At 45.7% G+C, this 285,954-nt stretch overlaps 6 protein-coding genes across 11 annotated transcripts; 5 read left to right on the top strand and 1 right to left on the bottom strand.

The window, feature by feature from the left end:
- Positions 1 to 1,066: 1,066 nt before the first annotated feature.
- Positions 1,067 to 52,382, top strand: SRRM4 (serine/arginine repetitive matrix 4). 2 transcript variants are annotated; one of them, XM_075434467.1, is made up of 13 exons: positions 1,067 to 1,197; positions 22,680 to 22,832; positions 24,872 to 24,952; positions 25,191 to 25,262; positions 26,825 to 26,851; positions 27,562 to 27,612; positions 30,621 to 30,713; positions 31,706 to 31,862; positions 40,273 to 40,610; positions 42,169 to 42,381; positions 42,647 to 42,757; positions 45,512 to 45,652; positions 46,192 to 52,382. In XM_075434467.1, exons 1-13 carry the CDS (start codon positions 1,067 to 1,069, stop codon positions 46,454 to 46,456), a joined length of 1,833 nt encoding a protein of 610 aa, XP_075290582.1. In that variant the 3' UTR covers positions 46,457 to 52,382. The 2 variants fall into 2 exon arrangements, with proteins under 2 accessions (XP_075290582.1, XP_075290581.1); XM_075434466.1 differs by having other exon boundaries at positions 31,700 to 31,862.
- A 2,386-nt stretch (positions 52,383 to 54,768) lies between these two features.
- On the top strand, positions 54,769 to 58,803 carry HSPB8 (heat shock protein family B (small) member 8). The gene is made up of 3 exons (XM_075434486.1): positions 54,769 to 55,649; positions 56,800 to 56,863; positions 58,031 to 58,803. Exons 1-3 carry the CDS (start codon positions 55,271 to 55,273, stop codon positions 58,188 to 58,190), a joined length of 603 nt encoding a protein of 200 aa, XP_075290601.1. The 5' UTR covers positions 54,769 to 55,270; the 3' UTR covers positions 58,191 to 58,803.
- A 22,717-nt stretch (positions 58,804 to 81,520) lies between these two features.
- CCDC60 (coiled-coil domain containing 60) lies at positions 81,521 to 146,346 on the top strand. Of its 2 annotated transcripts, none has more exons than XM_075434470.1 (11): positions 81,521 to 82,257; positions 111,493 to 111,584; positions 125,741 to 125,920; positions 128,465 to 128,587; positions 129,527 to 129,631; positions 131,277 to 131,367; positions 133,224 to 133,398; positions 138,655 to 138,745; positions 141,428 to 141,559; positions 144,157 to 144,346; positions 145,782 to 146,346. In XM_075434470.1, exons 1-11 carry the CDS (start codon positions 81,808 to 81,810, stop codon positions 145,893 to 145,895), a joined length of 1,743 nt encoding a protein of 580 aa, XP_075290585.1. In that variant the 5' UTR covers positions 81,521 to 81,807; the 3' UTR covers positions 145,896 to 146,346. The 2 variants fall into 2 exon arrangements, with proteins under 2 accessions (XP_075290585.1, XP_075290583.1); XM_075434468.1 differs by having other exon boundaries at positions 133,224 to 133,437.
- A 15,005-nt stretch (positions 146,347 to 161,351) lies between these two features.
- Positions 161,352 to 178,564, top strand: TMEM233 (transmembrane protein 233). Its single transcript, XM_075434487.1, has 3 exons — positions 161,352 to 161,614; positions 168,658 to 168,792; positions 176,750 to 178,564. Exons 1-3 carry the CDS (start codon positions 161,426 to 161,428, stop codon positions 176,759 to 176,761), a joined length of 336 nt encoding a protein of 111 aa, XP_075290602.1. The 5' UTR covers positions 161,352 to 161,425; the 3' UTR covers positions 176,762 to 178,564.
- An 8,250-nt stretch (positions 178,565 to 186,814) lies between these two features.
- On the top strand, positions 186,815 to 196,500 carry PRKAB1 (protein kinase AMP-activated non-catalytic subunit beta 1). Of its 4 annotated transcripts, none has more exons than XM_075434480.1 (8): positions 186,815 to 186,870; positions 187,636 to 187,810; positions 188,714 to 188,880; positions 190,635 to 190,728; positions 191,733 to 191,847; positions 194,109 to 194,242; positions 194,754 to 194,822; positions 194,901 to 196,500. In XM_075434480.1, the coding sequence occupies exons 2-8, from the start codon at positions 187,646 to 187,648 to the stop codon at positions 194,976 to 194,978; spliced, it is 822 nt and encodes a 273-aa protein (XP_075290595.1). In that variant the 5' UTR covers positions 186,815 to 186,870; positions 187,636 to 187,645; the 3' UTR covers positions 194,979 to 196,500. The 4 variants fall into 4 exon arrangements, with proteins under 4 accessions (XP_075290595.1, XP_075290596.1, XP_075290598.1 ...); XM_075434481.1 differs by lacking the exon at positions 186,815 to 186,870 and adding an exon at positions 186,884 to 186,994; XM_075434483.1 differs by lacking the exon at positions 186,815 to 186,870 and adding an exon at positions 186,899 to 186,986.
- A 3,455-nt stretch (positions 196,501 to 199,955) lies between these two features.
- Positions 199,956 to 277,953, bottom strand: CIT (citron rho-interacting serine/threonine kinase). The gene is made up of 47 exons (XM_075434457.1): positions 277,843 to 277,953; positions 276,916 to 277,057; positions 275,478 to 275,653; positions 274,031 to 274,132; positions 273,680 to 273,822; positions 272,674 to 272,767; positions 267,847 to 268,050; positions 266,484 to 266,637; positions 258,961 to 259,141; positions 251,596 to 251,701; positions 250,581 to 250,724; positions 249,121 to 249,240; positions 245,388 to 245,558; positions 245,053 to 245,106; positions 244,436 to 244,489; positions 243,114 to 243,254; positions 242,619 to 242,744; positions 239,613 to 239,708; positions 237,757 to 237,873; positions 237,207 to 237,316; positions 234,126 to 234,300; positions 232,513 to 232,710; positions 230,273 to 230,326; positions 222,396 to 222,593; positions 221,771 to 221,964; positions 221,127 to 221,262; positions 220,596 to 220,700; positions 219,071 to 219,211; positions 218,790 to 218,897; positions 217,930 to 218,092; positions 217,519 to 217,683; positions 216,148 to 216,285; positions 215,691 to 215,871; positions 215,391 to 215,482; positions 214,743 to 214,847; positions 213,700 to 213,869; positions 212,605 to 212,685; positions 212,259 to 212,394; positions 210,236 to 210,375; positions 209,275 to 209,367; positions 206,880 to 206,988; positions 206,626 to 206,754; positions 205,701 to 205,781; positions 205,007 to 205,085; positions 204,709 to 204,891; positions 203,505 to 203,808; positions 199,956 to 203,025 (listed from the first exon to the last, which is right to left on the bottom strand). The coding sequence occupies exons 1-47, from the start codon at positions 277,936 to 277,938 to the stop codon at positions 203,002 to 203,004; spliced, it is 6,213 nt and encodes a 2,070-aa protein (XP_075290572.1). The 5' UTR covers positions 277,939 to 277,953; the 3' UTR covers positions 199,956 to 203,001.
- Between the last annotated feature and the right edge of the window lie 8,001 nt (positions 277,954 to 285,954).

The raw sequence follows: 285,954 nt of genomic DNA, 5'->3' as shown, positions 1-285,954 counted from the left end.
AAGCGTCTGCTAGGAGAGGTTTTCATTGTGCTCCGCGCCAGGGCTAAGGGAAATGGCACTGCTGCACTTCTGCTGCTCCAGGCCTTCCCTCCCCTCTCCCCCTGCCCGGTCCCGGGGGGTCGAATCCTGCCCTGGAAGGTGGGGGTCTTGTTTTCCAAGCTGGTCAGGACCCTGTTGCTGGGGCCAAGAAGCGACGTGCCTCATCCCTGCCCCTCTACCAGCGCCTGTTAAACGGCAAAGGATGCGGAGGGCGCAAAAATCAAAGGGGAGTTTCTTCCAAAATCTGCTCCCCATACAGGTCCCAGTATGGACCAGTTACAGAGCGGTCTCCGTTGCTGCCTGCTCATTTCTCCCTGGGCCATCTGAGCTGGTGGCTCTCCCTTCACCCGTGTCCGGTGAAGAGCTGGGAGTGGGCAAACACAAAGGCTACTGGTAGCCACGCCGGGGGACCGGGACTCGTGGGGTGCTCTGCCCCGGGGGGGTCGTGCCCCGCAAAGGGCGAAGCGGGGGGTGCCCCCAGCCCAGCAGCAAGCTGGACGTGGCTCCTCGGCTGGTGAAGGTGGCGATGGAGCGAGGGACATCCTGGGGACCACCAGAGCCCCCCCCCCGGGAGATGTCAGAGCCCCACCCCGGGAGATGTCGGAGCCCCCCCGGGAGATGTCGGAGCCCCCCCGGGAGATGTCGGAGCTCCCCTCGGGAGATGTCGGAGCCCCCAAAGCCAGCGATGCAGCCCGTGCTTTGAGGGGGGGGGGGAGAGGGACCCCCCCCCCCCAGCCGGGGCAGCCCCGCGGGGGGGTGGCGGTCCCCGCACCGGGCTCCCCGCGGCTCCGGGCGCGGCAGCTGCGGGAGGCGGCCCCGGGGAGGGGCCGGCAGCCGGGCCCGGCCCCTCTCCCCGCCCCGCCGGCACAAAACGGGAGGCGGGGGGGTCTGGGGGGGGGTTTGGAGCCGCGCTCCTCGCAGGCAGCCGGGGCAGCGCCGGGCCGGGCTCCCGGTACCGAGCCGGGCCGGGGGGGGATGTAGCGGCCAGCGCCGGGGGGAGCCGGGGGGGGGGGCTCGGGGGGGGGCCATGGCCGGCGTGCAGCAGGGAGAGAAGCAGCTCTTCGAGAAGTTCTGGCGTGGCACCTTCAAAGCCGTGGCCACGCCGCGCCCCGAGAGCATCATCGTGGCCAGCATCACTGCCCGCAAGCCGCTGCCCAGGTAAGGTGGTCAAGGACACCCCCCCACCCCATTCTGCCTCCCCATCCCCGGTTAGTACCCCCCATCACGAGGGTCTCCTTCTCACACCCCCAGTTAGGGGCTGGAGGAGCTGGGGTTCCCCCCGTGCCTGGGGCTGGCTGGACCCCCTCCCCACGTAGGTGCCGTGCTCCCGGGGTGGGGGGGGAGTGGGCTTGGGAAACTTTGGGTCGGTGCTGCGTGGAGCCGGGGGCTGGCTGCCTCCCGAGGGGAGTGGGGTGGGGGTCTGCAAAGCTCTAGCTGGGCTATGGAAGTGGGGGGCAGCGGTGGGGAGTCATCAGCCAGAATGTGCGGTCACCTCCATCCCCACCTTGCAGACCCCCGCGGTGCGTGTCCTGCTGTCGGTGTGTCTCCGCGTCGCTCCCTGGCCAGGGACCCTTGGGAAGGCGATGCCCGGGGAGGGGAACAGCCCCCCCCCCCCCCCAACTGGTTGCCCCCCACGGCACCCGCACGCAGCCCTGGACCCGGGCGGCTGCGGGTCTGGCGTCCCCCGATCTCAACGCTGAGCAGTCTCAGCTTCGCGCGTCTGGTGGCTGCTGGCCCTGTTCCTCCGGCTCCCAGGGCCGCCGGTGTCCCCCGTGTCTGCCGGAGCGAGGGTCAAAACCCGTGAGACGGGGCGAGGGGGCCGCTTGTGCCCACCCTATGGCATGGGCAAGGATCTGGGTGGCTTCCCAGCAAGGACACGCTCTCTAATTCAGACCGGTTTGATTTTGCTGACGGTCTCACTATTGGTTATAAAATACCCTCTTTGTGCTGTTTTTGTAAGGAAAGGAGGCTTTTGCTGGTTCTCCTCTCTTTTCGCTCTGTATTTCCGCTGCTTCCCACCGGTGTGGGGGACAACCCGAAGTTTTCCGAAGGCGACGGGTGGGTAGAGGAGAGGGGCTCGGTCTGCGGCGGGCTGGGCGTCGGGGGCTCAGCCTGCGCTGAGGAGCAGGGAGCTCGCAGGGACCCACTTCAGATGCCTCCCGTGCCGGCGGAGGCTGTGAGCCGCGGCAGCGAGGGGGATGGGGGTCCTGCTGCTCGTGCGATGGGGGGGTCACTTCTGCTCCCGCGGCCCAGCTGAATTTTTCCGATCGCCCTGATTGCCGTTAATCAGGGTAGGAAATCGGGAAGGGCGTGCCTTAGGCTTCCAAGGGAGAAGAGCAAGTCTTGTTTCCAGGCAGGGCTTCAGCCTTCGTGGGGGAAAGGAACGACGGCGGCTCTCCCCAGCCCTGCGCTGGGCGACAGTCGGCACCCGAAGGGGCCGTCGGGGCTGGGTGCTGGCTCCCACACACAAACTCTCCGCTCGAATCTGCCCGAGCGAGCCACGCTGTCCCGCACCTCGCAGGCGGAGGTGTAACGCGGCAGGTGATGAGGACCCTGGGGGAATGCAGCAAGCCCGAGCACCGGGCTCTGCGCAGCCCGTTGGGTTGCCGCTTGGACTGCCCGCGTTAGGACCGCGGGCGGGAGCGTTTGCAGCTCCCTTCAAAAGTTACGGCAGGCGCGTGCCTCTCGGTTTCACTGGCAGTGCCAGCTCCACGCGAGAGGAACCGTCTGCGCGGGGGTCAGGAGCAATCGGCACGCGGCAAGACGGACCCGCCGGCTCGGCTCGGCTGCGTTTGGCACCTCGGCACTGGCAGATGCTGCAGGGCTGGGGCTGAGCTCCGCGCAGCCGGCCGCGATGCCGCCGGGTCCCCGCGTCGGCACAGCCCGGCTCCTTTTGTCTCCCGGCAGCGTGTGCCGCCGGCCGGGGTCCCGGGATGTTCCCTGCGGTGCGGCCATCTGCGCCGTCACCCTCGCTACAGGTGTCGGCCTACGGCGGGGGTCTCCCGGGGGGTCTGCGGGGCGCTTGCTGTGCTCTCTGCCGTGCCGTGGAGGGGCTTTGCTGCCGGGGGGCCGAAGCCAAAGGCTGGGGGAACAGAGAGACCGCGGTCCCTGGCTCCTCTTGTCCGGGCTGCCGGCTCGGCTGGCATCACACGGGGCTCTGCCGGGCGCCCGAGGCTGCTCGCTTGGCAGGGTGGCACGTGCGAGATGCCAGATCTCGCATCCCCAGTGGGTCCCCATCGGGGTACGTGGCAATGTCCCCAGCACCCCAAGCTGGTGCCAGGTTCGTAGCCCAGCGGTAGCCAGCGCCCGGCTCCTGCTCCCCATCCCCTGGGAGAACGGCCCCAAGGCTCGTGGCAGCTCCTCTCGCAGCCGTCTCCGCGCCTGGCTCCGCTCTAGGTTTGGTTTTTCCTGAAGGTTTCACTGTGCCGCCGCTCAGATCGGCCTCCCTTCCCTGACGATCCTCCCGGCTAATTTAAGAGCAAATGACTGCCGCGCCAGCGAGCGGAGTGCACCAGAGAGGAGACAGGGAGACCAGTTAGCCGAATGAAAAATTAAGATGACCATCTGGATTTCTTTTTTCTCCCACACTTGACAGCTGCTCCTCTCCAAACACCCGCGAATCTCTGCCCTGGATCCAGCCCTGCGCTTCCCGCAGCCGTGGAGGCGGTGGCATGGTTTCTAGCCCGTCTCCCCGTCGGTTCTGCTGGCCAAGCCTGTGCCCTTGTGGGGTGCCAAGCGGCTCAGCTGCGGCGTGGGGGTCCTGCCAGGAGCCCCCACAGTGGGCACAGCCCAAGCCCATCCCCCGCAGGGTGCCCTGGGCATGGCTAGGAGCTCCATCCCACATCCTCGGGAGGCAGCGGTGGGTTTCGTTGGGTAGAAGGTGATTTTTTTTTTATTATTTTTTCTTTTTTTTTTTTATTTCCCTCCCTTCCAGCCGGCTCTTCCCTGTGCCCTGTTCCTCGCCACCTCCTTGCTTCTGATCCTGGAGGTAAAGCCTCTTCATTCTAAATTCAAGCTCTCTGGGATGTTTGGAGGGTTAAAGCTCTGCTAAGCCCAGGGTTCATCCTGGAACAAAAGAATACATCAGTCTCTTCCCTCCCGTCCTGCCGGGGCTGGGGGGGCTGCTGACTCCGGCCCAATGCAGCTCCCTGCCCGGAGCGGGGTTCTACCAAAGTAAATGGATTATTGACCAGTCTGCAGCGTGAAAGGACCAGCGGAGGTGATGGGGAAAGGGACTTTTCCAGTTAACCTTTCCCCACGCAGGGCCCAGCAGGGCTTTGCTGTGCAGCCTGGGGCCGTGCTTTTGCGGCTGGGGGTGAGGGACCCGGCGGTGTGGGGAGACTGGGCAGGACTGGGCAGCCCCCTGTGCTTGCCTTTGCAGGGTGGTTGCTCCAGCACATGCAAAATCCTGGGGTGGTTTGAGGGGCCTTGGGGCTGGGAGGGCTGGGGGCTGGCACAGGGACCCCCCACCCTGCCCCAAGCTCCTCCGCTGAGCCAGGGTGCCCTCGCTCCCTCTCCCTGGTCCGTAAGGATGCTGCAGTCCCCACCCGATGGCAGCTGCGAGGGGCTTCGGCTCTTGCAAACTGAGAAGCTCTTTAAACCTCCCGTGCCAAAGGTGCAACCGGTCTCAGCCCGGCCCTTGGGGACCCCGTGTCCTCCCTCCTGGCAGGGCTTTTGCCCGCGTCTCCTCGCTGGCCGTGACCTCAGCCACGGCGTGATGGCTGGGAACCCCTTCGCGCTCGGTGGCCTGACTTCTCCCAGCGCTGCCGCGTGTTTCACCAGCACCCGTCTGCCGGGGAGCCCGCAGGGGCCAGCAATGGCGAGGACGGGAGATGCTCCAGGGTCCTCCTGGGAGCCGGAGGTGGTGGCAATCCAGGGGCTGGCAGGATGCTTTCGGGGGTGTTAGGGTTCCGTGCTCCCACACTGCCAGGCACGGATAGCCATGGCACAGGCTGCCCCATCTCAGCAACCCCAAAATCAGCCAAAACACGCTTCTACGGGAAAAGCGAGGGCAGCGTCGAGGCCGGGGGCTGCGGGTGCCGGTGCCAGCTCCTGGGGCAGCCAGCGATGCCGGGTGAGCACTGGCAGTGCTCGGAGAAAGGAGGCTCCTGCATCCCTCCCTGGCAGATGGTCTAAGTGGGTCACATCAGGGCAGCGCAGGGGATTTGTGCTTTAACCCTTAATCCCCCGGGATGTGCCGTGCACTGAGCGGGAGGGAGGGCCGTGTTGCTGAAGTGAGATTAAGCGCAGTTTCACTGCCTGTTTTGCCTTGGCGGGTGATGCTGGAGATGGGTCCCCATGGGTGCTACGAGGGTGGTGGTGTGTCCCTGCGGCTGCGCTGGGACGGGGCAGGAGCAGCCGTGGCAGAAGGCGGCTGTGACTCCCCCGTGGCCTTCACAGTGACTTGTGACCCCGGAGGAGACGCCCTGATGGGCTGAGGACCAGCTCTCTCCCATCCCAACCTCTGGTTTCCCAGCCACGTTTCGGTGGCCCCCGTCCCTGCTCGTCCCCGGCGGGCTGGCAGGCACTGGGCATCACGTTGGGGTGTGCTGCTGGGGAGGAAGCCCCTGTGCCCAGGGCCCCCTGCTCCCGTTAATCCTCCCCCTTGTTGGTCGGGCATCTGCTCTGCGAGGAGAGGCGTGGAGGCCTGGCTGCCATCTGCTCCCTCCCGCGCCCAACGAGCACAAGCGCTAATGAGCCCGTGGCCCCGGCCCAAGCGGGGGGAGAGGGGCTTGAATAGAAAAGCGGAGGGGGAGAAGAAAAGCCCCTTCCTCAGAGGGGCTGTCAATAGGGAGGCTTTTGTCTGCCCCTGCCCTCCGGCTCCAGCTGGACGTCGAGCGGGGAGAGCTAATTAGGCAGCTCGGGAGCTGCTGGGAGGCTGGGGGGAGCTGAGCGATGGGCAGAGCCGTGGATGTCTGCGAGACCCCCTCCATGCTGCTCACAGAGCCTTCCTCCTCCTCCTCCTCCTCCTCCTTCCCCCCAGCCCCATCCATCTGCCTCTCCGCTGGACCGGTGCTGGGGACCGTGTCCCTGCGGGGGTGGGAGACACCTCTGTCCCCAGAGCGGTGGCACTGCTGGCACGTTGGTGGGATGGACCTGTACCAGGCAGGGTGGGATGCAGTGAGTGCCGGGCAGCACAGCCAGGCTCAGCACCCATGGGTGCCTTTAGCCAAGCGACCTGTGCATCAGCGTGGGCTGGTGTGCAAGCACCTGAGGATTTAGGGAAAGGGGCCATTGGAAGCCCCCATAGGAACCTCAAGCTCATAGATGGGGACTTCTCAGAGACTTTGGGTACCCCCAAAAGTACCTCTTCTCCCTGCTCTGCCACTGCTGCAGTCACGTGGGGTTTTGTCACCTTCAACTAGAAGGTCCCAAAAGCAGATGTGGGGCCACGGGTTGTCCCTAGACCGGTGCTGCAGGGACTGGAAAGCAGCAGAGCGGTGGAAAACGCTGTGGTTTGGAGGACGGGCGATTTCTGACCCGGAACAGTTTATCTGAATGCTCTGCTCAGGGCTCAGCTTGGCCCCGTGGCTCCAATTCCCGCACTCGCCAGGAAGAATGCGGGCACAACCTGGCCCTTGCTCAGAGTGAAGGTTCACGGAGTCTCATGGGGAAACCACGAGCTCTCCCCGAACCGGGGGCTTCCTGCTTCCCCGTCTCTGGGGAAGCACCTGTACCCCATCTCCTCTCCTCATCCTCCTCTTCAGACGAGGGATGAAATCAGGTGGAAGGAAGCAAAAGCGGGGGGAATGTTGGCTGGCCAGCTGGAGGATCATTCTGTAGAAAGATTTGATTTCACCCTTGAACGGAGATGCCCACGGACGCTCCCCCGGCTGCCGAGGAGTCCCCACGTCTGCTGATGCCGCCGGGGCTCGGCCGTGGGTGCCAGGTTTGTGAATGCGGCCCCAGCAGGATCTGGCACCTCAGGGGGCTGTGCTGGCCGTGGGGTCCCCTCCCTGCTCAGCACCCTCCCAGCGCTTGGGCGAGGCTGTTTCATTGCGGTACCGAAGCACGGAGCAGCAGGCCAGGGCCAAATGTGGCAGTTTAGGGTCTTGTGGGGCTGGGTCCATCCCTGCCCAGCTCGGGGCGAGCTGGCAGATCCCCCTGTAGCAGCACCAGCTCCATGCCCCCGTCCCTGCTCGTCTCCCGTCCCCGGAGACCCAGGAGAGCACGGCTTTTGGAACCCCACGCACGCTTTCACATCCCTCCCTTGAGGTGTAGCTAATAAATATTTAGGGCTGCAAGGCCATAAATAATAAATATCAGCCATGACCCTGGTGCGAGGGATTGCTGAGGAGCTTCTGCCCACGCCCGGGTGCTGTAGCCACTCTTGTCTCCTTGCCGTCACCATTCTGCCTCCACCCTCTGCAGCAGCCAGCCCCTCTGCAGCTTGTCCCTAGAAAAGGGCTCTGCGGACCCCACTCTCCCTGGGGTCCCTGGGCTTGGGGGAATTCTCTTTCTCTTTGCCTTGCTCTGCTCAGCTCCGTCCCTGTCCCTTCGCACGTCTCTGTGTCTGGTGGCTGGACCTTTCTGTGCGTACATTTTTCTATAAGATGAACTTATCAAATGCAAACCCCGCATCACTGAAATGAAATCATTTCGTGCATGACCACCCTTTCCTTTTCTCTCTTTTTCTTTTTCCTCCTTTTTTCCCTGCGGCTGCTGAAACCTCCTCATCGTTGCAAAGCCCGACCCTGGCCAGCGAATCCCACCCGCCTTTTGGCTGCAGGCGGTGTGCCGGGGCTTTGCCACAGACCCTCATCCGGCTCAAGCCCCCAGGAGCTCTTTGTTTTTAGGAAAGCATGGGTCTGCTGTGACCCACAGTCCTGCCCTGCCCCACGGGAGACCCACACGCAGCTCCCAGCCCCCTGGGTCCTCCTCTGGCCCCGATCCCCGGTGGTGCCACCAGCCGGAAAACAGGGCTGGGGTTGGTGCCTGGATGGGAGCCCTTCGGCATTCCCAGCGAAGGGCAGGGAGAAACGCCAAACCCCGGGAGCCAGTTGGCTTCCACAGCCCCACTTGCAGATTTTAGAGGTGCGTGCGAAGGCGCAGAGGTCGTGATGCCCGAAATCTGGCAGGGGCGGTGGATCCCAGCGGCGCAGCCTCCCTAACGGGGCTTTGGTGTGGTGCGGATTTGGCACGTGCCGGGGGGACGCGGGGGCTCTGATGGTCTTGGTGCCACCATCGCCCAGCAAAGGCCACGCAGCCCTCCACGGGGCACCGGCTGCTGCAAAACTGGCTTCTCCATCAGCCGCTCGAGCCGAAAGCGCTGACAAACACTGGGAGTTTAAAAATAGCAGGTTTTTTCACACGCGGTGGGAACGCTTTCCCTGCCAGTGCAGCAAGGACTGCAGGAAGGGCTTAAAAAAAAAAATGAAAGCGGGGAAAAAAAACTCTATCAAAAAACTCTGTTGGTGTTTCAGGCTGGCTGGGCTGGGTCTCCCAGCCTGCGGCCGAGGCAGGAGGCAGCGAGGTTGGAGCTAACGGCCTTGCTGATGACCCCTTTATCATTTTATTTTTAATTTATGTCTCATCATTAATGAAAGAAGAAATAGCTGCTGCTGCCCAGACCTAGCGGGGGACTTTGTGGGGGGCAGAGGTGGGAGAGGGGGCACCGGCGAGGGCACCTCCTTGTTTTCCCCTGGGCGGGCAGCGCGGGCAGGGTCCTGCTGCGACGTGCTGGCACGGGCTCCAAAGACCTTGGGTCCCAGGGCTGGGGTCAGATGCCCGTCTCGCATGCAGGTGGCTGAAAATACTCCGAGACCCACGGGCCGCCATGAGAAAAGGGGTTTTCTCTGCCACTAACACCAAATTCCAGCAGCGCATCGTCCCGGTGGGACTCGCCGGCACTTTGGCCATAGGCTGGTTGTGCTGAATTTATCTCTGTGCCCGCATGTGCTGGGGTGTGACTGGAAGAGAGCAGGGTAGGAGGCTGTGATTTTAGCTACATTACTGCCAGGATGAAGAATTAGCTATTGCCCAGCAAGGGAAATACTTGTGCGTGAAGAGAGATTTCACAGTTAAAGACCACCTGCTGAATTAATCTGTGGGTCAGCTGGAGCTGCCGTATAACCAACTGCCTGCCAAAGCGGTGTGTGTATAACACCAATCCTTAATAGCAAGTAAATATATCATAACTTATTCTCCGCTACTCCGTCGTCTGCCGTCAGCGGAGCAGGGGCAAGGCATGGCCGCGGCTGTGGCACGCCGAGGGCGGGAGGCAGTTAGTGTTTTGGGCTGATTTCCCCCTGGGGCTGGGGGTTGAACTCTGGGAACGTGCTGCCTATAAAGCATTTGCTCTCTTCAAATCCCCCCTGCTTTGATCAGAGCACAACCAGGTTTGTGACGCGTGGGTTCAGCACTGCTTCTTCCAAGGGATGGGGGTTTTATTCGCCAAAAAAACTCCAAGATCAGGAACATACAGGAAAAAAATCCCAAAGTGACAAAGGAGCCTATGTTTCCCTGCCACATGGGATGGGCTCCGTGTTTATCTGCCTGCCGCAGCCGCCCACCCCATCCCTGCCTTTGTCTGCCCGTCAGCCCCGTGTTGGCCAGGGAGTGGTGGAGTGTGCCCTGTGCCTCCTCATCGAGGATGGACGTGATCTCCTGGTTACCTCCTCTGGCCCTGTGTCCCTGGACCCCAGCTGCCCTGGGGGGTCCCTGCGCGGAGCCAAGCTCTGCAGGCCACGGTCTATGTTGGTGGCATCTCCGCAGGGGCTCAGTTTGCCATCCTGTCCCGTGGCTGGAGAAGTCGTTGGCATGGTTTTGGACCGGTCCCTGTGCTCTCCCGAACATTTCCCACATGTGGGAATACGAGGATGGTGAGGGGACTGGAGCATTTCCCACATGTGGGCTACGAGGATGGTGAGGGGACTGGAGCATCTCTCCTACGAGGAGAGGCTGAGGGAGCTGGGCTTGTTCAGCCTGAAGAAGAGAAGGCTGAGAGGGGACCTAATATATACTTACAAATATCTGCAGGGTGGGTGTCAGGAGGACGGGGCCAGACTCTTTCCAGTGGTGCCCAGCGACAGGACAAAGGGCAACGGGCACAAACTGAAGCAGAGGAAGTTCCAGCTGAACCCGAGGAAGAACTTCTTCCCTCTGAGGGTGACGGAGCCCTGGCCCAGGCTGCCCAGGGAGGCTGTGGAGTCTCCTTCTCTGGAGATATTCCAGACCCGCCTGGACGCGGTGCTGTGCAGCCTGCTCTGGGTGACCCTGCTTCAGCAGGGGGTTGGACTGGCTGATCCACAGAGGTCCCTTCCAACCCCGAACATTCTGTGATTCTGTGATTCTGTGGTTTAGGAGCCAGTGCAGGCAAAGGATGTCCTTTGGATGTTTTGGAGGGGTTTTTTAGATATTTTGGAGAATTCAGGCTGGCAGACGCAGCCGTTTCGTGCTCCAGGCGCATCCCTGCCCCGGGCTGTGCCTGGGCTGTGTGGCTGTGCCCCTGTCCCTGCCCTCAGCCTGGAGCATCTCAGCACCTGCAGGGACAGAGCTAAAGCCACAACACCAGCAGCAGGTTTGGCTCCCGCTATTTAATGCCTGGCAGCAGTAGCTACTCCCCCATTGCCCTTGGGGGCTCCCCCGGAGTGGCTTTCCCACCCACAGCCCTGATTTCCCCATCCTCATCCCTCCAAGCAGGCTCGGATGCTCATGGGCAGGCGCTCAGCATGGGAGCTGTGGCCGCGGGGAGGGGTGGGTTAATTTTGCGGTGGAAGCTCGTGGGCCCAAGAGCTGGCAGCTGGCTGGCTGTGAATGCAACTGAAGGCACATTCGTCCCTGATTAATAGAAAGTGAAAAGCAGGATCCTGAGGACCCACAGCTCCCCTGCCCCCTCCGCGCCACGGGCTGCCGCTGCCAACCTTCACCCTGTGCTGCTGCTGGGTCTGTCCTGCGCGGAGCAGAGGACGGCAGGTCTCAGCTTGCCTTTCCGCGGCAGAAGAGCGGGCAGCGATGCCCATGGCCGCAGCCTGCTCGCTGCCTGCAGAGCGGACGCTGGGACACGGCCGCCACTCCGCTCCCCCTGCTCGCCCTCCCCGCCGCGTCGGTATTGATTTGACCTGGACTCCCTTTAACATGCTGTGATTTCTCTCAATTAGGCTTTGAGCGAGGCCTCTGCGGTGTTCGATAGAGCCAGCCCCAGCACGGCGCCTGGACCAGGACGGTCCGTGGGGAGATGCTTGGGGGTGCTCCCACATCCCCGACAAGAGCATCCCTCCGCGTCTTATTTTCCCCAAGTCCCATGAGGATAATCCCACTGCTTAAAGGTTGCTCCTTGTCCCCTCTGCATTTCCTAGCTCTTTCCACCCCTTGGACTGGTGGCTTTGCTACCCCAGCCCATAGGACAGATTCGTCACATCGTTAGTGGGTTCACCTTCCTAATTTAGACCAGCGCTAGACCTGCATGGTCCTGCCGCCAGCCAGAGCTGAACCAAACCTGAGCAACCCTCATCATCCCATCCCCAGCAACGCCGCCTTGCTTTCCGCTTTCTCCTTGGTGGCTGTCACCTCCTCGGGGATGTACTTAGCCGAGTCAGGGCTTGGTGTCACATTGTTTCTGGCAAACTAATGGGTAGAGTGCTCGTTTTTGGGGATTACATAGAGCAGAAATCCCTGCGCTTCATCTCCAGCTGCAATTACCGAAGCCAAGTCGATGCGGTTGATGGTAATAGGATGGTAACACTGTCTGAATTTGTATTTAATGCTGATTCCAAGGGTCTATAATTTTCATCAGCACCACGACTTTTTATAGAACAGAAAAATGTGAGAGCAGTTAATGAGCTGTAATTCTGGAGAGCTTCTGCCTTGATTGGGACTAATTATTTTCTTTATAAAAATAATTAACAATCCACACAACCTATGGACTGAAAGGCATGTGGCATTAATTAAACCATGCGGTATTTTCAACGCACCTTTCTCTCCCCTTTTTCCCAGCACACCCCGAACAGACGGTCGCGTTGCGCTGCGGAGAGCCAAGCTGGGTGCGAGCTCGCACCAGGGCAAGGGCAAAAAGGGCAGGTCCAGAGCAAGGGGGCTGCATCGAAATCCCACCTCCACAGCCTCCCGGCCCTGTGTGTACCGTAAAAATCCTGATTTGGGTAGGAAAGGCTGTTTTGGCTGGAATAAGGTGATGGTTTTTGTGGGAGGGCTGTCCCAGATGGGTGCGGAGGGGACGCTGGGGATGTCTCCGTGTTTCGGCTGAAGAGCAGCTGGCAGGACCCTGGAGTGGGGCTCAGGGCTCTGCGCCGGGCGCTGTCACTTGCCATGGGGCATCACGACACCCAAAAATCGAGACGGGACGGTCACTTTGCACGGGCTGAGCCCTTGTTCTCCAGCGCTTCCGAGGTCCTGGGCCGAGTCCCAGGTGAATGTGCCCCAGCATCGACGGCGCGCGGGGCTGTGCATGCTTAGACACACACTTATGTAATTGTTAACAAGACCAATTCCTCTATTTTCCTGCAGGTACTTTGAGATGTAATGAATATATTTGCATAATCTTGATTTTGTTTATGAATAATTCTGGATTATCCAAATGTGAAGAACACTGGGGCTTTGCTGTTCTGGATTGCCTTTCAGCTGAGGACAGCAAAGCATTTTACAAACATTAGTTCAGCCTCACAAATCTCAGCAAGCAATAAAATTATTATTACACCCAATTAAAGATGGAGGTGCCGAAAAGTGAAATGATTCTCTGCAGCCCCTGCCGGCAGGGTCTGCCATGGGTCCCAGGAGCCCAGCGTCCTGCCTGCCTCCTCCAAACCTTTCTCCTAGGGAGCAGCAAGCCAGTTAATAGCCTCCCCTTTCCTTTCTGGGAGGATTTAAAACAATATTCAGAGTTGCAGAGTGTTGTGGATGGTTGGGAACAAGATCTGGGAGCGGAGAGGGAGGTGTCTTTCTGTCTCTGAGCCCCAAACAGCCCTGGGTGCTGCAGCACCGAGCACCCCGGTGCCTGCCGTGTGGCAGGGATGGCACGGCCACACCAACCTCTCCCTCCTTGGAGTGTGGTGGGAGGAGGAAAGGACCTGTCTTCCCTGCTAGAAACTCTCCTTAACTTAAAAACCCCTCACCAGTCCATCCTGGGCAGCTGGCAAGACCACTGAGGTGTTTCCCACGGGACCAGGAGGGGTTACAGGGGAGGAGAATTGCAGTCAAACCAAACCCTCCCACCCACGAAGCCGCAATTTGGGAATCTCCCAGCTCAGCTGACTCAGGAGATGCAATACAGGGAGGCAAAGGGCCCCTCTGGCCATAAAAAGCCCCCAGCAGTGTGTAGCAGGGGGGTTAAAGCCCACTTGCCCCCTCCCTTCCTGGGCTGGGAACATCGTAGGCTCATCTCTCCGGCAGAAGAAATCTGTTGCTTAATTCCTTTCTGCGGGAGCTAATTTCTGCCCACGCGTCCCCGCGCCGGGACATCTGCTCCTCACGGCGTCACTGAGCTGTCCCAGCCCTGCCTGGCCCCGGGCATCGCGGCGGGATGGATGTTCGGGAGCCGAGCACCGGACAGGAGGGTGTCCAGGGACCCTCATGTCGCTGGAGCCCCCCAAACCCAGCAAACTGCTCGAGCTGGCTGCTCGTGGGGCTCCCCTCAGCTCATCCGGGTGCACCCATGCATCATCCTGGTGGGGTTCGTGCGGTTTTTTAGTGTTGGAGCGGTTTCAAGCCGAGCCCTGGGGATTGCTGTTCGTTAGCTGCAGGCAGGCACACGTGCCCATGTCCCGGCTCACAGGGTGGCCCGGGGGGTGGTTTATTAACCGGGTGCAGTGACCTGCGTGTCCCTGTCCCCAGCCTGGGTCTGCTCCGTGCTTTCCTTCTCAACAGGAGATGTTCCCGGGGCAGCTCCGCAGGCAGGCGGCAGCTGCGTGAACAGGTTGGGTTTCTGGAGTTATCCGAGTGTTGGGACCTCCAGTGTGTTTCTGCCTCTTCTTCCTGTGGCAATTAAAAAAAAAAAAAACAAAGGAGAGGGAGAAAAGCTTTGTGTGAGCAGCAAAGGGAGTATCCCTGCCCAAGTGGATCATCTCCAGCCGTCTTCTCCTTGCTGTCTCCAATGTGCCTTATTACTAATTCATTTTTAAAGTTATCTCTCAGTGCTCCCAGGAGCTCCTGGTAACTGTGTGCTTACAATCCCCTATTTGATTAAAATTTAACAAGCTATGTTATTGGCAAAGACACTATTTCGCTGCCGTTCGCCACGCCAAACAGCATGGGTTTTTGGACAGAGGAGGGACTCGGCAGTTCCTGTAATGACTGAGGGCGCGGATGCGGCATCCGTCTCCAAAGGCCCCGGATTAACCGGTGTGAGGGACTGCGAAATTCTGTGCAAGCGTGGCCCCATCCGCAGCAGCCAGCTCCGAAGCAAGGCTCTGCCACGGGGGCTTGGCTTGAAGCGGGGCTGCAGCGGTGGCAGAGGGGATGCTCCCGGGGTGGGGGGATCGGCGCTGTGCACACGTGAGGGTGCTTTCCAGCCTGACCACGTTGCAGATAGTGGCAAAGCGCTTTTTTTCTGGGACATCCTTCAATTTGTCTTTTTTTTCATTTAAACCCCCCTAAAACATTGTGTCATCTCCTGGTGCTCCTCGGCTTCCAGTTCTCAGCGTTGTGTTGGGAAGTGCCTGACCACAGCTGCTGGGCTCCTGCCCAGCCCATGGCCCTGCCCTTTGCCCGGCTTGGGTTCACCCTGCGCTTCTTGTGGGCGAGCAATTAATGAGAAATTTGAGGTCAGATCCAGGCTTTTCCTAACTGCAAGCTCTACGAGGGCTGCTTAGGGCTGCGCTCGTGCCTGGCCGTCAGCTCTTGCCCCTTCACCGAGGAGCGGTTGCCCCCACGGCTGCTCCGGGCTGCCTGGGGGATGCTGGCAGGGACGGGCAATAGCAGTGCCCTTCGTGGCTGGCCGTGGGGCCGTGGCAGGGGTTAGCAGAAGCTCTCGGCCCCAGGCCCTCCTCAGACCAGTCCCTGCCACACCAGGGTCACTCGGGAGCCTGGAGTCCCCCAAAACGCGGTCACGGCTGTGCAGGATTGCTGTGCCGTGGTGCAGCTCAGGGTTTAACATCGGTACTTTCGTCTTTGCAGACAGCAGGGAGAAGCCAAGGCTCCTCCTTTCCTATTCCCTGACTGCGGAGAAAACTGGCTGCTTTACAGGGATGGGAACCTGCAGGGTATTTGTCTAGGGAGGAGTATTTGAGGATAGGGAAGGCGCAGGATTGTCCCCTGGAGAGCAAGCCTGGCCCGGCGGCGTGCAGGTGCCGACGGGCACGAAGCACCGCAGGGACCTCCGAGCCAGCAGCATGGGAGGCACAAGATGCCGTACAAACCGCTCGAGACGGGGCAGCGGTCCAGGTTTCCTTTAGAAATGATACAACCGTGTGCCACATTCCTTGGGTTTCTCTCTGCTCCGCCGTCCCGGATTGCTGGCAGCATGGGAGGGTGACGCCGAGCCCTGCAAGGCAGCCGGGTGCTCGGGCAGGAGAAGCATCCCTAGGGAGAAGGAGACCCAGCCATGGGGGGCTCTACCTAAGACAGCCCACGGGAGCATCGCTTTGCCCCGTGGAGTTTTACACTCCGACAGAGCCGTCCGTCCCGTGCTGCTCAGCCGGTGCCTGGGACGGAGCCCTCCTGGCTGGCTGCGCCCGCACCGTACCCCCCGAAGCATCTGGCACTGACCCCATGCCGCTACCGGGGCCCCTTCCAGCAGGGAAGCTCCTCTGTTCTGATTCAACCATGCGTAGCCAATCAACTGCTGGAAAATAAAGATCCAAGCTGCTTTTTTGGCCCGGGATGTGATAAGAGCGGTCGTCTAACGTTTCTGGAGTTCAAGAAGCAAAAGGAGCCAGTGCCGCACACAGGCTTGCAGCAGGACGCAGGGTTCCTGGGAGCGGGAGGGGGAGGCGAGTAACGGCTGGCAGAAAAATTGTATGAAAAATTTATATTACGGAATTGTATCTCTCTTCTGTGTTTAAACTGCCTCAAGAAAACCACGCGCTTTTCTGCAGCTGGCACCTTTGCTGATGCACAGAAAAAATAGCGGGGAGAAGATTAAAATTGAACTGGCTTGGAGTCTGTGTAATCAGGGAAAATATCTCGGTGATTTGCTATTCTAATTTTCAATAACAAACTGCAGGGCTCCTGCCGCACTAATAATACTGGTTTGAATGAGGTGGGGAAGGAACCTGCCATGGGGTGTTTGTGTGTGTGTGTGTTTGTGGGAAGCACTTACAATTTTCCCCGTCTCCTAATTCTGAAGAGGTATTTTTAGTGCCTATTTCAAAGAGCTTTACGTAAACACATCTGCTGGAGTTTCTGCTTGGAAATGTCTTTGCAACCTTCTTTTCTGCCCCCTCCCTCTCCTGGGACAAAGGAACGGTTTGACCATCTTCTTTTTCAATCAGATGAGCAAAGCTAGAAAGCAAGAGAGAAAATAAAAGGGTCACTTTGCCAGCGCCAAAAGGCTTCTTGGCCCAAAGCGGTGGGTTTTAGAAATGGTGTGAGCCGCTCAGCCCACCCTCGCCGGGGCCAAGAGCCCGGGGCAGAGGCGCTTTGGAGGTGGCCATGGCAGGGGGGTGTGGGAGAGCAAACCCCAACCCACCTAAACCTCCAGGTGAGGAAAGGAGAGGAAAGATGAAATAGTCAACGTGTCCATGTGCTTTGTTGCACTCAGGAGGAACTGTGAGAGCATCCCTGGTGTGAGCGGCTGCGGGCGCAGGAGCTGCTCCCGCTTCCCCTCGGGGCCGTGTGCCTGCTGCCGAAGCCTGTGTCCTTTCACGGGCCGATGTTCCCGGTCCCCAGGCGAGGCATCCATCATTGGTTTAATGCCAGTGAAACATTCACAACTAATAGGCTCATCAGAGATGCTTTAACCTTTTTCGTTTTCAGGGCTCTGGTTGGCTGGAGCCGCTCCTCCCTTTTCGCCGGGGACTGTAGAGATGGTGGGAACACGGAGCCAGCCAGGGCTGAAAAGGGCAAGGTAGTAAAGTTTCTGTATTGGCTTTCCCAAACGCTCTGTCCTGAGCTTGGGAATGCTGTCAGTGCAGCTCTGCCAAGAGCAGTCGGTGCCCGGGGTCGTGCTCACGCCTGCAGCCAGCTGCCCGGCCGCCATCCAGCACCCAACCCAGCCGCGTGTGCAAAGGAAAAGAAGTGGTAAAAAGAAAAGGCTTGGTGAGCACGATCCGGCCATGCTGTGCTTACGCTGCTGCTTGGAAAGCAGCTGGGAAGGGCAGAGGAGCTGCGTCCAGGCCCCGGAGGGCTGGGGCTGCTGGAACCTGTCTGGCGGAGGCGAGGGACGATGCTGCTGAGCTTGGAACGTGGCCTGGTGATGGGGTCTGGCAGCTGAAAGGTCACTACGCAGGCAATTTTCTGCTTTTCTCTCCTCTCGAGAAGAAGCTACTGTCAGCAAAAAGGATGATTGATGAAAGCTTTGTGGCAGGAGCCTGCGGCAGGGCCGGGGCAGAGGAGCCCGTCTGGGGTGTGGGAGCTGCAGGCAGGGGAGGGCAGCTGCCCGTCCCAGCAGTGTGGTGATGCCAGCCCACAGGGACTGCAAGTGGCCACCCAACACCGCCCCCCCTCCCCCTGACTGCACATCACTGCCGGGCTCAGCGTCACCAAGTGCCATGTTTCACCACCTGATGAGATAGCTCTTGGCCACGGCACCGAGCGCAGCGGCCCAGGATGGAGGGACGGGGATGGTTTGTGGCTCCCCAGGGCAGCAAACACTCCACGCCTTTGCCCCATCCTCTGCGAAGGGTGCCAGGATCCACCCGTGGCGGGGGGGGGGGGGTGAGGGGTGGTGCTCAATGGTCAACGGCTCGATGGTCAACAGCTCGATGTCCAAATGGACGCCGGTGACAAGCGGTGTCCCTCAGGGATCTGTACTGGGACAGGTGCTGTTTAACATTTTCATCAATGACTTAGCGAGATCGAGTGCACCCTCAGCAAGTTTGCAGATGACACCAAGCTGAGTGATGTGGCTGACACACCAGAAGGACAGGATGCCATCCAGAGGGACCTGGACAAGCTCGAGAAATGGGCACGTGTGAACCTCATGAGGTTCAGCAAGGCCAAGGGCAGGGTCCTTCATCTGGGTCGGGGCAACCCCCACATCAACACAGGCTGGGGCATGAGGGGATTGAGAGAAGCCCTGCCGAGAAGGACTTGGGGGTACTGGTGGATGAAAACCTTGACATGAGCCACCAACGTGCACTGGCAGCCCAGAAGGCCAGCCAAGCCCTGGGCTGCATCAAGAGTGGCGTGGACACAGGGCGAGGGAGGGGATCCTGCCCCTCTGCTCTGCTCTGGTGAGACACCCCCCGGGAGTCCTGTGTCCAGCTCTGGAGCCCTCAGCACAGGACAGAGCTGGAGCTGTTGGAGCGGGGCCAGAGGAGGCCACAAAAATGATCCAAGAGCTGGAACCCCTCTGCTGGGAGGAGAGGCTCAGAGTTGGGGCTGTTCAGCCTGGAGAAGAAAAGGCTCTGAGGAGACCTGAGAGCAGCTGCCAGTGCCTGGAGGGGCCTACAGGAAAGATGGGGAAAGTATTTTCAGCAGGGCTTGTTGCAATAGGACAAGGAGTAATGGCTTTAAACTAAGAGAGGGTAGATTTAGACTGGATATAAAGAAGAAATTTTTTATGATAAGGGTGGTGAAACACTGGAACAGGTTGCCCAGAGAGGTAGTGGAGGCCCCATCCCTGGAAACATTCCAGGCCAGGTTGGATGGGGCTCTGAGCAACCTGGTCTGGTGGAAGATGTCCCTGCTCACTGCAGCGGGGTTGGTCTAGATGGCCTCTAAATGTCCCTTCCAACCTAAAGCATTCTGTGCTTCCATGATTCTATCTCCCAGATCTTGCAAACACCCTCCGGGACCTCCTGGGTCTTGCGTTTTCCTTGGCCTTTGCAGAGCCGTGGCCTCATCCTGTGTGCACGGCCACCTCGGGCGCCGGTACGACACCCGGTGCAAAACCCTCCTGCGGAGTCTGTCAGTGGCTTTCTACCTTTCCCCAGCAAACGGTGATGTCCAGTCCCAAAGGGAGCCGTTATAGAGCACAGGGGCTGCTGCGTGGTTCACTGCCCTCCGTGATGCCACTACAAACTCGGTGTGACATGCCAGCCCCCCGGGGAATGGGGACAGGATGGGGTGGCACTGGGTGACAGAGCTCTGCGGGCAGTGCCACCAGCAGGGAGCTCAGTGGGATTCAGAAACGTGCCGTGCCGTTGGGAAAGGCTGGTGGGAAGCGAAAATAAACAGGGACCCCCCCCACCTCACAGCCAGCCTGTCGTCACCCGTCCCATTCTCCTCCACATGGCCACAGTGTTTTACGGTGGTTTCAATTGCCTTCACATTACGAATATTTGGGGTGTTTCCCACCAGTGACCTTTTCTGCATCGTTTCTATTAGCGTAGCAATAGATCATTTCCCCTCTGCCGTCAATGCATTCTGTGAGGGTAGGAAAACATGGGAGAGCCCAAATCTGATATCAAAATGCGGAGATGGGCTGGCTGGGCTGTGAACAGCAGTGAAGGGCTTGGGCTGGTGGGAGAGGTGAGAGCCCTGCATGCCTGCTTCTTCCCTTCCAGCCGCTGAAAAGCTGGCAAAAATTGCCACGAGCCCAGAAAACCCCTCCTGGACTGGAGACGGCTGCGAAGGGAAGGAACACGGCAAGCCGTCCGTGGCGAGAGGTTGCATGGGGCATGCTTTGCTCTGAGCTGGGTGCCAGCAGCCCAGCGGGTGCCCTGCTGCGTGGGGCCTCCCCGTCAGGAGCAGGGATGCTGCCTTCGGACGGGTCTGAGGGACAGGCTGGATCTCTGCATGGGAGAAAGAAAGGAAAAAGAAAAATGGGTGCAAGCAATCCAATTGTCTGATGGAAAAGGAGAAACTTGGAGGGCAGGCAGAATGGGTGGGCAGCTGCCTTGTCCTGGTCTGGTTACCTGTGACCAGGAGTGCGTCCTTAGGGACCAACACGCGACCCAGACGTTGGGCAGAGAGGCTGCAGTCCTCACTCCGATGGAGGAGCAGCGTTGCCCCGCAGCAGGGCAAACCCTGGGCATCCTCCCTGCCTCCTCTTCCTCCTGCCTGCTCCGGGACGCACCTCTGCGGGCAGCACAGCCCCTGTGCTGAGCGAGCCCTGCGTGAGCGTCCCCCCTGCCCTCCCGGGTCCGGCCCCAGTAAACCACCCACGGAGGCTTGCTCCGGTCTGTCGCAGGCGGAGACCGGCAGGAGAAGGTGTGATAATCCTCTCCTTTGAGGCCAAAGTAATTGTTCACACCAAACTGCAAGCACGTTTGTATCAGTCATGAAAAACAAGAAAGACAACAAAAAAAGCACTATTTTTTTATATATATATTTAATCAATGTCTGTGGAGCTTAACGCAGGGGGATTACCAGCCAGTTTAGAGCATTAGTGACTCTCAGCATTCATCAGAGGAGAACATTTGGTTGAATTGAAGCCAGCCTTTGATGGGATTGGAGAATAATTATTTCCATCAATAATTACTTCCAAGCCCAGAAGAAATGGTTCCTAGCGTGTTGCAGGACAGAAGTCCTTGGCTGCCTCAAGGCCAATATGTTTTAACCCCAGGACCTGAAAATCTCGTTAGCAGGAGCGGGGACCGGGGTGAGAGGGACATCACCGCCCCTGCCCAGGTCCCTCCTGCCAGGCAGCAGTGCCCCAACACGCTGCCAGCCCGGGGAGGAACCCCCCCTGCCTCCGCTGCTGGAGCTGATCCAGCCCAGACTTTGCACAGGTCATTAATTTGGGGACATTTTTAATGGATCCTAATGACTGAGCCTCAGAAGGCTGTTCTTAAAAGGGGTTCGGGAAAGGCCACAAGCTAATTAGCTTGCACAAAGAAAGCAATTAACCATGTAGCTTCCCGGATGGTAAAAAATAACATAGATGTTGGGAAGCGACTGAGGGATTTATTGCAAGCGGAGTAATAGATTTTTAAAGCCAGAGGGACCGTCACCTCCAGCATGTCCTGGGACAGCAATATTTCGCCCAGCTTCCCCCCACTGACCCCTGTCGCTTGTATTTGGCTGATGCACTCCTCGAGTGTTCAGGCATCACAAAATGGGCTCCGAGAAAGAGCCAGCTATCAGAGAAAAGTGGGAGTTTGTTGAGAGAGGAAGCACAGGTGGACAGAGAGGGGTGACCCTTGGTGCTCCTGTGCCAACTCCAGCCCCAAAAAGTGTTGCTCAGGGCTGGGGCAGGCAGCAGGATGTTCCCCGGGGCGTGCAAGCCTCTGGGCCCCCTACCTGGGGCTGATGTGCCATTTTACCATCCCCTTGCTCTTTAACCACCCTCTTGGCCCCATTTGACCCCCAGCATGTGCAGCGTGCGGCTGGCCCCAGCCCCTTGTTCCCAACCCACAGCGCAGGTCTGATGGCTGTGATGGCCTCTGCAGCTGAAGCACCCTCCCAGCATCCCTGAGCCACAGTGGCTGCATGGCTGGCAGGAGGACATCCCAGCCTCCCCCTGCTCCGGCGGGGACCGCGTGGCCTGGGGGCTTCGGCACGCTGCTTTCCAAAAGGAGGAGGTAGGTTGGGTGGCAGGCACACCAGCGGGACCTTCCAGAGCTGACCTGGGGATGGCGAAACCCCAAAGCAGCACCCACAGCCCGTTCCCAAGACTGGCTTCAAAACGATAATGGGAAGAAACGGGGACGCTTTCACTGTCAGCTGAGCCCAACCTGCCGCCGGTACCACCCCACAGCCAGGCTGGGCTTGGACATGCCAATGCTCGCTTTATTTATTTGAATAATACTCGGGATGACAGCAAAGCCATAGCGTTCTCGGTGCCCCTGCCGGGTATGGTTTATGGCTTTCCATTAAGCTCTTCGTTCTTTGAAATAAACATCTGCAGGGCCTGGAAACCTATCTGCTTTCCTCCCAAGTGTCTGGACTCGGGCTCATTTGGGTTTGTTTTCTCCATTTGGCTGCTTTTCTCCATTTCAGCTTGCCCTGACCAAGCCCTGGTGTTTCTTGGAGACCTCTCACCCCAGGCTTTCCCTGCCTGTCTCTGCTCCTCGCCAGCTCTCATGGTCTCCCCAGGGCTCTCGCAGGCACCTGCCTGGCCCAGGTGGTTCCCCTTAGCTCTGCTGGGCTGTCCCAGGTTTTCCAGTTTGGGCTTTCAGCAGGACGAGGTGTGTTTACTGGCCCAGCACCCTATTTGAAGGAGAGGGGAGGAGGGCTGTTTCCTAGCTGCCAGAAGTTTGTTTCCACCTGAGTGCTGGCAAGGGAGATGGGATGAGGATGGGGTGAGGTATTGGCAATGCAATAGCAGGTTTGGAGAATGGCATTTGAAATGCAAAAGCTCTTTTTCTACCAGAATATAAAACTAGTGCTATCTCTGCAGAGCTGGTGAGCTAGAACCCTCAATGCAGAGGAAGATGTCTGGGGTTGCTGGTCTGATCAGCTGCTCCTTGGCTGCATGATGCTTGTGGCATCTCTGCCCATGCTGGGACACAGCTTGGCTTGGAAATGGGGACTTTCTGGAGCCTTGCAGGAGCATCTCCTGCCGCAGGCAGCCCGAGAGCAACCCGCAGCTCTCCTTCACAGCGGCGCAGGAGGTCCTACCTGCAGAAAGAAAAGGGGGTTCCCTAGCGCAGGGGACAAGTCCGGCTGTAAGGACGGCTCTTCATTGCTCGCTCTCCCCGTAGCTCCTGCAGTGGGACTCTCAGCTGCCTGCCGTACCCTGCCGAGGACAGACGTCCCGAAAAGCTGAGCGGCCGTGCGGTCAAGGAGGCTTCTGCCACGAACGGCTGTGCCAAAGGGAAGGAGAGACGAGACCATGCTCGCCGCAGGTCACACAGGTAGGAGCTGGGGCTGTGAGCGGGGTCGCCCCAAGGTGGGGGTGACAGCAGGCATCCGTGCCTGTTCACCCAGCTTTGGCTTCATTAGGACACAGCTTCGTTATCAGAGTGTCATTAGCACCTGATAACTTCAGAGGGGAAAAATGAATCGAATGTTGTAAATGAAGCAGCTAGGTCCTCTGAGCCCTGCCTGCTAAACTGTCTCTGGGATTAAAGCCGCTCCCTTTGGTTGAAAACGCTGAAAAGAAAGAGCAAGAAAAGCACTTTTCATATCTTCAGATTTCAGGCTAACCAGAATGATCATCTAAAACGTGTTTTTAATTAGACTTTGATTACAATCGCGGAGAAACAAAGTCAGCACGGCACAGGGAGGGAGCTTCGACACCAGAGACGAAAGGCTTTTTGGTGAGAGGGAGAGGGGCTCTGCAGAAGCTGCCTGCGGCCAGAGCTTTCTCCCCGCTCTCCCCTGGCCCTGGGTGAGGGGACCCGAGACGCACCCAGACCTGTGTGCCGGGGAGCCCGATCCGCGCTGGGGGAAAGCATGAGGGAGCTGGGGCTGAGACCCTCGGGGTGTCTTTGGGCAGACGGCTGAGCTTGGCAACGACGAGCTGTCTCGGAAAACGTATTTCCTCTACGTTACTGCAGACCACAGACCCGCTAAGCCCACGGTGTGCCGTACCTCCTAGCAGTGCTGCCGGCTGGTGGAGTCTGGAGGAGGAGAGTGAGGAGCAGTGTTTGCGTGCTGCTCGGGGCTACTCTGTGGTTGCACCTCGGTTTACTGTGCCCAAAGCTCTCTGTTATTCCCCGTTCACAACCGAAGCATTAGCGTACAGTTTTGCTTTGCAGAGCAATTAAACAAACAACGTGTATTAAAAGCACCAAGCAATCGGCTTTTTGTGATAGTGCAATTTTGGCAGTGATTCAAGCCCTGGGTGAGTAAGTGCTGGGGGGCAGCGGAGCCCGAGTTCCCCCATCACCGCCTCCAACGGGTCAATGTGCTGTGACGTTCGCTCCGTGTTAGGGCTCTTGATAAAGGTAATGCTCATTCTTTCTGCAGAAACTGCGCAGTTTTCAGCTGGTTTCTGCAGCTAAGACCCCACGGCATTTTCCAAACCTGGGGCTTGCTTCAAATGTCCCCCGCTAGCAGCTCCTCTTGCTGGTGTGGCGAGAAGTGGGGAAACTGAGGCACGAGCCCAGCACCCTCATATCCAGTAGGGATTTTTGCAGAGGCCCTGGATGTGCCCCCCACAAATCTCAGTCCCAGATCTGCTCCAGGATCCACAGACAGATCTGGGGATCAATTAGGGGACCCAGGGGCTGATTTGGGGATTAACCTGGGGATCCGCAGCCCGCCACCATCTTTATGAGCGGTTGCTTTGGTTGGTGAGTAGCCACAGAGTATCTGTCGTATTTTCAGTCCAGTGCTCTGAGTTAATTTAACAATGATATTTGCTTTTTGTTGAAACATAACACAATTCAGGGCCATATGTTTAAAAAAGAAATTAATTTACAGGAGTGTGTTTTTTTTTTTTCCAGGGTTTGACAACTGTGTAAGAGATGCATATCTCATTAAATTACCATAGCATCTCAATAAATATATATATTTCTAATCAATTGCTGTTTAACATGTGTCAAGTCTTTCATTATAGTTAGATGCATCTGGTTGCAATAATTATTGCATGCAAATTGAATGCCAATTAATTATTTAAAGCATATTTACAAAGAGCAGCAAAACCTATAAATCTGTGATAGTCATTAACCTCAGCAAACACGTTTTAAATAATCATCCGGCATCACCGCGGCGTACAGTCGCTGTCTCGTTATATCTCCATTAAACCCATGGAGGAGACACTTCATTTAAACTGTGACCAAATTATTTGTTAGGGGGTAATTAGGTCCACTGTGAAAGCCAGTCTCTCTGCCCTGGATGTCCCCGAGGTGGGGACAGTGGTAAATGGGGGGGAGCAGTCCTGTCTGAGCGGACTCGCTGCTTTTATTTTGATTATTTTAATTTCTTTTTGGTTTCCCTCCTTTCTCAGCCCCTCATGCAATGAGGAGCGTGTGCCACCGCCGGCCCGCGGGAAGAAGAAGAAGAAATCCGGCCGCAAGAAGCGAAGGAGGTGGGGGCGGCCATGGTGCCTTGTGGTGCAGGGCGAGCCCTCGGCTGTGGCAGGGGAAGGAAGCTGGTGTGAAATGGCGGCTGGCTGCTCTGCGAGGGGCTGGGGGTCGGCTCAGGCCGCCATTTCCTGGCTCTCCCCTCAGGGCAGCAGCTGGCCCCCTCGTCTCAGGGGATGCTGCTGATGGCGGGGTGAGGGCTGCGGGGAACCCCCTGCTCGCTAACTCCTCTCTCCTCCTCAGGTCTCCCTCCTACAGCCCCTCACCTGTGAAGAAGAAGAAGAAGAAAAGCTCCAAGAAGCGAAAGAGAAACAGGTATTTTTCCTCTTGAAAATGTCATTCCGCGCCGGCAGCGGCTGCTGGTGGGGGTTTGGATGAGGGGTGGGAGACGTTACTGCCATCGGGCAGCCATCCTGGGAGGGGAAGGCCAGACAGGCGAGGAGAGAACGACATGGGCTGCACCCCCAGCAAACAGATAAATGGAGGCCGTCAGGGTGTGGGGGAAGAGCCAGACCGGTGCGAGGTCTGTGCCTGCCGTCCTCGCTGTCCTGTTTCGCACAGCTCCCGTCCTCTGGGATGCCCGCGGGATCGACGTGCCCGGCCGTCCCTTTCCCTGCTCCCCAGCGTCAGTGTTTGGGCCAGGAAAAGGCTCACACCAGCTCCCCACATCCACATCTCCATCTTCCCTCCCAGCCCCAGGGTGACCGCCTCCACGTTCTCCTTCTGAAGCCCATTTTTAATTTAAAGAGCACAATTAAATTTTAAAATTGCAAATATTTCACTGTTTTCTCTCAACTGTTAAACCAATATTTGAAGAGAGCAGTGGATGCCATCTCCCTTGGAAAGTTCATGTATTTATAATATATTGAACCACAGAGAGGAGCTATCAAAAATGGATAACAGGCTGAAAAGCTGAGCTTGAATCTTAAAGCAAAGGGAGGGGGGGAGGAGGAGAGACAAGGATATAGAAACGTCTGTAAAATATTTCCCAAGGAAGGATTCTTATGGTCCTTTATGGATGCCATCTCCTGATGGCAGTCCTGGATTGGATGCTCCTTGGCTTTGAGCCTTTGGGACCCATTTATGTCCCTGCAAGCTGAGGATAAGCTCAAGCTGGTCCCAAAAGGCAGCATGATAAACCATTAAGCATTGGTGACCGATGGAGGTTGCTTCTAGACACCTGGTAGCACCTCAACTACAGATCCCTGCAACTGACCTTGCCTCAGGCAATCTCGTGGCCCCTCTAGGCAGGAATTCAGGCCATGTCTTCTGCAGGACGTTGTGCTCCAAGCTGAGATGTGCAGTATGCCAGGGCCAGGCCTCACCGCGAGGAAGAGCATCCTCCATGCTCCCAGGGTGTTCTATGAGGACCACCAGCACAGTGGCTCCTGTGTCATCCCAGGGATGCTTCAGGAGGCAAGACAGAGGCATGATGCTGGTTTGGCTGCAAGGCTGCTCTGGAGTTATACAGAAAGGGTTTTTCCTTTTGACTGCTACTTGGTCCTTCATACAGAAAACCAGGGAATGGACCCACCTATGCCCCCTCAAACGAAGTGGATTGCAAGACCTGTGGAGGCAATAGCAGAGAAAAGGGACCCACGTGGACAGGGGATGTATCTGATCTCTTTAGACTTGTTATCCTGAGGATCATATTCTCAATGACCTGTAGAGTGTGGTAGTCACTTCTACCACACTAGTGTTTCTCAGCTACCCCCTTGCAGCTGGCTAAAGTAGAGCCAGGGCCCTTCTGCCCAGCTGGTACATGAGGTCTTCTCAGAGTGCTCAGTTTAATACTGGGCCTAACCATATTGTATCTGATTCAAATTTCCAACCTTATGAGACCCTGTACATTCAAGGTACATATCTGTGTCTTGCAGGTTATCTTCAAAGAAGAGAAGACACAGGTAAGAGTTGAGCAAGTGTGGGTGGTCCCTTAGAAATACAAGTTTAATGGTCTTTTCAAGGTCTCACAAGGTTGATGTTCACTGGGTGGGGGCAGAAAGCACTTTTCTTCTGTGTCTCCTTGTGGAATCTTCTTGGCTCTCCCCATTCACTGTGGGTCTACCCTCTCCCTGTTCAGCCTTAAGTGTTCCTCAGTCCCCACAGGAATCAGGTCTCCAGCCCAACGTGTCCAACCAGACACATAACTGGAAAAGACCTCTTGGTATAACCTAGGCCCTGACAACCTCATCCACATTGCATCCATCCTGCATCTTGAGCCTTCATTTCTCTTACAATTTTATTTGCAAACAATATGGTATCCCCCAGCAGTGCCCATGTTTGAAATATTTGGAGTCAGTGGCTTTCCAGGTGTGTACTGGAAGAACTCTCCTGATTCCAGTACGTGTGTGTCCAATATCAAGAGGTATTCATCTCCTCTACGGGAAAATGCAAAGTCACCAGGATGGCTGATCCATTTGAGGGTACTTTCTGGCCAAGCCCACAAGCCAGATTTGTCAGCAGGCACTCAGACCCCCTGTGCTGCGGCAGAATCGTTAATCCCTTTCATTTTTATTGCATGCTCTTGGGCAATCTAGCTATAAGATTGACGTGTGATTGTGCAGCTTTTTATCAGAACAGAAATCTCTGAATTAATTAGCCATTTCTTATTTAGTTCTTCAAGCCCCAAAAGTAAGAGAAAGGAAGAAAGAAAACACAAAAAACAGTAAGTAGCGATTCATGGTGTGCCCTGCCCTGCCTGCGCAGAGCCGTGGGGCTAGGTAGTGCTTGATGTGGTGGGTGCCCTGGAGCTAATGCTGGCTGCACAGCCCTAAGCAATTCTCAGGATTATTTCACAGCTAAACCCAGCAATTCTGGTTTTGCTGGGATAAATAAGGGTTTTTAGAGGCTGGAGATCTTTCTTCTCCCTCTCTTTTGTGCCACCTAATTCCATAATTTTTTGTATCTCATAAGGATGTACAGTGTCTTGTTCACCCAGTCCTGAGCAGAGACTCCAGCTTTTCTGATGAGGGCGGCACCAGAGGATGGTCTGTAGAGATCTGTAGAGCACAGTGCCCCGCAGCCTCCACTGCCCATAGGCAGGCTGGCACACTCTTACCAAGAGTAAGGATCTGAGCTTCTCCTTGTTTGCTGCTCTTGGGGGTTACAGTAGGGGCTACTCATGGTATACAACACAACCAAGTATCTGAATGGGAGCATAAGGCAATGGGAACTAGGGAAGAGACGAGGTTATTTGGAGGTGATGGAGGCTGTAAAAATCTGGGGTTGAGGTTCCCATCTGCCCTGGAGGGTTAGCAGAACACAATCCTTGTCCTGTGCGGCAGACAGTTGAGGGGTATGGTATAAAATGTGGTTGCTCAGGGCTGGAAGGAAGGCCTGTAAGTAAGCCTTCTCTGTCTTCTGGGAATTGCAGCTTGTGGCTTCTCACCGGCTTTCAGAGCTTCTCACCAGCTTTCAGAGCAGAGAAACAGTTCTGGGGCTGAACCTGGGGCACCAAGCCCCTGGTTGGTTGTGCTGGGGCTCAGGGTACCTTACTAGAGACAGAAACCAAGCTACCAGATGGAAATCTGCTGCTTTGTACAGTATTAGTAGGACCTGCCCTTTAATTCTTCCCAATACAACTTCTAGCTCTCAGGCAGAAAGGAGAGAGAGAGGGACAGTAGACCCTGACACGGCCAGTGTCACCCCCATACACACTGGAACTCCAGAGATTGGGAATCCATGAGGTGCCATGCATGTTGCGCTGCCTGCATGAGCAGTCTCTGTTTCATGCAGAAAGCCCATCTCCTTTTTTCTGTGATTTCTGCATGTTCAGTAGCACAGCAGCTTTTTTTTTCCTCAAACTGGGCTGCTATGCACCCAGAAATCTTGGCAGTAAAACTGAGGCTTCCTAGGTTATCGGGAAAAGCAGGCCTCTCCCCAGTCCAGCGTAGTACTGGCCAGTATGCAGTAGCCCAACAGTGGGGTTAAAAGAAAGATCAGATGTGCTGCTGATATGCACTGACCTAGGAGAAGGAGAGCTGCTAGAATCCCTCTTAGGGGATAAACCAGCTGAGGTGCTTTAGCCCTCATCTTTCAGTTCACAAATCAGAGCTGAGCCACTCCTGGTTTCTGCAAACCTCCTTATTGCTCCCAGGCGTGGATCAGATAGGTCCCATGAGGCACCTTGGATCAGGACTTTTGTATAATCATGCTACCTTGGCTTATCTTTGTGTTGAGCAACTGGTTATCTATATCACACAGGGCTAGTTTTTTCCTCTCTAGAAAGAGAAAACTCTTAAACTGGAGAGATTGATGCAGAGGGTGAAGATCAAATGTGGGGATTTTCACACAAATCCACCATGTGAGGGCAAAAATGTTCAGTGTTGCTGACTTCAGCTGTATGGAAATAAGGAAGGAGGATCCCAAATGTGAGGTGTTTAAAAATATAATCATAGGGTGCAAAAAGCATCAGAGAAAACAGCCAGGCGGAGTTCAAGCAATTCCCTGGAGGTTGTCCTTTTGTCTTAAAGGAGATGCTGTTCTCAAGCAATTGGTTTGCTGATTTTTTTACAGTGGCAAATTGCTAAATGCAGTCCGAGCAGGTTGTATCAGTGCTGTCAGTGACTGGTAGAGTGTGGTCATGAAAGCAGGCTGTTCCCAGCAGCTAACCCCCCATTAGCTTTGCCTGCTGGCACAGCGATGCCAGCCTGAGCAGCCAGTTATGCTACCAGATCTAAAATAGCTGCTGTGGTGGGCAACAACGAGAGGGAGTGGGCCCAGAAGGGGACAGGTAGCCTGCCACCCACATCACGCTGCTCTCTGTATGCAGGACTTCAGCTGTTGGCATGGGCAACAACTGCCCTTCAGTAACAGGGCCAGGCAATCCATCAGCAATAGCTTGAAAGGAGCAAAGGGAAGAGCCGCAGGGCACTGAACCTGGGTCCCTGCGCACGGTTTGCTGGTAACTGTCCTGTGGCCCTGTCAGAAAAGGGAGCAGCAGTGACCGGACACCTGTAAGAAGCCAGGTACAATGGTCCTGCCCCTCAAGGAGGAGCTGTGTGTAGGGCAGGCTGCGGCTAGGGAAGATGTACTTTATCTTCATTTAGCAACCATAAGAGCTGCCTGTAGGACTCTCATGAGTCCTTCCCACCCAGAAAGCGTGGGGAAGGCTGGCTGTTACTGAGTGTACTGCATTATTTGGAGCCTGTCCTTCTGCATCTGCTCTTTAATAAGGAGCCTGCACTACAGATAGTGTTGGAGCAAGAAATGTGAGGGTTGGAGTTTTGCCATGAGTTGCCCAGAGGGATGGTGTTCCCCTGACGAAGCTCAGCAATGGGAAGGTCCCTGGCTATCTTAGGGTATGCTGCAGGATGAAGGGCAAGCACACAGCTCTTTAAGGTCTTGAAAGCAGAAAGGATTAGTGCTGTCTGCTGCACTCTTGCATGCTAGTCCATAGATCTTCCCCCAGCAGGCTACAGAGCCAAATTAATAGCTAAAATGCTAGCGTAGATCTCAGTAAGATGGCTTGCCTTGATGTCGGTGTAGCTATGAAGGGATGGAGAATTTCTCAAGCCTTGGTGTCCTCCACAATGTTTCATGCACCAGACTCTTTGGTTTAAAACAGATCTGCTTTCTGATTTGAATGTTATTGACTTCAGCCTCCAGCTGCTGGCTCTTGCATCCCCCCCTATCTGCTAGCCTAATGGTGGTTTTCCTCTCTGCTTCTTAAAGCTCCCGTGGGCGCACCCGGAAATCTCATCGCCATCGCCACCGCCACTCTCGCTCAGAGAGCTCTGACTCCCACTCCCCCAGCTGCCGAAGCAGGTAATGTCACCGCTCCCTGAGCTGGGTGTCCTGCAACGCTTCCCGGTGGGCTCAAAGACATGATTGCAGTTGCCTGTGTGACTCACAGATTCTCTGCAGAGCCTCATCCCATTGTGGTCGCAGCTATGTCACATACTGGGGGTTGAGTTTCTCATGGTCTTGGCCATAGAAGTATTTTGGCTTGAGGAGCAGAGGCTGCAGCTTTTCAGTCTAGCAGTCACTTCTAATCCCCATGGCTAATGATCAGCCAGTGACAGCTGATTACAGCCTAGTCTCCCTTCCCTGGCCCAAGGGCTCTGTACTGCTGATGTCTCAGGAAACCCTTAACTTGGTCTTAGCAATGGAAATGTATTTGCCCATGGCATTCTGTAGCCACTGTCTTTGACCTGATTAAAATCTCAGTCCTGTGGATGACAGATGCATCCTGGGGCCAGCTAAGTGGATGCTGGTGCTGGACTCGGCTTCACTCCAATAGCAAGTTGCATAGTTTATGCACATCATGAGTTTGTTTCACATTTTCTGAGAGCACTTGACTTCATGAACAAACCACCTCCACTCTCCCACTTCACTCCTCCTAACTACTGGGAGTTTTCTTATGAAAAGCTGATGATCAGTGGGGGCAGAAATGCAGTCAGTAATTGGAGGGGTGTTCATGCAAAGGTGGAGTATGTCTTCTCTTAGAGGTGTTTTACCATAGGGACATGCAAGGCTGTGTGAAAGTATGGATTGCCTTGGGCCACCATAACATAATCAGAGCCGACATTTGAAGTTAAGGTCCAAAGCCTGGATGCACAATACTTTTTAAAGTAGTAGAAAAGCAAAACACCCCTTTTCTCTCCATCATGACTCTGCAGAGCAGTCATGTGGAAGACCTGCTCCCACATGCAATGGCCTAGCACAGAGCTGCCAAGGGTTTGTATGGAGCTGGTAATGGGCACTGCCGCAAGACCGAGGAGTAACGGTTGGCCTGTTCATGTCTTCTGGAGGCACAGAGCCAGATCTCGGGAGGAAGGGCATAAAACACGGCGAAGACGCTCCCGGCACCATTCAAAGATCACAGCGAAGCGAAGCTCCTCTGCAGAGGTTCAGGCCAGCCAAAAAGCCAGTCAAACCCTCCCGTTCTACAGCTTCCTGTCTCCTAAGGAAGTAGTAAGTATTACACGCTCTGCTTGTTTGCTTGAACTAGCCACAGGAATGTGGGCAAGAAATCTGCTATGAAATTTTTATAACTCAATTATAGCAATGTTAGATAAAGTTGGTTAAAACTGTATTATTTATTAATGGTGCTGTTCTCCAGTGTATTTAAAGACATTCCTTCCTTCAGCACTTTCGCACTGGGGTGGGGCTGGAGAGGGGAAGAATTTGCAAAGGCTCTAGCCTATGAATAATGAATTGAGGACATTTAACAAAAAAAGTGGCCTTCAGCAATGATATTTTACAGGGAAATGTTTGTTACGCAGTCCTTGCTCAGCTGGATGTGAACTTAATTCACTGGTCTTCATGTCCAAAAATTTAGTCCTTCGGGGGAAGGAAGGGAATCAAACATATATAAAAGAAACATTTACATATAATGGGTTGGTGATTATTGGTGAGGGATGTTTTCTGACTATCAGGATCCTTCTGGGATCACTGTTGCTCTGGACTGACAAGCCCAGGGGCCAAATTCGGAACTTACGAGCAGCTCTCATTGATGCTAATGGGAACTGCTTGTGCAGCCGAGGGTAAAATCAGGCTCAGTGCCTTGGGATGTTTTTCCATATACATGGAAAGAGATGGTATAATACGTGCCTTAGAATTGAGGGATCAGGAGTTGGAGAGAAATATTAGATATAGATTGGTATGAAGTCTTCTTTTTCCATGGCACGTTTCTGCTGTGTTCCCAGTAGCTGCAAAGCAGAGGTGTGGTGCTCTTTGATCATGGTGTTAGTATCTGATAGGCATTTTTGAGGGATAAATTGCTACATAGGACTCAAGGTAGTGCAGAATTTGGTACTCGCGTGTGGGGATGTGTAAAGTTAGAGATGTCTTGAGTACAGAGTCCTCCAAGCCTCAAAGTGGTATATAACTGATATATAACTCGGGAACTGATTTTCTCCTTTAGGCCCAGTCATCAGCTGGAAATAGCTCAGCCATACGCAGTAGCTGCATCAGATAGGAGAGAGACAGTGCCAGCAAGAGGAGAGACTTTAGCTGCTCACCCACACAGATAGCGTTCCGATCAAAATATACAGGGATTATACGTGGGTACAGACAGGCACAAGCTGTCTCTCAGCATTGTAGATGTGCATATTTGCTCTCGTTATATACATCTACTGAGTGTGTAGTGCACGTGTGAGTCATTGCTTATAAAACCATACAAAGCAGAGTGAATAGCAGAGCCTGCACACCACGCTTAGATGCGTGCGTGTGTGCACAGGCAAAGAAAAAATAACAAACTATGAAGCTTTTATTGCCGTCAGCCTGGGGTGTTACCCTCTGTCAGCTTGGGAAGGTAGGAATGAGTTAAGAGCTCCTCCCAGAAAACAACCAGCCAGAGACTGCATTGTGTCACCAGGATTTTGGGGGGGTTTTTGGTCCAAGATCCATATTTTACATAAATGTTTTCAAGTCTAAGCCTGGTTTTTAATTGGTACTAGGTTTCCTCTCTCTGAAGTCAGGCTCCCTGAGTCCTGTGAGGCCGACTGCCAGCTGTTCTGTTCCCTGAGCGAGAGTAAACTCTAATTTAAAATTGTAAAAGCTTTAAAATGAGCTAAACTCAAGCATGCTGCACTCCCCTTTCCACTTGCTTCACTCGGGGTGAATGAGCACACAAGCTGCAGGGGAAATCAGAGCTTCGTAGTTACAGATGCAAGGGGATGGAAGCAAAGTGAAAGTCATCAGGCCCCTGCTGCATTCTTCTAGTAAGAGCTAATAACACAGGCAAGTATTTGAATGACTGAAAAGCATCAGTACTTTTACTATGCAACCCACTAGTGTCCCTTTGTTCCCAAAAAGAAGTACGCTCTCTTGTGACATCATTCAAGAGCACATTTAAGCACTTGTCTAAATTGAAGCCCCTGGTTAAGTGCTGCCCCTGAAATTTTTCTGAATAAGGTCATTAAATATCATGTACTCAAAACTGGCAAGGGAAAAATGAAATGGGAGCTTTTAGTCTCATTTATTAGTGACTATACACAACTCTTTGATGCCCCTTATTTTTGTGAGTTAAATGGTTGCTCCATAAATAGAATCATAGAATGGTTTGGGTTGGAAGGGACCTTAAAAATCATCTGGTTCCAAACCCCCTGCCATGAGCAGGGACCCCTTCCACCAGACCAGCTTAGTTCTGTCAGAATCTACTTTAAGAGCAACCTGGATGAAACCAGGAGCAACCTGGAAATGAAAATGTGGTCTTGCAGAAAATGTTGATCACATATCAAAAATAAATTATTGGAAAATAAAAGATTTTATGGGAAATTCCAGAATTGGGATTCAAAAAATGCCATGTTTCAGTCCTCTATGGGCCTTGGTGTGTCATACTCCCTGCTCTTCCCTCTGGCCTGGGCTTCTAAGCCAAACCATCCCGACCTGAGGAGATGCATTCTCATATCTCCGAAAGAAAAGAATTGTCCAGGGAGGATCCCAATGTGCAGAAGAGACCCAGAAAGACAATACACAAACTCCCATGAAGTAATGCTATAGCGCTTTCAAATTAAAGCCCTACCCCTCCCCCCCCCCCCCCCGTTTTCCTTCATTTTACTGGAACAGGCACAATTTCTAACTATGTCTACCTGTAATTTTTGAGGGATAAAGCACACAAAATAATGCTCTGCCCATGCATCTACCTTGCTGCTTCTTTCCCTCTTGGCTTCATGCATAGGTTGATGCATGCACACATGCAGAAACACCCCAAAGTTCCCTGCTACTTTTCTTTTTGGCAGTGAATTTCCAAGCTTCTCTGTCTCATTCTCCCTTTAATCCCATGCCACTGCAGTAGCCACCTATTGAGAACAGGATTGTGGGTCTGTGCCTCAGCATGCAGAGAAACTGTGGGTAATATGCAGCATCTGTTTCTGAGCAGAGTACCGCTAACCTGCTGCACTCTATCCCACACCGACACGGATGTATTACATGCCCCTGTGCTTTCAGTTGAGCAGTGCAATATAAATACCTGCAGGGTATGAATCTAATTGCCTTTGTTGTACCTGATGAAGATAACTGCACGCTGCATACACTTGCCTTGCCAGCTCCTTCGCTTGCACTGAAACTCATTTACAATGTCACAAACTAACACAGGCTTGAGCCAGATTTTCAGCGAGGGTCAGTGGGGTACGGTTGTTCTAAATGATGCTGTTTGCGCTCGTGTGCGTGCGGAGAGGTAGAAATGGGGAAATATTGTGCAGGAGGGCTCAGGGAACCTCACAGCAGCAGACCTGCATGTTGGCTTGCTGTTGCTCTATGGTTTATAGCCTGGGTTTTGGTTTACATAGGAAAAGCTATTCTTTTAACTGTTAGGCAGCATGTTTCTGACAACAAACAGTGCCCCTGAAGAGCAGAAAGGCAAAGCTTTCCATAAATATGGAAGCTGTTCTCTTTTTGCTTTTCCTTTTCTCCCCTCCCAGCCAGGAGTCTGAGGTTACCCCTGGTTATTGTCTGGTAAATTTGCAGCTCGAGGCAGGGAGGCCAGCAGCCTGGGGAGGAGGAGGGATGCCTGCAGCCATGGGAGGGCCATGCTGCACACAAAGGAGGCAGTGGAAGGCAAACCCTTGCTCCAAAGCAGTGCCAGCCTGGCCTGGGCTGAAGTGGGGACACGCTGGCCTGCATCACACAACGCTGGCTGCACCCAGCAGGCTTGAGAGGTCTTTGCAAAGGAACAAACTTTGCTTGGCATTCTCAAGAGTTTACCCCCAGCAATGGATCTGTGAGCCAGGCTGCTCAGCACTGTTGCCGTCCAGCCCCAATTAACCCAAGCTCTGACCTTGCGGGGACAGCTGTGTCATTGCCTCTATGCTCCTGGACTTAGCTTGGCCCCTGTGGTAGAGAAAGCCTCCTGCTGAACTCTCCACCTAGCAAAGACAGAGGATGTTTTCCACTCAGTATTCCTTGAGTCAGGGATTCGTAATTGTGCAAAAAGACGTTATATTGTGTTCCTACAGCACTGCTATTTTTTGTACTCCCTTAAGAGGAGGTTGGCTTTTCAGCTGGGGCAAATCCTCAGAGAGGTGAGCCTGTTTGCCCCCGGCTCTTGGAGACGGAGGTACCCCAGGCCGGGCGTGCAGTCTCTTTCCTCTGAGCAGGTGCTGCTCCCTGCGCCGGCAGCTGTCTGCCAGCCCCTCGCCGAGAGCAAGGCACGCCGGGGTCATTGACGTGAGCTTTTTATTCCTTTCATTATTACAATGCGCAGAAAAAGAGAGAAAGGGAGACATTATGCACTTCTGAAAAAGAAATTAACTCCACTTTGAAGCGAGTTGCAAAACAAGAGAAAAAAGACCAAAGAAAGAAATCCTCCAGCTATAAGTGGGGCTGTGCCAGGCTGCTCGTTGATGGGTCTCAGTCCCCTTATGGCTGAGAAAATGTATAGTCGTCTCTCGCCTCAGGGCTGTTTGCAGCACACTAAATGGACTTGTTTGGTTTAATTGGATGATGAGTAGTGATTGTGTTTTTGTAACCTATTAGACTGCACTGCCTCTTGGTCTAGGATCACACTCAAAATTAAAGTCTGGAGTGCGAGTGAGGGGCTCATTTCTACTCCCCCTTCATCTTGTTTAAAAAATTATTTGAAACAAAAAACATCCAATAAATATAGATCTTGGGTTCCCTTGAGGGCAGCAGTAGGTCCCCTGCTGAAAGCTGGAGCAGGCAAAGTTCACTGAGTTCATTTAATTACTTATTGGGGGGGGGGGGGGGGGAGGGGGACATCCAGATGCTTGCGTAGAGAAAATGAGATCCCTGAAAGAGCAGACTCTTTTAAGACACCCTAGAAAAATAAAAAAACATTAGAATACAGTTGAGCTCTGCACAGTGTTTTCAGATGTGGCGCTCTGTTTTCCATCTCGCGTGGCTGGCGTGCCTTTCAGAAGCAGTAAAATCGGACCAGAAGCAAAGCCAAGGTTGTCAGGTGGGGAGTTTGTCCAATGGGCAAGTCGAGCACCTTGAGACTTGTCCTGGCTCTTACCACAGGACAGAAATCTCCCCCAGAGTGTGCGGCGAGCTGCTGGCTCCAGCCCGCTGCCCCAAGATGGTGGGGCTGGGAAGCTGCTGGGTCCCTCCGGCACCTGCCTTGCCCAAGCCAGCCCCTCCAGTGCTCATGAGGACTGTGAGCTCTGTATTTTGCCTCTTCCCAGTGTGCTGCTACCAGAGAGGTTGGGCTACGAAGGAGCTTGTTGATCCCCCTGTCATTTGACAGTTTTTGTGATGTGCTGACAACTGTTGCTACTTTGAAGGTAGACTTTGGCGAAGGCAAAGCAAAAGCACGCATCCCAGGTCCCAGCGGCAGTCTTAAAAGCTGTGTTAGATATGCCAAGAAACCGCTTCATTTCTTGGCAGAAATAGAGGCCTTTTGGTTTAGAATGGGAGGGAACTGAAGCAAGGTGTTTGCACGTATGATGCTGGGGTCAGCGTCCTGAAGAGCAGCCCTGTGCCCACTCCAGGCGTTTCCTACCTCTGTAGCCAGGGTATACCTCACGTGGTGGGTTTATGCCTGTGAAAGAAAGGTGGTCGAAAGCTGGTTGTCTCTTGGTTAGGGTCCAGATCTAATGCAAACCATAACCCATCTTTCAAAAAAACATCTGGTGCCGTATTTGAAAGCATGATCTTGTATCCTCTGGGACATGGCTGGGGAGAGCGCAGTGGTTCAGAACAAGGAGGCTGGTTCTCTCGGGTCTCTGGATGTGGCATCGGGGTTGGAGAAAGAATTGCTGAAAAACAGAGCCGGGTACCTGACTCTCTTATGCTCCTTTGACGTTCCAGTTTCTACTGGAGTAAATAAGGACTGGTAGAGAAGTGGTAGATCTGAGAAGCAGTAAGGAGCAGTAGCAGATGCTGCAATGAGGACTTGCAATTGTGCGTCTCCACTGATTCTTAGTTGGGAGTATCTGGGAGAAGTTTCTGCTCTGTCCAGGGCTTCTGCACTGAAGGTGCAAGGTGGCTAGTGAGGAAGGATCACTTAATTTCCCACGTCTGCTGCTGGGTCTCCCAATGTCTCCAAGTTAGGACTGAGCTTGGCTTGTGGGATGTGTGGGATGGGGTAGTCCCCAGCTCCAGTATGGATTTGCTGGGATGAACTAATTCCTGTCCCTTGTCCCAGCAGCAGTAATGCCTCTCTCTCCAGGAATGTAGGAAGTACTTGGAGATCCTCCAACTCCAGGTGTTTTCAGAGCGTGAGGATGTCACGGGCAGTCATCATTCCGCAGACCGTGTGCTGAGAGCTGCTCTGTGTGTTGGAGGCTCCACTCTGGTTTCAGCAGTCGCTGCTGGTTCGGCACCTGCGTCGGAGTCAGCCGTCCCTGTCCCTGTTAGCACCTCTTGAACTAATTCGAGAGCAGCCCCCCAGGGACACCGATCAGATGCCACTGGGCAGGAGGGTGGATGCCAAGGTACCAGCTGATGGGATGAAGGAGCTCCGTGTAAACTGTGACACAGGCTGGGTCTGCAGCCCCTCTGCGGATGAGAAGGAGCCCTATTCCCACGCCAGCAGGTCCAGGGCTAAGCTCTGCATGGGGACTGGCTCTGTCCCCGCTGCGTGACAACTGAGCCAGGTGTCCTCTGCTCCCTGAGATGTCACCGATGTTGCAATGTGGTTTTCTCGGCTTAGAATACCCTAGATTTGTGAGGGCATGGCCCAGGTCCCCAGTGTGCAGAGTGTGGCGTAGAGGGAGGGCGCACAGTGTGAGGACATATGGAGGCGTTTGAGTGAGCACGGCTTACTGGGAACATGTTGGCGGACTGTCCCAAGCAGGGAGAACCAAACCTATGTGTTCACACTCTGAGGACCCTGGACCAAACCTTAGGGATGGGAATGAGGAGAGCAGAGCATTTGAGTGAAAGAGGGGGAGGCCACGTGAGAGTGCAGACGTGTTGGGTCCACGTTTGGCCCCAATTCTCACCCTGTTGCAAGGGCAGAGACGGCACTAACACAGTCTCACTCCCGGTGCCGGTAAATTCCTGGACTGGCTCGGGCAAATGCCAGTGGGGTTAAAACTGAACTATAAAATACTCAAATGATGTAAAGCCCCTTGGGTGGTGCTCAGGGTCCTGGACAACAGCCCTGGCCAGGGCAGCCAATGTGGGTTTGGGGTCCTTGCTGACCCCGTTGGGTCAGGGCATGGCTGAACCCCCTCACAGAGGCTGGCAGGAGCAGTGTTGTCGTCCCCTTCCCCACAGGTCTCCAGTGCAGCACAGGGGGGGATATTTTTCCTCCTCTACTTTAATTTTTTACTTCTTCCCTTGCTTGAGTTCCCTTTGTCACTTCCATGAAACCCAAGGGGATTTAGTGCAAGCTGCGACTTTTCAGCACAAGCGATCAGCCTCCAGGAACGGGCTGGCCGGCCTCATTTAAAGCAGAAGGAAACAAAAATGAATAAGAAGTGAGACAAGCAGGCAGACAAAAAGCAGTCGTGACATTTGCATAGAGGAGGCAAGCGAACAGTTGGCAGTGTGGATTGAAGAGAGGGTTTATGTTTTTTTCATGTAATTTGAGACTCTAATGATGGACTTATGTTGCCCGCTCTTCCTTTTTTCTTACACCTTACCTACTAAAGGAGGAGTTCTTGATGGGTAAGTGGATGCTATCCGCAAGACACCAGGGAATTTATTAGAGGTCACTCGAGTGCATTAGCTATATCTTCTTCAGGGGGAAAAATAGCACACAAAGAAGTATCTGTATACCTTTTATTTCCAGAGGGATTTTTCTTTTTTCCCTCCCCCTCCTTTTTTCTTTTGGTTTTTTTTGTTTCAAAGTGCTCAGATCATTTATTTGCCAGTTTTGACTTTGTACAGAAGCCCTTAATTTGATTTGACTTTTCTTTGCTTATTTTAGTGACATTCATTCAGCCTCTTTATTAAGGAAGCTTAAAAAATTCACTTGTTTGAGATTTTGTTTCATTTTTATTTTTTTTCCAAGGATTATGTAGGGTTTTTAGATGTATATTCCCATTTTTTTCCCTCCCCCTTTTTAAGGTTAAATAAGGGCTTTGTCTTCTGTTATACCTTTTTTATTTAGTTAGTTATTTTGATTTTTGGTTGCCCGTTTACATTGTTGAACTCTTTTGTTTAACATGAATCGCATGCTGATACTCTTTGCATGATCTCTAAATCTTCCCGTTATCATAGCAGGGGGAAAAGAAGTTTCTTCTTACTGTGGATTTCTTTCAGGGATATGTGCTTTTGTTTTCTTCTCCTCTTTCTTCTTTCTTTCCTTCTTTCTTACTTTGTTTCTTTCCTTTCCTTTTGTTTCAGTGCATCATGATGGTAAAATTTCTGGGTTTATTTAAAAAAATTAAAAAGCACAGTAAAACCAAAAACAACACCCCCCCCAAAAAAAAACCGTTCAAACAATGCCAAATGGCTTTTTTGCTTTCAGATCTCTCAGTCAGGGTCTTCTGCTGACCTCTTTACCAAAACAGACAGCCCGCCTGGCAACCTAGCCAGACAGAACGGAGAGTATCATGAATATGACTCAGGAAACGATACTTCCTCCCCTCCCTCCACTCAAACGAGCTCATCCAGGTCAAAGGACAGCCAGGAGAAAAGAAGTCTAGTCCATGATGGCTTTGGCCATGCCTTCTTGTCCGGGAAGCCCAAACTGGCCAACAGCGATAACAGCTCTGATTCAGGAAATTCCTTCACCAGTTGCTTTTCCCAGACCAAGGGAACAGCTTTGGAAAATCTGTCTCCAGATGCCCAGGGACAAGACCGAAGGTCAGTGATTACCAGTAGCTGCTGCTGGCAGCCAAATACCTGGTACGTTGTTGCTCTGTATCTCCTGCCCGCTCGCTGGTTGCAGTGGTGAGCTGGCAGGGAGGTTTTTGTGGTCTGGAGGCACTTAGATACCAATCAGACCCACAGTCTTGCCAGTCTGACATCCACCACCCAGCAATGACCAGTACTGTAGCCTGAGGAGTAAAACGCAACCATCACGCCGCTGGGCATTGCCTGTGCCGGCTCTTCTGGCATTAATGTGGCGATTGCAGGGTCTGGCCCTGGGTCAAGCCATGTCCTGAACGCAGCCCTGCTCGGCTGGACATGACCGTGTCAAAGAAGAGAGCCGCTGAGCAAAGTCTGGAAAGGCGCATCAGGGGGTTGCCGTGCTCGTTCTCCCGCTCCACTCACTGTGGGGAAGGGGAGCGGGGTTCATTTTCGCTAAAGCCATTGCAGGCTGTTCTTTCACCTGTCCAATGAGCCAGATCCAGCCTGTCTCTTCCCAGCTCATTCAGGACTGGTCCTGGGTGACAAGACAGCATGTCCTGCAGGTGGTGAGCACAGGGAGGGGCAAGCGCCTCGCTGGCTGTGGGATAACACAGTAGACGCTGGGGCCACGGGGTGACAGGAGTCAAACTGCCATCCGGTGCCACAGGTCATGGTTGGGAGAGGGGAGCAGATGCCAGCCTCCATCTGTGCCTCCCGTCCCTGGGGGTTTGCCAGGTGATGTCGGGGATGAGGGCACTGAAGCGCCGTGGCTGGTACCCGAGGCTGTGCTCGGGCAGTGGTGTTAGGGAGCTCTTCCAGTTCAGGCCCTCGGGTCTTCAGCGCTGGAAGTTAGAGCCAGGGTGTGGTCTGGGGGTGGGAGCACGGAATGAGAGAGGAGAGGGAGCCAGGGGAATTGGCGTTAGGAAGAACAAGCCCTCGATTTTCAGTCAGAGGATAAAATTTTAAGGGCTGTATATACTTTCCTCGTTGTGATTCCAGTGGGATAACTCTGCCTTCACATGGGTGGAGCTGGGATTGCAGCTGACTGCTGGGAGGCTGCCTTGCTGCCGGGCTCTAACCCCGGTTCATACCCAGGGCACTTCTGGAAGCAGCGGAATTCACGCAGCCCTGTCCAAAGTCAACGGGGCACGCCACAGCCAGGCTGGAGCACAGGCCCTTGCCCTGCCATGCTCTGGCTTTCCCTTGCTCCAGCACTTCTCACCTCGCTCCCTCCCCAGGACCTGCACTGCTCGCTGGCCTGACGCAGGCTCTGCCAACCAGACACCTCTGGTGTGCTGGGCGTGGGGCAGAAGAGCTGCCGCTCGTGCCACCGGAGACCTCTTCCACAGCCCTTCCCTGGCACAGCCTGGAGGATGAGCTCTTGGGCTTTGACCCATGCACACAGGGTCTTCTGCAACAACAGCCTGGGGAGCTGGGGGGTTGTCTTTATCCCCAGCTGGGGAATGGGAGGATGGGAGTATCTGTTGGCTGGAGCGTGGTGCTCCCCTCAGCCAGGGACCAGTCCCAGTTCAGCCACAGCTTCAATGACTGTCCAAATATATGTTCACAGAGGGTGCCTGTCGTTGTGCCTCAGCTGTTCGGAGGAGAAGAAGCGAAACTTCCTCCCTTCCCCAACCCACAGCTCCCCGCTGAGGCCGTGCTCCCGCAGCGAGTCCTACACCAGCACGGGCAGATCCTCCCCCAGCTCCAGCCGCTCCCGCTCCTCACACCGCAAGGCCTCTCCCAGGTACTCCCGAAGCAGGTCCTGCTCTTCAGGAAAGAGGTAAGGCCAACTCGGTCGGCTGTCTCTATGACCCTGGGCAATGTCTAAGTCTTGCAGGCTGGCAGGCTCCTTGCAGGGTGAGGTGTAAGAGTTTGGGGGGTGCCTAGGGATCCACATGGCTTGGGGTGAACTGGGCACACAGAGCTGAGCAAAGGCCCTGAAATATGGGGCATCTCTTCCTCCCGTAAGCCCAGATTCAGAGGAGTCTGGTACTTCGTCACCCTCCAGTGTCTGTAACTCTTCTATCATTCTTGCCTGTCCCCAGGTCTTCTTCACGTTCCCCCAGCTATTCCTCCAAATCCTGCAAAAAAAGTCCTGGGAGCCGGAGTTCAAGGCCTCGTCGGAGCCCCAGTTACTCCCGCTACAGCCCAAGCAGGTACAGCTGCCTCCTCACGTGATATCTGCTGCCTCACACTTTCCCATTGCATCCATTACTTGTTTAGACTCCAGCGCACTCACGGGCTCCTGCCAGCACCAAAACTGCTCCCTCAGCTCCCTCACGGGGTGCTTTAGTCCTCAGCACCAGGGCGGGAGGGGGCAGGGGGATGCAGAGCAAGGCGTATCACAGAATCACAGAATCACAGAATAGTAGGGGTTGGAAGGGACCTCTGTGGGTCATCTAGTCCAACCCCCCTGCCGAAGCAGGGTCACCTACAGCAGGCTGCACAGGACCTTGTCCAGGCGGGTCTTGAATATCTCCAGAGAAGGAGACTCCACAACCTCCCTGGGCAGCCTGTTCCAGTGCTCCGTCACCCTCAGAGGGAAGAAGTTCTTCCTCATGTTCAGACGGAACTTCCTCTGCTTCAGTTTGTGCCCATTGCCCCTTGTCCTGTCACTGGGCACCACTGAAAAGAGCTTGGCCCCATCCTCCTGACACCCACCCTTCAGATATTTGTAGGCATTTATAAGGTCCCCTCACAGCCTTCTCTTCTTCAGGCTGAACAAGCCCAGTTCCCTCAACCTCTCCTCGTAGGAGAGATGCTCCAGTCCCCTCACCATCCTCGTAGCCCTCCGCTGGACTCTCTCCAGTAGCTCTTCATCTTTCTTGAACTGGGGAGCCCAGAACTGGACACAGTACTCCAGATGAGGCCTCACCAGGGCAGTGTAGAGGGGAAGGAGAACCTCCCTCGTCCTGCTGGCCACACTCTTCTTGATGCACCCCAGGATACCATTGGCTTTCTTGGCAGCCAGGGCACATTGCTGGCTCATGGTTAACCTGTCGTCCACCAGGACACCCAGGTCCCTCTCCGCAGAGCTGCTCTCCAGCAGGTCCACCCCAAGCCTGTACTGGTGCATGAGGTTGTTCCTCCCCAGGTGCAGGACCCTGCATTTGCCTTTGTTGAACCTCATCAGGTTCCTCTCTGCCCAGCTTTCCAGCCTATCCATGTCTCGCTGAATGGCAGCACAGCCTGCTGGTGTATCTACCACACCTCCCAGTTTGGTGTCGTCAGCAAACTTGCTGAGGGTACACTCTAACTCTTCATCCAGGTCGTTGATGAAGAAGTTAAACAAGACTGGGCCCAGTACTGACCCCTGGGGGACACCACTTGTTACCAGCCTCCAACTAGACTCAGCGCCGCTGATGACAACCCTCTGAGTTCTGCCATTCAGCCAGTTCTCTATCCACTTCACCGACCACTCATCCAGCCCACACTTCCTCAGCTTCCCTTATGGCAGTATGCCAGTTGGCCCTCAGTCCGGTGGAAATTTCTCACCATTTATTACCCCAGAGCTGGTGCGGGTTGAAGAGGGGAGAGCCCAGAGATGAGCCTTTCACTTTTTGTGGGAAAAGTGGATTTTCTGTAGCCAAGGACTGTCCCGCGCTGATTCAGGTGAACTTCACACCAAGGCCTTTTGGGGGTAGGTTGCTGGAAAGGAGACTTGGTTTATCCCTGGCTTTGAAGCATGGTGGTATCTCACACTCAGAGTGTGTGGCAGGTGAAGCGGCTGTTCCTCCGCTCTGAGCCCCTGCGGGGGAGCACGCTATGCAGCCAAGAGTGCACAGATGGCTGCTCGGTGGTGTTTGCCAGGGCCTCATGTGAGTGGGAGATGCCTCGTAGGAAAACCTGGGGAGTGCCCCTCTCTATTGCGCTGGTGTAAACAGTGGGCAGAGCGTTAGGCTCCGGTTGGGTCTGCCCACGGCTTTCATCGCCCGAGGAGCCAGCACCAGCCAGCAGCCCTTGTCAGAGGCATCTTACCGCAGTAGGGAAAGACACTCCGCTTTTCAGCATGGCGGCTCTGCCAAAGAGTGGTCAGGCCCTCGGAAGTGCCCCTGCTGCATGGGCAGATGCCAGGTACCCTCGTGCTGGCACTCACACAGCCTTGCAGAGGGAAGCACAGTCCAGCAAATCTGTTCCCTCTACACTCTATAGAAAACACACAGCTCAGCCCTAGAGATGCCTTTGGGTGGGTTTTTCTGGTAACGTCTCTGCTGCTGAGAACATTTTGCACCCTTAAAATATTACGTTCCCAGGGTCTGATTCTTGCAGGCTGTGAGAATCCCTGCGCTGCTGTAAGAAAACACTTCCTGCGTGCAACGATCAGGCCCTTGACCTGTAACGTGTTGCTTTGCAGATGGCATCGAGCAGGGCGTATGAAGTCAGCTACACCCCATGGAAGGGCCTGTGCTGACGTGTACGGGAATTTAACAAAAGAGAAAGCCATAGCAACTCCGGCACTCCTCCTGGCGCGCGGTGCAGAGCTGCGCAGCCCTGCAGGGATACTGGGGGCCCTCCGCTGACGTGGGGCCTGCTGCTGGTGTTGTTCTTGCCTGCTCCCGCAGCACAGCCAGCACGGGCAGTTTTAGTAGAGCTAAATACGGAGTGCATCCACAGACACGGGTACATGGAAGCTGTCTTAGCTCGGCAGCGTGGGGCCACCAGGAGACACTGCCGAGACCCCCCCCAGACACAATTTGTGGGTGTCCATCTGTCCAGCCAGATGAGTGTCTCTCTGTCCAGCTGAGTCAGTGTGCGCACGGCCGATGCCACCAGAGCACTCTGCTTAGAGTGGTCCCTTTTGGAGTGCAGCATCCTCCCCTCACCTGTGCCTTCGTGGGTCGTTGCCTCCACATCCCAAACCCACCCCACAAAAACCCAGCAGTGACAGTTTCCATCTGTGCCTTCCCCAGAGACCGTGAGCACAAGTACAGCTCCAGTGAGAAGGAGTCGCACAGGGAGCGTGAGCGGCAGCGGCGGCGGCGCTCGTATTCCCCCCTAAGGAAACGCAGGAGAGACTCTCCCAGCCACCTCGAAGCTCGGCGCATCACAAGGTAAGGGGATGCGGTCCCACGGTTGCTCCAGGAGGAGACCGGTTTCCCCGAGCCTGATCAGCAGGCCCTTCCGCCCATCCTAGAGCTTGGGGATTTCCAGCTAGAGGCAGAGGGAGGATGGAGGGGAGGGCCTCGTTTACAACAGCTGAAGAAAAACAGCCGAGGAAGTCAGGGCAGGGGCTCAGCCGGCAGGAGCATCTCCCCCCAGGTGTTTTGTTTCACTCTCTCCTGTGCTAGATGTCCCACACTGTAGAGAGAGTCAAATATTGACTCTCACCTTCACGCTGAGGGCTCTTTGGGACAGTGTCAAGCAGAGCCTGGCCTCAGACTTGGTGCTCGGGACATTCCCCAGGAGCCTAGGGGTGGGTGGTTTGAATCCCAAGGCCTGTCAGCTACCTGATCTCTTCCTTTTTTTTTCTTTTAAACAAACACAATCACATTTTTGGGGAGTGTTGTGCAGGGTAAACAAGCTATTTGGACATTTTGGCAGTAAATCTGTCCTTGTATTGCTGGTAACCCACGTCTCTCTGTCCCCACAGTGCCCGCAAACGTCCCATCCCCTACTACCGTCCCAGTCCCTCCTCTTCCAGCAGCGCCAGCAGCTATTCCTCCTGGTACAGCAGCTTTAGCCGCTCCCTGAGCCGGAGCCGGAGCTACTCCAGCTTCCAGACGAGCCGGAGCCGAAGCTGGAGCAGCAGCAGCGCCGACGGCAGGAGCCGCAGCCGGAGTTCAGGCCCCAGGAGCAGCCGCAGCAGGAGCAGGAGCTATGACTCAGGAGGCAGCTCCGACAGCCTGCGTCGCTAGGGAGTGTCGCTGCCGGCTGGCCTGCCAGCGTCGCCTCCGAATTCCTGGCATTCTCCGCTTCCTTCCCACCTACCTGGCCATCGATAGCAATCATCCCCGATACTGATGTGGCGGCAGTGTCGGGTCCCCATTCCCCGGTTTGGAGTAGAAGCCCTCGTGTGCCGGGTGCAGCCCCGTCGTCACCTCGTGGAGTGGGTGGATCAGTCCCAGCTCCCCAGGCCAGGGCTGGAAGAAGGCTCGGCGCTTCGCAGAGGGTCTGTCATGACAGACCTGCCCCATCCTCCCTGACGTCCCCGTCTCCCCGTCGCTGCTGCTCTCCAAAGCACTACCAGCTGGTCCAAAGGAAAGAATTCAGCTCCTTGCTCTTCTGCCAAATTGGGAGCCAGGAAATTAGTTTCTGTTGGAGCAAGAGACCCAGTGAGGGAGGAATTTGCTGGGAAGCTTTGGTGATGAGCGGGGCCAACCCCTCCCCACCAAGGCAAATATCAAGTCCCTTGGGTCTCTCCTCCAGAGTTTCTGCCCGCTCTGCAGCAGGCCTCTTCCATGAGAGAGTATTTATTTATTGCCGGTCAGTCAGTCCCTGCTATAAATAGAAGGCTAGAAATCCCTCCTGACGTAATTCTGGGGGAAATAAAGGCCATTCCTACTCTTTCTCCCACCCTTTCCTACCAGGTGTGCATCATCTTCCACAGGGCTGTTTTATCCCCCCCAGCACTGAGACGTGCTTGCGAAAAAACTGCCAAGGTCTGCAGCAGACGTGGGGCTGGGGGGGCACAAGGGAGAGGGGACCTGGTGCCAGGCTGCGCTCCCAGGGCCAGGCCAGGGCGTGGGAAGTGGGGGCTGTGGGGTTCCCTTCTCGGAGGAACACCCTCGCAGCGTGGGTTTGGGTTTGCCTGCAGGGAGCCTTGCCCTTGGAGGGACCGTCAGGAGATAGCCTGGCTGCGGGGTGTGGTGGTGATGTTCTTCAGGGGTTCTTCTACCCGCTGTGTAAGATGCCAATCAACACCCCGAGTGGAGATATTTGTATTTGTTTCTGGTCTGCCGGGCCTTAACCAACAGCCGCAGATCACGGTGTACAGCATCCGCTCGACCAGCCTACGAACACCCGATTATCCTTGACCAGGAAGCTTGTCCTGGTTGGAATGGGGAGTTTCCGTCGCCAAGGCTGCCTGACCTTGGTGATTGTTACTGCTCCCATCGACACCAGTGAGAGCACACAGGGTTAGAAGGGCACGGGCCCCAGCTGGGGTGGAGGCTCTGCACCCCGGGTTGGTGGTGGGAGGACAGGGCAGGGCGGGGGTTCGGAAGGGCCCCCCGCTAATCGCCTGGTTTTCCGAGGAGGCGCAGGCAGCGGCAGGACGGCCCTGCCTGCCTGGGCCGCCCGTGGCCCTGGGGTTTTGTCTCACTGCCAGCCCGGCTGCCTGCGCAATTACTGTGCTGTGCGCAGGGTAACGAAGGCTTCTCCCAGCACAGGCTGAGCTGGTGCTGAGGAGTTTCTTTTGCTTACAACACCTGGGTGCTTAGAGACGCTAATTTAGGCTTAAGGCTTCCCTCCCTCCCTTTTTTCCATCCCCTCCCCTTCCATCCTGCATGATCATTAAAGAGTTTGGGTTTAATGAGTCAAGGAGGTGTGTCAGTTAAGTGTCGCAGAAAAGGGCTAAGTGGAGCCAGCATCTGCTGGAGGAGGAGAGGGGGTAGAAAGAAATGCAACCGCCCCAGCTAAAGAGTTACCTACAGCCCCCCCAGTCCTGCTGGCAGCCGGCGAAGGGGCAAAGCCACGAGTGGAGGAAGGCCGGGTGGTCTGCTGGTGGAGCTGGGTGATGGCCTCAGCAGGCATCTAAACCTGTTACCTGCTGGGAAGTACAGCACCGTGGCGTGTATTTCCCCCCGGGCAGTGCGAAGGGAAGTTTTATGTTGGGGGTCCCTTTTTCCCAGCGTCCTTCCTACTGTTCGTCCGCCTTGTCCCGTGCCTTCAAGTCCCAAAGCCCCCTCCCCCCCCCCTTCTGCCAGCCCCCCATCCCCTGCCCTGCTCTCTGTGGGTGATGTGAGGATGGGCGAGGCAGAGAGCTGGGCGCTGGTATGGTCAGTGGTTCGGTGGGACGGGCGTCTGTCTGGGAGGCTGCTTTCTAGGACAGGGAGAAAAGCATTCCTGGCAGGGCTGAGCGAACCTTGGGGCTGTGGCTGAGGGATCACAGGCAGGGTGTTCTCGCAGCAGGGTGCTGCTGCCCTCCCTCCTGCCCTGCCCCTGGCAGCAGCCCCTTGGCCATCTTCTGCGGTGACATCCCTGCTTGTAAAGGGCTGAAAACCTCACGCTCCATCCCCAAAGAGTCTCTCCCAGTTTGATGTTGAAACGCCCTGTCCTGCTGCCCCATAGGAAGACCCGGAGGCAGCGACGGGAGCCCAGACCCCAAATCCGCCGGCGGTCCAAGAGCAGCCTCGTGGCCCTGAACACCCCCGAACGCGCACGCGCACCTGTGGCAAGGAAGCAGCGAGCCGGGAGGTCGAAAACTGGTGAAGAAAAGAGGGGCTTTGCGCAATGGGTGTAAACACCAGAACACAACATTGGCTTGAGTTCCTCGTGGCTGGGGACGGACGACGGAAGCTCCGCAGCCGGGGCAGCTGACCGCGGGGCAGGAGATGACCCCAAGGGCCATGCGGGGCGGACAGTGGCTCTCGTCCCCGGCCGGCTGTTCCGCGCTTCGAGGACTGCCTCTGCTCACTCAGCCCGTGGCAGCTAAACGCTCCTGGGGCTTCCCGAGCAGAATTGCATTGGAGTAAACCTCTTAAGTTATTTATTTATTTATTTATTACTATTGTTATTCTATTTTTAATTGTATGTCGGAATGGATGCCGGTGGTCACCATCACCAGTATTTATTTATTCTATTTTTTTTTTCTCTTGAACAATAAGTTATATTTGGATCTGTTTGTTTGTTTGAATGTATCCATGCCGCTGTTCCTATGTAAAGGTTTACGGCACTGGCCCCTCTTGGCAAGGTGGCCGGAGGAGCGATGGTCACTCCTGCTGCCAACGTGTCCCTTCGGCTGCGCTTTCCAGAGCAGGGAGGAGAGTGTGGGTCAGCCAGAGGGACGCAAGGCAGAGCTGTTTGTCTGTTTTCACATTAAAATCTAGGATTTCTCGTTAGATTTGTGCAGGAACACGGTGGATGTCACCAGAGAACCAGGTCTAGGACCTCACGGAGGTGACAGCGAGGGTCTGCTCACCGAGCGCCGGGCAGTTTGCAGCGCTCCGAGGGGAATTCTCACACCGGCTGGGTGCCAGCTGGCCGCTGCCGCTGTTTCCCTTGGCTCCGCAGCCAGCGCACAGCCCGAAACTGAGCCGCTCCGCAGAGGCACCGCTGGTTTCCCTGGGAGGATGCCGTCGCCAGGACTCCCCTGCCGTGTTTATCGCCGCGGCCTGACCCACCCATGGAAAAACTACAGAAAGGAGACCGTGAGAGAGTGATCCGTGCTGAAGGTGCTTGCAAAACCCAGCCTCTGGTGACAGGACCTAACCGAGCCTGTCTGTACGTATATGTGCGTGTTATGTGTGTGTGCACGTGTGCACAGACATACGAGTTTCCCTCAGTGGTGGTATTTATTTTTTTAACTTATTTAAGATTTTTAGTACGACCTGGAACGTCACCCTCCCTGTCGGTGGGCAACTGGGTTTTCCCTCGGTTTGCGAGAAGCCCGTGAACTTTTCTGTCTCTGTGCCTTTCGCCAGCTCTGTTTTTGTGTGCGTGTTTCGCTCATTCATTGTTTTTATGGATTTTTTGCTCCGTGTCTGGCATGTCAGATTGCTGCTGGCGCTCTCTGCGAAGAGCAGCGTCCACCTGGTGGAAAGGCAGCTCGGCCGTTTGGGTGCGGGTGAACCGCGGCCTGCCTGCGGCCAGCCGCAGCCGCACCCAGCACGGCAGGGCTTCGGGAAAACATCTTGCCCGTCCTCCGGAGGCCCGAGCTCAGATGGTTTTGCTCTCCCCGTACACTGTGGGTCTTTCCCACCCACGATTTTGTTTCCGTCCTGCAAGCACCCCGGGTGCCTGTCCTCGTTCCCAAATGTCCGCCTGACCCCGGCGTCGTGCCGGCAGCTCTCCCCGCTCCCTGGACCGGCCTCGGCTCTGGGTTCGTTGCACTGAGCGAGGCGCGTCCCCCCCCTCCCAGCCCCAGCGCTGGGGCCAGGCTCCAGAAAACCCAACCAAATCTCTGCAACTTTGCTGGAAAGCAAAGAGAAGGGACGTTTCAAAGCACTGTCGCGTCATTCCTTTTCTTCGTGGGTTACAGCACTCGGTCGAGCTTTGCTTTATGTTGACTGCAACTTTTGCCAATGTTTTTGTTGGTTTGGGGGACTGAATTCGTACCAAACTTGTCTGCAACAGCCAGTCACTGTTCTTTTGCTATGCATTGTACATACATTGAACGGGCTGAGAGGACTTAGCCTCTATTTAATATTTATTTCTTCTATTTATTGAGCATTGCTTTAAAAAAGCTATTTGGGTCTTGCCGTTGGGTTCCGTGAGGGCAGGAGCCTTCGAGGTGTAGCCACACACACTGGAGAGAGGTTATGAGAGAGGTGAACGACAGAGGCTGTCGCCTGCCAGCCTCCAACAGATAAATGAGGCTCATTTGGAGCTCAGCCACCAGTGATTTAGGCAGGAACCTCGTTTAGATGGAGATGAGCAAGGCAGGGGACAATCCTCCATCTTCTTGGATAAATCACGACTCCCTCAGAAAGGTGCTGGAGGCAGCAGACCAGCTGTGGCGGAGGAATGACCCTGCTCCTCCTCCTCCTCCTCCTCCTCCTCCTTCTCCTCCTCCTCCTCTGTGCCACGGAGGCATGCTTGGGTCGCCAAAGGTCCCCGGAGACTGCTGCTCTCCCACCGCTGACCCCCTCTCGGTTCTCGGTGCTTGTTGGGGAAGGGGGGACTCATCGCCCTTTCATCAACGTGAGGAAGGGGATAGGGTTGAAGCAACTTGCCATGGTCTCTACCAGGACGTAAAGATGTCCAGCCTGCCCAATCCTGAGACCCTCGTCCTTGTGCCATGTCCTGCCTTGCCCCCTTCGCTGAGCTCTGTCCCAGAACCAGTAGCTTTACCCAGACGTCAGCTGAGGGAAGGCAGCCAGGACAGGACCAGGGATGTCTCTTCTCTTGTCTCCAGCGTCAGACGGAGCTTGCTGCAGGCATCTACCCTAGCTTTGACAAAGGCATGGGACGCGCTAAAAATCGCAGCCTGCCCCAGCGCTGCTCCGCCGACGCCGCAGCCACCGTCCTCGTCACCCAAGGGGAGGTGTTTGTGCTCCGTGCGCAGAGCTGCGCGAGGTGGACGTGACTCCGGCGCCGGGAGACGAGTGCCCAGCGTGGGGCTGTTCCCGCAGAGCCGGCCGGGAGCCGAGGGGCCCTCGGGGTCTTTGTCTGAGAAAGGGACGAATTCAGGTGCCCGAGAGAAGACTTTGCCTGTTAGTGTCGGGGGGGGGGTTTATTACCTCTTTAACCAGAGAATAAATAATTGTGGTGACTTTTGCTGCTACCTGGAAGTTTGCACGTGAGCGGGAGGGTCTCGAAGCACTGGTGCATCCACTGCTTGTAGCGACGGCCTCATGGTCACAGCGTCCCAGCTGTTGCCTAGAGAACAGCACCCCGAACCTCACCGGCCCAGGGCAGCTCCGCCTTCCAAACCCGGGGAACGAGAAGATTTAGAACAAAAAACCAAGATGGGAGAAAACCCCGGAAGGAAACGGTGTCTCTGTTTTCTTGCCTGTCAGTCAATTCCGTCCCCAACGGCACCGGCGCGTCTGTTCGTTCGACTTCTTTGTAAAGCTCCCGTTGCTCTCCATCGAGCGGCGTTCTGTATTCGTTAGTCTTCCCAGGGTGTGTGAGTGGTTAGCCTGGTTAGAAAAAGGGTTCCAATAAAGGTTCAGACAGTATTTCCCTCTCATCGCAGCCCCGTTTGTCATGTTCCCTTTGCATCTCACTGCGCGCGGTGAGATATTTTGGGTTGGTTCAGCTGCTCCGCCAGGAAGGGCATGTGCCTCGGCTCCCAGCTGCTGCGGACTGGCTCCTCGGGGCGCTGGCTGAGGCGAAAAAACTTGTGGGCTAGTATGTCTGGCAGCTCTCCCCTCCCTGCCGGGCCAGGCTTTCGCTGCCCTTCGCCAGGCACTTTGGGTCACCCCGTCCCGTTTGGGCCCTGGGAGCCCATGATTGAGATGCCGCGGAGCTCCCCATCCGGGCTCACCGGTGCTTTCCTCGGCGCCGTGCCCTTCTCTGCCCGCACGGCCCTCGCTCCGAGCCCTGCACAGTGCTCTCCACGCCGGAAGGTCACCTTGTTGGCGAGCAGTGGGGCGGTGGACGTTCACCGGCACCGCAGACGATCCCCCCTCACCCTGGGGTGCTCCCCTCGGCTTGCTGGAAGCCCCACAGGGGACCAGCAGCACCGGAGGTGTTCCCAGCAGGGCTCAGATGGGTCTGGCCGCAGCACGGACGGACCCTGGGGACGCAGGGCAGCGTCCCTGGGTCACTCGGAGGAGAAGAGAGGCTGCGGGGCTGCTCCCCAGAGCTGCTGTGGTGGGGCTGGCTGGGCGGCGGGAGGCAGCCGGGAGGTTGGGAGTGACAACAGGAGCTAAATTGGGATGGCCCAGCGAGGGCGAGAGCTGGCGGGCGGCGCGAGGGGATGTGTGACTAATGGGGACAAACAAGGCGACAGGGAGGATTCCTGGCCAGGGAGGGAGGATGGCCCGGAGCTACGCAGCGAAACGTAGGACTGGAGATGCTGGGAGGCTGCTGGAAGCTCTGCAGGATCATGGCGCTGCCCGAAACCTCCTCGGGGCTCGTCCCCCTCTCCCCTCTGCCCAAGCGGGTGCAGAGCTGGGTGCTGGGGTGATCCCGCTCCCCATCCGAGGTGCCCAGCTGAGCCCAGGCTCGGAGTGCGGCGATGTCCCCCCGGACACCCTGCTGTCACCCCCCGCATCGGGAGCAGGGCAAAGGGACGGAGGGGGCCACTCTGCCCCTGTGCTGGCAGCTGCCCCCTGCACCCAGGGGTGCTCAGCAAGCACCTGAGACTTCCCCAGGCACCTCCAAACCCCTGTCGGTCCCCAGGGAGAGCCCTGCGGTGCCCAGTTGTGTCCCCACGCACAGGGGGCCAAGGAGCTGAGCGCAGGGAGCAGGCGAGGCATCTCCTTCCTCCAGCGATGCCGCGTCGGTGATTAATGCCGCTGGGGTGACCAGTGGCTGAATTGCCGTGCGGCCAGCGCTGCATCAAAGCCTTCCTGCTGTAATTAGTTCCATCAAGTCTATTAGAAAAATTGCAGATGCTGGGGAGAAGGAGCATGAGGCAGAGCCAGGCGGGAGGATGCGGCATGAGGAAGTGGTCCCGTATCCAGCAGGACCTTCTTGGATGGCATCCCGTCCTCCAGCGCATCCCGTCGCCCGCCCGTGCCTGGACCAGCTCCATGGGAGCCCCTCGTTGCCGCCAGGTACCCCGCAGCCGGGGCTGTGTCGCCCGGGTGGGTGCTTGCCGGGAGCTCGCCCGCCGCCGTGCCTCTTCCCACGGCGCGCTGCCCGCTCCCCGCCGCTGCCCTGTAATTAGCCCCGCCGCCGCGCGGCTGTGATTACCGCCTCGCCCTGCCCGCGCACAGCGATTGCGGCAGGGCCCCGGCACGCGGTGGGGTGAGGAGGAGGAGGAGGGTGAGGAGGAAGGCAGGGGCTGAGCAGCCCCGCGAGGACCCTGCCCCCCTGCTGCCGATGGTTAGGGGACGTTTCTCATGAAGGCGGCCGAGCAAGCAGAGCTAGAGAGGGACATCCCTCGGAACATGGATGCCATCCTGCACCCTGCAGTCCCACTTGCACCCGGGCTCCGTGGGCAGCCCCGGCCGCAGAAGGGGTCCGTCCCCTGCCCCTGCATCCCCCAAACACCCACCCACGGGGTCCCACCGCCCTGGCAGCGCCGCGCCGGGGGTGCCACCAGTGACCCACTTCCCAGCGCAGTGGGCTGCTCGGGGGCGTGGGACACGTGGCGGTACAGTGCAGGAGCAGCTCGGCCCACCCTGCCAAGGGGGTATTTTTAACGGGTGACAGCGGGGTGAAGGCAGCCGGCCCTGAGCGCAGGGGCTATTTCGGGCGCGGGGTGGTGGGAGGGGGCGGCGGGGACCGGGGCAGCCGGGATCCTCGGGCCGGCAGGAGAGGTCAGCTGCCGCAGCCCGGATTCTCCACGGCTGTTTCATCCTCTCCAAAATACTCGGCTGACAGGGCAGGAATTGCAAAACACACACCCCCCCCCCTTCCCAAATCCGTATAAATAGTGCTCGCCCGGCGGCTGGAAGGGCAGAGAAGTTTCTCGGCTCCGAGCTCCAGTATTTATTGCGGCACTCGCCCAGGACCAGCAGGGAAAGTCGCGCATAGGAGCGAGAGGGGAGAGATAAGCTTTTTCATCTCGGGATATTCAGATTTATTATATTTTTTTTTTTTCCCCTGTCTGCTGCCGAGAAGTTTTATCATCTTCTCCCTGGTCCCTGGGATCACAGCCAGACAGGAAGCGTTTTCTCACGGCCAGAGAGCTCCTGCCGTCCTTCCTGCGCTCCTCCACTCCCCGTGATTCAGCTCTGAATTGATTTTTCTCCCTCGCCGTCCTTCACCGGGTGCCGGGGAAGGAGGGGACCGTCCCCTCGGCCCCCGCCCGCAAGACCGCGTCCCACCCGGGGTGGATGCGTCTCCTCCGGGACGGGCTCCCCGGGGACGTTCGCAGCCAGGAGCGGCCACACAGAGGCTGAGGCTCCGCGGGAGACCCCCAGGGACGCGCTCGGACCCCTCCGGAGGAAGCCATGGCCGACAGCCAGATGCCCTTCTCCTGCCACTACCCCGGCAGGCGCAGCGTCCGTGACCCTTTCCGGGAGCCCGGCTTGACCTCGCGCCTGCTGGACGATGATTTCGGGATGTCGCCCTTCCCCGGGGACCTGACGGCGGACTGGCCCGACTGGGCTCGACCCCGGCTCACCACCACCTGGCCAGGTCCCCTGCGCACCGGCATGGCCCGTGCCTCCGCCATGGCCCCCGGCTACGGCGCCCGCTTCGGGGGGTACCCCGAGAGCCGCAGCCCCGTGCCCTTTCCCCGCGAGCCCTGGAAGGTGTGCGTCAACGTGCACAGCTTCAAACCCGAGGAGCTGACGGTCAAAACCAAGGATGGCTACGTCGAGGTGTCAGGTGAGAGTGGAGGCACCGGGGAGGAGGAGGATGGGGCATGAAAGCAGCTGGCCCAGCCCTGCCCATGCCAGCTCAAGAAATGGCCATAAAATGCAAAAATCACCTTTATTTTAAGCCGGCGGAGGCGTCCCCGTGCTTGGGAGCAGGGCCAGGGCGGCGGCAGGGCTTTGGGGCAGCCCAGCAGACAGTTTGGGGATGCCACAGGGGGGGACCCCACTCACCAGTTAGCATGGTTTGCTGCCAAAATGAAAAGGGCAGACCTCCTTTGGGGTAAATCTCCCTGCTTTCCGCCCCGGCCGGCCGAGGAGGCAGCGCTGCGGGCGGTGGCACCCTGCAGTGAGCTGCCAAGAGGGGCCCCAGCTTCGCTCGGTTAATTTTAGCCAGGGTGAGGCCGGCACGGAGGGAGATTCTCTTTAAAGGGGCCGAGAGAAAGGCAGCTCCAGTGCTGGGAAGCGAGGGGCAGCTGCCCTGCGGCCCCCACCCCAGCCCTGAGAGGCCCCAGCCTGGGGACGAGCCGGCCAGGAGCATGTCCCCCAAAATCCAGTTCACTGGTGGGGACCAGCAGGTGTGGGGTTCACCGCTCCTGGGATGCCCAGAGGCACCCAGCCCCAAGCATCCCTGCCTGAGCATCCCTGCTTCAGCCCCGAGCATCCCTTCAGCCTGGCACCCTGGGGTCCCCAGGGAGGGGCTGCGGGTATTTATTTGGGGCTCACGGCGTCACAGGGGGAGAACCGCAGGTCGGGGGGGTCGGGGCAGCCGCCAGCGTGGTTTTAACTTCAGAGATGCTCCAGGCACAGGGACCCTCAGCCTGGCAACACGGCGGAGGGGAGCCCAGCCTGGGGAGGGGGACGAGTGGCAACACCATCACCTCCAAAGGTGTTCTTATGTCTGGGGGCTTTTTCTTAAGCCCCAGCTCTTCACAGCGTGCAAGACCCCAGGCTCTCACTGGAAACAAGACTGTGCAGTGTCTGGCATCTCCTTCCCCACATCAGAGAGGCTCCCTGAGCCCTCCGCGGAGGGAAGGGCTCGCGCTGGGGAAGCAAAACAAATCCTCTGAAAACTTTCCTGTTGGGTTTTGTTGTTGGTTTGTTGGGGAAAAAAATAATCTGCGGGTGAGGTCGGTGATGTGGGGTGTTGCCCTTCCCTGCAGGCAAACACGAGGAGCAGCAGGTGGAAGGCGGGATCGTCTCCAAGAACTTCACCAAGAAAATCCAGTAGGTACCAGCCGACACCGGGGCGGCCCCCCACCGCAGGGCTGGGGCGTGGGGGGCCGCCACGTCCCCTCGCCCAGCACCCAGCGTGGCTGGTGGGCTGTGGGACCCCGTCCCTGCGGCGCAGGCAGGGCGCAGGCAGCGTGGGCAAGCCGGCGGCGGCGAAGGGCCAAGCTTTGCCAGTCCCCGCATCCCCAGCCCATGCACCCAGGGGCTCCTGTGCCCCTTTTCGCCCCAAAATCTGCCCTTTCGCGGCATGCGCCTGGCTGCTTCGGGCCACACGGTGATTCCCGGGGGGGAGGTAAGAGAGGAGGGTGTCATTTTGGGGGTGCTTTGTCAGCCTCCTCCATGCCCAAGGCTGCATTTGGAGCTGGGAGGGGTGCAAGATGCCGCGCTCCCGGTGCCAGCCCAGCCCCTGGGGCTCACCATCGTCACCCCCCAAAATACCTCCCCGTGTGTGAACGTACGTGTCGCTGCCCATCTGAGTGATGTCAGTGAGATCGCTATCGCCGCGTTGACTCACCGCCACAGCTCACTTTGCCAACGACAGCGGCAACGGGCAGGGAGGAACGGCGAGGCCAGAGCTTTGCCCACGCTGGGGGCAGACCCCCGGCCGCAGGGCCCGCGGGGTCGACAGGGAGAAGCGGCAAAGCCCGGGGCGTGGGAAGGGTTTCCTCGGCTGGCAGCCATGCTCAGCTTTGCTCTTCCGCCCCAAAGGAGCCCTGCGCATCCCAAGCTCCCATGGGAAAGCTGGGGCGAGCACCGTGCTCCCTCCCACTCGGCGCTCGGCCGCGGCGGCGGCTCCTTTTACGGGCAAGGCTTGCGGCTGACGCGGGCTGCGGCACGGCGATGATTTACTCCTGCTTTGAGAAGCCCGGGCGGCACAAGCGGCGGGTGACATCCCATCAAACACATCTGCCAGAGAGATTAAACAGGGCGCCCGCAGGGGCCGGGCTTTAAATATCTCTGGCACATTCCCGGGTGTGACAGGAATAACGTCGGCTTCGCCGAGCCCCGCACCGCGGCTGTTGGCTCGGCGTCGGTAGTTCCCCACGCGCTGGGGGTCCTGCGTGGGCTTCCCAAGCGTCGATGTCTGCCCAGAATGGGGGATGCTGTGAGGCGGCGGCCGCCCCGGCTCCTAAACTGTCTCACCTTTCCTTCCCTCCACAGGCTGCCCTACGAGGTGGACCCCATCACGGTCTTCGCCTCCTTGTCGCCGGAGGGGCTGCTGATCATCGAGGCGCCCCAGATCCCCCCCTACCAGCCCTACGGCGAGGGTGGCTGCGGCAGTGAGATCCCCATCGAGAGCCAGGAGCCCACCTGCGCCTGACCGCTCGCCCCCTCCCCGGCACCCCTCCTCCCCTCTCCCCTCTCCCCCCGGACCCCCGCTCCCCGATCCCCTGCGGCGCGGCGTCCGGACAGCCTCCGGCAAGGGTGATGGGTGCCGCTCGCAGGGACGGCAGCACCCGCCACCCCGGGGGGACCAGCTGAGGCCCGGGGCACGTGCGCCAGGTGCCGGGCCACCGTCCCCGAGGGCTCGTAGCGGTCTGAGGGGCCGGCAGACATTTTGTGCCCACGGGGCCGAGCAGAAGGGATGTCCTCGTGGTGGTTATTTTTCTGCTCCGAGTCGCTCAGGTGGGATATTTATCACAATAGCAAAAAAGGGCCCTTTTTTCTCTAAAGTTGATGTGGAATCCTGTAGCCCTGTGTCTTTTCCTCCTCCGTGGGTTGTGTGTTTTTTTTAAACCACATCTCTGCCAAGGACACACGTCTGGCAGCGGAGCCTGATGGCACGGCCTCCGCCCTGAGAAACGCTAACCGTCCGCGTGTTTTGAACGTTGGTTTTGGGTTTCTTTTGTTTTTGTTGTTTTTTTCTTTTTTCCAAAGAGAATTTGTGCTGTTACTTGTCAGATCTGAGGAATAAAACCCAGTCGATGTTCTTAGCCTCCGCTTGTCTCGGCTGAGCCCAGCGGGGCGGGCGCAGGGCGGCGGGGAGGATGCCCCGTGTGCCACCTCCCAGCCTGGCACGGGGTCCTCCCCGCAGCAGGAAGGGGAAGAGAGATGTGCGGGGATGTCTGCGCTGGCGGGTGGCTGGAGCATTTGCTGGAGCCTTTTCTGCAGCCTGCGAATGCCCTGGCTAACCCCATGCCGGAGAGGCACCGAGCCCGGCGACCACCGCGGGCTCACTCTTTCCTCACCCTCTCAAGGGGCTGCAAATTGTTTTCCCGCTTGTGGATGCTGTGCCAGTCTCTGAGCTGGGGTAGCTGGGTTTGCCCCATCCCCATTTCCATCTTGCCCTGCCAGCTCCCCACCGGCAGCTCCGCGGAGAAGCAGTTCCCAGCTAATTCCCCAGTGAAGGTACCGGCAAATGGTTCCTGCTGGGCTCTGGGCACAGCCTTAAAACCATTCCCGGGGGTGAAGCGCCCGGTAAGACTTGTTAACACGCTGCAATGCTGGGCTCAGCAATGCAGCGGTGCTGATGGGCAGCAGGAGTTTTTTCCGTCGACCTGCGCAGCACCTGGACCGGGCACTCGGTTTTCCATGTCACCAGGAGTTAAAAATACCAGCTCACATGCTCCGCTCCGGCCGATTCGGGATGCGGTTACCAACAACAGCCCATCACGTGCTGTCAACCCCGGTCCCGGCGCTCGGGGCCTGTGATGGGACCCACACTCCGGGTCACGGAGGGGAACCTGGGGGCTCTCGCCCCTGTTTTATGTATTATATTTAATTTTCAGCAGCTGTTACGGAGCCTGGACCCCCCCCGGCTGAGCACAGCACCCACACGCCCGTCAGCAGAAGCCAGCCCCGGGCTCAGCCAAGCACAGCTGTGAGCACAGCGATATTTATCAATAAAATATAATCCTCGAAATGTAATACCAACACTGGGACGGGAAGAAATAAAGTCATGAGTCACCGCTCCAGCCCTGTGTCCTCGTGCCACTTGGAGCCATCGTGCCCCACGGATGACACCTCTCCAGCACAAACTGTCCCTCCTCTTCCTCACCCTTTCAAAGAATAACATTTTCAGTCTTTTAAAAAACTCCCCAAGCCCAACCCCAGTGTTGTCCCCAGCGCCCCATCCGCTCGATGCGCTTCCCGTGGGGCTGGATGCGGCCCCGGGCTGCAGCTCCCGGGGCTGCGGCAGAGGCGAGGGCAGCCGCGGTTGGGGGATGCCTCCTCGCTCGCCCTCCCGCTGATCCCGCAGTTCGGGGGAAGACTTTTTTTCTCTAATCACTTTCTGTTTTATTTGGTTCTGCTTTCGGCTGAGTCCCTTAATAAGGCCTTCTAAAGACGGTTGTGAGGTGCGTGAGCAGCGGTTTCTCGATGGCTGAGGCTGACACCAGCAATTAGCACCAAGGGCCTCGCGCAGGCAGCACGCTCGGGCCCCTGCAGCCAGCGGCTTCTCGAGCTGCGGGATCGTCTGGAGGATCATTATTACTGAAATAAATCTGAGCGGAGATCTGTGGGGTGTATTTTTCTCTTTTTTTTAAAGTATGACCTGATTACTGAAGTGAAGGAGGCTTTAAAAAAGCTAATCCCTACCGTTCTTTCTGCAAATGGAAAAGTCAGTTTGGAAACACCAGGGCATTTCTGCATCAGCACCTCCCTCTGCGCCTGAGGAGGGGGTCAGAAATGGGTGTTTCTGGGGTCGGAGGGTAGCGGGGTGCTGCAGAGCCAGGGCCAGCGGGGAACGGGAGCTCTCTCCTCGTCCTCAGCCTGCGTGCAAGGTAACGGCTCAGAGCCCTCAGACCCGAGACACGACGCTGGAACAGCCGCTCCGCCAAGCACAGCGCGTTTCACGGGTTTACAGCAATTACACCGCATCGGGTGGTGTCATAACATATCACAGTTCACAGCTTAATATCGGCTCTAACGGGGAGACGCCGTGCGCAGGACGCTGCGCTGGGCGAGCACCCTCCGGGCGAGGAGGAGCGGGCTGCCCCCGGGTCCAACCCCGGGCTGGCCGAGGGGACTCGGGAGGGACCGAGACCCGGGGCTGTGCATTTTGGGACCCCTCTCACATGCGGGAGAAGGAACAGGCTTGTGTTTATGAGCAATTCACCTCTCACGGGGCACCCCAGCCACAGCCGCACCTCTCTGCTGGCCCTGTCCGAGTCACTCCAGGAGGCCGATGCTCCCTTATTTCTCCTCCTGGAGCAGCGTTCGACTTACCAACATCCACAATATCCAAAGCCAAATGATTTTTACGGCGGAAGGAGGCGGAGGAGCCATCTTCATCAGGCCTGTCGAATCCTGCTCTCAGAGCGATGCTGATACTGCCGGCATGGGCTGTGCCCCCGGCCGGGGAGGGCAGAGGAGCAGATGTTTGAAAGACTTTATTTTTTTCTCTCTAAGAAGTCAGTTCTGATAAAATACACAGAATCACAGAATGTTCGGGGTTGGAAGGGCCCTCTGTGGGTCACCCAGTCCAACCCCCTGCTGAAGCAGGGTCACCCAGAGCAGGCTGCACAGCACCGCGTCCAGGCGGGTCTGGAATATCTCCAGAGAAGGAGACTCCACAGCCTCCCTGGGCAGCCTGGGCCAGGGCTCTGTCACCCTCAGAGGGAAGAAGTTCTTCCTCGTGTTCAGCTGGAGCTTTCTCTGCTTCAGTTTGTGCCCGTTGCCCCTTGTCCTGTCACTGGGCACCACTGAAAAGAGTTTGGCCCCGTCCTCCTGACACCCGCCCTTGAGATATTTCTAAGCATGTATTAGGTCCCCTCACAGCCTTCTCTTCTTTAGGCTGAAGACACAGTCACATCTGAAAGGGGCTGGTGTCATCACGTGGTTGGATGCTGGGCAATTTGCATTAGGCTCTTCGTTGCAGCAGCTGGGATGGGACACGAGGAGAGTGCCTGCTCCAGGGAGAGGAGATGCTGGGGTCAGGGCCGAGCTTGGAAATCACAGAACCATAGAATCGTTAAGGTTGGAAAAGACCTCTAAGATCATCAAGTTCAACCATCAACCCAACACCACCATGTCTGCTAAACCATGTCCCGAAGGATCATGAGCTTGCCAGCTCGGCTCTAAGCCCCAGCAAAGCTCTCCTGGGCAGCTGGGGGGAGACAAGGGTGGTTCATGCTGTGGTTTGGCTTTGGGAAAGGTTTTTCTAGCTTTTGTGGCGGCAATCACAAGCGGGTGATTCCTGGTGCCGCAGACATTGAGCTGGGATGGGCTGACAGGGAGGGCTCCGGGCTGGGAACTCAGTGCCACGAGATAAGGGGCTGCGATAAGGGGGCTGCGTCATGGGAAACTGGCCTCAGGGTCCCGCCGCCCCGAGGGGCCGAAGGACGTGAAGAGATAAGGGTAAGGTCACCCAAGCCCCGGGAGAGCTTGCCAGGCGACTCAGCGGCAGGAGGCTTGGCTTGCAGGAGGCTGCATGAACCTCTCGGCCGTGTCCTGGCATCCGTAGCCAGCTGCCGAGGAAGCCGCGGAGGCTCCACTGGCACCACCGGCCCTCGGCAAGGCAGTGGCATGGGCTGGCGGGGCCAAGCTGGTTCTCAGCACCGATTTACTCCGCATCGGGGCCGCGATGGGCGAGCACGTGTCTCCTTGCAGAGCACAGTCTCCCAGTCTGTCCCAGGGGATTTATTTTCCTAAAATGGAAGCAAAAGCTGAATTGATTTATTTTGGTTGGCAGCATGCGGAGCCGAGTAAATAATCCACGAGAAGCTCCAGAGCTGTCCAGGCATCTCCAGAGGCCCGGTTTCTTTTCCTAGAAGAACTGGGCTGGTCTTACTTTGTGACTCCCCAGCTCTGGCGGCAGGAGCTGGTTCGTCCCTGGGCAGAGCCGCGGGTGATGGCCGGCACGGCAGCTCCCAAAGCTGTGCCCGGCTCTGCGCCGGGCGAGCATCGCTCTTGCATGCCCATGGCTCGGGACACGCTTGCTGCCTCGCCCCGCAGAGATGCACTTGACGTCTCTCGCTTGCTCCTGGCACGCAGTTAGATCCTGCTGAGGGGTCCTCAGTGGCCGCAGAGACTCTTCTGTTGGCTGACGGGGATGTTTGTGCTTCCCGGCCTCTCTGGGAGCCTCTGCGCGCAGCTCTGTGCCGCGGGCATGCAGGAGCTCAGCCTGTTGTCCTCCAGCATCCTCTCCCTCGGTCCCCCAGGCTGCGGTCCTCCCCTCCTCGGCCCCTCCGGGCACCTGGCAGCTCTCCAGGCTCCCGCTCGGCAGCTGGTCCTGATTCCTTATTGTCCGTCTGGGTTTGCACAGGGCGGTTGACACAACACTTCTGGGTGTTTTTCCCTCCCAGAGCCCTGCGGAGCATCCCCGGCTCCCTGAGGGTTTCTGTTCCTCACACAAAGCCAGGCCCCTTCGGTAGGAGCCAGTCCCTTCTCCCCCACAGAACATCCCATAACCACCCAGGTGTTTCTCTGCTAAAGTCCAGGTCATCTGGGGTTTTTCCTGTTTGTCTTTGGGAGTTTCTCTTCCATTGGAGATTCTGCTTTGTTGTGGTTTTTTGTCTGCTTGCAAAGCAAATCTCATCTGCTTTATTTCAGATGTCTCAAAAGATTTTGCCACATGATGGCCACGGGGACAGAGAAGCAAAAAATTCCTTTTTCTCTAATGGAAGGACCTAACAGCATAGAAATAACGCGCCCTGGCTGACCAGATGGCCTTTCTGTCTCGTTTAAATCAAAGGTTGGGAAGTTCAGCAGCAGCTCCTGGCCATGAACCAGCACGGCCACCCCTGGGAGCAGACCAAGAAGTTCCTCAAGCTTTGCCCGTCCCAGCAGAGAGACGGGGAGGAGAGATCGCCGCAGCCAAAGCAGCACCAGTGGGGGTCACGGCATCGTGTTTGGGATGCTTCTGCCCGTACCCATCTGAGGAGGGGGCTGGGTGAGGCTGAAGCCCGGTGATCCCCTGGCAGCAGGGACCCTCCCGGGCAGGTAATGTATGTGACCATGGCATGGGGCATCACCAAACCCTTCATGGAGCTGCAGCCGCCTGCGGACACTGCGGCATCTCAGAGCCACCCGTTCCTCCCTCAAATAATGAGCTGTAGCTGGGGTGAAGGAGACTTTTCTCCTACTTGTCTTCTTTTGTCAGTCTTTAAACCCAGTTGCAAACACTTCTGGTGATGAAGGGTCGTCTCGCCATTTGGGTCACCTGCTGAAGTGCAACCTCCTGCTCCCAGCCAGATGCTCCACAGCAAACCCATCCTAGAGGAGAAGCAAATTTCATCTTAATTTTCTTCTTTCAGATTGCAACACAAAGCTTCCTATCTGAGGCGGCCTTGGAAGCTTCTCCTTATTAAAAGACCTCCTTGAAATGTATCGTAGCAGCCAAGGAAGGTGGTTATGAAGCACAAAAAGCCTGCAGAAGAGCTCATTAAAACAATAAATTACAATTAATTAGAATAAATCAAGCTAAATCAGCTCCAGCGTGAAGGTAAAATGAGGTGTGAGTGAGTGTTTTTAATAAGGCCGGTGCTAATCCCAGGCTCCTCTCTGAAGCGATGGTGAGTCCTGCTGCAGTGATGATCCTGCTGCTGGGACCAGGGCAGAAACCAGACGCAGACAAAGGTGAGGGGAAAGCAGACCTGAAGGGGTTTCTAATTGTTTCCCAATCTGAGCTGCCTGCCCCTAATTGCAGCGGGTTTGGGGGTAGGGCTCGCAGAGGGGCAAGGACAGGTTGTGGCGCTTTGGGTTTGCTCACTTTGGGGTTTTTTCTCTTTAATTTGCGATGCGCAGAGTGGCTGTGGGGTTTTGTTCATCTCTGTCCTATCACTTCATCACGCACAGCCACAGCTAAATGACTTCTCTGCATAATTAGCAGTGAGATCATCACGACCGCCTTGGCTCGGAGTCATTTCTCCTCCGGTCTCCAAAGAGCTGCTCAAAACAAGGGAGGGAGGCGGAGGCAGGGAGATGGGTGCCCTGCCTTTGTCCAGGCAGCTCCAGAGGTGGGTGCTGGAGGGGGATGCCTTGGACCCCTGCTCCTGCACCAGCTAAGGGAGGTTTGTGACATCTTGCTGCCCTCCTCAATGACGTTAACACTCGAGCCAAAGGTCCCAGGGAGCAAAGACCAGAATCACCATCCTGACCCACGCCGAGGACAGGGCTTGCTGCTGGTGGGATGCTGGGGAAAACCTTCTATGACAGGGTTAAATGCCCACGTAGGACATCATGGACCAGAAGGTCCTTGAGCTGCCAGAACAAAAGGTTTCCTTGCTGAAATGAGTGGGTTGCTTCTGAAAGCACCTGGAAGTGGGCTCAGCTCTTGGGAATGTGGAGCCACGAGCCAGCATGGGCCCTGGTGCCACGGCCAGGGTCAGCGGCAATGCTGCTGAGACACCATGGCTTGAGCCTTCCTGGCTGCTGCTTCCCTCCAAGGAATCAGCACTACTGCCAGTGCTGGAGAAATGTATTAGTTTCATTAAGCTTAAATGATTAGCTCCAGGCCTTGATAATGATACTTAATGGATCTAATATTTTTTGGCGATTATGCTGTTGTATACAGTGATGTATATCATTAATAACCTTCTTTAAACCTCCTTGCTTTCACTGCCACTAATTATGTTCAAGCCCTGCTTATGCCTAAGCCCAGTTAGCTGCCTGTACAGAGGCTTTACCCCATGAAGAATGTCCAGCTGTGCTGGGAGGCAGATGCTGGTGTCTTGGGTTACTGAGCAGGAGGATTCTTGGATTTGGCCACAGGAGCCATGGGCTGGACCCCACAGGGTAGTCAGGGCAGCCGCGGCAGGTGCTTCTTGCTGCAGGAGATGGTGGAAAGCCTCAGGGCAGCTCCCCTCTGCTCAAATGCCCTTTCCCAGTCACCCTCTGAGTTCTGTAGGGGGGTTAAAACACCAGCCAGGGCTGCCTTATGTCCCAGGTTTTACCACTTGTTGGTGTCCGAAGGGAGACGATGGACAGTAAGTAGGTGAGGGTGGTGAAGTCAAACATTGGCCACTGTTCTTCCCAGGCAGCAATAATGAATGCATCGAGGGATCAGTTTTGGGCCCCTCACCACAAGAAGGACATTGAGGTGCTGGAATGTGTCCAAAGAAGGGCAATGAAGCTGGTGAAGGGTCTGCAGAACAAGTCTTATGAGGAACGGCTGAGGGAGATGGGGCTGTTTAGTCTGGAGAAGAGGAGGCTGAGGGGGGACCTTATTGCTGTCTACAGCTGCCTAAAAGGAGGTTGTAGCGAGGTGGGTGTTGGTCTCCCAAGTAACCAGCTATAGGACAAGAGGCAATGGCCTCAAGTTGTGTCAGGGGAGGTTTAGATTGGATATCAGGAAAAATTTCTTTACTGAAAGAGTGGTCAGACACTGGACCAGGCTGCCCAGGGCGGTGGTGGAGTCACCATCCCTGGGGGTTTTAAAAAAACGTATAGATATTGCACTTTGGGACGTGATTAAACAGGCATGGTGGTGTTGGGGTGACGGTTGGACTTGATGATCTTAGAGGTCTTTTCGAACCTTAACGATTCTGTAATTAAGTGTTTTCTCAGAGAAGGTGTACCTAGGCCTGAGACTCACCTGTCATTGCTAGACCAAACCTGTGTGGTCCCCAAGCTGGACATGGCTGGCTGGAAGAACGAGCATCGCCGCTGTCTCCAAACTCTCCCTGAAAGTTGCTGTCGCCCTTGGGAGGAGCAGCCGGGCTTGGCTGCTTCTCTGCTCCTCCCTGCCCATGCCGCCTTCCCCTCCCCCTGCGAGCTGATTAATCCATTAGGATTAACCTCTCTTTAACTCCTTGATTAGCTGCATTTTAAAATTCCATTTGTTTTCCTTTTCACATCAAGCCAGAGCCAAAAAAAGAGGCCAATTTGCAGCGACGCTGATTTACTGCAATTTCTGAAAATCAGAGCGACCGCCGGGGAGGCGTGCTCAGCATTTCAACTCCTCCCCTGCGAGCTGTGAGAGGCTCCAGCCAGCCAGACCCAACTTTAGGAAGAGCACAGCAGAGCCAGCATCCTCCTGAGCTCCCAGGGCTGGTTTCTGATGGGATCAGTGCAAACCTGGAAGATGCATCCTGTGTTTCAAGGACTTAAAATGCCCTGCTCTGCACCTTGGGGAAACTGAGGCCTCCAGTGAAGCGATGTGGTGGGGTAGCAAGGCTGATCCTCAGCCCTTACACGGCTTTTTGTCCCTTAGGGACATCCATAGCTCCACTGGGAATGTTCTTGACTTCCCTGAACTGTGTAGAGCTGGAATTTCTCTTGCTTTAAGACCACACAGGGTGGTAACAATATGGTTTGGCCTCATCCAGACCTGATTTGCCAGGTGTAGACCCAGTCCTGGGTTTACTGAACCTGAGTCTAGCCCATGACCTCAGTGAGCTGCCAGACCCCCCACGCCCCTCCAGAGTCTGAGGGTGTTTGATGCCAAAAGCTTTGCCCTGCTGTGCTGGGAGCTTGGTTCAGTGTGGGCTCTGGCTTTGCCTGTGGAGCCCGAGCAGCTGCCTTCCTCTGCCATGCAGGAGCCACTTGGGAAAAAAATCATTAATATCTCCAAAACCAAGCAAACCCACTGGATTTAAAACAAAATCTGTACTGTTCCCAAATGCCTGCCTTTCCCTTCCCAGCTCCCCCGGGAAGGAGCGGCTCCCTCTCCATGCCCAGCCCTGGGCTGTCTCAGGGTCCTGCCCCGGGCTGCCCCAGCAATGATGGCCTGTGACAGCGATGGTGCACCCCATCGCTGAGGCTGGGGATGCTGAAACACAGGCAGCAGCGGGGTCGCGTTGGGGTGAGCAGCACTGTGCAGCTGGTAGTGGTTCCACGGTGGAGGCTGTTTAGAACCCCTCCAGAGAAGGAACAGCCCCCTCCTGCCTTTAACCCTGGCTCCGTGCCCCACGGCTTCACCCCTTGCAGATGAAAGGGGTGCAGCCCTGCCAGCACCCCGTGCCCACATACTTGGCTGGCTGCTGTGCATCCCAGCTCTTGCTGGGCACAGGTCATCCCCTTGATGATCTGGGCTCCGGAGTTACTCCTGCTGTATTTACGCAATCCTTAAGCTTTAAAGGCGACCAACGCTGAGCACCCGCTGCCCTGCACTAACCCTTCAACTCCTTCTTTAGTCGGTGCCTCTGGTTGTGAATCGACATCTGAGCGTGGGCGCTTTGGGAGGCTGGTGGTGGGGCTGGGGTTTGGCCAGCCAAGCTCGGGGAGCAGCATGCCAGGGCATGCTCGGGCTCTGCCTCTCCCTCTGCCGCAGAGGGATGGGGACAAACAGCTTTCCCAGGGACGGAGAAGCTGGCTGAGCTGTGTATTGCTGGTTGTAGGTGCTTGCCCCACGATTAGGGGATCTGCATGTAAGGCACCTGGGTCAAGGCTCTGGTTGGATCTCTGCAAAGCCAAGGCTTAGAGCTGGGGTCTGGGGCGTCCCTCTCGCCTGGCTGATGGCTGGGACCAAGGGCTGAGGGTCTCCCCTGCGGCTGGGGTACTGAAGGAGATGGCTTGTGCTGGCACCGAAACCCCTCTCCTATGAGCTGTGTTTTGGGGCCAGCTGTCTGCAAGGAGCAGCTTTCCCTGCAGCGGTTTGGGCTGTCCAAGAAGGGCTGAGTGCAGCAGGGACAGCACTAGAGCCCTTCTCCTTGTCCAGGCTGCCCACTTGTGGGGTGTTTGTAAGGACCTTTGAGATTCCTCTAAGCTTTTGGAGTAGCTCAATGTGTTTCTAAGCTATTTTGGGGGGTATGAGTGGAAAATAGAAGTCATGGATGTGTGCACCCATACACAGTAGCCTGCAGGTTCAAGAGTTTAGACAAGCAGGTTCAAAGCTCTGCAAGGGAATCTTCCCATTACAGAAGCAAAACATGGCAAAATCAAGCAGAAAATGGTACAAACCCAGGCAAAGGGCTTTGCCTTGCAGGACTGCGGTGCCCAAAGCTGGACTCCCCTGCACGGGTGGTGTTGGAACTGTAAAAGTCTCTCGGGAGCTGTCTGTGAGCTGTCAAACTATATTATAAGCTGCAGTTAGGGTTTAAAACGCACCACGGTGATACACAATTTAGGAGAAGCATGTTGCATTTCCATAGCTATACAACAAGATTTTCTGAAATTGCAATGATACGATAAAATGTGTTTTAAAGTGGCACCCAGATGGCGGGGGGAAATTGTGCTGTTTGAATTCCCTGCAGATAAATTGAAGCTAAAGGGATGTTAAACATTTCATAGGTTTTTTTCCCCCTCCTTCCACCACCTGCTACTGAAATGCCACAAGAGGAGTCATCAAACACAGCAAGTGAGACCCTAACGGTGCATCGCTTAGGAAACGGCCTCGTCTCAATCCTATATCTGATGGCAATTAACAGCAAGAGATCTCGAGCCCGACAGGGTCAGGTCTGGGCTCCTCGCTGGCTCCGAGACAGAGTCGGGATGCACGTGGGGAGCAGGAGGGGTTGCAGGATTCGTGTTCCTCGGGGCCTTTGCGTGACCACGGCGTGAGCCCGGAGCGACGGGGAGAGGCTGTCGGACCCTGCCGAGTGACAGCTCTCGGGGTGCGGGTGAGGCGTTGCTCCTCAGAGCCAACCCCAGAGTAAGTCTCGCCATAAAATCAGGTCCCAGCTTGATGTGGGCAACCTTTGTGCTAACAAACCTCCTAATCCGCTCCTCGGGAAGGTGGCTCTTGGGGCTGCGATTTCTGGTGGGGGGTTCCCAAACCCATTTCTAACCAAAGAGAAGGAGTTGTATGCAAACTGCAGGCGTCAGGGCTCGGCACTGGGGTTTGCAGCGTGGGGGAGATGCAATGGCCAGAGCCGTATTTCTCCTTGGGAAGCCCCCTGCTGCAGGATGCATAGCCCCCCAAACACAAGAATGGAGCCTTTGGTAATAAATCCCCGTCACACCAGCCATCCCTGGGGCTGAGCTGCTTCAGGGACGGGCTCCGTCTCCCTGGCTTCGAGATGATGCTGCACAGCCCCCACAGCATCGCTCTGCGGGGCAGCAGGCACTTCCCTCGCAGGGTTTTTTCCCTTTTCCCCCCCTCTTTGGCATTCACAAGTGAGGAGTGGTTTTGCTCCTGGGCTAAATATGCCACTTTGTCTTGTAACAGCTGCCAGGTTCTAAAACGCTGGCAACTTGTGAAAGCAGGGAGAGGACAAACGCCAATAGTTCTGCACCCGTCTTTGCTCAAGGAAGAACAGGGCTTGGCGGCTTTTTGCTTTTTGTTTTTGGTTTGAAAGTAAAATCAGCATGTTTACCCAGTCATTTACTTGAGCTGTTAGTCATGGCTAAAGAAACGTGTGCGGGCTGGTTTGTCTCCTCTGACGGGTCTTGCTTCCCTGGGGTGGGCTGGGGTGCTCAGGGGAGACCGTGAGCAATAGCAGCAAATATGCAAGCCTTGGCTGCGCTGCGTCTCGGGAAGGTGAGCCAGGGGTGACGGCAGAGCAGCCCCAGGGCTCCCGGGAAGCCTTTCCCCACTCCATACCTCTTTCCCTGCACGTGCCGGTGAACACCGACGGGGTGAGCAGCCCCAGTGCCCAGGCAGCATCTGCACCCGGGGTCCTCTGACCCTCTGCTCGGTCAGACACTGCTGCTTCCAGCCTCATCCAAGCCTGGGCCGCGTGGGGCAGCTGCCCCTTCAGCCCACCTCTGGGCTAGCTTTTTTTACATACACTTTTAAATTATTTCTGGTGTTGTCGGGTTCGTTACAGCAGATGGGTCCGTCCAGTAGGCAGGGTGATGCTCCCAAGGGGCGGTGGGAACTCTTCGTGCTTAACATGAAATGGAGGTCGCTGGCAGGGTGTGTTGCTGTGTTTTTTCCAGTGTAGCGGGGCACTTCCCGGCTGGGTTCTGGCTTAAGTTTTGGGAGAGGAGATCCTGGGTGAGATCCCAGCAGTTATTTCAACGGACTGAGCCCGCAGGGAGCACCTGCTCACCAGCAGTGTGGGCTTTCCGACATCCAGCAGCGCTGCGCAAAGCCATGAGGACTGCGGCTAGGTATTTTCAAACAACATCAGCTGGGCAAGTTTTGCCAGAGCGCTGCCTTTTCTTGTTATCTCTTCCTGCAATTACAGAATGATTCAGTGACAGCTATCCTGTGGTTTAATGGAAGAAGCTTCCTGCAGGTACGGTGTGTGTAACACACAGCAATGCTTTCTGGTATGACACGGTACTGGCTCGTGTTATCACAGCTTGAGGTGTTCAGCAAATAATCAGCATCTTTCCTTCAAACGCCAGGTTATTTTGGAGGGGGGTAGTCGTATTATCTATTATTCTCACGAAAACAGATAATAATAGTAATACTATTTGGTGGAGCGCTGTTAATGCAACAAGGCTGTCACTTGTCACCAAGAATGCTGTGTGTGGCAGCCTGTTAAAAAGAAAGTCAAAACAAGGCTGGCAGCAGCCAGCCCGAGCGCATCGCCATCGCTGCCGGGGCTCTGCGAGCGCGATCGTGTTTCCCCTGCGCTGGAGCCAGCGAGGATGTTCTGTACCGCAGAGCTATACTGGCCTGGCTGGTGGGGCCCATGACACATTCGCTGGCAGGGCGGCAGTGACATCCCAGCGTGCTGGGGCTCGCAGGGACACCGACAGCACTGCCCTGGGGCTCGTGTTCGTGAGTTCTCTTGGTTTTGGCAGAGGTGCTCACCCCGAGCTGGGCTGAGCCTGCCTGCCTCGCTGCCTGAGCCCACTCCCTCCCGAATCCAGGCGCGGCTTCGGGGCCAGTCGTACGTGGATTTCTGGTGGGGTCAGTGGATGCTAAACCCATCCCACAGGATGTGCAGGGTGCAGGAGGACCAGCGGTGCGTGAGCCCCTCGGCTGTTCGCCCCACGGGCACCCCGATGCCCGGGTGCAGCTGCTCTCCCACACCGGGCAGCGTCTGCTTGTGACTGCCAGTACCGGGCATGATTCTTTCTCCGTCTTTCCTTTACAAAAGACATTCCAAATCTAAAAGCAATGTGAAGACAGGCAGTTACGAGTCTGGAAATGTATCATTAATGTAATAAGGGTATAAGAAGGTTTCTGTAGGAATTCATCTCCAGTGTGGTTGCTCCACAGTGAGCCATAAAGTTTCCAGGGGCACAAAAGTCTCTTTATATTTTTTCCTTTGAGGAATTTCAGCATGCTTCACCCAGCTGCTGCCCCGTCCATTGGGGGCTTGGGCTTCGGACCCCGTGGGTAAGCAGAGCCTGCTGTGGGTGGGAGGATGCTTACTGCATCTGCAGTGAGAACCATGGCAAACCCCCCCCCCCCCCCCTTCCTGAGCCTTGACAACTTCAGCATTTTTTTTTTATAATGCAGTGCAAAACAGAAAGCTCTGCAGAAACGAAATGTCTCTCTCAAATCATCAGGTTATTTTTATGTGCATCTATATTTTCTTCTGTGCGTGTAAATACCTCCCCCCCACACATACTTTTATCTCAAGGAGTGAAATAAAAATAGCTGTGGATTGGAAGGGGAGCAGGCGAGGGGGTGGTTGTGCTTTTTGGAAGAGTCACTTCAAGGTTCGGAAACAGCGAAGCCATGGTGATAACGTGATCTGACAAAACCTCAGCTTCTCCGGGCCTGCGAGGAATGGTGTTAATGAAAGAGATCTTATTGACTTTCCCTCTACGTTTCAATTTATTCTAACAAGCCGCAGCCAGGAGCGCAGACTCAGTGTTGCTCTTGAAGTTTTGACAAGCTCCGAGGCTGCGTACGTGCTGGGAATCGCTGCTCAGGGGCTCGGAAGAACGACCCCCATCCCACCGATGCCAGGAAGGCGTGGAGGGATCCCCCGCCTCTCCGGGTGATGGCAGCGCCTGTTTTGCCCTCTCCGGCCACAGAGCCCAGCTGGTTTCCCCTGCCAAGCCCCAGCCCTGCTGCTCTCCCCAACCCTCCTGCTCTGCCACCCCGGGCTGGGTGAGTCGCAGGGGAGATGCTGTGTGGCACCGGGGGGAAGAGGAACACGCTGCAGCTTGATACAGATGTTGTATAGGCTCTGACTTCATTTTTTTTTTTTTCTCCCCTCTAAGCAGGACAGCAGCAAGGAGACACTTCTGAGAGCTTGAGCTCTGGAAAAGGGAGGAAGAAATATCCCTAGGGAATGCAAAATGTGGTGGTGGGGGGAGGGGTTGTGTGACCTGGCAGAGCTGGTGCTGCACAACCCAGAGCCTTGCGTGCCCCAGCTTGGGATCAGTTATTGTCATCAGGTCTCTGTTTGTTCATTTGTTTAAATAACAAAAGGATTGCTATGAAATACTTTGTTGTGGGAAGATGCATGGCTGGACGGTGGCGTGCATGGAACGTGGGGATGTTTGTCTGGGCTCTCTGACCCTCAGCACCGACCAAACGGCCGGAGCGTGCCTGGCAGGATGGGCTGTATCCAGCACCCATCGTGGTGTGAGGGCTCAAACTGCATCGGCTGAACTCTGGCCGAAGCCCTGCCCTCAGAAATAAAACCACCATGTCTAATAATACCCGGGCTGCAACCTGCTCCTGGCAAGCCGCTGCCAGCTGCTGCGGCCGGCTGGGGCAGAGCCGTGTCGCGAGTGACTGAGACGCAGCGTCGTGCAGAGTCACCATCCCTGTCCCTGTGCTGAGGGGCACGCAGGTCCCCTCTCCCAGCTGCTCCCTCGGGGGCTTTACCGGGGTGGGAGTAACCAGGCTCCTCACGGGCAAAACTGCCTCCTTCTCCTCCACTTTGGGAAAGAGCTGGGACGATTTCCAAATGCTTCTGCTTGGCAGCTAATCCCCACCATCCCAGTAACGTGCTGGAAGCCGACCCACAGCAAGTTCAAGGCTTGTGTCCCTGTAAATTGCATTGCTCATCGTCCTCCCCCTGTACTGCACCTCCCGGCTGCTGACTATGTCTGATCCATTAATTCCCAGCGAGGCTGATGCTGGATGCAGGTGGGAGATGTTGTGTTGAGAAAAGCTGAATAAATCTTCATTATTTTTTTCCTATAACCTTCCCAGCTCCCACAACGTCTGTGCTGCACCCTGCCGTGGCACTGGTGGTGAAGCAAGCACCAGGACCTTGGCATGGGGACTTGGGCAACCCCCAAACGGCTTCTGCAAATATTTGTGCCTTCGGTGCTCCATGCGCCAGCCTGTGCGCTGGGTCTGTTTGCAGGTAACGTCTGGCAAAGGCACGTTGTTTTTAGAGCCAGCTCCCGGGGGGGTTGGTGATGTCCCACGAGCTTCCTGCTGAGCAAGTTCCTGGCAGCCACCAAGGTGGGACGGCATGGTGAGGGGCAGCGTGGCCTTTGGTAGCAGAGCATTGCCCTGCTCCATGTTTTGGGTACAGATTTGCTGGGTTCACTGACTACCGGAGCCACTTTCGGTCCGGAGCTGCTCCGGTTGCTGTTAGCGGTGCAGGTCTGGCCATGGCCAAGCAGTTTTGGTGGGCTCTCCCCGTTGACAGTCGGAGCACTTCCCTCTGTAGCAAAGCTGTTGGCAGTGCAAATTTAAGTCATTTGGGGACGTTTCTGCAAAAAACACTTTCTCAGCAGCACATTCTCCCATGGCATAGGGCAAAGCCCTGCCGCGGCGGGAGGAAAGCAAGCAGCAGGCAGGTTTCAGCGAGAGGCAGCAGCCCCTCTCCCCTCCTGGCCCTTGTTGCATCAGTGTTGTGAACACACTTCTCACTTTAATGGTGTGTGCCCACAGCCCCTCTGAGTCACGTTGTTAGCAGAGAGCTCGTAATTCTTTGTTTTTTCAAGTACAAATGTCTCTGGAAAAGGGCATGAAATCAAACACTTGACTGAGGTCCCGGCGGTGACTAATCCCAACGGTATGACTAATCCTGCCGAGCTCACTGCAGGCTGGGGGGCTTGCACTGGTCCTTGCAGGCGGAGGAGCAAAGAAAAGCTGAATGTTGCAGAAGAAGAGCTCGAAAGGGGCAGGCGTGGGCTGCAGGGGCGGCAACAGTGAGGACAGACCCCAGCGTGCTCCATCCAGGTGCTGGCATTGCTTGGGGAGCACTTTGGTCTGAGCTGTGCTCCTGGTCCAAAGGAGGGGTACAGCCCAAAGCATGGGGTGTATCAAAACCTGAAGCTTCTGCCCAAAAGTTGCTGGAAAGTTTTGAGGAGGGGGGAAAATCCCTCTCCATGGAAGAGCTGGGAGGGGATTTCGCTCCAGCAGGGATCTTCTCTGTCAAGACAGTGGTAGCTTGGAGGATTCGAACAAGGAAACAGTAAATCTGTATTTGTAAACATGCTGCCACCCACCAGTTAATATGTGGCAAACCCAGAGCTCTGCCGAAGAGTTAACCCCCCAAGCACACTTCCCAGGCACGCCATGAATACCCAAAGCCCCCGGGATGCGGCAGCAACGCTGGGGAGAACTTGTAACCCCCTGGGACCACCACTGCGGAACCACAGCCCCCAGCAAAACTTCCCCGTGAGACGCTCCGGGCTGGGAGGAGATGGACGATTGCAGATGTCCCCAGGGCCAGGATGGGACCGTTGCTGGGTCCAACCTTGCCATGCAGCCGGGACCAAGTGCTGCCGCTGCTCTGTTCCAGATGGCTCTGCGCGGCCACGCCGACCACCTCCACAAAGCAACCCCGGCTTTGTCTGCTGCTTGGGTAGCAGCTGAGAACACAGCACTCATAGCGCACGACTCGACATTTGCAAGATGAAGCGGCTCTTCACCTCGGCTTTGCTCGCCCCCTCTTTACCTTGCAAGCCTGGGGAGCTGCAGAGCAGGAGGCAGCCTGTGTGCACCGCCGACGAAACGGCTGCAGGACTGGGCAGAACTAATTAGAGCCTCTGTAAAATGACATCTATTTCCACAGATGGGAAGCCGCTTCCCCTTTTTATGGCTGCTTCAGTTAATTAGTTATCTCAGAGGTTGCATTTGCATTCCCGGCTTTGTGAAACGACCCTTTTGTTAACTACTTTTCATATACTTTTATGAAGTCGGCCACTCAAACAGGCTCATTTATCTCACCAGTGACAGGCTGAGAGGCTTGCCCAGAGCTGCATGCCAGATGCTGGGACTGGAAAATAATGTTTGGCTTGTCTGGTGTTTGGAAAGGAGACAGAAGGTGCAGGACTGCAAGAGGAAAGTCCCAGGCTGTTAAAGCCAAGGTCTGGTTCTCAACAACTTCTACAAAAATATCCAATCTGTTGCTTTTGGGCAGCTTGCAGGAGCCAGGGGGGATGCTCTTGTTGCCAGCCCTGGGCTTGGAAACCTCCATCCTCATCCGATAGGAGCAGGGTGTGAGCATCTGACCTTCTCAAGCTTTATCTGCTATATCCCATCTCCAACAGTGCTGGGTGCATGTCTGTCCCCACTCACAGGGAGCCTGGGGACACCCCAAAGCCGCTGCTCCAGCTGAGCCTGCTCCTGCACATTCACCCCCGGTTAGCGAGATCACGAGCAACAGCAGCGCTAATCGCTCACTGTCGTTATTGCTAGGAAATGTTTGCAAAATCAATGTTTCCTCTGTAGCATAAACAAACAGGGCTTTTGTCGGTTGGCTGTTTTTCAGGCACCTACTGCTCGGGGTGCTGCTCGCCTCCCCGCTGCTCCGTGCCAGTGATGCGTGACCATTGCTAAATGCCCAAAACGGGGCAGAGGAATTGGGCACGTGTTGCGGGCGATGCTGGATTCGTGCTTTCAGCAGGTTTTGGTGCTTTATGCATTGTGGTCAGCATGCCAGGGCCACAGCTGGGTGGGCTTGGCTGCCCTGGAGCATCTTCCAGGGACCCCAAGGGATGTTCTGTTGAAAAAAGGGAATCCTGCCATTGGTTCAGCCATGCCTCTGTTCCAGGAGAGTTTCTTTTTGTGGTGACAAGAAACCATAACTTTAAACTTAAGCACTGAAAATTTAGAGTGCAGTCCAATTGTTGGGGAAGGGAAATAAAGCCCAAAATACATAAATTTCTTTTATTTTCTGCACCAGTGAGTTTGTATTGGCCTGTTAGTTGACGCTCCTGAAGGTATCCGCTGGGGTGCAACTATTATACATCCAAACTGTCACAAATGGAAACATCGCTTTGAAAGACAAAGGGTAATTTATTGAGAAAAGGGTGTCATTTAGGTGGAAGGACTGAAGGCAGAGAGACAGTTGCTGCAGAACTGCCAAGAGAGAATACCAGATTCGCTGATAGTCAGGGAACAGCTTTGAATTTCCAAGGCTGCCCTTGAGGGATAAGAAAATAAAAGCTAAGGACACACACACAAAAAAAAAATTCTTAAATACAGTGACAGCAGACTCAGGAAGGATCACTGTGAAAAATGGGACTTTCTCCTCTGTAACAATAACTGAGAAAAAGATAGGAATGTAATTTGTAAAAGCTGTTAAATTGCCACCAAAAATTGTGAGCTGGGTGGAGAAATGACACAGAAGGAAAAAAGAAACAAATGCATATCTGTCCATCTTGGAGTATTGCTTGAAAATGGGGCTAGACGATGGAGGAGAAATGGAGCTGAGGAAGGGGAGAGCTGGGAGAAGCCACCTGGCTCGGCTGGGTGACAGCAGCTGGTCACCACCAAAGCTTCACTCAGGAGCTCTCGTGGGCTGTGGGAGGAAAATGGTCTTGCGTGTCTCCAAAAATGCAAACCCACAGCTCCATCTTTTTTGGGTTTTTTTCTGAATCATACGTTCTCCTCTGTCTCAGAGGGAGCTTATCATATGGAAATGGCAGTAAGGAGCCAGGAGCACGCAGCTTGGTCCTCTTCGAGCTCTGGGGGAAACTTCTTGCTAGGAAGGAGTTTGCAGGATGGGCTCCAAGTGACAAACTTTGGGGGAAACGAATTGCAAACAGCCTTGAGTAAGGCATGATGGCCTCGCAGAAACCACCCGGGGTGAAAAGCTCTCTGCAAGAGCCTCACCCCAAGCTGCCCGTGGGGTTCGGGTGCCCACGCTGGCAGGACAGGGGACTGGGGTGCGAGGAGCAGGGTGGGGAGACCAGGAGAGACGGGACTGTCTCCAGCACTGGCAGGCCATCACCCTGCGCGTGTCCCCTCCCAGCCCTCCCCGGCCCCGCTGGCCCCTGAGCATCCTGACGAAGCCAAACAGCGCTTCGGTTATTTCAAGGCCATTAAAAAATAGATCCGCTGAGGAAGCGGAGTGCGTTGTGGCACTACTCCAAAGCGTTCCAGCATTAAAGCCTGCAGGGCGTGGGTGCGGGACGGCTCTCGCGTGCCCGCCCCGCTCCTCAGCAGCGTTTGCAGCATCTGGATTGACTCAAGTTAAATTAGCTGAGGGTGCTGGGGTGACGTGCCTCAGCAGAGGACCCCCGCTCTGCAACTCAAACCCCCCAGCAAGTCTCAACCTGCTGCAGCCGAAGGCTGAGCTGAGGCTTCTTCGAATGCAAACCGATCGGCAAAACCAACCACGCACCATTTTCGAGTATAAAAGCATCACTGTACGGACGCAGAAGCACATTCTTAGACATGAAGGCTGCTTCAAAATCCCGCTTTTATGTTTTCCATGTGGTGATCGTCTAGCAGACATTTCCCTTAAGTCTCTGGAGCTGAAATCATGGTGCTAGACAAAATGTTGCCATTTGCATTAGGGAATTCATTGAAATTAGTTCTTTCTTGAATGTTTTAGTTGAAAACACGCTTGTACACCCAGGTACAACAAAAGCAGGTGCTCAGAGGGTCGTCATTACCAAATTGTGATATTTCTCATGGCGCTCTCAAACTCCGGGTGTGGGAATATTTCTTTTCAGCTGGAAACATCTATGATTAAGCCACAGCCAATGAGAAAAGCAGCAGAAATTGCATTTACAGCTCCACAATTCAGCAGATCAGTGGGTGTGCACCTCTGGCCTCAACCTGCGCGCGGGTGGGTCATTTCTCCTGAAAACCAGGAGAAAGCAGTGCGAGACACGGGGTTTGGGGGATCAATTCTGCCTGCGGAAAATATAAAGCCAGGGAGGAAAACGATGCGGGGGCATCCTTCCCAGCTGCAAATGTCCTCTGCGTCCTCCTGCAGCCTCAGGACTGCAGAGCCCCTCAGCTCTGGTCGTCAGGCTGTGGAGCCCCAAGGAGCCCCATGGCTCCAGTCTTTAGGCTCCAGAGCTCCACAGCTCTGGTCTTCAGGCTGTGGAGCCCCACGGACCCCCACGGCTCCGGTCGTTGGGCTGCAGAGCCCCACAGCTCTGGTTTTCGGGCTGCGGAGACCCGTGGAGCCCCACGGCTCCAGTCTTCGGGCTGTGGAGCCCCACAGAACCCTACAACTCTGGTCTTTGGAGCCCTGTGGAGCCCCATAGCTCCGGTTTTCGGGCTGTGGAGCCCCACGGAGCTGCACAGCTCCAGACTTTGGGCTGTGGTGCCCCATGGAGCCCCACAACTCCACTCATTTGGCTGTGGCTCACTGCTTCTGCCCTCCCATGCCTGGTCACATCACTCCAAATCCAAAATTCTAGTAGCAAAGAAGTGTTGGGCAGATTAAAATGCAAGGAAATAATGGCAAGGGTGGGGTTTTTTCAGGGTTGAGGGGAAAGATGGGGAGGAGGGAGGGAGGACGTGTTTCCAGACACCCCATTGCTTTAGAGAGCTCACAGGATTCAGATAGCTGGAGTGATCTTGACAGGCTAAAAACCCAATCTGCTGGAAATCATATACCTCAAATAACGTGCTATTGCTGCTGATCGTCCGTGTATTTTAGGGCTGAACAGACACACTATTAAATGCATCTCAGGTTCTCATTTCCCACCAGTTACTGCTTGTTTGACGAGGCTTGAGTGAAGTTTGAAAGGCTTTTACTGAAAACGGTCGCAGGAGGAGTAAGGTTTGACGGGTTTGCTCAAGGGCTGAGCAGATCTGCCTGCGACCCCAGGCCCGGGGGAGCTGGGGTTGCTCTGCCACACGCTCCGTGTTGCTGCCTGGGAGAGAAGCCAAGGATTGTATTTAACGAATTGAAATACTGATCAATATTACCTTTGTAATGACATTCCAGTGCTTTAACCAGCGAGCCTCCCAGCAGTGCCGGGAAGTGATAAAGTTCTGTTTACCTAAAGGCGAAACATGTTACTTATAGCCCTTTCCTCCCTTGGCCACAAGCTCCGGTGTCACTAAGCTTGGGCGGACAACTTAGCCTGTCCCTCAGCTGAGGGAAAGGTGAAAAAAACCCCATCTTCACAGACAACCCCATGTCCGGAGAAAGGCCAAGACGCGTGCTGTCTCCTGGTGAGCCAATAACACTCCAGTCTTCAAAAAGGGCAAGAAGGAGGACCCAGGGAACTACAAGCCGGTCAGCCTCACCTCCATCCCCAGAAAGATGATGGAGCAGCTCATTCAAGAGGTTATAATCAAGCAAGCAGGAGTAGTCAACGTGGATTCACCAAGGGGAAATCATGCTTGACCAGTCTGATAGCTTTCTACGATGGCATGACCGGCTGGGTAGATGAGGGGAGAGCTGTGGATGTTGTCTACCTAGACTTCAGCAAGGCTTTCGACACAGTCTCCCATAACATCCTCCTAGGGAAGCTCAGGAAATGTGGGCTGGATGAGTGGTCGGTGAGGTGGATTGAGAACTGGCTGAATGGCCAAACTCAGAGGGTTGTCATCAGTGGCACTGAGTCTAGTTGGAGGCTGGTAACTAGTGGTGTCCCCCAGGGCTCAGTACTGGGCCCAGCCTTGTTTAACTTCATCAACGACCTGGATGAAGAATTAGAGCGTACCCTCAGCAAGTTTGCTGATGACACAAAACTGGGAGGAGTGGTGGATACACCAGCAGGCTGTGCTGCCATTCAGTGAGACCTGGACAGGCTGGAGAGTTGGGCAGAGAGGAACCTGATGAAGTTCAACAAGGGCAAGTGCAGGGTCTTGCACCTGGGGAGGAACAACCCCATGCATCAGTACAGGCTTGGGGTGGACCTGCTGGAGAGCAGCTCTGTGGAGATCTGGGAGTGCTGGTGGACGACAAGTTGGCCATGAGCCAGCAGCGTGCCCTGGCTGCCAAGAAAGCTAATGGGATCCTGGGGTGCATTAAGAAGAGTGTGGCCAGCAGGTCGAGGGAGGTTCTCCTTCCCCTCTACTCTGCCCTAGTGAGGCCCCATCTGGAGTACTGTGTCCAGTTCTGGGCTCCCAAGTTCAAGAAAGATGAGGAGCTACTGGAGAGAGTCCAGCGGAGGCCTATGAGGATGAGGAGGGGACTGGAGCATCTCTGCTACAAGGAGAGGCTGAGGGAGCTGGGCTTGTTCAGCCTGGAGAAGGCTGAGAGGGGACCTTAGAAATGCCTATAAATATCTGCAGGGTGGGTGTCAGGAGGATGGGGCCAAACTTATTTCAGTGGTGCCCAGCAACAGGACAAGGGGCAATGGGCACAAACTGAAGCAGAGGAAGCTCCAGCTGAACATGAGGAAGAACTTCTTCCCTCTGAGGGTGACAGAGCCCTGACCCAGGCTGCCCAGGGAGGCTGTGGAGTCTCCTTCTCTGGAGGTATTCAAGCCCCGCCTGGACGCGGTGCTGTGCAGCCTGCTCTGGGTGACCCTGCTTCAGCAGGGGGTTGGGCTGGGTGACCCACAGAGGTCCCTGCCAGCCCCTGCCATGCTGGGAGTCCGTGATCCGCCCCCCGCCCCGCCCCGCCCCGCCCCGCCCCGGGGTTTCCCGGGCAACCGCGTGAGGCGGCCGCGGGCCGCTCGCTGCCGCGCAGGCGCCGCGGCTGAGGAGAGCGGTCGGTGCTGCCCCCCCCCCCCCCCCCCATCCCGTGCTTTGAGGAAGGAGGTGGAGGGGGATCTTAAGGGGGTCCGTAGAGTCTGGGAGTGCCACGGCGTGCGGCGGTGGAGGTTGTGGTGGTGTTAAAAATCGTTGTAAAGGTAGTTTTATTGGTAAGGCAGTCCTTCAGGGGGAGGCGCGCTGGCTCTGGGGGTTCCCCAGGAGACTGGTGAGGTTTGAGGTGTCCCGGCACCTCGGGATTTGTATCTGTTGTTTGAGGGGAATGAGGCCTCGTGGTGCGTTGGTTAGCGGCAGAGCCTTCTGCTGGGCCACCCTTTAGAAAATTAAAAAGTCTTGCTTCAGGGTTTGGGCAGCAGGTGTGCTTTTTTCGTGACTGGGAAACTAGAGGTTTTAATAACTTTGGGAGTGAAAACAACAAGGTTCCCATTCCGGAACAATGCCAGTATCAGAGAAATCTAAAAACTGGTGGGCTGAGAAACCTGCAGCAGCAAATAAAGGTGGGAGCAGCAGACCCGAGGCACGTGGGGCACCAAAAATACTGAAGAGCCTGAGGTTTGAGATCCCTGTGGCACCAAACCTGTCTCGGAGCAACAGAAACAAGGTGCTGGCAGCCACTGAAGTGCTGAATCCTCGAGATTTTGTGTGCATTCAGGCTTTGCCTGGCTTTGCTCAGAAGGAAGGAAAGGTCTTGGCCAGAAGCAGAACAGTTTACAGAAGCAGTGAACCTCCAAGAGAACAAGTGTTTTGGGAAAACTACTACAGGAGGCAAAAGCAGTTCACTCAGGGACACTTCACTCCCGCTGGGAAGCCTTATCAGGAGCTTGGAGAGATTCTCTACACGGACCCGAAGGAACTCACCCTCCACTCTTTGGGGCAGCTTGCACAGGTAGGCCTGGCTTTCCTGGTTCTGCTTTAAATAGAGAAGCAGAGAAGCTGTTCTTTGAAGTCAATTGCAAGCCCCTGTTTCCAGGGAAAGGGATTATTCTGTTTAAACAAATGTTTGAAACCATATTCCATGCCTTCCTGTGAATAATCACAATCTGATATAATATTTCATGATGGTACAGAGCATTTGTACATGAAGTGGGACTGCTTTGGTGTGTACATTGTGATTTGGGAACTGGCCTTTGATCTTTACAGTTCTTAATGAGAGCGCTTAAAATGAAGCGGAGGCAATAGCAGGCTAATGAATGAAAAGGAGAACATGGGATAATGTGTACTTAAGGGAAGATGCTTGGGGAAAGGTAACAAGCCTTGAAAATGGAAGGAGGGGAATTTGAGGGCATGGTTAAAGGAGGGGTTAAAAAGCAGGAATGATAAATGGTGGCAGCTGAGTGGGTAAAAAGTGAGTAAAAAGTTCAAAAGTTGAGCATAAGAATGGTGTAAAAAGTAAAGTGTTCATAATATGACTTACATAGGTAGGGATGGCTTTGGTGATAGTGGATTAATTATTTTGCATTTTACTTTGCACCTGTATTTGGGTTTCGGGAAGGTGTGAGGGGATTAACCAGGAGTGCCTGTGATAGTTTGATTGTGTGGGTATTGTCTCCTGGTCTCCTTAGTGCTGCTTTCCCACTAACTTTGTGGGTCTTGACCTGTCTCAAGTTGCTTTTAAGTCAAGCTTGAATCATTAAACCACAGGGACAAGAACTCAGTCACTGATGCTTGAGATGAGCTTGCTGTGTTCTGCCATTTGTTTTCTTTTCTTCAGTGGTGTTGGCTCACATGAGGAGATCTGAAGCTCTCTGGGTTTTCTGTGCTGTTTTGTGCAGAGAGCAGTTTTCCTTGTGGAAACAGAATGAAGTCTCTCCAGCCTGCTATCTGTAACATCAGTCTCTGTGACTTTGAGCCTATGCTTCGCTATGTGCTTTCTAACGGAGTGCCCAAGGGATAGTCTCTGACAGCTGCAGCAGAAGCAGTGTGGTTATTATTTAAGGTAGGCAGAAAAGATTCTGTCCACCCACTACTTAATTTTCTGCTCTGATTGTGTGTGTTGCATTCAGAGCCGAAAGTTTTGGATCAAGTGTTTTAAGCTCTAAGTAGACAATGGGTGGCATTCGCTTTATTTTTGCATGCTACCTAAAGGAGCGTCTTGCTGGCTGTCTTCACTCAGAGGTTTATTTCTGTAAACTAGTCAACATCTGGCAAATGTTGCCAGTGTTCTTGTTTTAAGCCTGAGCTTCTAAAACATCTTTCCTTCCAAGTATTAGAAGTTGCTTTTTAAAGATTTTTCAACTGCAGATATACTCTTTAAAATTCTGATAATCCTGAAGATGTTGGTTAATTGGTGGTGGTGGTTGTTTTGGTATTGAAAAGTGATGTCAGGATTTGATCTTTAAGAGTGCCCTGAAACCCAGTTGGAACTCAGCTACTTAACTTGACCAAATTAAGTACACAATTTCTATAGAAAATATATATATTTTTATGTATATATTTATATAGAAAATAGCTATATGTAGGTCACTAAACGTGTGGTTGTGGTTTATCCTTTAGCTTCATGAAGCTGTCAGAGGGGATGTAGTCACAACTGCTGTTCCTTTTGGTGGAGAAAGTGGCTAAAAGTGGTACATAGTCTTGAAATTCTCAGATTAACTTTTTTCTTTTTTCCTTTTCCTATAAGATAATGGTTACTAAGTTGAAAAACTAAATAAAGTATTTCCTGGCAATGAATCTGACCTATCCTCTGCTTCCCTCCATCCCCACAAACTGGGGAAGGCCCAGGGATTTCATGCTGCTCACACACTAACTCTCACTATTTAAGCTGCCAGCGTGCTCTGCAGACATCTATTTACACATTTTTCAGGGATATTAGAACAGAAATGGTCTAGAGCCTAATCCTAAAAAATACTTTGTATTACCTGTATTTTTGCTTTACATGGGTTATTTATCCCATTGCAACTTGCACCTAGCAGTCCCCATAGTATTTTGAATAACCAAGAAGACTGTGGATACTGGATATGTCTAATTATAGGTGTTTGAGAGCATAACATTCCTGGTAGTAAAAATAATGATCTCTGATTAATGCATTGGCACTCATCTCTGCCTTCTGAGTTAGCGTTTTCTTCAGCCACAAGTACAGCTGATGCTTTGCAATGATGAGTGACAGTAAAATTTGTAAACAACAAGGTTATGATAAAAGCCCTCTGAATTCAACAGGACCTTAGTATGCTAGTATCTGCTGGTAAATGCCACTTTCTAAACAGATAATAATAAAAAATAGATTTTTAAGAGCTAAAACCTTTTGTGGAAGTATGTTGGGATGGTTATACAGAATGATATGGGCATAGGGTATTATATGTAATAATTGCATGTTTAGAATGCTTTTTAATATACTTGATGGCAACAGATGTGTTCAGAAAAGCTGTATGTTCATGAATGCTTTTTGTATCTTTATAAAGTAAATTTGGTATGTGAAAATGTGGAGCTGGTATTTGAATGTTCAAACTGTTGCATTGGAAATTTCTGTTCTGTAGTCACACACAGAATGTGGTATCTGTCTTGCAGTGAAAACACTGAGTAAAGCTGAGTCAATGCAGTGGAAAAATTGCATTCCAACCCGCTGGAACAAAATAAGCCCCTTCCAAACTACTAGCAATATGGTCTAGGGATGGGGGAAGCTCAGGAAGTGTAGCATTTGTGTTTAAAAAAACAACCAAACACCACCACCCTCCAAGTCACCCCCCCCAAAACCCATGACGTGAAGGCTTCTTTTACCCATCCTGTACACTGTTATCCAAGCATAATTAAGTGGCCAGCTTTCACAATGATGTGGATTTTGTGACCCTTACAGTTTTAGATTGCCAGTTATCCCAACTTTTATCCCCAACAGTCTCTTGGGGTTTTTGGGTGTGCTTTGTATGTGGTGGCTTTCTACATGTGCTGTCTGCTCTCTGCCGCTGTCTTTACTAAAAGAATCCTGGGAAGTTGAATGGGCCGTGTATTTTGACCTAAGCAGCTACACCAAGCATCTCCCCAGTGGATTTTGGGCTCTTGCCTTTTCAAAACTTCTTGGGGGAGTGGGGAAGGAGTCTCCCTACAGGGCTGCCTGGTTCTGCATTGCGTTAGTACCAGTCCATACTCATACTGTGAGGTAGAGCCCTTTGAGCTTCTGCTACAGCTAACTGGAAATTACTTTGGTTTGAGTGTTTTTTCCCCTCTCAAAGGTTAGGTGCACGTTGCAGACAGCACTGATTCATTGAAAGTCAAAGGATGTAGCTATCTAGACAGTATCTTTGATTTCCTAAGTATTCAGAGCGGTGTGTTAAAGCTCTCTCTTCTTATTGCTTGATGTAACAGTGCATGGTGAAGTTAGTCACCTTTTATTGTGTTTATATAGCTTCTTTCCCTTAATTGCTATGACAAATTCATTTGCAAAACCTCTGAGGTGGCTTGTTGACTTCTTACATGGAAGAAAGGTGGCCTTTCTGACCAAGCCCTAAAAGCAATCAAAGTCCACAAAATCTTGAGTATTATTAGTGTCAAAGCCTGCTCTTTACTTGCCATAAAATTCTGTCCTGTACTTCTGTGCTTTAGCTAAATAGGTCACTAGATAAGATTGACAACGGCATCAGCAATGAAAGGTTTTAAACCGGAAACTGGAGAGGAAAACGGAGCAATTTCTTTCAAGAGAAATTACACTGCTATTTGTTATTGTTGCAGTTAAAGAGCTGTCAGGGATTCCAGTTTAAAATCTTGTTTTCCAGAACAGTAAAACCAGGTATTTCAAGGCAGAACTTATAATGCAGAGAATGCAAAGGTCAGTCATAATTCCTCATTGCTCTGGGAAAAGCAGGAAAACATTAGTGGTGGGTTGTCTTGCTAGTGTCTCCAAAATGGAGAAACTGGTCAAGCCAGAGTACACTGGTGTGCTGACATTGCTAATTCTTTCTGAACTGGGTAACCAATGTATACTCATTGAACACCCCTGGTCTCACAGCTGCATCTAAGAAGTGCTATGTCAGAGTCATTTAAAAAAAACAAAACACTTTATTACAGGTTTAGAAGAAGCTTCAGAAATACCTTGAGAAATCCTCTTTGAAGAATGTGAAATTTCAACAAAATGCTATTGAGAAAGAGGATAGCACAATATTTCTTTCTGTTAACTATTCAACTGGCTTTGAAGGTGAAAATTACAAAATACTGGTACTTTCTAGCGTATTTTTTTGTGTATTAGCTATATGAGGTAGAATATAAGGTTAAGTTATCACTGTGATGGCTGTTATTCAGAAGTGCCAAAGCTTTGATAGAGATGTTCAGATTCAAGTATCTCTTGGGGAATTTTAGTTCATTGTTGGCTGGTAAAATTGGACTCTTACAGATCTTTCCACTGCTTGCTAGAGGCGGTCTCAAAGTCTTTATTGGCAAACATTTGAGTATCTCTCTAACAATTAAAAATGCACATGGGCATCATAAAAGTGAGAATTTTGAGATGTGCTGTGTTTGCAAGGGTTAATTCGTATTTGATTTAAGGTTGGGGGTTTTTTTTCCCTGCTTGTACTATTTTGCCATGCTCATCATGTCATGACAGTCTGTCAGCTCAGGAATTGCAGTGTTTGTAAGGGCTGGTGGTGTGGGCAGAATGAAGGGAACAAGCAAGAAACAGGGAGGATACAGAAGAGATTGTAGCAGTGAGAGTCATGCATTCAGCTTCTCCAGTGATCTAAATTTATCTTGTTTGTCCTTGTGTGTTTCTGATGGAAAAATTGGGAATGAAGGTGAGAAACACAAACTTATGCTGAAGTTCTTTTTTTCTTTTTTGAAGCTATGACTGCAGCGCATGCCCCTCATATGAAAATCACTGTGAAAACTGAAAGCATCTGCAAAACCTGGTTTGTCTTTACCCTTCCATTGCAATAGCTATTATAGAATGTGTCATGGCTTGCATGATCTTGGTTATCTGTTGCAGATCATGAACAAAATTTCCTGAGTGCAATGCAGTTAATGGGAAAGTTCTAATTTTCGAATACATTTTTTTCCTTTTTTTTTGGCTTTTTTTTGCTTTCTGAAGTCACAACAGTTTTCAGCTGGTGATAAGCCTACATGCTAGAAATGCTCCAGGACAGAAGAGAAGGAAATAGGTTGTGTAAGAAAAGTCAGTAGTTGGAAAACTGCCCTTTATCAGTTGACTACAGTTTAGCACCTTGCTATTGCCAAAACAGATGTTAAGTGCAGAGCATGTTAAAACAAACACACAAAAAGCAGGTGCAGGCACAGTGACACTGATTACAATTTCAAACTTCATAGTGTCACATAGTAAGAAGGAGTCTGCTGCTTGTTAGGGAAGTGAAAGGGTGCAGTGTTGTATGCCTGTGAGAGACCTGGCTGTGTGTCAGAACAGCTTTGTCACCAGTGTGTGATGCTTCCATTTGAAAGGCTACCATACAATGGGTATACAGGTATGCCTGACTTAGGTTTCCATGGAGATGTCTTGTACCTCATTAACAAAGGTGGATTTTGCAGATAGTTTTTCTTTGGCTAACCTTCTCTGGTTTCCTTTTGTTGTTTTTGATAGGTAAAAGGTTGTTCTGGGGGTTTTGTTGTTGTGTTGTGTTTTTTTTTCTCCTTTGGTCTTAACCAGATACAATAAACCAGGAAATGGCTTCAGGTTGCACCAGGGGAGGTTTAGATTGGATGTCAGGAAAAATGTCTTTACTGAGAGTGGTCAGGCATTGGAACAGGCTGCCCAGGGCAGTGGTGGAGTCACCATCCCTGGAGGAGTTCAAAAAGCGTGTAGATGTGGCACTTCGGGATATGGTTTAGTAAGCATGGTGGTGTTGGGTGGATGGTTGGACCTGATGATCTTAGAGATCTTTTCCAACCTTAATAATCCTATGATTCTATTATACCAATGACTTTTCCTAGAAGCTTCATAACCTCTGTTGAGAACTTAAGTGTGCAAGCTCTCAGTATGGTAATCATTAGGCAGGGCAGAATTCATGCATGTTATCCATCTGAGGTTACGTCTTTGCTTCATTTCTCGTGACGAAGGCTGATGTACACTTTCAGCTTTCACCAGGGTCACTGTAGGGACAAGCAAGTGAAACTCAGATTGTACATGTTTTATGGATAATGTTGATTTCCAGTGAATAGAATGAGTTGCTCAAGTATTTAACTGTCTGCTGTAGCCTTTAACTATGTTAGCAAGCATAATGCTACAGTATTTTTCCTCTTTAAAAATAGTAACAGATGCATTTCTTCTTACAGAAGACAAACTCGGAGGATGTTTGGAAATGAACAGTCTAATGGCATGCATCACTCTCATATGACTTTCTTCTCACCCATCCAAGGAGGCATTGACCCACCAGACATTTGCAATGTAATGATAATATACGATTATATTGCTGGTTTTATGTGCACGTTATTAAATGTTAGTAAGCCTGAATGCATAAGGTTTGTGGGCACATTAGAAAGTGGTGAATAAGCAGACTGTGAATAATTAGGCTATGGAATAACAGAAAAGGGTATAGCTTTAGGTGACTGAACTAGTGGCCTGGAGCAGTTGCGTTATGTGAGAGTGGTACTAAAAGGAGGAGTGGAAGGAAGCATAAACAGAAACTGAAATGAGGTGATAGATAATGGTGTTGTCATAGACAGGAATGGAACAGAGCAAATGACATAAAAGGGAAAGCTCAAATTTGGATACATGCATCAATTGCAATAGCAGATAGTTTTCTGCCTCCTTTCGATGTATGTTACAGTAGATTAGGCTGTTAGACTGTACACTGGCTACTGTTGGTTTTATTAATTAAGCTCATTCCCCTTTGTTAGCTTGAATCATAAATATATTACTTTTAACTTAGGTTTAATTTACAAGCCCTTATGAAAAAGTTGAAAAATGTCAGTCACACCATTTTTAAGGAACTACAAGTAGTATTTGTACATGTCTGTGGAAGAAACAGGGAAATATTACGTCATATTGCAGTAATTCTAACAAGGATATCAACATTGCCAACCAAGTATTTGAGACTATTTAGCAGGCATAGTGAAGCTGTTGGTGATGCAGAATTTCTGAATTTCATTTTTTATTCTTATTTGTGATTTACTCTGCCACTGTAGTCATGTGTCTGTTAGAAATCCTTGGCTATTTTAGAACAGCAGCAGTCCTTCGGTGCTGAAATAGTTGGGTTTATTACTGTTAATCATAACATTTAAGCACTCATGTACTGAGAGGTTTTTTTGACATGTTTTTCTTCATGGCCTTGTGAGACTGACGATCATTACCTCGGTTGTACCTTTGGAGAAAGTGACTTAGACAAGTGAATTAGCTAATTGCATATGCATATCTTAGTTAAATGCATGTAAACTTGGTATTATAGTGAAGAACTTTCTGATCCTGAACTCTTGGTTTTTCCTGCAGGTGTTCTTGCTTTGCCTTTTAGAACATTGAACAAATGGTAATATACATGAGACTAGAGGCAGGGCACATGCTTATGGAACTCTATTTTTATAAAGATTGAACTGTTTCTATTTGGTTCAGTGTGATAGTTTTACTCTCTAACATGAGTATTAAATGTTAGATGGTAGTCCTGACCTGAGCCTAACTACGTGAAAATGTTATGTTTTGTGACTTTATGATCATGAGATTAGTTTGACATATCTCTGGAACAGCAGCTAACAAGTAAGGTCCACACAATTGCCGTGCTATTGAGTTCAGAATAGTCTGATCAGTTTCAAAAGTTCAGTTTCTGTTCCTAAAGGCTGCTTCTGTAATGAATTAAGGGAAGCATATCAAATGTAGTAACGCATTGTTATTAAGGTTTTAGTAAACTTGCCAAATGTCAGGCTGCTGGTGCAGTCATGGTGCATTACACTTCTGTGATTACAGCTTGAGTTGTCATTACAGTGAGTTGCGTTGCTCACCTGGATTTGGGAACTGATCTGCAATATCGTGCCTGGGGCAGGAGAGAAGTGCATGACAAAGGTTACACTTTACAGTGAACATTTAAAACATTAGATTTTTAACAGGTTTAGTGTCTACTTCTCTTAAATAGTGCGTACAAATAGTCTGTAGGTTACTTAATGAAAGAAATAGGCAAGTCCTTGTATTTGAAGAACCTGGTGCTCCCCTAGCTGCAGTGTGTCAGTTTAAAATTACTTTTGATAACTGGAAACACTTCGTCAAATGGTTACTTTTGGAAGAGAATGGGCAAAAAAACATGTTGAGATTTGATTAGAAGTGCTGTGTAAGAACTAAATGGTTGTTACTGGTTATGGGTGTGATCAGTTTAGAACTTGCACTGGACAGTAGGGTTAACAGTCTTTGTAATTCATGGGTGAGTTTCTGGTTCCTTTGTGTCACTCTAATAGCACAAAAGAACGTTAATGCTGATCTTAGCAGGCACTGGAGGAATTCTCTAATGTCATGTTCAGTGGAGTTGTGTCAGGAATGAATGTATGCGTACCAGAAGTGTGAGAAAATGTTTCAGGTGGGAAAGCCAAGCTCTTTTGTGTCTGTGGAACTTGAAAACCTCTCTTGTTTTTCACTTATAGGAAGTGGTAGGTATTTAGTCAGGGGCAGGGGAACATGAACAATGGAGAAATTTTTTTTTATTCACATGAGGGGGGAAAAAAAATCAGAACTGATGTAGAAATGCAAGACTAGATTTGTAAATAGGTTGAGTTGTGCTTGTTTCTAGGAAGGATATTATATTTATATATCAGTTTTACCCTAGACGATGCCAAAAGCACTTTGCAGGCTGAATGTAGAGGCCATATCAGCCATCCCTGGTTAACTACGGTCAACACAGCAGAGCAATACTGCCTGAGAGTTCAGGGTAGAAAGTGATGAAGAATAATGTATCCAGTTGAAAAAGGAGAGGTGAACTTAAGTGAGCAGACAGCAATTTAAGCAAGTTGAAGTTTAGCTAGCACACCTTGCTAATTCCCCCCAAACACTGCATGGCAAAGGAGGAATCATCCTTCCCATAAAGAAACTAACACTTTTGGGGTAGGTTGATGTGAATGCAAGAACCTGTCCTTAAATTGGAATATTTCCCTGTGCAGGCACAGTGAATGAAGGCATTCAGCAGTGAGGGGGGGAAAAGCATAATAATTAAAGCTTGAGTCTGACTTGCAGAGGAAAAACCATTTTTGTAAAATCAGATTATTGGTGTTTCACTTTCCTTGAGACTGTAGAATGATGTGTCTCAAATTGAAAGCAGTGGAAGGCCGCATTTTCCATGGCTATAGTAGCTTCTCATTATTCATGAAATGCCTATAGAAAAAGTGTTGAATGCACCACAGCAATAGGGGGGAGGACTGTAAGCAGGGAGAGGAGGACATAATGGAATGTCACTACATTTCTTGTAGTATAATGTGACCTTTCCATTAAATTAACGTTATGCTATTTGCACAGAAGGAGAGCTAAGATAGAGTATTTTTAGGGGACAATAGTCAAGTTAATTAGGCAGCTATATAACTGTCACTCTTTGCATTAAGCGCTCTAAAGCAGGGTATGGGGAATGGAGGTATAATGTTACTTTGGATTCTGTTCATTTTGAAAAAGAAGTTACTTTGTGTTGTTTGTGAAAACTAGGCTGTGACATTGTTTGGGATATTGTAGCCTGGAACCTGTTTTTCTGGTGTATTAAGAGGGAAGTTTTAACTTAATTCCTCAATGACTTACAGCTAAAAGGTTTATGTGTCCTCTTTACTAATCTAATGGGTACAAAGACAGATTCCACAGTCCTTATTGGTATGAAACACTCAGATACTTCATATGCCTCTCTATCAACCTCAGTGGAGTAATCATGGAGTATGGCACAGTTCAAGCGAAACACTGCTAGATTTTGGTCTGCAAGCATTTGACTGCATACATATCAACACAATTTCATTTAAGGGTTAAAGATGCTTCATAAAGCTGTTGTGACAAATTTAAATTTGTAATTGCTTATTCATATACAGCATCCATAACAAATCTTCCCTTTTTAAGAATGACTGACTTTTTAGTAAGTTTTCTTACTTGTAAAACACAAATTCTAGTTGTATTACATCAGGCAATACGTATGTTTGAAATTAACAGACTGTAAAACTGCTAGGGTTATTCGTAATATTTTCTATGCTGCGATTAAAGTTAGGTTTACAGTAAATTACAGAACCCCACTTAAGCCTCTGGCCAATCCAATCCTAGTGGCTATGAGCCTACTCTGCTATGTCTTTGGCCTTGAGCTACTGCCTGTGGCAGTTGTGGGAGGGTGAACTCATGTCATTCCTCATCTGTTAGAGAAGTCCTTGGACTGCAGTACTTCAGTCTGAAATGTGTTTACTTGAATAGTTTTGGCCTCAGTGCTTCATTTCTGTCCTGCAGGTACAACCAGTGGTTCCCGGTGATCAGACACATTTCTCTTCCATACTGAGGATCCTGATTTGTCCAGGATTTCTAAGGGGCATCATTTGGTCCCACTGTGTGTCAGCATTTGCCTCTCTGTGCTTCAGGAACCCTGTGTTTTTGAACTCTGCTCTGTTTCAGTTGATTCCTCCATCTCCCCTCAAAGTCATTCTTTTCCTTAACTGCTTGTACCTCTTGAATCTGTTAGTTCCCAGTTCAGACAGAGGAAGACTTACAGCTTTATTAGATAACAAATGGTCCTCATAGCTAATTGTTTGCCCTGCTGTTTGGGGAGCTATTTATTTTTAAGAATAAATGAAGGTATCTCATAACTACGGCATAAAAGTAAAGGACAAACATTATGTTTTTCCAATGGCAGAAGGTCAAACCTGTCATGTCTGACAGTTTTAGAATAAGACTTACATATATGGTTCATGCCTTGAATTCCCCCATGACTAGACTGATACATTGTATATTTGTGGTACTGCCTGACCCAACTGCCAGGTGCTACTGGTTGTCTTGATCTGGTGTCTGCCAACTGGCTGTGTTGGGTATGTCAGCAAGGCTGTGACACAATACTGCAGGTAGTGAGCATTACCTTGTGGAGCCTACATGGAAAACATTCCCCACTAAAAATCACCCCTGAGAGCCCAGCAGCACTGTTCCTCTCCTGTCACATAACCTACTCCCAGACACATGCTTTGAATACAGGGGAATAGGAAGCAGTAAAGGTCTGGAAGTCTTGTCACTGGTGACTCTTAGGGCTCATACTTCCTTGCAGGTGTAATGATATTGGCAGGTTCGTTGGCTGGCTGGTAAAGAATGGTGTGACCACCGTTGGTTCACAGTGGTCAAGTGCAACAACAACCTTAAGCTACAACATAGTGGCAGTTTGCTACTGACAAAGATTTTTTGCCCAGAACGGACTGGAATAGATGGATTGTGATTCATCTGCAGCGTAATGATGGCATAACAGTAGGACTGAATTGAAACAGAATTTAAATTCCCTTCCTAAACGTTTTCTAAAGCCGGTATTTACTGCTCTATCTAGTGTTGATCAGTTATGCCAGAGCTAGAAGTATTTATGACTTTCATACGGTGTGTTTATTGTGTTGAAAAATTAATTGAAAATCTATAACAATTGTCTTGTAATTAAAACCCAAACATATTCTAGTCCGATTCCATTGTGATGTTTTTAAAAACTTGAAACTGATCTCCTTCTAGTTCTGACCGTGTTTTCCAAAGTGGGCAGATTGTTCAAATAAAAGATCTGTTCAGTTGTACGAAGGAAGCCTTTTCTCTAAGGAAGCTTCTCAAATACACAGGACCAACACAGTATTAGCTTAGAGCACATGGGTTAAATATTTTGTCCTCTGTGCTATTTACCTTGTTGGTACTTTCTCTTAGGGTTATGTATTTATGCATTCAAGAAACTGAGAGCCTTTGTACTGTAACAAACACATTTAACTTTTCTGTTAACACCTGCAACAGCTGATAGGTTCTCTACAGATATCTACCACACACTGCTTCCATTCTTTTATTTTTTTATTCTGTTACCCTGAAATGTTAGAAATTAACTCCTGGAGTCAGTGTCACCTAAACTGACAATGGATCAAAGCTGTGAGACAAATTGATCATTACAGTTCAGGGAGCTGAATCCTCTGTGCAGACAGCTGTACTGTTGCTGGAGGGTTCTCGGGCTCTTCACCTCCAAGCTCTGCCTCGACAAATGCTGCCACTGTTGGTGAAGCTCATAGGTGGATGTCTGTAAAATAAGCTCGTTGTAAACTCCCATCAGAGGCATCGCTGTGTCTTGGAATTGTTATTTGTTTGGCTGGGTTTGTTTCTGGTCACCCTGTTTAGAGCTTGTGTCACTATGCAACAGCCTGAACTATAAACAATGATGTTAATCCATGAAAAATGAGAAATTAAACCTTGGCAGGATCTTTGTGATCCCTGCCCAGGTTCATCAGATGAAAGTTTTATTTTTATTTTTATATTTTTTCTTGAGTTTTTCTAAAGCACATGAACTTTGCTGTCTGACAGTCAGAAATCACTCTTCCTGACAGTGGCCTCGCGTCATCTTTAAGTGAAAGCAGATAAAAACAGATTAACAAACCAAAATCAAACAACAGACCTTTTCCGAACGATCGCTTTGCTGAATGTTTGAATCCTTCCCTTTCAAGAAAGCTGCTTTTGGTAAAATACTGTGTACGTAATTTTTTTTCACTTCTGGTATTTAGCTTTCAGCTGTTCTCCTAAATTAATGTTAGCTTATATTATCTATGTGAGATTTGAATTGGTGTGTGGGAATAATTGGTGAGCCAGAGCAAGTTAGCTATGTGAGAGAGAGGCTTTGGAGTAAGGCTTTCCAGTACCTATTTGTTGTAACAGCAAATTTTGTGAATGTAAGTCTTTGTGCTGTTTTGTTCTGAGGTCAGCTGGAAGACAGTCTTGCTTGAAAACTGTGATTTAATGGCAGTATGACATACAGCCTTAAAACTAATGGAATACAAAATAGGAAATCAAAACAAAGACAATGCTTAAGGAGAATGGGCCACAGATGTAATGCAGTCTGTGTGTGCAGCTGGCACGGCTATCACAAAATGCTTCTGAAAATAGCTGTCCTTCAGAAAGTCAAGTTTTGGTGTTTTAGCTGTGGCTTATTCCTTTATTTATGTGTCAGATGTTAGCAGTTTGGACTGAATTTCTTTTACAAGAACTGTAGAGTAGTTCCTAAATATGAATACTTTCGTTTTAAGTCACAGATGAAATATGACTGTATTTGTAGATAGCCTAGTCAAATCTATGCCAGAATGCAAGCTGACTGAATCTGATGATCCAGCCTCTGCTAGGTGCGAACAAAGGGGATGTGTGTGTGTGTGCATGCTAAAGTTATACTGTAAATTACAAATAGGTAATACAGAGAGGGCTTTTTTAGTTTAGTATGTTACATCTAAAACCCATGCAGACCTGTTTGCTAGGACCTTGGTAAGATACAAAGGGTGTTTTGGATTTGTATCCAGATTAAAGGATGCTCTCTAATCTTGCATAAAATTTAGCTACTGAGATCCTTTTCTTGATGTGTTCATCTGTTTCGTCTTTATCGTGGATGAAGTTGGTGCCAGTCAGTCTGTGGACACATATTCATTCTACTGTTGCAATATGGACCATATTCATACCTGTCAAAATACAGATTCAGTTAGGATCTTTATTCCAGCAGAGAATTTGACCCTTTGACAAAAATATACTTGAGTGAAATTAAACAGTGGTTCAGAATTTGGTTATCTTCTTGCTTGTAAAGTTTGTATTTGCAGTTTACTTTAAAAGAATGTGCATTTATATAGCAACCATTGCACACTCCTTGTTTGTTTATGTAAGTGTTGTTGTGAAAATATTTCAAGAAATATATAAGCATTTTAATAATCTTAGTCTTCAACTTGCATCCAAAAATGCATGTTTGTTTTAGGGAAGCAAGAGGAGTGGCTGCCTGGGAAAATAACAATGGAACTGCCAGTCACATATTGTGATGTGCATGTGGTGAAAAGATGACTGTTTTTAGGGCTGGCAGATGCACTCTGTTCATTTTACAGGTCATTAAATTTCTCATTATACAAACTCAATCATCTGAGTTTTTAAAATATGATTTAGAATATCCAAAAGATTAGACAGTGTGCAAGATAAATGTAGAAGTTTAAATTTTGAAAGGCAAAACACAGTTTGAAAAAATGATAGATAAATTCCATAATGAGCCTCCTATATTATTCTCATTGTCTAGCTGTTCCATATGGATGGTTACATTCTGACCTAAGGTATATCATTGCATGCAGAGTAACACCAAACAAAAAATTTGTATTTGCCAATCTGCTTAGAGAGTCTCATTAATTTGTCTGCATTCTCAGAGGAGAGAATCTGCAGCAGGGCATTATCTATCTTGATGTGGCTAGAAAATGGCATCCTTTTAAAAATGTTTGGAAGTGATGTGACAATGGAAGAGAATCACTGTTACTAAACTTCTCTACCACTTCATTGCAGGAATTTGTTTTTCCTAGTCACTGAGTCTGAACTGTCTTTGGAAAAAAAAAACAACCAACTTCTTCCCTCTCCCTAAATGGATTATAATGTTTGTTTGACAAAAGCTCAAGATCTATGGATATCAACTACCACCTCGGGGGAAAAAAGTGGTTAGTTTTGATAACTATTTGGCCTGAGTAAGAATTCACGTGAATTTCTTGCTTGGAAAGCAGTCTGTTAACACAGCTCTCCTCCACATAAGTTTTCATAGCAAAGGTCTACGTGGGAGGAGGTGATGTTTAATTAGCCAAGCTTTCTGTTAATGTTGGCTTTGCATTATTTTCTTCCACAGAAACAAGAGTTGTGATCCCAGAATAATAACAGAGTGCCACTGGTGAGCTGGGAAGATTCAAGTGAAACAATTACTCTAAAACAAGCTCAGGCTTAACCTTTCCCTGTAAATTTGACATTTTTTTTCTCCAACCACAGTATTGGTATCCAGCCTTTCCAACACCCTGAGGCCGCTGTTACCTGAGGTTTAGATGTTACTCAGCAAAAAACAGAGCTATGAAACAGAACACATTCGCTTGAGCATTTATCCTAAGACACTATTTCTCTAGAATTTGTCATAGTCCCACTGCTAATTCTAGACTATCTAGATGGCCCAGAAATTAGACTCTTGACATCCATAAGACTTCTCAGACCTTTAAATAAAGTAAGTACAATCTCTCACACCGATTGTTAGACTTTCTAGCTTCTTACCAAACTAGGTGTATGGATGAAATAAATTGCGTGCTGTAACAGGGCTTTGGTAAGTATGTGTGTTCATATGACTGAATGCTTCTTAGCTCACTTCTGAGTAAATCAAATGATCTAAATTGGAGAAGTCCAAGATGGATCTCTTCTGCGCAGTCTGGAATAGGACACCCTTGGTCTTCAGCATAGGAAGAAAGTTAATTACTAAGAGACTTTTTAAAGTTTTACTGTGAAAGTGGTTCAGTAATGTCCACTCTTTTTACTGTGGCGAGGCCAAAGTAAAGCCTAGGATAGATATGAAGATTATTGGCTTATTTTTGTGCCCTGTGAGTATAAAAATACAAGCAAAAATCACCATGGCTCAGCTTTTCTCTAGAGAAGAATTGTGGTAAAACACTTCGTAGCATATTCCTTGCAAGCAGACAGGGCCGTGCAATCTGAAATTGCAATAAATTATAGTGTTTTAGACCTCTGGTTATTGCAGTTCCAGCTTTTCAGTTGCCCACACACAAGCACCTAAATTTATTCTACTGTCATCTGAGAGTAATGAATTTTAATAGTGGAAATGACGACTACTTTTTGCACCACTTTGATACTTCGTAGCAAAATAAATGGTTGTTTGACTGTACAAAGTTTGAAGTTTTGCAGATGCTCTCTGTGAGCAACCAGTGTCATAGAGCTCTGGAAGGCAAGACATTTAATCGAATAAATGTGTGGTTTTCCATTGTGTTGCTGTTCCCAGCCTCCATTGGTCCTGCCCATCCTCCTTTAAGAATTGTTTCTGAAAATCACATTGTCCTTGTAAGCAAGGTGTGAACCACTTCTGGATGTGGCTGCCCAGAGATCGGAGCTTAGTTCACTGTGAGGCTCCTAACAAATCACTGTTCTCATTAGAAGGCTTTCAGACATTGGCTGGCTTTGCCTATCTGGGGAAAAAATGAATAAACCTCATCAGACTGAGACATTCTAGAAATAACTGCTAGGTAGACACAAAGCTAACTCATATACTTAGGAACTTAAGAGCCAGTAATTCAACTCAAAGTACCAGGAAAATTCTTTAAGCCCTTTCTCCTTCCTTTTTTTTTTTTAACTCAAATACAGGTGGATGCACTGAATTTTAATGAACCTTACTAAAGTAAGCTCTCAGGTGTTCAGAGACATCAGTAAGCAAAATCACCCACATAAAGCTGATAACTTTGAACTCAACTTTCTTGCATGAAAGAGATTTTCTAAAAGAAGTTATGAAGGTAGTGTCTCAGAGCTTGAGATAGAAGTTTTTGGGACTGATCCACTGTGTGTTGTGTTTATGAGGTAAAGCTGGGCTTGCTTATGCATCCCCAGTTCCTTCCAGAGGTGAATCTAACCATAATTAGTTATTCCTTCTACCAATAGTTTTCCTGTCACTATGCTGACTAAAAAGACTTTTCTTTCTGAGTTCAGAGATCTAGTTTGTTTGAAATAATATCCTTTAGAAAGCACAGCCAGCTCTTTCTTTCTTGTGAGTGTGGCGTACTTGGGCAGCTTTTGCTTGAGAAAATTGTGCCAGGAAGCCTGTCATATTGTATTTTTTAATGTGTTTTTCTTTGTTGCTGGGGTTTAAAATGAGTTTAGATCCTATGAAAAATACCTGCTTAACAGTCTTTGCAGAATAAGATTTTCTGTTTATCGACAAAATCAATAGGAGTGGTGTGTGTGGCTCCCAGGACCTCTCAGAGAATGCATTTCGGTGGGAATGGATGCAGGGATGATAATAGGTTTTGGCCCCAAATCCATTTATTTGCTAAGTGGGCTGCAGCAACTTACAAGAAAAGACTCCAAAGCCAGTTTCTTTTACCTCAGTCTGTATAGCCTATCTCACTGCATTGTCTGCATTATGTTGTCACTTGAAATTTTTCTCCATTGTAGGTCTGACAGTGCAATAGGAAGTGGCTCATATTTCTGAGACTTGTTTTCTGGGCCAATGATGGTACTTTTAGTAGAAGTCGTATCTGTTCCATTGAAAAAGTAATTAACTCTTTAGGCAAGTGTGCACTTCAATCAGACCTATTAAAAAATTACAAGGCGTATATTTCGGGGGGGGGAATTTTGTTGTAATATTGAATTTTCAGTAATTTAGAAATTCTAGCTAATGTGACTGTGGGTTTAGAGAACAAAGGCACTTAGTTTGCTGGATTGATCCTTCATCAGCATCCTGTCTTTTCTGTCTAATGTGTAGAGGTTACACATAATTGGTGTTGGTGGTACTGGAATGACATACTACCCCTGTGTGAAGGACGAAGTCTATGCATGAGTTTAAGGTATAAGCTATGCACGAGAGGAAGAAGGAATTAGTTACTGCTAGGGAAAGAGTGCATCTCAAAGGCAGTTTACTACTTAAAAATCAGTAAGATACCGCCGTCTTCCTAAATTGCGTAATTTCTTTACCTTTTGTGATTATTTGTTTTTAAAGCCTCTGTTTTTCCTGATTCTGATTGTACTTCTGTGAAACATCTATTTAAGCTATTTGGGCAGCACAGGGTAGTGTGAAGATTATTACACAGTGGTGTTACTTGTCTCGGGCTCCTGAGCCAGTTTAGCATTTGCAGTCCTTTGCCATTGCCAGCTGAAGTAACTCCTGACTGTAAGGACCTGTGAAAAAGAAGCAGAAGAGCATCCTAGAAAAGCTAATGTTTAGCTACAGGCCACCTTGATGCTTCTTCCTTGGTGCTGTAAAATTTAGTTTCTACTAGACAACAGAATTTCATCTCAAGCTAAACCGGCTCTCCTGTGAAGCAGGACAAAGCAGATGATCACTGTCAGGGACCTTCACTGTCAGTGAAGAGTTCACTAACTGGTCAGTTGAGCCAGTCATCTCAGCATATTTACTATGAATCTAGATGCACAGTTCTGGAGATCGAAAACAGCCACTCTGCTTCCCTCCGAGAACAAATCCAAGCAAAGGTCACATCAGAGCGAAATGTCTTTTAGTCAGCCTGTAAAGAAAACAGATCATCCTGCTCACATTAAATGCCAAGATTTTGAAAGTAACTGTTTGAGGGTTTTGAGGTCCATGAGGAGTTGCGATAAGACAGAGGAAAAATGTAGAGGGCAAGGTGTCAACAGCACATCTGAAATCTGCTTTAACTTCAGTGCTAAGCATCCCCATGAAGAAGAGTTGTGGAATGTTAAACTAATATATGGTTGAGAAGAAAGGAGGAGGTTCCGAAATTTGCTTCCTTTTAACTTTCTTCAGCAATAGTGACAAATGCTGTAAGATTCAGTCAGAGTGTGGGAGGGGATCTGGCACTTCCAGGCTAAGATGCAAGCTTCTGGCTTCACAGACCTGCTTTCAATACCCCCCTCTTCCTATATACGTTGTGTGTGACCGGGGACAAGCCAATTTTGTTCTACCTTCATTTTTCATATATATTTGACAAGAATGTTGTGAGGAATAATGTCTTAAAGGTTGTAAACTACCATAGTAATGGGGACCACGTAAGTATTAGTTATAGATAGGCTTTGGAGTCTTCACTGCTGCTGGATGCCATTGTAGCCCCTGTAGTCCCTCCATCCCTGCCTAGACAGAAGACTGTGTCCCATCCATCACACTCAGAGCCAGCCGTGCTTAGCTATGCATTTGTGACCTCTGGGTATGATTATTACTGCTCATATCTGGGAATGAAGCCAAAGGAGAGGTAAGGTCTTGCTCTGTTTTATTAACAGACAGACAAGAAGAAGTGCTGTGCCTTAAAATAATCCCTACATTGGTGTTTAGTAAGTAAAAGCCAGCATGGGAGGAACCATGGAAGTTTAGAAGGAAACAGGAGGTCTGGGGGTTTGGGGGCTTTTTTTCTGACCCCTGAGTAATGACGGAACAACTTGAAATTCAAACAACATAGTAAAGAGTTAACAATCTTCACAGCTGAGAACAGCGAGTAGTGGCCAAACCCAGCCATTAATTTCTGTATGTACTGTATGTAATTTCTGTATCGTTTATTGAACTCGTATCCTTCACACTCTTTTTTTTTTTTTTCCTCTCCTGTAAGAGAGGAGTGCTTTGATTGTTCTTACCATGGCTGTGTTTTAGTTTTGTGGTGATTGTCAACTTTGGTGGTGTTTGTCCTCTACCAGGTGGCAGTCATCATGCTTTTTATTCCATGGTTTTTATTGATTTGGTCAAAAGTAATTAAAGAGATAATTTGTTCTCAGTTACATTTCCTTGAATTTCCTGAGGCTGGTAACTCTGCTCTCCAGCTGTGTCTTCCCCCATCTCCTTCTCAAATTAACTTTGTTCTCACTATGAAATAAAACAGAATAGCATGCTCTTTTGTTTGTTGCTTTTGGATTGAATAGAGACTCTGTGCTGTAGCAGATATCGATCTGATTATTTTATTAGGTACTCCTGCCTTGGTTCATGAACTTTCATGTTTTTAGCATAGCATTCCAATAAGAAATCCTGTGTTAGACTAGCAGAAGAAAGAAACTAATTTTTTAGACATGCTTATAGATGTTTCTACTTTTAGTGTCCTTTGTGCCTAAAGAGTTCTCTTCAGCACTTGTGTAATTTATTTTACACTCTACTAAATGCAAGAAGGAAGTGAGCACTATTGTGGTGCAAAAGGGTTTTCTTTTTTCTCAGTTTAACACAGATTATGTTAATTTCTAGTAGAGTGGATTTTTGGCGATCCAAAATGTCTTTGGGACATTTGGTCTTCTGGAAGAAGATCTGGGGAGAACATTTGCAATTCTGACTTCAGTAGGGGAAAATATCTAGAAAAGGATAGCTAAGGCCAAGTAATATTTTCATTGCTAGTATACAATCAAAAATGTGAATAAAAGGCTTTGGGAGTACTGTGTATACCTAAACTACTGGCATGTTGCCCAGACACCATGTAAATGGCAGGAACAGAAGACAGAATTATAAGCAGTATAAAGAGAGATGTCATAGAGAAGTGATAATTCTTGGTTTGCTTGTTTGCATTGACTTCCAAGGACACATTTCAACATTTTTCAAATCACACATTTTTCAAGTCATCTTAATGAAAAGAGTTTATGGACACTATAAAGACGGCAGCTCAAATAATGTGGTTGCTTAAAGGGTTAACAGTAACTGTAGGGTAAATGTGCTGACAACAGTGTTATTACAGCTAAGACTGATTTGATCCAATTGTTTTACAAAACTTAACCAAACTTACCAGAATTAGATAAATATTCTCTGGTGAGAAGAAAATAAAAAGAGGATTTCCCCAAGGAACAGGATAAACAGAGGGAAATCAATGGAATAAACAACACTAAGCTGTGCGAGCTGGTTTTGTTCTGAAAACAACAGTCTTTCTGTACATATGCTTTCCATCTCTAAAATAGCTGAATGCTTCATAAATGTTAATGAAAGAGAAGTGCTATTTTTCCCATTTCAGACACAGGGAGTAGAGGCACAATGAGCTGTGGAGCTTGTAATAAAATTCATTGTAGTCCAAAAAAAAAAAAGGCTTCTGCTAGCTGGGATAAGGTGTTAAATGTTTTATTTAGGATGTCAGAGGAAATTTCAGACAGAGGTGAAATTGAATCTACTTATCCCAAATTTCATTCTCGTGCCTTCACTAGCAGACAACCTTTCTCTCACTTTGCAGCTGCCTCTTTCCATTTTCTTGATACGTCTATATTGACAGTAATGTGTTCATTGGAGTGCAGAGCAGGACTGGAACTCACTTGCTCATTAGAACTACCCATGGTAGAACAGTGGGGTGAGTGCCCCTTTCTGTCGATATCAGGACCATTTCTGACCAGAGACCAAGGAATGGAAGCTGCTGCAGCAGCTCTTCTCAAGTGCTCCCCTTGGCAACAGAGATTCTCAACTGCAAAGCGCTTTGCATTATTGATATGGTACAGCATAACCTTAACAAATCAGGTATCTTCTCTTTGATGCTGATATATATTTGTATCTGCAGATTTAGTTGAGATGGTTTTTTCAAGCTGAGGCGCTAAAATAGCATTGGTCTTAAAGAAATCTTAATTTTCTGCAATATAATCTTAGTGAAGTCCTTTTCCTTGGAGCCTCTTGTGTTGGATTGAAAATTCTCTTTTGGTCCTGATGTCTGTTCCATATTTCCACATTCTAGTGAAAGGGCAGAAAGGGTCAGTATCGAGCAGCAGCAGGAAAAGAAGAAATAGGAAAAAAAAAATCCTGAGTACTTGGCTAGAATACTGCCTTTAAAATTCAACATTTAGAATCCCACCTGCGGAACAGCGGTAGTCATCTCTATATGTAGTGTTTCACAAAAGATTTCTAAACACTTCTGTAAAATTAAAAATATATTTCACCAGGTCAGTCTTGCATTTGGATGACTAAATGTTGGCTTGTGATGAGGCTGTGCGGATTTATTTTCATCAAAACACATTCACAGTTTGCAAATGTAATCATAATGCTCCTATTCAAGTGACGTATTAGAAGGCAAGAGTTCAATAAGTGTGTCAATCTGCTCTGTTTGACAGTAACATGTAAACTTAATGAGTTACCCAGAATGAAAAAACTTCAGGAATTGCCAAGGAAATGGGTTCTTTCACTAGCTTAAACAAAAACTTTGAAAATGTACAACCTAAAAGCACATTTATTGTACCTCAGCTCTCCATCCATAGATGGCATATGCAGCACCAACTTGGGCTGTTTCCACAGTGAGATTTGGAGAAGAAAGTTAGAAATTCTCAAAACTTACAGAATGACATTTGCAAAGATGACAGGTGTATGAAATAGAGAGAATGTTTAATAAAAGGAAGGATTTGCCAGAGTTGAACAATTTTTAATCTCCAGAATTATTAAGAAAGAAAGTGGAAGTATTTGGGAATTCTTAGGATAAAATCTAGAGTGTCTGCAGGCGATGGTTTGTGACTGAAACAAGCTATTCAAAAGAATTTGTTCATCCAAAAAATACTTAACGAGCCTGCACTTTCTTTTCTAAAGATGAAGAGGGCACACAGAGGGGCTGGCGAAGGCAGTAAGCGGGAGTGCCAGGGTTCCTATGGCATCGAGCTCCACCTGCTGCAGTATCGCTGTAGTTCAGTTCACCTAGAGCTGCTGGATGTGATCTCAAGAAAAACGACTGTAATCATTTTCATGGGAAACTTTTGGGTCGTTTCCTTGTGTAATCTCACTTTAGGTGATGTTTCACATATTACTTTATGATTTTTTTTTAAATTATTGTTTCTTACATATGGAGTTGTATGGTATTTTGTTACTTCGCTGTAATGAAAGCAGGAAATGATCACTGAAACAGGCCTTTTGATGGCTTAAAAGCAAATTAGATGAACTATGATGAAAGTCTTCATAAGTTGTAAACACTAAAAAAAAAACCCCAACATCCAAACTCCAAAGATTGTTCAGATTGTCATGGTAATATATTGCTGAGTTTAACAAGTTAGACATACCAGTATTGTTATCTCTCATTTTTTATATCTACACTGCAAATTAAAAAGATAGAGTTCTGTTCTATAATGATGTACTGTTACACTTTTACGCTCAGAATGCACCTTTTCAATACATGCCATTGAAATGAAAGATAATGTTGTAGAAAAGGAAGCTATTCCCTTCTGTCTTCTGTGACAAGGCTGATTGAATCACAGTATTGGTGCCTGAGTGGAGGGGGTGGCGTATGCGACACCTCCCTCCCTGAGCAGCTGTGCAAAGCTTAGGTAGGTTCACAGCGCTTTTTCCTTTCCTCATGAACTGGCAGAGCTGCCTGGCCAGAGGTGGGATGCAGGGAAATATTGCACCTGGGAAAACTTTTCTTCAGTGCTCTGTGGCATTAGACGTCTGAAATGAATGTAGCTAAATGGCTCCAGACCCTATGCTAGTGGTGCTTCCAAGCCATTTAAACCCATTGAACCCATCAGGGCTGCATTCCACCACTCTTCCTTCTCTTGAGTAGTAAGTTGTTCTGAGAGACTCTCAGTTGGTTTTAATCATGTTATTCAAGGTATCGCCAGCTGCAAAAGCAAGGGTACCTGACTATTGTCAACATTTTGTTGCTTCTGCAAAAAAAAAAAATTGTCAGGAGCAAAGCAGACTGGAAATTCTGCTGTTCCAGTGTGCGAGATGCTTCTGCTCCAAGTTCAAATTGGATTTCTTGTAGCTTTCTCTTTAAATATAGACAATGTGTGCAATTTGAAAAAAGAAAAAATAGGCATCCCACCAGCATCAGTCTGCTGCATGCTATTCACAGAGTGGAGAATATGAGAACTGGTACAGGTTTACAGTGTTTGGTTTTGTTGCGTATTGCACTGTGGGATGATGGTGTGGTGGTTACCATTACAGATTACAAATAGCCATGCAATGCAGAGAAGGTAGCCGTATGGAAATAGTAATAGAAGAGGAGAAAGAAGATTAAAGGATGTCCAAATACTTGGAATTTCTTCAGGTTTTCATTGTACTCTCAAACAAATGTGTGGCCTGATACAAATTAAATACTGGCCAAAACACGAGAACTTTTCCAATTTCAAAACCAAAGTGTTTCTGAACCAGCGTCTCTGAAAGTGTTTCGCCTACAAAATCCTCTGTTCCATCCGTCTGGCACCTTCCTACCTTTGAGAGTACTCTGAAATTTAGAAAGGTAGCGTCTTTTAGAGTAACTTATGTTCTGGATAGATCATTTGTGTTCATGAATATACGGGAATGTAGTTATGAATATTTCAGACTTCTTATGCTGGAAATTTGTGGTTTTTTAAAGAAAAAAGGGTTTTGTTTGGCAATTTATTTCTAAAATCCCACCTACTTTTGAAAGCCTGTTTTCACAAAGACATTGAGTATTCAGAATCTGGTTCTTACTACAAATGGTTAAAATAAATAACTTTGGTCTTTGGAAAAATTATACCAAATATTGACGATTAAATTTATGTAAGGATAAATAGCTAAAATTTGTTTTCGCTGAAGTTCTGTGTAACAGACTCTCCATACTGAATGCGTACTCATCCCCAGTAATCTCTAATGACTTACATTTCCTATAGGTGAAGTATGGGTGCCCACTCAGGCTGTAAAATGATTCCTCTGATGCCGTGAAAAGTGGAAATTTGACATTCACGGGTATCACCTCTCTCATTCAGTGCATGAATGTGTTTTTCTCAATCCCTGAGGTGGGCTCTGGGGTATGTTGGGAGCCCTCCGTGAGCCTTGTGCTGCTGAGCAGTGTCGGTTTGCCATCTGTCTCTGCTGCTGATCAGTCTTGGTCAAGTGCACTCCAGCCTCATGAAACAGCGGAGCCTTCAGGCTTCTCTTTGATGTTTCATTAGTTCATCCTTATACTCTGTCTGCAGAAAACCTGCTTTCCATTCCAGCTACTTTGCTCTTAGTACCATTTTTGGGTTTGAGGTTGTTTGGGGTGTTTTTCACCAGTTTTCTATTTATTTGTGGTCTGCCTCAGTCATTACATTAGAACATTCGTGTTTGCAGTTCTCCAGTGGCAGAAGATACTGTTCCTTACACTTTGAACCTTTGTTCAGCTGGAATGTTACACAGGAACATAAATTTTGAAGGAATTTTCTGTCTTCTCAAGTCAATATTCCAACAAATAAAATGCGCTGCTCTTGAGTTTTGTTGGGGTTTTTTTAAATACTTGAATATTTCCAGGCTTTGCTCTGTTGTGGGAAAACTGTACAGCATAGCAAGTATTTCATCTGCAGCTCTGAGTCTGCTATGCAGCCTTTTTTGTACATCAGCTCTACCCTGACTACATGGATGTGACTTGCTAGGGGCTCCAGCTTTGCTTTGCTTGGAATCAATAAATGAGCTCTTTGATCTAAAACTAGTGCAGAAAGGAATTACTGTTTTCATATCCTTTTAACATGAGCATCATACACTGCTGAGTGATCTAAAGTCTTTTAGTAATTTACCTATACATTTTTTTTAATGGGAGGGAATATGTCTTCTTTCCACTTGAATAAACTGAGGGTTGAAGGAGTTCTAAAAGTGTGCCTGTGTTTGACTTCAGGGCTTTTTGAGTCTGTGCCTTCCTTGTCGGTGAAAGCACAGACCCAAGAATAGTGGTCTATCACAGTGTGTATCTTCAGGGAAGAGCAATTACAGGTAAGTAATTTCCTACTCCTGGTTTTGGAAATCGGATTTCTTTTTATGTTAGCCACAGTAGTCTATATAATAGTCTTTCAAGAGAAAAGTTAGATTTTCTCAGCATTTAAGCATAGAGATTTACACAGCATGTATGCATTTTGCACAGTAACTTGTCAGCAGGTACTTCATATAAGAATCTATTTGTGCACCAGAGTTACTTAGTGACATTTTAAGTTTTTCTATAATAGACTAGCTGTTATTTTTGCTTTAGTTTGCATTGCTGTAGAAAAATGTATTTTTATCACGTAATTTTGAAAATTACGGCCTGCTACAGTACAGGTAACTAGCAGTATTTCAGATATGGTTACATGTGTTTGTTCATTTTTTAGGAACCAGTGAAAAAAGATGTGCAGGAAAAACCACCTGAAAAATTGGCTGAGGTTGCTACTATCATAGAATCATAGAAAGTTTTGGGTTGGAAGGGACCCTAGAGGTCATCTAGTCCAACCCCCCCACAGCGAGCAGGGACACCGCTAACTAGATCAGGCTGCTCAGAGCCCTGTCCAACCTGGTCTGGAATGTTTCCAGGGATGGGGCCTCCACTACCTGTCTGGGCAACCCGTTCCAGTGTTTCACTACCCTCATTGTAAAGAATTTCTACCTTATACCTAGCCTAAACCTACCCTGTTTTAGTTTAAAACCATTACCCCTCGTCCTGTCACTGCTGTCTCTACTAAAAAGATTGTCCCCATCTTTCCTATCAGCTCCCTTTAAGTACTGAAATGCTGCAATCAGGTCTCCCCGCAGCCTTCTCTTCTCCAGGCTGAACAAGCCCAACTCTCTCAGCCTGTCCTCCTAGGAGAGGTGCTCCAGCCCTCGCATCATTTTTGTAGCCCTCCTTTGGACCCGCTCCAACAGTTCCATGTCCTTGTGCTGAGGGCTCCAGAGCTGAACGCAGAACTCCAGGTGAGGTCTCACCAGAGCAGAGTAGAGGGGCAGAATCACCTCTCTCGACCTGCTGGCCACCCTTCTCTTGATGCAGCCCAGGACATGGTTGGCCCTCTGGGCTGCCAGCCCACATTGCCGGCTCATGTCCAGCCTTTCGTCTATCAGTACCCCCAAGTCCCTGTCAGCAGGGCTGCTCTCGATCCTTTCATCCCCCAGCCTGTATCGATAGCGGGGATTACCCCGACCCAGGTGTAGGACCTTGCCCTTGGCCTTGTTGAATCTCCTGAGGTTCACACAGGCCCACCTCTCCAGCTTGTCCAGGTCCCTCTGGATGGCATCCCGTCCTTCTGGTGTCTCAACCGCACCACTCAGCTTGGTGTCCTCTGCAAACTTGCTGAGGGTACACTCGATGTCGCTGTCCATGTCATTGATAAATATATTGAACTAAGAAGTACTCTTTCAATCCAGAGGTGAGACTACTGGTGAAGCTGTGATTCAAGATCGAGTTAAAGAAGGCAACAGACAAACACCATGTTTGAATTCTTCAGATATATATCTGCTGAATTCAAGGTTTAAAGCCTTACTGTGCATAGGGAACCAGCCTTTTGCTGACTGATGAACATTTCTTAGGTTTTACATAGTAAAACTTCTGAAGGTATCAGAAAAAAATCACTGATGAGATGTAATTGTAATTTGGCAAAAATAGTGTTCTGAAAATTCAGTTTAGCTGTATTAGTTATTCCATGCATCTGTTCTAGAAGACTGACCTTTAAACTGTATTACAGTTTAGCACAGTAATGGACAGTACATTCAAAATTGCTTTTTACTTCAAAAATTCATATTTTTATAAAAGCACATCCTTAGATCTCAGAAACCTGAAGCTGGAAGGGCTATTCCTTTGGGTGTTATGTAGAGCTGCACAGATGAAGAGTTGTTGAAGATTAGCCTATACCCCTTTTTTCAGCCTTTGCCTGGTGTGACCTTAGCCTACAACTTTACATATTGAAAGGCCTGGAGATAATTTTACTTAAATGTCACTTTTTGGTCTGCACAGAACAGTTACTGTGCTGAGTCTGTTCCAATTCAGCCAAGACCCCCGAAGTGTATGTTCTATTTGATAGGTCTGTCATATGACAATGCAGAGTTACAATGTGATCTGTGGCTGTCTATCCCAGAGCAATTCAGGCCTTGTAAATATTAAGAAAATGTTGGAAATAACCCACATTTTTTATTTCTATGTATACATTTAACAATTTACTTGAATTTTATTTGACAATCCTGTAAAAAGTTTTAAATTTTTTGTCATATGTTGCCTTTGTTAGCTTGTTTGAAATCTGTTCCATCACCTTCCTCTTTAGAACAAAACTGAAAGCCGGGCAGCTGACTTGACCACGATGTTTTTATAAAAGAGAAGAAAAAATGTAAACAAAAGAGAAAGGATACCACATTTGCAATTATATGAAAACTGGCAACTACCGCTAATGATTTTTTTTTTCTGTAAGAAAGAAAGTGAAAGTGTTAGCCTGACTTCAGCATCCAGTAATATCTCACCTATCACAACACAATATTTAATTTGCTTTTTTATCTAACTCAAATCAGTCAGATTTGTTGGAAGCTAACAAAGTTGAAAAGTAAGATGTGCTGTGGAAGTCCTGCTAAAAGGTGCAGCTGTCCTACTGACAGAAGTACTCTGGTTTGAACACCAGAAACGTTCCACCAACACATTTATTTATCATTTTTCTCTTTTCAGTTCTCACAATTATGAATTTTATCTATACATCTCATTAAAAAGAAGTCTTTTCTTTTGTCTGTACTTTCCAGAATGTTCTCTTAAAATTAAAAACATACTAAGAAAGGGTGAAGTATGCAGCTCAATCTTATCATAGAAGCTGTTTTCCACACAGAGCACCAATTGTTCCAGCAATCAAAAATGGTACACGCAGGTGATGATAAAGATTTCAAATAAGAGTCGCAGCCTCCCTGGAGTTTTCTCTACAGATCCAACTGAGATCTGCAATATCCTACTGCCTGCTTTCCCAGGTGCATAATAAAGGATCTTCTTTATTTCCTTTACCAGGAATTTATTTTTCTGAACATCTTAGGCACTTATGAAATGCACAGAACTGCCTCAAGGAATACTTTAGGCTACACCTTGGTCTCTGTGTACCAGCATTATGCCTCCCGATGGATGGCAATCTAGCGATGCACTTTTTGCACACTGAGCACTGCCTCAGCTGCATATTTTATTACCTAACACATGCAAAAACACTACATATGCACAGCATGCAATCATAATTCTACAAAATTGATGCAGCTGTTCTCTTGAAACCCCAAGGGTACTTCTAAACTAGGGCTAGTTCAACAACAAATACAAGCTTTCATCTCCTATGTATTTCAGTTCTGTAGCTGCTTAGAAGAAAAAATGGTGCAGGCATTTTGAACAAGGTACCTAGCAGGTGATTTTAATTCCCTTACATAAAATTGCTGACCTGGTTTGTACACTGTAAAAAAAAAAAAAAATAATGAGAGAGAAAGAAAATAAGAAAACCATCAAGTTCCTTGCTCCAAAACCAGCAATGTCTGTGGAGCTTTTCGTGCTGTTTTGTTTTTACAAATGTCAGCCTCCTTGTTTTGAGTCTGATTGAAAATTTTTCTGGACTCCCATGCATCTATTTTGTAGTTTGTTAATGCCTAAGCACTCACAGCAGCTGTTCTTAAGCCTAGGCCATTGAACAATCTCTTCTTCCTGTCTAGTAGTTTAACGAAGCTCAGGTGTGCGTAAGTGCCTGTAAGATCTCTGTCAAACTGGAGGTCAGCCCATGAGTTAAAAGCTGTTGGAACACATGTACACATGGGCATGCACAGCGGTATCATATAAGGGTTGTTTACATGCATGTGAAATGACACAATGCTGTCCCAGATGATGACCATCTCAGAAAATAGTTGATGATTAAAACTGAACCCGGAGACTGCACATACCTTCTCTATGCTAAGCTCTTCTTAATTAATGCCATAATACTTATTTTCAATTTCATCACTTTCAGTGTGATCCACCAGAACCAGTGAAAAGGCTCTCCCCGTTTCGAGAAACAGGAAAGAAGTTGAGGACTCTTACTAAAGCTCTATCTCACTCAAGGTAAGGGAATCCAGAGCACACAGAAATGGGCCAGTCACGGTGAAGGGAATCCGGTTCTGCAGTGGCAACCGTTGGATTATAGGTGAAATAATCAACTGTACTACAGCTTAGAAAAGATGGTTTCCAATTCTTCCTTTGTAGGCTTTATGTATAGTCAAAATGTTGTTAATGCTGTAGGAGGAATGATTTTTTGATGGCTTGGTCTATATCAATACTATTTTGTTTTAGTGTTCTTGATAAAGGTGCTTGTTACTTCTTTGCAGTTTTTGCAGGACATAGTGTGCCAAGATTTGGTAATAAAGTAGTAAAAATGAGTAATGTTAGGATGAATAATGTCCACTATGTGATGGAAAATCATAATGAAAATATCTATCACTGTGATAGAAATACCTGCATGGACTCATTTGGAATAGACCCACTTGAGTCTCAGGAAGATATTGACACGGAAGGAATCGATTGTTGTGCTCCTTATCGGATGGGCAGTGAGCTGTTGCTACAGTACATGGATTTGCGATCCTGTATACCTTTTAGCCAGCCGCGTTTGAACAGCAAGCATTATCTTATGGGACTGACCACATGCTGGGTGTGTATGCTTTTCTTAGAAAATATCTCCTATTGACACTAGACACAATAAACTTGTGTCTCAGCAGGGCATTTCTTATGGTCTCATTAAAAAAACAAAACAAGGGAGGCCTATTGGGAATAGGCTTTAGCAAAGAGTACTCTCCCATTTAAGGTACTCATACTCTTAAATGTACTTAGGCTGTGTTGTCACCCGTGTTTCACCATTGTCACTGCAGGTGGTGCTTAAGTTGACAAGACTGAGGCTTCAATATGCTTTTCTGTTGCAATCACACATTCTAATTACCCTCCAAACTTGCCGACAGAGACCATTCACTCTGTTTGCTCAGTATTAGCTGAAACAGTTGCTAAACAACATAATAAGCCTTGCAGTAAGTGACTCAAGGGTTTTCTAAATTTTCCTGGAACCTTCTAGCTTTCTTGATGCGAGTGTTAAGCGAAGAAATGAGATTCATTTCCAACTGAAGCAGCAAACAGTAGTACCAAAAGATGATTTACATCTGGCAAGGTTTAGTTACAGCCTGCTGCAAATAAAACTGACAAATTACTACTGCCAGCCCCAGCAGGGTACAAATTACACAAGTGTTTACAAGGTTCTTAGACTTTAAGTCTTTGAAGAGCATTCACTAGATAAAAATAGTTGAATTAAAGCAAGCAGCAATAAGACTGACATCTATATAAAAACTTAATAATTAGGTTAAATCCAAGTGAATATGACAGTCAAGACAACACATGATATTGCATCAGCATAATGTGTTGAAGACAAATCAGGTTCTTGCATTGTTTGACTGAGATTAACTGTGCAAAAGCCAAGGAAGTCAGAGAAAAGCAGCTTCTTTGCATGTACTACTGTAGAGGAATCGGAACTTTACATTTCACAATAATGTAGTGGTTTGAAATATTCCCCAAATTTTACATCAGAGCAATTTATAAATTTTATACTAGTTACTCGTGATAACATTAAATTTCATTCTTTTTTATCTATCTTTGCTCCTAATTATTTTTATTATTCACTTACTCTGTTAATTCAGTTTTAGTGACTTTTCATTTGATAAACTTGGCTGAAAATAGTAATAAACCATAAACAAAATAATAAATGCTATGTACTTTGGAGGCTGGACAAGCCATTTTAGTAAAGCATGACTTGTTCTTGCCATAAATGCATTGTTAGTTATGTTTGAGTCCCTGCATTCATTGTTCATTGCTAAGGTTCAGTGGGATTGTCTTGTTGAGGTCAAGTTAAACTTCTTCTGATGATAACCTGCCAAAGATCAGTTTACTTCTTGATATATGAGTTTCAGGTGCTTGGAGCTTGCTTTTGGTTGCTTTGTGTTTTCAAGTGAGTGGGATGAAGAATACTTGCAAGTGTTCTGGAGCACGGAAATACCATCGCCATTGGTACTAAAAGGCTCGATTTAAAAAAAAAATATTAACAAATTGATTTGTAGACATTTAGATGAAGCAAGCTGGACCATTCATTTCAGTACAATTTACAGTTTGAACAAAAGAAGTGTCATTTTGTTAGCACGTTAACATGAAGGAGTCTTGATTTGACACCTGTTGGGAAACAGGCTTTTGAAATACCATTAGGAGCTACACAGCATTTTTTTGTACCTTGGCCAACCTAGAGATCTTTAGCATCAGCTGAGCTTTTCCACAGCATTGAAATTCTCTCCAATTCAGTAGACTGAGTTTCTAATCCTGTAATTGTGGAAACCTATGAAATTAAATTTTATTTCATAAAAATCTAGATCATCTTCAAGGATATAGTGAGCAACATGATATAGCACTGGTTTCACAGAAGGTGGTGGGTTTGGGCCCTTTTTATGAGGGCCTAGATCTGAAGGACTCAGTGGCGTGAAAAACCATGCTTTTCTAAGTTAGCTTCTTCAGGTGCTGAAGAAGATCCATGTAGGAGAACAGTGGTACGAACTGAAGCTGGACGTGATTTGCCCATGCCAGAAGAAAGGAAAAAAGCAGATTGCCTCTCTACACAGCGTGTTTCTTCTGCTCCCTGTTTCTGCATATTACAGCATTGTGCTGAGTGGGGAGGTCAGGAATGGGGTGGGGTTGGGGGGTCAAGGTATTGATCCTAACTCTTGGCTGAACAGCTAACATTTTGTGTACCTTCGTGCAAATCACTTGACCCCTCTGCAGCTCTGTGAAGTACATAGGCATTGGAAACTAGGCAATGTATCTGAACTAAACTCACTGCGTAAATATGTAGCTTTTAAATTGGCCTGGATGACAGAGTGTGAATGAAGATCGCTTTTGTTAGTGAAAGCAACAATTATTTTCTTTTTTTTTTTACATGTAGGGCATATTTTTTCTTACCATTTTCATTTAAATAATTTTTAAAATTTTTAATCATATTGTCACTGCCTTATGCTTTTAGGGATGTTAATTTGATAAATCTTACAATGCCTAGCACTCAAGTACATGCAAGCATTGCCTTATCTCTGCAGCACTGCTAGGTGTTAGGTGGATAAATATTATTATTCTCCTAAGTAAATTACGAAAGTCAAACTGGGGATCTAAAATTATTACTAAAATAGCTACAGTTGGAACTTGGGTGTCTCAGTTAAGTGGATGCCTTACTTATTCTTCTGGTCTTCAGTGATGCCTCTGTTTCTCTGATTTTCATCTTTGTTTTCAAAATTGGCCCACAAAATCAGAAGCTCCAAGGCAACACTTCTTAAGAGATGCAGCCCATTAGTCTGGGTGAGTGCAGTGGTTTCCTATAACAGATCTAGCCTACTTCTAAGTGAAGACATTTGTTTCCTGCATCACATTATGATAAATGCAGATTTGACTTCCACTGAATTTTTAATGGTAATGCAATCTGCAAAATTACGTTAAATGTAGGTTTTTAATGATGTGAATAGATTTGATCCTAATGTGTTTTGGTGTCATATCTTTTCTCTGAATGATTAAAACCCCAGATTTTAGTCTTTCATCTCTCCTCACCTCCAGAAACCAGTAGAGCTAAATTGACAAACAAGATTATATTCCTTTATGTACATTATGAGCCAAAAGTCCTGATCAGTTGCACCTGCACCACACCCACAAAGGACAGTGATGCTGTGCAATTGTTCATAAATATCTAATTTTGCTTGCAGAGTCCTTTTTACTGCTGATGCGTATGATGGAAAGAACCCAACTCCACTTTAATATCCCAAGCAGAGTTTGAAGTGCTGCTAAGTATGATAATATCTACCTGTTAAAGCATCTCCAACTCTGCCATCTTCTTCTAGTACCATAAATTTTATTCACGGTTGCATTCAGAACCAGCTTCATGTGATTTCAAAATGCCTGGGTGGAAATATTCCTGACCTCAACTTTTCCATGACAATTGAAATGGACGGAAGATGAAGAAAGGGAAGACTTAATCTTGTGCTACTGCACAAATAAACGTGTATTTACTTTTTACATCTACTGAACAGTGAACGATATATTAACACACATTTGTTTTTTGAAAATCAGAAGGTTAGCATGGTCAGGGCATAGTCAAAGCTGCTCAGTACGCTCAGGCAAATGTGCCTTTTCACTCTTGTGTAGGCAATGGTCACTTTCGTACTAGTTTCTGGAAAGCGCCGTTGTCTGAATAAATGCTCAAATGAAGTTGCCTGCCATATCGTGTAATACCACACATTCTTTATGTTGCAATCCCAGTCGTGATCCTGTAACCCACCTAATATAATTTATGCTATTTACTGTGGCAATTAAATCATGGATCCTACATATATTATTTGAGAAGTGAAGTATGATATGAGCTATAATGACCATGGAGAAATTTTCTTGAGAAAAGTCAAGGAAACAGATTTTTGAAATATGAACTCACTTTCTCTAGTGCTTTCTGAAATATGCAGTTGCCAAATGACTCAGTATGCATAAAAATATCCTACAGACTTAATATCTGGAAATCAAAGGTGTACATTAGCTGTGTTTTTTAATATTTACCATGTTGAGTAAGCCTGGAAGTCCTTGAAGTGTCATTGTTTGACCTTTTAACAATGAAACTGTGCTAGCCATTCGTCTCGAGTGTTTGAACAATGTTACTTTGACAAAATCTGTGTGTAGAAAAAAGAACAGTAAGAAGTGCGAAGAAATCAAACTCTCAGACTTTTGAAATAAATACTGAGATATGAAGTTGCGGGAAATAATTTCAAGTGAGAATGATTACACTGCTCATTTGGGCCAAAGGACATGTCAGCAATACCTCTTCATAACAATTTCAGACTATAGAAAAGGAGCTATTTTAGAGAAAAGGAGCAGGGTGAAAAATGCAATAAAGAAGAAAACTGGAGTTTTCTTCTCCAGGGCAGCAACTTTTAATTTCAATTAAAGCAGTCAGGCTAGCAGAGCAGCATGCTAATACATACTACAGGGAGTCAGTGAGTACAGATGACCTTTGTGGATTTGATTTTTGCTGCTTTTCCTCCTCTTGATTGAAAATGAACACCCAGCAGTTGTCTTAATTGGTTGTTAATTGATACATATTCACAGGAAGTAGTGTCTATGGTGTTGCAGCTTGTTTGTATGAAAGAGTGTAATGGAACAAACTGTGAGGAAGTTTTTTAATGATCATAGTGACATAGCACAGCAGTATGAATTTTAAAATTATCTCAAAATGTTTGAGGAGCCATTACCAGAACAGACTTAGCTGCATTCACAAAGCTTTAATAGTCTACCTTGCACATTAAAAGCATAATTAAACTGAAGATAAATCTTATAATTATGACCTCATACCTCCCCTCAGTAATATTCTCTTATGCTTTCATGAGTCCTCATGATGATATAAAAGAGGATGATGACAGAATGCAGAGGTTGCTCTAACTACTCATCTTTCAAAACTATCAGTCACTAGTCCCAAGCAGAAAGTCATAGCAGTGCTTTGCTGCTGATGAGTTCTACCTAGTCACTTTAGGGAGACACCTGTCAGCTCTCAGATATCGTTCTACCTAAACACGGCATTAGAATGTAGGAAGGAATTTGCTTATCTTTGTGCAGCATATAATGAAAAACCATTTGGGAAATCTGTAGATAATGGTCATTCCTCTTCCTTTGTAGATCAATACGTCTGACTTCCAGTGGAGGTTGCCTGCATAGACACAAAGTGGCTCTGACTTACTTGACTAAGTAGTTGCCACTGTCAGATTCAGGGGTGGAATACAGCGTGGCAGAACAGACACCACCTTTGTCCTTGAACATTCAAATTATCTGTAGCTTTGAGCTAGGAATTATGTTTTCATTTCTGCAGTAGGAAAACTCCTATTGCTATTCTTAGTAAAGCTAAGCAAACTCAAGAAGCACAGCCCCTTTGAAATGACATTCAGCTCTGAGGGAGATGCTTTCTTATTGCTTTGTTCCAATGACATCTGTAAGTGGGATCCAGAAGGAATGTTAAATAATCCACAATTCATGAGGAGGTATTGTATGAGAACCGAGGAAGTAAAAGTCTTTATAACTAATAAATTGTAGAAAGATGTAGGAACAGTTACACAGCAAAAGAGATTACCAAAGCATTGGGAGCTTGTAGTTGTTAATCCATTATAAAAGCAGGTTGCCGTAAATTACTTCTATAGACTAACTCAGCCACCAAGACCATGCAGGCGTGCTGGAAATATTCTTGTTGTTAGACATCGCCTCAAAAAAAATGCTTAAAAATAATCATATTGCTTCAAACAAAACCAGCTGAAAATACTTTTTGTGTAAAAAAGGAGATGGGAAAGGTGATAGAAACTGGCAACACTGTGCAGTGACAGTCATCTAAGCACAGGTGTCAATGTCAAAATGACAAGTTGTGGTCATCCTCCGCCAATGATGTCTAGGAACTGACAGCTTTGAGCTGCAAGATTGAAGGGACAGTGTCCATGCCATTCTGTGAGCCCGTAATGCCTTTACTTGCAAACCGGGCATGCTAAGCCTCTGTGTTGCATTTCCCATAGTTTGAAGAAAATGGCTCCCATGCATCTGTTTTACTGTGCTGTGCTACTTAAATAAAACTAAATGTCAAACTGCTGGCAGTTTAACAGTATTCAACTGGCTCCTTTTTATGTTCTAAATTAGAAACTGGATGGCTCTTTAAAATGGCTCGAGTTTCCTGAAGGCAGATCTCTAAGTCACGCCATGCAGAAAGCCCAGCCTTGACTAACGCATTCTTTATGCCTACAAGAACAGCCAGACTGATTCTTACTGGAAGAGATAGTTACTGGAAGAGCAGTTTCTCCTACTTCTTTTCCTGCTGACTTCAGTACAAAACCATTTAAATTTTGTGATTGAAATGGCAGCTACTACTGAAAGATTTTTAAATACGAGAAATGTGTTATTTTTGGAGTTTTGGTTATGACCTTGTCTGTCCATACCTGTGAAACTGTACCAATCCTATTCTAATACATGCAGACAAAAAAGATGTTTGTGTTTAGAGATTATGGTAAATTGGCATTCCTTAATGCGTATAGTTTACTGGAAGATGTAGTGGAGTCTGTAAGAGCAGAGTGGAGAGGCAACATAAAGTTAAGAGAGTGAGGCACTACTAACTGAGAAGGTGGAATGTTTATCTGCCAATATTAGTTTTCAATGTATTTAATACTTCATAATGTCAGTTGCTTGGAAACCAGTGTTTTGTGCCCTTTTGCTGCTTGGCAGAAATCACTGTAATTGGCATGTTTCTAGCCCTGTCACTGCTGGCAGTTTGCAGCTTTTTTTTTTTTCCAGAAGCAAAAATTTTCTTTTATGTGAATGATGGCTCACATTAATTAGACAGCAGTCATGGGCAAAGACAACCATTTAAGTGTATGGATGTATGAATCATCATCTCTGTCATCAATCACTGGAAAGACTGCTATTCCCGTCAACGTTTCTGCCTTTCCAGGCTGTCCATTCGAGTCTCAATCTCCTTTCCTTTTGTGCAAAAAAATGTTTGTTTACATTTCAGATTTCATAAGTGGAAATAGTACATTGCTTATTAGATTTTACTATCTATCTGAATACAACAGCCTAATCCCACATATTATGATACAAAATGACACATTGTCACTGAATGTTTGAACAAAGCTAACACTTAAAATGAGTTTTCCATTATTTGGTAGTAAAATGTCATTGCTCTGTAAATACCTTTATATGGTAAGGCAAGACACTAGATTGTGAGGAGTGATTTCTACTTTCACATAAAAATCTTGAACCAGCAGTATTTCCTGGTAGAGGATCAGGGACCTCAGTGAAGTTCCACTTACCAAGCAGTGAGTTTTTATCGGTAATATGAACATAAAGATGTTATTGTACATTATTACAGCAAGAAAATGGAAAGCCCAGAAATATCCAGATGATTTTTTCTTTTGAAGTTTTAGTAATAGTTTCCCCACTGCCTTCTGGAGAATTTAAAGCAAAGCCTTGAAACCTCACAGATTTATTTTTCTGCTGTTTATCACTGCAAAGCTGTCTTCTCTGTGCTGCTGTGGAAGCACTTCCCCTCTCACCTTTGTTTATATACTTCTCCAGAGACACCAAGAGCTGGAAAGCTACATGTGCGTTACCTGCAAAGAAAACTTTTATATGAAGATCAACAGGAATGGGAGTTACAGCGTGGCACAAGTGGAGGGGGGTGTGTGTGTGCATGTTCTTGTGTTCTGGGACTTCTTAGAAAAGAAATTGTTGCCCTCCGTTCTCTCTGGGTTGAGAACACCACACTTCCAAATAAAAATAAGCCATTTTTTTGGTATGTTGTTTTTTGTACCTCCAGGTAGTCAAACATGTTTGTGCTTCTCAATGTTAGAGAGCCTCTCCTCACTTTCAAAGGAGAGGTTCTGCCTCATTTCACAATGGAAGCAGCATCTTCTGTATTTTAATGTCTTTGTAGTTAACTAGAAACCACTCTGAGACATCTTTAAATACGCAGTAATACACGAATACGTTCACCTGGTGAGATATTTTATAATAGCGTGGGATGTTTTTTGATTACTGAAGATTCTTATTTCTTGCTGCACAACCTTCTTTGAACATACAACAAATTTACTCGTGTCTTATTTTAACTTTACTTGTTTCATTACTTATTTCATGGTCAGATTTTCATGTGATAATGTGCGTCTTTCCCATTATGCAGTTCCTAGTTTTGGTTTTTGAACATAGACTTTTGAGTACAGAATATTGTACTCGTTTGCAGGAGAACAAAATGGGAATCTACATCTGAAATAATGTGGGTATTCCAGATTGTTTGTATGTCTTCAACTACTCAAGACAGATGTTGATGTGGTACTACTTTAGTTCCTTGCCAGAACGGTTAATGGTTCAGGGTGGTAAATGATCACATATGTCTGAGTTTCTATGGGTTAGTAACTACATGTAATAGATGTTAATATCAGTATCATACGGTCTGCACTGAACTTAAGAAAACTAGATGTATGAATATTTACTCATTGGGTTCTTACTGTGTAATTACTCAGCCATTAACTAGGAGTAGTAACCAGTGTGTTTCTGATTCTCCATTGCCTCACGTGTATACGTTTGCATCTCTAACTTGGCTGTAAACACTACAAAAACAAAAAAAATTCATTTACATTAATATCTACATATGAATTGTGAATAGTTGCAAGCTTGTGCTGTCCACACGCTAAGCTTTCAGGATGTGATCCAAATGTAGAGCTCAATAGTAGGATTTGCTAGCTGAGGCTGACCACTCCATGAACTTAACTCAATGGCTTTTGCTAATTTCAGAAGGTGGGTAGTGTACACAAGTATACTGTAAGTGAACAATGCATTAATTCTCATTTACACTGACACTGCCTTACATCACTCAGGAGAGGCGTGAAGCAGTCTTAATGTAAATAAATTTGGGACATACTGGCATAGATATACATTACAATGCTGAATGTAAGGCACTAAAGAACTGAGTGAAACAGTCAGAAGCTCCAGTATTTACAGAGAAGACAATGGAACAGATTCTCCACTGGTATAAATCAGTATCACTGTTGACAATTTACAAGAAGTGCAGGGTCTGCTCTCCTATTGTTCTGTGTGTGCTTTGGAAATAAGAGAAGCACTGTGTGCATATGGATTTTCTTTTATCTTGGCCTTTCCTGCTGTTTCACAATTATTAGCTATTTAGGTGTTACAGCACCTCATCAGAAATTTAAGGGACTTGTAAGAATTACTGCAGCTATTAGAATGCAGCAACAGCTCAAATGGAGTCTGCTGTGTGTTAATGCACATACACACAACAGAGTATTTTGGGGGACTGGAAAGATAAAAGAAGTGTACTATTCCCACTGAAACAGCAGTGAGGACAGTAACATTTAATCAATTGAAATCTGATGAGAATGCAGGTGTTAACGCTTGTGCTCCTGCAGAGATTGCCGTAGGACCCTTAATACCTTCAGGCTGTCGGAGCTTCCACTTCAGTAGCTGTTCAGGAAGCCCCCCGGTGCCACAGTGCCCTCTAAAGCTAGGTAAGGGCATAGGTTCCGCCTTTAATCCAGGTGAAGCAAGCTTCCGCCTCTCACCACTAACTTCAGTGGATATTTGAATTACTCATGTTGAATTTTTAGTAAAATTAAGGTTTACGTCTGAAAATTAAGGTTTATATGAAAAACGTAGGTTTATTTTCTGCCAAATTCCTCCATCCCTTATCATGTAACACCTCAGGATCCAAATACTCATCAGCCTCATCTGAGATTTGTGATGGGATCACAACTCACGATGGCATGGCTGAAAATAATGCTAAATGTTCATTTAGAAGAATTATACTGGGGTTTTTTTAATCCACAGTTTTAGTTTGTGATGTTCAGAATACAGTTTAGCTGTATTTACTGTAGTTTTGAAGTTACTACCTCCTGCGCTTTCTATTTTATGCTGAAATGGATCGTTGTTCTATTACTTTTTCTGCTACAGAAAATATTTACTCAGAATGCTTTTAAGTGACAGTGTGCATAAAATTGCACTTGCTTTTCACCTGGGAGGCTGTAGCTCGTATTCAGTTTGACACTGGTGCAACAAGTTAGGCAGTGCTCAGCTGATATTCACCTTGCAACACCTCAGCAGGGTCTGGCCTCATGCCCAAAGAGGAGCTTTCATAGGCCTACCAGGGGCTTGTTCAGATGCAGACTGAAATGCTTTTATGAAAATATAGGAAATAGCATTTAGAAAGCCTGTGCTCTCAGTGGCTTTCAGAGCAATGCTGCATTGGTTTAATTTATATTTACAGCTGGCTGTAAGCCTCTGGAAAAGGCTAAATTCTTTATGTATAGCGTCTGCAGCAGGAGATGTTCTGTCATTAGCTTTATTGATATAAAGACTATCCATTAAGATAAGAAAATGGAATAAGCCATTTTATGAAACAGTGGCTAACAATTTCCATGAACAGAGAAGAATGTATGTAGTTAAATTGCTTAATAGATACATAGTTATTTTACTAGCAGCTTAGAGTTTTTGTTCACCATGATCATAACATAATGTTCGGCCTTAGAGAGAGAGAGAATCAAGCTGCTATAAACAGACTGCAACTTCTTTGCACCTCGGGGAACGGGGCAGAGGGAGATTAGCAGGAATTGTTGAGACTGAAGCACCCCGATAACACCACCCGCTGCACTGAATACAGTTCTTTAGTAGAGGGACAGCCGCGAGTGTGCAGCCTTCTGCACATTTTTCAGGCTGGAGTTGTGCCAGCTTACCTGAGCAAGGATTTGGCTTCATATGTGCAGAAGTGCATGTCATTCCTTTAGTAAAACACCTCCCACTGCATTTGTTTGTGTACAAAGCAGATGTGAGGTAGTTAACTGTAGAATTGGATTGTCTGGGACAAAAACATCCTTAGTATGATTCCTTTGAATTTAGTGAAGATGACCCAGTATACTTAAACAAGGTATATTTAAACAGAATGTTAAAAAAAAAAAATAAAATGGTAAGTATCTAGCTTGTCTTTACCCTGATGGAAAGGTTTCTGGCATTATTATGATAGCTTCTTAAGGGTTTCCAAGCACCTAAATTATAATTAAGATGAATTTATTATTTCCTTTTATTTTTGTGAGTCATTTCTTACTCAAAGAAAGGCACCAAGAATCCTGAATCTTAGCAGTAAAAGTTCAATTACTCAATACTTTAATGGCCTTGTATTACAATTAACTGATGACCTTGAGTCCCTAAAGGATTTAAAGAGTAATTTAATAAGCACATAGTTACACCAAGTACTAAAAATATGCTTGCAACCAGTTTTCTGGTAGTAGGTTTTCATGTACTGCACTACTGGGTCACTACTTTGTGCATGTCATTGGCCCTTATCTGTAATAATATATTCCTGTAGAGAAAACATTAAGTATTCCATGGTACATTAATACTGCTCAGGAAACTCTTTTAATTTTCACGCTGATAAAGATGTTAACTTAGAAAAATAAGACAAATCCTTTTGTGTGAATGGCAGTTGAAAATCTATGTTGTGACTACAGTTGGCTGAAGCTCAATTGCTTTAATAACTGTATTCCAAATTTCATCTCGATTATATTTGCATTTTAATGAACAATTCTCACCTAATTGTCAAATAGGCAGCCCAGCTAAATTTATTAAGTTATTGTATAAACAGGGTATCATGATGCCAGAATTTAAATGGAGAAATATTTGGTGTCCTATTCCGGCAATATACTGTAAATCTACAGTGTAGAAAAGTATGTTGGTCATCTCTGTATTTCAAGTTTGGATTTATTTTACTGTTTTCCTGTCAAGAGTCCATAAAGCTTTAGGGTAATTCATAAATATCCCAGAAATAATTCTATAAAATTATGAGAGGATTTTTTTGTTTAAATCAGGTAGTTATTACAGCTTTTCTATATGCAGCTCTTCTGTTAATTCTGTTTTATTTATTTTTCTGTACTTGGAGACTGTAGAGCTACTTTTTGTAATACCTGGGACTTCAAGGAAGTCATAGACTAAAAATGTTCGTTCACAAGTGTGCTAACGTTTCCTATTCCTATCGGTACATAAGAGTGATCATTGATTTTGGTAAACACATGTTAATGTCTTCTGTATTAGATGAACCTTAAAAAATGTACTGATTGTATTTGCCATTTATGCATCTTTCTCCAGTAATACTGATTATGGCTGTTAGTGTAAAAGAACTTTCTAGTTTCTAAGTATCTTTCTCTACCACTTGTCTCTGATTCACGTAGTAACCTCATTGTTCACTGTTTGTGGCATTATAATACACAGCTACAGCAGGGAGTTTGATCTTTAAGGAGTACTTACATTAGTGCATGCAGAAATGTAGAAAAAGCACTATGAAGGGGAAAAATATTTTTACATACAAATATCTTCATAGTTGGCAGAAAGGAGAGAGAATACTAGAAAAGGACATAAAGCAAGAATTCGAGGCAATTAAAAGTTTTCTAGTATTCCAAGAGAGGTCTGTTATGCAAAATACTAGGTTCTTATGAAAAACATTAAGCCAGTCTTCAGACACGACTGAAATCCTTATTATGTTTTTGTAAAGTGCTACATTTCTTATTAGGGACATCTTATTTTCTTATCCTTTTTTCTTTTTCCAAAGTTAGTGTAGAAATATCTAGCAGACAGATTATTATCTACCTGAACTGAAAGTGTTTTCAGGCTTGTATTTATAGTTGCTGGACTTAAAATATAATGTCAACAAAACCAAAAACCCAATCCCAAAGCCATTAAATTGTGCAAGTGTTTTTTCATCAGGGGAGGCAAGCAGGGAGTAAACTGCTTCCCTTGAGGAGGAGTGAATTCGGTGCCTGAAGTTAGCACCCTATATGACCTTCAGGTGCTTTTAATACATGTCTGGTAAGAAAAGAGAGTTATTACTTCCCAGTAAAACAAATGAGGCCTTGCTTTCAAGCCTAGATTGTGTTCGAAAGAATCAATACAGCCTGATGATGACACTTGATTCAAAAGTTAGCAACACATTAAGTTAAAGGGGTATGTCCTGTGCCTGTGTAGTGTGCTCATCTGGCTTGGATCAGCTGCTACATTCTTGCTAATGTTTTAATCAAAGGCTGTAGAGCAATTGTGTGCCGTATCCGTTTCACCGCCTTAGCATCCTGCAGGGAGTGCATTATGGTTTCTTCTTTATTTTCTTCTCTTGCAGTAATACCCTACATGTTGTCTTCAGCTCACTCACAGGCTTCACCGGCAGCTTCCCTGTTACTTACAATGCAGCCTTCTGACAGCAAGTGGAATTTAGCAGCTAACAGGTAGCTTCAGGGCAGTGCCTGTCAGGCTGTGACAACTGAGTAAAGACAGTGAGTGGCCCAGTGGTGAACTGGCTGCTATAAATTAGAATTAGGCAGGGAGTTTTTAAATCAAGGAGTGGACAAAGTGTTGCGAAGTTCAAGACATCCAAGGGTTAAGCTGTGGGGTGCTGGAAGAGATAAGGGAAAGATCTCCCAGTTCATATTGGGGAAATGTTGTCCTTCAGTATCATATTGCAGAAGGAAATACCAATGCTGAACTCTTGAATACAGAAGAATGTGAAATCTATGTTAAAAAATAAGTTGGTGGGCAACAGAGAAATTAATCGATTTGATAATGTGTCTGTAGTATACTGATCAACTTGTGATGATTTTTGGCAGGCATCATATCAATTCTGTGAAGCAAGGTGGAGAATACTTTGATATACTTCACCAAGAATCACTGGAGAGGAAGAACACACTAAAAACAGAGCAGCAGGCTCAGGGCACAGGATGGAGATCTGAGTTCCAGCCACCCAAATACTGCTCTGATGCAAAGGACTCAGAGGAAGAAATAAACATGTAAGTCAACTGAGGGGGCTTTAGGTGGTCTGAGGGCAGTGGTTTTAAAAAGTGACAATTTCCAGTTTCTGTCATTACTTGGTATTGAGGCAGAATATTACTACTTGTGTGAACTAGAAAGAGAAAATGCTTAAAATCTGGGTAAGTGAGCAGCTGTAAACTTAGCAAGCATGGAAAAAGATAATGCTTGAGGTGCTGTTTAGAAAGGAGGAAGTTTGGAAGGCAGAAGGTTAGTGAACTCGGGAGAGATTTTGTAGCCAACTCATAACTGATTCTCTGAGGTGAAAAGGAGGCCTGGTGAGTTTGTGCCATGCTTTTGTTCCCGCAATGGGACCAGAGCATAAAGAATGAAAAAGAATTGCATTCAGCAGAAGTGGCTTCACTTGCAGACTGGGTTTATTTGCTAGTTCAGGCCTATTACTTACTAATTCTTCAGGTTTTCTCTCCTTTTGATCATCAGATAGTCTGCAGTCCTTTGGCTCATGCTGAACTCTTTAATGCGCCTCTAATGCCTGTTGTAACACTGTAGTTATCTTCCGTTTGTCAACCCTCCTCACTAGGTGATGAGATGATTAAATATGCTCAGCAGGACAGAATATCTCTTCTAGAGGTTACACACATCTGGGATCCTTATTGCATCAAAAGCTCATCCATGTCTAGCAATCTTTTCTCATCAGTGTGCTGTGACTTTTGTCACTCCCAGGTACCAGCTTCCTCTCATTCAACTTTCTTCCATGAACTGACTCTCAACGTGGAAAACTCAGTCTCCAGTCATCTGAGATACAACCACACCCTAGTCATAAAGTGGGACAACAATATAGAACCATTATAAAAAAAAAAAAAAGAAATAAAATCATTCCTGTTAGTATGAAACCCAGTCCAAAAAGCAAAGCGATTCTGAACAGAAAAGTATTATATTTACTAGAGTAACATTTAACATCCAGCATTCTAAATGGTCACTAACTGAAAGGTGGGAAAGGAATAGAGTATTACTGAAAGGTAGTGTTATGGAAGGAGAAAAGGTATAGGGTATTAGTCAAAGTGTTTTGGAATCCTGGCCTCTGTCTGCATCATCTAAAACTTTCTCCTTACCTTAAACAGGTTACCCAGAACTGTATTATTTAAATGTCACTATGAAGCACTTTGATTCTAGGTTAATGAAGGCCACATGAACATTTTCGGTAAACAAGATTATTTAATTAAAAAAAAAAAATACATAAGAACCTCCCTGAAAGCTTTTTGTAAACTCCATGCTTATTATTCTTTTTCATATGTAACTGTTGTATCTACCCATAACTCAGCTAATCCACATTTATTGCAGACAAATAATTTATTACACATATGAAAAATACCATTGCCTTTATTATTGTGACCGTTCAGATTATTGAAGTCATTTATCTTGTTCTACAAGGAAAGGCTTCTTCTTCAGCAAGGCTGACCTAAAAAGATTTACTATTCCTTTTTCCTTTATGAAGGTATACCTGCATAGGTGAAATTGTCTGCATTTAGGTACAGCTTCTCCTAGCAGTAAAAAAGCTTTTACTGGTGCAGAGTATACCATGCTTGTGGGTAAATACTGACAAAGCCGCTTTAATCCTACATATGCCCCAGGATTTTTGCCAGTTGTAAAAATTTATTAGAAAATCTTACAACGAACTTAAAAATCTACACTAACAAAGTTCCTAGTGTAAACCTGATATCCTCTAATATTTTTCAATGTGTTGCTTAAAACTAATATTAATTGAGAGTTTAACTTCATTTTTAGAGGAAAAAGCTGTAACATCTGCCAACATTTCTAAGAGGGAAATCATTAGACTTAGGATCAGATGCCAACATTAGGGAGTCTTATGGAGAATTTTCTCAATCCAGGATGTCTTGGGTGGAACAGGAATGCACACTGAAACACGTGTGAAACAAGAGATGCGAGGCTTTGACAGGTGTGCTTTACTCATTCAGACTCCCCCATGTGACTGACTTACATGCAGGAACCGTACCAGTACGTGTTAGTTCCCGTTGTGTGCTGTTATGCATATGCTTGTCTGCAGTGGTAAGCAGTTTAAAAGGGGAGGAAAAAAAAAGCCTAGATACAAAATACAGATCATTATCTGTTGTAGAGATTTACTTCACTCCTTGCTTTCACAGTGCTGACTTCAAAAACTAGGAACGTCATGGAATAAGAAGGGCTCTGAAGCAGTGCTAAACTCCTGGGGCACCAAGTGTCTTTTTAACAGACGATGTCTGGCGTCAGTCTTTCAGAACGGCTGAAACTGTTGGCATGGATTTATGTGCGCAGATTCCAGTGATAGATGCAGGCCTTTCCCACTCCCCTTCCTCTTTTTCCTTGTAAGACAACAGCAAATACTAAGCCTCTACTGGGACTTTTTTACTGCTGTTACACAAGTTGTAGCATTCAATTGTGTTATCAACTATTTCAAATGTATCAACACTCTAAACTTCGTAACAGCGTCTTCATATCAGTTTTGTTGGATCTGTCTTCATTTCACATACTCCTTTTTTAACTTCAGTCTTTGTCCTTTCCTACAGTTGCTCTCTAACAGAAGGCAACCACCTGAGGAAGCCAGAGAAGAAGGAAAAAAAGATGACCTTACGGTCTTTCGCTCCTGTTTATACCAGTGTCTTGATTCCAAGCCCCCCTGGAGCAAAAAGGTATATTTGAAGGCAGATTTATGTCCTGCCCTCCTTGATAGAACATAACCAAAATTCACAGCAACACTATACCTAGAGCTGCTGTTCAGCTGGTGAACACGTATCCTGAGAGTTTCAGGAGTTTATGGTGAAATAGTCTGTCTTTACTAATAGCAACTCCTAAATTCTAACTTTAAGTGATTGAATCCTAATGAGTAACTGAAAGCCTCGTATGTGCACGTGTACGCAAACACACATCATTTGCCTTTCTGATCTTGACTGAGCAAGTTCTAAGTTGCATAAAGTTTGCTTATGTGGTATAGCTTTCAAGATTAGGCTCATGTTAAGGGAAGGCTGTCAAAATTAAAATTCAGTTTGCCCAGCTAAAAAAAAGTAGGCTTATGAAAGAAAGAGAAGACAGTACTTGTACCATGTATGCTTCTATATATTTTATATTAGTCACTAATACACACTATCTGTTCTCAGTTCATTAATCCAATTGCTCACCAAAAATGTCTGTATATATTTACATTTGCATGTGGTACAGCTAAAATGCAAAAGATAATCTTAGTTCAGAAAAAGATGGGTCCAACATTTTAAACTCACACACTGCTTTTTCTGAAATGCAAAACTTAGAAGCTACCATAGAATCCAAAACCCGTAAGAATCCGTACCATAAAGGGATAAATGCTGGAATCGTCATAGGCATGAAAGCACTGAGCACATCACCAAGAAAAGTCCATTGAAGATTTCACATCCAAAAATATGGTTTCAGGATTCGGAGTTATGTTTTGTAATAAACATTACAAAAACCTGGAGAGATGTCTAGAATTCACTAGGACGATGAAAAAAATCATCTGCTATAGAAAAGCTTACATGTATCTGTTTTGGCCAACATGGTGTCAGTTTGACACTTTCCCTGACTCTGTAGGATAACACCTTTGTTTCTCCTTTTTGCAGTGAACATCTTTTCCGACAGCTGTGTGCCATACACTGGCTTTTGGAAGCTCTGACTCTTGAATCCAATGGTTCGAAGCATTCCATATTCGCCTGTTGGAATCCAATGTATGTGCGCAATACATGATAGTAGATGGAATGAGGAATTTGGGATCTTTCCTCCTTTATATGTTGTTGTTTCTCTTCTTTCAAGTAATAACTATTTGAGTGGAATGTTATTAATTCTGTGCCATGCAACATAAACAAATTTTACCTTGACTTTGCCCCCATGCAGTCAGCAGGGAGTTGTACAGTCAAATCAGTAGTGCAGCATGGTCCTCTATTATTGCAAGTTGCAGAACTAGAAAATACTGAGCTCTGTCAGCCAAGTTTAATTGTTTTCTGTCCTTTTTCTCTTTCGGTTAATAATTATGCAAATTAAATACGTGTAGTAATAGATGTATGTGTATTCCCATAGCCTTCCCTTGGAGGGTTATCCCGGTGAACTCGACAGGAATTCCATATACATTATAATTACAGAACAAAGCCAGCTATTAAGTGATATTTAGTAGTCGGTTTTATTCTATCAATTATGCATGAAAGTGATGGGTACTTGTGAAAGATGCATTACCTCTGAACTGTTAAAAGTAAATATTAATTTAAGTTCCCAACATTTTTGGTCAATATAATCATGTTGACATAACATGTATTTACATTATTCATGAGTGTTTGGTAAAACAGTGAATAGTTTATGCTCCGATTTGCAGGGCAGAGCTCTTCAAAACTGTTTTGTTTTCTCTATATTCTCAGTCAAGACAGACTGTGTCTATGTATAACAGAGGTGTCAGAGTAGCATTATATAGAATCAGCCTGATAATGGGAGGCGAGAGCCAGTCTCGTATGTGTTGTGGATGAGTTTTTCACCCCTTTACATGTGAGGACCAACCAATAGACTCGGACAAAAGAAACAGTTTGCCAGCAAGTCTCACAGATAAAGGCTGACAGCAGAGTATAAATGTGTAAGACTCAGGATTCATTTCCAGGTTCTGAAGTAGCGCAGTCTCTTGTATGCTTCCTCTCTGTTGCTGTCTCTAACCGCCTCTCCTCACCCTCAGTGTCATTTGAACTGATCTGCATACGCACATTCTTCATTACACAGTAACCATCAGAAATTAAGGTTACATTTAGATCATACAGTCTCCATCTGCCCAAAAGAGTTTTTTAAATGTGGTGAAGGAAGCAAGCTTAGAACACTAACCTGTTTTGTAAAACCTTTGACTGATTAGATGGGGACAGAATGATAAATGAGACTACCTCAGCAGTGACCTGCTGTTGTACCACAGCTGCGAGGACTGCAGCTTCCACCTTTACCTTTGTCAACATGATGTAACATTTAAACCTTTGGACTTCAGGTCTTCATTTAGCCAATAGCATGGAAAACTCAAACTTGTATGAACTTGCTGTCGTTTCTATCCATGAAATCTTGCTATACCGAACAAAACTCTTCAGTACTTGTGCAGAGGAAGCTGAGAACATAATCTGGCCCAGTACATGCATGATAGTTTGTAGAATGACTGTGCTTTCTTTAGGTTCTTCTTCACTTGTGACTATAACTTAGTCATGGTTTATATACCTTGCATTGTCTTTCCGTTTCTTGTAAGCATAGATATTCATCGCGGTAGCAGTCAGCCACCATTTACTGCGTTTCTTAAAAGAACTTACAACAAAATCAACACTCTCAAAATGGAAAACTAATAAAATTGTTTTCACTTAGGGACCCTGGTGGTTGTAAAAAAACAGTAAAAGAAATCAAAGAGGAAAAGTTAGCAAGGTACATGTGGAAGCTCTTTACTACAAACACAAAGGTAAGGTCATTGTTAATTTCTTCCTCGGGACCTAATGCAACTTTTCAAGCATTTGTTTTGTTGCTTATCTGAACTCCATGATACCACATTTTATGCTCTGGATCTCGTGACTCCAGAGTACTTGTCTCTCTAGTTTGTGAAGAATAACAGTTTGATACTAGGTAATAGGAAGAGCAGTATGTAGCTGATTGAAGCTGTGGCTTGGTCTTGGACTTAGTGGTAAGTACTGATGTGGGAAGAACAAAATATTTAGGTAAAAGATAACTAGCTTCTTGCTTGCACTTGCCCCCTTTTTTTATGACCCAGAGTCATGTACTGGTACTTGTTCACACAAACAGGTCTTTTTCAGTCAAATGGGAATTTCAGACTGGTATCCTGGAGGCCTTATTTGAGCAAGTTGTAGTTATGATTTGTTTGGTTGGCTTTTTACACAGAATTTAAAGCTAAAGTTGAATGCAAATGCCAAATGTTAAGACCTTTAAAGAAAGCAGGATTCACTTGCCACATTCAAAGCAAAGGAGAAAACAAGTAATTCAGATGAAAGCATTTAAAGAGTAAAGTTAAGTTAGTACTTGAGAGGAAATTAAACACCAGAAAATCATCTGTAATGCTCGGTAACTCTTTTACTATCTTTCTGAAACCACTGAAGGGCTTTCTTTTTGAAACTGTTGAAGTGACTGGAGGAAAATGATGGGAGAATGAGTGATACTTAGGAGTATATCTAGGTGAACTCAGTAAAGAACCAGTGGGTTTCTCACCCTGTAGCACATTTTACATTTTGATCTCCAGCAGTTTGCTGAAGCTTTTAGTTCCTTGCTTTGCCCCCCTGTAAGGCTAAATTAAACAAGTTTTGTGAAGTGCTTTTAGAACCCCAGGTGAGACACTCTTAGAAATATGAGCTGTTCTTACACGCAGGCTATTTGCTCTTATTATTTGTCACCTGCAGCTCGTACCGTCATGACATAATAATTAAAATCATTCAATAGAAGGCTACGATTTCTGTTGGGGCGTAAGCAGCAAAAGTTGTGAAACTTTTGAAGGACAAAGATTGTGTTTTTATGCAAATATCCTTCCTGGTATTAGCAAACAGAGGGGGAAAGTCAGCAAGTCACATAAACAACAGAGTTGTTTCTAAATAGGAGGCTTTCTGATTTTTCCATACAGTTCTACCAGTTCTCTAAAGTCAGGTTCAAATGAACATGGGCACAAGAAACCAAAGTCCATGTCAGTCTTGATGTATCTTTTAGCATTTACGTTGCTGAGAATTTTTCTCCCTCCCTGAATTAATGACTGTTTCCTTTCTCTCACTTGCACTAATATTAACTGAACACTGCTTTTCATAGTTGATATGAAACTTCTAGTGGAATTATTAGGTTCCTTCAGGGGCATTTGTTTTATAATACTTATTGTTCTAGTTATCAAGCCTGCAGAATTCAGTCTGCTTTCAGATTTCAGTTTTACATTCCTGTCACAGGAAATTCATTTGCCAGGTTACTGGGTGTTGGGAGGAGACCTGAATGTTTATCAAAACTACTTTGACCTATTCTTCCCTATACACAAGAAGATTTCTCTATTACCACCCGTCTCTGCAGTTGCAGTGTTACTCATTTCCAAATTAGCTTAATCTGTTGGCATTAATGCTATAGCAGAGGAGTATTGAAGAAATAAAACAAAATGAAGGAGGTCCTCCCAAGAAATCATTAGCTTGTTTGAAGTCACTGGAGAAACAAATCTATGAGGTTACAGGAGGACCCAGGAGGTTCTAATATTGGAATTAGTTACAGAAGTATGATTCTTTGTTGTCAAATCACTATAGAAAAACCCTCATTTCTATTAATTTTTTCTATTATGTATAGAAATACACCAGGAAAGCACGATACAGTCCACTTAAGAAGATAAACAAGACCTCTATCTCTCAGCTTAGCAATCTGTCATCTCCCTGTGGTCAAACCCCTTATGGCAGCGAAACTTCCACTGTGCTTTGCTCTGAAGACAACGTCAAGATTAATGTAGCTTCATCTGATGTTACAAGTGAGTTGGCACAAGCTAAAGAACAACCTCTTTTCCCCTGTAAGTTACTCTTGTTGACTGCCAGTATCAAATGGATTTGTTTTCGGTGTTACTAGGGAGAACCTACATCAAAGGCACTGCTGTGTGTACCAATGTATTTCTCTTTAGGCATATGGAACTTTGTACAAGTCTCTCTGTGCCCTCCCTGTTAGCAAATTGGTTTAAAGACAATATAATCCCATGTAAATATTAAATAAGAGTTTTAATTAATATTCATTTACAGCAGTTGTATAATCAGACTGTCATCCACATCTATAAGGTCCAGCAGGCAATGAAAACAGTGAAAATCTTTTCTGCCATAGACAAATGATCCACTGAAGATGTATCTGTGGAACTTAAGGAGTTCTGTTTAACATGGGGGTTTCTTGCTCTGCATTCCTCCTACTCGTCCATCAGTGATTACCTGCACTTGACAGACCTGACAGAATGGTTTATCTGTTAGCTCTGCAGTGTGTTCCAGTACAAAGCTAGGTAATCTTAAGTCTTTTCCCTTCCTTCTAAGAAAAGCTGGAATAGAACAGAAAAGCATGCTAGCATCTAGTACTGCTAATTACCTTTCAGTTGATATTTACATTATCATTATTAGGCTGACATCATGCTCTGCTAAATTACCAGTCAGGAAGGAGCTCTTGGAGTCATTTGGGACAGTTCTGTCAATGTTCATTAGCTATCAAAAAGGCAAGAATTCTAAGAATGAAGTGGAAGTAAAAGCAGAAAACATGTTATGCAAAAATACAAATGTTTTGTATGTGTTTCTTCAGTTCCAATCCTTCCAATTCAGACAGGCTGGTATCAGAAGTGGTAAAGTTTGATGGAAAAAAAAAAAAAAGTGGTGAGGTATGTTAGAGATACAGAATAGCCTCCATGTGAGAACCAATTAAATAGACTAGGGCTCTTCAGTGCAGAAAAGAAACGGCTGAATACAAGGTTATGACAGATCTCTGTAACATCATGAAGTGCATGGAAAAAAGTGATTAGAGAGTGGTTATTCACAAGTTCCCTTGACACCAGATTTATGGCACGCCAAACTAAATTGTCTGGCAGAAAATTTAAAGCAATGGGAAATGTGTTTGTGTAATGCATGATTAAACTTAGGAATTCGTTGCTACAATTTATTGCTAAAAGTATATTCAAGTCCAAAAGGAATTTAAATGAATAGAAGAAAAAACAATTAATTGCTCTTAAATGTAAAGGAATGGATACAATCTCTGGGTCTGAAAGACCTTTAGGTTCAGACTCTCAGACACTGGGTGGATATATCGGGAAGCTTGCGCTAATATCATACACTACCTACACAGCTGCTGTTGTCTGTGGCACTGAGCACAGATGAATGGCCTTCCTATGATATGAATAGGAGTAGTGGAGAATTCAAAGCTATAATTTCAAGCAATTTATTTACAGATATAGGTGAACAATTGGTTTGTGTGTGAGATGAGATTTGAAAATAATCTTGAGCTGTAACAGCTGGGAGCCTCTGTTTGCTGCAGGACATAAAGAAATATCTTGCATGCGTGATGTAAGGGGAGGATGTTGAGTGTACCCTTTGGAACAACATCTATCATGATTGCCTGTGCTTTCAGGGAACTGAGTTACCAGTCTGGTCCTCTCAAGGATTGTGTTCCTAGCTCTAAAAAATATGGGAAGTTAGTTTCTGCAGGGCAGCTCTGTAGCAAAGGTTGGATTCTATAAGGAATTCTGAAGCTGCCAGAATCATGTTTAATCCTGGATTCTCATTATAGGATGCTTCATGGACAAATCAGAAATGGATTACAAGTACAGTTGCCCTGTAGTCTTACACAAAGCTTCCTGAATTTGGGGTATAACTCATACAGACGTAATTTTCAGAGCACACACAACCTTAACTCACACGTACACATACATATATTTAAAAAATGGGAAAGAGGTTCTGTAGTAGGCAGCTAATCAGTAGATACAACTGAGTGTGACTCTTACAGAAAGATTTTAAGGAAAGAATTCATAACTCAATATAAAGCCTTTTGTCCAACGTCATTTAGATGCTGTTGTTTGGGGACGGATGCTATAGAATGTCTGCTTATACAAATTTGATTTTTCAGTGCTGTTGGCTGAGTGAGGACCTGTACTAGTCCAGAAGTTTAAATGTTACCTCACGTTGACAAAGGTCAAAGTGGAAGCTGCAGTTTTTGCAGCTGTGGTTTAACAACAGGTCACTGCTGAGGTAGTCTTAGTTATCATTCAGTCAATGGTTTTACAAAGCAGATTAGTGTTCTAAGCTTCTTTCCTTCACCACATTTGAAAAAAATTCTCTTTTTGTGCAGACAGAGACTATATGTTCTAAATGTACTGAATGTAAGCCTAATTCTTGATGGTTACTGTGTAATGAAAAAGTGTGTATGCAGATCAGCTCAAATGAGATTCATTTTCTTCACACCAAGAAGTAAAATGTGAGACCTATATCTGACAGATTAAATGCTAACTGGATTTTATCCCCAAAGCTTTCCGGCCAGCAGTTTGGCTTTGAATTCTCAGTCAAAAAAATAGCTTTAAAAGAGGAGGTATAAATATTTGTGGAAAGAATCTTCATTATAAAACTTATATGTGAATTTGGGCCTTTTCTTTGGGATTGATCAGTGTCTTTTGATTTATCATTGTTAGAGCCTTGCAAAACAGGTAAATATTAGTACCCCATTTCACAGATGATTAACAAAGGCATAGAAATCAAGGTCAGGTGAAATTACTACATTCCTCTCTGCTGTTTTTCTCTTTTCTAATGAATGTCTGACTAGCTCACAGCTATGGAGGTTAATATTTCAACAATATTATGACTATGGACAAGTTTTTGAGTATTTATTTTCCTGATTTCTCCAGATGGAGACTAGGAACATGTTATAATGCTACAAAATGGAGGGCAGAGGAGCTGTAAGGAGGAGCTGTACCTTTATGGTATTAGCCCTGGTGTGCTTCCTGTCATCTCCCTCCAAAATCTGCCAACAGGACTGCTTTCAGGAGATGGGTTTCAGATATCCAAGCTACTCAATCTTCTCAAATGTTAACCATGAATAGAAAGGACTGGGTTCTACTCAATCAGCCGAAATGGTAACGATGAATAGAAAGGACTGGGTTATTCTAAGAAGGGGTCTGACTCTGCATGCCAAAACCAGATGAGATCTGCATGCAGCCTTAGCTCAGTTTTAGCAGAGGCTCTCTGCCCGTATTGATGTCCGGTTTAAGGCTCTGTGGGGGTCAGCCGTTATACTCAAACTGCTCCTCAGCTCTAGAAGGTTCGGTGGCGTAGCCAGCATCTTACAGGCTTATGCTTTGAGGCTAGTAAGGGTCACAGTGGAGCCATCATTAGAAGCAGTCAGTGCTAGAACTTAGGAGTTTCTACTGGGACCTTGGCACTCTGAAACTCACCTCGCCACAGCTAATAGAGGATCTTCATTGTAAGCATGGGTCTTAAAATTTTAGCCCATTAGCTGGTGCCCAGCAACTTGTTCCATCCATGTCTTAAATTTACAAATTCACAGTGTAATATTTAGATCTATACTTCTAACAAGTAGAAATAGTTTGTGCTGCTGTTTAACACAGCCAACATTCAGCAGTCATTTTCTATTATACTATATGTGGTGCTTCACAAAAACGTAGCAAAAGGACTTTTTGGGGATTACAACTTCAAGGTGTTCAGTGCTCAGTAAAATGTCGCTTATTACCATGTAGGACATGTTGAACACCTCAGAGGATGACTTGGAATTTGAGAGCTAACACTGGGATTTTTAATAACAAGTGTGACAGTTTTTTTACTGGATGAGCAATTGGAGGGAATAACGCAGAGAAGATGGCCGTCTCAGTGTCTCTCCAGGGGTTTGGCAACACAGCAGGAATGAAACAGCAGTGAGAATGAAAACAAAGGTGTCAGTTTGAAGGAAAACAGTGAGTGAAGTTGGCTTTCCAGGTATTCAAGGGAGAGGAGAATATAAGCATTCCCATTACAGTGGAAGGCAGAAAGAGAGTAAAGAGTGTTATCAGTGAGAGACACCTGGATAATCTGGAAACTGTAGCCAATGAAGGGCTACTTGGGGACATGTCTTAAGTTTTAGTGGATGCTGGTAAAGAGACACAGAGTGGTAATTAGATACCTGTTGATGTTAAATGTATTGAACTCTGTATGACGTTAAAAGAAGAAAAGCAAAGTGATGCAGTAGACTTAGAAATTCAGAAGACGACAGCTCAGCCAGTAGAATGCTAACAGCACAGTACAGGAACTGAAAATAGACTTTCTGCATAGTTTGCTCAAATCTACCTGTTTTTCTAATACAGTATTTTTATAAGCATCTGTTGTCGTTTAGCCCCAGCCGGCAACTAAGTACTAGACAGCCGCTCGCTCGCCCCTCCCCTTCCCCCCCAGCAGGATGGGGAGGAGAATGGACAGAAGGTAAAACTCTTGGGCTGAGATAAAGACAGTTTAATAAGACAACAAAGTAAATACTAATAATAATGAATATGCAAAACAAACTGTATACAATACAATTTTCTCACCACCTGATGACCGATTCGCAGCCAGTCCCCGAGCAGCGATCACAGAACCTGCAGGTTTCCCAGAGCTCATGAATTTCACATAAATCACCAAACTCATGGGAAAAAGACTGAACTGCTGGACAAGACAGGATTCGAACTCACTGAAAAGAGAGAGAGAACCCTGCCTCCCGGCCAAGCTCCATTTATAAACTGAGTATGACATCCATGGCATGGAATATTTCCATTGGCCAGCTTGGCTGTCTGTCTGTCTGTGCCCCCGCCCAGCTCCCGCCCACCTGCTCATTAGCTGAACATGGCAGACTGGAGAACGCCCTTGATTTCTTAGCAACAGCTAAAACCATCGGGGTTATCAACGCTGCTCTTGTACTAAATCCAAAACACAGCAGCTACCGGGAGGAAAATTCACTCTATCCCAGCCAAAGCCAGGAAAACATCTAATGTAAAAAATATTTAGTGTATTCTACTTGATGGGGTTTTTTTCACAGCTGAAAGAACAAAGCTTATGTTTTCAAAAGTGATTAATGAATCAAATGCATTCATGTTTGGGTACCTATCTTGAAACCTCTTTAAAAAGCTGCTTTAATTTTTAGAAATACTAAATAGCAGGTTTCTTTAGGATGTCTCATTCAGGACAGCATATATGGCAGGGTAGAGAGGAATGCTATTGAGTTGGCATGCTTTTACAGAATTTCATTTTATCAGCCCTACAGAAAGTCACCCAAATGATACATGAAGAGGTGTCAAAAGATGTCCATAAACAAGAAAAGACGGTTAAGAAGACTGGACTGCAGCGGTACGTTACCTGATGGGTTTGTGAATGACTAGGAGAAGCCACTCATCAGGACAGAGCTTATGATTTTTGGGGTTTTTTTTTTGGTTTGGGGGGTTTTTTTCTTTATTCTTTTTTTGGCCCCCCCCCTTCCCTGAACAACTGAATTCAGCATTCAGTGAATTCATATGACATTTTTTAGCACGGGTGGCAGAATAGCCCATTTTACTGCTGTGCAAGCAGCATGTATTTTCTGGAAAATAACCTATGAATCTTGCCGTTGCAAACACAAGATATCTTATGCTCCAGCAGCTTTGTAGAAAAAGCGATGATCTGTCTTACTCCTGTAGAATTGTTTCTGTTTCTACCATTGCATTTTTCAGTAGTCTCTCTATAAGATTTCCAGCCAAGCTTACATGAGATGTGTTCCCCCATTACTCAGTTCTGTGGTGGTTCTACAGCTGTGAGATCAACATGACAAACCGTTCTTACAATTAGACTTTGCTGAAATATTTTTTCCTTGAGTTGAGGTCAATAGAAATAAATTTTGAACCTGGATAGCTTCAGCAAGTCTGTATATTTAAGAATATTTTATCAGCATCTGTAGAATTTTTCATATTCTGGAGAAGGCATACTGTACACTATTATAAACTTTGTTGTGTCTTATAGTTTGTTTCCAGTGGCTCAGAAGAACTGTAGAGTAAACAAGCCATTCGTTAAGGACCAAGAGAGTATAGCATCAAGGAAGCAGAGGCCCAGAAGGCAGGGCTAAGGGTACAAATTTGTTTTTGAAGCACATCGTGTGCTGAATCAACTCAGCTCTATGTATGGAAAGCATTTGGCATGCAGATGTCCGAGAGCATTTTACTCCATGAGACCAGAGCAGGCCAGTGAAACCTTGCAGCATTTAGTACATCTCAATGCAACACAAAGGCACTTTCCTGGAAGGAGGTGACTGGAATGAAAGATGGTAAAAATCCAAATTTAGTATCATTCACAATTTTCTTTTTTTTAAATTCATTGAATTCTGTCATAAATTTGACAAATTAAAAAAAACTGTAAATGATACTAGATTTGGATTTTTACTGAGAATAAGAAGATCTCAGAATTTATGTGGGCTCACATCGCTGTATGTTCTGAGCAACACAGGTGCTTATAGCAAAATGGTTACCACAAGATGTTAATTCCAGTTTTCTGTGTTGTTGCAGCTGCCATATTGGCTCTTTCATTAAAAGCAAATCTAACTTGTGTGCCAATATGTGGCAGAAGTTCACAGCAGTACATGAAGCAGCAGCTTGTTGTTGACATGATACTCTAGAGAGCCTTGAGAGGCAGGAAGAGACTGTTTTCTGTATGCTATTAAAACACTACACACCTTGCTTCTGACCAGATTTAGGACTTGTCTTCAGGCCTTTGAAAGATGCGTTTATATGGATTGACATTAAAATAAGAATATAAGGGTGACGATAGAAAGTTTTATGACGGACTGTACAAAAAAATACATTACAGGTTAAATATTTATAGCAGTGTTCTGGGATATTTCTGAATTACTTCTCTGGAAATAGTTTTGCTAAAAGCATTGAATATATTTACTTTGGATATCGTAGTCCTTTTCACCCAAAGGCAGAATAATAAATTCAGTCCACGTACAGTCTGTATGGCTGTCTTATGTTTTCAGTTCAGAGATCACTGTATTGTTCTTCAACATTATTTTGACTCCTCTCATAGCAGCTGTTGCAATGTCCTCTCTCAAGGCCTTTTCCCAGATTAGAGACACTTCTGCCTTGTTGGCCAGCCGAAGCCTGTCATCCATTTCCTTTCACCCAGAAACATTTGTCTGTGATGTTTGTGCAAATTCTTTTGTCTCAGTAAGCATCAGACCTGAAATCTTTCTCTACATTGCTGTTCTGAAAGGTGTTATATGCACAGTTTTCTTTCCCCCTCACTTCCTCCTTTTTTCCAGTCTTCCGTTCCATTTTGTACTTAGATTTTTTTTGTTCCCCAAGTCTTCTTTATCTGGAACTGGGTCCTTCTTTTCTTCCCTGAGCAGCTGGTGTGACTGCATAAGGAACTAATCATTCCTGCATCCTGCAGTATGGAAGGACAAGTCAGATGGAACCTTACTACTTGGAGCTGTGTTACAGCCGCACAAGTGTATTCTATGTGAATAGCATTTGGAGATGAAACCTCAGTTTGGCAGGATATAGTACACGTGATTTATTGGAAAGAAAAGTGGATGTTTATTTTTGTTATAACAAAGTAGTACTTTTTGTAGGAATGCACACGAGCCCAATATCTGGGTTGAAATTCTAGCTCAGGTCAGTCTTTTCCACCTCTCTGCTGTTGTATTTTAAATGATATTTTACCCTAAATCACTGTGCAGTATTCTGTTCGGTTTTAAGCAGTGGATACCCGATAGAAAGCGGAAGTGGAATTTCAGTTTAAATGTTTTGATTCTGAAGTGTGTTTCTTACCTACAGCCTAGAGTGGATATAAAACATTAACTCTTTTTAATATGTTTGTAAAAATATGAATGTATACAGAACAGTGCAAGAGCAAAGATTATTAGTGAGTGTCCACAGACTGAACATTTAATGTGTTCTTCACAATCATTGTTTTCTGCCTTCCTTAATATCTTCCTAGTTAACTATGCAGAAGTATGGTAATGCATAAAACACAGCTTTAACTTTTAAGGCTTTTTTGTAGGAGGCAGGAAGAGCGATGTTGTCAAAAATTCCAGGCTTTGAAACAACTGAAGTATTCCAGAAAAGACATGGAAAGGTTAAGACAGCTGGGCGTGAGACCTGAAAGAGAACGTGATGAAGATGGACCAAAGTGGTAAGGAGGCACAGCAACTCTCAGTTCAGATGAAATGGTCAGGGTCCCAGAGTTCTGTCTTCAGTACAAAAAGCTTTTTTTCCTCTTCATTTTTTCTCCTCAAAGCAAAGTATAACTAGAAACCATTGAATCTGTTGCTGGAAATGCAGGCTTTTCAGACTGATAGCAAGAAAAGTACAGATGTGATCTCTAGGAACCGATCTCAGCCTGCTCATCAAATAGGTTAATTGGAAACGGTAAGAAGGGATAAGGAAGAGTTCCTTACCAGTCATATTGGGCAAAAAGCACTCAGTCCTTGCATTCAAACACCCTCCCCAGCACAGACCTTTACAGCTGACTACTTCTGTCACACTGTACCCCAAAGATGAGAGATATTGTCTAAATGTACATGGGTTAGTTTCACAGCTTCTTACTGAACTGAACATTCGCAGTACTAAAACTGATGGCAAAGGAGACTTTGACTCTAGCTGTCCATCCATGTTAAAAAGAAAAATATATCCCTGCCAATGTTTATGAACTGCACATAGATAATATTGCAACAATTACAAGGGCAAGTAGAGCAATCACCTAAATGCTTCCTAGTACAGCAATTCTGCAGATGACTAGTGTTTTACGTTTGAAAGGATATTAGCTGTATCCAGTGATCAGCTTCCAGATACACACCAGAAATAGCCTACCAGAATACCTCAGCAAGCTCACAGCGTGTTCTCTACTGCCCTGTCCATGAAAACTCCTTGGATGCGAGATTACAGAATATGCAAACTGCATGGAATGTTTTTTTCTCAGCCTGTCCTCTTCTGCTCTCGTTGCTAGTAAGCCTTCTGTCCTTTATAATATGAGATAATGAAAAGTCCATTTCTAATCTCAGGTCTGAAATGCAGGTGGCCCAGGACATATCGGGAACACATCAGTTATGCATTAATGAATAAACCTAGTCTTGGCCTGTCTAGCAGAATTCTGATTTTAATTGTCAAACATACATGCTCCAGCTGTCCCCCAAATTTAAGATTTGACATGTAAATAAGCCCTGAAACTGGAGTGGATGTGGTTTTGCTTCTATACTTACTGTTCTGCTGGAAGAAGCCTTAATTTGGACAAAGCTCTGTGAGTATAGAGGAGACTATCCTGGCAGGGCCTTTTACTTTTCCCCTTATGCAAGAATAGTTCTACAAGTCCGCTGTTCTATGAAAATGGTGCTTCCATAGTGAGGAGGCTCTCTTGCTGTGACTGTGCCAGCATAGTTAGACAAGTGCAGCTTTCCATGCCAGGGCCTGTTCTGCAAAGTGCGATCCGTATGGGGTATGAAGAATGAAATCTCTCACAAGGCTGGTCAACCGCCTTCTGGAGACACAAGTCACAACAGAGAAACTGCTTTCACCATACCACTTGTTTCGTTTACAGTAGGGCTGGTTTTTCCCATACTCTTGCAAACACTGCCTTGCCAAGAAAGCTGAAGTGCAGTACGAACACTTTACTGGTATATGCTGTCAGTCTGGTTGTCTTATCTCTCTCATGAAGGTGAGGAAAAAACAAAAATATTATCAAATGAGCAGTGTGATATAAGAGTACACTAAACATAGCTTCCTTTCTCAAATGAAGTATCTTCATGCACAGATGGGTTATAAAAGGCCAGTGTGTGACACAATTACGGTAACCTGGATAGTCCAGCCAGTGATAATGAGGAGTTGGCTATACAGCCATACCTGTACCAGCAGTGTACTACTGAGCGTAGAACTGGCCCTAGTGAAGACAAGAACCTACGTGTTTCCCTTTTTACTGGTTTAAGGAAGAAATTCCTTACCCCTCTCCCATTGTCCCAGTAACATGTATCCTAAACTGGAGGGAGGCAGCACTTCTGCTTATCTGTTGCCAGATCCTCAGCCCTTTTCAATGAAAGCCACAGCACACCCCAATCATGTACAGCCTAGAAAGGAACATCAGTCTCCAGGACTGTCAAAGCAGCACTGCAGAATTTATACAGAACATTAAAAAAAAAAAAAGGCAGTCTTTTCACAAGAGTTTTACTTTTATTGTAATGTGTAATTCTGCTTCTGAATCTCTATATTCAGAGTGAAATGGTAAAGACTGCATGTTACAGTGCACTTACATCAGTGAGATTTATGTCAGCATACAGAGAGAGGAGAATGATGATAGCACAGGGAAAAGGGATGGTGAAGAGAATCAGAAAGTGTGTCAGATCAGGCACTGACTGCACTGGAAAATCTGTAGAGGCTAAACAAAATAAATAGAGAAAAGATGAAGAGGACAAATTTGTAGTAAAATGGAAACATTTGTTAGGTTTTTATTATTTCCTTTCATACCCAAGTTTGTTATCCAAAATTTAAATGAACAATGAAGAATCATCTATTTCAATGCCCTGCAAAGGGAATTGGTGCACAAGTCCAATAAAGTAAAGCTGTTTCACATTATTCACTTGGAATTACACTGGGTATTGCATTCCCCAAAGAGCCATTTTTTCTGTGGAAGTTATGGAGGTGGTGAAGTGGCAGAAATGCCAGGCAAACCCAGAGTTATTAATCAGATACGCATTTGTTCCCATGGCTTCTCTTTTATTGCTGTTCTTCTTTCTGCTAAAGGTTTCCTGTATTGCTTGCCAGACTCCCAGAGTCTGTGAAGAGTGACCATTATGTACAGAAAATCTTAAAGAAACTGGAAAAATACGACAAGACTCGTGACTTGAAAATTCATCCAGACACCTTTCTTAAGGCCCTGGCTAATCTACAGGTGTGGGAGCTGTGTTCTCCAGAAATTGCTGCAGCTGTGGAGGTGAGATGAGTTCAGTTCTTGATTTCCTCTGGGATGAGGGTGGGGAGAGCAGGCACCTATGGGTGCAATTCATGCAGTGGAAAGTTACCAGATGAAATAATTTAGGATCTCACTAAATGAAGATGCTACTCTTCACCTTTTACAAGGCACTTTGAACTCCGCAGAAGAAAGACATTATGACAAGCATTGGATTATTAATCAGTATCATTTTATTATTACATCATTGTGGATTTATACAGTGAAAGAGACATCTGTCATAGATTGTTAGGACACCTGAAGAGAAACATTAACTTGTTGTGCCCTGAAAAGGCCTGTCATTCCCAGTAGTTATATCCATGAGCTATTCAAGTAATGTATTACGTCACTGATCCAGGAACTCTGCAGGTATCTTCGTCATCTTCAGCAACGTTAAAAAAAGAAAAATCTGCTTCTCAAGATCTTAAGTTGGGCTCAACTTTTGTAGTTCTAGAAGCAATTGACAGAAGAGAAAGGACCCAAGAAAGGAAAGGGAGTACATTTAGCATGTATACCAGTATGTAGCCTAACCAGGTAGCTAACTTACAAACAATGGCAATGGTGCCACCTTCTGTTTTTTGTTCTCATCACAGTTATCTCTCCTAGTCTACAAGATCGACAGAAATCTCGGAGAGGCAGCAGGTTACTGTGCATCTTACATATATTAGCACCCAACATGTTGAGATCAGACTACCTGTATTTTCTTGATGTCTTACAAAAATAGTCATTTTGTGTGTGCCTAATTTGCATATCCACTAACCAGAGAGGCAGCTTTGTCTTAATGTTCAATATATAAGTCTCTGTTGCTTGCTGGTTTTAGATCTATTTCTTTGCTGTTTCCATTCTGTTCCCTGTGTATTTTGATTCCTCATATTAGTGCAACAGTGACAGAACAAAACACGTGAGCGTAGCTGAATCTGCTGTCTCCTTATTTATACGTCTTTCAAAAATAGCCGCAGAGGAAGGAGGGCCTTGGTGCTTCTTCTGACTGGAATAGACAAAGAAAACTGTCACATTTTAGGAGCAAGAAGAGTATTACTGAATGTGACCTGTCTGATACTGACAGAGATTCCACATGAAGTTCTTATTTAACTTCAAGTTTCTTTAATGTATGTACTGCAACAGTAGGTAGAAGACAGCTGCAAGTTTAAAACACATAGACTTGACTTGGAAGGATTCAGGACATAAATTGCAATGAAGATTGTAGAGTTTTCCTTTTAACTCATTTTAGAGCATATCCAGTTGTTCTGGAAGTTGTATTAAAAATGTTTTGGTGATATAAAGCACTATAACTGTTTGTAGAAACCATTACATTTATTCTGTTGTCACAGTGGTGAAATTTTTCCGTGTTATCTCTCTCTCTCTCTCTTACACATAAATCAAAATCTGAGGAAATAACTTTTGTTTTGTTTTGTTTCAGTTTGTACGTGAAAGTGTTGTGCAGATGCCAGAAGAGGATTTCAGCGAGTGGTTTCAGGAAAGAGTAGACCCCTCAGTGCACAGTCCTCCACCTCTTAATCCAGCGGCCACATGAGATGATTTTCCAGCCACAACTTCAAGCAGAAAACTACTGCCTGTTGAGATCTGCCTCAAAGACGACTAGGGGAGAGGAGTTAACTCCAGGAAGTCCCACTGACCACTCTTTCACAACTGAAATTTGTCCCTCTACAGTGCTCTGCTGGCTGTAGTCGGCCACAGAAAATAAAATCTAAATACTGTTGCTCTTTTCTGTATGATGTCTTGGACCCACTGTCAAATTTCAACCTCATCTAACCATGTAGGTTGTAGACTGAGTTTCTAATCACTGATCGGGTCATTTCTACAGACATTCCTCTAACAACACCTACAGTATAACAAGCATCTACTTAGTACAGATATACTGATTTCCATATCTAAATAGCATTGGCTCTGTTTGCTCTTCGTTTTAGCTCTTTATAAAAAATATCCCAAGCACAGGGTAGTTGTAAGGTTTAAGACAATTCTTTTTTGCATTAATTCTTTTTTGTAATTCAGATATCTGATTTTTGCATTGATTTTATTCTGTAGTTATTTTGTGTTTATGGATTAATTCTTGCCTTATTAAAATCAGTACTGAAAAACCAAGCATCCTTAGATGCATTTCCCAGGTTTTCACCTGAACGTATGTTTCCCCCAATTACCTTAGCATATGTTTGCAATTACTCTGCTGGGTAAGACAGTAGAATGACACCCCTGAACTCGCAGACAGTAAATGCATGACCTTTGTGAACCTGTCTGGGCTTAGCCATGTATTTCATGGGGGGTCACAATTGCTGGGTAATGGAATCAGTGACCTTCTAAGCTGATGATCTTAATGAGCTGCTTACCTGCCTGTCCAAGCTTCCAGAGGACCCACTGGGGAGAAATGCTGTTCATCCTTCAGCCGCAATACGGGGAAACAATGCCAGCTCAGGGTCCGGGTGAGTACAGTGACCACTGATGTTACCAAGAGATAAATTTTTTCAAGGAAAAGAGCCAAGAATGCAGATTTCTTTGACTTAGACATCAGAGAAAAGTAAGCTCTTAAAGTTCTGTTGTGCTCCCGCTTTTCTCATTCTGTGTGCGGTGGCGATAAGCTAGCATTTGTACAGGTAGTGAAGCCATATTTTTCCCTGTCCATGCTTTTCTTTCCCTCTATCTCAAAATCCAGTGGCAAATTTCCATCCAAAACTCTGTAGGACTGACCTAGTGCCCAGTGGATGAGCAGGATGAGGTCTCACTGACCTGTGAGACCTCAACTCCGCTGTTCACTGCATTTTTCCATTTCTTTTAACTTCTTTGCAGACCTCCGTGGGTTTTGAGAAACCCCAGTTCTGCTGCTCTTTTGGGATCATTTTACCATGATCTGAGTCACGTTTCATCATCAGTGCTGTTGTGTTACCCTGTGGTAACAGCTGATACTACATGCAAACAAAACTAAATCTCAATTTAGCAGCTTGAGAGCTTCTGGTTGAACTGTGGTTAGATAAGGTGAAACCTTCGTAGTGGTCCTTCCTCACTATATGTAAGTGCAGATATAAGGTTGTGAGTTTTCCTTGCATATAAGAAATAGAAACAAAGGGTCTTGTCCTCAGCTGGAGTACATGAGCTGTGCTGCTGAAATGAAGACTTTATACCAGCTGAGCATGTGACCTCCTGTGACAACGGCTCTTCTCTCTCCTATTGTCACCAGGTAACAAAAGGGATGACTCCTCTAGAAAGAAGATAGATTGCCTTTTCTCCTCCTCTAGCACCAGCCTAATGAAAAATGTGCTGCTGCTTTTACTGTGAGGTGGAGGGGAGCTCCTCTGGTGCAAAATGGCAGCTTTGCTTTTCCTGCTTCTTGACAAACTTACAGCTTCCTCAGGCAAGATCCTCAACCTTACTCAAGTATTTGTCTCCCAATTTAAAGGACCGAAACAGTACAAAGAGGCCAGAGGTCCACACCCAGATGAAATAAAACTTGGGCTCTTTAAACTTCTGGGTTATTTTCCTGCAGACAGCTTGGATTCTCTCACATATGTCCATGAACATCTCACAATCTTCAACTCGCTGCTTCAGTAGATCCTTGCAAGGTAGGGTCAAAGTAATCCATTTAACACATTAGAGATGGATACACCAAGAGTCCAAACAATTTGCCAGAGGTTATCAGAGCATGTGGTAGAGCTGCTGAGTTAGTGTTCTGTGCACTCCTCCTTCCTCCCATTCTGTTCTGGTCCTTTACAGTTTCAGCTAATGGGCCAGTCATTCACAAGTTCCATTAGCCAAAACAGACTGTGCAAGCTTGGGCCGGTCACTTACTTTGTGCACTGGAGCGGTTGTTTGAGGGATTCAGACATTGAACTCACAGACAGAATCTTGATCCTGTTTCCCGCTGCCTGATGTGTTCCCAGTGTTATTCACACCCCACCGTCCTCAGGTTACATATCTGTGAAACTGAAATAACATTTTCCTGAGTCTCACTAGTAGCAGAGCAGGAAGTTATTATTGCATCAGAATGGCTTGGATGACAAGTGTTGCAGAAAAACTCAACAATTAAAACAGTAAGTAATGCCTCTCATCATTCACCCTTCCCTTCTGCTTCACAACAGTTCTGAAATTGTCGTCTCTACTCTCTTTTCATAGGAAAGATTTCATCATGGTAGAAAAGAAGCCACCATCCTATCACATCAACAACAATACTCCCACTGTGCTTTATATTGGAGATAAAAAGCAGCATCTTATAAACAGGGATTATAAAATAAACATCTCTGTCTTGGAGATAGGCTGTTTTACTGTGAATAAATGTCACAATCATTGTAGGGATATTCAGACATCAGAGTACATCTTTCTAATTAGAATTTCAGCTTTATGTATCACCACTGTATTCTGTTGTCTTGTAAATTAATGGCACCATGCCAGCATGTTCAAGAGATGGAGCTATAGTTGACGCCACACATTAGTAACAGCAATTCTTTTTGCTACGTTTTAATAAATATCACTGTTTTGGGTAAAAGCTCAGGCTGACAAACCCCAGGATATTTGGGACCAGCTCCAGCTCCTATTAAGTTCAATGGAAAGGTTCTTACTGACCCTGTTGAGTATTGATTGCTGTAAAATCAGAATAGGTTGTTATGACAAGTGCAAAGGCTGATCCTGTAACCAGCAGCTCGATCTTTTGTTCGAGGCACTGAGTGTTCGTCGCCATACTTTTTGCTATACAGCAAGCCTAAATAAAGCGAAATAAAAATATGCTTCCCAGTAGGAAAGCTGAGCAACCACTGAAAGAAAGTGATCAAAGAGAAAAAAAGATGTGACGGAAGGAATGCAGCTGGGAAGGATTCTCAGATACCCCAACCTTTATTTCCTTTCTATGGTGAGATTTCTTGTTACATGCCTAAAAGCTTCCAAAAAAGCACCAGGGCTGGGCTTGTACCAAGGGCATGAGGTCATTGGTCTGGACAAATCCTTCAGTTGTTCAGTGGTAGAGAGGTTTCTGTACAGACCCATTCTTCTAGCTGAAGTCCTCATCCTAGTCCTTGATCTACACCCTTCCAAAGACTTAATTTCCCCTTTCTGGATGCTGAAAAGGCCCCTTCAAGAGGCATTTTACTGGGAAACATACCCGGGTAATGATGTAATGATTTACTACTATGAAGGGCTGGTTTATGGAAAATAATATCAGAGCTGTTTTGAATCGTAAGTGTAGAAATAATGACACAAAATGTATGTGTAGATAGGACTGTTCTTCATGCACTGCTTGGAGCGCTATGAGCAGACGTAAAGCTTAATCGTTTCCACTTTGGCTGGAACTGAATTGCCCCTTTGAAAGCAATAGCAGGCTCTGCATCAGGGAAGGCTGACTTAGCCAGCCCACCAGGCTTGCCATCTAGACAAGCTGGAAGAACAGTTTTTGGAAGCAGACATCTTACTCTTTCCAGTTCTGTTATAACCCACACAAGTGTTGGCATGGCTCATTCCATCCCACCCCTCAGTTCTTCCAGGTAGGAAATGTAATTTCCTCCTGTTTTAAAATTTGCAGCCTTGTGTTTGGGCATTTGGTTTTCTTTAGCAAAATCTTGGCTTCCTTCATTTAGCTGACTACTGGCTAAAAGAAATCCATATCTAACTTCCTTCTGAAAAGGTCGTAAACAACTGATTGTGAGAAGCTGGGAGGACATGCCAGGGCCTGAAACACCCTGAAATTGCCCCGTTCCTGTACTTTTTTGAATGATCTGTCATCGGTCAATGTAAAAGCTGGGATGTAGATGTGTTTTGGTCTACCTGATGCTTGTGTTTCATGACAAAATTGGAGAGGGAGGGAAAAGTTGAGACTACTGGGTAACAGTCCAGCATACTAGTGCAGTTGTAGCATATTTGAAGTTGTATTTGTCTATTTGTCAGGGTAACAGGAAGCAGAAAGGATATTAATTCAGGACCCCTTTCAGCAGTGAGAAGCAAGCCAACGCTCTTTTGCTGCTATGCCAGAAGGGCAGGGAAACAGCAGCATTCATCCCATTGAACCAGCCACCAAGTTCCATGTCTCAAGGATGCCATCACAGCTGACTGTAACTCCCTTCCTCTTCATGGTAAGTGGCCATTTCCATACTAAAGTGCAGTCTTAAGGAATAAAAGGCAGATCCTAGATTATTCTGCAGTCAAAAAGGGAAATAGAGGGCATGTTCCACTGGAAGGGAAAGAATTTGATCTTGCACAAAGCAGAGCAACCTCAAAGCTAACTCTTTCCCATCAGAATACGCCTTCCAAAAGAGCTGGCATGCGATAGCTACACGAATCTCCTGCAGGCTTTAGACTGATTACTGCATCAGCCCCACACAATTACATTCTCTTCAGTGGTGTCAGTCCTGATAAACATTGTCAGTTTTCAAGATTCTAGTTTTTCTATTGTTGAACTAGGCTTTTGCAGTGCACTTCACAGGGGCAGGATTAGACCCCGAAGAAGGGAAAGGCTGAAAAGATAGCCTTTTTTCTTTGTTGACATGTCTTTCCTTTTTTTTCCTGGCAAATGGTTGAGTGTTTTCTATGTGATTTGTACAGTTTTTTATTAGGGTGGCTATATTTTAGTACATTACATTATAAATTGCACCCAACTATGTATGATGGATTTAGTCATTGTGCTATAAATTACAGTGGATTTTCAAAGAACCCATCATGTTTGACAACTGGGGCATCTAATTTATTTCTAGTGCCAGATTACCGTAACAATTATGGAAACATTGTCTTGCACAGATAGTTTATTAGAACGCTTCTCAGAATATTCTAACAAATACTTGCCTTTAAGAGGCTGTTTCCTACCTATGGTTCTTCAAACCTTGTGTACAAAGTAGGGCAGGTTGCAGCTAAGGGAAATATGTATGGTCTACAATGAAAACTTTGCACAAAAAGTGGGGAGGGAAGATTACAATGTCCAACTGTTCCTATTTGTTGTTGGAAGAGAAGAGGAACTGTGACCCATATAATGTAAGTGGCCGAGATAAAAATGACAAAAAAGCAAGCTTTTGCTCTTGGACAAAAAAAAAGATTGCTGCAGGCTTGTAGTGCATCCTGCTGCACCCTTGTAAAAAGAACCCAGGACATGAGAAAGGAGTGAATATTGTTCAACTTTTTTAAAAGCCCTTTCCAAATTCTACAAGAGAATTACCAGATTTTCTCATGCATGAAGTGTAAAAGGCAAGTACTGGAATTATTGAACAAAACAATCATTTAGTATGGAAACTGTGTGGGGATACTCAATGGGCAATCAGACTTCTCAGTCATGGGCAAGGAACGCTAGCTAGCTAGTCTTTCTCTAGTTACACGCCCTTCTGTAGCTAAAGCGGATGAGAAGCCCTTCACCCACACCGACATTCAGAAGTACCTACACTCACACAAGTTGGTGTGGTTCTGGTCATTTCTGGAGAAGCAGTTCTCTCGCTGTTAGCTATAGAGGGGGGCTAAGAGAAATCACTTGGCTAGGGGTACGTGGCTAAAGCTCAGTTTTCTGAGTAGTGCTCCAAGAAGCATTTTTTTCTGTGATAGTTTTGGATCTGGATTTTTGATAGCCATGGAGCATAGCATGGCAATTCTGTCCCAAAATAGAATATTTGCATATTTATCAGTCTGATATGCTGGTGTCTACCTAGTTAATAGCTTTATCTGTACTGCAACTTGTCTTGATATCACAGGACAAAAAAGAACACATTGAGTTTATACATTTGAACAGGTCTTTTTGAATTGTGATAAATGTAATGTATAAATTAAGCATCATAGAATCATAGAATGGTTTGGGTTGGAAGGGACCTTAAAGATCATCCAGTTCCAACCCCCCTGCCATGAGCAGGGACATCTTCCACCAGACCAGGGTGCTCAGAGCTTCATCCAACCTGGCCTTGAACACTTCCAGGGAGAGGGCAGCCACAACTCCTGTTATGTCTACATCTAGGTTTTTCTTGGTGGATTTCAGATGTCAGAAACAGTCTTTCGGTTGCTTTTTCCCCATTAAATGATCTCCTGATGTAACAGTGAAATGAGTTGTGTGCCATGTTCACCAGGGCAATCTAAGCCACTTCAGTTACATTGAATTAAAGCTGGAGGGGCACTGATCAGTCAGATCCAAATTTGATGACTGTCCTAATTACTGTATTTGGGAATCCTTAATGAAAGAAGAATACATGTGTGTATATGTGAGAGAAGGAGAGATGGTTCCTATGGGATGCTACACAATGGAAAAATGCTAAATATATTAATTATTCATGGAACAATTAGTATTCAGCTTGTCCCACAAGTTCAGATACGGGTCTAGATCCAAACTTTCCCTAATGGGTGCATTTAGCCTTTTGGTTCAGGACCTACCCTAGTTGTAAGTAATGTAACTGACCTAGTCCAGCCGCAGAACAACACGCGTAGCCATGCCTGCGTTTTGCTCTTGCTCGTATTGTGGCAAGCTGGAGGTGATCCAGAGAAGTCTATGAAGAGATTCCAGGCTGACTGTGGGGTGAGAGAGAACTAATTAAATTCATTGTCTGTATCAAATGTCTTAATTAATAGAATATGAAGTAATATCAAACAATCCTGAAATGCTTTCATCAACATTTGAATTTATGAAAATTACTCAAAACAGCAGTTTTCAGTTATTTGCTAGTACTAATTAGTTTACAGTTTCTTTGATAATACCAATACCACTCACATTGGCAAAATTGTTCAAATTCTTAAACCAACAGGTCTGTTTATAAATGTTTTCAGGAACTCCTAGAAAATAAATGTTCATGGATGTTTCCAAAAGGCTGAATTTACAGCACTGCATTGCACAGCCACGTCTGAAATTAATTCTAACAGCAGGAAATCTGAAAAATTAGGTGCCCAGTTTAAATAAAGAAAGATACAATTGAGGTGTCTGCTGTTATACTCCCTAGTAGTAACTATTCCTAGAAGAAAACAGGTACAACTAGACTTAATGTAGTATAGGCTGTCCACACACAATGACAGCGAAAGAAATATGTTTTCTTTATGATGTATTTAAAGAAATGCTATATCAACATTGGTTCTAATTAGAGTACCTAAGTGATGCTGTCCACCAGAAACTAGCACTGGAACCTCAGCGTGTGATAGCATTCTTAGCAGATAAAGGTCTATTTTAATATATTCCAAATACATTTAACTGAACTGCTAATATTTCAGTCCCTTGCAAAACGTGAGCAGAACACGATGAAACTTACGTAAGTATATCTCAGAGTTTTAATAACTGCTAACTCTGAGCAGCAAATCCAAACGTTAGTTCAGTCAGGCAATAAGTACACACTAAGGTCCACGGGACATTTTCCAAAAAAATGTCTCATTATTGCCAATGTTATGAGGCAGAGGGTAGGGTGAGAGCAGGAGTCAAAGCAATTAAGTCAACACCACCAATTAAGTTAATGCCAGCAGAGAGTGTGCACCACTGGGTACGTCCCTGAATGTTGATCTTTCTTTGGTCAAAAAGCATGTCCCAGTCCCTGATTAGTGAAACTTACCAGTACAATGACACTTTTTGGTCTTTGCCTAGCTGTCAAACAGCAGGTGTCAACCAACACACAAGCGTACTGCTTGCACCCAGTCATCCTGTATCCCAGACAGGCCCACAGTAAGAGGAACAGCCACCTGGCCCAAGAAGAAAGGTAACGACCAGTGAGGACACATATGAGAGACTCCTTTGTTAGAGGAGAGGCCTGAATGCGTTTTTTTGCAAGGGCTCTTAGAAGCAGTTGCAGGGGCTATTCAGCACAGCCTTGATTTTATAGTTTTTCTGGCATGCTACAGAAGGCAGCTGCTAAGAACACTTTTTAGCATGGTAAGGGACTCAAAATTTGCTTTAGAAGTGACTTACAAGCAAAGTTTCTGCCTAGGATTCGTGTCCCCTAACTTTTAATCCTGAGGCATGCAGACTCGCTTTGGGTGCGTTCTTCTCCACATGGATTCTAAAAGAAATCTGATTTAGCTGAACTTTGATGCTCTGTTTTCAGATGGTTGAAGTGAGGTAAGATAAATCCTGCCATTTCAGCACTACAAAGGGACTGCTACAACAGACTGTCTTGTCAGTCACAAGGAGAAAAACTTCCAAGAATATGAACTCATTTGCAGGGAAATGGAACAGTGAGATAAAACAAGGGCTCCTCGCAGCACAACACAGGTCACCCACAGCACTGCGCAGATGCCCACTGCTGTCTGAGCTAGCTTAACAGATCCTTGATGTTGATATGGGACTGAATCAGACAGGTCAGGAGCCAGGAGATAGAATGGAAAAGGACAGATCATGAAAAACATATTAAGACATCTTCACATGTGTTTAAGTGCTAGCAGATTTGCACAGTCAACTTATTTGTTGGCTTCAAATTATGGTAGCACTTCAGAAGTTTATCAGTGAATGAAAAAACATTCTCAGACTGTGAAGGAAACTTTCATTTTTATCTGGACATTCTCCTGTTCACATATTTATTTACCATGAATAATTTACCAAAGTAACAGCTCATCACAGACCTTTGATGTTTGCAAAGCTACAGCCCACAGCGACAATCCACAAGGAGAAATAAGAGTATACAGCTGCAAGGGTAAAATTGCAAAGTTATGTTTAAACTAAGAAAGGCACTTCTCCCACAGTACCTACTACAGCATCAGCGTACGCTAATCCCAGTGGTAGAATAATGCATCGGTCCCACAGACACTGGCGACTTAGGAATACCCACAGAAATACAATAGCAGAAAGAGTCCTGATCCACCATTTTTAAGGAAGGGAACATGCATCCTTCCAGCCATCACATTTCTGCTATATAATATGCCACATATTAAACCTTGTTCACTTCAAAAGGAAGAAAAATGAGGCTTGCCCCTCTTGTGCCCTAACTGGTTAGATACTAGAAAACATAATGACAGTGATGTGAAAAGGCTTAGAGAGAGGTCTAAATTAATTCTTGAAGTGCAATGTAATGGAGATATATGCAGGTTGGCCAAAAAAAAAGGCAAACAGGAATTTAGCCTTTGATTCCTGAATGTTCTTATTTATGGCAGAGAGTTAAAGCGCAGATAGACCTCTTGATTCAGCACTTGTGCCATGCACAGGTATCAACTCTTACCTGTTTCTCACGGAAAAGAAATAATTTTCAGATCAGTTGCCTCTGTCTTCTTTATAAGTCCACCCACTACTATGCCTACCATGAGACATCACCATCAAAATTATTCTTGTAACTCCTTGACTACAGTATTTAGTTAAATAATACAGTAGCTCCCTGTGTGAATATTTAGTATGTATAATAAAGAGTAAACTGTACCTAGTATTCAGACTCATAAATTAATAACACCTTTGCTGAGCTCCCACTGCATCAACTGGAATTTAAGGGCCCTCAAGTAAGTGTAGTTTCTGTCTCCTGGATAAAGGGTTTTTAGTTTGTCATTATCCAGCACTGCCTGAATGGAATTTATGAAACTTCTGTGATACTGTCAATAGAGAAACTTACTTCAGAGCTAGGAACACCTGTCTTTAGGATAGCTTATCACAACAGTTTCCTTCATGTAATGTTGAAATAGAGTTTGATCCGAATACTCATTTTCAATCTCTAAATGATAGGTAGCAGTGAGCGGCCTTAAGAGCCTCCCAAATCACTCCCTTCTCATTTCTTTTCATGCTTAAGTAACTCTAGTGCTTTCAGCATGCCTGTACAGATTGCTTCTACCTACCAGCTCCACTGTACAAACAATATTATCACCTGAACAGCAGCTGGGAGATGCCAAAACATCTAAAACCAAAAGCGTAATGGCCGCTTCCCAAAGCCTGCCAAATAAACCTTCATGGTACAGCTGTGTTGGGGTCAACACAATGAATTACAATAGATTTCTTTCTTTTTGCACTTCGTGAAACTGTAATAGTCCTGCACTCCTCGGTACTACTTAGTCATCTGCCGTACCTGTTTTGCTTATTCACGTAATCTCCGGTTTTATCCAGATTTTCTGTTGGTTAATAGTCGTATATTCATTGCCGTCACACTGCGGCTACTTCTTTACTCCTTATTCTGAGTTACTTTACTCCTTGTTCGAAGTCGAGGGCGAAATGTCACACTCACATAAACATGCTGTATTTGTAATAAGAAGTTTCTTAGGAGCCAATCAAATAAGATTAGAAAGGATTATCTGAAGATCAATAACAACCAGGGCAGCTCTTCTCTTATATCTCACCCCATTCAGGATTCTCTGTAACTTCTGTTCAACTCTGACTGCAATACAGAATCAAAAATACGGCTTCTCTCTTAATGATAAGCCACATGCACAGAGTTCTGGTCCAAAATTTGAAAACTTCAACCTGTGGAGGTATTTGGGTTTAAGACCTCAAAAAAAAGGATAGAATGTTTTTTGCAGCTGAAGTTCAGGCAGAAGTAAAAAAGACACTTCACCTCAGTTCACTAGAGAGGCTTCTAAGCAAAGACCTATCAGTGCAAAGCGAGTTTGGACACTAAAATGTACAGAAGAAAGGACTGACGTAGCAGTAAGCCTGCAAGGAGGAAAAGCTGGAGACCCTGGCAACACTGGTTGGTTTGGCGCTGCTGACTGGGAGCAGCCAGGGTGTCATTTCCCTCCAACAGCTGCTTGAGGGACACAGATTCCTTTGTCACTTACTAGCAGCAGGAAATAACACTGCAGTTCTGTCTTTGTTGCTTCACAGCCACGGTCTCTGAGTTTGTGAAATGTTGCTAAATGGCCTGACAATCATGAGACTGAACAGCAAGCAGAAAAGGGATGTTTCCTAGAGCCAGTCAAGTGAGATTGGAAAGGATACTTGTCAAGACCAGAATGACCACATACTGAATTGTTTTTAAAAATAAAGCGGTGGATTAGTTTTCTTCTGCTCCCCTGTAGAAGAATATTTCTGTACAAGCGGTTATTAAAACAGGCTGAAATACTACTTTTTGGAGTATGGGAGGCCTCCCTCCAGTCTCATGTGTCCCGTCTCCAGGTGATCCCCCTCTGGGGGAGGGGAGAGTAAGAGCATTGAGCTAGATGACAGCAGTACAGGCCCTGCTGAGTACACACAGCCTTCATTCCTACAGGCTTGCTTGTTCCATTGGTAGAACAGATGTGGATTTTACCACCATGAGACATTTTGATGAAGTACATGAAGAATTTTAAATTACTGTGCATTGGATACAATATGAGAATTTTAGGCATTGAATTACTCAATTTCCAGTTTGTAGTTTTCTCTTCCCTTGGGATGACAAGGTAGCCAGGTTTACTGTTCTCCCACGAAGGATAAAGTATGGCTAAATGTTGGGAGATGCTTGGGAGGATTTTTCCTCAGATGAGTAGAACTGAGCTTGGAGCCTTACATGTCCATTGAGTGTTACTGTGACCTCCTGCCCTGAAAGTGGTGCATAAGTCTGGGTGGAGAAAGGTTCCTGTGAACATCTTGTCTGCTGTATGTGGAAAGGCTTGAGTCCACGATCTAGCCAGAGAACAACAGTTCTTTGGAGAAGTGTAAAAGTGTTGCTCACAGGTCTCCTTTATTACTTTGTAGTTCTTTTTTCTGTGTAATAACCCAGAAGGGTTGGAAACAGAGGCAATGATAGGCAGCTGTGTGACCATACTGACAAATAACAGTTTGTTTTAGAAAGACACTGTTTGCCTTACTGCCAGGTTACTATCCCTCCATTGGGCACACTGCACTCTTAAAAATTTTCAGTTACTCTCTTTTTTTCTACGAGCAGTTGGGAAAGAGCAATGTCTGTTCAATTTTGCCATAGGAGAGCAGAGAGCATGATCTGAAATTAGGTTTGTTGAACATCACCAGCTCTGCTGTATAGAGATTGACAGTGCCAATCAAACACAGGCCCATGTAAGGTCAGTTTGGTGACACATTGCCACATTGTTCCAGCAAGAACTGTGATCTGGAAGAGAGTGCCTCCCGCACTTTACACCAAGCTAGGGAAGCCTAGCCCATCTGACCAGTCTCTCAGGCCAGTACAAAGTCCCGCCAGCTCCCTCTGACATGACTCTGCACTTGAGAAGAGCTCGTAGTGCTCAGGATTTGCAGAGACTCTTCTCTCTCAGTGCTGTGGAGAACCAGTGAGGAGGCTCCTTGTATCATGTTGTCCGGACATACATGTTAGCCCCAGACAACCTCTGACCGCTGAACTACCATTTTTGATCTTCATGTGGAATTTGACTTGTGTGTGCAGACACTGGAACTTCTTTCCAGAACCACTGCAAGCCATGAACATGCCTTTGAGGAGAGCCCTACCAGCCAGCAATACAGCAAAGCATGGTGGAGAGACCATGTTCTGCCTTACAACAAATCCTGCTGTCAAGCTATAGCACTCTCTGAAATCAGAGGAAGACAACCTCTAAAAAAAATATCTTGAAACTGTCATATGTCTAGCCCATCTGCTTTGCCCATCGTGATAGGCAATTTATCCAGTATCTTGCCTTACTCATATCACTGGGAAAATCTCTGCTCTGTGCAGAGCAATCAGTTTCTTTTTCAAGACTCAGCTTGAAGTGCGAGGCTATAAGCAAGACTGTTGGGTACTCTGACTCATTCTCTTAGAGGGCTATTTTTATGATTGTTCTCCATGGAACTCCATCTTCAAAGTCTCAGTTAATGTTCTTGAAAAATTTTCACAGCTTTCTGCTGAGCCATCTCAGCACAGTGGTGGTTCTCTCTGAGATAAGAACCTTTCCGAGGTTCTCAGGAATATCATTGCCCTCCATCGCTGCAGTCTGTGAAACCAAACTATTGGCTGAATACCTTCTTCTTTTCCTTTACCTCAGTAAGTGGCTACAAGTCGGTGCCATTTAATCAATCTGATCCTAACAGGATATACTTCTTGGATTTTAACCCACCTTCTACATAAAACAAACCACTAAATTCAGCTACAATAACTGCCTCATGACAGAACCTTTGTCTCAAGAACCTCTTAATGAGCTCTCATTATCACAAATTGCCCCTGAATATCTGTAATATCTTTTGTAGCTACACACATCTCACCACTTCCTCTCTCCTGCTTTCTTTACAGTCCATTAGCATCCCTCAGCAGCCTCATTTCAACCATTAAACTTTACTGTTTCTAGAAAGGCACAAGGAACCTCAGGTCTGTGTCTTTGAGAGACCTGGGAAGGGATTCACACAGTCCAGCTTTACCGAGCCCAGATTCCTCCTACAGTTCATGGTCCTCAGAGAGAGATTTAGTGCAGGTTGTTGGCCTGATCTGACTGGTTAATGCCACCAGTCTCTGAATCGCCATCTTGAAAGTCCCCCATAAAAGCACTTAAACTAAATGTCTGACGTCAGACAGTAAGAATCTACATCCTGTCCTCATACCCCAGTTTCAAGTCTCCCTGGCTAACATCTGCACACAACTTTGCCTTCTCTGTAAGTTGATTTGCCAGCAGCTTTTTGTTGTGCTTGTTTACGTTCCACATTAATGGCTCAAACTGCCCTATGTGAGCTGGATGTTCTCATTCGCGTGCCTGATACTAGGTTCTTATTTACCTGTGTTTCAACTACTACAGGCAGAAAAACTCAAACTCATGAAGCCGTTACAATGTTTCCCTGAAATTGTTCTCATGGATTCAAGGCTTGAGTGGCCCTGGAAGGTGCTGATCCCTTGCAGAGGGCATGTCCATGGTCTCCATCCCTACCGAAATAAATTCTAAATGTAATTGTGTGGTATGATGCGAACTGTGTTTTCAGAGGTTGTCTGCTGACTGTGTTTCAAGTCCCCTGAGAACAAACATATCGGAGGTTTTACAGCTACAAAGAGCTTCTGCTTGCACACTAATGGGTACGTTGGCAAGCAGATGTAACGTGGTATTTCGTACTCTTTCCAAAAGATATAGAATCTTGTCTTTTGACATTTTGATAGATCAGCAGATTCCCATTCCATGTTATATTCCAGGCATGCAGCTGAGAGATGATTAATGTCTATGAAAGTAAAAATACTGCACCTATATTTCTTATGTCTTTGCTGTGTTGACTGCATTCTGTCTTGTACGATGCTATCCAGAAATGGGAAACCGTGGCCCTGTTCAAGTCGGTTGCAAAACTCCCAGTGACAGAAGTCACTCATTCATAAAGCTCTAAGCACACCTTACTGGTTCCTGTGACTTTAATTAATGAAATGCTCTCAGGAGGAGCCGGACAGAGCAAAATCTCAATTCCAGCCTTCATCTGCTCAGAAGTCTCTCCATTTTGCTGAGGCTCCATGCAGGTATACAGTTCTTTTTTCTAATACCCCATGGCAGAAACAGGGCCCATTCCTTTCTGGGTTCAGGCTGTCATACTTTCCCTCACCAACTTTAAAATTGTGATGGAAGCAGATCTTTATTTACCTTTATTTTTCCCATATGGTAGGGTTTGGAAATAATAAAGATTCATTTCCTTGCCCCCTTCTCCTGCATCCCCCAGAGTGGCTTTCATGTTACAGGTGTTCTGTTCAGCAAGGACTGAATCACTTTGTAAAAACTGGCCAAAAGGCTCTGGACCTGGGCCACCCAGATGCTGTCAGCCGGTTGTTTTCTGCCGATCCCTCGTGGTTTTGCCAAGTTCAACAAGTCACTGGGGTTGGGAGATGGCAAATTCAGCCCGGATCAGAGGAGATGCTTTTGCAGGCTTCTCGCCGCTTGCTGACGGAGCTCGCTGCCCCGGGAATGAGGGTGGGAGAACACAGCCAAGTTCTCCCCGGCGGGAACGCAAAGAGTTAAAAAAGTTTGGGGAGAGACCGGAACAGCCGAAGGCTCCGGGGCTGCGGGGCCAGCGGCGGGGGAGGCCCCTCGGGCCGGGCCGGGGGCACCCCACGGTGCGGGCACCCCACGGTGCGGGCACCCCTCGGCGGCTGCCGTTTGCGTTTCTTTCCTCGGCTCCCCCCCCCCGTCCCGTGGCTTTACGGCGGCAGAGGCGCTCCCGGCGGGCAGCCCCCCCCGCCCCCGCCGCTCCGCCCGCCCCCGCCGCTCCGGGCCGCTCCTTGGCTCGGCCCCGCCGCCGGGTCCCGCCTGCCCGGTGCGCGGCGCTGGGCCCTGCCCGGTGCGCGGCGCTGGGCTTTGCGAGCCGCCCGCCCGCCGCGCCGCAGCCCCATGTCCGCGCTCCCCGCCGCTCCCGACGTCAAGAGGGCTCTGGACAACAGCCCCGAGACCAACATCGAGGATGAGCTGCCCGACGGGCCGCCGCACCCGCGGCCCAAGAACTACCTGCTCCTCAGCATCCTCTCCTGCTTCTGTCCCGCCTATCCCGTCAACATCGTCGCCTTCGTCTTCGCCGTCATGGTGAGCAGCACCTCGCCGGGTGCCCAGGCGACCCTCGCCGTGGGGCTGGGGGCCAGCCGGGGCTGGAGGAGCCGGCCGGGGAACGGGTGCCCAGCCGTCTTTTGAGCCCCTCGTCCCTGGGGTGGATGAAGTTGGGTGAGGCGGCGAGCCCGGGAGCATCCGCGGGCTCGGGCAGAGCGTCTGCTTAGCTATCCTAGCCGCAGAGCTGAAATGCGGAGTGGAAGGCAGCTGAAATCAAGTTTTCAATATCGGGTGATAGAAGGGAGGGAGGTTCAGCCCGATTAATGGGATTTCTTGCATCGAGTAACATGCACGCTGAATTGGACGTAGTAGCTATGTGTGAAAGGGGCAACTGGGGAGCAGAAATCAGATTTGCAAAGGAACAGATGTCATTTCTACTTCAGCAAATCAAATATGATAGTTCATTTGTTCCAGTAAACAGGTTCTTTAGCCTGACACTGTTTGCTAGAATGACACACACGACAGTAATGATTGTAGATTGTTAGCAAAAACCCGTATAAAATTGAGTACACGGAGAGAACAGCCTTATTCCTATGAGCCGTAATTGATCTGCATCGTTCTTAATAATCTAGCAATCCTGTTAACTTCGAAAAGATCGCTAGAAATCTTCTTTGAGTTAGAAGCTGCAGAGTCAGATCCAGACTTTTCTAATAGGATACACGAGCAGTGTAATCAGTAATACTGCAATGTATTTCTGGTCTTCAGGAGCTGAAAACGGTTTAAAACATGTTGTGTATTTTCATCCTTTTCTCTGACAGCCAGGCTGAAAAGGTGAGTTAAAATATAGTTGTTTCTTTTTGCAATTGAGTATAAGAATAATTATCTACATCCAAAATACACTAAAGCACACTCTTTTGAAAAATTAGTAAGACTGATCAGAAATCACACGTAAATATTGGAATATGTGCGTAAGCTTGAAAATTACTTAAAGGAGCTATTCCAAAGCCATCTTCACAACCTTCTTTGTCCAGATAAGTATTAGCTGTCTTTTTTTTTTTCTGTGTGTTTATTTTCTTTGTTGTCAACTATACAATATGCTCTTTTCTGCTGGTACCCAGCATCCTTTCTCTGTCTGTGGACACTTAGGGTGCTATATAAAGTAATGAGAGCTGACGGTGTGGGGCTCTGAGCATCTGTTCACTGTGACAGTATTTTCACCAAAGCACTGGGGCTGCACAGAAGTTAACTGTCAAGGACAGAATTTGGCCTCTAAAGATTTTTGCACCCCATATGGAGAAATCTCCACCCACGCCCTAGCTGAAGTTCATGCAGGCTTTTGGAGTCAGGCTTAAGTAACTGTCACCAGGGGATATGTAGAAACCAGGGTGGGAAGAGCACTTCCTGAATGCTAAACAGTCTGTGCAGGTCTCAGCTGCCCACTCCCTGAAAGAGGGGAAACAAAAACCGAACTGATGATCTCCACTGTATGCGAATGCCTTCTGTTTCAACATTGTTCTTACCTAAAACCTCTCCTTTTCCATGAAAATGACACCTCCAACTTCTTTTCCACAGCCTAATTCCTCTGCCTTTGAGAACTGCAACCTGTAACTGCTACATCGACCTCAGCTTCAGGGTCTGCATTTTCACCTGTGGTGGTTTTATTTCCACTTCTGCGGGGATCTATGTCCTCCCTCTCAGCTTGTTTCCTAGAGCTGCTAAGGGTTAATACTGAGATGCATGAGTGCGTTATTTTCTTTTCTTACAGAAGATACCTTGATAGTCTGCAGAGCTTGCCTGGGATCTTGTGTCAGAAGAGGTAAAAACCCGTAACAGTGGAGTTCTCTATAAATTTCCGCTTCCTAGAATGGGCCTGGAAGGAAAAGTCCTGTTGGCTTCTAGAGGGGTATGGTTCAGCACCCGGTTTGCCTGTGTCATGTCCTCCTTAAGTGCTCTCAATTCAGACAGTGTTTTCACTCTAAAAGAGTCTGGGCTCTAACACACCCCCGAATTAAATGACAGATTTGTCTTCAGTCTCTTCTGTCTCTTCTGTTGCCCCATTTACAGCTCCAGCACTGGTTTCCGCACTTCTTTCTCACCTTTGGGGGTACAAACCTTACCATTTCAGATCTTACCTCCTTGACTATATTTTTAGAATCAACCTCTCCCAAGTTCTCCCTATTGTGATAATAACCTTTCCTTGTTCCTTACCTCCTGCATGAGAGAAATCTGTTTCTCATGGCAGGTGTAAGAGGATAGCTAGTAGAGGGGGCACTTAATGGTGTCAGAGTGTTAACATATTGGCATTACAAGAGCGGCCCCTTCAAACTGGTTGCTGGTCACTTGCAGGTGTGAGTGTTGCTTGGCATTTTTAGAAAAAGGAGATAGGTTTTCCCCAGGGTCCTGGCCAGGATTCCTGCCTGTAGGATTACCATTCTCCTCAGTACTCTTCTGCAGTTGCAGCCAGATGCCATCAGTTCTCCTGCTTCCCGTTGCTTCCAGCAGCTGTATCGTGTTGCTGTATGAGTAGTTGGCTCACTCATCTCCAGAGGTGCGTATGGGTGAGACCACAGGCATCAGGGCAGGAGCGTGGGGTGCAGGTACCAAGTCAGGACGCTCGTGACAGATAAGACTTCTCTGGTGCAAGGCTGTGGCTAGGCAGTGAGTCACTGAGCTCTTTGGCTCCTGAGCTGCAGTGGTGTCTTTTCGCCCTGCTGTGAACCCAGAGTGCTTAGCTGGCAGAGAACTGGCTCGGGTGGACTGGCTGTATCTGACTCGGGGAACCAGAGCTAGAGGGAGGCTTTGGGAGAACTCTGAAAAATGAATTGGATATTTCTAATAACAGCACTGAGGTCTGATAGTTGAACAAATCTTGTTGGCTTTTCCCAGTACAGCACCTTCAGTTGTCTTCTTTTCAAAGATCTTTATGTCAGACTAGGTACCTAATTCCGTAGGGCCTTGGATTTGTAGCAACTTCAAAACAGTCTCTCGAAAGCTATTTCTCCCTGATTGTTTGCACCTAACTCGCTCTTTATGTTGACACATTTCTGTTTAATCATTTGCATGTTTCAAACAACATATGTGGTCAAGCTGTGACAATCTTGGCTCATCTGCATCTGATAGTAACAAGTTCTTTGACTGCATTTGTTACACTTGGATTCAGATGCCTTGTCTGTATATTAGTTGCCCTGAGCAGAGACAATGAGCAAGAGGGTAGCAGAAGTCATGGGACAGCAAAGGATGGAACTGGCTTTCTGAGGGGGTCACCTCTTCGAACTGTGCTCCTAACAAGCCACGTACAGTGTGTTGGATTTGGTCATGTCTGTCACTAGCATTGTGACCAGTGTTCCTGTACAGCTGTACTTCTCCAGTTTGAAAAAGTTTATTATTTATACAGCTTTTTTTTTTAAGTAGCTTGTAGGTGCCTGGACATCTGACATCATATGGGACAGTCTGTACCTACTTCAGGAGTATTAAACAACGAGGCTCAGCAGCTGTTCTTAAGCATATTTGCATGGCTCTTATTCTTTGCAAACTGGTGAGCTTTCTCCATGCAGCAACACTTTCAGCCTGTCCCCAGAGGCGCAGAAGTCCAGCACTCATTTGCGTGCCACAGCCTGCAGAGCAGACTCCCCTTTCGTTGTGTCCTGCTCATCACCTGCCTGTCCCGTTTGCCAAGAAGTAGAGATCAATCCCGGTTCTGAATTGCTCCCCGAGACCCCCCTCTGCTTTCTCTTTCCCTGTAAGTTGTTCTCACAGTGAGGAGCTGTACTGAGCCAGCATGTCTCATTCTTCCTTTGGTCAGAACTAGAGAGAGCGTCTCATTTCCAGGCACAGCCAAATAAGGTTTGTTACAGCCTGGCTCATAGAGAGAGTAGAAAATGTTAGTCAGAGAACCTCAGTCTGGTCTGCCCAGATTTGTAAGAGATGTAGAGGAGGATTTCTGAAGCAATTCAGTGTTCTTTCTCCTTTTGCCATAAATGGTGCTCTGGGAATGTGGAGCAGAAAATGCACGTTAAAAGGCATTAATAGCTTGTAGCTAATTCAGCAAATTTCTGTTCATAGAAGATTAAATTACTTCATTGTTGAACTGAGAATATGTCTTATAAGTAGATGTGTGCGAACCTGGTGGAGTCACTGAGATTGCTCAAGTAAATAAGCAGCTGCAGAACTGTGGTTTTAATTTAGTTTGTGACGTCATAGTGAGCGAGGTAGCAGAAACCTGAGAAATCATATGGTATTAGGTTGAAAATGGCTGAAATTTGTTTTAAAAGTTGGACAGACCAAATGTCGCACATGGATGCTGTACTCTGTATGTATTGCTTAGCCCTTGGAAATAAACAGATGTAATGTTTAAGGCTTTAACAGTTAATGTTGTTTATATCTTAACGTTGAAAACTAGAAGCTTGATCCAAGGGCCCTTTGAAGCAGACGGAAGTAAATGAATTTCAGAGAGCTTTGCATCAGACCCCAACCACTCCCCCAAAACCTCTTATTTTTCCTTCAGTGCTGTCTAAGTTACGCCATTTAATTTAAACCTCTTAATAAAGAAACTTTTGTCTCCTTCCTGTCTCTCCTAAATCCTCCTCTATCATTAATGCTATTTTCCTCCTCTTCATCGTGGATTTGTATTAAAATGACATTATTTATTAAAGTGGAGAGGGTGAATTATTTATGCAGTACCTGCAGAAATCACATGGACGTTCCCCAGACTTCCTAAATACATTAGTAAAATTGCAGAGAACTGCAAGCTGGTGCTGCCGTGTCTGTCTTAGTCTTGAGACCACATGTACGGGGAACAGAGTTGAGCATGTTTGCAGGACCACTCTCTAGCCGTCATGCAAAGCGAGCCCTTTGATGGGTGGGGAATACAAAGTACAGGGCTGGGGTGTCAGCAATGCTTCTCCGTGCTTCTCCCCGTAGCCGCATTCATAGTTGCTGCCAGAGGCAGGAGGAGAAGTCAGCCTGCTCAAAACCAGCCAAGCCATGTTTCTCCTGATACTCCTTTTATTGAGCTTCCCGGATGTATTTTGAGAAAACCTAAGAAAGCTCTTCTCCTGTAGACAGGACTGTTGAAAACAGTGGAGTAACTTTGTAAGAGGAGGCCACGCTGGTGGAGGAGCGGAGGTGACTGTGCCTCAGCAGAGCTGCGGTTTCTCGGCGGGAGTGACCAGGTGTGGCTAGCCTGATACCCTAAGGAAAGAGGGCTTGGGCACTCATCCTACCTGGCTGTGTGTTTGTGTCTGTCTCTCGTTTCCATCTCTTCTCTCTTTCCCCATTATATCCCTTAAGTCTACTAGCCAACCTCAACAGAATTTGGCAGCAGAGCAGAGGTATTAGCGATACTCTTTAGGGAAATAAAATAGAGAAATGTGTAGGCATACGGGCTTCCAGGAAGAGAAGAAATGTATCGGTGCTCTCTTTAAGGGCAAGAGTGCATCAGCAGCTCAGCCTTTCGTAGACACCAGAGAATAAGTACTTATCCTTAAGATGCAATTCTAGGAATATAGGCTGCATTGCTTTGGGACTATGTTGGCACAAGTGCTCTTACTGCAGTGCCAACACCAAGGATGCATTTAGCCCATTAACTTCTATGTGCTTGCTAATCAACAGAACACACACAGATAATGTCCCTAATTATTTTTCTGCTTGGGCAAAAAGGCTCTACAACAATGCTTGGTATCCTCTGGAGTTCATTCCTTTCCTACTCTCCACAGTCTCAGATCTTCACTCTGTTGAATTAGCTGTTGTTCTGTTCTTTGCTACAAAAAAGTGATTAGTGACTAAAGCACTTTCATGATAGCACTTGTGATACCTCATGCAGTCTTTTTCTAAAGACAACCCGAATTACTTAGTCCACAAAACAGTTCATTTGATCAGATCCCCATATTTCTCCCCCTGCACCTCCCATTTCTGGGATACTTCCTGGAATACTTACAAGATACTAAAGAACAGGTTATGACTAACCTGATTCCCCGAGGAATAGTTCAATAGTGCAATATGATAAAGAAATCTGGACTCAATGTCATGATTTATGAACTCAAACTCTCCTGATCTTACAAAATAATTCTTAAAAATAATACACTTCAATATTCTTTGATAGCATCTTATTCTTCAGAAAAAGTTACTGCAAACTGTTAGATTCATGTACTAGAATACTTCAGTGTCCTTCACTGAATCTTCTCTTTTAAAAATACGGTCTGGTTAAAACAAAAATTAATTCAGAAAATCCTACAGTCTGTCTCACAAAAGACTAGAAAATCAGTGGTTGTATCACACCTTGCAATCTCTGCACGTAGTGAATATAAAACATCTGCTAAATCATAGAGAGAAGTCTGTTGAGATAATATCTGATAATGTCTGATGCGTACTGCAGGATGTAGATGATAATAACTATCAGTGTGTTCCAGAAATGCACAGGGACAGAATTTCTAGCCTGTGAAGATGGCACTCAGATGTTTTGTTCAGATAATCTATAGTTCTTTGGTTGTTTTTTAAACTACCTATTAATTCTTCACACTTGGTTTGGAAAAGTAAGACATTGGAAAAATAGGTAATTAGTAAGCTTTTTTTAAGATGTTTTCCTGAGGTTTTCTGTAAAAATGCAGCATATTTATGCTGCTTTTCCTGCTTATGGTCCTATAAAGCGTAGGAGTTTATTTCATTGCTAGTGAAGTGGCCAACTAACAGTTCACGTACGCTACAAAAATATTTACAGAGATAAAAGCTACTGATTTCTGCAAGTGGGTGGATTAGAGATGATTTGACAGCTCTTATGCTGGTGTGTACAACAAAACTCATCACATGAATATAGCCTCACCACTGAAAATAAAAGAGCTGTAGTTGCGATTAAATGTACTGAAAATGAGTGGAACAGAAATCTGGACTCCTTGTTTGCTCTGGACTGTTGGCAGTGGATGTTTATTTTACAAGGCAAATCACCATTTTCTGAAGTTCTTTCTACAGTACCAAGGTGCACAGAACTTAGTGTTATTTCAAAGCAGTCTCATTGGTTTGTGTCACATTGGTTTGTGTACAGATTTCTGTTTAAAAAAAGTCACAAACTCTCTGTTTCTGTTCTACAGGCTCTAAACAGTTACAATCAAGGAGATATAGAAGGGTCAAAAAGACTGGGTCGCAATGCACTTTGGGTTGCTGTTGCATCAATTATCATTGGCCTCGTCATCATCGGAATCTATTGCGTAGTTCATTTCACAACGGTAAGCAAAATGCTACTAGTTCCAATGCAAGCAGTTCTGCTCTGTGCGCGGGCTTCAGAATAAGAAACTGAAGAGTGTCAGAACTGCCTACTAATGGTAAAATTCAGGGATGCCTGCATGTTTTCCAAAAGAGCAGTTTGTACTTCTTATTTTGCAAACGACTGTGTCTTAGCAGCAGTGGATTTTCTAGAAACTCTCACAGCTCCCATAGGTTTTTCCAATTCAGGCCACTTGCTTTTTGTTCTTTCTGCCCCTCAGTTTCACCATCTGCAATACCAAACGCGCAGAGATCCTTAGATTTCAGGTAATAGGGTCCCCAGGTGCTAATTTACAGTCTCATAATCTGTCCAACACGTCATTTAATTTTGCAAGGGGAAGATGACGGTCAATTACTATTTTACTGTTTGATATTAAGGTGATCGTAACTATATTAAAAGTGACCACAAATGTAATTTTGACTTGGCTTGCTGTGGCAGAAGGTCTTTCACTCTTAGTGCTGTGTAATTGACCTGCCTTCGTACAGCTGGAACAACAGTGAAGAAGCTTGGCACATGAATCTCTGTACACACGGTGGTTACTCAGGTGGATTAGAAGTTTATTTGGAAAAGAGGACAAAAGTAGTTAGGGTGTTGATATCCTTTCTTAAGGTTGTGCAACAATATGTACTTTTCTCCATAGTGGTGTGCACTTCCCATTAAAACAGCCAATTTCTAACAATTTATTATTGGCTATTTTGGCTGAAGAGCCTTTCGGTGTACTGTACAAACTTATGGATAGACTATAAACAGAGATCACCTCATCCACCACTGAAATGCAAACATTTCTGGGGAGTGGAATGGAGTAGCTGGTTAAACGTTTATGTACAACATTTTCATACAAAAACTTGGAAGTATACCACATTGAACTGCAGAGAGGTTAGTGAAGGTGGGGTCCATTTCTGTAGGGTATTAGTGGATGGTGCTGCAAAATATTCATTATTCGTTAATTTCCCATGCATTTTGCAAGCATGAATCTTGCTTTGGTTCAGCTTGTGTTCAGTTTGTTCAGCCCTCAGATTTAAAACCAAGTCACTTCAGGCTGGGCGTGCCAAGTTTTGTAACTGACAGCAGCAGTAAGTTCCTCTGTTCGCTTCTGCTACCTTACTCATCATTTCACAGAGAAGGATAGCAGCTCAGTAATTTTTTTTTGAGTAGAAGGAGAGAAGGGCAGCATGAGGAGTGGCAGACAACAGTGACCTGAAGCATTCCCATTAACCAGAGCACACTGCTTACATTTAGTTGTAGTCAGCGTTTCACTTCCGTTACAGTAGGACACTGTGTGCTGAATGTGTGAATGCTGCTTAGTGCCCACTGCCAGATATTAGAGGTAGTTAGCACTTTGCACCTAGCCGGTGTTTGTAAGCACCTCTCCCCTACCCTCGAGGAAGTAAGCAGTATAATACAACTTTATGTTTTCTTCTTACATTTTGTCTTTTGAGGATTTTTTAAGTTGGTTTTGGTTTTGGGGGTGTTTCAAGGGAGAAATCTCTGTGTTAGATGGAAGCATTGCCAGGTGCCTGCGAACCTTCAGCACATTGCTGGGACATTAATTTGTGTATTCAGTGAATAGTTTCTATAGAGGTCTCTTGGCCAAATGTTACTTTGAGTTTTGTGAGGACTCAAAGTTTAGTGGATTCACCCTGCTCTCTAGCTTTCCAGTCTCTTTACTACTCCACTTCTCCCTGTCACCCTCTAAAGAGCCATTGTTTCTAAGAAAGTGTTTGATGGGAGTGACAATCTTTTTTATTCTTCTAATGTGAAAATGAGTGAATGGGAGCACCCAACTGGCCTTTCCACCCTCTTTGCTTACCTGAGTTCCCTTTGTTGCCTTACCCTTGGACATTTATATTTTATACTAAATTGTCTTCGAGTTTGTCGTGCCACTGGTGTAGATGGCATTGCATGCTCCATGCAGTTATCTTGCATCCATTTGTACCTTGGTCATGATTATTTACGAACAGCCATGTTGCACTCTGCACATGTGAAGTGAGTGTGAATTAATTCTATGCGAACTTTAATATATATGCTTCAGTATTAGTAAGATAGTACAAAATAGCCTTAATAGAATCATATGACAGTCAGCCCTGTAACTGATTCTTTTAGTTGCCATTAGGCACAGATTTGATGTTTCCATGGCCTACACGTGCATTTTTCCTGAAAGTTAATTTGGACTTCAGCAAATGAAGAACTTGACCCTTCCAGAATTCATTACTGTGTTTTATCCACATGAAATTCATCAGCTACCTTATTACCCAGTTGCTCCTGCTGACGTTCCTAGTGGCTTCGTTTGGTCTCCAAAGGATAACAAATCTCGTTGCAAATTACCATTGGGAGTAGTACCCCCTTGTATTCTCCTTCCATATTCTTAGGTATCTCTCCCTAGAGCTTGTTGCTTACCATCCTACCATCCCGTTCCTAATCTGTGTTAGTACTTTATCTGTTCTCCCATGACTGCTAGAGCTTCTCACAAAGGGTGTTACTTGGGTATTCATAAACCCTTTGATAAATTTCACTAGCTCGTTCTGATTTATCCGTGGTTCTGCTGACGGTATCAAAGATGCAAGGTGCAATGACTTTGTGGGCTGGATGAACCTTGAGAGTTCTTCACAACATCCCAGGTCTGAGCTTCTGGAAAGCAACAAACCTGAGACAGCCAAGTCAGGTTGGCAGGAGGGAATCTCTGTCAATTGTTACACAACTTTTCCTCTTCTTACAGAAGCTTGGTTCAGGTTCAGCTGGCTCTGAAGTCATCTTCAAAACTCCTCACCTTCTCCTAGGGAGCTGGCTACACATGTCCTGGAAAAATGCAGATCTGCAGGCCAAGAAGGAACCTTCCTTCTCCTGCCAGAAGTTACAAATCTGAGGCCTTCCCCATCATGGAAGTCTCCATTCAACTCTTGTTCAAGTGTAGTCTTTAGTTGTTCGTCCTTTGCTTTGTGGAGCTCACACACACTCCTCTGCAAAGTCTCTGTGAAGACCCTGTGGGTCTTCTGTTTGTACACCCTGATGGTCTGCAGTCTGCTCACCTCCTCCTGAAGCCCTCTTCCTTGGAGACTCAGTGCTTCAGTCAGAGTACAACTCCCACCAGAGAGGCCATCAACGTCCCAGCCCCAAAGAACAGGCAGCAGGCACTCCCCGCAGCTGCAAGCTGGACAGCCATCTCCTCCTTCTGAAGCTCCATCTGGGTCAAGCCATCCAATGTGCCAGGCAGTTGCTCCAGCAGTTTTGGGGACAGTGCTCTGTTGCTTATGACCACCGCTGTTGCACAGTCCCAAGCAGTCCCTTGCTGTCTTCAGCAGAGTTTCTGGGTTTCCCTGTGCACAAACTCATGATGTAATTGCTAAAAACCGTCTTTGCTGCTCTTGAGCATCTCTCATTGAAACCACTGTGAATTGAGCACTGAAATACTTCTCCATCTCTGGACCCAGACTGCTGCAGCATTCAATGGGAAGTAATTTCCTCTCTACGAACAATATTTCCAGAAGACCAGTTCAATGATGTCAGTGCCTATCTTGCTGAATTTCAGTAGGCCCTGAGTACCAAAACCCACATGCCCTATTAAAAATGCCAACCAAAGTTATCTGTTTGTTCCCACATCTCCTCTTTTGGCTTTTCAGTACCCAAACCTACTATGTGTTCCATCTTGCTTAGGAGAGGGGTTAAGTCCTGTGCTTTAAGCAGAGCTGAGGGGGGCTCCCATGGTACTCCACATGCCTCAGCCAGGAGAAAAAACTCTAGTCAGGCATGTTGAGGGTAGAAATGGTAGAAGCTGCAGAGAGAGGAAGTGCAAGAAATTCCTGCTTTGAACAAACAGTGACATTATACTCCCGATTATAACCCCAGCAATACTGGTAGACTTGGGAAGAGGAAGACTCTTTCAGTTTTCAGAAAAAGGGGACTCCAAGCCCTGAGCTTCCTCGCATGCCGCCTTTGGTTGATTCAGTTGCAGAGCAATGGTAGTGCAGGAATAACAGCAGGCGATACCTACGTCTGCATGGAAGAAACAGCCTTGACTTTTCATTTTCAAGATTTACTCAGTGCTAAGCCAACTCGGGGTTCCTACTACTGCCTTGGAGAGCCTCATTTGTCTTTCACACTGACATGTTATCTTTAGCAAACATGCATTAAGTGATATATATATATAGCCTGGAACAGGGCCCACCCAACACTTGGGAACCATCTACCTTGTGCAGTCATGACCCTGAATGTAGACAAGGGGAAGCCATTGCTTGCATCACAGGTTAACAGCCCAGCAGTAAAACTTGTCTGTCTTGATCAGTGTAAACCGGTGTTTTCCTCGTTATGCTGAGGAATCAAAGTGTTAAGCTGCAGTGTGTGCTGAACCAGGGCTGTCCCCCATTCCACACTAGGCCAAATTTATTCTTACTCCATTCTGTAACTTTTAGGCTCTCCTGTCAGCTTCTCCTACCTTGAGAGTTCTGAATGCTGAATTACACTTCCACTGCTGGCTCAGACGTAATCAGCAATTAATCAGTATTTCTGTCACCACTGAGTCTAGCCCCGCATATGTGCCCATAGGCATGTTGTCCATCAATAACTGCAGTGAGGAAAGGGATGTGCTTGTCTTCCCTAAGGAGACGTCACTATGAACTGAAACAGCGCAGAGCTGCGTGCCATAGCCTGCGTGTGGCCTTAATCTGCTGTAATATGCCTGGTTAGAGAGTAAATGGCAAGATGCCTAATGACAGGCGACACTCGGCTGTGAACCACATCCTGAATCCTGCCTCTAGTTCTGATGTCCTTGTTTTAAAGATGTGGTATATATACACACACATACAAAAAAAAAAAAAAAAAGCAGAAGGGCTGCAGGATATGAAAAACCATATGTGGAAAGACAAAACAGGTGCAATCTCTTTGGCTTGGAAAAGAAAGACTTAGGAATCAGTAGTTAAAGGCAGTGAAATAAAGTGTGATTATTTGTTGTCTCTTATGAATGAGATGAAGGGACATCAGAGGAAGGCAGCTTTGAACAAGAAGGAGGTGCTTTTCCATGTGACATACAATGCAGCTGTGGGATTTATTCCTTCTGATTGCTCTGGGTACACAGTACAAATGATTTGAAACAGCAGTGAGTGAAGTTACAGAAAAAAAGCTTAAATGCAAAGATGCAGATATAATCTCTGGCTCATAAAGTTTCTAAGTTGCAGATTGACCGAGCTGGAAGGCAATAAAGGGAGAAATACCACCCTGGACTTAGCGTTTTCTTATACGGTCCCTTTAGGCATTTGTAACATGTCACTGTCAGAGGTGGGAGGCTGCGAAGATGGCTGTTTGCTCTGACCCAGTACCACTATTCTTACACTCCTTCATGAAGCCTGTTAGTAGCTTGTCCACTGACTTGAATGGATTTGGAGTCAGCCTTCCTGTCCCTTGCTAAGTGTTTCGATCAGCAAAAGCTAATAACTTTGTCAGTGATTGAGGATTCTCCAGTAGTTCACGATCTGTGTTTTCAGAGCAGTCTCCAAATTTTGGAGCAGATTCCAAATTCTGTTTCTTTTTGCTTTTTGATAACACAAGGTTCTTGGTGTCTTTGGATTTCATTTGAGTGCTACTGGCAGATTCAGGGAAACATAATCCTGGGCTGGAACCTCCTTAGTTAAGTGAAGGAGACCCCCGGTAACCCAAACCCTGTTCTTAACTGGGTTAACGTGTCATATTCTACCATGGGAATCACGCGTTCTTAGTCCATTGCTGGGTTTGCTGCATAGCCTGTTCGTAGTCTGAAACAATACACAGCTTCTTACAACACACACTGTTAGACCATCTCTAGTGCCTGAGTGGCGCTTGACAATGCTGCTCAGGGCAGAACTAGAGCTCACATGAATTTTGCTTCCCAACTGAGCCACAAAGCATATCATATAAAGCCCGTGTCTTTTGTGCACCTCTCTAGTGGTTCTCTGCAGTCTAGGCAAGGAGGAGTGAGTCAAGTAGAAATGTGGAGAACTAGTAAGAAGTGTTAGAGTGAAGTAAGGACGCAAGCTTTTCTGTAGAGCTCTGACTGAGACAGCAACAGTTTCGGTATGAGGAAGGGTAGCCAAAGTACTGAGGGAAAGGAATGCAAGAAACTGCTGCCAATGGACCAGTGTCCAAGACTTCTTTCATTCACATCATTCACATCAGAAGTTTGTCTTTGTTGATCTTGAACCCCAGGGCCGCAGGCAGGGTAGAATTATCTTCTGATAATAACTTGTGTGGGAAGGGTAGTCTTGTTCGGTGACTCTAGAATTTCATGCAAACCATTACGATATTTTAATGCTTTTGTAGAGGAGTGTGAACTTCTGACCCCTTCTTTAATCTCACTTGATCTAAACTTCACCCCAAGGAAGTCACAGAAATGCCACCTGTCAGCATGGCTTTGAAGGAAGGCAGAGACAGCCAGGCTGTGCAGAATATAGTAGCTTATACTACTTAATAATCAGAAGGATCTTAAATCAAGCATATGGGCAGTCATGCAACCTTGGAGATTACTGGTAGAAGGAAAAGGAGTAAGCATTTAGACTGTACGCTGGCAACAGGTGTATACGTACATTTTTCTTACTAACTTATCAATGATTCTTCAGAGGGAAAAGACATGCAAGATCATTTTTAATATCCCTGTTGTTCCCTTCCTGATGCTCTCAAAAGCCTTTGCAGCCATTTCACTGAGTGACTGTCTTTCTTTCAGAGACAGAATGAACTGAGGGCCAGTAAGATGACAGGAATTACAGAGCCAGCCTCCAGAACTTCACATTGCCAATCCTGTCCTCTGTACCTTACCATAGTGAAAAAAGAGTCAAGGAAGACTACCTGACTTTTGCTGCAGGGATTGACCTGCCAGTAGCTGGTAGAGCACAAGGTCTGAAGTCAGGGCACTCCTGTTGCGTTTTACCTACATTAATTCTTGGTGTCCACCTAGCCACTGAGCTCATACTACTACTGCTTTTCTATCAGTAAGGGTGCTAACTGATTTTCTCCTTGATACCCTACCTCTTTTTACTGGATTTGTAAAAACGTAAGAGTTTGAAGTCCTCTACCTGACTATCAAATGTGTTCAGTCAGCTCAGAGGCTGAGAAGTGGACAGACACATACGGATGCACAGAGGCAATGTGATTAAATCAGCCTCATTTCTTTTGCAAACCACATTAAAAATTGTGGTCCAGTTGTTTCATCCGTGCATGAAGGAAATGTCTCCACAATAGATTCTGCCCATTGGAGTCCTGAGTAGCATCCAAGAGACAATCAACAAAGGAGCTAATGCTGCCTGCAGGATATATTTTCTGTTTAGTGCCTCGTGTCCTAGATCCCTCCTTAAGGAGCTGCTAAAAGGTAGCTGCTTGATGGAGAAGATATCTCAGGACTCCAGCAGAGAGCCCAGCATCCAGGGACAAGCCCATGAGATCAGTACATCCGTGGGTGATGTCCGAGACCTACCTCCAATTTGAGAGAACTTCTGAGATCTTTCCTCTCCTAACGCACAAGAGAGGTGACCCAGTCCTTTTAAAACTTGTGTTATGTATTGCTGTTGTATTTACCAAGTTTTCTACTGCTGAAAGTATTGTTCTTGGCTGACTGTTTTATGTACCACTTCAAGGAAGCAGAGATGCTGTTGACCTCATCAAACTTTGTCAAATAAGAGCCCATTTCCTGGCAATGAAAGATCCTAACTTGCATTGATTCAGGTAAACCAGTTTAAAAATTCAGTTCAGATTGACAGATGACCGGTGCCGTTAGAAACTTAGCTCTTTGATTCAAAACTGTATTGAACCACTAATCTAGAGGGATATTTGTTAAGAGAACAAGTGTGCCACTAATGTGGCATAATGTATCCATTAGATCTGTAGAATTAATAATTTAAACTCACAAGGCAAACTCTCTGTCTTTTCCTCCTTTAAAAATACATATTTCTGTGTCCTTGCAGCATGCTATCTGAAGACCAGGACTTCACTTGGAGGATATCACCATGTAAATCTCAGGAGCAGAAAAAGAAGAAGAGGAGGAAACCCTTCATTCCAGACTGCAAGTCTGCAGAGGCATGTTGCTAGTGGATGAACTGATAGTCCAGTAGTTAATCAGCATGGCGTGTTCAGGTTTTCAAAATTATTTATTTGTAAGGAATCTCAGTATAAAGCAGCATTTTCTCTTTCACCCTGAAGTGTAGTGAGATCTTGCCCTAACAACTTCCTTTTCTTTCTCATTTACATGGAATGAATGCTGGATCCATGAGGTTCCCTGGCTGACCCTAGCCAGACAAAGCCAACATATCTAAACTGTACATAGTGCACAATGTAAGATCTGATGCACAGCCCACTGAAGCTAGTAGAAGAATGCCTGTTGCCTCCAGTGAGTTTTGGATCAGGTCATTAAGGATTTTTTTATTACTTTAAAATAGTCTCAACGTAACACAATTGTAACCATGGGTTTGTGATTTTATCCTGCTATGTGATTTTATAATGCCGTGGGCGTACTCTGACTCAGCAGCTGCTTTCTTCTGTCATCCTCAGCTTTTAGGTCTTTAACTTGGATTTTTAACCACCTGGGACCGATTTCAATCACTTGATTATTAAGAGACACTCTTCTTCCATAACATCCGTATTTTTCTTAATGATTTATTTTTGTTGTGTTGTCTTTCATTGTTGAACTCCCTTGACCTAGCTCCAGTCCCACATTAAAGTTGCACTGATCATATTTTCCTCTTTAAACTTCATGTCTGTAAAAAGTTCCTGGGTTTTTTATCTGACAAAAGATTATCTTTTTAAACAGATGTTCTTCTTCCTCCCTTTGTTACTGTTCCTCTAGCAAGTCACATAGTTCATTGTGTTCTGCTTTGTTCATGTCCTTGTTTAGTTCATCCTCTCATCTTGCCATGAATAGTCTATACATCAATGCAGTTAGAGATGGGCAGGCTTTGGTACCCTTAGATAGTTACATACACTTTTGCTCATCCTAAGATACTACTCAGTGAAGAGCCTTAAATTACAGAATTGATGGCCTCTGAATTTCTTGATACCTTATGAAAATTTAGCATGGGACAGCTGGTTTTTATTAGCTGAAAATTGTTCAAAAGAATGTATTTGTTTTGTCACACACATACTCCATGTTAAAAGGAGTAAGCTCTGGTGAGCATTAAGACAGATGGCTACATCTTCAGAGGTTGTTGCCCCATTTGCTTTAATTGTTACTACATCTTCAAGCAAGCTATGCGACCTTACACTAACATAAATCTGGATTGACTACCCTGAAATGCATGGGAGTTTTGCAGATGCAAGTGAGAAAAGAGTCATGCCTGGCAGGAGTACAAATAACCTATTAAAAAGAAAAAAACTCTCCCAGAAACCTTTACCCATTAAAGTGTATGCCTGGAAGTAGCGTGTATTTTCTGTGCCTTCGTATTATACTTTTAACGTGCTTTTTCGCTTTTTGTTGTGCCAAATTCTGTTTTTCATTGAAGTCAGTGATGCATCGCCTGTCCTTAATTACTCCAGTATAAAACTTCACGAACACTGGTGAAATCAGTTGATTTCTTCAGCATTTACACTGATGGAATTTGTCCATGTGGGAATCTTGCCACTGATTTTGATGATCCCAAGAACTGGCGGTTCTGTGAACTCCTCTTTGGTTTTTTGAATATTATTTCAATGGTCTAATATGTCTTGTGGGACTTTTAGTAGCTTGCCTTATTGTCAGATATGATAGAACTGTCATTGAGAAGTGGAATAAAATTACTTTTAATTCATGTCCATTCTGGTATGTGGGAAGTGTCTTTCGAAAGTTTTGTTGCCTCTTCTATTTTAAAGAGTAATACCCCTTTTTCTAACCCCTTGGACAGTTTCAGAATAAAGTGAATCAAATCAAAACCAGGATTTCTGTACTGTAGCTAGTAATATTCAGAGATTGCTAGAGATCGGTTAATGCTCAAAATATCAGCAAGGTAGGCTCTTTGCTTCATTTTCAAAACAGCATCCAGAAAGAGTGTTGAGGCCTTTTCAAAATGGTCCCTTGGTGGTCTCTTAGGGGCTTTCCTACCATGAGGGGAAAGTGGTCAAATGAGGGCACTGAAGGAGGTCTCTCAGCAGGTAGCAGAGGTCAGATTTCCATCGCCTTGAATTGCTGGCGTCGAAGTAAACACCATTGCATTGCTGCAGCAGTAGTTTTCTACGTCAGTGTACTATGAAAATCAAAGTGTGTGCAAAAAGTTTTGTCCTTCTGCAAAATATTGAACTCCAGTTCTGCAAACTAAACCACAGCTACTGGTGAGAGAGGGGAGAAAGATTTTCAAAGTTTTTGGGGCACTAGAGGGTTAGGATAGGCAACTTGAAGTATTTTTTGAAAGTGCCTAACAAGGATTTAGATCAATAGGAGCTAGACACCTGACTTGTTCAGATGCTTTTGAAAACCATACTGGAAATCTAACTTGCATCTTGATGCTCATAAATATCTTTGAAGTCTTGCTCTTAATATAATTGAGAATTGAGCCATTGTATCTTCAGTGCTTCTGAAGATAAATGTTGCTACCTTACAGTGCTATTGATTGGTATAAAAATAAAGTCTTTATATTAAACCACTTAATGTGACAGAGAGGGGAAAATGCAGCAATTCCTCTAATGTTCTTTAGTGCTGCTATGTCATAGGTAATCTTATTTTTGCTTTACTAAGGTACTGGTATCAGTTCTCTTCATTTATTTATGTTTACATAAATTTTCAATCATGTTTGAGAAATGCAGTCAAACGCAGCTTGTGCTGGAAATGAATATGGTCCTTGTACAACCAAATCAGTCTGTTGTAGGTGTGACAGACCCAGGCAAAGGGAGGTACCAAACACAGGGAAACTAACTGACATTTTACTGCCCAAATCAGCGAGACTCCTGATGACAGCAGTGGGTGTGGAAGGCAGAATGCAGTTGTCTGACTGAGGACTTAGTGCCTGCTTTATATTTTGAGGGGCATAGAAATAAATTTCATGATCTATGACAGTCTCTGGAAATTACCTGTTCTTTGTCATGCGTCTAGATTTGGATTTGGCCTATTATTATTCTGCATTACACTTACCATTTTTGGTGGGAAAAAAAATTAAGAGCTGTCATATGTATGCGCTGAATGATGTGATTGCACGAAATAGGGAGGGGAAAAGTGGTGAAACATATTTCAACTCAACATCTATGTCCTGGGCAGGTGAACAGAGTCTTTCTTCCACAAAGCTGCTCCAGGGTTCCATTTTTGACGCAGTCTTCCTGCATGCTGAAAGCACCAACTAACGCCTGAAGTTCAGCTCTCTTTTGCTTCCTGCATAGATTACAGGCAGAGACAGATGGAAACTTGAAATTGCTGGCCTCAGCTCCTGGATCATGTTAGCATCTTTCACTTCTTACAGGGCAGCTGCATTCTGCAAAACAGCAGTGTGCCTGTATCTTGATATGTAACCCTAGAAGAGGGCTTCTAAATATAAGAGGAGTTTCTTCGCTGCCGTATGAAGGGGATCCACCAGAAACTTAAACAACATGCAGTGTATGTTTCATCAGATTGCATGGCAGAAAAAAAACCACGGGGACAATATGAAATTAAATTCTTAGGGTGCCTCCCTGCAGGCACACCCGGGAGTTACAGCTTGTGACTTGAAGATCAGCAGTGGCTCTTCAATTTATGTGGCTGCAACCACAATCTGTGAACAGTGCGGCTCGAGGCTCCAGAAGCTGTTGCTCTTGTACCTGTATCTTTGGGTACGCACTCACAGTGTGAGCTGTGCTCTGCCTCTCAGCCTACAAATAGGTGCTATCCGATTCCTGTCATAGTGTCCAGCACTCTCAGAATCAGTCCAGATGCATCTGCTGGAACAGTGTGCAAGCATCTCTCTCTAGGCTCATTTCCTTACTGGACCCTAGCTTTCTCAACCAGTTACTTAAGATGGATTTTGGTACTGGTTTGCATCAGTAGGGGAGAGGCTGGGTCATCTTCTCAGTTAGTTTTTACTTTGTGTGCACTGTGTGTGGACATACGCACAAGAGGATGCATTTGAAGGACTGGACTCCCCAAGGCAAGTTAAGATTTAAATACAAAGTCACTGGATTGATTTGGGGCCAAGCTGGTAAGCCACATCCTGGTTACCCGACAGCTGCTCAGGAGCCTTTGTAGAATGTGTTGTTTCGTGGAGGGAAGAGTCCGCATTGCCAAACCTTCACTCCTGATAATGGGGTAAACTAAGAGGAAGTTGAATAGGTGTGGAACCTACCCTGACTTTGGAGGAGATACCTCCAGGCAAAGTCAGAGACGTCAGAAGGCCTGTGCAGGGTAGTCTGCATGGCTGCTGCCTGGTCCGCAGCTCTTCTGATTTGGAGCCCTCAGTCATTCCCAAGTAGTACATTCAGACTGAAACACGACTTGAATGTTAGTTTACTCTTACTATCCTCCCATCTCCAAACTCATTTTTAATTAATACGTCTCTGAAGGTGTGCAGTGTTACGCTGGAGTAGAAGAGTTGAGAAGGGGTGCAATGGCCTATGAGTGATTTTTACGTGCACTCACAATTTTCCGTTTCCCAAGCACAACGGCATGTTCTGCATGCGCAGCAACGGCATGTGTCCCTGAAATGTGAGTGAGCCTGTAAGGAGGCTGCCCAACTTCCTCTGCATCACTCCCTGGCAGCCTGGCAAAACGGGCTAAATTCAGAAGTGACCTAAAAGGAGGAGGGGGTTTGGAAACAGATCACTTAGCCAACGTACAGATGGAGGAATAAACTTGGGAGCCCAAGGTAGAAAGGCAGGTTATAGTAAGACATTTAACTGGACGGTTTCTGCAGTTAAATTTATCGTGTCTTGAACTGTAGCATAAGTTCTGCTGCTGCTGCCACCAGCTCATTCTCCACGGCACAGAAGCTACAAGAAGCACTTGCTCATGTGTCCTTTATGATGTGATTTATGGCATGTCTGAATTTGATCTACCAGCTCATGACTGAGGACAGCTCTTCTGTTTTTGTCATATCTAGCTGTGGGGCTGAGTCAGCTTCCACTTTCCTTGCAGTGATTTCTCTTTGGCTAAATAAGCTTGCATCGTTTCAAGGAAAAAGAACTTTGCCAGATCTCAGTGGATTCATCAGGACTTTAAACTCCACAGTCTGAGACTTTAGGCCAATGCATTTCTTTTTCAACACATACACTGGGGGAAGCGAAGGGGAAACTCCACTGAAGATAAGGTATGCACACCAGAGCAGGCTGCGTGGTAACAGTGAGCCATGGCAGCCTCATGTACACATACGTCAAGCAGCGTTCAGTGGGGGCTAACTGTCTTTTGATTTTAACCAACTCCAGGAGTTAATCCAAGCAGTGAAAATGAGATTCTGGCTTGGAGGCCAAGTGGTTGGTGAGTGCCTTCCCTTCCCTGGGGCTAGCACAAGAGTTTAGCTTCGACCTTTTGTGCCTGAAAGGTTTGTAAGGGCATTCTTCACCCCATTTAATCAAAGACATACATTCCCCTAACACAGGTCTCTCCTGACCTCAGGTCTGTCCTGTTTGGTCCTTACTTTCTCTAAAAATGAGTCAGCTGATGAAGATAGACGGTAAGTGGTATCTCCGAGGGGGTGGAATGACTCAGTAGTAAAGATGTCACTTCAGTTGACCCCTCAGCCTGTACAGCACCGAAAGTGCTCTGTCATGATTGTTAGAACGTTGACAAGGTCTGCTGAGTCTCGTGATCTGATGAGCCAAAAAACAAAATGCCTTAACATTAATTTCTGAATAAGATGCTCTGTGTGAGTTTGAATAGTCAGGCCAGGTCTGGTTCACGTTTATTAAAGAAGGTGGATGTGAGCAAGGGAAAAGAGCTGGCTTTTGCTTGTGGCTAGTGACTTGGTGAAGAACACAGAAACCATGTGGCTTTTCATCTCCTGCAGGTGTTTCACAATCATCTCCTTTTAAAACCTCACATTGCACCTGTGAGATGGCATAGCACAGTCAGGACACCTGATAAAGCATTTCAGCAATTACTTTTATCTTGGCTTATGGGATGTGGACAGTCTGAGAGTGGACAGTGATTTTATTTGAGGGAATTTCTTGCTCGGAATTATGCAGTTACATTTTCCTCTGATCTTTTTGCCCCACATACTGCCATTTGCAAGTCAAACTGTTGTTGTGATTCACCCTATAATTTCCATGATACTACTTCTTTTTCCTGTGCAGACAGCCGTAAATCCTCGGGCATTCACATAGTTGGTGTGATTGCTCATACCAAAATTTCGTATTTGTTTTTGTGATGTCTAAATTTAACGGCTTTTAAGGTGAATATTTCTTCCATGGAAACACGGGTAGTGAATATAAGCAGGGTCTTGAATACATCAGAACAAAATTATCTGCCGTTCTGAATTTGTATTTAACTAAAAAATTTCGCAATATTCACCCAACCTAGCGTCACCTTCCTCTGGCTGGTGGAAAGCTAATAGCTGAAGGCCAAAGTGATTAAGACTCTTCTCAAAGGTCATGCTGGCAATGAAGTGTCAGAGACAAGAAGGAGATTTTTACTGAATTCTTTCTCCTTCTCGGTGACGATGCTTACAGTCACTGTGCATGGGCATCCCCCAGAATTGTACGGCAATGTACACAGCTGAATGACGGAGGAACAAATTATTCAGGTACCAACGTCAGGAGGGCTTATTGAGGGCTATGCTGAAGTGGCCTGTTGCTCCGTCCCCTGTCCCAGAGATGTGGCACTTTAGGAATCTAGAGAGCGTTGTCATGAAAATTACTTTGATGGCAAGTGACAACTCTGACATTCTCACTAGGGAGGTTAACCAGGAACTTCATTTGTGACACACATGGAAGTCTTGATGCAGGAATCCTGCTTCGGCAGGGGGGTTGGACTAGATGACCCACAGAGGTCCCTTCCAACCCCTACCATTCTGTGATTCTGTGATTCTGTGATTCTGTGAATGTCAACCAGCTCGCCATCTGTTACATCCTCATCTGGCAGTAAGAAAACGAAGGTTAAGACAGGTAGGTAAAGGGACGGGAGTAGAAAATGTATTTTGTAGTCTTTCTTTGGAATGTGGAGGCTGGTCATGGATGGAGTGGAGGAGGCGGACTTTTTATGCCCTTCAGGTTGCAGAGCATGGAAGGAGGCAAAAAGTGACAGATGCTGTCAAAGGGAGGAGCAGAGCTCCAGGGTTCCAGAAAATCTGTGGGTTTACAAGCTCTGCCAGGCCCTTGCAGCATGTCTTTGGGTAATCTCTCACTTCCTACATCTCCTGCTTTAACAGCTGTAAGGGAACGGGGCTCCCACTCAAGCTGACAGGAGAAAACAATACTCCAGTGTGTGTGAGGACCGAGCATGCCAACATGCCCTTGAGGGGGCAGGGGGTGGTGTAGTGGGCAGCAGTGGTAAGCCCCCATGTGAGACTCGCTCATGGTGTAATGTCATCCAGCCCCCATAACCGATGGGGACCAGGCACCTCACGAAGAATTCCAGGCCGATTGCTCTAGGACTGTGCTGCACCCACCGGTCACGAGAAGAGTCGGGGCTGTCGCAGGGCAAAGAGGGAGGAGAAGGCAGCAGCAGTGAAGCCCAACAACCAAGATGTTGAGAGGCCTGTGTCCATTGCCTCTGTACCACCCACAGGCCAGTAACTCCCAAAGGTTTTGTCATGTAGCGTCATGGGCATAAGGCACCCCGAGGTGACAGCTCAGGAGGAGCCACCGGTACAAAAGAGGGTGATCGGCCAAAAATCTTAATGGGCAGTCCTGAAGATACGGACTTGTTCCACTCAGAGGAAATGGGTGGATGGTTCATCGCCGTGTAGGGAGGAATAATGTTTTAATACCAGAATTTTAAACTGAATAATGCTTGCGCTTACCAAAGACTAGTTACCACAGCCTCGTGAGCTATCAGCAGTCCTTATCCTGCAAGTTCATTCCTTAGAAGTAAGAAAAACCATTGCAAAGAAGTGAGGAAGGGCCCCAAAGCGAGGGTACCGTCCTTGCAGTGAGTCTGGCGGGCTGTTGTGCAGATCATCACGATGGTCCTACTGGGCAGGTGGTGGACGAGACGCGGTGGCGCGTGTGGCCAGCCTCCACTGCCGACACAGCCAGCACACACCGAGGCGTGGGCATCGGTGCTGGCCAGAAAACAACTGGGGGGAACAAAACAATCGGGTTTGGAGACAAAGAATTGAGGAGTGCTAAGCTGCGTGAAGTATCAAAATAACAACAGCTGCGTTTTATAGCAGGGTAACTGCTCCGCAGGGGTGGGCGCAGAGCTGCCCACACACATTCCCCTCGTGGCCCCTCCGGCGGGCCGTCCCCTGCCAAGGTGTTCTACCCCTGAAAGACAAGCGAGGAGCAGCTGTTCCCCAAAACGCGCTGCAGGAGCCAGCTGCGTGCTCGCGGTTGGGCACGGTGAACCGGGCTGTCCGTAATGGCACGCCACAGGGCACACGTCACTTTGGTGGGAGCCCTTACGTCTGTCTGCGGGCTGGGTGAGAAAAACCCAACGATTTCCTCGCGAAGAAAACCGCCGAGGTGGGAACCTCACAGTCTGTTAGAAAAGCAGAAGAAAGACGGTGGTGGTGGAGAGTGAAGGGTAATGATGCTGTGAAAAGCCGGAATTGAAGGCTCAGTAGTCGGCAGACTATTAAGCAGGTATTTTTTATTATGGCACCAGTCACACGGGGGATTTCTCCTCCAAACGTGTGCACCAAAAGGACAGAGTTACTAGGTACTCATGCTGCGTTAACATACACATTCATTACATTTCCAAGAAATGCTTAGCATCGTTTTTCCGAGCACTCATTAATGTACGGTAATGTCCTCAGCGTCTCTCAGCGATGGCGGGGTCTGCAGATTCTCCTGAAGCCTCCTGACCTCCGTAGTTTGCATACCTGCTCTCCCGAGCTGAGAGGGATTATTCTGGAGTCTCTTATCTCACAGCCGTCCCAATTCTTCACGAAGAACCAGGACTTGTTTTAGCTGTGCAATGTCTCCGACCACCTGAAGTGACAACATCACGTTGCATTCCCAAGTGTCAGTGAAATGGGACAGGGCAATTGGAAATGCTCAGAGGACAGATGGGTGCCAGTTAATTTGGGACACGTTTATCAGCAGAGGGCTGGACTTTCCTCCCGCGCTTCTGCAGAGGCCGGAGAGCCGCGGGCTGGGGGTCTCGCCGGGGCCTTCGGCTGCCCCAGGGCTGGAACCCCCGCTGCTCTGGCTCCCGCCGGCCTCCTTCCAAGGCTGTGTTGCCTACCCACCCTCCCAGAGCTGGGGTGCATTAAGAGGAGTGTGGCCAATAGGTTGAGGGAGGTTCTCCTTCCCCTCTGCTCTGCCCTAGTGAGGCCCCATCTGCAGTGCTGTGTCCAGTGCTGGGCTCCCCAGTTCAAGAAAGATGAGGAGCTACTGGAGAGAGTCCAGCGGAGGGCTACGAGGATGAGGAGGGGACTGGAGCATCTCTCCTACGAGGAGAGGCTGAGGGAATTGGGCTTGTTCAGCCTGGAGAAGGCTGAGAGTGGACCTTATGAATGCTTATAAATATCTGCAGGGTGGGTGTCAGGAGGACGGGGCCAGACTCTTTTCAGTGGTGCCCAGTGACAGGACAAGGGGCAATGGGCACAAACTGAAGCAGAGGAAGCTCCAGCTGAACATGAGGAAGAACTTCTTCCCTCTGAGGGTGACGGAGCCGTGGCCCAGGCTGCCCAGGGAGGCTGTGGAGTCTCCATCTCTGGAGATATTCCAGACCCGCCTGGACGTGGTGCTGTGCAGCCTGCTCTGGGTGACCCTGCTTGGGCAGGGGGCTGGGCTGGGGGACCCACAGAGGTCCCTTCCAGCCCCCACCATGCTGTGATTCTGCGTGATTCTGAGCTCACCCGGGGCCTCCTGGCCGCCGCAACGGCGGGGGGGCACGCAGCGGCCTCGGGCACGGTAACGGATAACCCAGTGACGGGCCTCGCCCGCCCCGGAACCTTGCGCGCCGGGCTCGGGTTCTACCCGGGGCGGCGGCCCGGGCGCGCGGGGGCCGGAAGCGGAAGCGCGGCGGAGGCGGGCCGGCGGCGGGCAGCGGAGGCGGGAGGTGGGCCCGGCGCTGGGCGGTGCGGGACGCCGCGGGAGCGGGCGGCGGCCGCGGGAAGGGCTGCTGTGGGGACGGCCGTGCCCGGGGGCCGGTGCCCCTCGGCTGCAAAGCCCGGGGTTTGTCGGTGCGCGGGGACGCGGCGGCGGCTCCGTCCGGTTGCGGCCTGCACGGAGGTGCGGCTGGCGGGGCCGGCCGGTCGCTGCCTGAGGGCGGTGCGGTGTGGTTGCACACAGCCCCTTAACATTTGCACCTAGACTTAGGTTTTGTCGCGCCCGTTAAGTTATGTGTCTGTTCAGTTTATTCCCTCCAGTCGCGCACGCTGAGGCCGTGGCTGAGCTGCGCCGCTGGAAGCTGGGCGGCGTGCGGAAACGGGGCGACATCCCATAGACGTACTATTACCCTGCTGGGCCAGGCCCCGTCTCTGCGGGCCCTCGCGGGCCCCTGGACCACCTCTGAGCCGCTGCTCTCCGCCTGTCAGCAGTCTGTCGGATCAGAAGTGGCACACGCGTCCGGTCCAGAGACCAGAGGAAGCCTCCAGTCTTGCAGAGATGCTAGAATATTGAGCTGTAGCTAGAAATTGTCATTTAGTGTCTTTGTTCTGAGTGTGATAGAATTTTAAGATGATAGTGTTTTGGGTTGATCAAGTTTCTTGGGCTCCTCAACTTGAAAACGGGGCCCAGGTCTGCTGAGGAGCCTGCTTTCCTGCCTGCTGGTGTTCTGGTTTCAAAAGTACCTGTGCTAACCTGGCTTTTTCTGCTCTTTGAGGTCCTTAAAAATGGGGAACACCAGCAGCGAGCGGGCCGGACTGGAGCGTCATGGGCATAAGGCACCCCGAGGTGACAGCTCAGCAGGAGCCATGGGTACGAAAGAGGGTGATCGGCCAAAAATCTTAATGGACAGTCCTGAAGATACAGACTTGTTCCACGCCGAGGAAATGAAGGTATTGCTGGGTTGTTCTTGTCTGCTGACATCCCCAGCTTGGGAGTGCCGTCCACGCTGTGCAGTTAGCCACCTGCAGCAGTGCTGGCTTGGAGTTTACGCAAGAAACTATCTCCCTTGCTTCGCGTGCTAGGAAGAGATATTGCACTGACGTTCCAGCAGATAGATATAATGAGTGTAATGTCATGGTTTCCAGCAAGAATTAACTGTAGAAAAACGAAAATGTGACTGGCTTAAAGCTCTTCCCCAGTTCTAAGTACAGGGCCCCGGCTTCCTTCGGAGCATTAATGTTCTTGCAGTCACCAGTGGCATGTGACCTGTCTGTTATTTTCCATATTAAAAGATCTGTTAACTGTTAAAGATCTGTTAACTCAGGATCAAGTGGGTTGTTAGAAACACCTTGCTGTGTGCCGTGTTTCGTAAGAACATGTAACAAAATTGCACTTAGATTTTGGCTGTTGGACAGAGCTGTTTCCTATAGACAACTCGTAATCTCTCGGCCGACTACAAATTTTGTGCCTGCGATATTTGCATCATCTGAATGCTTCTTAAGTGTATTTCTTCTTGATTATTTTTCTCCCTCTTCTCGTATCTGTGTATTTTGAAAACTTGTGAGCTCAAGTTATTTCTTTTTAACCTAATTTAGGCTGGAAGGATGGGGATTATTTTGCCTTCCGCTCTTTCTGCAAGTTTGGAAGGCTGTAACGTCTTTGCAGAATTTGTGCAAATGAACTTGTGAACTGCACCTAGAAATGCACGGTTTTAAATCGCCGTCTGACAAAAACTACTTGTAGGCTTGTACCTTAGATAACTGAATTAAAATTAGAAAAATGCCTTCAGTGAATATAGGTTGTCTAAATCTGCCAGGAAAGAATTCCTTTTAATGAAGACCTTGTGCTTGTAGGCTCCGTTGGAGAAAGAAGAATTCCTAGCTTGGCAACAAGATCTGGAAGTGAACGATAAAACTCCCACTCAAGCTCGACCAACGGTCTTTCGCTGGACTGGAGGCGGGAAGGAAGTTTATTTATCTGGGTCCTTCAACAACTGGAGCAAAATTCCTCTGACAAGGAGGTAACAAACTGCTGCTGCTGTCTCGGCGATGTTCCCCGTGGACTGGGAGTGCTTGGTGCAGTGAGAAAGGTGACGGGTTGGTCTTGTGCTTGGCTTTACCGCTTGCCTGCTCCTCTGCTCAGGCGCTTGATGAGAATCTGACGTGTTGGTTCTTGGATGGCACAGGATGGAGGTTGAGCTGTGTGTCAGTTTTGAAGGAGTGGTTTGTTCGCTCGGCACCACGCACGAATGACCTGAAACAATCCTTGCTGTGCGCTCTCCTGCCTGGGGTAGAGTCAGGGTATGTAAGGTGACGCTGGTTTTAAGCGTCGTGTCTCTGATGGCCCATGTACTTTCTTGCCGTATCATTGGCTTTTGCCCAGCTCAGAAGGATCCGGATTCTGCTTAGGAAACTCTGAGCCTGGGAAACTTAACGAGTGAGGAATAATCTGTGTGAAGGTACTAAGTGCTTTTTCCTGCTAGAGAGCTCTGGAGCTCTGCTGAATTCTGTACCTAGAAAGTATTTCATTTAAACCAATGTTTTTTCAAAAATTTAAAACTTAATGGATGGCGGAGAGTCTGAGTGCAGCTGTTGATCTGAGCCCTGTTGTCTGTCAGCGATGACAGGCCCATGAGAGATTGGGCTCCTGCCGGTTTCTGGTGTTTCTCGTCTCAGTGAGTGGCTGCCTGCGTTGTCATTGCTGCAGAAGCGTCTTCATTTCTTAGGAAACTTGAGAGAGGAGCTCAGTGGCCGGAGGAGACGGAGGGGATGGGAGGATGGCTCTGTGCATGAACAATGTGAAATAAATTATCAAGACAGGAGCTGGAAAAAAAAGCCAGTGGAACATCTGTATTGAACATCTGTATTACTGTCATACTCCAAGTAGAAAGCCTGGGAGATGGGAAATGGTGAAATGAATCTGGAAGAAGGACAAAAAGGTTTCTTTACAAGAGAAAAAAAAAATAGACATGTTTGTTTCTTGTCAGATTAGGTATTCTGGGAAAAGAGATATTTGGACCTCCTTAGAGGCTGGATAAAATCGTGTTATTGAATCCAGTATGCTCAAGTAGAAGAGCTCATTATTCCAAACTGAAATTGCAAAACCAGCTCTGTGATGGTGTGCTTGCGCTCCTTACCTGAGAAGAAGCAAAGAGAGGTCCTGGCATTGTGTGGCCTGTTTGAGTTGTTCACGTGGCATCGAACAGCTTCTCTGAGACGCTGGCAAAGGCTTGTGAAGGATCAGGAAGTTCATGGCACAGGCGTATCAAAATTACCACGCAGCAGCTACTCAGAGCCGAAGTAACTCAGAAGTATTGAGTTGCTGCTTTCATCTTCTGGTCCTTGTTCATCTATTTCATAGCCATTTGTGAAATGCAATTTATGGCGGCAAATACTGAAAGGCAAGGAAATACGAGTAAGCTGATCCTGTTCCACCAACAGGAGCCTCGCAGAGAAAATGAGGTCTCACATACTAACGAGTAACGTAAAGATGTGAGGATGACTTTACAGAAGCTCAGTGCTAATTCCTTGATGCCAGGAACGTGGATGCTAATTTTGGATGTGTTGGGACTTATTGTCACAGGATAAACGATCATTAACATTAATCTTAGTTTGATTTTTTACCTTTAGATTGCATCAGAGATTCTCTTAAATGTGGCGCTGCCTTTTGAAGTTTCTGCGTGCTGAGGAGGCTTGTACTCTGTGTTTGTCACAGTTTATAGATTGATGTCCTTTTCAGAATGTTTCAGGGCTCATTGTTTGTCTTAAATTCCAGTCACAACAACTTTGTGGCAATCCTGGACCTGCCAGAAGGAGAGCACCAGTACAAGTTCTTTGTGGACGGGCAGTGGACACACGACCCTTCAGAGGTAGCGTTTTTTTCAACTCGCTGTATTTATTCACTGAGGCATCTGAAGACGAGAAACTGGCTGGTTTCTCTACCAACAGCTGGCCTTTTCAGAGAGAAAGTATTTATTGGTTAATAACAGAAACTGGCTGTTTAAGCTGGTGAAAGAGGTATTTCTGATCCCCGCTGGCCTGACCTCAAAGGACAGGAGGTTTCGTAACAAACGGGTGACAAGACAAGGTCTCTGGGGTGTTGGTTTCTCAGATATGGTAAGCTTTTCTTGTCTGGTGCCAAACTGTCTTCTAAAGCACTGTGGCACTGCTGACAGCCCAGATCTCTCTGTGCTGTCCTGCATGTGCCAGGATGTTGTTATTGCTGCTGGAGATCTTTTCGTAGTCCAGTAATTGTGCCAGAATCTACCAGGCCTTTTCTTCCTCCTCTGCTATAAAATGAGCTTTAACCCTACCCACCCAGCAGTCCCTGCCTGCCTCAGAACTAACCATTCAGAGCTGCTGGTTCCAGTCTTCTTGCTGTCTCGGCAGGCCTGGCAGAACCTCGCAGAATTTACCTCACAGTAAATTTAGCTCTTTGAACCCTCTGCCCTGGATTCTAGTCTAGTTTTAGTAGTAAACCAGCAGTACCAACCGTATTCTGTCCTGCCTCAGGCCAGGCGGATCTTAGCCTGGCTCTGAAAGCCCCGTAGAACCTAGCAGCAAAGCTTACCTCCTTGTGCCATCATGGTTAACTTTAGCCCAAACGTGGTCCTAGCCTTATCTATGGGCCAAGGATTTATGGAGTGCTGTGGACCTAGCAGGTTCAGCTGACACGCACCCCCTCCGCCCCGTCCTAAATTCTGCACTCGCTCTTAACCTGACGCTGAGCGACGGTGAGCGCTTTTCCTGTCTGGTACTAGCATGTTGGAAAAGCAGTGCCGCTCATTCTCGGTACTGCTCATTGTGTAGTTCTGAGAATCTAGTAGTCCTGCAAGCTTTTTTTTTCTGAATTCTGTGTCTTGTTTCTTCCCAGCCCGTAGTAACCAGCCAGCTAGGTACCGTCAACAACATCATACAGGTGAAGAAAACTGACTTTGAAGTATTCGATGCTTTGATGGTGGACTCCCAGAAGTGTTCAGACCTGTCTGGTATGAGCTCACTGGTAATTTTATCTCACACTTTTTAGAGCTGTTAAAAATTCCATCTTCCTTTTTGTCTGGAGTTAAAGCTCCCGAGTAAATTAATCTCCACTTTTGTCAGGCGCTGTGGACGTGTGCAGGAATCACAAATGCATGCAGGAAGAATGTGGAGTGCACAGAGGAGGCAGCCTCTGACAGAGCAGCGCAGGTCGCTGTGGATCTGGTTGGGAGGCTCCCCATGCCGGCTTCCTCTGCTGAGGAGATGGGTCGAGGAGGGCAGAAGTTGCACACTGAGAAGCAGAAATTAGGTGTATCGTAGCAGTGCTAAGGCAGTCTCAGGAATATGGCATATCCTCTCAGTTTAGTATTAATTATCTATATCTTAGAAAAATATAAAAATGCTATTTTTGCCTTAACTTTCATATTCTAGTGTAACAGAAGAGGGGTAAGATTTAGCTTGAAACATCTCTTGAGATCAGCCTTGCCACCTCTGCTGTATAGACCTGTGTAGGGATGGAGACCGTGATGGAAGTGGTACCCTAAATCGTCCGTCGAAGACCTGTCCTTAGACCTGGGGCAGAAGGTGTGGTTGGTTTTTGCTCTGTGCAGCTTTGCCCTGGACAAAGCCGTTTTGGAGAAAGAGTGTGATTTGTGAGACTTGGGCAGTACAAGAAGCCAGGAGGAGATTCTAGCAGATGCGTCCCCGCCACGTGCTGTAACACCCTTTCCTTACGTTGCTTTAGACTCTGCAGAGCCCTTTCTGTTACCCCGTCCCTGCACAGGGGTCACAGCTGCCTTTTACCTGTGCATGCCATGGGTTTAGTGCTGCTCTTGGAGGGAACGTTGTGGAGCAATGTTTTCTGTTGAATGTTTGCTGGAGAGGTGCTGGGCAGAGGTGAGGGTGAAGTTCTTGGAGCGTAGCATAGGGCCCCTCGGAACTCCACCTCCGTCTTCACGGTAGTCCCAGGTCAGACTTCGGGCATCTTCGATCAGTTCTTGGGCAGGGACTGATCCTCTGGCACTGCATCAGCGGCTGCAGTTCTTGCACTTACATGCGATTGATTTCTTTTGGCCGCATGTTCGTTTGGTTCATTCGGTGGATAAGGAATTGGCTGGATGGTCGCAGCCAAAGGGTAACGGTCAACGGCTCAATGTCCGGATGGAGACCAGTGACGAGTGGAGTCCCTCAGGGGTCCGTACTGGGACCGGTGCTGTTCAATATATTTATCAATGACATGGACAGCGACATCGAGTGTACCCTCAGCAAGTTTGCAGAGGACACCAAGCTGAGTGGTGCGGTTGAGACACCAGAAGGACGGGATGCCATCCAGAGGGACCTGGACAAGCTGGAGAGGTGGGCCTGTGTGAACCTCAGGAGATTCAGCAAAGCCAAGGGCAAGGTCCTACACCTGGGTCGGGGTAATCCCCGCTATCGATACAGGCTGGGGGATGAAAGGATCGAGAGCAGCCCTGCTGACAGGGACTTGGGGGTACTGATAGACGAAAGGCTGGACATGAGCCGGCAATGTGTGCTGGCAGCCCAGAGAGCCAACCGTGTCCTGGGCTGCATCAAGAGAAGCGTGGCCAGCAGGTCGAGAGAGGTGATTCTGCCCCTCTACTCTGCTCTGGTGAGACCTCACCTGGAGTTCTGCGTTCAGCTCTGGAGCCCTCAGCACAAGGACATGGAACTGTTGGAGCGGGTCCAAAGGAGGGCTACAAAAATGATGCGAGGGCTGGAGCACCTCTCCTAGGAGGACAGGCTGAGAGAGTTGGGCTTGTTCAGCCTGGAGAAGAGGAGGCTGCGGGGAGACCTGATTGCAGCCTTTCAGTACTTAAAGGGAGCCTACAGGAAAGATGGGGACAATCTTTTTAGTAGAGACAGCAGTGACAGGACGAGGGGTAATGGTTTTAACCTAAAACAGGGTAGGTTTAGACTGGATATAAGGAAGAAATTCTTTACAATGAGGGTGGTGAAACCCTGGAATGGGTTGCCCGGAGAGGTAGAGGAGGCCTCATCCCTGGAAACGTTCAAGACCAGGTTGGACAGGGCTCTGAGCAGCCTGATCTAGTTAGCGGTGTCCCTGCTCGCTGTGGGGGCGTTGGACTAGATGACCTCTAGGGGTCCCTTCCAACCCAAAACTTTCTATGATTCTATGATTCTGTGTTCCTGGATGTGAAAATTGTTTTGGACTGCTGGTGAAAACGTACCTGCAAAGAGCAGATATTCTTACAAACTATTTACGAATAAATATTCAACATCTTTCTGACAGAGCTGTCGAGTTCACCCCCAGGCCCGTACCACCAGGAGCCCTATGTGTGTAAGGCAGAGGAGCGTTTTAAATCGCCGCCTATTCTTCCCCCGCACCTGCTGCAGGTCATCCTGAACAAGGACACGGGCATTTCTGTGAGTACCGGAGCTTGCTTTGCTGAGTGGTGGCCGCGAGGGTGTGAACAGGTGGGGAACAAACCTGGGCATGGGGCGGGGACAGGCAAGGAAACGCCTCAGAGTCGTTGCCATGTCTGTAACTTCCTTATCACGTACGTCCAGATGGATCCATCTGAAGTAAAGTTATTTTTCTACTTGACTGTCTTCAAAATTGAAAAGGAAACTAGATGGCTGTCGTACTCCCCGAAACCCGAATCTGCCCACTGCGACACTCGTAAAGGGCAGAAGCACGTAGGAAGTCCCTGAGGTCTGCTGGGCGACGGCAGCGAGGGCGCAGAGGGTTCGCCCTGGAGGGGTCTGGGATTGTTCTGAGCCTGTGTCGACGTCTGTTGGCGGACTGGGCGCGAGAAGCAGTGCAATGTGTCTGAGGGTGTGGCTCTGTACAGACACTGTTTGTCGCCCGTCTGCTGTGACGAGTAAACTGTGAGGTCTGTCGTTTTCACACTGTCTCACCTTCTCTTTTCTCCAGTGCGACCCTGCTCTACTCCCTGAACCCAACCATGTCATGCTGAACCACCTCTACGCGCTTTCTATCAAGGTGAGAGCCCAGGGCACGCTCTGCTCACTTGCAGCTTGGAGATAACCGTGTGTCTCACCTGTTTTCCATCTCCTGTAGGACGGAGTGATGGTGCTCAGCGCTACGCATCGTTACAAGAAGAAGTACGTGACCACTTTGCTGTACAAGCCAATATGAACATCGCAGTAGTTTGTGACCAACTGTTCTGGGCCAGAGTCTCAGAAAAGAAATCCTTCTCTTAACCAAACGTACTCCTGCTCCGTGCTGTAGCAAACGAACTCCGATTTCGTACTGAGACTTCCAGGTTCTCCTGTAGTTGCCTTATTTTCCCAGTCCCGCCTTGGAAGTTCTCGGAGAAGGCTGCTGCGTGGCAACTGGCAAAGGTGTCGGTGCCCATTGTCAGCTCAGTTAAAAACCCACCCAGTGAATTAGGCTGGAAAATGTTGGGGCAGCAGCAGGCGAAAGACCTTTAGCGGTGCCGCACACTGTAAGTAACAGCCAGGCCAGCCCAGACGGTTCGGGATTCTGGTGGAATCTTACTTGAGCTCAACACTTGGCAACGTCGAGCCCCGTGCTGCTTCCTAACTCATCAAACACGCGGTGATTTCAGCAGCGAGTTCCAAACGTGCACGGCTGCAGTGAGTCAGAATATCGATGACCTTTTTGTAGCAGCCTTTCTAGGCAAAAAACCAGCGACACAATCACCAGCAAGCCCCCTGGTAGTTTACAGGAGACTGGGGTGCACGGTTTCTGCCGGGAGTAGCTCTGTTGCTTTTTCTCTTCCTGAGAACTGAAATGCAGCTTTTCCCCTGTGGAACGTCTGGTACAGGAAGACTGTTGTTTTCAATGGCTGGATTTTTCTGTCAATCATAAATGTGTCTTGCAGTGATCTGCTTTTTGAAGCCAGTTTCTCTTGCGGTCACTGAGGACTTCCTTACGCTGGGGTAGGCAGCTGCGAGGAAATCGATGTGCTCCTCCGTGCAGGGGGTCGTTCTTCAGGAACAGCCCAAAGGTGACTGCCAGTCGCCTGTATCCCAGCGGCCAAACTTGCCCCTTGGCCTAAGCGGTTGCAGCATGCTGGATGCCACGGTGCTGCGCCCTGCTCTGCCCAGGGCGAGAGGTTGCCGCGTTGACCATGGGTATAAAATCCCCGGTGCTTCCACCGCCGGGGCTGTGGGGATCTCTGCAACTTTTTATGCTGCTCGTATTTTCTACCTGGTTATAGTAACGCCAGGTTGCCTGGACTTGGTGTTGGCAGCCTGTTTTGTCCCAAAACAATGCAGCGTGCATGCAGACCTGCCTGCTGGCGTGCCTGGGCCTGCCCCGGAGGAGCCAGCTCCGGAGGTGCCCTACTGGGTGCCCCCCTCTGTTTTTCAGTGCCTGAGAGCACCCATGACTGTGCCAAGGCTGAGCAGCGCCCGCCCGGCTGCGGGGAGGAGCACGTGGTGCGGGTCTGTGAGGAGTCAGCGGGGCCAGAAGCTGCAGCGGGCAGCGTGCGGCGGGAGGGTGTTGCCGTCCCCGGGGCTGGCCGCCAGCCTGGTTGCAGCTTCCGGAGCAGCTCAGTAGGTCTGGGTCTAGTGCAATGGTTTCCTCTGAAAACTTTCCGTTCTGTGCTACGGATGGTATTTGGTATTCTGAAATACAGAATTGCTTTATGTTTTCAGCCTCTTTAGAAACAAATAAAACATTTTCAAGAAAAGGGGGTGACTCGCTTTGTTATTGACCTTCCCAGCTTTGGTAACCTCAGCTGCCTCAAGTTGTTGGTTTTTTATAACCTGTGGTTGCCTGATTGCAGTTTCGTGCCACAGTGGCTTGTGCAAAGCTTTTAATTCATAGGGGCAGCTGGAAACACCTTGTCCACTTGCAATTAATGAGCAAAGAGGACGAGGGAGGTGTCAGTGTGCGTTTGTGCTGTAAGGTTTACAGGAAGAACAGGAGTCCGGTTACTTCCACGCTCCGGCGATCCGCTCCTTAGGGCTGAGCAGCTCGGTACTGGCCTTACCCCTCCCGTCGGCCTCGCTCCTCCAGCCACCCGCTCTTCCCCGGACTTGTTTTATCCAAGCTGTCGCCTCGGCAGCAGGCGATCACAGCTTGGATCGGGTGTGTGGCGTCACAGGTGCGTGAGGCGTGGAAGGGGATGAGGCTGGGCAGCGGGACAGTTACTGGCAGCAGGAGAGGCTGGGGGTGCGTGAGCAGCGCCAGCGCCTGCAGAGCAGCGGGTGCTGGGTGCTCTGCCCGGGGCTGGAGGTGCGGGCAGGGCTATGGGAGATGTGGTGGAAGCAGAGCAGAGTGGAGCAGTTGGGGTTAACTGGCTGAACAGGACGACCTCTTGTTGGGATGTGAGCTCACCCTGTCAGAACACCTGGAAGTTCAAATGCAGAAGTGTGTGGTGGTGGAGAGCCGTGTGACCACAGCCATTGCTCGTCAGCTCCCTGCCACAGAGAAACCTGATGCTTAAATAACCTTAAATAATGATGTTAAACAACGGCTTCTCCTTCGCGGCAGCGAGGCTGTGCCCGTTCCTGATGCCCTGCAGGGCAACGACGTGGTCGCACAGCAGCAGTGTGAGGGCTCTCTGGTGAACACGCTCTGCTGTCGGCGTGGTGAACGCCTCAGGGTCTGCAATGGAGCCGTTCAGTGGGTGGAAGGAGGGCGGAGGACCCTGCACCAGGCTGTGACCGTGTCTTCACTCAGCCAAGGCACGTGCGTACGCAGGGCTGGGCCATGGCACCCGCAGCAACTGCTCCAGGCTCGTGGCGGGGCCGAGCTCTGCAGCAGTGCCGCTGCGTGCCATGGTGACGGCAGTTGCACTGAATCCCAGAATCACGCAGAATCCCAGCATGGCAGGGCCTGGAAGGGCCCTCTGTGGGTCACCCAGCCCAACCCCCTGCTGAAGCAGGATCACCCAGAGGAGGCTGCACAGCACCGCGTCCAGGCGGGGCTGGAATATCTCCAGAGAAGGAGACTCCACAGCCTCCCTGGGCAGCCTGGGCCAGGGCTCCATCACCCTCAGAGGGAAGAAGTTCTTCCTCGGGTTCAGCTGGAACTTCCTCTGCTTCAGTTTGTGCCCGTTGCCCTTTGTCCTGTCAGTGGGCACCACTGGAAAGAGTCTGGCCCCATCCTCCTGACACCCACCCTGCAGATATTTGTAGTCATTTCTAAGGTCCCTTCTCAGCCTTCTCTTCTCCAGGCTGAACAAGCCCAGCTCCCTCAGCCTCTCCTTGTAGCAGAGATGCTCCAGTCCCCTCCTCATCCTCGTAGCCCTCCGCTGGACTCTCTCCAGTAGCTCCTCATCTTTCTTGAACTGGGGAGCCCAGAACTGGACCCAGTACTCCAGATGGGGCCTCATTAGGGCAGAGTAGAGGGGAAGGAGAACCTCCCTCGACCTGCTGGCCGCACTCCTCCTAATGCACCCCAGGATCCCATTAGCTTTCTTGTCACCCAGGGCACACTGCTGGCTCATGGTCACCCTGTCGTCCACCAGCACACCCAGGTCCCTCTCCGCAGAGCTGCTCTCCAGCAGGTCAGCCCCAGCCTGTACTGGTGCCTGAGGTTGTTCCTCCCCAGGTGCAGGACCCTGCCCTTGCCCTGGTTGAACCTCATCAGGTTCCTCTCTGCCCAACTCTCCAGCCTGTCCAGGTCTCGCTGAATGGCAGCACAGCCTTCTGGTGTATGCACCACTCCTCCCAGTTTGGTGTCATCAGCAAACTTGCTGAGGGCACATTCTAACTCTTCATCCAGGTCGTTGATGAAGAAGTTGAACAAGACTGGGCCCAGTACTGACCCCTGGGGGACACCACTAGTTACCAGCCTCCAACTAGACTCAGTGCCGCTGATGACAACCCTCTGAGTTCTGCCATTCAGCCAGTTCTCGACTCTGGCAGAGCAAGCATCAGCAGAGGAGCAGTGTTGGGGGAGTTGCTCAGCTGTGAGAAGGTATTGGCAGAGATGGCACACCGTGACGCCTCGTAAATGCTTTTAGTGCCAGCAGGGACATGATACAACAAGTTTCTTATGTGAATGACCTAGAATTAATTTTTTGCTAGACGAAAAGAGGAGCTTGGAGGTGGCTTAATAAGTTTGGTTTAGGAGTTTTGTTTTGTTTTTCCCCAATTCAAACCAAATTTTTTCACACGTCAAAGACTAAAGCAGCTGAAACTTTGAGAAACAGAGACCAGAAATAAGGTGAAAGTATCCAAGACTTCACAGTATTTATGGCATCAGGCCCATTAGTTCCTGCTAAGCTTTGTGTTTTGGTGGGGTTTTTTCCCCCCATTTCATGTATGCACGACCCCTTCCACGCTTTCCATCAGTGCTGGTGTGGTGGAACCAGAGGCCAGAAGTAAGGCATTTCTAGAGAGCTTCTGTTTGGTTTTTTTGCCTTATCTCGTGCCTGGGCTGGCGCAGAGCCCTTGGTCCTGGGCCCGCAGCCAGCACCGCACCATTCGCTGCTGCAGCCCCCCCAAAGCTTTGTTCATTTGCCTCGGAAACCAGGGAGTGGGGCCGGGGGGCTGGCGCGGTGATGGCCCCCCCCCCTTGCCTGCTGTTGGGGTGAGCAAGCAGCCAGGGGCCTCTCGGGGCAGGGTGATGGAGCTGAGGTGGTCCCTGGCTCCCCCGCAGCCGCAGCCTTCTTCCCCCCACCCCCTCCTCTTCAGCAGGGGCAGCTGCGGGAGGGCTGGCTCCTGGCAGGGCAGGGGGCTGGAGAAGGAAGAGGTGGGCTGGGGGCTTTGGGGCTGCTGTGGGGTGGGGGTTCTGGTTTCTCCTCCTTTGTTTTGCGCTAGGCTGTTTCCTGCCCGGTGGGCGACTGGAGGAGCTGACGGCAGCGTCTTCCCTAGTGGAAGGGATGAATCAAATCCCTCCAAAGGCAGAAGCTGGAAGAAGAGCTGGCTTCGGTAGCTCGCTTCCACCCCCACCGCCTCTCCCAGTCTGTGCCCCTGCCTTTAGTCTTGGCTGTAGCTCGGAGAGCACGTTTTTTTTTATAAGGCAGGGGCAGAGACTTTTGTAATAGGCGGTTTGGGGACTCCCGGGTCAGCCGTTCCCTCCTGCGTCCAGCAGAAATAGCAAGAGGCCCCTCCCCGCCCCCTGAACTGCCGCACAGGGTGGGGTGGGCAAGCTGACCGCGGATTTGTGCAGGGTTCTCGATAAGCGAAAGGCTCAATAAATAATTTCTTTTTACTCCACCAGTTTCTGGATTATTTTAGTTTTGTTACAATTCTGATCATGCATCATAGGACTGCAACAATGAGCTTTAAATCAGTATTCTTTGTGCACAGTAAAATAGAAATCAAGAAACACTGAACAAGTTAGCGTTTTGTCATATACATCGGATAGTAGGCACGATAGAGAAATCAAGCAGCTGGGAGTTCATGGAGAGCGTTTTCCTGACGCGTGTCACGGAGACCCGAAGGTAAGCGGAGCTGAGTAACCCGCCGCCACCCCAACACCGAGCCCTTTACCGGGGTGAGGGGGCGGGGACGTGCCCAGAACCAAAAACACTGAACAGTAGGAGGACAAATTAAGTTACTGTAGGCAGCAGTGTGAATATTAAAAACCTCTTCCTGTGAAAGAATACTTCAGACCCTGTAAAAACTGGTTCAGTTAAAAATAGATGTATTTACATTTAAGTCTGATCTAGCAAGTTTTCCCAGCAGGTGTGAGCGAAGATGTACAGTAACTCTGCAGGCTGTACTCAGTCGGACTTGAACTGTGAGCCTTGCTGTGGTGGTTTTTTTCTCTAAGGTTGCAGCTGTTGGGCCGTAAAGCACCAGCGTATGACAGCGGGGGGGCTGAGTAACTGTCTCCGTCCGCTCTGCTACCCGTACACTGCTGGGATGAATCCCAAACCTGTCATTAGATCACACTGTTGTTAATTACGATGGGTTTTTTTTCCAGCTCCAGAGGTGTGGGTCATTTACCAGGGCTGCTCACAGGCGTCGGGCTCTACCCCGCTCCCCAGGGCAGAGCGCAGCTGGCGGTGGTTGCAGCTGGCTGCCGCCACAGCAAACGAGTTGGACACAGCCCCCCGTTTGAGGTCTTGTGAACCTGCTCTGTCGTTGTGAAGCCACTCATGCTACTTGTTCAGGGAATGACAACTACTGAAATGCTAAATATTGTCAAGGTTAGCTCTTTGGTAAGCTTCGCCGCCTCTAGATTACACAGCCTCTAACGCTGGGTGCAAGGGGAGGATGGCTGGGTGTCGCTCGGCACAGAAGGAAGCGGTCATTTCACCATGCCAGTCGAGAGAAGTGATTTGTTTTATTTGGTTATTGTTCAACAACAAAGTTCAATACGTTCCAGGTGGAGCTTTGAACTGGCCCTCTGGTTCCCTCCCTTGTCAAGAATAAAAAGGTAATGAAGAAAAATCCTGTACTTCGAGAGACCTAAAACCTCATTTACGCTAACAAGCTTCAACTGCAATTTAAGGTTACAATATTTCTTCATGGGAGCGAGGAGGACGAAGCTGAGGCCCCTCCGGTGTCTGAAGATGGCTGTCCACAACCGCCATTAAAACAAAAAGCTAGTGTTGAAAAACGCACACTTTACAATAAAAAAGTAGAAACCAATTCAATTCCCTTTTGTTACGAATATAAAGTTTCTTGTAAATATGTACAGTCCTTTGCGCTATTTCTATAGCAGGAAGCATTTCACGAACAAGACACAAGAGATACACCTTCAGGACTCGACAAGCCCCTTTCTGAGGTCTTGAAGATCTTCCATGAGATGCAAAGATTTAAAGACTGATCTCAGTGACCTTTCAAAATATTCAGACCAGGAGACAAAAAACTTTCAGCACGTTTCCTGCCAAATCAGCTGCTCTAAAATCACCCACCAGACAAGAGAACGGAACACAATATTCATGAAACTCGCCCGAGGACACTGACAAGGCATTTGATTTTTTCTGGGTTTCTAGAACAGGTTAGCACAGGCTTGCAAGGGACTAGCGGAGGTGTAAGAGTGTGGCCAGGGGAAGACTGGATGCAGTTTTGCTCTTTCCAGTTGTAAAGAACAAGGTTGTTCACTCAGAATGTCGCTATTGCAGATCGAATGGTCAAAACCTGCTTTGAAAATCATCTGCTCTCTGCCTCGTGTTCACAGCAAAAGAGAATAGGAAGCAGCAGCGGGCTCGAGGGCAGCCACGCGGAAGCGAAGGCGCGGGCGTGTTCAGCGGCCGCTCAGGCTGTTCATCATGAGCATCCTCTCGTGCCGTGACCCTCGGCTCTTATGGTACGACAGGTTACAGGCACGCGAGGAGCCAGCCCGGGGCCGCCCGCGCACTGGGGAGCGCGGCACTGGCAGCGCGACGGCGGCGTTTCCGACCGGACCACGTTCAATGCTGGGAGGAGAACGCAAGCGTGGCCGTAATTCTTGTCATAGAATAAGGCTCGTTAACTCTCCGTTGCCAAATTTCCAGAGTGATTAACGGTTATTTTGCAGCGTAATCTAAAGGTTTCGGTTCATTTACAAGTGAGGTACAATACACTACTCAGCAAAGCAACCTAAAAGGCGAGAGCAGCCAGTGATGGTGCAGCAGCATGCAGTGAACTGTCATGCAGAAGACCTGGATAAAGTCTCACACCCCAGGAGCTGATCGGTAACGCACTTTGTCTCAGGGCCGGGCACGTGGGACCGCGTAAAGCGGGGTTCTTCCCTCCCCATCAGAGCTGCTATGGAGCAGTTTTAGTGAGAACAAAATAACTTTCAGAAGTGGCAGGTGAACGGACTAATCGGAAGCAACTTTTCTTGTGTTCTGCAGAGGATATCCAACCACACCTTCTATTGCAAGGCTCCCTCACCTCGGCCCGTCTGCTTCCAGGCCAGCAGGAATCCCCAGCATGTCTCAGAACTACGCCCAATTCTCTGCTAAGGGGTGCTAACCACATCAAAGACCTGGGGTGGGACTCTAGTCCCGTTTAATTTCCTCGATGAACTACCGGGGACTAAGGTGAATACAAAAAGTTCATGAACTGCTTGAAAGAGTAACAGTAGTACAAAGTGCAAAAACAGGAGTGCAGGAAAGTGCAGAGAAATCAACTGAGATGCGAACAATCTTCAAGAGCGTCACGCCTCCCGACGCGGCGCTGGCTGTGGCCCAGGAACGCTGTTGCGGTGACTGGGCAGCAGACGTACGGAGCGCGTATACTCAGTGTATTTCCTTTTTTTTTCCTGCAGGTCAAGATGAGTAACTTTGTCTAGCTGAGACTTACACTGACGACTGGTCCCAGACCTGGCAGACAAACAAAACGACAGTTACAGTGGCACGTATTTTTCTCACATAGGCAGTACATCGCTCAGTGGCAGCAGCTGGGTGAGTGCTCGGTGCCTGCTTGCGTCTAGGTGGCACAATTCTGAGAAAGCCAAGGCCCGTCAGCATCGCTCCGAGCGCAGCAGGCTCCCACGTTCCTTTCTCCAGACATCGGCCCCCTTCAAGTCCTCACTGACTTGATTTCTGCGGGGAAAGGCACCTTTGCATTCAGATCTGGAGGGCTTTAGCCTGCTCCACAGTCACGCTGCTTTTGCAGTTACAGAACAAGCACAAGGGAAGGTGTTCACAGGGCCAGCGAGTGACACCACGTGTGCTCTGTTTTAACAGAGGTTGGGAGCGGGTGAGATTTGATTTGCTCTCGTGCCTTACAGTACCGCCAGCCCTCCTGCAGTACGTGCCTATTCCTGAGAACAGAACAGTTCTCCGGGCTCCTGACTTACCTTGTTGACTTGAGCAAGAGGAGTTCTGGCACCACTCACAGGCATTCGGCCTCGGCTGCTCTCATCGAACAGTCTCCCCGGGGACCTTTCTCTGCGGGTGCTCAGCAGCCGGCCCGGAGATTTCTCCCTCTCCAGTGGCCGCCCAGGTGACTTGTCCCTCCGCAGCTCTGTCCTTCCCTCGCGGTACCGATGGGGTGTGCTTGGTTCTCGAGGGTGGCTCGGACCTTCTGGGGGTCCTGGGCTTGATGCTACCCGCTTGGTTATGTGCTCGTTGTATGTGGGCGGACCTCTCTTGTTAGGGCTGCTGTCATTCAAAAATAATGGACGCGAACAGCTGAGCGACAAAAACCTCATGTTACATTTTCTTTTAGCAGAAATGTAACTTTCCCCAAACACGCAGCAGTGTTCAGGTGCAAAAGCATCAGACCTCCCTGAGCCAAGATAAAAGTGCAAGGACACCTTGACAGCCGAGTAGCTGTTACATTAGCAACGCCAGGAACGTGCCTTAATGAATTGCTAATGCCAGTCACGTCTGCGTATCCAGCCACAAAAGTACACCTTTTCAAGTACTTAAGCAGTATACTTTTCCACATAAAAGTATGCTAAAATTTGACATATGCCTTTTCACATATCAAATTTTCAGTAGCTCCAGGATGTTCAGGCCAGGTCAGGATGAGCTACAGGCCTCAGCTTCTCCATCGGCAGTGCACAGAGGCACTATCAACCCCAGTATTTATTCACCTGTCTGCAGTATCACTGTTCTGCTGAACAGAGCTCGATGCTATCGCAGCTTCCCAGCGCTGTCTCCCTCAGGCATACTCATTCTTTCAGAGGAAGGGGCTCTTGCTTTGCGATTGTTACAGCCAGTCGACGGTTCCTGTCCTACCAGTAACATCAAAGCTCACCAAGCTTTGCGGTCACAGCTATATCGCAATGTAAAAGTACAGCGGCTCAAGATCCCAAAGCATTTGTGGAGATCACCCACATATTCCCACAGAGCTAACGCTTCTTTGCCTTCTGGATTTTAAAACATCAGTGACTCTGCTCCTTGTTCCATTCCAGCATTACAGTAACTGGCTAACGCCAGCCTCTCTCTCTAAGAACGGAACAAGGGCATCCCGCAACATCTGGGGGGGAAGAGCCATCCGGAGGGAAGTTTGCTGCCGCGGTGCACGAGGCCCCTAACACACGGAGTGCATCATACCTGCGTGTGGCAGAAGATCCTCTGTGGTGCTGCTCATTGTTGGTCTCCTTCACCAGATTGCCCTTACAGCAAATCACCCTTAATTTGTCTTGGTAGGAGGAGGCCAAGTAGATAGCTCCAGATGAAATTGCAGGCCCTAGATACCGCGGATTTGGTATCTCCAAGTGGGCTCGTGCAGGAGTTCTGGGTAAAATTGCAGGAAGAAGTCTTTACAATGACACCACTGTACCTTCTCCTGGGAAGCACACAGATTCTGGCAGCACATGCTGTTCGAAGCAACGAAAAGAGAACAACTTACCCTAGAGAAGCTCGTGCCTGAATCTCGATCACTTCAAGGGAATTGAAGTGGGTCACAAAGAGATAGGGCTCCCTGTAGGCTGGAGAAGCATCACAGAGGGAGGAAAACCACAGAAGAAAATTCTCTGTTAAAAACTTCTAAAAAGCATCATTGAGCACAACAGATCCTCACAGCCCCTCGGGAAAACGAGGGGAATATATTAAGACCTAGACACCGTCACTAAATAGGGAGATGCAAGCTGGCAGAATTGTTGCTTTGAAACTATCTGTATCTCAAGAATTTTCCTAACCAAAGTATCATGAAAAAGACATTAAAACCAGACTATGAACTGAACAAAATCCTGTTAGGTAGTGCGAAAGGCCTGAGGGAACCACACCCACGTTGTATACCCTTGACTATTTCAGAAACTTCCAATCATCATTAGAAATTCCACTAGCCAGTTCAGTCACTGTCAGACCAAGAAGAGTAAGGAACCAGAACTTTGGTTTAGTTTTCCTCAAATTATTTGTACTTCAGAAGGTCTACCATTTGGATCTGTAATGACCTTAAATGACGGGAAAATTTCCACGGTTCCTGTGAGAACTGGGAGAGGGAAGAGGAAAGGGAAGCACTGAGCGAAGAATGCCCATCCCACAGGCGTGCTTCCCAGTTTCAGTAATTTCCCTAATCCAAGTGAATGTCCCTCAACACCTACCAAAAGCTAAGGGCAAGCGATTCCACTTCAGATCATCTGTCCTGCTGCGTCTTCCATAGGAATCCACAAAGACACCAAACTCTGCCAAGAAAAGTCATGTCATGTCATGAGCACGTGCCCGAATTTTAGGCATTTCTTTCTGTAGGGACAAAGGCAATTGACCCTGGGCTTTTTAGCAGGGACAGGGTGCTTGCTATCCTGCACATCCTAGAGTGCCGCAATTACTCCGACTGACACTGAATTGGCTAGATGTAGGAGTACTTTCAGCACCCAAAGGTACTGCAATTCTAAGTCTCCCTATACCAATTAAGGTAAGGCTATTATTTAACCTACAGCTGGGAAGACTATGAGGCTCCTACTGATTTTCACCCCAAATCACCGCTAGTGAGCTTCTGAAGGCTGCCTGTGCCTTTCCAAGACACTACCCCAGAGAGTCAACAAAAGCAGCTATACGAAAAAATAACACCCTCTTATTTCATGACAAGATTATTAAAAAGCCTCATCTGTCTGTATGGAAACCAGACAAGGATGCCACATTTGGAAAACCCCTGACCATCTTATCAGGATAATCAAGGACCTGTTTGCACTTCACGCTGACTCCACTCCCTCCCCTTCAGGCACAGAAGCCTGTGTGTGGCAACTGATCCATGGCCGTGGAGAACTTTTCAGCCAGAAGCAAGCTGACCCAAAGCACCTCAGCAAGGGCTGTTTTAGTGCCAAGGCCCTGGCATCTCGCTGTTTGAACCGCCAGGCACCGCTCCTCCAGGGTGTTTAGATTCACAGTCTTGAACAAATACTCCTCACCAGGCACTAGAAGGTCAGCCCTGTTCGGCTTTCCTTCACAGCAGTACTTGGGTACCGTCTGGCAGGTCGTGTACGAGAGAGCAGAGGTAGAGCAACAACCACAGACCCATGCAACACTTACCATGGAAACACAGCAGATACTCCTCCCTCTGCCCCGTTGGGTTCACCTGGATGATACTGACTGGAAAACTGTTGGTGGAAGCAGCGAACACAGCAGAGGCCAAAGTGTGGTCATTTTTATCCAGAAACTCTGCAAAGAGAATGGAGAACACCAGCTTGGTCAGCACCAACTTTTTTTCGTAAATTGCTTTAGAAAAGCCCCGCCAAAAGAATCTGTGGAGCCACTCGGTGCGTTCCTCAGGAAGAGTCTCCTACCTTCCAGCGTATACTGCTTCATCTCAATTTCATAGAACTTGTTGGTTCCAATGATGATGCTGTAAGTGGTCAAATGGATGCAGCTGCAAGGCTCAGAGGTTTCGATCTCCTGGAAAAGAGGAACGTATGGACCAGTATTAGTTCCCTGTAACAGTTTACAGATTTTGCTTATTCTAGAAGATTATATATTGCCACATTTATCTTTATAAAAGGGAGAGACGGCAACCTCAAAGTCACTAAGTCCCTCAAAAGCACACGGAAATGTACTGTTGCTAGAAGAAAAAGTTTTGTTTTGCTGAAAGTGATACGTGCTTGAATATAGACTTGCATATCAGCTCAACTCCAGGTGCTAACCCTACCAAAAACCTCTTCCTTTTGGAAGACTAAGCCATTCTGGAAGATTTTCTTCTGCTCTGTAGCTCAGTTTTATGGAGCAGTAGGGAGTGGCTCCCTGCTTGCAATGGGTCAGAGCCATGCCAGTGACTGCACGTCAGAACAGCATCGGGAGATGACGTAAGACCAGGGCTGAGCAGTTAGGGTTGAACGCTAGGCTTGTCACTATGCAGTCTATCAGCCACAGCTGCCCCAGCTCCAGAGGCGCAGTGCTGGAACCATCGCCTCCTGGCCTGGAAGTCACCAGGAATCAGGGCAGCTGCTAGAAAGGCAGACAGAACATCCCAAGACAACTGCAGCAGGACTGACCCGAGTCGAGTCCCAAACTCTTTATAACCCACGAGGCAGAACTCTTGTCTGTCAGCATGCCCATCACTGTGATTCTCCCAACAGAAAGAATCAGCTCGCTAAAGCATCTCTGCTGGTAACACTCCAGACATCAGCTTGATGGCTCCTTAAGCAAAAGGAAGACAAACACACACGATCTTCCCCCCTCCTTTGTACAACGTATCACAGATATGTTGTCCACCAAGATCTGCATTGTGATTGAGCAGCTAGGATAGCTCTCTAGATCAGCCTACACAACACACAGACCCCCAGATCTTCTGAGGACAAGATTCCTTGCATAATTCCCACTTTATCTGTAAATTTAGTTGGCAGAACAGAAGAGCATATTCTGGGCTTGCTGCCATCTTGTTAGGATCTAAATTCAGTTGTCTGGATTAGCAAAGATAGGGAAGACCTGCCTTCTGAAACACGCCTTCGCATGTTTTGCATGTAAGCCCTCGTCATGGCCCGTGGCACTGTGGAGGTGAATGGCAGCACCGGCAGAGGACGGTGACTGTACATCTTCAGTGTCTCCTGCCAGCTGCTGCTCCGTCGTGAGCAAGAGTTGGTATCAGCCACAATGCTCCAGGTTTACTGGCACCCACAGTGCTTGGGCCAAGATCTTCTCCATCAAACAGGGCTTTACTCCCAAGGAGGCCAGCATCTGGATTACTGTGCCGGCTCTGCTTCCTCACAGCAGCGCAACTGTAGCACTCGCTGGGGATAAAAGCCTCCGTCAAGCCGTAAATTGAACAGGTGCCTCCAAAGTAACCTGCAGAAGCTCACAGGGACATGTAGTTTGACCTGAACATCCTTTAATTTGTGAATTGGAGAGGAGATGAGTTTCTGGGTACCAGTCTGTTTTAAGGCAGGCAGTGTTTAAACTCTCTGTTCCGAGGAGAGAGCCCTAATATTGCTGGTTTTTTCTGGATGTGTATGAGCATATAAAATTTATTCAGGACAACTCACTGGCCTTGTCTTCAAGAAGAATAGCGGGTTCGATGCTCGGCGTTATTACCTGCCTGCAACTGGCTGTCTGAAGACGAATTGCTGTAGTTCTGTTTTTCCTACCCATGCGCGGCAGAACGAAGCAGTATGTGCAGCGGTACCGGGCAGGACCGGCGCTGCAGCTGGACAGGGTTACACACGTGAGATCCACGTCTCACTGCCGTGCTTGCTGGCCAGCAGAAAGCATGCGTATGCCAGAGTAAGTACGGAAAACAGCTGCCTATCCTGTGGTGGGGTAACACCAAACATGCTTTGATTTTCACTGGCACTGTAAACCAACTCAGATACCCATTGCTTTCTAATTGCAAAGAAGAGAGAAGTCATTTGTTACGGATTTCTCCAAAGACAACGGAGGTGAGAGAACACTGCTGGGTAATTAAGAAGAAAGCCTTTTTTGAGTAAATAAGCAAGGGTATGATTACAGCTGAGTCCAGTACCTCAAAAAAATCACGGTTCCCTTCTGTACCTCTCCAAATATGCCAGCTCTTATTACAGGAAATTGCTGCCTACTCCAATTTTAGTCAGTGCACGCTGCAATTTGTTATCATTTTAGCTGGCAAACAAATGTTCTTATGCATGCAAAAAGGTTTAAGACGTTCGCTCCAAAGCAAAGTCTTAGTGCAATATGTGAATTACCTTAGGTACTGAAGGGAATTACTGAGCTTACCTTTCTGATACAGAACTTGCTCAAGCTGTCGTTGTACCGCAGAACCACCACTTTACTGGGCATGGCTGCACAGATACAAAGACCATTCTCAACCTGTGAGGAAAATGACAAGTGTGGTTCAGGATGGTAATACAGAGTAAAATCCAACGCTGAGTGCGTGAAATGGATCTGAGTACCTCTTGACACAAAAAGAGCTTTGCAGAGACAAGCAAGTGTATTTTTAATAGGGTAGTTACTGTGAATTAGTGAAACAATGAAAAGTCTCTTCACATTCTCAAAAAAGAACGTGAATTTGAACTGCTTCTATGATTTCTTTTATACTTGAAAGAACTTAACAAAAAATTAGAAGGTTTTCCACAGAAAAATGTCATTAAAAGGGGATAAGAAATTCAGATAGGTTAGGTCTAAATTTTAACTCCCTGAAAGTGTTATCTTAAGCATCACTTTGAAAATGAATGATGTGCAGTTTGTTATCAAAGTAGTCTGCAGAAGTAATTGTTAGTAAGAATTTTTGCTGTGGCTAAATGTTCCATACTAAAACTGGGAATTAATGTAGATCTCAGGAGTTATCAAGTGACACAAACACCAAAGTAAATTTTCTAGCCTGGAAACTCTTACATGGCTTTCCAGAACAAACAGTGGACGGAATTCACTAACTATAAATCTCAACATTGAAGTCAGCTGTGAGGAGGCAGTTATACCATGCTATGCTGTATCTCTTATTATTTAGCAGCTTAGGCTACGCCATGTCATCCTGAGTGGATTTATTCATATCGGTAGTCGATCCTCCACCCAGCCTCCAGCTCAGCCTCTCCTCAGCCCCCATACTCTTTTTATTTGAAGAAAAACGTTTAAATCAAGAATACAGACCTTGGATTTGTTGCCAGTGAAATGAAGATGCTGATTTGAACTCGGTGCAGTCTAAAGGGTGGTCTGGGGGCACCAGGGAGCTGTATCTTACCTTGCCAGCAGCAAAAAGGTGACATCCTTTGACAGCCTCAAAGACATTTGGTGAGATATCGGGCTGGGCTGGGAGGTGAGACTGGGCTAGAGATTGCTTCACTTTCTTTACATCAACCAGACACAGAGCCCTTTCTTCTCCTGGAAACAAAAATGGTTACATTGCATCAAGGGTAAACTCCCTGTTCTCTACAAAAGCGTGTTCTGTTACCTAAGCAGCAGCTTATCACAGGCAGTTACTGTGGTAACAGTCACAAGGTACCATGTGGAATTAATTTCATATTATTCCCATTAAAAGTGAAACACAAAACTTGCAAAAAACCAAGCACACAACAGGCAGCAGATCTGCTGGGAGAACAACCATTCTCTGCGGGGGTTATTAGTGTTGCTAAGGGCTAGCAGACCACAGTAACAGTGGCCTCTCATTAGGACACTATTCAAAATTAGCCAGGAAGTTTTGTTTCACCCTGCAGAACTTATTAACGTAAAAGCTGCTTTGGCGCCTCTGTGCCAACAGAACTGGCAATGGGCTTCCGCATAGTGCCCTAATAAATCGCACTATAGACCAAGCCCAATTCCTCTCAGAAGTCTAGTGATACAGTAACATAGCCTTCTCCTAATTTGTTTTTCCAATTGCTTTTTTTCTACCACTGTGAGACAAATAAAGCATGGACAGCTTAACCCTTTACAAGGGGAAATATGTAGAACAAACAGAACAAGACAGAGAATTTGTTTTTCATTCCCTGCAAATGTCATACAGACACTTGATAATTTGGGCTTTCAGATGAAGATACGCCCTGACGTTCAGCACGCCTGCATCAGTGTAGGCACGATTATCTCTGGAAAACCACAGATGGAGAGACTAAAGCCAGTGTTCCTTTCGTAAGGGAATCTTGAACAAACCATGAAAAAAAGCCCCCATTTTGTTACATGGATTAGTGTTTAGAGCAAGAGAGGTGAAGAGTTGTTGGCCCTAGGCCACAGCGATAACATCATGGTCCTCAGGTGGTTAACTATGTTAAAAAAAGGTTATGTAGTGATTAGGAAGAGATGTGCTCACTGATCAGCTCAACACTTTAAATTTAAATTGAACTTAAAATGACAACTAACCCCTAAGCTGGAAATGTTTTGTCTCTAGTTCCTCCCTCCCTTAGCTTTGGAAACTAAGAAATCACTTTCTCGAGAAGGTTTAACTGAGCCTTCATTCACATATTCATTTACACGAAAACCTCAGACAATACTGTGTTAACCACAGTAATTGATTCCTGATGATACACTGATAAAAAAAAAGAGAAAAAAGCCTGGCCCTTTGGCACCACAGTACCTCTAGCAGTTACCCTTGTTTCGGCTGGGATAGAGTGAATTTTCCTCCCGGTACCTGCTGTGTTTTGGATTCAGTACAAGAAGAGCGTTGATAACACTGACGGTTTTAGCTGTTGCTAAGAAGTCAAGGGCGTTCTCCAGTCTGCCATGTTCAGCTAATGAGCAGGTGGGCGGGGGCACAGCCAGACAGACAGCCAAGCTGGCCAATGTAAGTATTCCATGCCATGGACACCGTGCTCAGTTTATAAATGGGGGTTGGCTGGAGGGCAGGAATTTCCTTTTTGCTGTGAATCCTTTTTTTTTTTTTTTTGACCCTGGGAGTTCAGTGTTTTTCGGGATGTCTGTGCAATTCACGAAATCCACAAGTCCCGGGTTCCACTATCGCTGCTTGGGGACTGACTGCACAACTGGTCATTGGGTGGTGGTAAAATTGTATTGTCTATAGTTTGTTTTGCATAATTTTTATTATTATTATTATTAGTAGTAGTAGTATTTCCTTTGTTGTCTTATTCAACTGTCTTTATCTCAACCCACGAGTTTCCCCTTTTGTCCATTCTCACCATCCCTCGGGAGGGGAAGAGGAGGGGTGAGCGAGCGGCTGTCTGATGCTGAGTTGCCAGCTACCGAGTTAAACCATGCCAGAATACAAAGCAATTACCACACATTTACTGCAGGACAAATGGTAACATATAGTGCCCTACCTGCTATCATGAGTAGCTTCTCCAGATCCTTGATGAGGTGAATTTGGAAGACAGCTCCCATTCCTGGGATGTGCGTTAAGGAATTCTTCAGTACATTCAGGGCATAGAGACCTTCTTCTGCACCCACCAGCACGACCTACAGCGACAATAGGAAACAAGTGAAAGCAGCACTACATGCAGATAACAAGGAATGCTCCAAGAGCAAACCTGGACAATACTGTTTACCAGTGAAGGGAAAAATAAACCAACAAACAAGTATATAGTTACACATATTCCTCTTAAGATATCGTTTCCATGAATGAAAATACCCAATACTCAGCAAAGCCCAGCTGCACAGTATCATTACCTGGTCACTGAAGGGCATTGTGCAATTTATATCCAAACGGTCTTCACCCTCCAGCTTCAGCAGGGAGTTTCCAAGCAACTTCTACAAACGACAAAAAGATTTTGTTGTTGTTGTTGAGTCAATCTTTATTTCCTTATTAGTATTTTAACAATGTAAGGCCATCATTTCAGACAGGCAAAAAGCTTGGCACGGATTTCTTTATCTCAGAAAGTTAAAAATTTCAGGGATACTGTCTACAAAAGAATTAGTAAACTTCTGTCTACCTGAAACAGTCGTCAAACCCATCAGAATCAACCTAGAATCAGACAGAACCTATTGTTGTCCCTATCCTTTCCATTTCCCCCAGTCTCCTGCAATGGGGCCGTGAAATTTGCCTCAGGGAAGTATTGAAACAAAAAGTCCAAATGTTGGTGGGAGCATGCATTTTCCTCAGAGAGGATGCATTTTCCTCAGAGATACAAAGAATGCTAGCATGAGAAAACTGACGATGCCCTGCTAGTCAGATATTCCCTCCCTCCAGAGCTACCATCCTAACGTACAATGCCACAGAATCAAATCTCCTTTTAGCAGAAAATACAGGGTTACCAGTGCAACAAAGATGAAAAAGGCTATCCAAAACAAACCCAAACCCATTTAACCTCTTATTCTTATCAGGAACAAAACTTAAAAGTGAAAAACACACACACAGCCTGCCCCCACAACAAACAGAAAAATCCTGATTCCCTAAGAATGGGAGAGGAGGAAGCTTTTTTGCTTTGCTTTTCTTTCTTTCATTCCTTCAAGGTTTGCTCATTCGATATGGTACATTATGGGATTGGATTTAAACCATGTCCTAACGGCTCTTTCTTCCTTTTCTGTTTGTTAAAGAGATGTAATTTTAGGATCCTCTTATTCCCCAAGTCTGAAGAAGGGTATTGTGATATAAAGCATCGGTCACAATGAATGAGTTTCCTGGTACTCCTATCATACATCATAAGGCAGAAATAATAACTTACCTTCAGTTAAACCTCAGCATGTCAAATACCAAAAAATTATTTTTCAAAACTCTGCTCCCTCCCAGAATATTTTATTATTGAATGAAACTTTTATACTCACAGCATCAGCCTCAGCTTTTTCTCTGGAAACTCTCCCACCTGCCACTATTGATTCCAGTGCTGTGACCCAGCGCTGTTTGTCAGGGAAGCTGGGTGCTAACAGGTAGAGTGTTCTACCAGGCCAGCAAGTGGTGTGTGGATGAGACTCCAATTTTAGGATATATGGCACATCTGAGATGTTATATAGATAGAATAAGACTTAGATTAGTTTTTGGAACACTGTCAGTGGACTTAAAATCAACACCTTTCAGCCTCATTGGAGAGAAGTTGTATTTCTCATGATGTGTTACCATGGCAATTTATACATAGGTTTCTCCTTTACAGGTCCTGCACAGACTAGCTACTTACAGCTAAATATTAGCTGGATGTATGCAAACTATACATGCAATGCTGTCTCTACTAAATAAAAATAATTTCTTGCCTTTTATTCAAAAGAGAAAGAAATACCATTGCGGAAAAAAGTACAAAAACAGCCACTTGACTAAAGTTTTCCCTGTACTGTTCAAGAAAAATCTGTAAAAATTGGTTATGGAAACCTTTGTTTTTAACAATCTGTATCCTTTAATGTTAAAATCAAGACATACATAAATCTTTTCATCAGTTCTATTCAATACATACAAATCAAAACATCAACATTTTTTCATCATAAGAGACTGTATACACCCCACAGTATTTCTAAGTTAATGACTTTCTGGTTAGAGCACAAGGGTGGCATGAATTATGACACTTCACACTTGATAGAGAGCATCGAGAGAAGAACTTTAAGTAAACCGAGTGCTTTCAAGTACGTTACAAAATTCTTATAATTTACTTCCATTTGGTTCGATGATTATATTATTCACAGTTGAACTATCATGACAGAAGCAACCACCTACGTGTAACTAAATCTAGATGACTGACCTATTCACCTAGTTCAAATAGAGGTAACCTCAAAATTACACAGTTACAGAGTGAAAGGGAGAAAATCCTGTTCAGCCAAGCAGAATGCCAGCTGATGGCAAGCCAGAGGAAATCCATTTGACCTCATCTACATAAGATTCTCACCTGTCTTTGCTGTATTGGTAAGCTCAGTAGCTCCTACAGCTCCGTGAACAGTTACATCACCATCAGGAAGGCAGAGCTCAAATTCCTCCAGAGGCCTCTGTCCCGCTGCAGGGAGAAGGGGGAGACAGATTGAGAAAGAAGAACAAGTAAACAGCAAGATAGGACAAGGGGGAATGGCTGTAAACTAAAAGAGGGCAGACTTAGATTAGATATGAGGAAGAAATTCTTCCCCGTGAGGGTGATGAAACACTGGCACAGGTTGCCCAGAGAAGCTGTGGCTGCCTCCCTCCCTGGCAGTGTTCAAGGCCAGGTTGGATGGAGCTCTGAGCAACCTGGGCTGGTGGGAGATGTCCCTGCTCATGGCAGGGGGGTTGGAACCAGACAATCTTTAAGGTCTATTCCAACCCTTACTATTTTATTATTCTATGAAAACGAAGTGGATACACGCTGGATGTTTCACAGCTGGATGGTTATGACAAACCAGCTAGTAAAACTGTGAAGGATCTAGAAAAACCACAGTGTTGCCTTATTACAGAAGACATAGCTAAATTCGGTATGGCCACAGCAAACAGTCACAATCTTTGAGCCTCTCAATGCACCAAACAATATCTGAAGATTAAAAAGTTCTTCCTAGAAATGCTAAGTTACCTTCTCTTGCTTCTGCATCATAAATGAGCACTTTCGTTCCCTCCAGGACAATATACTTCCTGTCCCAGCCCTGCTGCCCACGTTTATTATTCCTGAAGGAAACAAGCACAAAGCCATGTTGGATTTTCCGCTTGGATTCTGAATAAAACAAGCATGCAATGCCTAGAAAGACAAATTTCAGTGCTAATAAGTAATTGTAATGGGCATGTACCGATTATCACATTGTAAGAGCCAGGATAATACAAGGAACTGATCCAAATGTTTCAGCACCTGATATGGCACCAAGATTCATGTTTATACCTCGGCACTTTCATCCATCCTTCGAGACGCAGACTGCTGCTTGGCTCCTTCAGCTGCAGACCAGGAGAATTCATTTTATCCCGGCAGAATGCTTCAGAGAAGTGCGTGGCATATTCTGCTGGCAGTCCACAAGTAGCTGGCAAGCAAGTTGAGCATTTTGGGTGACACATCACCTGGCATTCTGACAGAAGGACAGAGGAAAACTTCTGTTAAATGACAAAAAAGTCATGACAGCTGTCTCTCAACTTCTAATGCATAAACCCCAGCTTTTCCAAGAATCTCCTTCTACTCTAAGCTGTCAGATGTTTTCTAATGTAGAATGTTTGCACCAACTAGTTTCAAAGTCTTCATACTCAGTCCTTTCTTCAGCTTTCACTGAAAATCTGTTCTAGATGGCTGACGCTTTTTCATTCTGCCGTCCAGTTAGGCTTGGTTTACGCACACGGTCTGCTCTTACCAAGACATTTAGATGCCTGCCGTCCAAAGTGCACAGTATCCAGACACACCGCACATTTTGTTGCTCTCATATTTAACCCCACGTTAAAACGATGTGGGATATTATGATGCATTCGCTCTTTCAGGCGTCGGCTGTACTCTGGAAGTGACAAAGTTTATTATCAGGATGAAAACTGTGATACGGATGAAAATTATAGTAGGTTTTGGCATTTTAAGGCCAAGGTAATAAAAAGTGACTACATATCTCTATCAAAGCCCTGCTGAACACGGACACTGTTTTCCTTTACAATCTGCTCATCGTAAGCTACATTACCACCTCAGTAATTACCTTATGCAGCTGCACCGAAAGTGCCATTTGAGAACAGACTGCACAACTGAAACGGCTAATGCCTGGTGTAGCAAGATCATGTCAATAGAACCATCTGCGTTTCAAGTCTGCACTCTTACAATGTGCTAAACCAATCTCTCAATTTTGCTCGTAGCTAACAAACCTTTCAACGCCTATGCTGTTGTAACCAATACGTAGCAGGCCTTCTTCACGCAGCCTTTGTGCTCACCATCAGCACCAGCGTATCCTAGAGCATACCTAAATCCCTGTAGTGGATCTATATTGAACACAGCTTATCGTTCAAGGCACGGTCTTTTGCTGCTGAACATGATTCTCTTCCCTGCCCATGATCCGCCCCCGAGGACATCTTCCCGTGCTGACGTTACCCATCCTCACAGCGCCCTGTTCCTCCCCAGCTATCTGTGATGGCTGGACAAGTTTGCGAGTTCCGGCTTGCTCCAGCTAAAGGCTAGAGGCTTTAGTTCAGAGTCTCTGGGTTCAATGCTCACTCTGGAATACTGGTTAACTAAGAATAAATGAGCAGAGCCCTCAATCCTTTAATTTCTTCTGATGAAGGGTACCCCTTTTTTCTAGTTAATAGGATGTCAATGTCATCTTTGACCTGGTATCTTCCCTTTATGCCTAAGCAAAGTCTTTTCCCTTTACCAAAAGGTCTTGACAGAAACTTTCTGCTCAGCAGAACAAATCTGCAGTTTAGACAAACAGAAATATTAACTACTAAGGAAACAGCCATAAATCCTTTTGATCAATGCAGAGTACAGAAAACATACTCCTTTGGAAAAAAACCCATGCTCTTAAAACAGTTCATGCTAATAATTATTTTATTGCTGAAGTTTTCAGAAATAAATGATATAATACAAATAGAGAATTCTAAACCAAAAACAAAAGCAAAACCTATCAACTAATATCCCTATCATGAAAAAAATCTGGTTTTGATTTTTTTTTTTTTTTTTTTTTTAAAAAGAGATAGCATTGAAATAGTAGACAGAAAAATAGTAAGATAAAAGTTCACCAAGAACTTACCCTCTGGCGTGGAAGATTCCTTCCTGCGACTGGAGGGTGGAGCTAGCAAACTGATCGGAGTAGGCTGATGCTCCGGTGAGCGGACTATGGCAGACATGATGATCTGCTGCCTGGCTGTGGCTGGAGTAGATGGATGAGGGTGGTCTGATATTTTCCGATGAGCAGCTATAGACGAGATAAATGCCACTCATTAACAAAACCAACACAAAACACTCATTCACAGCAGTGGTTCTGTGTAACCGTTCAGTGGTTACGACTCACAGAAAAAAGCGTAGCCTTACTGCAGCTTCACAGCAGTAGGTAAGAATTAAACAACATATGCTACTGCTATAGTGGCACACAATTAAAGGCACAGTTTCAGACCAAAAACGTGCATCTCCTTCCAGATTCACCTTTTCTGTTAACCCCTACCTTCTTCACGAGCAGATCTGAGTTCAATGCGTGTTTTCTGTAGAGCCTCCTCTAGCTCAGCAGAACGAGCCTTCTCCTTCTCCAGTGCCACTTTCAGCTCATTGTATTGCAGGGGAACCTGTGTGGGTAAAGAAGGGTCCTCTTTCCGCCGACTAAACAGGCCCTAGCAACAGAAACACACAGACAACTCCTAACTCCTAGTAAGAGATGGCTTAAACTAGGCAAAGTGAAACTAGCTAGTGGCAGCCCGGCCAGAGGGCCTAATGTTAATTCTGATATGCGTAAGGATGGATTTTTAGTTCATATTGGCACTGGAGAGAAAACGTTGAGATCTGGATTAATTTAAAGAGGGACGTACGTTACCTGTTAGTACTCACACCTTGAGTTTCCGAAAGCATCTAAACAGAGTATCTCAAAATACATGGTTAAAATTAAATTAATTAATTCAAAATGACAAAACGGCTTATGACAAAGATGCGACACAAGTCACATCACCTGACTACTCAGTCCTATGCTGTAACTACAAGACAACCACTCTAGATACACAATATATTCATACACTCATACATACTTACCATTAAGAAAAAAAGCATGGTTAAAATTCTGTATTCCTACAGCCTCACTGAGGTGTAGCTACTGCATTGTAACCTGAGTATTGTAGGCACAACCAAATGCTGGAAGAGCCACAAAGAACACATTCTTCCTGGTAAAGTTTGCGTTCAGCAACTCAGAATGCTCTTAAATGATGACATGCTTGTGTTACACAAAGAAAGATAAAACAGAATATTACGAATACACAGCACGTCACTAATCACAAAACCATCATTTAATTCCATGCCTCTCAAACCTTTTTCACCCACCTTTTTCTTTTTTGCTGGTTGGTCCATCTTGGCCTGCAGGAAATCAATGAGTTTGGTTTGCTGAGAAATAGTGCCCTCCATTTTCACTTTTTCATGGGAATAGAGAACCTGTGAACCACACACACTCGTAAGAAATTTCATCTTTATAGAAGAAACAGATAACTCAATAGCAGAACAGAACTAAAAAATAGCGTAAGGGAAGTGCCACACAGAAACAGTAGATCACATCCCAAAACCCCACAGGGAGCAGAGAGCCCTGCCCGCTGTTCCCTCACCCTCACCTGAATGTTTTCCAGCTGATATTCCAGGTCACTTCTTTCAGTCTTCAGAAGATCTGCTCGATCCAGAGCCTCTTGCAGACCTTGAGTGAGGCGGAAGATGTGATTCTTTTGCAGATCCATTTGCTGCTGCAGCTTTGCTTGCTGTTAGATGAAGATAAAGGCCAGTGGTTTGGTTCGGTTGTTGGCTTGTTTTTAAATAAAAGCTACTAAATGTTATCACTCCTTGTAAAATAAGCATCATTGCAGAACTTAAAAGTAAACAGACAATTCTTCAAAAGCTGAAAGATTACTATATTCGAGAAGTTTTCCTTCCTATCAGAAAACATTATGGCTACACAGGCATTTCTATGCAGTGTATTTATATTAATTTGTAGCAACACCATTTCATTCAACTGCATGTTCAAGTTACTTGCTTTTTTAAGCTTTTCAAATCTTGTAGTTGTTAAAAAGACTGCACAGACATGAAGAATTTCTCGATGTCACTTTCTCAAGCTCTCTGTACAACCACCAGAAGCCATCTCAGTACTTTGTAATTAAAAAAAAAATATATCTTTCCAATAAACCACAGTAAACTCCTTCCCCTGTAGCCATATGAGATAAGGAAAATGATGTCCAATTGTTTACATCTTTGTCTTCTACTAACAAGAGAAAAGGGCATACAATAAATTACTCTTAATTCCTTCAGGTTTTATACTTTCTTGATGAGAAAGTCCCTGAGTATGAAGACCATTAATGCTCACATGTCATGAAGCAAGAGCCAGAAATCTTTCCCTGTCATGCAGAATGGAGTTCTCCGCTCTGGAATAACTTGTCAGTACCCCATGTACACCAAAAGTTGCCCTGTCTAATCACCTGGAACCAGCCTTCCCCCGGAATTCTCCTCTGTAACCTCTTCCCCCGCTGCCCAGGCCTGCCTGCCTGCTCTCAGTGTCTCACCGATACGGTGCAGGCATGTGAGCTTGGATCAGACTTCTGCGATCAAGCTAAATTATGAACAAATTGCTGTGAGAAGCCTCACCTGTGGCTTCCACCCATGCACCCTCAGCACGCTGGCTCCAGAGCTGGTTCTAAGCTACAGTCCTTGCACTTGTTCGGGTCAGAGCTACATTGTAAGAATGCTGTGCCTTGCAGACCTGACCTAGGATGCGCCTCATCACCTTCTGCAATGACTACTGGGCTGCTGTCTGAAGTGGATTGCCTTCACCTAACCCGCTCTGCTCTTCTTGTTCAGGTACCGTGGGACTGCGCCCACAGGCTGCAACGTCCCAGTCCGTGCCTGACTTGCTGTACCCTTGGCTCCCAGCTCACCTTCCCCTGAAAAGCAGTTCACTCACTTTCACTGCTCCCTGACATGGCCACACACTTCGCAAAGTGTGGGGTTTTTTTTTAACAAAACCTCCAACTTCATTAATCTCCCCAGTTATATAGAAGAAGGATGGATGTGTAACACTGCTAATCACACATCTTCCCCCCCTCAAGAGGTGGAACCTTCTTCTGACGTTACAACGTGAATTCCCAAGGTTACCTCCTCCAGAAGCCTCTGCTTGAGCTCCCTTTCTGTCTCAAGCTTCTGTTGTAAACTGCGTGCATTCATCTCCAACATAGCATGCTTCTTCTCCAGGTCATTGAGCTAGGCGGGTGAGATAGATGGTCAGAATAACATTGAACGTTAATAAAAATAGCGTTCTGCAATCTTAAAATACAACTTCACCAAGCACACACTAAAGAACAATGATACAATTATCCTCTACTTACTATAAGGGGGGAAACCAACCAAACAACATTTTGCTATGTCATTGCTCAAACGCAGATATCAAGTCATTGAAGGACTTAATTGTACACTCCGGGCATCACAGGCTGCTTTCTGCTTTGGTCTTTTGCAAAAGGAAATCCAAGGTCTTTGGCTTGAAGACAGAATTCTATTCTATGACCTCCAGCCTTTCCCTTTTGCTCTAACATATTGAAAAAGATGTGCTCGAGACCACATTTCCACAAGTAATATCTCTAGAAAAGTATCTCATCTAATTATGAAAGTCTAGGGTTGAAAGTCACTTACCTTATCAGAAAGGCTCTCAGCTTTGAGTTTTTGTTCCTTGAGCGCTTGCTGGAGCGCTAGGATCTCTGCCTTGTGTTCTTTGACAGCCAGTTCCACCACCTGGCGAGATTCAGTAATACGCTGATCTGCTCTCACTCTGTATTAAAATGGAAAATAAAGTTACCTAACTCCTTTCTGGGCTTGACCTCTTCCTAGCATGCAGTGGCATCAGTAACTCTTTCAGGGGTTTGCCTCAAATGCAAGATATTACTTTATAAAGCCAGACTGTTCCCTGCACACTTTTATGTTGTATAACCCCGTTCCTGCCCCTGCCAGAACAGCAGCCTGGAAATTTTAAGACCCCGCAGGAAGAGTTAGGAGTAAAGACTATTTTTCCATATAACAAAGCAGAAGATAATAAATCAAGACACTTTATAAATTACAATGGTATATACCGCTCCCCATGAACAGCTCACTTGCAAAGAAACAAAAGGAACAATATCACTGGTGAATGACTATTAACTAATAAACCATTTTTAGAACTACCTCACCAGAATTTATATTTAGTTCCAACTCCCATATCCTGTTCTAAATATAATTTTTGTACTGGCTTCTATAGAGCATTTTCATAAAAGCTAATAAAAGGAGGAGGAGGGGGGAGAGACCTGCTCTGTTTCTCAGTATCCAGCATCCTCTGCAACTCTCTAACTCGACATTCAAACTGGGACTTCTCATCCCCGAGGACACTTCTCCATGCTTCCCACTGGCGCTCTTTCTCCAAGAGTTCATCATTCAGGGCCTCCAGGTCCATTACTTGCTCTTCCAGCATTGTACATGTTGTCTTCAAGGCCTCCATAGTCTAAAAATAAATCCTCCTATCAATTCTCACATCCCACATCAAGTGTGCACTTTCAGCTTCAGCCTTACCATTTAAAATACAGTACATGCAAATTGGCAGCAAACATAAGCTGGTAAATCACAACCCATTTATTTCAACGCTTCCATACATTCACTTGTGAGTGCCGCTAATGTCAGTTCTATCTCATTACAAAGATTTTGGAATTTCCAGGGTCACAAAATTAAAATGAATAATTCTAAATCACAGTATCTTCAGAGTGCAAAATTTCTAAATAAAATTGCATCAAAGTACAATGGGAAATACCAAAAATTTCCATTCACTCAACTGCTCTGGGAAGGAAGGCCTAAATGCCATTGTCCCTGTAAGCATACTCATTCCTTACAGGTTTGCAGATTTAAAAGAGATTGCGATCCAGACTTATACAGCCTTACTTGTTTCTGACTGGTAAGCTGCATCTCTCTCTCGGTGATCTCTCGACGGAGATGGTCAACTTCACTTCGCAACTGCACAACCTCATCGTTGGCCCCTGAGGCCTCGTCAAGTTGTTTGGACAGGAAGAAATTCTGGTTGTTCAGTTCTGCATTGTCTTCACTGAGCTGGTTCAGCTGCTCTTCCAAATCCGTAATCACCTAGAAAGAAAAATAAATTAAATTACATGTCCGTGAGTACAGTTTTCTGAAAAAGTGTTCTCCTCTCACAGAACCATTTATTGCCAGGCAAGGAGGCAACCTGGCTTTTACATCTTTTAAATTTAAACAAAAGCAATATTGCAATAGCAGATTTTATGCACAGGAGTGTACTTCGATTAGGAATAGAGTTTTGAGAGAAGACAGCTTGATTTTTTTTTTATTGGGAGTATAAATATGCTGCAATGCAATTTACTATCTGAGAGAGAACTGTCGCATCTAAAGCACAGGATTGGGAGTCAGAAGTTCTTTTTGTATTCTCAGTTCTGCTGCTGATTTACAGTGTGCCTTTGCCAAAGCACTTTACCTTTTTTGCCTCAGTTTCCCTTCTCACAGAGGCTTCTGAAGCATGATATTTAAGAAAACAGAACAAGAGGTGCAATAGAGGCAGTACAATCTGACGAATCTGCCTAGCAATTGTTTGTATTACTATATGTAACACTGTATGTGACCAGGAAAAGCAGGAAAATTTTAAGAAATCTATTCTAGCAAAAGTAACAGCATTCTAGATGGCAGCACAGGATATCTGGAGAAAGAATAAAGTGTGGCAGCCCAACAGACTAACTGAAAATCTGTGAAAAACAAAAATTCACCAAGGACAATAGCCTTGCCTTTAACGAAGTGGAAGCGTCTACTTGTTTAATCAGAACAGCATTATGCTACACGCTTTAAACCACACTCCCCTGCAATTTAAAGAAAAATACGAACAACGGAGGGCCATTTTCACAATCCCATCTGATTTTTATGAATGGAAGGCCATGAACACTGGATGGCTGAATAGCTGTACCTCCTCCTAACTCAAAACCAACGTCATCAGAACAGAAGAGAAAGGAACCTAAGTATAATCTTGAAATCAGCTTAATAAAAAGAATTTCAGAAACTGGAAAGCTCTATACAATTCATATTCAACCCTTACAGATATATTCTAGAGGCATTTTTGCCTAGATGTCACAGAAAAGTGATTAAGATACTTCATTAAATGGGAAAAATTAAAATCCCAGAGCACAGTTGGCCACACATTCAAATTTAAATGTTCCAATTTCCTATACAAGCCAAGGACTTCAATATCTAAAGCAGTCGAGCACAGAGCTCTTCTCAGCTATCTGGAAAGATGACAACTATTTCTTTCTGAAGAATCTGTAACGCATATATTGGCAGCCTTTTACTGTGGCTCTCCTAGATCTAAATTAACAGTATTTGATTTTAAACTGTCAGCAGAGACAGTCCAACTGACATTACTCCCTGCTGGGTGGAGTTCCTGCTGCCCATATGTTTAGGGTAAAAGCAAAATGATTCATACTCTAAAACACAACATTTCTAATAAAAATCTGATCATCTGGTTGTCTCTCAATCACTGTTCCTGTCTGTATTCAAACTACATTTTATTCTGTATTGTATGCGTTAAGTCTTCCAAGAACACAGACTGTATCACGAGGATGTGTTAGTGCCCATATTGCTGTAGGGATAAGAAATTAGAAATGTATTTATACAAACAAAAGGAACAAAAGAACGTATGTTTTTACACTGGTTTACCTGCCATCCTTACAAGTAACATCTGAGATTTCTACTAACTGCCAGAGAAGATAACATCTCTTTTTCTTCTGCTTGTTTTCATTTTTATGTTTAACCACATCACAGATCTAGGCAGTTTTAAGATATCTTTTATACATTCATGGTTTCTCCACATATATTCTACATGCTAACACAAGTACTTCCTACAAAAATTATTAAACTAGTTTTGAAATACAAGAAAGCAGAGATGGGGGAAACACAAAACTGATAGGGTGACATACAGAGTTAACACGTCAAACTACTTAATTCACGTTTTAAAAATGGCTGTGTTTCAAGTTGATTTTATGCCTCAAGGGCTGGAAGTTCGGCTCCCATTTGCCTTTATTCTGCTTTGAGATTTTGACTTCTTTCCCTGACTATAACTAAAATTAAAACCAGACCATTTTAGTTTCACTGTTACATTTTCATATGTAGGATATTTCTGGAAAACTTTAGACAAATAACAAAGCATTTAAGAAAGAAGGATTCCAGAAGAAGTGATGTGATCTCCTTTCTTGAGTATTTTCCCAACAGTATATTTATTGACAATTCCAAAATGGCTTGGCTTAAACTCCAAATATATTATAACCTGCATAATGTAATCTATATAGATTGATAAGACTTATTTTTTTAAAGAGACAAAATATGTTCTTCTTGGTACAATTTTCCTTTTTTTCATGGGGAAAGGTGAAATTTGTTGACAAATCCAATTTTTTACAGCTACCTGCATTATGTATAACCCAACTGGGTTACAGAGTTTATAAATACAATAAAGCCTAAATAGTAATGGGTAATACTGACACAGGAAAATGGAACACGTTGTGATAAGCCTGTCCTGGGAACCAAGAAGAAAGAAAACACAGATAAAAAAACCACATTTGATAGGAAACGTTGTCTTAGGCATACATACATACAACCTATGCCAGAATCCTGTACCTGAAAAGAGTTAATACTTTAAGGTATTTTTCTTTTCAGTTAAGGAAATCCCCAGGCAAAAAAAACCAAATAAACCAACCAACCAAACCTGAGCTCTTCTGGAGTTACATTTGTAAGTACATTAAAGGAAAGTCTGTAAGAAAACACTGTTATATCCTCTAGAAACTTATAATACAATTTTAAAAAATCTTCACATTTCAGAGTTTATAAAACAACCAAAGACTTGGAAAAGCAATTCTAGACAATCCAGGCAGCCTTCTCTGTGGCACCATGCCACCACTCAGAGCAACTGAAATTTTCTCTTTAATCAATGCACATCTTCATCACAACTAATGCACAAAACACAGAGATAATCGAACTACACCACACTAATCTTGGCAGATCATTCACTACATGCCACATCTAAGCGCACAACTGATCTTTACACTGATACAGAGGACTATCTCATTTCTAAATATTGCAGAGCAACCCAAGCGTAACAGCTCTTCAGCAAAAGTGACCATTCCCTCCCCATCATGTAGTTTCTGAAAAGCAAAGTGTTTCTCTATCGTGAGATTGTGCAGATTCACAGCTATTACGCCTGGTCCTAAAAACTTATCCAGGCACGGATCACAAATTATCATAGCAACAAGCAGTTCAGGGCCATGATGATGAGGTTTACCTTTCAGACACAATGTACAAAATTTAACCCTTATGTTCCATGTTTCAAAACCACAGGCAAAATAATGAGGGTAAGGAGGAAAGGAAGCAGTTTTAGAATACTAACTGCAGTTTGCAAACTTCGCTGTAACCTTATTCCTTCATGAAGACGTCTCAGTTGCCACCGACAAACGTGCAGGAAAATGCTAGGACTCAGCAAGGTTAACTGTTTCGGGATGCCATCAGCAGCACGTTATTGGGAGTTCAACGCAATTTTTTGTACAACCTTAATTCAGAACTTCCAGATGAATGCATAGTTTTACTCTATCCATTTCCACTCCTCCCCACCCCCACTAATCTTTACTAGAAAGCTAGCTGTCAGACGTAAAGAGGAAAATAGAAAAAGCTAGCTCTCAGCCCCAAATTATTGTGAAGAGGAAGCAAGAGCAGACATCAGACTCACTTCATCTTAACCTATTCACATCTGGATCCGAGAGGCAAAGCTTTTCTAGCGGAGAAATACCAACCATTGTAATGGAGCAGAATACCAAGCCTCTTGATGAAGACAGCTGCAGAGAGGTATCAGTCTCGTATCTCCACCCGTGTGAGCAATAGCATAGCAATGCACTCCTCACTTTCTTCCCCTTTCCACAGTCAGACATCTGTGACTTGAAACATACCTCACACGGAGAACTCGGGCTGCCAAAGCTCGCCATGGCCTAGCTTGAGGCACATTGCTCTCGTTAGCAGCTGCAGAGCAGTAGGACATTGCACAGCCTGCGTTCCTCTCCTTCCCACACCAACCTATTACTGAAACACCTTGCACTCCTCCCTCCTCGTTGTCAGAAGATGCGCTGCCTCTACCAACCATGACCCTCATCCTCAAAAGACGACGATGTCATCATCCATGGCGAAGGGCCCGTTAGCCTCTTGCACAGCAACACCTCATCAACACCCAAGATGTCTCTGATTTTTTGTCAGGCTACAAAAACTACAAAGCTCCGTTCTTGCCTCTAACTGGCACCTCCCATCACATTGTCTGTGAAACAAGAATCAGGGATAACCCCTCCCACCCAACAGCCAGGTTGTTTGGTTTTTTTTTTCTTTATTTTACAAATTTAACAAAGCCATATAAAAGTTTTTGCCTGGGTATTAGCCTTGTTACAGTGGGCAAGACCCCTTTACTTTCAAACATAATTTAGCATTGAAGTATAAAACGTCTTTAGACATAATTTTGGAAGTTCTCAAGAACACAGATTATTCTTGTATGCAACTCTTTGAGCCAATGTGGAATCAGGATCTCAAACCAAGAAGGACTTTATGCATGACTAAAATTACACATGTGTGTAACGGGCTTGCAAATATAATGCCTCAATATCCAATCTCACAGACAAGTGCAGAATCAAGCCTCTTTATGCTTAAGATAGGAACACAAGACAATGACAAAAGAACCTGAAGGAGGGGAGATAAACCTTGTTTATTGGCAATCTCTTGAATAAATGGAAATGCAATATCCAATTAGTATTGAGAAATGCCACTCTCCTTGCTAGAGTAAAAGCAACAGCCTGTACCTGAAGGAAACTAGAAGATTCAGATTGTGGTTCCCTGGAATAGCAGCAGTATTTTACTAAGCTGCGTGTAAATACTTTATAGGATTCTTTTCTTCTAAATATTCATAGACTTTACCACCCGCTTACTGAATGTTTTCTTTTTGGAACAATTCTACTATTATTTAGATAACTTAGTTGCATTTTTAACTTCAAATGTGTTGATGATCCAACAACAAGCCATAATTAAGAGGCAGCTGGAAACAACTGATGAATACGTAAATTTTCCTATTTAAGAAAATGCCTTTTATTTCTACGTCTTTTTCTGATTGCCTAGAAAATACTTTTTAACACTCAAATGGATCATATTTTTGATAGAATAATTCTTTAAATGCAGGGAACTGGTCCTTCTCCCTCAACAGATTTGCTGGATGAGCTATCACTGTGAGAAGATTATGACAAAATGATGTTCTTGGTGTGTGCCCACATGCATCTGTGTGTGTGTGTGTACAGCAGGTACAACAATTTACAATTTTTATTGTAATTATGGATCCTATTAGTTCTTGCACAATTGAGAGACTGAGAGAGCAAAAGCCAGTATTTTCTTTTTGACCTCCAACAGCAAAAGAGAGGTGTCACAAGATGAAACAATGCAGAGCTATCAGAGCAACTGAATATAAATTCACAAACAAGGCAGAAATTACGACCAACAGCATAGCAATGGTCTCTATGTATGCACCCCAAAACACAGCAAATTTAAAACGAACAAATAGCGGAACCAAAAAAATGTCTACTTGGTCAGAGACTGCAGCAAAAGGAAGAACAAGAGTGCAGTGAGGGTACAGGGAAAGCAGACACATTTGTGGTGTGAGCCTTCTCTACAATCGGAAGCTGTGAGCTTTGCGAAGCTAGAGAAGCAGAAGAAATACCAAAGAAAGGAGATTAAGTATTTTTATTTAGCTTTTGAATACTACAAAAGTACTGAAGTAACTCAATCTTTCATTTTTTTTTTCCCCCTGTCTAATCTGATTTTCAGAATTCTTATGCTGCTTTGGGCTTCTCAATGAGACTAAATAAAAAAAAATTCCATACCAAAGTTTGCCAGACTAGTTCCACGAGTTTGTTTCAGGTTAAAATGGCTATCTTTTAAAAATTTGTTAAAAGAATAAACTCACTCATTATCATGCCACATAAGTAGCAGCACATTACATTTTTTCCCTTGAAGTGTTACCTTATTTTAAAAAGGAGTATAAATTCTAATCACCTTCAAATAGAATCATATGGTCACCAAAAAGCAGAGCCTGCATCGTACTGGTCACAATCAGATAAAACTGAGGTGGAAACATCCGGTGAAGGCACCATAATGAACATTCCCTGATCCCTCACTGTCAGCAGAAGATTGTCCTACATTTTCTCTCAGTGCTGCTCCGTAGACAGGATCCCAGACAGCTAGAACTACTTGTAACACAGAACAAGTTTCTATCCATGGTCAATTAAATTATACATGCATTCTCCTGGGCTGGAAAGAGAATGTATGATGAGCATGTATTATTCATTTAGGAACTATTTAATTAATTTCTTATTGATGAGGATGTCTGATCCCACTTATCCCACTGAAGGGCCTTACAATGCACAACACTTTTAGAAATGCAGAACCTTTGAAGCTCTCAACATTCTTGAAATGCTATGGGTCACTCTTCACTGCTGGAGCTTGTTCACCATGCGCACAGAGGCAAAGTGTTACTAGATAATGAGTTACGACCTCGGAAAGGCAGCCAGTGAAAAGAAGCTACAGATTTTCCACAACTGGCTTTCGCCTGCATTGAGAGCACATAAGCATTTTCATAGAAACCTGTCGTTCTGTACAAAGGGCAAGACAGAACAAAAGAAGATAGCTATGGATGCAAGATCTATGATAGCACATACAGAGCTAGAGGATCAATCTAAGTAAACGAAGAAGGGAACAAAAAGTAAAGTTCCTTGTGCAGGATTTCTTTTAGACAGAGGTTAACACACTTCGGTAAGCTCTGCTTGCTCCTTCAGTATATTCTGTGAACAGAACAGAAGAATCCCCTTGCTTAGTGCTAAAGAGCAACTGAGGAAAACAGAATAACTCTCATCCTGAAAAGATATTTTGAAAGACGAAAACTCCTACATTAGACACTTAGTCCTACAGCATGAAAAAATAAGTTCGAAAAATCACTGGAAATAGGGAAACAATCAACATAAAAAACCCCATCAATTAAGCCCTGCTTACAGTGTGGGGCAAGGAGAAAAAGCCAAGGAAGATCAGCAATCAGTGCTGCACCAGAGGACTGTGGCCCTTCTGTAACTCACATCACTGGAAGACAGATGCTTTTCATCAGGCATCATAAGTTTGAAGACAGCGTTAATCTGCAAGAATCTCTCTTGATTGACAAACCCTCGGACATCTGTCCTGGATTGATGAAATGAATCTAAAAACATGTCAAAAGATCTCAAGCAATAGAAGGTGCAAATTGAGATCCTAGAGTCATCTGCAATTTGAGCAAATGACTACATGGCAATGTGTTACTTGGAACCGTAACGTTTCTTGCCTGTTCAAGCAGGGTTAAAACCCAGAGTAGCATGAAGGCTCCTCCACTCTGGCCCAGAAAAGATCTTCACCCCTACAATCATTTTTTGCAGCTGCTACACCATTCTTATTAGCTGCACTGCAATGAGCTATTTGAATTTACTTTCTTCTCCAAAAAGAAGAATGGAGTCAATTCCATGATCAGACTAAAACCTCAAAATTGAGGTTTACCTGAAACCTAGAAGAAATTATATCCAATCTGTCTAGATCCTCCAAACACCTTGAAGCCAGAAGTCCACATTAAGAACTAGTGTCATCAAGGATTAAATAAGTAAATTGTTTGTTTCCTTGTCCTTAATTTCAAAATAATTCAATGATCTGTATTTAATACTCACTGTGCAGCTATTACGAAGGGCTTCAAATTTACGCTGGATTTCATCTCTATGTGCCTAAAGGAGGTAAGAAGTTAATCATCAATTTTTCATACATTAGAATTCGAATCCAACAGCTGTTGCTAAACAAACTGCAGAACAATCTACCAGCAAGCAAAGGTTGGAAGGCAGATGCTGCAGGCTACGCAAGCACTCTGTAGTGGCAAAGAACTGATTAGCAAAAGTCACATCCTACTTAATCAACATACACTTGCACTCCCAATTCTGAACTACTTTAGAAAAATGTACAAACTCAAGAATTGAATTATGCAAAAGGTTCCATCTGAAATGGTCACCAGAAGACAGATCGATTCCATGTTAAGTTTGTACATTCTTGACATTTAAATTTGAGTTGGTTTTACTTCCATATCCAGATTGGTATGTTATATAAAATAAATACTGCATACAATTTAACGCTTGCAAAGAAAAACTAAAATGAAGCATTATGCAAGCTACCCCCAACAGCTCTGCCAATCTACCTGCATCCTACTATGACGTACCATCTAATCCTGAGCCTCTCTGAAAAGCAGTGATGAAATGTAACAATCAACTCTTCAGAAGACAGCATCCAAAGTATGGAAAAGTGCAAACACTTATTTTGAAGAATGCAGTATTGCATGCACCATTTTACCTCCTAATTTACAAGCAAAGCATGACAAAGCAAAAGTTCTTGTTTCAGCCTCATGGCCTCTCTCAAAATTCAAACTGATTTAACAAGTGTCTAATGTCATATGCTATCTGAAAACTTCACAAATGAAAGGTTAGTGCGCTAGCACATCCAGCCACCTTTCTTCATTCTGAACATTTTCCTTAGAGCCAAGAGACTAAACAGGAAAGAACTCTTCAGCAGAAGTCAAATATGAGAGCTAAAAAGCTATCTTACCACAGCAGGCAATGTGAAAAATAAAAAAAAAGTGCATTCAAAAAATCTGTAGCAAATACTCCCAAGCCCACCCAACTGCACTCTCTTATACAGCTGGCCCAAAAGCACTACCATGTTGCCACATTAACTGAAGCAATAACTGAGTGGACACAGGTCATAAATATTCCTCTGTTTCACTGGTGGGGTAGGGTAAAGATACCCAGCACATCGCCATCCCATTGCCAGTGCTATCAGTTGTTATGCAAAGCTTTCAGCTGGGAGGGGACCACCTCAGTTTTGAGCAAAAAGAAACCGATGCCATGTTCTATTCGGTTCTTAAGCCTCGATGTTGCTGCGGCATGTACCCGCCATGGTTCTCCCATTCATCTACTCAAAGCATCAACATCACACAGCACCTATCGCAGCTGAGCCCACCACCCCCTTCCAAAAACAGCAATGGCAGAAATATTCAGAACAGCTCTTTGATCAAATGCCACTGGAACGAGAGAATATGCATTTTCAACACTTCAGAATAACTGGATTTGAAGGTCATTGAAGGCTGCTGCCCAATGGGGGTTGGCTGGGAGCAGGGCATACACTTCTCCACTCTATTCCCCCCACAGCCCTGGGAATCTTTATGAAGGAAATATTTCTTAGAATGGAGCAGTTTGAAAGCATCTTTTTGTACTCAAGAGACAGCAACCAGCAGCATATAATTTAGAAGTCCACTTCCTGGGAAGGGCACGGGGGGGACAGGACAGGAATTGTATTTTTTTTTCCCTTTATATCATTCACACACCTCCCCACAGACTGTGAGACACACATGACAATTTTTAATGAAATAAGCGTTGGAATAAAACTATGTGCTAACACTATTTTCCTAGGAATTTGGGATTTTGTTCTTCCAGAATAAGTATCCTCAAAGCAAGATAACTGATAGAAAAAAAAAATAAATCATCAAAACATTTATGATCATCAAGTACTTTCAAACTCATGAGATAGTATTTAAATAAGTAAATCACAGAATAAAACTGCTAACAATAACAATTTCATGTGCAACCTTCACCTCATCACAAAGGTAATAATGCTTTTACAAACAATCCATCCATTTTGGCAGCAATGAACCACTACTAGGAAGCATTCATATGGTTAAAGACAGTAAGACACACAAAATTTGATATTTTGGCCATCCCTGCCTCTATCAACACAGGGCACAATTCATATCCTGTTCTGAAAATTAAAAAATTAAATGGTATAAATTCATTTTAACCTCTTTATGAAACATGCATCTACATAACTCTAATCTGTATATGTAGCTCATAGTACAAATTCTGGGGCTCACCGTGAGAGCTTGAATCTCTTCCTCTGCCTCAGCTGTAGTCTCCTCTAGTTCAGTTTTGGCTTCGCGGAGCTGATTCTCCAAGGCTGTCCGTGCAGCCTGCAGCCCAGTAATTTGAGATTCCCGCTCCTGGAGTGTCAGCTGCAATTCTGTCAACTGCCTTTTGAGTTCCAGCTTCTGTTCTTCATGCTCTAGACTAACCTGAAGAAAGAAAAAGTAACATCCAAATAGAAGTTACTAACAAAGAAAATGTAGGCAATGTAATCTCATTTCAGACTTCACTTTAAGATGCCATTGCCGTGTTTATTCCAAAAATCACATCTTGACAGATTGCTTAAGTCACTGAGAAGTCAAAGACGCAGCTTTGCCTACTGCCTAAAAATGACTGGTTTGCTCTGAAAAAGGCTAAAAACAACCTGGCATTTTGAAACAACAAGGGCACGAGAATAGTTCCAGCTGTGACTCCAATATCACATATCAAATGTTGATACAAATAGTATAAAAGTTGAAGTAGTTTGTGATGAACTTTCCTCACTGAAGTTGAGAATCTTTAAGAATCTTTATCTGAGAACCTTTAGGCATAAACATCAATACTTTAGCTGTATGTCAACTTTACACACATTTTGCAATTGACTTTCATATTTCATTTTCCCTTCAGATTCTTTTTAAAGAAACCAACCAGATCATCTGGCTCTGGGTTTATCTGGATGGCTTCTGTTGAAGGTTTTCTCCAGGCATAGCTTCAGGGACAAACATGTTATTTCCAGAAACAGGTAAGAAATGAACAAGTGGCAGAACAGATCTCAGTCCCCAAAATCAGTTCTTGAGGCTGCCTGCTATGCCAAGTGAACCTGTCTGCTGGGCTGCAGATGCACGACAAGCCTGCCAGAGATCTCACAGGTCCCAATCAACCTCTGGTCAAACACAGACATGTGTTGGTCATCCAACCCCCTTAGCTAAAGGCAAGATTTCAGTCTTAGCTGACAATTAGTGGAGTGAGACTGGAGAAGGTAAAAGAAGATTTGAAGTGGACCCAAACTAGTTGATACAAAACTAAAAATGAAGCACAGCTCACAAATCTTTAAAAAGGCATATTTTCACATTACTGTTTGTTTTCCTTTCCAAAAAACTACTCTAAAAAGGTGTGTGAAGCAACAGTCTTCCTGTTTTTTGACAGCAATTCTATTGTGCCCTTTGCTATTCTGTAGACTATGGTAAGGCTGGTCACTGTACATAGCTAAGCTTTTATTCTCTACCCCAGAACCACTCTAGCTGGACAACATTGTAAGGATACTGCACAAAAAAACAAAAATATGATTCTGAGAAAGCAAGATGCTCTAAAAGCTTAGATGCTCAGGTTCAGTTAGGTCTAAGATAGACAAATCCTTAATACTTGCTTTTATCTCCTCCTAATGAGCAATTTTTAATTTTTGTTATTCCTAGAGGAAAAAAGTACTGCTAGACCAAACTAAATTAATATACCTTAAAATATCATTTTTTATGACACAGAACAAAAACCAACTTAATTCTAGTTCTCACTGTAACACTCAAAATGGGGTAAATTCAGGTAAGTTTGTTTGGAGGGATTAAATCTTAACTTAATTAAAAGTTTTCACCTCTCGCAGCCTCGTCTCTAACTCCAGCAGGCGGTTCTTGTCAGTGTGATCTTGGTGACTCATCTTTTCCAATTGTTCTTCTAATTTTCGATTCTGGGCCTCTAACTTTCCAGCTTGTGTTTCCAAGTAGAACTTCTGTTGCCTGAGCTCTGAAATCATCTCCTCTTGGGCTTTCCTGATAGGAGAAAAGCACAAGTGACAATTCCAAAATGTCCTTAACATATATCCTTTCACTGGGGTTAAGTGAGGAAGAATACACTACAAGTTTCCTGTTAAGTAGAACAGTTAAATTCATAGCTTAAATTCTCCGTCCCAACTAAAACAACCACTCGTCTGCAAAAGATTCACGTACTAGTGAATTCATCAACATATGCCCAGAGCACTAAAATTCCATTTTTGCAAGATGCACAGAAAAATTGATCCTTGTACACAGTGATCTATAACAATATGTAAGCTACAGTTCATTCTTCGCATTTCACCAATTCCTTGTTACGTTGCTCTATACAGGAAAAATAAATGCGAAGAATAGTTGCTTTCACACAATATATTTCCATGAGATAGGAGAAACCCTATGGTTTAGGGCTTGGGGGGTTAGTGTGTTGGGGGTTGTTTTGTTGGGGTTTTTTAAGTTGTAATGGACCTAGAACTTGACCTACATTGAAGAAAGGCTTTGTTGTCTCTGATCAAAGTCTTAATCTACAAAGTCAACAAAAATAATTACTTGTGCTCATAAGAATTTTGAGAGCTGGCAACGATTAATTATTACCATAAGAATTTCAAATGGATACCCTCGTAAAAAAATTAAAAAAATTAAAAAAAGAGGGGAAAAAAGGTCTTTCTACATTATTTACAATTCCTGGAATCATTTTATCATGCATTGGAAAAATCTCCCTCATAGTGTGCTTTCTACTTAGAAGTCTCACAAAGCTCTACATATATTAACAAATTAATATTTTAAGAAGTTCACTGTGAGATAAACTGTTATTAATCCTATCCCAGAGAAATTATGTGGGTTGCCCAAGATCAAACAGGAAGACTTAACAAAACCAGAAATAGAACTTCAGTCTTCTGACTCACATTTCTATGCATTGCAGGCAAAACCATCCTTTCACCCTTTCTCTTTTTTAAAATTACCTCTACAGATTATTGCCAATCAAAACTGCCAAATGGTGTTCTTTCTCTTCCTACTGGGCAATCTTCTCAGGAACCTGATAATCGTTACTTTCCTCAGATACTGATGGAACAAAAGGTAGCAGAGTTCCCCTCTCCTCTGAAGGGTTTAATCACTAATTCTCCTTTTCAAACATGCTCAGATTAGCTGCAGCTTTTGTGGATTCAAAATACAGTCAAACAAACAGATTTACACCTTTTCACCACAATTCACAAAATAAGCACAAATTCATTAGCTATCTGCATGCATAATAAAGCAATTTTCTCTTCAAATGTTGTTCTATTTTCCACCAATCCTGCAAAATTACATTACTTGACAATATGTCTCTCAATCATCTATTCTAAGTCGTATGTTAAAATATTATTGTATTTTTCTTCTTATTTTCGATGGATCTCCAGTCAAGTGTCTTGCTCTTGGAGGATGCATCTAGCTCAGCTAAGCTCTTACGCTCAGTTCAGCACCAATGACTGTGACACTAGACCTTGCATATGCTTCCCAGGTACGCATTCAGACAACACCTCTGTTTTATTTCCAATTGAAGTTATGTTATGGCTTTTGTTGCCTCAACAAACTTCCTGGGTGATTAACTGGAGGTCACTTGGAGCATAAAGCAATGTAACTAAATTTATCAGTTCTATCTGTGAATATTTTTGGCTGCTCAGGCTAAAATAACCTGCCAGTTATTTGAAATACAACAAAAATTGGAGCCATTACATATCTGAAGGCATAATCACCACTGAAAAGGAAAAAAAACAAAGCAACTCTTTGCCAAAATTCGTCCTTCCTTGATTCTATTCAATATCACAGCTGAATCTATTCAAGCGCTTCCCACAGAGACACTAACTGAGATTGCATCCAGCAGTTGACTGACACTGAAAACCTTTCTGCAGACAGCCAAAGATGATGAATCTCTTCACTCACTAAGAGCATATACTACTCTTAGCCCTACCTTGCAGGACATATCAAACAATCTGCGCTTTTTCCTATACTTGAAGTAGAAGTCATCGATGAAGTAAAAACATCATTATAAGGACAAGGAATCTCAGCTAAAATCCAAAGCAAAATAAAGTGCAGGCAGACAAAAAGATTTGACACAGAAGATTTCCTCTGTGTTTAATAATTCACCAGAAGAACAATAGCTGATTACACAGTGATTCAAGACAACATTAGATCTTGACCAGTAGTGTATCCCCAAAACACTGAATTATTACTCCGGTCATTGATAAGAACTAAAGACAGGCTGAAGCTAAGAAGGCAACAGAGATCCATGCAAGTGCTGTCTGGGTTAGGAAGAAACCAAAATGAATTGAAGCCGCATTCTGAAGCTGGGGTATCTCCTGCTTCACATCACTTCTGCTCGTTTCAGTACCAAAATATCTCATTCTTGCAATCAGCAATTCAAAAATGGGCAGAAAAGCTCTTGGCGTACAAATCTAGTTTTCTTACTTGTCTTCTCACCCACCAGGGCAAAATGGAATGTTTGTGAAAGAAAGGTGTTCAATGATTTCAATTTCAACATCATGTAACTGTCACAGGACTCAAGGAAAATATAAATCTGATAGCAATACGTATGTTCAAAAAAGGAATATAGGCTTCTCCAGAGATATTTTAGACATTAAAACTATTAGTATTCATTTAATGTGTTTGGTAAACCTGCACAAATCACCAGCCTTAGGAAAGGCTCCAAAGTAAATATTGTAATACAAACCAATTTTCCTAGTCTTGTTTGAGGAAACACAAAATACACAGTGAACCACAACTATTTGAAGACCAAGCGGATTTTTGTATCACTGAAAAACAAGCAGGGAGCACAGCAGGCCTGCAAAAAAGAAACACTTTTACATTAAGAGAACAGATCTTACTGAGAACTGCTCAGTAGTGACCAGTATGATTGCAGTTGCTATACTTACATGTTCCTCTGGGTAAAAATGCTGCTATTTGCTGCCAGTTTATTGGCCTCAGACAATTCCACTATTCTCTGCTCCAGTGACCTAATCTTCGAATCCATTGCATTGATCATCTGAAACAGAGCAATGTGCCTTTGAGACTGCATGATAGAAGTGATTACAAAAACAATGTTTAAAAAGTCTGAACTTTTTCCAGAAACAAAAAGTAGTAAGAGAAAACCAACCAAATGGCCAGAAAAGCATCACAGATGCAAATACTGGAGCTATTTATAACTGCTTCCTACTGTTTTAATATTAGAAGAAAGCAACCATTATATTATTAATGCACAAAATGATGGGTACACAGCAAGCTATGTGGCTACTTTTAAGGAAATATTCTTGAAGATACCTTGAATTAAAAAACCATGTCCTTCAAAATTAGTATTAATCACTGGCTTTGCTTCAAAACAGCACAGCAGCACTACAAAACTTCAAACAAGATTATCTTGCTTGAAATCAGAATCTCAGAAAGCTACTCTTAAAATGTTTTAATTTCCATTTCGACTAGACATACCGCCTTCTGTTCAGCCAGGACTTTACATTTCTCACGTGCTTCTTCTTCATGTCTTCTGAGCATATTCTCAAGTGCTTCCTTATCTGCAAGATCTTTCTTCATCTGATTTTCCAACACCTAAATGAAGACATTTCTTTTGTCTAAATTATATCTATTTCACTGGGCAAAGGGCAAGCAGAAAGAAAATCATCAAGAAAGATGATCAGTTGCTTAAAAAAAAGAGTCTATATCTCAAGCAAAATTAAACCCAAGAAGCAACTGCATGAAATCCATGGGAGAGCAAATTCCAAATAAAAGCACTCCCTCAGTTATCTCTGAAGACTGAATTTAATTATGGAATTTTATGAAGACATGGAGATACTGCAGATTTTTTTAATTATTATTTTAAGTCCTATAAACCATGTTCAAGAACTATTCCAGACTAATGCAACAGAAAACAAAAAAACTCTATACCCCAATAGGTATAGTAGAGGAAGTGAAGAAGCACACATCCTTTGGCTGCCCTACGAATACGGCTCACGAGTAATTTTTAAGTTCCATAAATACGCATGAGAAGGCACCTGAGACCCCATGAATTCTTCAAGTCTGAGACACCAAATGAAACAGCTAAACAAGAGACTTATTTTTGTGGCACTAATATCTGTCATTAGGAACAGGACTAAAGTAACTAAATGTTACTTTTTTGAAAAAATGCATGTTATGTATGTATGCCCAGAGCTTTAAATCAGCTGTTTAACTGAAGGTCATTTCCTTCAAAGACAAGTTTCCGAAGGCACAAAGTCGGGACACCACAGGATATTTTTTAGTGTTCCAGTTACAAACATCCCATGTCCTCTTTCATCCTTTGAACCTCTACTTGATTCCTCCTACTAAACTCTGTATCGCATGTCCCAGTACTACATTTTCTCTCTTTCTTTTTTAATTTTTTCCAATCCCTACCCTCTTTTCCAGTTTTTATGTCACCACTTCTCCTTTCCCAGCATCTACCTTTGATCTTCCTGCTTCCTATCACTCTCATCTCATTACTGATCACCAATGCTCTGGTCTGCCACAAAACCTTCTTAATTCTCCTTTTTTCCTTCATATTTCCCCTTAGAAATTCCTTCTTTCCTCTTAAATATTACATCCTCTCACATTTAAGTTGAAATGTAGAATTCAAGTCCTAGGTAAATGTACTGGATAAAGATTGCTGAAAACAAATTAGGCTTAGTAGAAATAAAGATTCTTACAAAATGCATTTACTGGCTGACGTACTGCAGGTTCTTTAGAAAAATTCTTAGCCAGTGCACATACTCCTATTTCCCAATTTGTTTTTCCTAATTTTAGATGGTGTCTATGATTCTATTTCTAACTATTTGTTAAAGTCCTATGCTACCCTGGAAAAGACAAAAACAAAGTGGGTGGTTTCTGTGGCTTCTTGGCAGATGTTACAGCTCCAAGAAGATGGAATTTCAGAAACGCTCTAGTATTTGCTGAATTTAAGACATGCAGGTAGGCTGTATGGATACTCTTAGAAAATCATCAGTAGGAACTGAAAGCTTTTTCAGGATGTGAGATCAAATAGCATTAAGTAAGTATTATTTAATCAGCAATAATCATATTACAATCAACAACTGCCTTCCTATAGTTCTGACTTCAAAAGCCACATGTTTTAACGCAGTGCTAAAGACAGATAAGGTACAATGGTATGGACTAGAAGAAAACCTTATCCAGATTCCACTAAGCTCTCTGAACATTTCAGTAGTGGTAAGCAAGAAGGCAACTCATAAGACAAAGCAATCACAGCCTAAAGGCAACTGGTTTTCCCTGAACTTGTTCTACCCAGAAAAGCTTGTAGGAAGATAAGATATTTTTACTTTGAGTTTTTCCTCATAGAATTGTTCCTTCTGTTTCAGCTGCAACTCCAGATGTTGTGCTGCAATCTGAGCCTCACGATGCTTTTCTTCCAACTCCTAAAAGCAGCAGAGATTCATATTCAGACACAAAGAAATAGTAGGTGCTGTGTGTATGTGTTACATAGGTATCAAACATTCATTCATTCACTCTCTTTTTTAAGACTTCACACTACAAAAACTGCAAGGCCAGGACTGTCCTAGTAAAACAACCATTATGAGAGCTGCACATTATCAGTTTTAAGCTTTGCATACTGCTGCTGACCCATCTCCTGTAGAACAGATCTACTGCTAAAGACAACGATTTCTACTTCAACAGTAAGAACTGCCATTTCCCAGTAAAATATTCCCAAAGACAGGCCAAGGATCTTTTGTGAAAACAAGCAGTTGTAAACACTTTATAGCTGCAGTGGCATGACAGGAAGTGCAGATCTATTTTTAACAAGGTCTTTCATTTGTTTTCTCACAGAAGACCTCAATAATGTCTACGCTTTTCATTCTACATTCATAGAGTGGGAATAGTATTTACTTTGCTGTATTCCTTAGATGAATGTTGTCAGAATAACTATTTATAAATTGCTTGGAAAATGAAAAGTGCAGGATGCAATATATATGGTAGAACATACCAGAATATTTTTCATCTCCTTACTTCACATCAGATAGTTTGAGCCATGCACAATAAGGACTTTGATAATTTTATATCTCTGAAGTTAGCTATTTCTGCTGTCTGACCTTTCATTAGGACACCTTGCAAGAATTTAGCTTAGGACTTTATGCTCATTCATTGTCATATCTGCCATTCCAACAATTTCCTCAGAACAAGAGGCAGATGCAGGTCTGTCACTCACTACCGCTGGGTTGACTCTTGCATAGACAAGTTCAGGTTTTGGGATGCATTCAGGTCTCCTGTCTGCCTTCATTACTGCACAGGACAGGAAAAGTTCCTGATATTTCTACTTTAGTTCTTTTCTTATTCTCTTTTCTGATCTTCCTCATCTTGAAACCATACAAAGACTTCTTTGCTTCACTAATTGCAATAGACCTCTTTTGCCAGAAGTGAGAATCAAAGAGGAGGTTCACCAAAAGTAGGTCATCCACAGTGCCTAGTATCCAACACTTCTGCAAGGCATGGAGAGTGCTGCTTTTTGCAATTGAAATATGTCTCCCAGCAACAAGAGGGACAACTCACCTCCCTCAGAAGCCCACACGTTTCAGGTCCTGGCAGAGAATCAGACAACCAGATCAGCAGCAGCTTCAAAGCTACCGGCATCAGACTGCTCATATCAAGCAGAAGCTCTATCAGTTTCTGTAGTGGTACTTAACAGCCAGTGTCAGCTTAAAAAGGTAATCTCTTACCATTCCAGTTCTCACTTACTAGTCTCTATGTAGCGCTAACTTTGTTACTAGCATCATAGCAATGGTCTACACTTTCGAGCAGTAATAAGAATCTTCTCTAACTTGTTTCTTACTACTTATTCAGTTCTCTACAGGCAGAGCAGCAGGTACTTCTCAGGTACTGCTAGATGAGGGTACGTTAAACCAATGCCTTTATTCAAGAATTTCCACCTTATTCTATGCAATTCTATATCTTCAGCTCCCTTCATACCTTTCCATACCAGGAAAAGTCAAAAACGTTTGAAAAGATCAACTTGAGGGAATGAAGAGGGTAGAACTGAAGAAAAAAGAAAACTATTGGTCTGTGCTCCCAGATCAGGGCTGCAAGGGACTAGGAAAGACTCTGTAGGATTTCTTCTTCAATGCCCGTCTGACTTATAAAACACTTCTGTCCCTCTCCAACATTCTGTCAGAACTCCATGGAAACGATCTATAAGAAGAGCTAAACATATCCCATGGTATAAAACAATTAGTTGATATTTCTGGATCCCCTTCCAGTTTTTCCTCCACAGAGAATGTAATCACAACAAAGGAACAATCCCCAAATATACCCAAGAGGCTTATGAAACAATTCAAAGTTTTACACTATTTCTAAACATAAAGTTGGCTCTGTGCCCAGCAAAACCATAGTCTCCCACTTACCATGCACTCATGCTATCAAAACAATTTGAAAGCAACAGCACTACTAAAGAACTGATTCTACCTTTTCTTGGGAGCACTCAGGCATTTGGATGTTGAAGTCTACATATGCAGCCAATACCCAGAACAAGTGTGGGTCATCTCTTGACTCCAAATAGGGTTATTTACACATTTCCATTTGGCCTTCCTCAAGTGTGTTTATCCTCGGGATTGCTACCAACAAAAAGCAATCTTTTTTTCCTTGTCATATTGGCAACACAGAAAGAGAACTCAGGAGAAACGCAAAATTAATTTAGTTATTCCACTATAAAATTATGTTTCCTGTCCCAGGGAAGTAAAAGTATTCGCAACACCCTCTGTTTGGTTCACTGTAGACTGACATACCAACTCACTACAAAGATTTAATAGGTTTAACAAGGAGAGAAACAAGAAATTGCCAACAGAGAAGGTATGTGGGTGAAAATGGATTCCTGACAAATATTATCTTTGGAGATGAACAGTTTAGATGACTAATTTCTCTCTGCTTCAAAATGCATTTCAAGTAGATCTTATCTCTAAATTCCTTTGCAATTTAGTTTAAAAGCTAGATACCAGTGTTTTTATTGTTGTAGTATCCTGTCCTGAGAATGTTTTACTTCTGAAACAATTGCTAGGTAATTAATTTAAATATTACTAAGTTGACTTAAAAGTGCTCCCATTGAGACAACTAGAATTTTAAAGTAGTATTAAGACCAAAGGTACAGGAGTGAGTTTGTAACTAAAGGTGCAGATAGAATTTTGAGTGCTTAAGCTTTCTCCAGTATGACTGGTAGAAGAAACAAATCCCTTTATTCAACAATTGCCCCCTTATTGAATGCAATTCTATGTCTTCCGCTCCTTTCCTACCCCTTTTTTACAAACTCTTATCCTTTATCTTTCATTTTCACCTCTGCTCACCAGAATTTTTTCTGCCATCTGTTGAATCTGTTGAGATTTAGTCTGAATATCTTCCTTTAGACGGTTTTCTCTTCGTTCCACAGTCTCTAATCTCTTCACCTGATTCTCCAGAGAATGGCGCCGTTCCTGTAGAGCAATTATTAACTGCCATTTAGGCTAACCAACTGTGCATTTTCAAAGCAATGCGTAGTTTTTAGAAAAAGTCAGATGAAGCAGTCAATATATGGTTCTTTTCTGTTTGAAATCCTCACCATGCCTCAAATCCCTTATGCTAACCACATGTCCTTATTGACTCCTCACTGAAAATAAAAAGCCTCTTAGTTTCCTTCAAAGAAATATATGCTTTTTAACTAAAAATGGATTAATGTCTAACATCACTTTGCCATGAATAGTTCCTGCAGGAATACAGGCTATTCACAGTTGTCTGGATAAGGCTTCCTAAACAGAGAGGCTTCCCAATAACTCATTTACTCTAGATAGACGTTCTCCACTCACCTCCGCTTCAAGCAATTTCTTCTTCATGCTTTCATTAGAATCTTCCCGGTTCTGCAGTTTCTCTAACTCCTTCTCAGCTCTCTCCTTCGCTTGACGGATATTCTGAAGAAGTTCAGTTGCCTCTGAGCTAGCTTTCACAGCCTAACAGTCCAATTAAAAAATAATTTTAAAAAAAGTATTGTAAGAAAAGCACAGACACACAAACTTGGTATGTGGAAAGTTCATAACCTTGAGATAGCCAATACTCTTGAGTAAAATTGCTACAGAACTTCGGCCTAGTGGTCTAAAATTAAGACAACCTACAAACATGTGCAGGAATCCAAATTCTAATTTCTATTACATGATTCTTTTCTGTTTCACAAAAAAAAAAAAAAAAAGAAAATTCCGGAAATCTACATGTTTGCCTTGCTGTACTGCAAGTTTCTATTTGTCTCTGCACTGAAAGTAAAGTCTACGCCCAAATTCAGCTCAAGTTCTTGGAAAGAGCTTACAAAACGCTAAAACACTAGGAGAATAACCTGTTGGCCTACAGATAATTCCTTAGAATTAACAAAAAGAGAAAAGGGGAGGGAGGATTAAAACATGGCTGTTTTGAAATATAAGAAATACTATTTCTACATAGTTTTGGCCTCCATATTCTAGATCACTAACCCTTGAAAAAGCCCTCTCTCAGCAAGTGTCAAGTTTGAAAAGCTCTCTCTGTGGATTATTATGACAGCCTCTTTCTTTTCTGCTCAAAGATCCCAGTTAAGAGAAGTTCCCCTACTGTTCTTACAGCACTTTCTAAAGTGACAGGCTAACCACAACTGCAAACAGTAGATACTATGTACTTCCTTCAGCTTACATTGCTAAGGTATTTTAATTCTGTTGTGAACCCTTACCCTTCAACATTTTTACTGTGAATAACTGATCTGGAAAGTGATTTTGCAACTAAAACAGAGTATATTGGGAGACTAAACCAAGTCCAACATCTATTTTACTGGTGGGCTAAAATCATCTGAACCCTGACTTCAGAAGCAAGGGACCAGTGCATTGCATACGGCACACCCAAACTGGCCTTTTAAATCAGAATTTCCCTACACTACTCCAGTTCTGACTCAGCTTCATTTGTAAAAATAAACACTGTTGACATGTCTCAAGAGCTGAAAGCATATCGAGAACACCAATGATTTCAGATACCAGTTCCCAACCCCTTTTCCTTATCATCCCCCATGCTATGACTAATTCTATTTTTGAGGATAAAACAAAGTGTATCCCTCCTCTGCATTAAGGTTTCACAGGAAAATCTCGTGGAAAATTCACTTTCACCACCCAGACATTACCTTTGTCAGCTTTTCCTGCAGCTCCTGGATTTTGGCCTGCTGCTCTGTATTGATCTACGGTTAAATAAAAAGATGGGGGCAAAGAATGTCATAAAACCAAAAAGCAAAAAATGCTCTCTACTTGTGATACTATATTTAATTCACTTCACAAAAATCTTTGTATCTCCCTATAAATTCCAAGACACCAAAATGCTCCTTGGCAAATCTGCTCCCATTTTACTAACTTCTGGTTGATTTCGTATTTTGGTCACCAAGTAGATTGTTCAGTGTGACAATACTCAGAAATGTTTTTACTTTTCATCTGCTATTCTTTATTCCTAAAGAAAACCGTTATGTGTCACTAACCTAACTCCAAACTCAGATTACACATAATGGCCTGTCTTTACCTAGCTTCTGAACACAATCCATTAAGAGCAGGATATCCAGACACAGCTTTATGTCAAATCAGAAAGAACAGTGAATCACACCATGAAAAAGTTTTAAAAAATAAATATATAAAATAAAATAGGGAGAGATGCGAGGCTGTGCATGCCATTGACTTGCCAAAGACACTCCTGGTTTCTGTGCATAATATGAAAGACCCAGGAAGCAAACCCCTGGACACTGAAGTAGCATACCTTCTCCAATTTGCAATACAACTCTCCTGCTTCATTTTTCCCTTGATCTTTAACCTGCAACTTAAATATAAAATATATAAAGGTCTCAGAAAGAGTTGTAGTACACTGATGTTCTATCCAGTCACCTCATGCAGTTTACACACCACAGTTACACAAAGTAGAAATTACATTATTTCAAGTGTACAATTGAAAGACATTTTATATCAGTTGTACAAACCACCCTAGTCTCCAGGGGACGCACACACAAGTTTTGTGTGTGTGTGTGTGTGTGTGTGTAAAGCAGCACTAGAAATTCAAGCAAGCATCAGCCCCCTCTCCCATGAAGCCTAAACTACCTTTTGCAATTTGTTGTGACATTCAGCAGCTTTACGTTTGAATTCTTCAGCTGCCAGTCGGGACTCTCTCAATTCCGATTCATAAAGATCACTACGCCTGCGAGCTGAAATAAGATCCTCTTCTAATTGATTCATCATCAACCTCATTTCTTCTACTTGAGCTTGATATTCCTGTAGTTGTGGTGGAAGGGAAGGAAAAGGTATTATGTTTTAGACGCAACAGGGGAAATACTTGGAGCAGCAGATCGCAGAATACTGACTGCAGGCAAGAGGCGCGTTCAAGAATATGTGAAAGAAAAGTAAAGTACAAAATAAAACAATAAGGGCTAAATAAAATATCATATCCATGGTGTTCTGGTTGGAGTCTTGCCACTTTCAAGTCAACACTTCATAAAAGTCGAAACATTGACTTTTTGAGAGTGGCTCCACTGCAGAAGTACTTATATACATCTACATACAAATGATAAAAATCACTTACATTTCTACTTTCTGAAACACAAAAGTGCCTTTGAGTTGATGTCTCTACTAAATGCCCAGATGCTCCCTCAAGATACATTTTTTCCGCCTGACAACATGACAATTACCAGAGATCTGCACAGCTTGGGTAAAAGGAAAGAAGGAGAAGCAGAGGGGTAGCAGCACACTGTGTTTTCTAGCCATCAGTTATTTTCTCCTGACAAAGTTAGAAAGGATCATATTGCTTTGTATGGGAGACAACCTAAAATCAAACATTAGCTTAGAAAAACTGCCTAAAAATCACTTTATCCATAGAAGATATTTGCCTTATAGGCAGAAATAATGATTCTCCATGCAGAACACTACAAAACAGGGCATTTGGTTGGGGAAAGTGGGAGAAGAGCAGAACATTTGAATTGACTGTCCCAATGAGACTGGGTACTCAAACTGAGACTAGCTTGTGAGACTGCTTCTCATACCTTCACTGGAAATAAAGAATTTAATTATATTTATCTACTAAGTCCTGTAAGCATACATTTTATACAATTACTATAAACAAAAATCAAAATCAAAGTATTTCTTATGAAGCTGAGAATAAGCAGAAAACATGCACATCAGGAGCTAGGAAAAAAGATTATGAAGGACTGACAGTGGGGGAGTCTATCTTTCTTTCCATTTTTAATATCGTACAATACGCCTGCCTACCCCCATATTCAAGAGTAACTGTCTCATGACAAAATCAGGTTTGTCATCACTCCTTCCAGCCAGCCAGCTGTCTTCAGTTAGACAAGTGATCGCACGAACACTGACCCTAATGTCAGCCTGTGATCCTCTAGCGATGCGGAGAGCTTATGCAGATATCTAAAGAAGCCAGGCCTTTAACAGATTGCTTTACTATCCGTTACAGGGAGCATGGCAGAATGGCTCTTTGGTGTGTAATCCCCAAACTGGCTCTCCAGTTTGTAAGGCAGACAGGGGACCTACTTCTTCCAGTTAGTCTCACTATGGATGATTTTTTCTTCTTGCTGGAAAGAATTAGAGCCTTTTCATAACAAATGGGCACAAATTAACTCAAATATTTGTTTCATACAACTGCATTTGTGAATAAAAAAGGCAGAATGGTTTGAAGGAATACATGTTCTGCTCAGAAATCATAATTTGTTAAGACCTCCTAAAATACTTGGCTTTTGCATCAGCAAACACTTGACCAAAGAATTACAGATATGACTACAGCTGCTACCGTGAAAGTGAGTGTTTGGAAAGGGAGGAGAACAGGGAGCGACAAGAGCAGGAAGAAGAGGAGATAATCAGTAGTATTTCAGTTTCTTCTTGTTTCTTGATGTTTGCAAGACTATCTTTCAGTCTCGTGGTCAGGTCAGCGGAACAGGCCACATCACTCAAGGCGACACAGAACAATACCTCTTGCATACGCATTGGTCATAGTTTAAAAACGATCAAGATGTACTTAAGCACATATTAATGGACAGGCAAAGTGCAGGGCATATACCTGAAACACATCACATCAGGGTAGCTGCATACAAACGAGTGGGCCTTTCAAAAAACAGAGATTCTGATTTGTTGCAAGTTCATCTATTCATTTGGGTCTTCACCAAGTAACGACCAGAACACAGGTTTAGTTAAAAAAATCACACACCCCCAACAAAACAACAAAAACCCCACAAACCAAACAAAAAACCAAACACACACCCCAAATAAAAAAAAAAAAAATCTACAAACCCACCACACTCTTCTATTCAAGCACCTGAGGTTAAGATTGAACCTACATTCTTGCCCTCTAAAGACCAAATTCTTAATTATTGTTTTTTTAAGATTCTGATCTGTTGTTAATTTTACTGGTTCTCTCTCAAGCTTCAGGTTTTCAACAATAAAATTGTAAGGGACTCTTCCATCTCACCTCCCAGTTCGCTCTGACTTAAACATAATGATCCAAGTCTTTAATGGCTAAGATCCACCTGCAGCTATGAGTCAGCAAAAATTTCTCCGCATATTTTGTTGCGGCGTTCTTGCACATGGGTTTCAGATAGTTCAGAAGACCACCCCAGACAGGAAAGTCTGAAGGACATTACAGATTCATTTGTTGACCTAAGCAGCATTTTTACGTCATTGTGAATCTTCACAAGCCAAATTAAAAGATTCTGGGACAAAATATTTGATTAAAAATTATGTGTGTTATTTTTCCTCTGTTACATGTGCCTGTACTGCCTACAAATCTATTGATATTTATCATCACCAAAAATGTTCCACTTTTCAGTATTTAAAGCAACTTTGCTAACAAAGCACCAGAAAACAGACTAATGAGCTTCAGATCCCTTGCATTACATAAAACAACGATCCAGAAGAATGCTGGAGATGTCTATTGAGCCCTGTTACATCCAGAGGGCTGTTTTTGCATTTCATTGCGTTTTACATAAGAGCTGCTTGTGTCTGGAGAATTATTACCAAGGTTTCTGGGCTTCCTTGTCTCAAACACTAGGAAATTAGTCAGATAACGTTTGTAAAGTGCTTTGAAGATGAAAAACAACAGATAATCGCAAGGAGTTGTTTCAGTGCCATAGCAAATTTCTATTTGTTTTCCTCAATACGTTGCTATTAATTTGTAAAACTGAACAGGTTCTGTCTTGTAGACCATTCTAAATCCTAAAAATGTCCACATTTGTCACTATATTTTCATTTAATTGTTACTCCTTTTTTTCCCCTTATGAACAATTGTGTGGATTAATGAATTTTCAACATTCTCCTGGTGGAAAAAAACATGAACATCTACTTTGCAAACAGATTAAATTAGGAAAAGAACAGTTAGGCAACACAAATTCTATTTTGAAAGAGTACTACGCATTTTAAATGGTCAGATAAGAAAGAAGATAAAAAAAACCCCACAAAATTAAGGCTAGCTCAGTTCTCTCCCAGGTGAAGATTCATGAACTTGTTGTGTAGTTTATATAGCTTGACCATTTAAAAGGGATAGTTCATTTCTAATGCAGCATAAGGTGTTACAACTCTCTCCTAAGCTGGTTTCACAGACAAAGTACCTTCAGGACTAGGAAAAGTAAAACTTGAGAGTTTGTGCTTATCTGCAAAATACACAAAAGTGTAATTTTGTTGTTTCCCATTTTGTTTAAGAAACCATGTGAAAACACACAGATTGGGAGTCATCACAGCCTACCAACATAAAACATAACTCTGGTGACAGAGCTAGAATACGCCAGGAATGCCTGCTTGTAGATAGCCACTCTGCTCCCCAAAGAAGCAGGTATACCTGTTCTTTGATCTCTTGCAGCTTTCGGCTTTGCTCTCTGATATCATGAAGTAGCTGTAGTGCCTTATCATCTTCCTGAGACACTTCCATCCGTGCCTGCTCCAGGCTTCGCTTTAAGCTCTGTAGAAAGCAAAATGTTCAATACATAGTCTTTGTTTTTTCAGATGGCTGTATAATAAAGATCTTTAGCTATACAAATGCCTCCTTGACTGCAGCGAGGCATTAAAAAACACCAAGGCACCAACGATGGAACCCTAACGGAATTCATGGCCAGTGCCACTTCTATCTGGTTAGAAGCAGCCCATTTTACAAACGCTGTTTACTATACTTACATCTTCGTTCAAATCTCTACTTCCTCACATCAGGTTTAGAGATAAAAACCAGAGATCACAAAAGGCATCCATTATTGACAGCATTTATCTATATTTTATCTTGCACTATTAATTCACAACCTAGATACAATCCTTCAACTTCATGTTACTAACAAGCCTATTCATTTTTCTTGTTGCTGTTAAGTGAGTTAAATCCTTTAATCATTGTTAAATTTCTACAAAGAACAGAAGGGCTGCTTCTGTATATCACCACATACCTCACCTGCAAATCTTGACAGACCAGTAGTCCTCCTATCAACTGTGCGTTATTCTTCAACAGAAAGATATAAACTGAATTTTATTTATTTACCTAGTAGCATTTGGTATCAGAAAGTCACTCAGGCCCATTTTAAGATATGCTTCCCAACAAACCAACCCATCAGAAATGCTTTCCAATTCTCTGAAACAGATTATTATCTGGATTTTTGTTCTTGGTACAAAGAGGAAACAGAATATTATATCCAACACAAAATACAGGGACTATTAACTAGAATTAAAATATCCTCGCTGGAATCTTGCCAGGACAACTGGGCAGACATTCCAGCTCCCATGAAAAATGCCAAATTATCTTTGAAGACATGGTTTTAAGGCCTCATTTTTGTCTTCTGTCTGAAAAATAGCACCTGTCCTAGCATCATCCCTGACATTACGCTGGGGAACTGGATCGGTCTGGACTCCAACTACCACAGACGGAGGCAACACCATTATTTCCTAATCCTCTTATTAGTCCTTGAAGATTTCTGTCTAGGTACTGATTAGGCCCCATCCTCTTCTGGCTAAGAAACCTGCAAGAAGTCAAACCCAAGCATGTTCTAGCACAGCCTGTAAGACAAACACCACAGATAGTTTCAGCAAGACCAGGACAGCAGTTATTCCTGTATGTTCTAAATACATGACCATGAAACAAAGTTTGAATAAAACTATCAAGCAAGCCTCTGCAAACAACTCAGGGCTCCACATTCAACAGGTATCCTCTCACATATTATTTTCTCTCCATCAAGTACCCCATGGAAGCCATGATGGAAGAGAAAGGCAAAGACCACCAGATTTCAGGCCTTCAGAGCTGAATGGACTGGTGTAAGGGCTCACACTGCATTCTGTGATATAGGTGGCCAGGTCCTGCTCCAGGAGGGATCGCTGGGTCTCAGAGGCTTTCAGTTCCACCTCCTTTTGGCTAAGTACAGCCTCCACCTCTGACACTCTCCGGTGCAACCGCGTCATTTCCTGCTCCATCTGCAATAAATATCAAGAGGTTATAAAGGGGGCTCCAAAAGCTTTGTTAATTGCTACTTTCAGAGCTCAGTTTGTAAGGAATTTGTCTCCAAGAGACTTCTAGCTCTATTTCTCCAAATGGTGTTTAAATTCCGATACCATTGTCTCTGCTCCAGGAATGCACAGTTCTTCTTAAGGACAAGAAGTAAGTCTAAGTCACCCCATTCATTCAAGCTGCTTGTTCATAGTCAGTCATTCTTCGAACCCCAGTTAGCAAAGAAGACACAATCATTTTTCACCTGACTTGCAGAGATGGGTCACTTTAACCTTATCCCAAATCCATGCTGGACCAGAAGATGGTTTCTCCCCATCTCCTTGTCAGGAGCAAATAGTCAAATCCAGAACAGAGCGAGGAGAAAAGTAATCGACCTCTCATAAAAGTCTCAAACAAGCAGTAAGTTTTAAAAGACTCCACCGGGTTCCCTTTATTGGAGCACAGCAACTGTTATAAGATGTTCACCATAACCAGTGACGTGACAACAGTTATGTGAGTAGAGGCGGATGAGTTAGGAAGAGAACCTCAGAACAGTACTGCTGTAATTGTGCGTATGATGAAGAGGCACGGCCTGCAGAAAGAAGCAGTCGTCTGTGTCACGCTGAGAACAGGACTGTTTAAAATCCAGAGCCGCTTCTTGTTAAGATAAGAGTATCTAGAGCAATAGCACGGCCTAAATTCATCTCCCTTCGTACTGGACAGGAAGCCACCTCACTGCAGGAAAAGCACTTTGCCCACCACGAGTCTGGATGATCAGCAGCATCTGACAGATCCCTGGACATACAGTGGTTGCAGATTCCTGGAGCAATGGAGATGGCCAACCGCATAAATAAATACCTTGTGACACTTGTCCTGGACGTCTTGGAGTTCTTTGCTCTTGAGAAGAAGTTTCTTTTCCATGGAGCTGACCTTGGCTGGAGAATCCACACTTGAAAAAATAGATCTAAAAGAGCAAAGCCAAACAGCACATGAATATAGGCAAAAGGTACAGAAATCCACATTTATGTCGCCTTGCTAAAGTCACTGGGTACTTACTTATACCAGGATAAAAGAAAGGTGCAGCAATCACAGTCTAACAGCCACCATTTCAGATCAAACATACCATAAAACCTGAAGACAGCATAACATTATTAAGTAATCCCTGTGTACTTCTAGTTACAATATTAGTATTTTCCATTAGTGACTTTTATGTCAGAGCACAAAATACTAAATCACAGCAACATTACTGTATAACTTGTATGGATTTATAAGTGTAACAAAAACAAAGCATAAAGTCAATGTAACTATTTGGAAAGAAAACAAGTTTGCAGAGAATTGCTTTTTGTTTCGTACTTTATTTTTAAACACACTTTAAAATTATCATCAAAGTACAAAAGCCCTAAAAAACTTCAACATGTCATAATCTGCACCACAGGAAGAAGAATTTAATATCCTTAGTTACCTTCTGTGAATCAAAATGGAACTGAAACTTTCCTAACCCAGTTCACATGTTCCCTACGAACTCAATCAATATCAATATGATTAGTCACACTGCAGAACTTCGGAGTTCCACTTATAAGTAATTTTTTTTGTTAGACACAACTGAACTGTACTACTTGAAACAATATGACTCCAGAAACCTGGGGAAAATATTTACATGCTCTTAAGCTTTCTGTCTAATTGGGACTCAACATTTAAGAAGTTTACAATTTCTGTTGGTCTAAATTCATTCTAGAAAAGAATAGGAAGACACTCAATGTTTTGGAGCATATTTTTAGTGCTTTGCAGTCTTAAATATGTAATTTGCAACCAAAAAATTAAGTACACACATCAAAACATAATTTAAAAAACCACACTCTCCCTCGCATAAAATGATTCTAACTAGATATTTAAGCTGTTAATGATGGAACTAGTGTTAACTGATAGATGAAAACGCAGAAGTACAATGAAGGTGCTAATAAAAGATCATACAGTCTGCCCACACATTGCTTTCTGATTCTCCTGGCCACAGTTTGGTATGCAGCCAGCTATCCCCATGGAGAGAAACGAGCTTTGAGCAGCTCTCTGCATATAGCCATACACCCACACACAGCCGCACAGTCTCTTCTTAACACCAAGGAAAGTTTGATTCCATCACCACCATTTTCTGAGAAAAATCGACTCCTTAATCCAAAGAGATATGCAGGATAGTCACAAAAAAAGACAAGTGCATTTTTATGATAATGCTGCAGCAACATATCTGTATCAAAACAGATCTTCAGTACCATCACCTTAAGCTGTCATTAGGAAACACTGTCTTGATATTGGTAGACAAACATAACAAAATCCACCAATTCTGCCTTGAAAGGTCAAATATTCACATTTCTTCAGAAACTCAATATGGAAACAACTTAGAAGAAAGAAACCTGCATGCCAACAACACAGATATGATCAGGACTTAATAATAAACAAATGTTAGAAGTGAATGCTTTTGTGAAGCATTCCTTTAGTCCTGGTCCAATCAATCTGATCCATCAGATTATCATATTTAAAAATCAATTTATAAAGCGTGTCTAAACTCCTACAGAGAAAAGGCAACATCTGAGAAAGATGCATATTAAATCCCACAACAGCTGGGTGTACAAAAACAAGGCTAAAAATGAATAGTTGCAAAAAGCAGTCTAAAAATATGAATAAAAGCTCACATTAACCAAAAAAGACACTAAGGATTCTGCTTTAAAATGTTAATCAAATATATGTAAATAGCTGTAAATGTATACTGAGACCAGTCTCAAAACCGTTTTATAATAAAAATTCACCTTTACAGGACTGAACTGTACTGGCTAAGGCAATTTTTTTTTTCTTTTTAATTATAGTTTCAACATTAGCCATCACCTTTTTACTTTCATTCTCTCCAAATCTGAGACATTACCTAAGAAAATTCTTGCCAGTTCTCACAGACCTGGTTTTATTTGCTGCTTCTACTTTGCCTTCATACAGGGGCTAATTTTTTTTGTTATTTTTGCTTATTTCTTTTATTTACTATTAAAAGAATCGGAGCCTAATACTACAGGCAAAATTTTGCATTTCCAAAATTTCTCCCAGCAAGCCAGCTTACAGCATCCATACGCACTGCAACACAGGAGGCAGGACAGATTCAGTCAAGCAGACAGAGAAGAGCGGATGTCCAGCCGGGAGGGATGGGGTGGGATGAGATGGGACGGGATGAGGTGGGGTTGGATGGGGTGAGAGCTGCACACTGACCGAAGTCTGAATTTCAGTAGGTGACTGTAGAGGGAGCTGCTCTTCAGGGTTGGTGTCGGTTTTGTAAGGAAAGAGAAGGCTACAAACTAGGACTACAATCTTTCTTCCTCATCCCTGTCCAAAAGGAGGAAGAAATTCCTTAAAAGTATCTGTCCTGGTGACACGACGATTCTCCTGCCATGGAAACAGCACATCTTATCCCCAAGCAAAGCTGATTTCAGTTAGCACTGGGGACACAGTGTTTAAGAGACATCCTTTCCCAGTAATTCTTTCCTGCGTACAAAGCAGATTAGAACAACTTCATGAACATCCCTACAACCTTCAAAGTACCAGAAAGGGGTCAGATGGAGAAAATCAAGAGAAATGAAATACTGACTAATCTAATAAGCCTTGTCATGGCGATATAAGCTCTCAACACAGCACGACAAGGTGGAAAATACCCACATCGCTGGGGCACTGAAATTCTTCCTCAGTCAGCATCATCTCCACAATTAAACGCATACAATCCAACATCAAAGCCATGATGCAAAGCTATCGTTCAGGTTGGTACCATCTCAGAACATTTCATTCAATCAACTGCTACATATGGATCAATTCTCTCAGCACAACAGCACAGTTTCTGCTGTTTCCTCTGAAGCATGAAAAAGAGCAAAAGCTAACCAGCATACATCAATAAGAAAACTGCAATAAAATATCAAAAAAACCCAAAGTCAAGCTGATAGTACCAAGCGCTGGTAGCACGAGCTGTGCCAACTTACTTTCAAAAGAAGCACTGCCTGCATGACTAAAAACCAAGTAAACTCGCAGCTGACTATCTAGTTATTTCACAGCTAGCTCAGCAACAGCCTCAACCAGCAGAACTACCAGAAATGGTGCTAGTTGTGTAAAAGCTCCTCTGGCTGACATGAAGAAGAAAAAAGTATTAGAACAGGAAAAGCTAGAAGACGATTTTGAGGTATCGAACTCATATCTTAGCCTCTCTTGGACATTATACCTCATACCTTCCTTTGCCCTTTTATGCCACTCTCATAAACCCCCAGCTCACCTGTGCTCCTTCCTTCACACAAGGGTTGACACCATCTGTCCTAATCCTGGCCCCCACACAACATGCCTATAATCTCATCCCCCGTCCCTGATGCTCTATTCTTTTTAGCATTATACTCATCTGTACCTTCCGCCCCCTCGTAAATGCTTGCTCAGGCCTAAAAAAAAACCAACCAAAAACAAACAGTGATACCATCAATCTGTGAATAGAGCTAGCTGAAGCAAAGCATATTTTTGGTACGCTCATCCTGTGCTTCCTCTTTAATCTATCTTTGGCGAAAGAGTTTACCAGAACCCGACAAACTGTTGGAATAAATCAGTAGTCCTTTCTGGAAGAGCGGTCCATTTTAACTCTCAGTATTTTAGCATAAAAATCATGAATCCATATCAATTTTTAAAACTGCAACACACAAAAAAGAAATCTTGAAAAATACCACTTCTTAGGAACTTACAGAAAAGATATGGACCATCTACCAAAGCCTCACAGACCATAATTCAAGAATTACTAGGTGGATTACATTTATTATATTCTGATAGATACATAACAAAAAAAAAAAATCCAACCCTATATCAGCAACTGAGATTAGGTACTAGTCCCACTGTCATTCTTGCCTGTAAACATATCTCTAGGTTCTAGTTTAGCAAGTATTCTGTATCAACCTAAGTTTTGTATCATAAGTAGTCAGGCCCCTTTAGCTCCTCACTCCAGTTTAAGAGAAGACAGAGGCAGGCAAAAATTTACATCCTAAACTATTTTTTTTAATTAGGGGTTTTTTTAATTAGGTATTTTGGTATGTTTCATTAGGTATTTATTTTTATTAGGTATTTTGGTATATTTGGTTAGCCTTCAATTTATAATGTCTTTCTCTTGTGCCTTAGGGCTTCTGCTAGTCACCTGCAAAGGACAAAAACAATTTTCTTTTGCCACTTGATGCGTATTTTTGGCATCTAAAGATTTTTCTCCCTTGTTCTAAGCACTGGAGATCCGCCACAGTTAGGGACAGGAAGTAAGGTGGGGCTGGCTTTTAATGGAATTAAACTCTCAGTTGCCTGTTGTCTTGTCACAGTCACACACTTGCAGCCAAAGCAGCAGCCAGATTTGCAGTCAGACAGGCATTTCTCCCCCATATCAAGATGATGGCCATGATAGGAGAAGGAGTTAGCTGGTCTTTCTCTGCAGCCTGATCCCAGTTCTTGGAATCGTATAGGAAATTTATTTAAGAAATATTTCGCTAGTACAAGAACATAAGCAATGCTCTTGATTTCTCCCGATTCCTTCCTATGACACCTTATTGTCACGCCTTTTGCTCTTTTGTTAAACCTTATATTTGTTATAGGGTCACAAATTCTTCCCAGAACTCACGGTATGGGGGAACATACAGAACATTTTAATTCAATGGACCCTTCTAAATGACACACCAACTATATATTTTCTGGCAACAGGTCTAAGTGGCTTCTAACCCTAAACAGTTCGGAGAAAGGAGAGAAAGGAAAAGAGAACTACTTTTGCCCTTCTTCCATCCCATTTTTTTTTTAACTGCCTTTTCTCTGAAGTACTTGAAATTCCTAGCTCAGCTGTGGCTTGTCACTGTCCAGTGAACAAGGGCAAGAGTATAACCCTAAACGTCATAGCTTGACACCCCTGAAATTAAAAGCAATGAAAGTTTGAAGGACCTTGTTAATGGCACTCTGCAGTTGCCTGGCCTGACTATGAGCAGCACTAGAGGCATCAGAGCTATCATGCTGCAGACACGGGAAAACAGATCTGCATCACTTAGCAACCATAAGGGTTAGACTTTCAGAGGAAAGATTTTAAGAAGAAAAATTCTGAACTGATAAACTTGATGACTTAGGACCTTCCAGAGGAGACATCCCAAGATTCACAACAGATAAGCCTACCCCCCAGTTACTGTTCTCTTCCCCATCTAGAATTTGATATTCAAGCTAGCATGGACAGAAACGGTACTTTATTTCCTCAAGTAAAACATACACCACACAATATTTTATAAGTAAGAAGTTATCTTTATGGCCCAGTGTTGCAGTGATATCGAGAATAAACTAGTCACTGCATTATTTAAATACAAATATTTTCAAGTTTCCATACACTCTTTGCCATATTTAAATAACCGTCTTAGAACAAACGCAAGTATTTACTGCTAAAAATATCAAAGTGCTTTCATTGAGATCTCATTCAAAAAAAAGGAACCAGTAAGATCTAATTATATCAAAGTTATTTGGGAGAAAATTAAGTACATAATGTCTTTCTGTTCCAGCTCAGGAAAAAACAGGCCACGCCAAGCAGCCAGAGCACATTAATCTCTGTATTCTTTGGCTATACCCCTTCTCATCTATTACCAAAATTCAAATCTAACTTCAACATCCATATTCGGTACTAGCTCTACAAAGAAAGCGTATCAATCAATCTGCTATATCCATATTACTTTTCAGCCTTCAACCTCCAGCACAGTTATACCACTGTTCCTGAGACTTTACCTCACGCTCCTCTTCAGTTCTAGTCCTGGGCCCAGATTACATATACATTTTTACCATACATATATGGTCACTGTTGAGCCTCTTCTGACTGTTAGATCATATAGCCTTGACAGATGGATTGCAGTTCCCCAGGCAGAAAAGATAACACAGTAAGTTACTTCACTTCTAAAGCAAGATAGGTTTTAACCCCAGGCATCTACAGATATAACATTCAATTTTCCAAATTCTGCTGACAATATTAGATCATTTCACCAAAAGAATGCTTTTTTGGTTGTTATGTCCTCGCCCTTCCTTCCTCTTTTGTCATAAAAGCAACTCTGCTGAGGAGGGACAGTCAAAGATTCCCTTTTTATTACTGGCATAACCATCATATAACCTTGATTCACAGCGTGGGCAAGATCAAAGATGTCAACAGTATCACCAGATTTGGTTACACACTTACCGCAGAGCAACTATCACAACCAACATGACAAAAAAATGAAAACTTGATTAACTCAGATTGACAATGAAGTCCCTTAAGGGAACTAACTAGCAGCAATGAACAATGGTTGACATGAAAACACAGCACCTTAGTGCATTGAGTCACTAACCTAGCTAAAGCCATCGCATGCCTGAGAGGCCTCATGATACTGAGCTAAGGACTTCCCAACTTAACGTACTGCACTAATACTTCTTCAATAGCTCAGTCATCAGAAACTAACCACCTACCACACCAAATGGTATATACCATACTATATATATTATTCTTTTTCTCCGACTCCATTCTTTCGGAAAGCACATTTCCTTTTAACTGAAAACCATTTTTTCTAGATCTTTACCTCCCTCCGCAAACACATATCCTGCATACTTCATCTGAACCTCCAGTCTCTTAACACACAATACGGCAGTCTTCGTATTTAACTTGACTCAACAGCACACAGTCAGCTGCCGTGAAGCTCCTTCTCTTGTTCACCGACCCATCACTGCACATTCCTAGATTAGCGGAGCTCCGTTTCTGTGGATCACTGATTCAGCCTCACACATCCCCAGCACTTGGTGCCCACTCTCTGACCCAATAAAATACCACCCCCTCTTTTCCATCTCTGAACTCCTCAGTATTCTCCTTCTTTCAGGGAACCGCAATACCAGTAATGCAATCACCTACTGCTCCCTGATAAACTGCAACAACTAATTAAAAGTATTTGAACAACAATTTTAACAATAACTGGTTTAGAATCAATGTTTCCATTCCCTTCCCTCCCCCTCATCCCAGAAACAACCACAGAACGGTAAAACATGCACAAGCCACAGCAGCAACAGATAAAACCAGAATCTGGCAGCTTCCCTAAAGCAGAGTACAGTCCAGTTAAAACAGCTTTTCCCCACGCACACACCATTCCCACCGTAACAAACCTTTGCATTTTTCCAACAGTCCTACCCACCTAAGCAATAATTCCTACTTACTCTGATCTGAGGATCCCCAATGCCTTGATGAATGAAAACCCCACAAACGGCAAATCTTCACCCGAGAAGCCTGCTGGGTTCAACTGGCACGTAGAGGATAAAACCCGCGAATTCTTCTCTGGTTCATCAAAATTTGAGGTGTCATCATCAGACTTGAGAGTAGGAACGAAGGGGGGAGGAGCTGGTGAAAAAAGCAAGAAGAAAAGACAAAATTCAGCTACAGTTCACTCTGCAACAGTCCCACTCATTCAGTGCTTGCAATGGCACTGCAGCTCCTGCTTTTAATCTTGCTAACACAAGCAGACTGAGCTGCTGCTCTCAAATCGTATTACAGCAACAAGAGATTAACCCTTAAGCTACCAACATGGCTACCACTCTGCAGGCAGAACGTCTCCCACACTGATTAAACCGGGTTTTAGGTTGGGGATTTGAGATTATTGTTTTTTGTTTGGTTTTTTTTGTTTTTCAGGTTAGGGGGGCTTTTTGAACACATACATTGAATCAAATCATAGCACCAGGATAAGAAAATCATTACTGTAATATAGCTAAAAGTAATTCAGTTCCGATTCATCCAGAAAATGTCTCCAACCTGTTCAATTAGTGACACTACATGAGAATGTAGCCCGATCCTTTGCTAGTCAGCTAAATGATGTATCTACCCTTTAATACTATCAAGAATCTTCCCAGCATAGGCTTCTAATCAACAGCAAACTGGTCTTTCTCCTGGAAGATTCTAATAAACTATAGCCACTAGAAGGTAACTGGTCTTTAGGAAGGGAAGAAATATGAGTTAGATTTTATTTCTCTAAAAGAGCTTGCTAAAGATCCGGAACTCTTGTCGGGACACCACTGCAGTCTGGCTCTGATACAATCAGCTCTGAAGAGAGGTATAAATAGCAGGAATTACAATGCATTTCTTACTATAATTTCTAAATTGGTACCACTTAACTTGTTAAGCAGTTATTTAATTTCAACTGATTTTCTCGTGTTTGCTTCAGTTTAATTAACCCACAGAACAAAAGAACAAGTTCTTCTCAATGATGTGCAGCACCCGAGCTACCTGCTGGCTTGGCTACGTGTCTGAAAGGAATGAATGTAAAAGCCTGCTGTGCAATTCCTGCCTCATTAAATCACGTTTTCTAAGACTTATTTTTTTAATTAATTTATTTCATCACTCAGGTCCTCGCTCACTGCAAATCTACTAATCTCTTTTTTGCTCTACAAAGGAGACAGCTCTTCAGTCAGCAGCTAGCACACAGCCCATTGTCACAAGCTGATGGAAGCGTAATGTGCTAAACCCGTTACCATGGATCCAGTATAGATCTCCGGTAGCTGAAGGGCTGCTGAGAATTGGAGAACCAGGAGCAAACATCACAGCCCCTGCAGTGCAGGCTCCCTGCTCCTGGCTCCTGCATGCTCGGGGTTTAACCCTACCTGCCTGCAGTCGTGACAGATGCTGATGCTGCTCTGACTGACACAGGCAGTGAGTCAGGGCTGGGGCTTGCGAGCTCCCTCTAGGTTGCCAAAGCCTTCCACAGCTCGCTTTGTTAACTCTTCATCCTCTAGGCAAACGTACGCTTAAACTACCCACCAGACCAGCATTAATAGCCCAAAAATCCCCCACTAGCTGTCTGTATAAGCTGCCAAAGCACAGCTCCACACGCAGGCTTTGCCGGCAGCTCCCCAAGGAGCCATCCTGACGCTGCGCCCCAGCAGGGAGGTGAGAAGAAATTCCACGCAGCAGATATGATGCTGCTCACGTACAGTAGTTCCAAGTACATTGCAATGAGATAAATAGGGGAAATATACAAATTAAATAGGTTCTATAGTAAGCAGTTTGACTTACTGGCTCCAGAACATTTCAATTTTCTGTCAATATAATGAATTTATTAATTTTTGCTATTTTATTGGTTCTAATATATAATTTAGATCCAATATAATGCTGACATTTATGTACTGTAAACATAATCTTGGAATACAGATTGTTGATTAGGACCTGTATTTTTTAAAAAACTCACTTAATGTCAGGATAATGTACAGCTAGTCTTTCACATGTTCTTAACGGTGAAAACCAGAGAAGCAACAGAAAGCAGTCTGTAAGTATATCATCTTTAATGCAAATATATGTCCAAAGTTATAGTTAAATCATAGCAGAGGAAGATCGCAGGAATTAATATTTTTTAGTTGAGGACCTCTGCTGAAAGAACTTTGCAAATCCTCTTACAGGAAGGGGTTACTGTGGGGTTTTTAATGTTGTCTTTGGAGACCGATACTGTCCATGAGGTAAAGTAGTAGAGAAAACAGCAAACTATTCACTTCGTCTGGGCAAGTCTAGAATCTTTCTTAAAGAGGCAGCAAAAAACAATATAGCCACCTTTTCATAGTGGTATAACAATCCTGTTCTATAGTCCTCAGAGTTTGACAGGTAACTTCATTTTTGAAAGAGAGATCTAGTGCCTTACTTCTCACCAGAAATTAGCTAAGGTCTGAAGAGTCATCTTCAAGCACTTGCAATTAAAAAGACAGTCTTTGCTTTTACCAACAATAAGAATTCCTAGTCCAACCACATGCATAAAAGAAAATATAATTTAAATAGGCCTAAGATCAGCATGCACATAGAAAGATGAAAAGCACTCAGTAGGGGAACAACGGACGCAAAAAGATAAAACCGAATGCAAGACAGAGCAAACCTTTGGGGCTGGTGGGAAACTGGTTTAAAAAGCACAATGTTTTACACTACAGTTTCATCTAATGTTTAATAAAAGATGTGAACGAAGAAGAGAAATTGTGAACACTAGATTAGAAAGTAACAAAAAATCATTTGCCCTCTATTTTGCCTTCGCTAAAAATCCATGATTAACAACGCAAAAACTCTGCAACTTTTCAGCATGACCTTGTTACAATATTTGTATCAAGAAATAGTAGCAACTAAAAAGAGAACTTAGAACAGTCTAGATCTCTAGATGTTAAGTGGTCCTGAACTGTCAACAATGACTAAAAATGAGAAGAAATTTCTTCAGAATTTTCAGGACTCTGGAGAAAAACTCACTTAGGAGTAAGAGGGAATATCTTTAAGAAAAAAAATGCTATATCCACTCTGACTGATTTTGTTAATTATTTCATAGCTTCTTCATAGTTTTTTATTCCTAAGACTGAGTCCTTCACCTGATGCCCAAAATATCTACAGAATAAATGGAGTAGTCTTGTCAAAACATGCTAAAACAGACAAAAATGTGGGTCAAATGGTGACATAATCTCTAGTTAAATTATTATTTCTTGCTTAAAATCAGAGGACTGTCACACAACTATACTATTTTCAGAATGAGACGAAGACTGGTGAATGCAAATACATTGATGTGCTTATCAGTTGCTTCTTTAAAGAGAAGAATCCTTTAGTAGAGGTCAAGATAAGCCTCTCAGAACTAAACATTAAAAACTTGCCATCGCATCTGACAGGGTGAAAAAATTTTTCAGGCTCACCCAAAAGGGAGTCAAAACTATTACTGAAAAAGACAATAAACCTGATGCTTCTACTCGTTCAAACTGGTTGGGTATAAAGACCTCTTTTTGTCTCCGATATGTTACAAACGAACGTACATGTTCTGTTTACCATTTAAAGTATCTTGTAGAGAACGGCATGTTTTAAAAAAGCCAATTGCTTGCCTAGATACCTCCCCACTTGTGGAAGGATGTAACCCTCTTCCATCTGTTCTAAAGAATGACTTTCAGAGGAAAAGGGGGTGTTGTAGGTTGCTAAGATTAAAAAAAAAAAAAAAGGAAAAAAAAAGAAAAAAGAAGAAACTAAACTCACCACAGATACACTGCGGTACTTCAACCGGTTTATCATTAAGATTAGGTAAAATGTCTTTTATGGAAAGAAGGTGGTTGGGTTTTTTTTAAACTCTGCACTAGCATATGTATTTATGACTAGTTCAAGGAACACTGCCTTAATCGGGTCTTTCCATCCTTTCAAAATATTTTCATGCAAATTCAGGAAAGCAATACCGCATTTCCCCTGGGACAGTGAAAGACTTTACTGAACTAGGAAATTTAAAGGAAATACAGAACGTTTCTTATGAATAAAAATGTGTCTTTTCTTGATCTACAAGGTGATCTATATATGCTTTCTGAGGAAAAGCATCCACACAGCCTTTTAAAGTAGGCTAGGCATTACTCGGCCTCAGGCTTTCAGAGGCCTATTTGAGTAAAGCATTATGGAAGAAAAAATAGAAAGTCTAAGTGATGTAATTTAAGGATGCTTTCTCCAAGACCACTTAAATAAAAGGCATTATACAAGTTATAACCAGCATATACAATATTATCTTATTTTCTGTTCTGTCAAGACAATGATCCAACACATACATTTCTGTTAATAAAAGTGATCTTCAAGTTGACACGATAGTGATCGCCACTCAGAGAAACAAGGCAACACATTTTTCTGAAGACAAGAAATGAAAAATCACAATATTTAACTGTTAACACACTGAATGACAACACTAGGTTCATAAAGATAAGGAAAAGTCTTGGACTTATGAACAATGAGATTTGGGTTCCTGCCTGTTTAGTAGCAGTAGACAGCCTAAAAACCAGTTTTCAACACCAAAAGTTCTTCTGTTTACACAAGACATTAAGTCTTTTCTTCTCATATATATAGTTTCCTCATGCAAGTCCAAATAGGTCACTTCATTTTTAAGACCTCTCAGACTGCAACTACAACACAATTCTTAAAATTAATGATTCTTTATGCTATAGATATATATAGTTTATTTGACAATATAAGTCTTCTGACTGTCTCTCAGCTAGCCTTAAGCAGGCAGATTCTTGGTTCCAAATTAAACAGCTGATGTATTTTATAGATTTTAAACAACAAAAGGTGATTCACAAAATCCCCAAATTATACAGAACGCAACCTTGCTGCCGATAACTCAAGTATGTCATTCCCCCATTCTCTACCTCTGATTTTAGACACTGATCATTTAGCTGAAACACAGAGAGAAATATGTTTATTCTAGGTAAATAAATTCCAAAATATTTTCAGAAAATTCTGTCAAATCAATGCAATCTTTCAAAAGTTTTGTTTTCTTTTCTTTTGCTTGGGGGGGGGGTGGTGATGTCTGGTTTTGGAGAGGTTTTTTAGAAGCTTCAGAAGTCATTAAATAGCAAAAATCAACAAATACAGAGAACAGAATCTATAAATACGTTTCCGTATAATACTCCAAGGAAGGGGACAACTACCTGTTGAGACAAATCCAGTTAAACCTGATCTTAGGTTTAATGGTTGGATTCTGTTTCTGTAACTTAAGAGCTGCTTCTACAGACACAGGCTACTTGAACCCAAGGAAGCTGGGAGCTTTATCAGAGGCAACTGTCTTTTGGGAAGGGGTTTACTGAAAAGTCAGGTGTTGCATAGGTTACCATAACAACAAAATGTAACACTGAAAACCCTCTAATGACATATTCTTAACCAAATTCGGTGCATTAAGAATGGTTATCGTGGAACTCTCAGCATGACAAATACCTGCAAGGCAAGGGTACCAATTTTTTCCCTACCTTTCTCAGTCTGAAACAGAAATAACATCGTTGCTTTTATGGACTAGGGGAAAGTCTGACTGTGCTGACAGAGAATTTAACAATCATGGAATCATAGAATCATTTAGCTTGGAAAAGACCTTTAAGATCGAGTCCAACATTCCATACCCCCAAAATCTCTTACTAGATTAACTTGGGGAATTGAGATTCTTTAATCTAAATCTAAATCCTGTGACCTCTTCCAGCACTCAGTAGTTTCCTCATTTTCTCAGGCTGCCATTGCTCCAGTTAAACACCACTGTCAGCGGAGGTCAAGATAAGAAAGCAACCTTTCGCTTTTAGATAGCCTGGGTCAAACCTGACAAGGGTTTTGAATGGAATGATAGCAACACTGCTCTGAATAAACCATCAAATGGAGTACCACTGCAGAGAGCAAAGCAATAGGTGATGCATTGAATCTGCTACTAAAAGCAAGAAGACTGCTGTGTTTTGTGCTAGTTACAGTGGGGTTTTCTGAAATATGAGACATAACAACGAAGTCAGAGGTCAAAAACTGCATGAATCTTCACAGTCCGGATATTACAGGGAATGATGCAATCCACTGGCCATCTGCAGACAGAAATGGGAGTTTTTAAATCCCAAATGATTATTTCAACGTTATAATGACATCATGGCTGCCTACAAGCTTGTCCATCAGTATCACCATTGTCACATGAAATGGCAAACCACTCAATTAACTTGTGCAGTTGTGTGAATACTTGACAGACAATTGCCAAGGAAACACCAGAACACATGCTCACATGCCTTTTTTTTCCAGATCTGAGATAATATGATACAAATGCAATACAAAAATTTCAGAAACGGAAACTGGTGGCTTAGGTGTGGCTCTGGGGAAAGAAGGCCGAGTGAGCTGAAGTCTGGGAAAAGTATGCTAAAATGATGAAAAAGACTCAAGGCTCTATGGCTCTCAAAGGGCAGAAACAATGGAATTTAACAGAACAGCAGCTCCACAAGTTCAAAATTAATGAATCAACAGAAAAGTGAGTAAACATTCTGTGGAGCTGACAGCTGAAGTGCTGAGATAGCCATCAAAAGCAGCAGCTCTGGCTTAGCAATTTATCATGGAAAATGGGAGCACAATCATTGCTCTTACAGCATATTTGATAAAGAATATAAGGCAGACATGTTCCTCACCCAGATAATCTCACAGTCCAAATAATTTAAAATACTATCCAGCACAAGTCAGGCACTCATACACAGATCATTGATGATCTGCAAAGTATTTTCTTTGGCCATGGAGCTGGTGCCTCAGTACTTCCAAATACTAAATTCCAATGCTTCCATAGTATTAGAAACAACTTTCTGCATAGAAAATTATCTGCTTCGCTGGTTTTATTCTATTCCTAGTGGAATGAACAGATTTTTGGCAAAAAAATTAGTCATATATTAGCCACATTAACTTTGAGGAAAACCTCCAATGCCCCTATAACTGCTGATTTTATGACCTACGGGAGCTAAAAAAAAAAAAAAACCAACCAAAAATCACAAGACCAAGCAACCTTAAATGAAGTTGGATCACAAGCAATGAAAGAGAGAAAAGTGAAGATACAACAAAACATAATGAGATAAAGCCAAAATTAAGCAAACTGAGGTGGAAAAGGCCTGAAAGAACATACTGAAGCATTTGAATGAGGAAGGGCATGGAAAGGACCGTTCTGATTTTCCATGCTAGTGCTTGCAGTAATATGGCAATCGCATCAGAAATTCATACAGAGGTGTATTAAACTTCATCTTAACTTACAATTTGCACCTGAGAGATGTTAACATATTCCATCCAAAAAAGAATTGTTTTGTTAAAAACACCTGCTCCAGGACACAGTCCTGTTTCACTATGAATAACTACTCAGATCAAACACAAATACTCACATTGTACAAATTTTCATGCTACCCAAAGAAACAGGAATTGTTTACAAATACAGTATTATTCTACTTACAGTTACGGATATTATTCCAGTCAATTTTAGAAAAAAATGGATGGCAGCAGAGTCCCTCATAATCCAGCCTTTCCTTCTGCCCACAAAGCAAGCTCTGGATCAGATCAAGAAATTCACTACTGACTTTCACATCTTCTGGGAACTTCAGAAATCTCTGCATTAGAAAGAAAAGGATTTTTGCTCAGCAGGAAAACAGTCCCAGAACAGTAAGGTTAAGTTTCATTATTCTGAGATACGTCAGGCACAAAGGGTAAGTATTTACAGCATACAAATAAAAGTATTGTGCATTTTTTCCAATTAAGCTTTTATATGCATTTACTGCAGTAAAGGTAAGAACACAAGAACAGCCATTCCCAGCGAGACAAATGCTAGACTCGTATCACCATCTTATGCTGAACTATGGTCAATGGCATACACAAATGGAAAACAAGACACTTCTCCTTCCCCAAAAATTCTCCCAAACTTCCAAGGATTCGTGGCTTAGGATTTTCTGAACCAGGGATAATGTCTTTGTATTTGTCAGATCTCAATGGACTCTTCATCTACGAGTCTTTCTAGTCAGTCCTTGAACACATAAAACCATTCGGCTCACCAGCATGAGAATGTGCTATATGAAGTGTTCTTTTTCGTTTGTAATGTAGTTACTGCTGGCTACTTTAGTTTGATGCCTCTAATTCCCATACTAGAAGAGACAATAGGCAACCATTCTCTGTTCACTTCCTCCCCTCCACATGAGTTGGGTTTTGGGTTTGTTGTTTTTTGGTTTTTTTTTTTCCCTTTGCTACTAACTCCTGCCATTCTACACACTGCTTGTTGGACTAACTAACATTTGCATAGATTATAACATCAGGATACTGTTCTTGAGCCCACCACTAGGTAAAGCTGGGATACTTTTCCCTTTATATGCACTGTTTTAAATCTATTTACACTAAATTTCACGTGACATTTTAATCATGCAGACAATCCGTATCTTCGAGTCTTTCTGCAGCTCTTCATAGCTAGCCCTTGCCATTACTATCCAGACACACATAGTAAGATTCAGAAACTTTATCAATCCACAATTCATCCTTTCAATCACTTTTCCAGATTATTTTGGAAGTGTTGCAATTATAGTTGTCCAAGATGGACAGCTAAATCTTTTTTAATTCACACACTGCAGATAATTATTTTTAGACACCTGTTACAAAAAATAACTTGATATCTACAATACAGAGATATTTAAAAACAACATAAAGCATATTTTCTAAATATTTTATGAATATGACAAAGTAAGAGACATCCATAAGCTTCTTTTCTCAAATGTAAAAGCACAGTCTTTAGTTACAGCCTTTTTACTCCAGAACACGGAAAGAGTTCTCTCTACCTGGAAGTTCATGATGTTATTGAAAGTTTTTGCTGAAGTCCCTTCAGTAAACGGAGATCTTCCATAAATCATTTCATATGCAATGACTCCTAGGGACCACCAGTCGCATTCTGGACCATAGGAAGCTTTGCCATCCCCATTTAACCCTGTGAGCATTTCTGGTGCCATGTAATCAGGTGTGCCAACGGGTAGCTTGGCATTCACCTAGAAGCAGAGATACACCAAGTGAAATTACAGCACCTGCTGTTCATTGTGATCTTGGTAATAAAACAAATCTTTTTTTTTTCTTCGTTGTTTTGTTTTGTTGTTGTTTTTTTTAAATGAGACACAATTTTCAGCCCTCCAAGTGAATTTTAAGTAATTTAAAGCAAAGCTGTTAAGCAAAACAGCACAAGGTTAAGGAAACTACTGACAAACAAACAGAACCCCCTCTTGATAATGCAGGTTGGCGAGGACGAGATCGCAGAGAGACGTCCCAAGGCCATCAAAAGGGACTTCAGGGCACTGGGGCGACTGGTTGAGGGATCGGGGCACAGGTGGTGTTTTCCTCCATCCCATCAGTGGCAGGGAACAGCACTGAAAGGGGCAGGAAAACTCACCTGGTTAACAGGTGGCTCAGGGACTGGTGCCATCCGGCAAATTTTGGCTTCTTTGATCACAGGGAGGTGTACACAGCACCGGGCCTGCTGGCAACAGCTGGATCGCAGCTGTCTCAAAGGGGAAAAAGGATTCTTGGCCACGAGCTGGCAGGGCTCATTGAGAGGGCTTTAAACTAGGTTCGAAGGGGGAAGGGGACATCGCCCAGCTCACTAGGGATGAGCCCAGGCTTGGCGTGCCAGGGTCAGGGGTGAGATTGACAGCCCAGCTCAAGTGTGTTTATACCAACGCACGTAGCATGGGCAACAAGAGGAGCTGGAAGCCATTATACAGCAGGACGGCTACGATTTGGTCACCATCACAGAAACGTGGTGGGACAGCTCACATGACTGGCAGGCTGTCATGGATGGCTACAGACTCCTTAGGAAAGACAGGCCAACAAGGAGAGGTGGTGGAGTTTATATGTGAGGGAGCAACTGGAATGCATTGAGCTTGGCCTGGGGGCAAATGGGGAATGGGTTGAGAGCTTGTGGGTTAGAATTAAGGGACAGGCTCACAAGGGTGACATTACAGTGGGTGTGTACTACAGGCCACCTGACCAGGAGGAGGAAATTGATGAGGCCTTCTACAGGCAGCTACAAGCAGCCTCACAATCACAGGCCCTGGTTCTCATGGGGGACTTCAACCACCCTGACATCAGCTGGGAAGACCATACAGCTAGGCAGGCGCAATCCAGGAGGTTCCTACAGAGCATCGATGATAACTTTCTGATGCAAGTGGTGGAGGAACCAAGAATGAAAGGTGCTCTGCTGGACCTTGTATTAACAAACAAGGAGAGACTGGTTGAGGATGTGAAGGTCGGAGGTAGACTCGGCTGCAGTGACCATGAAATGGTCGAGTTCAGGATCCTGCGTGGAGGAAGTAGGGCGATAAGCAGGATCAAAACCTTGGACGTCAGGAGGGCTAACTTCAGCCTCTTCAAGGAGCTACTGGGAGGAATCCTGTGGGCCAGGGCTCTCGAAAGCAGGGGGGTCCAAGAGTGCTGGTCGCTCTTTAAACGTCACTTCCTCCATGCTCAGGAGCAATGCATCCCCCTGAGAAAGAAATTGAGCAAAGGAGGCAGGAGACCTGCATGGTTAAACAAGGAGCTTCTAGTGGAGATCAGGTGGAATAGAAAGGTCCATGGAATGTGGAAAGAGGGGCAGGCCACTTGGGAAGAGTACAGGAACGTGGTCAGAGCATGCAGGGATGCGACGAGAAAGGCCAAAGCCCATCTGGAATTGAAGCTGGCAAGGGATGTCAAAAACACCAAGAAGGGCTTCTTCAACTACATCAGTAGTAAAAGGAAGGCTAGGGACAACGTGGGGCCGCTGCTGAATGAGGCGGGTGTCCTGGTGATGGAGGATGCAGAGAAGGCAGAGCTACTGAATGCCTTCTTTGCTTCAGTCTTCAGTGCCAAGGTAGGCCCTCAGGAATCCCAAGCCCTGGAGTCAAGAGAGGAAGCCTACAGAGAGGATGACTTTCCCTTGGTCGAGGAGGACTGTGTGAGGGATCGCTTAAGCGATCTGGACACCCACAAATCCATGGGCCCCGATGGAATGCACACACGAGTGCTGAGGGAGATGGAGGATGTCATTGCTGAGCATCCTTTGAGAGGTCCTGGAGGACAGGAGAGGTGCCCGAGGACTGGAGAAAGGCCAATGTCACTCCAGTCTTCAAAAAGGGCAAGAAGGAGGACCCAGGGAACTACAGGCCGGGCAGCCTCACCTCCATCCCGGGAAAGGTGATGGAGCAGCTTATCCTGGAGGTCATCAACAAGCAAGTGGAGGAAAAGAAGGTTATCAGGAGTAGTCAGCACGGATTCACCTAGGGGAAATCATGCCTGATCAATCTGATAGCTTTCTACGATGACATGACTGGCTGGGTAGATGAGGGGAGAGCTGTGGATGTTGTCTACCTAGACTTCAGCAAGGCTTTCGACACTGTCTCCCATAATATCCTCCCAGGGAAGCTCAGGAAGTACAGGCTGGATGAGTGGTCGGTCAGGTGGATTGAGAACTGGCTGAATGGCAGAACTCAGAGGGTTGTCATCAGCGGCGCTGAGTCTAGTTGGAGGCTGGTAACTAGTGGTGTCCCCCAGGGGTCAGTACTGGGCCCAGTCTTGTTTAACTTCTTCATCAACGACCTGGATGAAGAGTTAGAGCGTACCCTCAGCAAGTTTGCTGATGACACAAAAGTGGGAGGTGTGGTAGATGCACCAGAAGGCTGTGCTGCCATTCAGCGTGACCTGGACAGGCTGGAAAGTTGGGCAGAGAGGAACCTGATGAGGTTCAACAAAGGCAAATGCAGGGTCCTGCACCTGGGGAGGAACAACGCCATGCATCAGTACAGGCTTGGGGTGGACCTGCTGGAGAGCAGCTCTGCGGAGAGGGACCTGGGTGTCCTAGTGGACAACAGGTTGACCATCAGCCAGCAGTGTGCCCTGGCTGCCAAGAAGGCCAATGGGATCCTGGGATGCATCAAGAGGAGTGTGGCCAGCAGGTCGAGGGAGGTTCTGCTTCCCCTCTACACTGCCCTAGTGAGGCCTCATCTGGAGTACTCTGTCCAGTTCTGGGCTCCCCAGTTCAAGAAAGATGAAGAGCTACTGGAGAGGGTCCAGCGGAGGGCTACAAAGATGGTGAGGGGACTGGAGCATCTCTCCTACGAGGAGAGGCTGAGGGATCTGGACTTGTTCAGCCTGAAGAAGAGAAGGCTGAGAGGGGACCTAATATATACTTACAAATATCTGAAGGGTGGGTGTCAAGAGGATGGGGCCAAGCTCTTTTCAGTAGTGCCCAGCAACAGGACAAGGGGCAATGGGCACAAACTGAAGCACAGGAAGTTCCATCTGAACATGAGGAAGAACTTCTTCACTCTGAGGGTGACGGAGCACTGGAACAGGCTGCCCAGAGAGGCTGTGGAGTCTCCTTCTCTGGAGATATTCCAGACCCGCCTGGACAAGGTCCTCTACAGCCTACTGTAGGTGACCCTGCTTCGGCAGGAGGGTTGGACTAGATGACCCACAGAGGTCCCTTCCAACCCCTACCATTCTGTGATTCTGTGAAAGCAAGCTGTTTGGTATAAAAAGAGCCAAATTGTCAGAGCTAACTGCTACTAGAAAGTACAAACAGCTAAAGCAGAAAAGCAGTGTTCTAGAAAGCACAGGATTACTACAGTGTACATACTCTAGCACTCCTGCTTCAACTAGTAACATCATAGCTGAAATTTCAGAAAGAGTCAAATTTAGACATAAATATTCCCTGCCTTCATTCCATTCTGTGTCATCCCTACCTTTTTATCTTGTGTTCATGACCAGCAAAGTACTAGTATCTGAATTTCTGGAGTGCTTAGAAAAGGTAATTCAGGAGCCAAAACTGCAACCATTCTTGCACTGAGTGACATAAAGAATGAAACAAAATAGCAGGCAGACTAACACAAAAACCTGAAGATGACTGAAAAGATAACATGAAGAAAAAATTTAAAAGAAAAATCCAATGCAGAGAGGCACTGAAAAGGGACGAACCGGGAAAACAAAATATTAAGAGTCACAACACTAAGAAAATGCTGTGAAAAATAACAATTGTAAAACAATTCTGGAATCTGGTATAGAACTTCATACTCTCACTTAGATATATTTTAATGTCAAATTATCACTTGAAATTGTATGCAATTACCTAAATTTACAAGCAACTTATAAAAAAAAAGAACCCTCAACCAATTCACAGCTTTGAATACAGAGCTTTCTGGTGAGTAAAGCCCAGAACATTGGAATGTGACTCATTTCAATCAAGAGCTCCCCAGTCTTCAAAATTATGCCAACAAACACAGTTTTCAGTCCAATTACGAACAATTATAAATCCATGTCCTTCTTTAACCACAGCATTGAACAGTTGTAAGAATCTCTACAAGTATGATCTTGTACTGCAGTGCAGCACCATGAGAAAGTAGGCTCGCCTTCACCTTACTTGTGTATTAAAATTTTAATAAGCAAATATATATCTATAGAGAGCTGCAAAAGATACTCGAGCTCATGTTTGAAAGGCCATTCATAAATGGAAAAAATATCATTGTGAATAGATTCCATATTGGACAAGAAAGGCAGAAGAACAAGGTGCAATCAAGGAACAGTTTTCCCTTTTTGACTGGACTATCCAAACAAGCCATAGACAAAGTTTAAATCTACATTATTACCATTTTGTTTACTGTCATTTTGGCAGCTGACCCAAAGTCCACCAGTTTAATGTGTCCTGTTCGGTCAATGAGAACATTCTCTGGTTTGATATCTCTGTAAACAAGGAGGAAGCAATCAGTTCCTTTCCACAGGATACCCCTTTTCAGCTACCTTCAACCATGTGCTCAGTTGCATAAAATATTAGCAAGTGGGAGTCTGATTTCCAGCTGTTGTTCTGTTTCCAAGCAAATGTGAAAGTAGTAAAGTTCCTCTTATTTCATGGAAAGTTAATAATTCTTGACAGAAGATGGAAAGAGAAGGTGGTTTCGCACCTTGACTACATTGTAACTGAGTTACAGTGAAGCATTATGTAGCTTTCTTCCCAAAACTCCTCATACCTTATTCTGTGCATCTTTCAAATCCAGGCAGCCAGCTTGCATTGGAAAGCCACAGCCTATGCTCAGTGCAGCCACTAGAGCTGCTTGGAACATAAAATACTTCATAACATTTCCAAAGCCTCAAAATGGAACTAATTTATTAAACACCAATATGATTTGAAAACGCATACACTAAGAGCCTCCAAGCCTTGACATGATCTTCAGAAAACTCTGTGATATTCAACTACTCCAACATCCTATACTGCCCTGTTCACCAATCAGCACACAAGTTTTAACAATTGCACTTATTTCCTGTACTACTTGGTGCTAAAAACAACAATCTCTGGAAAAGATTTTCATTTTTTACAGTGCAACATTAAGGCTTCTTTTTACTAAGCCTCCAGAAAATATACGTAACAATCCTTTCTTGATATTAGTTTGAAGTTTACATCAAAGTTAATGCCTTTAGCTACAATTATAGTTGGAGCCTGATTAATTTTCTAATTTTCTCTTCTGAAACAGCATGTGAAATACTGTCCTGAAACAGGACGGAATATAAAAAAAAAATAAGAACGTATCATTCCAGAACATTTTTTCTGGAATGATACTGATCAAACATTACGTGCAATGCAAAGCAATCTTTACCTACCGGTGTACATAACCCATCTGGTGGACACTGTGAATGGCTAAAACCATCTCTGCAAGGTAAAACTGCACCATACTCTCATCTAGTTGGTCCTCATATCGGTTTAAGAGGGACAACAAGTCCCCTCCAGGCTGATACTCCATAACCTACATAATATTTTAAAGGAACAGATATAGTTCAGATATACAAAAGACATTCCATTCAACTCCTCCATATTACACTAGATGCATATCAAACAATGGCATGTAACGCAGGAGAATTTACAGCAGATGAGCACATTTCAGCCATCACGCTGTTCTTCAATGTAACAATGGCAATACTGTTCAACTGAGGAGAAAAGAAACCAGGCATTACCAAGTAGAGATTTTTCCTGTCTTGAAATGCATATTGTAGCTGTGGAATCCACGGACTGGTGCTCTGAGATAATATACTGCGTTCTTCCTCAAAAAATGAGACCTACGGAAAAAAGGAACTGTTCAGTTACATCATGATGAAAATGAGTTAGAATATGTTAGAATCCCCTACTTTTAGAAAGATTTGAGTCTGTGCCAAAGCTACATATCACGAAATAATTACACAGACAATATTAAATGCTATTTCCTTGTGACGTGCACCTTTAAAAAACTAATTTTACTCCTTTGTGTTTCCCATTCCCCTCCCACTTTATTTTGTCTATCTTGCTTTGAACTGAATAGTCCCTGCAGCAAAGGTCAGCTCGCTTTTCAAGCTGGTGAAGCATCTACCAGTCTGGAGTGCGATATTGGTTGACCTCATCTGGACTGGCCCTAATGAAATAAAACTAATCTCAAAAGAATCAGACAAGCAGAAAAGAAGCTACAGCAATTATGGGGTAGCATCTTACAGCTAATTCAGTAACAAATTCATTGTAAGGTATTAAAATACAAAGCTTTCTTGAAATCATCCTCTAGCAACTATTTAATTATTTCAATGTGCAGCCAGACAACAAGAAATTCATTTTATTACAGAGATACTGCAAGTTCATTTAGATCAGCATTCTCTGCTTCCACTGACCCAACTCAGCAAGACTGAGCAAGTGTCATATTGAGGGTAGTATCATACTTTACTTTCTTGTCAACCTACACCATAGCAAGCATAATTTTACCTTATCTTCATTTCTGATAGCCACAAACAATGCCAAGGGATCTCACCAGCAACCTAACTGCACCATATATTGAGAACAACTGATGCAGATATTGTGGTATAAATTCACAAGGTCTTTCATGGAGTATCTCTGTCCTACTTGTCATCTCATGTCAGCGAAAGATTAACTTCTGTTTCTCACCAAACTATGATAACAACCTCCATTATCCCTTTTTTAAGTTTTCAAGTAACACATTTCTCAAGCTAGTGAGAGGCTCTCCATAAAAATCCAGTCACCACAGTTTGTCTTCACACCTACTCTTGACATTCTACGTTGCTCTTAAAAATGAAAAAAACCCTTAATGAATAGATTGCCTGAAAAATCAAGCCGTCATCAGGATGATCAATACTGATCCAGTATTTTATTAATCTGTTCTTTCTTGTCTCACAATTTGATGGCAAGCTCTTCGAGACAAGGGTCATTTTTATTTTGGATGGCACCTCGCCCAATAGATTCATGGTGTATGACAACGGCCTTTAAACACATCAAAACTAGACACAAATATACTACGTCACTAAAACATAGGATGATCCTTCTCAAGATACACTTTTAACTGGATCTTAAGAGCAGTGACAAAAACAAAATGTTCAATAAACTGTAATTTAGAGTTTTACCGTAATAGCAGAAAAATATACATACATGCTCCTGCGCCAACAACGACTCCTTGCTCATCACCTTCATAGCATATACATCACCGGTAATTTTCTCTCTTACTACTTTTACATCTGCAAAGTGGCCACGGCCAACCACGCTCTTTACTTCAAAGTCCTTCACACTGGGTTGCAGTTCCCTTAATTCAGCTATAGTCTCTGCATCTACAACAATAAAACACATATTTTTACATTAGCCAACTGGCATTTCATAATGAACACCATAAATGGGGAATAAAAACAAAAAAACCCCAACATTTATTTCCAGACTCTCAAGAAATGTTAAATCATTCCAGAATATGCTTCTTAAAAAAACTAGTATGCATAACAACTTGAAAAAGACTGTTAATGCATAGTTAAGAGTGAAATATGGTGCATACAAAAGAACCAGGAAATGTTAAGACAGTTCCCATAGGAACCATAATTCTGTCCCATTCATAACATCAGAGGCTGATAGCCTCTTTTGTTCCTAATTTCTTTCCAACCATCCTTTGCCAATACAAGGCGCATTCTCTGAACAGGAGGGCTTCACCCAGTCGAGTCCTCGGAGTCAAGCGCCAGGGTTTTCTCCTCTGCCTGTGGGAGGCACTAGTCTATTGTCTAACAAATAACTGTAGACTTTATTTCAGATATTCAGTTCAAGTTTCCCATTGCCTAGTTTCAAGCAGCATGTACTGTGATAATCAATTGCTTTCTACAGATTGTTCTAAAAATCCTGCAGAGCAGCAGAAAATTACTCTCTGCTAATAATATCTAGAAACAGTTGGATGGAACTATTACAGAGGGCATGATAAGTTACTTTTAACCAAATAGCTTTCTAGTATATCTTAATAAAAAAATTGATGAACTTTTTCCCTTTTACCTAAAGGGAATCTGAGCACATTATCAGTAAAATATTTACTCCGTCAGAAATTACATTTCTGAAGCACAGAACTACTATTTACAAGTTACACACGCAAAATTTGGATAACATGGGGAATCTAAAAGATTACTTCAAGCTGATAGAGCCAAGGATTACCAAATTCGTTGCTGGATTTTTTTTTTCATCATACTTCTAGTCACTGTCATGCTCTCAATTCCTGACATCCGTCTATTGCACACACTTGGAGCTTTGCTGTATGCAGCACTCAGATGTTTTTAAAGAAAGTGCCTCCTCAACTAGAAATGTAGAACAGACCAAGCAGGATGCACATTCGAGCCACAGCACTTCAAAAGCCGCTTGCATTTGACCTTCTGGGACCTGAACAAAGCCTTACCAGATTGCCAAGATCCCCTTTGCGATGCCGAGTCCCACAAAAATTCAGATGCTCAAAGACCTGGGTTATCATCACTAATGAACCAAAGCAACTAAAGCATTATTTAAACATTCAGATACTTACGAACTGTCTTTTAAAATGACACCTGAAAATTAGTCTAAACAAACTCACACTTCTTGACAAAGTTGCCAACATGTTTAATTTTCATTAAAGCGGGGTTTTGGCATTCTTCAAAAAGAACGAATAAAGAATCAAGGATGCCTTCCCGGGAGAGAGGAGACATCTGCTGTTGAGTCACAAAGAGTGGCTTCCCCTGGAAAAAAAAAGAAGCAACAGCAGATGGAGTCTCAGACAACAATGAAAAGCCTCAAATCAATAACATATGTATAGAGCAGATTATATATTATCCATTTAAAAATCACTACTTCAGAAATTAGAAAAATGATACAGAAGCGTGAGGTAAATATATCAACTCGCTATGTCTATCTGTAATAGCTGCTACAGGTATTTCACTTTTAGACACCAATCCTTTACAGATTGCTAAAGTTCAAATCACAGCTTTCTTGAAACTACCTACATCCTAATGATGACTGATCTGACTGGCTTTTTTCTTGACATTGTGGGGTTTTTCCTGGTATAAACAGTTTAAGCAATCAGCATCAATATTAGCGCTAGAAGGAAAAGCTGCTGAACCTCAGATGATCAAACAGCAGCTGGTTAGGTAAATCATCTCGGGACAAACCTTCAGCTACATCACCCACGACAAAGCTGCAGGTTACGGGACGCAGAACGCAATATTCCATCTTCCTGCGGGAAGATCCACTCCGGCTACACCACCAACAGATGCACACAAACGTCAGACCAGCTACCACGCGCTGGACTTTGCGCAAACTAGATAGGCGCTTTGAACTTTGACAAGTTGAAGGTTGGACTTGATGATCTTCGAGGTCTTTTCCAACCTTCATGATCCTGTGATTCCAAGTTATCCCCTTCTGCCACCCAAGAGCCGCCCAGGCACACCCAGCGTGTCCACGCCAACAAGCTGGGCCGTACTTCGACACGCGGGGAACAGCGGACCCCAGGCCAGGTGCCCCTCACCTGGAAGAGCAGATGGAGCCGAGCGATCCGGCTGGCGACGGGCTCCGGCAGTCCGGCCTCTACCGGGTTGCGGGCCCCGCATTTAAACTTCAGCATCTTCACGGATGATCTCCCGTCAAACGATCACCTGGGAAAGAGAACGGCGGGGCTTTCGAGCAGAGGCGTCGGAAGGGGCGACTTCAAACGAAACAAGAAGGTGGGGGGGTATAATTCAGGCAACACCTGTCTTCCCTAGAAGATAAAACTTATTGAAGCTGGCACTGGAGCGCGGGGCCGGGGCGCAGAGGCCCCTCATAGCCCGCGCGCCGCGCCTCAGCCCGCGCTCGCGCTCGCGCTCCCGCCGCTGCCCCGGCCCCTCCCCAGCCGCGCGAGCCCGGCCGCCCCGCGCTGCCCCGCGCGCCGCCCGGCTTTACCGCCACCCAGGTTTGAACGGCGCGGAGGGCGCGGCCCGTCCGCCGTCCCTTCCGATGACGCTCGCCAAGCTCTGCCGCCTCAGCCAATCCCCGGGCCCGCCTGGCGGAAGCGCGGTCGTCGCTGAGGCGCGGGCTCACGAGAGGAGAGGCCGAGGCCTCCTGGGGACGTCAGCCGCGCGTCACGCCCCGAGCGCGGCGGGCCGTTAACGGTTTTAACCGTCGGGCTGGGGGGCTTTAACCTGCCGCTGAGGGAGGGCCGGGAGGCGCGGGGGACGCTGCCCCGGGCCGGGCCCCGCAGCCGGGCCCCGCAGCCGGGCGTGAGCTGCGGCCGTCGGGGCTGCCCTGCGCCGCGCTGAGGTGCTGCGCCGCCCGGGCGCTGAGGTGTGCGCCGCTGCTCCGCTGTTTTACCTCTTTTTTTGTTTGGTTGTTGTTTTTTTTTTCCGTTGCCAAATCTTAAAAGACAAAAATGACTCAGTAGCTCTGACTGGAGCTGGCTCAGCCGTAGACCGGACGTCATAGCTGGCAGCAGCTGACTGCCGGGCAGGACAGCCAGAGGGGAAGTAAAATAAATTTTGCTGTGTAAAATGCTTATTTGACCTTCACGTCCCCCTTTTTTTTTTTTTCGTGATAAACGTGGCCATTTTATTCATCTGTAGGGTAATCAGCTTCCAAGCGAAGCACCAGTGAAAATGTTCCAGCTCGGCATCCCCTCCACGGTGCCTACGTGCCAGCCATCAGAATACTCGGCGGAATGCAGCATGACCTTGGTTAACGATGGATCGGTACAATGATGTCAGCGGAGAGCATCAGCACGGAGCATGGATGCCACCCGCAAGCATCGCAGTTATGCAAAGCGCAGGAGGCTGTTTCAAAGCAGGGTTCATTGTTACACAGCGTCTTGGCGGGATTTAAGCTGGGAACAGAAATCCAGGTGATGGGGTTCCTTAAGTATAATCGTGTTGCTGTGGAGTGACATAAAGCAAGATGTTTTGCTGTCCAGCAATCATTTTAATTATGCTAAAACTGGCTTGGCACCTAGCTGATAAAGTAATGCGCTGATGGATTTATTATAGTACGACTTTATACAAATCATTTGTGCTTCCTTCCACGTCTTCCAGTCCACCCCTGGAACACTGACATATTTTTTGGTCTACTTCTTGTCTCAAACTTACATATCTGGGTTCATTTCAAGTTATTAAACCTGAAAGAGTTTTTAAAATCTAATTTATCGTCCGCCACCTGCACTGCCAATTTGCTTTTTGGATTCCATTCAGGTCGCTCTCATTGTCGTATGTCTCATCCACAACCGCATTGCACAGGAGAGATCAGCTCTTAAAACGAAGGGCACTAAAGAGCTTCCTTTTCATGTGCTGGTCAGTTTTCATCCTAGTGCATTTTAGTAAAATACCACATCCTGCCTTGATATTTCGAACCCTATCATGTCTGGATATCTGTCAGATTTTGGAAAAGTCTCATTGCCTGCCATCCAAACTAAGAAGAGAGCTTTAGGCTCCTCTGCCTTTCCCTTCCTCCAGCCTACCTTCTGCACAAATGCCATTAAGCCCTTATCTTTGTAACTGCCAAAATTACAATTAAATATCCACAGTTGCTAATGCCACTTGGGAAATTACCATATCTGTACCTTAGTTTAGATTTGGAAAATGGGGGAAGCAAGAGAGCTGGGTTCTCTCTGACAGCTCATTTCCACGTTGTGTTCAAAAATAACAAGGTGTGGCCAGTTCTCTTCCCATCTTCTCTATGGGATGGTGTAAAACAGCTGATCCACAAACTGAATGAGGAGATAGGTCTTTAAAGGTTTCATCTCACCTGCATTAAGCTACCTTTTCCCTTCTGCAGCATGAACACTAGATCTGGGTCTCCCACACAATGTCCCGAATTTGGCCAGCCAGGTGAGTTCCTCGGTTGGATAACTGGCCTCTCCACTGCCCAGCACGTTCAACGATGGGATGAATTTATTTGTTACGCTTTTCATGTGTATAACTTAATTTTTCCAGATGAAGATTTCTTTGTTTGCATACTGTTGAGTTCTTGCAAGCAAGGAAGCTGGCTGTTAAAAGCATTGTTTGGGACAGATGCAGTTTTCCTCATAATTTAGATGAGGGCTCAATTTAGATGAGTTTTCTTTACAAAGGCCCTTAAATACGTATTTTGCTAGAAGCACCCGTGTGGTAGAAGATGATTTATTGTTTTTTCTTCTTTGTTGCTGTGTAAAAGACTCACGTAAACAAGAATGTCTACCAGCAAAATGAGACAGTAGCATAAAAATACAGCTGCACCGGAACTGTTCTCAGGCATTAAGAAAAGAAGCTGAAGTGGCAGATGGAGGGAGCAGAGGAGAGAGAGAAAATCTGCCCAGTTTCAGTGATAAAACCTCAGTACCCATTTCTGATGTCTCAGGCAAAAAAAATGAACTTTCCAGAAGAACACGTACTTTGTTGTTCTTTAAATTGGTGATCCGAAGTCTTCAGAGTGAAAGTGGTGATTCCTTCATACTTTTGATACTTTTACCAAGAGCAATCATCGTACACTAGTTCTTTGTCTTTATAATGGTCAAATTATATATCACTTCTTGGTCTTGACAGCTACTCCTGTGGATAACCTCACTTGAAGGATCAGCAGCAGACCTGCAATTATACAAAACAAAGGCTTATTCCCTACTCTTAAATTAATAGGTCATTCAAAAGCGTAACAGAATAAATAGCTCTATGATTTTTCCTAAACAGGTCCCAATATGGTGCTCAACATGTTTTGACATCTCACCATGCATTGAATTGGTTACCATCTGTTTGGCATTTTTTTATTATAAGAGTAGGGGTTTCCCTTTATTTCCTTGGCCGAAATTCTCCTCCCTCGTGCTGTTGTATCGTGCGCCAATGTGACTGTGTTCCAAAGATTGCTTGTAACACCCTTCAGGCTTGCTTGGGGTCTAAGACACTAAGTAAATGTAAAAGTATAAGGTCAGACATGCAGGTATGCCAACTTTTTGCCAAGAACCTGGCACTCACATTCTCCTCCAAACTAACGTCACCATATTTTAACAGGCAGAGAGATGCCAGATCCCCCCTAACACCATCTGGTTGTGAACTTCTGTATTTACAGCAGCATCACTCTTAAAGATCTTCATCTGTGGAGCAGCAAGACACTCGTGACTGCTCCCAGAATGCTAACTTCCTCAGATTTACATATAGATAGAAGGTAATAAAAAAGGCTTGTGCTATCACAATTCGAAGAGCGAAGCACAACCAAAACGCTGCTATTTCTTTGTCCTACCTTGGAGATCTCTTCAGCTCTGTTATTTCCAAATTTGAATGCTTATCTGTTCATGGAGATGGGTAGTAATTTGCAACCTAGGCTTCCAGAGTATGTGGACCCCAGAAATAAATAGTGTTCATCTTTCTTTTGTTGAACGTGATGGCTGGCTTTTACCATAGCTAATCTATATGCATCTGAAAACAAAAAATGAATTAGCCCTTATCAGCTCTATTCCTTTCTCTAACTCGTCAGTATTTAAAAAATCTTGTAATAAAACAAGCTCTTCCATTTTTTTTCCTAGCCCCAACCATGATCATAGCTGGGTTACCACTTTCTGTATCAAAATAAAGGATTAAATGTGGCTGACTTGAATACTATCATAAATCCTTGCTAATAGTAGCGCTCACCATTGCTTAATGAGACCTAAAAAATTCTTAGATCCTACGCACATTTTTTTCCACTTTCTTTTCCCAAACTATCACAGAATATCCAACTTGGATGTAATAGTCATGGACACTATGGGGGATAGAAATAGTTACACAATACATCTTCAGGAATAACAGTTGTGGAAGAGGTAAACAAATTCCTTTGCAGAGCAATATATGAAGGCAAAGAGAAATAATCGCCAGGAAAACAATTGCATTGTCTTTCATTCTGCAGTATTTTTAATTTCCTCCTTAGAATTTTTGGAAAAAAAACACTGTGCAATCATTCTCCTTGGATAAGCAGAAAGGAAATGAAACTTTAAAAGACCTGAACGGCCGTTAGGTGTTTCTGCCATAGACTTCCACAGAGCTACATCTGGTAATATTCTTCAAGGTTATTTTGATTGAAATATTAAAGGCTTTTTTTTGTTTGTATCAGCAATTTGCTAATAATAGTATTATATAAGTGCTAATGTTCACTGAAGGTTTTTTTATTACTTTTCTTTATATTTACAGAAGTAAAATTCATTAAAATAGTGTTTTAAATACATGGTACCCTTCCTTATCTATCTTTTATTTATTTATAAAAATGCAAACAGAAGCACGTGATGCTCTTCAGACCTAATCCCCGTTCTGAGGATTCCTTATTCCAGCACACAGTGTTCCGTGACTACCCATGTTTTCTTACCAAGCTCTCCTAACGTACAGCCATATGTTGAATTTCTCTGTAAGCCAGAACAGAATCATGCTAAATTTCTGGTGTGACCAAAATGAAATGCTAACAGAACTGGGTCACTAACAATGTTTTTTATGTGCGAACTGAGCATTTAACCACAAAAAAGTGAAGCTTTTTTTTTTAATCCTGTCTTCCCCGTTAATTTTTTTTATATTTATCATAAAAAAAATACCTCATTACTTGCTGGAAGAATAATTTGTTAACTTTTAGATGCAGTGAAAAGCAAATGATCTTTTACATAGCTCAGCTTCAGGCTTTCTTTGTGCTATGACAGGAACACCCCTGATTCCACAAAAATTGTTTTATAGAAAGCAATTTATTAAACCTCACGATCTGTCAAGACACATGAATATTGATGTGTTCACATTAACATCTCCTGGAGCAGCTGAAAACGAAATTTGTCATGACTTAATGGGAATTATATGTTGCAGAGCAACAAGTGACAAGGACTTAATGAAAGCAAAATTGGCAAAGTATCTGTGCAACTGTAATAAACGTGTTGATTTGTTTTAAACGTAGCTAAAGAATTGTTTGCGTGTTTTTATTGATGAGGAAAGGAAGGCAATGTTGAACTCTGTTTTAGAAGATAAAACCTAGAAAGGGACAGGTAATTCCTCTGGAATTTAGATACAGTAATCATGTAAAAGATGGCCATATCAAATTATATTTTTCCTAGGTTCCAAAAGAAGATACGAGCTGAGATACCATTATAGTGAAGATCCCAAATCCTTTTGAGAGTACAATTAAAATTTATTATTAGAATTTAATCTTATGTTGGTCCTAGGACAAATGAATCTTAGATGTTCACAGGAGGACTTTTTTCCTTGCCTTAAATCAACAAATCCACAGGAAAGACATCATTTAGTTTACTACAACAATAATTTCCTTGCTTGTGGGATGGTCATCTGTGCTTCGTTGCCATGTCTTGGAATTCCATTTAGAAACCTGGCATTCCCCACCTTCCTCTGGGCTGTGGAACTTTGTGCATCCTGATTTGTGGTGAAAGAATTTCTGACTCCAGTCCACGCGCTGTATTAGGAAACTGGAAATCTGACCGTCATCTAGGGAAAGTGCCAAAAAAGATTCATTCTGTCTCAATAGAAGTAGTGGGCTCTTAGTTGATCTCTGTGCCTGAGATCAGCCAGAAAGAGAGATGTGCCAGACAGACATTCCCTATCCAATACTGACGAGCAGCAGAGCCATGCATACCCTCAGGTCTCTTTGGCTGAATTCCAGAAAGGTGTAAGGACGTGAATTGATTTAGGAGTTAGCTAGATAGCGTTGAAAGATGCTCATATACCGCTATACTGCTGTGATTTGGGGGAGAACAGGTCTAGTAACTGGAGTTTTCTGGAGTAAATAAGGGTAGACTGATGTTGAAACTACAGCATGTAGCAAAGTGGCAGGCAGCCATGTGGGGAGGGAGGCATCACTAAACCAGTTTTCCACTGGAGTGAAAAACATCCCCCTTTTTGAAACAGGGATGTTTGTTAGTTTGTTGGTTTTTTCTTAAAATAGGTCAGTTCAATGCCAGCTGCAAACTACAGTTCGGTTGGGAAGAGCCTGCTGGTATCAAGCCCACGCTCTGAGGCAATGGCTCCAGTCGTCTCTGCTGTAGCAGTCATTGGGAAGTGCGAGGTGCTTTCCTGCAGCCCAGTGCTGGCTGACGGGTGTAGCTACAACGTACTACAGAGTTCCAACATTTCTTACCTAAACGCAAAATAAAACCACTCTCTCTTACCTACGGTTTAGTAAAACAAATACCGTCAGACTGAAGCATCAAAATTAAGTATGAAGATAGATTAAACAAAATATGTCTGTTAAAATTATGCAAGCTCTTTTTTTAAAAAAACCAAACGTTTTACTAACTGGTGAATTAAGATATAGAGATAGACTTGGCTTCTTCATATACTGGAGCTTGAAAGAAATTCTGTCTTTTTTCTTTTGAAGATTTATTCCAAACAATCCAGTAAACAATAATCTGTGCGCTGCAGTCTTATAGGCACGGTGGCAAGAATAAATAGGGTAGAAAAGAACAACAGCAGCGCTTTGTTCAGAGTGTAAACACAAGCCTCAGATGAGGCAATGACAGCTTTTGTGTAGAAGGACTCTTTCAGGTAAGACTAAAGGAAATTTAGATGTGATTGCCTGTCTATTTTTTCATTTGGAATCACGATTTTGGTACTTTACAGATTTAAGATGTTCTTGCTCTGAGTGGGTGTGTTCATTCCTGTCTTGAAGAACTCAGCAATGACAGCCTACATGTTACTTTATTTAATTCTTCTGGAATTAGTTCTATACTGTTTGCTTGGAGGCCAAGAAATATTTTACAGTGACTATTGTGGGGTTCTGATTTTTAAACCGTTTTTTTCGATGTTAAGAATTATGATGAATAAGTGATTAAGAGATAACACTGACAAACAGTGAAGTAACATATGGGAGCTGAATGACAATTTGTGGCTGCTCTGGAGGCCCCTGCAGGGTCAAATCGCTCTTGTTGGAGCACTGTTCACCATTCCTGCTGATCGGGCTGGCTCACGTTGTTTTCTTACCCTTTAACATTTCCTTTGGTAACTGGAAGCAAAAGACTACAAACCCAGTATATTCTGCCTCAAACAACAACAACAAAAGCATGGTGGGAGGCTGTTGCAATGATATGATGTTCAGGGTCTGCCAGGGAATTGCATTTAGCCATTTTGAGCCAAAGGCTGGATACTAAAATATAGGTCTCGAACAGAAACTCCATGCAAAAGAGTAACCATTTCCTGCAAAAAAAGAGTTAAGGCTATTTTTCTTCTTTTCCTGTGTTTTTAAAGTACTGGAGATGGACTTAAAGTTTTAAAAATTGCTTTTTAATAATGGTGGGTTTATGCTACTGTTTCAAATTCCTCTATAATTGAATGAATTACATAAGTACTAAAGTAGTATATTTTCTACTTTCTGTTCTTCCCATCACTCAGCTATCCAGTTTTCCTCGGAGCAATGAGTCTTGTGCATTGATTCTCTGAAATTTTGAAATGGATCTGATGCACAAGAGGTGTACACTTGTTGGGGCACAGTACAAATTACAATTCTTAAACCTTTGAAACATGAAGCAGGAAGTAGTCAGCTTTTCATATCAAACAATTATCAGAAAAAGCCTAATAGCCAACCTCAAAATGACAAAAAACAACAACAACAAAAATCTGTTCTAAGTAGCTGTTATTTGCTAACATCTCTAAAGCAGAACACCAGCTGCCACTTAAAATCCTCCAGGAGACAGCAG

The sequence above is a fragment of the Opisthocomus hoazin genome, chromosome 13 (genome assembly GCF_030867145.1).
Source record: "Opisthocomus hoazin isolate bOpiHoa1 chromosome 13, bOpiHoa1.hap1, whole genome shotgun sequence".
Classification (NCBI taxonomy): Eukaryota; Metazoa; Chordata; class Aves; order Opisthocomiformes; family Opisthocomidae; genus Opisthocomus; species Opisthocomus hoazin.
Note: the sequence above shows the minus strand (reverse complement) of the source record. Positions and strands in the feature narration are given on the sequence as shown.

Coding starts and splice junctions, on each gene's coding strand:
- TMEM233 (XM_075434487.1), top strand. CDS start 161,426: ATGTCCGCGCTCCCCGCCGCTCCCGACGTCAAGAGGGCTCTGGACAAC. Junction 161,615..168,657: donor CCTTCGTCTTCGCCGTCATG/GTGAGCAGCACC, acceptor TCTGTTCTACAG/GCTCTAAACAGTTACAATCA.
- CCDC60 (XM_075434468.1), top strand. CDS start 81,808: ATGCCAGTATCAGAGAAATCTAAAAACTGGTGGGCTGAGAAACCTGCA. Junction 133,438..138,654: donor AGAACAACCTCTTTTCCCCT/GTAAGTTACTCT, acceptor TCATTTTATCAG/CCCTACAGAAAGTCACCCAA. Junction 138,746..141,427: donor AAGAAGACTGGACTGCAGCG/GTACGTTACCTG, acceptor GCTTTTTTGTAG/GAGGCAGGAAGAGCGATGTT.
- SRRM4 (XM_075434466.1), top strand. CDS start 1,067: ATGGCCGGCGTGCAGCAGGGAGAGAAGCAGCTCTTCGAGAAGTTCTGG. Junction 1,198..22,679: donor GCCCGCAAGCCGCTGCCCAG/GTAAGGTGGTCA, acceptor CTCTCCCCGTAG/CTCCTGCAGTGGGACTCTCA. Junction 27,613..30,620: donor GAAAGAAAACACAAAAAACA/GTAAGTAGCGAT, acceptor TGCTTCTTAAAG/CTCCCGTGGGCGCACCCGGA.
- CIT (XM_075434457.1), bottom strand. CDS start 277,938: ATGCTGAAGTTTAAATGCGGGGCCCGCAACCCGGTAGAGGCCGGACTG. Junction 232,711..234,125: donor TAGAGACGAGGCTGCGAGAG/GTGAAAACTTTT, acceptor TTCTTTCTTCAG/GTTAGTCTAGAGCATGAAGA. Junction 218,898..219,070: donor ATCAGCTGGAAAACATTCAG/GTGAGGGTGAGG, acceptor TGTGGTTCACAG/GTTCTCTATTCCCATGAAAA.
- HSPB8 (XM_075434486.1), top strand. CDS start 55,271: ATGGCCGACAGCCAGATGCCCTTCTCCTGCCACTACCCCGGCAGGCGC. Junction 55,650..56,799: donor TGGCTACGTCGAGGTGTCAG/GTGAGAGTGGAG, acceptor CCTTCCCTGCAG/GCAAACACGAGGAGCAGCAG. Junction 56,864..58,030: donor AACTTCACCAAGAAAATCCA/GTAGGTACCAGC, acceptor TTCCCTCCACAG/GCTGCCCTACGAGGTGGACC.
- PRKAB1 (XM_075434480.1), top strand. CDS start 187,646: ATGGGGAACACCAGCAGCGAGCGGGCCGGACTGGAGCGTCATGGGCAT. Junction 188,881..190,634: donor AAAATTCCTCTGACAAGGAG/GTAACAAACTGC, acceptor CTTAAATTCCAG/TCACAACAACTTTGTGGCAA. Junction 194,243..194,753: donor ACAAGGACACGGGCATTTCT/GTGAGTACCGGA, acceptor TCTTTTCTCCAG/TGCGACCCTGCTCTACTCCC.